The sequence below is a fragment of the Leptopilina heterotoma genome, unplaced genomic scaffold (assembly GCF_015476425.1).
Source record: "Leptopilina heterotoma isolate Lh14 unplaced genomic scaffold, ASM1547642v1 Lhet_212, whole genome shotgun sequence".
Classification (NCBI taxonomy): Eukaryota; Metazoa; Arthropoda; class Insecta; order Hymenoptera; family Figitidae; genus Leptopilina; species Leptopilina heterotoma.
The window spans coordinates 1,640,371-1,928,728 of NW_025110930.1; the positions used below are offsets into that span (position 1 = coordinate 1,640,371).

At 25.7% G+C, this 288,358-nt stretch overlaps 19 protein-coding genes across 36 annotated transcripts; 9 read left to right on the forward strand and 10 right to left on the reverse strand.

The window, feature by feature from the left end:
• Positions 1-2,892: 2,892 nt before the first annotated feature.
• On the reverse strand, positions 2,893-8,001 carry LOC122501661 (ADP-ribosylation factor 6). 5 transcript variants are annotated; one of them, XM_043611297.1, is made up of 6 exons: positions 7,857-7,958; positions 7,361-7,415; positions 6,880-6,992; positions 6,117-6,220; positions 5,641-5,839; positions 2,893-5,558 (listed from the first exon to the last, which is right to left on the reverse strand). In XM_043611297.1, the coding sequence occupies exons 3-6, from the start codon at positions 6,959-6,961 to the stop codon at positions 5,416-5,418; spliced, it is 528 nt and encodes a 175-aa protein (XP_043467232.1). In that variant the 5' UTR covers positions 6,962-6,992; positions 7,361-7,415; positions 7,857-7,958; the 3' UTR covers positions 2,893-5,415. The 5 variants fall into 5 exon arrangements, with proteins under 5 accessions (XP_043467232.1, XP_043467229.1, XP_043467233.1 ...); XM_043611294.1 differs by having other exon boundaries at positions 7,783-7,948; XM_043611298.1 differs by lacking the exon at positions 7,857-7,958 and adding an exon at positions 7,652-7,670.
• Positions 8,002-9,395: 1,394 nt separating this feature from the next.
• On the reverse strand, positions 9,396-26,103 carry LOC122501652 (rho-related BTB domain-containing protein 1). 4 transcript variants are annotated; one of them, XM_043611278.1, is made up of 16 exons: positions 25,580-26,103; positions 25,218-25,391; positions 16,291-16,588; positions 14,732-14,835; positions 14,444-14,641; positions 14,147-14,354; positions 13,769-14,011; positions 13,566-13,651; positions 13,019-13,142; positions 12,737-12,871; positions 12,137-12,160; positions 11,233-11,389; positions 11,009-11,139; positions 10,674-10,916; positions 10,341-10,489; positions 9,396-10,144 (listed from the first exon to the last, which is right to left on the reverse strand). In XM_043611278.1, exons 3-16 carry the CDS (start codon positions 16,468-16,470, stop codon positions 9,961-9,963), a joined length of 2,166 nt encoding a protein of 721 aa, XP_043467213.1. In that variant the 5' UTR covers positions 16,471-16,588; positions 25,218-25,391; positions 25,580-26,103; the 3' UTR covers positions 9,396-9,960. The 4 variants fall into 4 exon arrangements, with proteins under 4 accessions (XP_043467213.1, XP_043467212.1, XP_043467214.1 ...); XM_043611277.1 differs by having other exon boundaries at positions 25,218-25,468; XM_043611279.1 differs by lacking the exon at positions 25,218-25,391 and having other exon boundaries at positions 25,874-26,103.
• Positions 19,509-102,543, forward strand: LOC122501654 (cytochrome P450 302a1, mitochondrial). Of its 3 annotated transcripts, none has more exons than XM_043611283.1 (9): positions 19,509-20,611; positions 97,890-98,011; positions 98,693-98,930; positions 100,553-100,728; positions 100,809-101,013; positions 101,095-101,254; positions 101,378-101,626; positions 101,992-102,213; positions 102,303-102,543. In XM_043611283.1, exons 2-9 carry the CDS (start codon positions 97,924-97,926, stop codon positions 102,408-102,410), a joined length of 1,446 nt encoding a protein of 481 aa, XP_043467218.1. In that variant the 5' UTR covers positions 19,509-20,611; positions 97,890-97,923; the 3' UTR covers positions 102,411-102,543. The 3 variants fall into 3 exon arrangements, with proteins under 3 accessions (XP_043467218.1, XP_043467217.1, XP_043467219.1); XM_043611282.1 differs by lacking the exon at positions 19,509-20,611 and adding an exon at positions 62,912-63,017; XM_043611284.1 differs by lacking the exon at positions 19,509-20,611 and adding an exon at positions 62,960-63,017 and having other exon boundaries at positions 97,912-98,011.
• LOC122501658 (alpha-tocopherol transfer protein-like) lies at positions 28,823-36,073 on the reverse strand. Of its 3 annotated transcripts, XM_043611289.1 has the most exons (8): positions 35,902-36,065; positions 32,081-32,225; positions 31,776-31,935; positions 31,403-31,583; positions 30,404-30,589; positions 29,841-29,946; positions 29,465-29,628; positions 28,823-29,284 (listed from the first exon to the last, which is right to left on the reverse strand). In XM_043611289.1, the coding sequence occupies exons 2-7, from the start codon at positions 32,217-32,219 to the stop codon at positions 29,468-29,470; spliced, it is 933 nt and encodes a 310-aa protein (XP_043467224.1). In that variant the 5' UTR covers positions 32,220-32,225; positions 35,902-36,065; the 3' UTR covers positions 28,823-29,284; positions 29,465-29,467. The 3 variants fall into 3 exon arrangements, with proteins under 3 accessions (XP_043467224.1, XP_043467225.1, XP_043467223.1); XM_043611290.1 differs by lacking the exon at positions 28,823-29,284 and having other exon boundaries at positions 29,369-29,628; positions 31,776-31,946; positions 35,902-36,073; XM_043611288.1 differs by lacking the exon at positions 28,823-29,284 and having other exon boundaries at positions 29,369-29,628.
• Positions 43,638-45,282, reverse strand: LOC122501660. Its single transcript, XM_043611292.1, has 4 exons — positions 45,114-45,282; positions 44,772-44,981; positions 44,246-44,410; positions 43,638-44,164 (listed from the first exon to the last, which is right to left on the reverse strand). Exons 1-4 carry the CDS (start codon positions 45,159-45,161, stop codon positions 43,853-43,855), a joined length of 735 nt encoding a protein of 244 aa, XP_043467227.1. The 5' UTR covers positions 45,162-45,282; the 3' UTR covers positions 43,638-43,852.
• LOC122501687 lies at positions 46,035-51,826 on the reverse strand. The gene is made up of 4 exons (XM_043611346.1): positions 51,805-51,826; positions 51,395-51,735; positions 50,851-51,200; positions 46,035-46,056 (listed from the first exon to the last, which is right to left on the reverse strand). Exons 1-4 carry the CDS (start codon positions 51,824-51,826, stop codon positions 46,035-46,037), a joined length of 735 nt encoding a protein of 244 aa, XP_043467281.1.
• Positions 52,155-62,845, forward strand: LOC122501689. The gene is made up of 4 exons (XM_043611347.1): positions 52,155-52,197; positions 52,306-52,545; positions 52,646-53,244; positions 62,735-62,845. The coding sequence occupies exons 1-4, from the start codon at positions 52,155-52,157 to the stop codon at positions 62,843-62,845; spliced, it is 993 nt and encodes a 330-aa protein (XP_043467282.1).
• Positions 66,027-68,029, reverse strand: LOC122501659 (zinc finger protein 679-like). The gene is made up of 2 exons (XM_043611291.1): positions 67,143-68,029; positions 66,027-66,641 (listed from the first exon to the last, which is right to left on the reverse strand). Exons 1-2 carry the CDS (start codon positions 67,801-67,803, stop codon positions 66,379-66,381), a joined length of 924 nt encoding a protein of 307 aa, XP_043467226.1. The 5' UTR covers positions 67,804-68,029; the 3' UTR covers positions 66,027-66,378.
• LOC122501657 (retinol dehydrogenase 11-like) lies at positions 91,252-96,177 on the reverse strand. Its single transcript, XM_043611287.1, has 6 exons — positions 95,818-96,177; positions 93,609-93,690; positions 93,183-93,487; positions 92,778-92,897; positions 92,200-92,416; positions 91,252-91,917 (listed from the first exon to the last, which is right to left on the reverse strand). Exons 1-6 carry the CDS (start codon positions 95,933-95,935, stop codon positions 91,797-91,799), a joined length of 963 nt encoding a protein of 320 aa, XP_043467222.1. The 5' UTR covers positions 95,936-96,177; the 3' UTR covers positions 91,252-91,796.
• Positions 102,544-102,594: 51 nt separating the features above from the next.
• On the reverse strand, positions 102,595-104,965 carry LOC122501656 (26S proteasome regulatory subunit 7). Its single transcript, XM_043611285.1, has 6 exons — positions 104,762-104,965; positions 104,636-104,673; positions 103,803-104,285; positions 103,510-103,674; positions 103,277-103,443; positions 102,595-103,082 (listed from the first exon to the last, which is right to left on the reverse strand). The coding sequence occupies exons 1-6, from the start codon at positions 104,832-104,834 to the stop codon at positions 102,704-102,706; spliced, it is 1,305 nt and encodes a 434-aa protein (XP_043467220.1). The 5' UTR covers positions 104,835-104,965; the 3' UTR covers positions 102,595-102,703.
• Positions 104,966-105,427: 462 nt separating this feature from the next.
• LOC122501606 (E3 ubiquitin-protein ligase RNF169-like) lies at positions 105,428-110,414 on the forward strand. The gene is made up of 4 exons (XM_043611206.1): positions 105,428-105,991; positions 106,188-106,979; positions 107,106-107,237; positions 109,180-110,414. The coding sequence occupies exons 1-4, from the start codon at positions 105,640-105,642 to the stop codon at positions 110,340-110,342; spliced, it is 2,439 nt and encodes an 812-aa protein (XP_043467141.1). The 5' UTR covers positions 105,428-105,639; the 3' UTR covers positions 110,343-110,414.
• A 9,358-nt stretch (positions 110,415-119,772) lies between these two features.
• LOC122501602 (cryptochrome-1) lies at positions 119,773-143,744 on the forward strand. 5 transcript variants are annotated; one of them, XM_043611198.1, is made up of 13 exons: positions 119,773-120,325; positions 123,672-123,864; positions 126,397-126,576; positions 126,658-126,894; positions 126,959-127,210; positions 132,434-132,618; positions 132,799-133,028; positions 133,611-133,778; positions 136,650-136,790; positions 139,441-139,592; positions 139,698-139,900; positions 140,320-140,346; positions 143,187-143,318. In XM_043611198.1, the coding sequence occupies exons 4-12, from the start codon at positions 126,680-126,682 to the stop codon at positions 140,331-140,333; spliced, it is 1,560 nt and encodes a 519-aa protein (XP_043467133.1). In that variant the 5' UTR covers positions 119,773-120,325; positions 123,672-123,864; positions 126,397-126,576; positions 126,658-126,679; the 3' UTR covers positions 140,334-140,346; positions 143,187-143,318. The 5 variants fall into 5 exon arrangements, with proteins under 5 accessions (XP_043467133.1, XP_043467131.1, XP_043467130.1 ...); XM_043611196.1 differs by lacking the exon at positions 140,320-140,346 and having other exon boundaries at positions 119,774-120,051; positions 120,219-120,325; positions 143,187-143,744; XM_043611195.1 differs by lacking the exon at positions 140,320-140,346 and having other exon boundaries at positions 119,774-120,325; positions 123,672-123,746; positions 143,187-143,744.
• Positions 143,745-171,517: 27,773 nt separating this feature from the next.
• LOC122501690 lies at positions 171,518-255,299 on the reverse strand. The gene is made up of 5 exons (XM_043611348.1): positions 255,220-255,299; positions 252,399-255,111; positions 183,508-183,730; positions 182,817-183,035; positions 171,518-174,148 (listed from the first exon to the last, which is right to left on the reverse strand). Exons 1-5 carry the CDS (start codon positions 255,297-255,299, stop codon positions 173,451-173,453), a joined length of 3,933 nt encoding a protein of 1,310 aa, XP_043467283.1. The 3' UTR covers positions 171,518-173,450.
• Positions 255,300-262,042: 6,743 nt separating this feature from the next.
• On the forward strand, positions 262,043-263,728 carry LOC122501585 (biogenesis of lysosome-related organelles complex 1 subunit 5). 2 transcript variants are annotated; one of them, XM_043611152.1, is made up of 5 exons: positions 262,043-262,179; positions 262,323-262,405; positions 262,959-263,147; positions 263,233-263,430; positions 263,628-263,728. In XM_043611152.1, the coding sequence occupies exons 1-4, from the start codon at positions 262,056-262,058 to the stop codon at positions 263,398-263,400; spliced, it is 564 nt and encodes a 187-aa protein (XP_043467087.1). In that variant the 5' UTR covers positions 262,043-262,055; the 3' UTR covers positions 263,401-263,430; positions 263,628-263,728. The 2 variants fall into 2 exon arrangements, with proteins under 2 accessions (XP_043467087.1, XP_043467088.1); XM_043611153.1 differs by having other exon boundaries at positions 263,631-263,728.
• LOC122501584 (transmembrane protein 199) lies at positions 263,413-266,430 on the forward strand. The gene is made up of 2 exons (XM_043611151.1): positions 263,413-263,964; positions 265,917-266,430. The coding sequence occupies exons 1-2, from the start codon at positions 263,553-263,555 to the stop codon at positions 266,162-266,164; spliced, it is 660 nt and encodes a 219-aa protein (XP_043467086.1). The 5' UTR covers positions 263,413-263,552; the 3' UTR covers positions 266,165-266,430.
• Positions 266,417-267,602, reverse strand: LOC122501586 (chromatin accessibility complex 16kD protein). The gene is made up of 2 exons (XM_043611154.1): positions 267,319-267,602; positions 266,417-267,018 (listed from the first exon to the last, which is right to left on the reverse strand). The coding sequence occupies exons 1-2, from the start codon at positions 267,451-267,453 to the stop codon at positions 266,626-266,628; spliced, it is 528 nt and encodes a 175-aa protein (XP_043467089.1). The 5' UTR covers positions 267,454-267,602; the 3' UTR covers positions 266,417-266,625.
• A 392-nt stretch (positions 267,603-267,994) lies between these two features.
• Positions 267,995-279,319, forward strand: LOC122501583 (probable elongation factor 1-delta). 2 transcript variants are annotated; one of them, XM_043611149.1, is made up of 8 exons: positions 267,995-268,152; positions 270,745-270,885; positions 276,685-276,786; positions 277,133-277,229; positions 277,384-277,562; positions 278,008-278,077; positions 278,152-278,277; positions 278,397-279,319. In XM_043611149.1, the coding sequence occupies exons 2-8, from the start codon at positions 270,793-270,795 to the stop codon at positions 278,549-278,551; spliced, it is 822 nt and encodes a 273-aa protein (XP_043467084.1). In that variant the 5' UTR covers positions 267,995-268,152; positions 270,745-270,792; the 3' UTR covers positions 278,552-279,319. The 2 variants fall into 2 exon arrangements, with proteins under 2 accessions (XP_043467084.1, XP_043467085.1); XM_043611150.1 differs by lacking the exon at positions 276,685-276,786.
• Positions 268,821-270,816, forward strand: LOC122501582 (protein artemis). Its single transcript, XM_043611148.1, has one exon. The coding sequence runs from the start codon at positions 269,145-269,147 to the stop codon at positions 270,336-270,338; it is 1,194 nt and encodes a 397-aa protein (XP_043467083.1). The 5' UTR covers positions 268,821-269,144; the 3' UTR covers positions 270,339-270,816.
• An 852-nt stretch (positions 279,320-280,171) lies between the features above and the next one.
• Positions 280,172-283,700, forward strand: LOC122501641 (splicing factor 3B subunit 6). Its single transcript, XM_043611257.1, has 4 exons — positions 280,172-280,332; positions 280,483-280,601; positions 280,727-280,953; positions 282,572-283,700. Exons 1-3 carry the CDS (start codon positions 280,300-280,302, stop codon positions 280,947-280,949), a joined length of 375 nt encoding a protein of 124 aa, XP_043467192.1. The 5' UTR covers positions 280,172-280,299; the 3' UTR covers positions 280,950-280,953; positions 282,572-283,700.
• The last annotated feature ends 4,658 nt before the right edge of the window (positions 283,701-288,358 follow it).

Here is a 288,358-nt window from a genome sequence, read left to right on the forward strand (position 1 = left end):
TTATAAAAAATATTTTCATTACATGGAAAATAAAATTACTGTATTTAACTTTGTACAAAAAAAAATTAAAAATCTGCAAATTAATTGATAAATACTTAATAAAGTTTCGAAAGTTCAAAATATTATCTTTTTATATAATTAAAAAAATTTATTTTAAAGTTAAATTATTTTTCATTTCAATTTAGTAATTTTTGAAAAATATTGCATATAAAAAAATATTATGTTGATTTGAACAATTTAGAGAAACTGTTTAAATAATAATTTATTGATATGTTCAAGATCTTTTGATAAAAATGAAGTGGTTTTAAAAACCGGATTTAGAAATTTTCCGAAAATATTATTTTACTTTAAAAAAAATCCATGTTTACTATGGGGAAAATCTTAGTATCTTATTTTGTCGAGATTGCCTCAATTATATATATGAGACTGAATGGGGTGAAATGAAAACAGGAGATCTCTCGTTTCTTTTCATTACTCGTTATTTTTTCAAGTGCATCGCTAGTTTTCCATGAAATTCAAACACTTTTAAAGAAATATGAGTGTATTTTTATGTGATAAGTATATATAATTAAAATTAAAGTCTCTTTTTTACAGCACTCAAGTACTTATTTCGAAGTAATTCAAGTTTTATTAAAAATTGTTATTAAAATTCAATTCAATTAAGTTAAATTAAATTAAATTAAATTAAATTAAATTAAATTAAATTTAATTATTAAATAAAGAACCTTTTTGTATTGTCCTTAATTTTTATATTTTAATTTTTGTAGCATTTTTCGAAGTATTGCGAGAATTTTAATTACACAATTAAAAATACTGATCTTAACAAAAAATTACAAACATAATTAATCGAGAGAATAAATTTTAGAAAGAAATGAAAAAAAAGCAGTGTGCGAACACTATCAGTAAAAATCGACCGGCTGTTACTACTGCTAAGTCTTGGACATGAAAATTTATTTTACTGCGCGAAAGTTGTTCTAATGTAGGGCCTACTTTCTTTTCATTGTCCTTTTTAAATGCTAACAAGTGTAATTTTAGCTTTTAGCTATTATTTGCCACGAAAAATTTTTTCAAATAACACTAAATTTCTTTTCCTTTTTCATAGAAATGAAAAGACCTCTGAAGAAATTTGTTTTTTTTTCTAAAAAAAAGTTTTATTTTTTAGATGAACGAAAATTTGATTTCAAACAAATATTCTATGTATCTTATTGTTAATTTTTAAACAATTCAATAAAATTCTGAAAAAATTCAATTATCTAATAATTGAATTATAAAAAATCAATTAGTTTTAAGAAATTTTAATTATTTAAAAAAATTTCAATTATAATTATAAAAATTCAATTATCTTTTAAAAAATAGACAATAAAAGTATTTTTGAAAATTCATTTTTTAGACAAAGTTTAAAATTTAAATGTTTTTAAAATTAACTATTTAATAAAAATTTTTATTATAAAACGTTCTTGAAACGAAATTATTTAGATGCAATTTGAAACTTTTTAAGCTACTTTTAACACTAAAAAAACAAGAATGTACTTAATGTGATTCCTTGTTATACTCAGTTATTTAACAATTATTGAATTAAAATGTTTGTAAAATTCGATTAATTTAATTCCAATGAAATTCTGTAATAAATTTAATTGCGTTCAATTCGATTTTAGTAAATTTGGAATAATATAATAGTTCATTAATACTTAAACTTTTTTTTTAAAAAAACTAGTATTCTTAAAAAACTGAATTAAATATTTCTCAAAATTTAATTTTTTCAGATTTTTAAATAAAAAAAAGAAGGTATTTAAAACTTAAATAATTTTTAAAACAAATTTTCAATTATTATTGATTTTTTACTTCAATTAACATTTTAAAAAATTTCATATTCTAGTAATAACATTTTTTTAAAAATAAATAAAAAATTCAAGTATCATTCAGAAATTTAATTAAAATTACTCAAAAACTAATTTTTTCCGAATTTTAAATAAAATTATTTAAAACTTTAATAGTTTTTAAATAAATAAATTATTATCTAATTCTTCGCATCGATTAAAATTTTAGAAAATTTTAATTAATTTGATAATTTAATAATAAAATTTGTTTGAAAATTCAAATTAATAAAAAAGTTAATTGAAATTTCTCAAAACTGAACTCAACTTTAATAATTTTTTAAATAAACATTGAATATTTATTAATTTCTTTTGACTTCAATTGAAATTTTCAAAAATTTCAATATAAATCTTGAAATTACATTATTTTTGTAAATTGCAACTGTATTTAACTCAATTCTTTTTAAAGTTAATTAATATATTATTAAGATAAGATCAATAGAATTGGGAAAGTTATTCCATAATTTAATTATTTACAAAATTACAAAAAATTTAATTATTTTTAGAAATAAAAAATCAAGTAAACAAATTGAAGGAAGGTTTTAAGTTTTTCTAAAATATTTTTAAACTGCAAAAGTTTAAAATTTGGAGTAATTCTATAGAAGTTTATTTTTTTTCCAAATTCTTTTCATAAAATTTCCTAATTATTTTCCTGATTTCAACCATCAATTTAGTTTCCCTTGACCTGTGTCAACTCTATTAATATTTACTTAAAAATCTAAATTGTTAAAATCTACTTCAATTCAAGGAGTAATAAAAAAATTTCGAATACATAAAATAAAAAAAAATTTTTTTTTCAGTAATAAATTAAAAGTTACTTACTTGCTCTCACTAAAAGATTGTATAAAATATTATATTCTTATTGTATATTCAAAGATTTTTTCTCTCTAAAATTTTATAAATTTTTTATTTATTAAATTTTAAACTTTCAATTAATTTTTAACGTTAATGGTAAAGAAAATAATTTCATTGCCTCAATAAAAAAAAAAAATGAATAAGTATATTAACAGCCGTATTATTTAATTGTGAATGATAAATGGTTCTGGTTTATTTACTTCAACAGCAGGATAGATTATAAAATGTTTTCTTGTTTCGTCGGAGAGAAGACTACAAAAATTTGACAAAAAACGGAACTATAGAGTCCATATTTCTTTTTTATATATATAAAACATTGGCACGCAGTCTCCTCCATGTACGCAACAATAATTCCCTGTCAACTTTCATTTTATCCGCAAAAATACATTTTTGTTTTAGAATCAATATAACTAGCAGAGTGGGTCAAAAGTAAGCTTTTTCATAAGTCTCTTCATCTCAAACTTTTCCAATACAGGAACAATTTTTAACAAAAAAAAATGCAAACCTTTCGTTTTTTTCTGTTAAAAGTGAAATATTGTTACTTTTTTTGTTTAAATCTATATAGAAACGTAGAAAAAGTCGATCATCAAAATCGAAAGAAATTCTTGTAATGATGTTGAGAGAAATTATTAATGTTTGAAAATATAAAAATATAGAAAAATTTTGACAAAATTTAAAAAATTAATGGGATTTGAATTGCAGATCCGAATGTTATATTAAATTTGTTTGTTTAAATAACATTAAATTAGTTATACATTGTTCCATGTGTACTATAGAAAAGCAATCAAATGGTACAGAAAATATTATGTACAATTACAATCTAATGTGGAACAATTTTAATCACTCACGCCGTGAATATCCTTTGCGCCAACATATTAATTGGATGTGTACAATTTTTTTTATTATATAATTAAAGATATTATAATATTCCAGTCTTTACGAGGACGTTTAGACGCGGGTCTCAAAATTAAACTTAAACATAAATATCTTAGCCAAGCAACTCTCTCTTTGAAAAAATACCTCTTCACTGGAAAATAATAACTTAAGTAAAAAAATAAAATTTCAGAAATTAATTTCCCCTTACAAAAAATCATGTACATTTCACCATTCTTTCGAAAGAATATGGAAGTTTAAGATCGTGGTGTAAATTAAAAGTTATACATTATAAATTGTAAAATAATTCAAAAATTAGCTATGCTTTAAACATATGATTGTGCAATCATTGGAGTCATGTTTCACATGTCTGGACAAAGATTCCTGCAAATCAAAATTCCTTCAAAAAAAAAATATTCAAGTTTGAATAATCTACTAAATAAAAAAATTATTTTTTTGTGTAAGAATCGTTGTTCACGAGATTCACTTTCATTATTCACCCGGGCTGTTTGGCACAAAAGAGATAAGCGAAAACTTTTCAACTTGCTGGGAACCTTTGAACAAGATTGAACGTCGAACTTGAAAAGAAAAATGTGGTGTTATGGAATTTAATTTCACCACAACAGAGAATTTATACAAAAATAACTAATTTATTATTCTTGATAATATTCATAATACGCACAAGCTAATAAAAATGAATCGCATTTTATTTAATTTATTTAATTATTATGGAATTCTAATTTTGAAGCAGAAGTACCTATTTAGAACACTTAGTACGTTTCACTTTTTTTTTTGGTGCATAAAGTCTAAAAATTGTTGAATAAATTTTAATCGATTTTGAAAAAATAATGAACTTAATACAATGAAAGATTATGTTTTGTTGCTTGTATTATTGGTACTTTGAGCTATTAACGTTAATGAATAAATAAGCCCCTGTGATATTCATCGTTCTCCTTAACCTATGAACTTTAGCTTATAAGAACCTTATTAACTATGAAACAAACAATTTTTTACACCTCATTGTGACAAATTTTTAATCGTAGAGATACACGCTCCGTAAATAGTATTTTGATGTGGAAAGAATCTTCTATATAATACTCTGATATTTAATTGTAACGTACATTGAAGGTAGGGAAAAATGAAGGCAAGTGCTCATGGTCGAATATCGATTTTACGTACTTAATGCTCCACATGAAGCCGGATAGATAAAAAAAAGTTTCACGACCAACGTTAAAGTGTGGTCAAACTTTTCAATTATATATTTCGTATAATATATGATAACTTCTCTGATAGTGTTAGGTGTGCAGCGTACTGGAAGAAATTACAGATACTGTTTATGAAACAGTTTCAGTCAAAAATTTACATAAAAATTAAGATACATGCAAAGTACATCGTGAAGATGTATAGCACATTACTAGTTCAAAAAACATTACACTGAAAACATGTACAAAAACTAGAGTACGCCCGTTATCGGTCTAACTTACTCTCTATTCCGTTTGGCAAAGTTCTACAAACGTTGACACCAAGAAGAAATATAACAAAACTTTACATAAGCTTTTTCTTTTTTTCTTTTTGTCTTTTTGAATCAATTCTTACCTAGTGCTGATGTTTTTCTAAAAAACGCCCCATACACCATTTTTTTCCTAAAAGTTTCTTGTTCTTTTTTTTAAAGATTCTTCACACACACAAAGTTCTATTCGATATTTTTTCTTTTGTTTTTGGAGCCTCACAGTTTGCGTAACAATAAAGTTAAAAACACGAGGCAGGCGTGTAATCCCCGCTTGAAACCATGGAAACGTGACTAACTATTTGTTCATAATTTATGATTGCTAGTCAACCACGTAAGGCCTTCGTATAGTCCGTCCCCTGTAGTAGCACAGGATGGTTGAACGTACCAATTTCTATCTCGTATTCTCGTTAATCCTAATTTTTCCTGGATCTCGTGAGGCTTCATCGCTAGAAATTGACAAGTTTCATTGATTAGAATACTGATTCGAACCAATTAAGAAAAAGGGTATAAAATTAACTTGAGCATTACCGCCTGGAACATCTTGTTTATTGGCAAAAATTAGAATAATGGCATCGCGCATTTCTCTGTCATTTATTATTCGATGGAGCTCCTGACGGGCCTCGTCAATTCGATCTCTATCGGCACAATCAACTACGAATATTAGTCCTTGCGTTCCTGTATAGTAATGACGCCATAGAGGACGTATCTTGTCTTGTCCACCTACATCCTGAAAATGTAATTTTAAGCTTATTACGTTTTTTTTATTTATAGAAATTTCATTAAGTTCTCCATTCACTTTCGTTCCTTATCGATTCTTCATTCGAAAGGTGAAATAAATTAAAGGGCAAAGTTTTTTCTAAATATAATGAAAAAGTTTCACAAAGTAATTTTCAATATCGGAAACTTTTTTATTATTTCAATGAATTTTTATTCACTTTTATTATTTCATTTCGAAAATATAGTAATTTTTTTGAAATTAATAAAAAGAATGTATGTTTACTCACCCAGACGTTAAATTTGACGTTTTTGTACGTAACAGTTTCAACGTTAAATCCCACTGTTGGTATAGTAGTTACAGACTGACCGAATTTGAGTTTATACAATATAGCTAGAACATATTGTTAAGGAAATCAGATGCAGATATATTTATGTCAAACAATAGCGTGACGCACAATAGAGAAAGTCAGAACTTAAACAGGGCATCTGCAGAAGAATTAATGTAATAAAAAAGTGTCGCAAGTCTTGATATGATATTTAAAAGTAATTATGAGTTTCATTAATTATTTTAATAATTGACAATAGATTATTACAGAAAGTAGTTTAAGGAATGTTTCCAAATTTAGAAATTCTATAAACTCTCTTCCTTAAGGTCTATTTTCATTTCAATTTTTCAATGGAAAATACAGAGAAATAAATAATTATGTTAAAATAAATTTACTCGGAAAGATAATTCGAAAAGAAATTATAACTTGATTTTGAATTTGCGGACCAACGATAATGGTTAATTCGACAAGTAATCATAATGACAGAGATAAAGAAAATTTGGCCTCTAAGTTCAGACATAGTTATCATATCAAAAGAATGAAAAGCGAAAACAATTATCTAAAATGTGAATGTCAGTGATAAACTGAGAATGTGGGTGTAGAGTAGGAAGAAGTAATCAAATTCTTCTTCAACAAATGTCAAATAGTGTATAATTTTCGTTAACCAAAAACAATTTACGAGTAATAAATTTTAATGCGTTTGTATGTAATTTGAAAAGGATACTAGTCTTTCCGGCAGCATCCAGCCCCAGCATAAGAATGCGCATCTCCTTGTTGCCAAAGATTTTTGACAAGAGTTTGCCCATTCTACTGGCACACTTCCTACACAGCTGGCACCTGCATTAATGACAGATTATATTATTTAAATTGATGACATAACAAAAAGCACATCATTCATAAACTGAAAACACACATCTTTTAATGACAATTCAATTTGCAATTTCTAACTTTACTCCAATGAAAATACCACCTGATTTGAATAATATATTGAAGGATTTTTATGAAAATTTATTTGTCAATTAAAAATTGATTTTTACCGTAATGCAACAGGTGTGTTAGTAAACAGTTATAAAATTCAATGTTAACATACAACAAAAACACCAAAAATATTACGTAAAAAAAATAATAAAAAAAAGTGTCAGAAAAATATACAGGAATGCTGTTATAAACCTAATGTTGCTCATTAGAGAACAATAATGACTAACCTTAATATGTAATTGATTTTGCAAGTGGGTGTGGATTCTTAATAGATGTCATATCCTGTTTATATAAAACGTGATAATTTAATATAAAAATTAGTTATTTATCCAAAAATCAAAAATGTAAATAAGAATGAAACTGTTCACTTTTTTTTTGTAAAGAGTCTAATTTAGGAATTCCATAATCAAATGAGAAAATCAAAATAAAAACCGGTAGTAAAAAAAGGTTAAGTGGATATTTCGAGAATGTACATTATTTTGTTGCAGAGATTAAAAATTTATTAACTATATAAATACCATGATGTTTTTCAAAGATATGATTAGCTGACGAAGCAAAGTTTCGAAATATAAAAAAGAACAGTATACTGGTATTCTTGTCAAAGTATGGCGTAAAGGTTTAGGGAAACCGTTAACATTTTTTTACGTACACAAAACTGTAGATCTTGGGCAAACTTTCTTCTGGACTGAAGAGGTTTTATCATTTTTTGATAATAAAACTCACCAAAAAACATCTACACTGTAGAGATAATTTATCATCGACAAGATAAACACATTTTGACTGCGATTTTGACGGAGCTGCCTGAAGCTGTTGCAAAAGGAGAGGTCTCAAGCTTTGTTCCCAATTAGAATGACAAGTCATATTTCCATGTTGCGGCAAGTTTTTCTCTATTCTATAAGTCAACCAATCGCGAAGTAGGACGCGCAGCTATAGAGCGCTCCTGATTGGCTGACGAAAATTCCGTCCGTGATTTCAGTCGATCTAATATATTGGCGGGAAACACGGTAGAAACTGTTACAATTTAAAATAACGGCAGTTTTTATACTTTACATCATGATTATCATGATTGTTATTTTTAAATGCATTTACAAGAAAGGTTCGTAACTTTTACTATTAATAATAATAGTACCTATTATATTTTTTATAAAATAATAAAAATATTAAGAAATTTCTTAATACTATTTTTTGTTACTAATTTTGTAAAAAATAGTAAAAAAAAATTTTTTATTTAACTAAACTGAAGTGATTTTAATTAAAGACGCGCAAAATTCCTTTATAAGAATTAGTGTTTAATTTAATTATTAAGATTTACGTACAAAATCTTCTTACATTTTGTTGTATTTGAATGTACTCACACTTATAAAATATATACGTTTGAAGAATGTATACGAAAAAGATGACACATCTATATAAGTAGATCATACATTCTAATTAATTGTAATAAATGATATGCTCTTTTATGAAGTCCGAAAGGACAACTAAAATTTACAAAGATGATTTTTTCTTTGAATTCATCGTTTTTACTTTATTATTGCTTGAAATTGATTATTCGTTGACGTTTTGTTACAAAATCACTTTAATTGACCAGAATGTCAGTAAGTATTGTTTACACGTTCGTAAAGAAAAATTAAATTAAAATTTTTTATTCCTATCTTCATTTTTCGAAATTTAAAAATTATTTTGGGAAGACTGTTAATGAAGACTTTTAATCCTTTTAATAAATGTGACGCGCTCCTAAGAAAAGTACTTAGGCAGAAAAATTTTTTAGGTTATGTTCATTTTTTTTGGAGTAAAATTACAAAAGGAGAATCAATTAATATTTTTAACTATTGATGCTTAAATTTTTATTTCATCCAAAATATTCAAGAGGACCTGGTTTTAAATTTATAATAATTAAAAAGGAGCTTTTGATCAAGATAAATGTAGAATAAACATAACCTATAATTTGTTTGCTTCTTATCCTTTCTTGCTAGTGCGTCACAATTCATAATGAAAGTTTACAATCTGACAAGAAAATTACAGGAAACATGATTTTTGAAAGAATCATTTACTTTTGATAAAGATTCATTAAAGCAAGTATATAAAGATATATCTTATTTTTTTGTAAGTAAATGTAAAATACAAAATAAAATATGTGACGCGCTCTGGAGAAAATTATATACCTGAACAGCAAAAAATTGGAGGTTATGTTAGTAATTTTAGTAAAATAAAAATGCACAAAAAAGATCAACTCTCAATATACATAAAGCACCTGATTTAAAATCTTTTTCCGCAATTAAACAAAAACAGAAAATAACAAACATAACCTCAAAACGATTTGCTTTTTTAGGTTCCTTTCTTCGAAGCGCGTCAAATATATTTTCATGGACAAAGGATAATAATTTTTAATAATTTAAAATCATTAAAAAAGTTATCTCTGTTTTTCCTCATAATATTATGTTTTCTCACTCTGAAAAATTGTTATTTTCGAAAGTTTTTTTTTCGAAATATATTTAAAAGTAAACTTAATTCTCATCATGCGATTATAATTATTATAATTAAATATTCTATCACTTTGCGACTGAAATAGTCGATGGGAGTTTTTTTTTGACAATTATAGTAGATATGATGTAGGTAATGGGAACTGGTATCTGGTATAGATATAATTTTTTATATAATCGAATGCAGTCCTCGTTATTGTATGTATATATACGCATCTTATATAATTAGTCGATTTTTTTTAAGTATAAATCTGTAGCAGTATCAAAATGGTAAAAATAGTGCAGACAAATATGATGAGCACAGGAAAAGTGAGTCTGAATGAGCGGCTAAAGCCGCTTGGCTCTCGTCAAATTGATTCAATTGACGCTTCAAATAATGGACGATTTGGTGTACTTTCCTCTCGTCTGTTCTTATTTGATGACGAAAAACAAAGGCAACCTGATTGATTTCGATTTCTTTTCAAATTTGGCTTGCTCTCTTTATCTTGTTCGGCTAGGCATTTTTGATAGTAGTCATAATCTTTCAAGTACCTGAGAAAAGAAAAAAATTTTCTCTATTTTCACAGTTTTTCTGCGGGTATCAAATTGAGACCGCAAAAGGAATCAAAAGTGTTAACTTTTGATTCCCTTTTGTCTCAATTTGATATCCGCAGAAAAACTCTGATGTATTAGTCAATTTTATTAAATTAAAAATTTTGCTGCTTTTCAAAGAAATGGTGTTTTTTACCATACTGGTGGCCAACGGTGTTCGTTCAAATATTCCTGATTTTCAGGATGAAGAAGTTTCACGCTTCGAGGAGACATTTTACAGAGTTTGTTGTAGTTGACGCAAAGATGATTCATGCACCAATCAGCCAGTTGATCGGCATTGTATAACTGCAAATTATTCCAAATTATTACAAGTAACAAAAGTCGAGAAATTAAATAAAATTTTAAAAAAGAAATTAAAAAAAGAATTGAGAATAAAAAGAAGAAGAAATTGAAAAAAATTCCATTGGTTTCGAATTTGATTCGTAAAGGCAAAAATTTATTTGCCTTTACTTTCGTTTATTTCTCAGACCTTGCACGGTTCCAGAAGTCTTAAACAAATCTCAACTGCTTCATTTCCATCATTTTGGGAGATGCGATCCAAATCCTCAATCACGCGATTTTCCACCAGATTTACGAGTCGAGGTAAACAAAGTCTGTTTGCTAATTCTAAAAGATTCAAGCACTTGGTTGCGATTATAACAGGCACCTCATCAGTGTAAAGATAACACAGTAATTTATGGAAGGTATATTCTCTAACGCCAGGGAAAACAATCTGTAAAGTGGGATCTTAATTACTCTCACATTCCTGTTGTGAAAAATACTATTATTTTTATTATGTTTACGAATTGAAATTTAAATTCTTACAATTTTCGCACTACTTTCACGAAAATCACCACAGAACATGGCTTTCATCATATCACACCTGGCGGCAACAATTGCTCGATGGGCAGGCATGCTACCATCATCCAAATCGAAAACAACGTCAGCAAATAGTCCTAAAAGTAAAAAAGAATTGGAGAAATAAAAAATTAAAAAATCACATAATTGCAGAACAAGAAAATTATGTAATATTTCAAGAAATAAAATACCTTGTTCCAAACACAAATTTTCCAATCTTTGTCTCACAACTTGTTTGTACTGGTTGTTAAGATCGTTAGTGATAAATTGCGGTTCTCTTGTTTGAATACTGTTAATCACCATTAGCAATTGATGCAACTCGAGAAATTCAGCCGCTTGTCTTATTTCCTGTTGCGACAAAAGAGAAAAAAAGATGCTATTAAAAATCCACTTGAGAAAACCTGTCATCAGTTTAAAAACAAACTCTAAAAATTGATTTATGAACAGAGCTAAAGTAGTAACTGTGCAAATAGGAATTTGAAAAAATAGAAATTTCTATATGGTATACAACTTTATGACTAATGAATATTTCACTTTTTCAGTGATCTAAATCCACGGATAGTTTAAAATTCAATTTAGCTTTTGTTTTAATGAATTTGCTCTGCAAGATTGGAAAATCTATATAAACATTCGCATATTTAATCTGAAACGAAAATAATTTATTCGATTCAAATAATGGGCTACTTGAATATTATGAAACAAATTATTATATTTCAAAGTTTTTTTGATTGAATGACCCATAAATTCTAAATTAGGTTTAAAAGGTTGAAATGTAAAAATTAATTAGTTTGAAAGACTAGTTAAAAATTGTGAATATTTATAATTATAATCAAGTAACCGAATACTTGAAATAAAATAAATAAAATAATTGGTTTGTATTTCTCGTTTAACATAATCGGGCATCGAGAGTTACATGTATGTGTGACCATGGGTGATCGATGAATGATCAATATATTGCTCGGCTATTTTGCGCGTAATGAATTTGCAAGACTAAGAAAAAGCCATGAATGGTAAACGAGATAACTATAGATGTGACTATTCTTCTTACGTGTGTACATACCACCATAGTGTCTAACACATACATGTATTACTAACCAGTAGAAGCCCAATAGGAGCTGTCTGGAAGAATAGAACCTTATTAGTTTCTTTTTTCCTTTAAACAGGACAGCTGCTATTATTTCTTTCAAACTATACTCATAACTATATTCATCAACCCATTGTTCCTTATTTCGTTTTCAATTTTTTCATTTAAAAAGAAATTGTTTATTTCACATCGTAATTGTTAAAACATTTAATCATATAAATGCTGTAAATAGCATTTATATGATTATAGTTAATGGATAATATTGACAATAAAGAAACGTTTATAGTCAATAAAGACAATATAATCAAACAATGTATTTGTACCAATAATTTACGTAACCGATAAAAACCAATTACCAATTTACGTTATACCGATAAATATTGGTAATTAATTATTCTTGAGGTCATGTTATTCAGTGGTCACGTGTTTTGAATGACAGTATTGATACACGTGACTATTGAATAGCATGACCTTAAATTAAGTCTTTAAAAAGTAGAAATTACATATTATCGGTTGTAGTAATCGAAACATAGAGAACTCTAACAAAATTGTAATTTTTATTATATGAAAGTAAAGAAATTGCAATTTGAAAAATAAACTTTGTTGCTTACTTGCAAATCGTGGTACTTTTTGTCCAAACTGCCGGTGTAAATAAACTGCAAGCATTGCTTTATGCAATGGGGAGTAACGAGTTTTGAAAGGGTTATGATTGTTGATTGCTGTTGTACCCCATAGGCATTTTCGATCTGAAACATAAATTTCGTTATTTTTAAAACATGAAAATGGAAGAGAGCAATGTTAATTATTATTATTTAAATTATTCTTAAATTCTTTTAATTTCTTCTCTTCATTTTCTATTATCGAATATTAAAGTTTCGTTGGTAGGTACTAACCATAGCTAATCTAATACTTTGGAAGGCCGGATGATTCAGTTCTCTTGAAGAAACTCCAGTGGGTTTTGTGTCCACTGTTGGCAGTACTTGGAAGCTGGAACGTCTCTTAATTTGTTCCCAAACTCTGAATAGTTACTTTTCATTAGAAATTTGTAACGCTCTTTGAAGAAAGGTACCCAAGAAGCAAAGAACTTTAAAGCTATGTTTTGGTTATTTTTACCTTAATTTCCTTTTTTTTTATAGTTTTTATCGAATATTTTGGGTCTAATAAAGACTTAAACCAGTGGTTTATATTGAGAGTTAATTCCTTTTGTGTATTTTCATTCATTTAAACATAACCTACAATTTTTTGCTTCTAAGGTATCTTTCTTCAATCTTTTCTCCAATGCGCTCTCTAAGTCTAAATTTGTAAATCCTTCTTTATTCACTAATTTACAGTAGTTAAAATTTCTACTTGTTCTTATTAATTCAAATTTAGAAAGGGTTTAAAATAAGAATACTATTAAGAATATTGATTATATGAAAGCACATTATAAGATGTACATACTTTGTTGGTTTATTTTGATCAATACGGATCAAACATTCAGTATCATCATTAAAATCCCCAACAGTGGCTTCACCAAAAGTGCTAACCTAAGAATTATTTATTCCTGATGTTACAATTGTTGAAGTTAATAATTATATAATGTTTAAATTATTTTCTCATTATTAATGACATTTAATATTTATTGGTTTTGTTTTCAGATTTACCATACTAGATTCACTGGAACTACGGGGAGTGTATTCTTGAATGAGTTCCATGGCAAAGAGACGATGAAAAGCAGGTGAAGCTGCGGCTAAAAGACAACGATGAGCATGCAGGGAACAACTTCCGGTGATGAGTATAACATCAGTGTGAACAGGTTTGGTCCACAGTGTTTTCATGTTTTCTTCATATGTGCTAGGTGTGAGGCACACTTCCGGTGGAAGAGGTTTCGGTGGACAGAAGGGTGCCTTAAATTAATATTAAATATTTGCATCAAGTTTTATTTTTGAAATTTCTATTTCAAAATAGAAAAAAATAAATTCTTTTTTTAGAAGAAGTTAGTTTAGTTTTAGAAGAAGGAAAATATTTTCGAAAAGACCCACCTGCAAAAAAGGCCTTTGTACTTTTTTGAGATTCGTCATCCAAAAACGTTGCTGACGTCTCGCAATCAAGGCAGCCCTTATGGAATTTTCGAAGACCTCGTTGACCCCATAATAAGTGAAAACACTAGTTTCGTAGTAGGAAACACCGAGATCTCTTGCCATTGCTCGTGCCTCATCTGGCATTACCAAATCACTTTTGCGCGTCGCTCTAAAACACAAAAAAGCAAAAAAAACTTATTTTATTTTGCACCAAAAATTAGAGCCTTAATTTTAAACTACAAACAATATATAAATTACCTCACAAAAGGACTGCGGTCACGAAAATAACTTAAATAAGTCTCATCACAGTACATGTATCGCAGATCATTTTTACATCCCACTAATAGTACCGGTGTCTGGGGACAAAATCTCCGAATCTCTGGATACCACATCACCTTGCAGTTTCGCAAAGACACGGGATTTGTTATTGAAAAACAAAGTAGCACAACGTCGGATCTGTAAAACGTTAAATTAAAAAAAAAAAACGGTTCTAAAAACGGTTTTCATAAAAACTGAAAGTAATATTTATTTTTTTATAATGTTTACCTTCCATATGCGAATCGACGATCCTTCTCGTGATCGCCGAAGGTGTCCCAAAGACGCAATGAAACATTGACGTTGTCTACGACCTCCCATGATCGCTCTAGTACCTGTTAAAAAAACAACTTAATAATGATAGTTGTTTTAAAAGCATCTTCATTGAATAGTATTTAGAAAAACCGTCCCCTTGTTTGGCCAATCATAACGCGCAAATAGTCACTCATAAAACAAATATTGATTCTTCTGCTCCACATTTACTCTAAGAAGTGCATTAAAGCCGGAGTTTAAAAGTTGTAAAATAAATATTTAAAAATTGAAAACAGCTTGGCGTATATACTGTCATAAACTACTTTGACAAACATTGGAATTTATATTTAACGGTTCGTGACGTTGGTGTTTATGATTATTTATCCTGATAATATAAAGGCGGAAAAATTTCACTATTAAATTTTCAATTTGCATATATGAGAGATACATATAAAGGACATATTTTCCATAGCATATTTTTCTTGTAAATTGTAGTTAGAAACGTCTCTTACGTGTAGACTGTAGATGATTAAAATTTTGAAAATAGTAATCGCGGTGTGAGATGTGTGATGCAATTTGTTCAGTTGCAGCTCTGATCGTCTTTTATTAACAAAGGTTTAATTTTAAATACATAGAAATTAGTTGATATTGAATAGAAAGCTAAATTTGAGAATTGACTATTTGATATGCAGCAAGAGATGATAAGGAGAATTTAAAGTGCTTCGTTCAACCCAAAGTTCATTGAACGGGTAAGTCGCTATTATGAAGGCCGTTTGCAAACGTGATTTATCAATTAGTATTGTGCCAATAATAGAATTGGTCCTGAAATACAACTCTGCATCTTGTGATTCTATTCTAGAAAAACCATTCTTTTGTGGCTTCATTCATCGTACATGAACGATTTTTTTTTAATCATGTTTATCATCATAAAGATGGCTACATTTTTTGTCTTCACAGCAAAACTTTATGGTTTAAATTTTACATCGCAGTTTTGAAATTGCTGTGACCTGAAATGCACCCAAAGTTTTTAGTTTTGAAAGCCAAAGCTTTCAAAACTAAAAACTTTGGGTGCATTTCTGGTTTGAAAACAAATTCTATTTACAATCGTTTCAAGGTACTGTGGTTGCACAACTTGTTAATACAAAATGTCAATTGACAAAGTTGAATGCCAACGAAAGAATGATTTTCCAATTTTCATATCGCATAATTCAATGAGAAATGTTTTCAAACTCTTTCGTTCGCGTAAAGAAAAAGGTCATTTGCGCCTGACAGTGTAATGCAAGAAAAATTAATGTATCGCGTAAAGATTTTTTATGCCTTTAATAATTTATTTTTTGAAGAATAAGACGATGCACGTAAAAAAGAAATTAATCACTTCCACGGTTTCTGCAATGTATAAAAAGGGTTTGGTGACGAGTTTCATGAATGGAATGACTAGCACTATAGGCGCTTGCATATAATTAACATAAATTTGCATGTCGAGAGGAATATAGTGAATTGCAAGGACTTTCGGCGAATTTGATATGTTGTATACTTACATCTTTGTAAATTCGATACTGATCGATGGCCCAGACTGTGGGTACGTGGGTGGTGAGTAGTTGCGACAATGAGACATGTTTGTTACAAGCTCGGGCACAAATTAATCTGGTTTTTCCAACAGCAGTGTCCCCCACAACCACGCACTTGACCAACTCTTGGTGGGGTTGCTCATTGTCCATCACCGGCTATCTCCCCTTTTCATCCAATTTATTTTGTTTCGTTCCAGTTCGTTCCAAATTCTAACTGTTGCTTCGAAAATTGTTAACCCTCCCGAGATACGCGTCCAAAACATTCGCCCTGTAAATAAAATAGAGAAATAACAATTTTTCTTCTCTTTATTTCTATCTCTGACATGTGTAGACTTTTCTGATGGTAAACCGCCGCGCACCATATTTCACTGAGAAATGTACATCTTTTTTTGCTTCGAAAATGCTCGGCACATTTTGCAATTTCAGGTGATTTATGTGTCTGAATGATGCCAAGGGAAATAGAATCGTGGAAAGCGTGTTCTTTGATTTCTCTGCTTTTTTCGAGAAGTCTACAAATTTTTGGGAATTGTGGTATAAATTAAACGACTCGATGAATAGAAGAAAATAAATGTTTATTTCTTCTAACGATTGTAGGTGCAAAAAAAAATATTTATTTTGCATTTTGTGTTGAAAATTTAGAAAATTTTCCCATACAAATCTAAATTTCGAAAATGTAAATAGTAGAAAAACTTTTATATTTAAAAAGTGTTTATTCTAAAAACTCTTCTTTCTCATTTTTTCTCAACTACAACAGTTTGCATAAGGACATTTCTAATAAAATTATTCCTTGTTATATTACTTTTATCTGCAACAAATAAAAAATTTGATCGTGACTACTTTTATTATTGCAAGAGATATAAAAACATTCGTTCCGACTTTATAATTTAAACATTCAAGATTGCATGACGAACGTGAATATGAAAGCAAATAAAGCAATTCGTTTAATGTATAGATAGAAATTCAAGGAATGATAAAACTAGAACACAATATATTTCAAATAAAACAAAAAATCGGTTGAAAAGTACCGATATATATTGTATTTTATATATCGACGCGTGATTTATATTCCGAAACGAACTTATATTTCATAGTTTTTTTTATCCCTTCAGCATTTACCACTTAGTTGCCATTATTTGTATTTATTGGTAAAAATATAATCTTGCCAGAGTATGAAACACGGTCTCTATTATTTATCGAGTGAGTGTCAAAATTACTCTGCGTGTATCATTTGTTCTTTTTCAAAGAAAATTAGAAATATTTTTTCTTAAGAAGGACGTTTAACCTAAGAGAGGCCTTTTTGCAAAGTAAATCAGTATTTAAAAAACTGAAATTTGGTTATTAAAAGTATTTTCTGGAATAATTAATATTATTAATTAACTAGCAAATGTTAGGGAATGTAATATTCAATTTATTATTATTAGTCAAATTACAAAATTTTTTATTTTCAAATATGAATTTTTGAATAGTTTCATTTACAAATTTTAAAAAAAATTAAATTATTAACTAATTTACTAATCAATTATTCTTGTTTATTAATTTCAAAAATTTTAATAGAATTCTTCACAAGAATTAAATTATTTTCATAAATACATAATAACATTCTTCTTTAGAATTCAATTATTTTTATAAATAGTAAATTTTTTTGTAAAAATTCAATTATTTTTAAACAAAATTTTAATAAAATTTTACAAACAAGTACAATTATTTTCTAGAATTTTTAATAAATCCTTCAAAACAATTTAATTATTTTTCTAAATAGTAAAATCTTTGCAAAAATTTAATTATTTTCAAAAAAATTTCACGAAAGAATTCAATTTTTTTTAATTCGTTATAAAATATTTTAAAAGAATTCAATTATTATTTTCTAAAATTTTAATAAATTCTTCGAATAATTCAATTATATTTATTAATAATAAAATTCTTTGCAAAAATTCAATTATATTCAAAACAACTTCACGAAAGAATTGCATTTTTCAAAAAATTTTTAATAATATTTTTCGAAAGAATTCCATTATTTTCTAAAATTTTATTAAATTCTTCGAATAATTCAATTATATTTATTAATAATAAAATTCATTGCAAAAATTCAATTATTTCCACAAAAAAAATTCCATGAAAAAATTCAATTTTTTTCTTAATTCGTTAAAAAAAATTTCAAAAGAATTCAATTATTTTCTAAAATTTTAATAAAATTCAATAATTATGTTTAATTTCAATTTTTAGCAAGCATGATTATTTTAAAAACTTGAAACAAATTGTTCATAAAATTCAATTATTTTCAAAATTTTTAATTAAAGTTATTAAAGAAATTACCTATATTATGTAAAAGAAAAATTGAAATAAATTCTTTAAAAAGAATTTAATTAGAATTTTTAAAAGTTTTCCTAAATAATAAAATTCTTCCAAGGCTTCTATTATTATAAATTTTTCTAATAAAATTTTTTGTTACAATTCGATAATTTTGAATACATTGATTTTAAAATTTAAACTAAAAATATTTTTTTTTATTTCGATTTTAATCTAATATAGATTATTTTACTGAATAATTGACTCTCTGAAACTTCGCCGCATGGATTTTTAAACGAGCATGAAATTATTTATTTAAAAGAAGTTGAAAAATATTTTTTTTTTATTTTTATATAAGTGAGTTCCGTTCAGACTGAGCTTTTCCCTATTATCGTCAATAATTTTTATGTGAGTAGAAAAATGCAGTTTTAGTCAGACATAATAACAGATTTTAGTTTTTTCTAATAGTCTTAGTAGTGAAGATCAACTTCAGTCAGACACGATACTTTTTTTGAATTCTTGTAAAGTGAAAGTAGTTAATGTTAGCTTCGGTCAGACAATACATTATCAATTTATTTATTTTGAGCCATAGTCAAACCCAAAATTTCTGAATTTTTCAACTTTCAAAAACAGTTCAATGCTTTTGAAAGTTAATAGTATTTTATATTTATTTATTTTATATTAATAGTATTTTCAAAGATTCATCTTTAAAAAAATTTGTTATCTTAATTTTGGTTTTATTTTTTTAATTTTTTTATCCAGGGGTACGATTTTGTAATTTGACTTTTACTTTCGATTCGATTTTGATTTTGACATTGACTTTGACATTGACTTTATCGTTGACTTTGACTTTCTTTTTCACTTTGACTTTGGCATTGACTTTTATTTTCACATTGACTTCGACTTTGATTTTCAAAGTCAAAATCAAAGTCACATAGTTATTTTTACACCAATTATAGTGTTAAAATTACCCAACTTTTTTAATGATATCAAATTGAGACAACAAACGAATCAAAATTGTTGCGAGGCAACAATTATGTTATTTTAACCCCAAATGTAGTGTTAAAATTACCCAACTTTTCTAAGGATATCAAAATTGAGACAAAAAACGAATCAATTTTGATACCCTTAGAAAAACTATGTGACAAAATTAGCAATTGAAGTTCTGACGTGATTATTGAATATAAAGAAGAGAAATTATCTGTCAATAAATCGATAGTAAAGTACTGTGAAGTAGTTGGAGAATGATAATACGTGCAAAAATAGTGTAGATGTGAGAGAAGAGCATAAAACAACATTGGCTATTGATTTGACCCTACAGCACCTCCCCCGTATATTTAGAATCGAACATCTAGAACTTCAACCTCACCTTAACCCTGAACAAACTCTCTCTGCATGATGCACAACTTTTCAGCAATTATACTGAGATTTCTCAATTCACATTTTCACAAATATTAATGACCCATTTTGCAAAAAGCGGAATTTCGAGTGAGTCATGAGAATTTCTAGAATTAAAAGGGGGTTAAAGTTAAATCTATTACATTCAAACGTATAATTTCCTTTAACGATTTCAAGGAATAAGAACTGATATGTGCTTTAAATAAACCTACGAACTTTATTGTATATTAGAATTTTCAATTTCAACTCGAAAATTCATTTCTACGTATAAAAATTTTTAATATGTTTAATATCTTTACTATGTTTAATCGAAAAGTTCAACACTGTTGAATATTAAACTTTTATGATTTAATCCAATTATGGAAGGGAATTATTATTACTTTTTTCATCATTCTGAGTATAAAGAGCGAATGTATTCTATGACAATGCAGTTTTTTGCTTCATTGTTTGTTAAAATGTATGTTTTAATGCATAATGCATAATACGAGGTCAAAATAATTTTTTTATATTGTTTGATTTAAAATTTCGTGGTGTAAAAGAAAAAGCTGTATGTAGTTATATATCTGTAATTATGGCGCATTGCAGAATATCAGAGAGAGAGAGAGAGGTCAGTGATACCAGGAAAAAATAACTAATAATTTCTTTCGCCATTGTATCTAGAGTGCTTTGCCAAAAATAGAAAAAAATTTAGGCATTACTCATTGTGGAGATAAAATTGAAAATTTTGGCTAGACTTTTATTTTGGAGCTGTATATAGTAGCGGCGTGTGCGGTATGAGTGGTTTTTCGATTCAAGCGGATAATTTCTTCTGTGCTTAAAAATGTACCAATTAAAATAACTAAAAAAATTAACTAGCAAATCCACTTTAAAAAAGTTTTAAAGTGTCTCAATTTGAATCAGTGGAATTAATAATAAATAATAAATAAATTTATTTTTAAATTAACACTACTACTTTAAAACAGTTTTTAACTATTACTGATATCTTAATTTGAATCAGTGCAATTCACTGGGATCCAGTTATAAGTACACCACTTTATAACTGGCTTTCCAGTAAATTTTCACTGGTTACCAGTAAAAGTGCGGTTTAATTATAACTGGATCTCTGAGAATTAAATGTCTAGTAAAAAATTGTTACATATTTGCAATTTTTTTAACGCACCAAATTGGTATGAGCGTATTTTCAAAAATGGGGTTTTCTCTAGTAAAAATAATTGAAAAATTAAAAAAAGCCTTGCATCTATATATATACGCACCAGGGTACTTTCAGTAAACTTGAGATATTGAATTAATACTTTTAATTTACACAATTTTTTTTAACTCCAAGTTTTTAAATTTTTAAAGAAGGTTATAGCATTTGAATGTTGTTTCAATAAATTCTTTGCATAGTCAAGAAAGTGGATCTTAAAGCGACAATAATATATTAACAATTTAAAATACTTTTGCCGTGAAAAGTTCTAAATTTAAACTTTTTTTCTTCTATTACATAAGTTTAACTTTTTTTCTAACTGGAATAAAGAATAACTGATAACAATTATCTAACTGTTTTTCATTCGTTTTCTTTTCAATTCTTAACTATAGACTCCTGACTTCTTATTGTGTCATTTATTTATTATCATAACTTGTGTACGATTGTTAGATAAAAATAAACTTGTCAACAAAGTTAAATATATAAAAACTCAGCAAAAAGATTTATTTATATTAATTAATATCAAATAATTTTTTTAGTTAGAGCAGATAAATTGTATTTGAACGAATAATTTCAATATTTGAGGCAAAAATGATTTAATTGATCGAAATAAAAATTATTTGATGAAAGTAAAAATTGTGGTTGAAAAATTTTATTTTAGTTTAATTCAAATTGAAAAAAATATTAATTAAAAAAAATTTTTTTTTTAAATCAGTGCAGTTGAAAATTCTGTAATTTAGATAAAAAATTATTGAAATTCTAATTTTTTATAGTAATTTTTACTCTATAAATTTCAATTATTTAAAAATGACTAATTTGACAGTAAAAAATTAGTTAGTTTTAACGAATTCGGATTTATAGAGAGTAAAGTATTTTTTGTATACTTTTCAATTCGAAAAATCTTTTTTTAAAAAAAAAAAAACTAATTCATATTCAATTGTTATAAAAGTTAATTGAACTAAAATTTACAACGTCAAACCTGACGATTTACAATATTGTTTTTGAAAAACAGTCAGATTTGACATTGTAAACTTAAGTTCAATAAAAATTACCTCTTTTCAATTTTTTATCATTTTTAATGGAAAGCTGGTATTTTCTCCAATAAATTATATAAAGTCCGAAAATAGGACAACAATGGATTTTCAAGAAAATTAAAAAAAAGTGTTTATAAAGTTGTTTTTTTTCATTGTCTCCAAAGTATATTGTTGTCCCACTTTCACTTTTTACATATTTTATTCGAAAACAATTTCAGCTTTCCAATAAATATGATAAAAAATGAAAAAAAAGTTTGTATAAATTGAAAAATTATATTTATTTCCGAAAAATAGAGAGGTTATTTTAAAAATTACATTTTTTTGAAAAATGATTTTTAGCACCAAAAATTATCAACAAAATATACTTTAAAATTCAATGTATAAAAATTAAAATTCCTTAAAATAAATAAACCCTGCACTTAATCTCATTTTTGCTTCCTCATGAGGAAGCTTTGCATTGGTGACGATTTTCAATTTTTCAAAAAAAGGTTATATGGACTCATTTTCATCTAGAACATATGTTTTTTTATCAGAAATTTTCAGATGCGTGTGTGTGTGTTTTGTGTGTGTGTGTCACAAAAATTGTGTACAAATTATCTCAGACAAATTTTGATGGATTGTCCTGAAATTTTGCAGGTTTATTGCAGTCATTAATACCTAAAATCTGACACAAGGATTTTCAAAAATATCTACAAAATTTTTTTTTATACAATTTTTTTAAAATTTAGAAAAAATTTTTTTATTTGTTAATATTTTCATTAATTATTCTCAAAATAACATTCCTGACAAGAAAACGAATCGATTGATATATACAAAGTATATATTTTATCAAAATTTATAAAATTAATAAATATTTTTCTTTTTGACAAAAAATTCAAATTTTGTATTTTTTTCATAATTAATTTAATATTAATATTAATATTTTGAAATGATTATTCTATCATAAAATAGAAGCAATTGGCAAATGAAAGTGTAAATTTCACCAAATATTTATAAAACAACTTATAAATGATTTATATAATTTTATTTTTAACAATTCTGGACGAACTCTTTTGTACATAGTTTTTCAAAAGTTTGCAAAACCGCAATTTTTATATATTGAGGAAGCTAAATGGTCATGAAATGAACAACTTGTTTCGATTGCAAATATTATTTTTTTATTTTTTTATTTGGAAATATTTTTGATTTTGCATATATATAATACAGATGAATGGAATGTATGCAAGTTTTATAATTAAAAATAGAAGTTTTTAGTTTTGTCTAAAAAGTTTTCAGTTTATAAATTTTTTGACATGAATTATGGTTGATGGAATGCTTGCAAGTAAGGATTATAATGGATCCCAAAGGATTTGGTGTGATACCAACGCATGCAACACTCGACAATCATGACACGGTTCAGTATATACTCAAAAGCGTCAATGTATAATCACGTGTATTAATTTTGTTATGTAAGTCATTGACAAACGGCGCTACACGCGATAGATCTCTTTAGTTTTTCCTTTTTCAAACGCGAGAAAATTACGTTTCATGTTAATAAAATTATTTAATTAAACGTTTCAAAGTCGGATACATTTTATTAGAATCATTATTTTCATTCTATTCTCTATAATTTTGAAATTTTTTCTTCGAACTCATAAAACTCTTCTTTTCTCTTCTTTTCTCCAATTTTCTTTAATTAATTCTTTTCAATTTTCTCTTATTAATTTTTTCCAATATTGTGTGTCATTTCTAATTAGTTCCAGAGAAAATACGAAGTATTATTTTAAGGCTAAATTAGATGAAAATAATGCTTTAAACCACCAGGGATTAGAATAATCCATCGATTAATTGCAAATTTTAAAATTACTCCTGATATTGGTACAATTTTAGCAATTTTTGTAGTGAAAAATTAATCCAAAAGTTGATTATTTATTCTTTTTTCGACGTAAATTTAATTCTCGATTTAATCTGCAATGATTTTTATTGCCTCATAATTTATATACATACACTGTTATTAATTCTGCAATATTTCGAAATTTAATGTATCCTGAACATTAAATTGAATTAACAAAGGGGGTTCTCAATTTGCTCCGAAATGAAGATCTTGTTGACAGAGTCAATTAAGATAAAAGATAAGATTGATGTAACAATTTGTTAAAGTTAATAGGATGGGATACAATAGTGCAATATTCAATTCAGTTGGAGCGAAAAATTATTTTTTACAATCACAATAATAACTGATGGATACATTTATAACCGTTTATTGAGAAATTAAATATTCTGTTGTGACAATAAACATTTCTCATGATCTAATAATAGTTTTATTGGAATAAAATCGGGAGATTAGGCACGAAGGTTTAATTTTTTCTCGTTAATGCGGGAAATAATTTTTTCTTGTACTTTTTCTCGATACAAGAGTTTGATAAAATGCGAATCATATTAGGAAATTTTCAAATTTTTACACAACTTTTCTATGTATATCAAATTGAGGCAAAAAAGGGAATCAAAATTTTGATTCGTTTTTTGTCTCAATTTGCTATCCTTAGAAAAGTTGTCTTAGTGTAGTTGAAGCTTTTTTAGGTTTGAAAAAACTTTAGAAGAGAATTATAATCTCATAGTTTTCTTGATAGTATCGAATTCATACTAAAAGTGCATCAAATTATTGCCAAAAATTGATCCAAATTTTTGGTATCAATTCGTTGCAATTTGATACTGTAAAGTTACCAGTGTTTGTTTAAATAGATTATTTTACACAGCAATCATTTTATTTTATGGAAACCTTTTCTTTGGGATACGAAAATAAATTTTGTAATCATCTCTGAACCTTTAGATTATAGCAATAGGAGTAAAATATTAAAGAGCAAAGGATGCATGAACCCAGTAGAACGGCTCCCAGGAGATAAAGGAATATAAGTCTATATAGGACTTTCGTTTTAGCTTTAAAATTCTAGGGCAACGGGGATGTTAAGCAGAGAGAGAAGGAGAGAGAGAGAGAAAGAGTTAGGCTAACCTACCTTTAAAGCTGTCAGGTCGAAGACGGGAATCGATGTTGCGGATTGGGAGCAATGTTTCCTCACGTGAGTGCCGAGAGGTCCGTCGTCAGAATGCGCGAAAAGCACTCCTAAATTTAATGATTCCGAAGACTTCTTTGTCAATTATTTAGCTAATTTCAATTAGCCAGGAAATTACTATAAATTCCGAAATGTTTACTATCCAAAAAAATGTAGATTCCGCAATAAGAGTTTAAGATAATCGGACGACTTTTCTTTTTTAAGGGAGGTTTAAAAAGTAGGTTTCAAAGAATTAATGATTCTGAACTGTATTTTCATATCTCAACTATTAGGCTGACTATTAGGCGCTTTTGGTATGTACTTACTGTATGATCCTAGTTTCGATAAACTGTTTACAGTTTCGATAACTGTTCAGTAGGTTAAGAAGATTAAACCCATTTTCATAGAATGACAGAATTCGTAAGTAATTGTAAATAAAACATTTGGAGGGAAACTTTACATAATCGATGACATCCTTTAGGTGAGAAAAAATGAAACCCTGATGGACTCACACAATTGATACCAGGAATGATTCCATCAATGATGGTAAATCATTGGAAAAGTTAATTTAAGATACGACTGTAAAAGAATAGTAGATGAAGAGAGTGATAAGGACACACCTGAGAAATGTAGCAATTATTTGTGGATCCTGAATTTTTGGGACTTTAGTAGATTGACTCCTTGAGGGTAGGAGAGGAAAGGACTGACAGGAGAGGACAGAGGACGAGATAGCGTTGACTGATAGCAACCGTGTCGCGGACAATCGCAGACTGACTCCTCTGGTTCCCCCGGCAAGCGCGCCACTGAACCCGATATGTTATCCCACCCACTCACATTGGTTCCAAACCAAAAACCTTTTTCTCCTTGGTAACTTTGTAACTATAATATTTTCTCAATAGAAGAAGGAGGGTTGCTGAGGAAAAAATCTCGTGCGTAATCACTTGAGGGTGTTTATTCAGTATATCTCTCACTTCCTGGAATAGCAGCAAACATCAAGTGTGTTTCTTTCAAAAAACATTTCTATTGATATTGACACAAAACTTGTTTTATAACACACGCTCCTGGCCGAGTCAATGTTTCTTGCGGATGAATTAAATCTCTTTGGGAAAGCAGTGGAAAAATTATATCTTTATTTTCTTTTGATTTATAATTCTCCAAATTTATGGTAGACATAAATGTCTCGATTATGTGACTTTGTTTCGTTCCGGCAGATTTCGTAACTTGTTTATTATCAAAGTCTAGATTTATACGGTTATTTAATTTTCAATTAAAAATTGTTATCTCGTTTTTCGAAAAAAAGACGAAGTGCGCACAAAATCTTACTTCAAGATTCCTTCTTTAGGGGGGTACACTGGTATTTTTAACTAAGAAGCAAACGAATTTTAGGTTATGATTATTCTAGATTTACCTTGATCAAAAGCTCCTTTTTAATTATGTAATTTTAAAACCATAGGTTCTCTTGAACATTTTGCACGTAATGAAGACTTGAACATCAATAATTAAAAATATTCATTGATACTCCTTTTGTAATTTTACTCCAAAAATTATAAACATAACCTATCTAATTTTTTAAGTTTAAATTTAATTTTTTTATAATTTATTTTTAAAATTATTTTTATGTCAATTTTTCATGATATTGTAATGTACAAAAAATTTAAAATATTCCAAAAATTATGCTCCAAAAATAGTAAAAATCAAATTTTTCGTTCGGCTATTATTTTGTAAATATACAAAAATATTTTCTACAAAGTTACGCATGGATTTTAAAATCTAAGAATTTTTAGGAAAATTAATAATTCAAAAGGGGTCGAAATATTTTCTGGTCCATTTTATGCGGACATTGAATTTTGAAAAATTACCTCAAAAATAATTTTATGGAATATTTAAAATATTTACGACTTAGGAGAAAAAATATTTCTCTTTTTAAATTTATATAAACTTTTGCATAAAACATATTTCGCATAGTTTTTTTGATTTCAGTAATTTATAAAAGAAATATTTGTGAACAAAAAATTTTACTGTTTTTGTCAAAATAAATTCTTTTTTTTAATCATTGATCCTAAATGTCAACTTCGTTGACTTTTTTTATTATATTAACTTTTTCGTAAAAGTTAAATGTTACTTCTAATTTAATTTTGAAGCTAAAATAATAAATATTTTCTAACTATTTTTTCGTTCTTTCGTTTCAAAAAACGTTGCGGACTTCAGCCTCATACAAAATTTAATAAAAAGAAATTTACCATTACGTTCAAGAATAACGTTGATTGTTAAATTTTTCAATTCGACAGTGGAACGTAAAATAAAAATTGTAGTGTAGAAATTTCTAGAAATGCAAAAGGTTCTTGACCTCAAAATTTACTTGAGGGTTCTGTATATTACATTGTTCAAAAAAAAAAAAAATTGCCAATCTCAGAAACAGTACCAAGATGTAAGGAAAAAAATCGTACTCTTGGGATTTAAGAAAAAAAGCTTTCTTCTTATTACTTTTGTCATATATCTCTGTTATTACTTTTATTATTATACAGAGAAGAAAATCGATAAAAATAAAAGCTGAAATATATAATAAATGTTTGTTTAATCGATAAACATAACAACTAGAAGATAAATTCTGCATTCAATGTATATAAAAAATTATATTCATATCCTGGCTAATTTAAAATTAATTTAAAATAAAATGCATTTGATTTTTGTAATTAGATATAAGATTCTTAGAATCTTTGAAATGAAGATATATTATTTTGGTGTTCTAAGGAATATTTTTCTGACTAATTAGTTTTATACCCTTTGGTAAAGAAATGCAGAAAGTAATCTTCTTCAAAAGTCGAAAACTCCAGTTGTGATCTTTATTGTCTCTAATTTGCTCTTTCATTTAAAAAAATTTCTTTAAAAATACTTTATTTAAAATATTTTTTCAATATTTCTGTTATTAAAGACCGGAACATATTTTGACAAATTAAAATTTTAATAGCTCCACAAATAATTTAATATATTAATAGAATAATATTAATATTTCAGTATTTTAATACACGCCTATTTTTTATAAATAAATTAAAATATACATATATTGAAAATTAAAACACTGAAATTAATATTATTGTATGAATAAACTAAATTATTAATCTTAAAATTAATAATAATAATAATTACAAAAAACAATTTCAACAGAAAGAAAATGTTAAATAATTAATATATTTTTAATGTATGTGATGAAAAATCAAGTTTTATTTTTTAAAAACTAATTTTTATTTTTCTACATTTTCTACATAATTTTCTAAAAAAAATAGTTGTTTAAAAAACGAAACACATTTTTAAAAATACGAACCGAAGGAAAAAAGAAAACTTTTAACTGAAAATCTACTGTAATAGTGGATAATTATTTTTAATTTTTATGGAGTAAAAGTACACAAAGTTCTTCATAATATTGCACAATTATTTCTATCGAGTATAAATCTCATTGAAAATGGTAAAAGATAAAAGTACGAAAAAAACAGTGAAATAATACTTGCAAGGCAAGTGAGATAAAAAAATCTTTTTAATTTTAACTATTTTTTTTAAAGTAGTGATAACAGTGTATTTAATGCCTTTGATATCTTTCAATGCAGTTTGCGCATGCTGAATATTTCTAGTGACGTCATTATTTAAAAAATCAATTCTTCCCATTGGATGTTGTATGCTATACATCTGTTTTTACAATTAAATATGTATTGCGTTTAAAATATATATTTTTATTAAAAAAATTTTTCATTCATTTTTTTTTATTTTTTTTTTTTTATTCATTTTTTGAAAATATGAAATCTCTTCAATTTATTATTTGAACTACTAAAAATAATTAGTTTTAGAATACAAATTTTGAAGAAAATGTATGGAATTTTGAGATAAAAATCTATTCTCTTGCATAAGAAAATTTAATATAACGATTTTGAAGATATTTTCAAATAATAAGTTCCCGTGTTTTGATATTGTAGGGTACTGTCTTGTCGATTTGCTGTTGCAGAAGCTTGCGATTATCGAGACACAGGCGTCGCTAAAAACTTATAAAAGAAATTATATTTGAAACACTTTTAGAGTTTGAGTTTCTTTTTCAAAAATTTATTTATACATATAATGGTCATTTATAAAACGAAAGTAAGTAAAAAATTAACAATAATTATTATTGGAAAAATTGGTAATTTCGTCGAATCGAAATATTTATAAAAAATTTAGAAAATTACTTTTCAGTCGATATTTAATTGTCGAAATGAACCTTGCATTCCGTCGAGTTCCTTTGCAAGTAACGATTTGTGACTGGGCATTCGTAAATTTTCATCTGTCTTGCTGATTTTTTCGTCCCTTAAATACCAGTCTTTGTGCTTTTCAATTTTTCTGCACCATGCATCTAAAAATAATTTATTTTATTTTATTTTATAATAATATAACTGTACAAAGAAAAAAATAATTATTAAATAATTATTAAATAATTCTTAAATTATTACTAAATAATATTACTAAATAATTGCTAAAAAATAATACTAGAACAATTTTGAGCGAATTTAAAATATTATTTTTGAATTTCCGATAAAATATTTCAACTTAATAGACAAATAATACCGTTCAATTCTTCAAAAGTTCCAGCATTGCCTCCCCATTCATTTGGCAAAATTTCTTGCTCTACATATGGATATAAATCTTCTCCACCTCCAGTATGAATTCGAAACTATAAAATGATATTAAAGTCCGCAAAGGTTTTTAAAAATAATTAGATGATATTTATTATCGTGGCTTCAAATTTAAATTTTTGTAATTTAAACACTGGGGAAAATTTATTTGATTCAAATAAACGATTACTTGTTTATCAAATAAATATTTATACTTGAATCAAATAATTTTTATCTCGATCAAATAAATTGGGTTTGAACCAATAATTTCAGTATTTTAAGCAAATATAATCTAATTGACTTGGTCGAAAATTATTTGATGCAAATAATTATTTGATAATTACAAATCATTCGATAGTTGAAAAGTAATTGTTTATTTGAATCAAATAAATTTTTTTCCGTGTCTTCTAAGAAAAGGATAAATTAATAAAAATTTGTACATAAGATGAATTGAGATGAATTAATTTTTAATTTTTTTAAGTAGTTAATTAATTTTAGGAATTTTGTTGCTCATACCTTTTGAATTAATTTTTCCTTGAGCAGAGGGTAGAAAATGTTAAGAACACTTTCAATAAATGTCGGTGCGTGGAGGTAATGCACTCGGTGTAACCGAAAGGGCATGCTATCCTGTATGGCAAGCATTGCCCTTCGAACAATCGATTGTGTTGGACTGCACTTTGCAAAATGTCCTGCACTGAAACCCTGAACGTTGGTAATAAAAAGTAGAAGTATTTGTATATTTTTCTCATTCCATACTAGTTAATGTTTTAACCTTTCTCTCTTACTTTGAATTCAGTGATTATTTTGTTTACCTGAAAATGTTACGCGCGCTGACGAGCAAAACGCCGTGTTCTATTTTTTATTATTATTATGCAAATTGCAAATATTTTTATTTTCAAAGAATTAACTTTCAATGTTTAATTCTTTTAAATGAGAAAAATTTTTTCTTTAATTTCTTGAAAATTCAGGACTTAAAATTTGTTTAAATTCATTTCTTAATTAATATTAAGTAATTAATTATTGTTATTTATTATTCTCAAAAATTGTAATAAAATTTTCGAAAAAATTCAACTATTCTTAAAAATTTTAATACAATTCTTCGAAAGAATTAAATTGCGTTCTTAAATTTTTAATAAAATTCTTCGAAAGAATTAAATTGTTCTTAAAAATTTTGATAGAATTCTTTGAAAGAATTCAAGTATTTTCAGTACAATTTTAATTAACTTCCTCAAAAATAAATGACATTTATTAACCCTAGAAACTTCGATTATTATAAATAAATAAAATAAAATATTTTACATTAATAAAAATTAGTTTTTCTACAATAATTTAAAATAATTCTTAAAATAATTAATTTTAAAATTCAAAACACTCAAAAAGAAGAAAAAGTATGAAAACAATTAGGAAACAAAAACTAAACAGAAGCATTTAAACTTGGAATAGACATCTCTGAAATACAATTATTAAAATAAACTGAAAATATTATTTTATCTAAAAAAAACTTTAAAAATTCACCTCTAAATCAAGAACCATGATGTTCGACAATGAAGCTTCTTCCATTAAACGAAGATCCATTACCATTAAAATTCTCCGAGTTATTGCTTGCAGGGAAAATTTTTCCAATGCTTTGTTATTCAATCGTAGAATTGTTACTCTGTGCCCTTCTCGTGTCAGAGATGGTAAGAGAAAATATTGTCTGAAAATATTTTTAAGAATCGTATTATTTAAATATTAGTTAAAATCTATAGAGATATAATAAAAAAAAGTTATTTATACATACAAGAATTCATTTTAAAATGACTATTAGAATGACTATTAAAAATAAAATAAAAGTATTAAATAGTAAAAAAAATATTGAACAATAAAAAGTATAAAAATAGTATTTTACACAGATTTACAGCACTCTTGTATTTCCTTCGCCAAAGGATCTCTATTTGCGAAAAATTCCGGTAAAGCTGTTCGCGCACTGTAGTATCTTTCCAAAATTAATTTGCATCTTTCAATACTGTTCTTGCATCCGAAGAGGAAATTTTCTAGTCTTTTGTCATCTGAAACGAAACTTTTAAGTAAAATTTAAAAAGTTTTCACAGTCTTTTTTTTATATTTTATTTATCAAATATTGTATAATTTTAATTATGTGTAATAATTAAAGAAATTAGAGAAAATTATTTGTACTCAAATATTAAATTTTACCCATGTTTTTTGGTAGATGAGGTTGTTTGGCTAACCATTCTTTTATGGCAATTATGTCACGTTTTCTCATTTCGGGATCAGGTGGCAGTTCTTCGTCAATTCGCTTTTGTTGTTCCACAGTCGGGGGTAGAAGTGTCATTTTAAACTGAAATTGTAGAAATTGTTCTTAAACTTTCTCTTAATTGTTGAAAATAACTATGAATTTCGTGTCCAGCATAAATGCATATAATTATTTCATTTTATTTAGTTAAATATTTAATTTAAATATTAAAATAAAGATATTTTAAATTCGTAAATTTTACTAATAAATAATTATTTTTACTAATTTACATATTTGTAAAATTTACTAATTCAAAAACGAAATTTTATTTACTAATTCAAAAAAAAAAAAAATTAGTAAACATTTTTACTGATTCAAATTTAGAGAGTGGAAGTATAAAATATATGTTACAGAAAATAATTTCTCGTGTCTCTTTTTCACAATGACGATATTGCATAAAGAATATTATAAAATCATGTATTTACTTATTGAGTAAATACAAATTTACTTAATTCTGCAAATTCATTTTTCACAAGGTTCTTTTGTTCTCACATTAAAGTGCAAAGGATATCAATATTTACATTCATTACACAAGAACATTTTGTTTTATTCTTATTCTTATATATGTATAATATTTGTTGAAGAATAGAATTTAAATTCTTGCTCATTTTTTTTATCTTCTCCTACATTAAATATAAATATTTTTTTCGAATATTATATTTTTTCATAAAATAGAATTATATTTCTCATTTTCATACCATTACATACTTTTCAGGTTTTAATCCCTTAAAGTAATAGACGTTTAGTATTACAATCAGTTTTTTTATATTAGCGGGAATTTTATTATTTTCAGGGCTCGGATTGTATTTAGGACTCAAAAAAGTCGCTTTAGTCGCATAAATTCAAATTTAATAAAATTCATAGCAAAATTTTAATTAGGTATTTTTAACATTTTTTTAAAAATTCTCTTTAAAATGTAAATTGTTTATATAAATAATAAAATTCTTCTCCTAAATTCAATTATTTAAAAAAAAATTTAATAAAATTCTTGTCAAAATTTCAATTATTTTTATAAATAATAAAATTCTTCTCTGAAATTTAATTATTTGTAAAAATAATAATAAAATTCTTCGTAGAAATTTAATTATATTCAAAATTTTTTTTATATTTCTCGTCAAAATTTTATAAATAATAAAATTCATCATGGAAATTTAATTATTTTCAAAAGTTCTGATAAAATTCTTTACAAAATTCAATTATCTTCAAAAGTAAAAAAATTCTTCGCAGAAATTGAATTATTTTCAAATTTTTTTTTAAATTCTCCTCACAATTTCAATTATCTTTAGGTATAAATATCAAAATTCTTCTGCAAAATCCAATTATTTTTCAACATTTTAAAAAAAATCTGTTCAAAATTTCAATTATCTTTATGAATAATAAAATTCTTGTCAAAATTTTAATTATCTTTATAAATAATAAAATTCATCGTAGAAATTCAATTATTTTCAAAAGTAATAAAATTCTTCGCAGAAATTCAATTATTTAAAAATTTTTTTTTAAATTTCTCGTCAATGTCAAAATTAGCATTATCTTCATAAATAATAAAATTCATCATGGAAATTTAATTATTTTCAAAAGTTTCTGATAAAATTCTTTGCAAAATTCAATTATCTTCAAAAGTAAGAAAATTCTTTGCAGAAATTCAATTACATATTTTCAAAAATTTTTTTTTTAAATTCTCCTCAAAATTTCAATTATCTTTGTAAATATCAAAATTCTTCTGCAAAATTCAATTACTTACTAATGTTTTATAAATTTCTTCTCAATAATTCAATTATTTTCATAAAAATAAATAATATAAAAAAAAGTTTTTTATAAAGTTTTGTAATATAAAATAATGATTTTATCACTCGGTTATCTTTAATTAATTATTATAAAACATGAAGACATCGATTGCTCCGAGTCAAAGACTCGGAGTGATCGATTTCTTCATGTTTTATAACAATTTTTTATAACTTGTTTAATTTCAAAAAGGTTTGAATTTGAATCTTTTGAAGAATTTTATTTCCTATGGAAAAATAATAATTAAATATTTATTTAAAAATGAAGTTATTGATGTTTTCGAAAAATTTGAGAGAAAAAAAGTTGAAGAAAGTCACATTTCCTTAGAAAAGTTGAAAAAAGTCGAAAAAGTCACACAATCCGAGCCCTGTATTTTTAGAAAATTGATATAATTATTTTTTTTGTTAATAAAAATATAATTTAAATTTTTTCATTTTATTAAATTAAAATCGTCGTAACAAGTTTTAAAAATATAATTGTAAGCGGATTAATAAAACTCATATTTCAGGAATCTAACGAATGTTCATAATTTCCATATTTAAAAACTAGATCAGTGGAATATTTTTTTTAATAACATGTACAGACATTTAGTCAATAACACTTAACATTTTACGTTATGTGACTGCTTTCGACTCTCATTTCCTACATTAAGTGAATTTTACATGTTTTATCAAAATCGAAATTTATAATTAGTGAAATTAATCTGAAAAGTGTGTACTCTTTATAAATTTCATAATCAGAGAATTGGAAAGTTCTTGTCAACTCGAAACTAATAATTCAAATGTGCAGTGCTCAGTTGTTTCTTAAAAAAAATAATTTTGCAATCAATACGTTCCGCGCGTGTTTATTGGCAATGGACAAAAGAGAAATTACTTCTTTCTGTTTCATATGCATTTTGTTTACATTTTTTTTTCTTTCTACAATCGCGGATCAATTTTAGAAAGCATTTCGCTTGTTTCCAAAATTTACGTGTTTTGCAAGAAAAGTGTCTTATTGATTTTAGTTACTTATTTTTTTCTTTTTTATGGTAATTGTTTTTTTTATTATACTTTTATTATGCTTGCGGTATAAAAATTGATTATTTTATGAATAATATTTATCAAAATAGAAATATTTCAGTATATAAAGTTTTATTGTTTTCGTGTATACACATGCGAAAATTATGTTTCATTATTTACTTAATGACGTTATTTCCGGTAATATATACATACATAAAATACCATTTTAGGAACTAACTTCTAAATGAACATTGTAACTTTGAACATTTCGAACTTTGTGGAGTGACTTATTTTTCCTTTTGTGTCAAACTTGATGTCACGTGACTTAGCCTTCGAGATATAATTACAAATTAACCGGAGATATTACGAATAAAGTTTAGCAGTTCGTTATTCTTAAATAAAAATATTGGTTATCAGAAAATATAGTCGTTTTATAAATAATATTAATAATAAATTATTTGAAAATGTTTTTTATATTTTGACTTAGAAAATAAAAAAATCCCTATATTAAATTAGGGAAACTATGTTTAATTTTTTTCAAATTATTTCAAAATGTTTTTCGAATTTTTAATTAAAAAATAAGAAAAACTTTCTATTTTAAATTAGGGAAACTATCTTTGTTTAGTTTCTTACAAAACACGTAGATTTTTAAAACATTCTTATAATTATAAAATTAATAAAAAAGTTAACAAAAAAATTAGTTATAATCTTTTTTAAATTAATATTATTTTAAATATTTATTTATTATAATAATCCTAATTAATAAATTAGGATTATTAATCTTTACATTTTTTAAATGTAGGTAATTACTCTAATGATTTATTAAATAATTCGGAAAATTGAATGAAAAAAAAAATACTCTTTAGGAATTCTGATGAAAAATGTAATATTTTTGTTCTTTATAGTTTTTTTGTTTTCATAGTAGTTTTTAAAATACTTACTTTAAATGTGAAAAAATTAACTTTAAATTATCCAAAGGAAATCGCACCGGTTCTTGATACCACTTCTATCGCGACTCTGACTTGAGATTCGAATGAGCCCTCCACGAGTGCCCCCCACACATGTAATAAGTCCCATTCTTAAACATCGAAACCGTTTAGAAAGGTTTTAAAAAAAATTGCTTTTTCAGAAATATTTGCTAATTTCTTCAGTCTTTCTAATTATTGTTCTTTGAAGGTTGGACAAATTTAATGATTTCCTTCATATGTGACAAAAGAAATAATAAAAAAAATAAAAAAAAAAATAAACAATATTCTAATTTATAGAAATAGTTAATAAATAATGTTTCTACGCTTATGTTAAGTTGTATTTTATTTTCATAATCATCGTCACACTGAATGTGTTGGCGGGTATAAATTTCTAGGTTGATCTCTTTTTAATTGCTAATAATAATTATTGTGTTACAACAGATTTAAAGATTTTTTTCTATCTCAAGCAAAAAACGTTTGATATTAGTTATAGTCTTTCTTCAGTTTTGTGGAAATTGGAAATTTTTTAAAAAGAAAATATTTTTCTTCAATTAATAATATAATAATAATAATAAATAATGGATTAATAATATAAATAATTGAATGAAAAGACTAAAAACTATCATTTGTGACAAATTGTGTTAATTATTTTCAATTTTAATTCTAATGGATTACAAGAATTTAATGAAGGACTAATCGATTCCTATGGTAAATACTAAATAATACGTAACTTCTGACTGTTTTTTTGCATTTTATTGATTTCTTTGATAATTTCATTTTTACAGTGAATTATCACTGATAATTTAATTCACTGAGAAAATGTCAATAATAAATAAAAATAGGGGATTTTCAAGAAATTTTCAATAATTAGTTCTGTTTGTCAATGGTATATAAATTTCATAAGATTCACAAATCAGAAATAAAGTGTATATACTTAGAGGAACTGCAATAATAGTAAAATAAAAATTTTTTTAATGTCACATAATAATTCTATGCATTTGTAATTAGCAAATGTCACAATCTTCATTTACAAATTTTGCTCGAGTCTCAATCTCTAAAAAAAAAATTTACTTTTTCGTTTCATTATTAATAACTATTGAGTATTATTTTTGGTATTTTAAAAACAAATTTTTTAAAACATAAATTTTCGTATAAATTTAGTTAAGAAAGTTACTAGGTAACGATTTTTTTATTTTTATTACAATTATACATATGTATAGTTTGAATAATAGGTAAATAATATTTACCACCTTCAGATCACTAATGTAACAAATTTTGTATAATAATAAGAGGTTAAGTTTTAAATCATGTAGGTAAATATGAAAATAAAATTTAAAATTCCCTTGAAAAAAGTTAGTTACATTTAAAATATGAAATTGTCAACAAATCCAGAATGGTAGAAGGGTTTACAATTTGCAACACATTATGCATAACATGCATTTGGTGCAGCCTACTGTTTTCATTTTGGTATAAATATTTTTTATTCTAAAAATTTTTATTATAAAATCATTATTAAATTCATACTACTTTTATTTACTCTAGCATATATGATTTAATTTAAATGAAAAAGTATTTATTGCTCTAGTTTTCCAAGGATTATACATAAATTGCAAAGAACCAGTTCCAGCGAATTGTGTTTTCAAAGAATGAAATGTCAGAAAGATGTAGCAAAAATTTTGAAACGCTGTAAATCAAGGGATAATTTAAAATCCTCTTCGGGAAGTGAACATTTTAAAAATTGTGAGAAACAGGAGATGAAAAAATTCCCAGTCGAAGCAAAATTATCCTCAAATAATCAAATAAAAAATATGAAGAGAAATGGGACAAGTACTTGTGATGTTGAAAATTTAAAAGTTTCTAATGCCGAAATTATTTATAATAATAAGAGAGAAGAAGAAAATTTGAAAAACAATTTACGAGGGAAATATAAATTATACGTGAAATTGACAAAGCAGCCGAATAATTCTAATGAAAGATTGTTGCACTTAAAATGCAAATGTCAAAATGATTTGGTAAAATCTTTGTCTTCATCTGTGAGTGATTTCAATTTGGGAAAAACGAAAAAAGTGTACTAAACACTTATTGAGCATTGTGTATTTATTTTCTTATTTCAAAAATATATCTTGTTATTTAAAATCGTTATTATATAGTTTCTAAAAAAGTTTTTTGAATCAATAGCTTTCTACCCGAGTTGTCTGCAAAGCACAATTTCGACTCTTTTCGATTTTGAAAAAAAATTGTTACAATAAATAAATCTTCAATAAATTATTATAATTTCTGAGTTACGCGTGTGTAGATTGAAATGCCTACATACAGGAGTTTAGTTGGCAAGGAAGGAATTTTCAGTTTAAAATTCATCCAACTGAAATTCAGATTCAAAAAAATTATTTTTAACTTCTCGTAAATTACACTAGCAACAAATTTGTAATTTAAGCAAACAATAAAAGCTTTTTGCTATGTTTTTTGAAATTTCTGCATCGTGAAAGAAAATCAAATGACGAACGTTTTTTATTTACTTTGACAAGTGTCACTTATGTATAAAATATATTTTTTTAATATGCTCTTTAATTTCGCAATTTTATATTAATTTTTACTATTTTTAACTGGAAAAATTTTATTTGTATTGAAATTTTCTTGAAACTGGAAATTGTTTAAAAAATACGAATTGCGACAATATTCAAGTTTATAGTCATGATTGAATGGATCGGAATAATTTGTTGCAGTTCCCTTATTTCTTGTGTGTGTTCTCTCTTAACCACATCTATTGTAAGTAAATTCAATTTTATAGTTGAGTAGAAATAATAATTAAATAAAAAATAAATTAAATAAAAGTAATAAAGAAATAAATAAAATTTAAATAATAAATATAATTTTCTTACTTTATCACTCGGTAGTATTAATTATAAATAAAACTTTGAGGTTATCAAAAACTTAAATAAAAAGTTAAATAAAAATAAACAGAAAATTTTTCGAAAACATTTTTTAATGAAATTTTTAAACCGATTTATTAAACACAAACGAAAATTTGTTTCACAGTGTTTAACTGTTACTGGTGGAAATTTGCGAATCAGATCAAAAAAACCTGCTAAAGAGAAAAGTCAAGATGCAATTCTAAATAGTTCCCAAATTTCTGAAACATCGAAAACATATAAAATGAATAATAATTCTCAAAAACAGATGAGTCAATCGAATATTGTACCTCCAAGTAAACAGAGTTTGGAAAAAAAGCAATCAATGGAATTTCAAGAAAAAAGTGTCGAACATTTAAAAAAAATTGAAAATCTATCCAAAAAAGATATTTCCAATAATTCTGCAAGTAAATATTCAACGACTGCAGTCTCAGTTTGCTGTAATATGCCCACGGAAGCAGAAATTCAAAAAATCATTGACGAATTTAATACCCTATTTCGTCAGTACAATGAAATAATTTCGAAAAATCCAAAACAAGATATTCAAAACACACAGTCTGCTGCTAAATTTCAAGAAACAAAATTAGATCAAATAAATGTTGGAGTTATGACTGAACACGATAATCGTGAATTATTAATGGGTTATAAAACAAATTCAAAAATTCGAAAATGCAAATGCACCACAGTGAGAAGACATTCAAGTAGTCAAAGTGTAAAAACGGAAAAAAGTTGTATTTGCAATTTTCGAAGGAGTAAGAGTGACGTATGCATGAGAAAAGCTCCAAGTTTAAGAAGTATTAATAATTCAAAACATTTCCTAAAATCGTCGAGGTACTCAAAGCAATATGTTAATTCAAAACCAAATTGGATTTCGAAAACAATGAGAAAATTCAAATCGAAGGATGAACGAAAATAAATTAAATGTTTCATTTCTTGTCAAATCTAAAGAAAACTTGTTTGTTTATTTAGTTATTAAACTTAAATACCAAAAGGGTAAAAATTCACCGATTCCTACCCTTAAAAACATTATTTTCCGCCCAATTTTATTAATTTTTTTGGTTTACTTTGTTATTTTGTTATTTTTATCAATATCAACTCAGGTTTCAGGAAATTAAAAAATTATTATATGGTAGTTTTGTAAAAAACTAAAAAGCATCGTTTATACGAAATTGAAAGCTGTCACAACATAGTTAAATATTTTTTTTATCCCAAACATAATTCTCTGCGGGAACTCAAAATTATATGAGAGAACTCCCAAGAAGTCCCTAGCATACGGGAAAAGTACATTCAATATTTCAATTCCTATATAATCGGCACAAAAATAAATATAATTCTATCAAAAGTTTCTTTCTTAAAATTTTGTATGAAAAAGACTTATTATATAAAATTATATATAAATCAGCAAATATTATCATTGAAATCAAAGATTGTCGATTGTTACAATAGAGAATAAGATTTGAATTAGGGACTGACTTTTTGCTTTTGAATTAGTAAATTTTAATAATTTATTAAACGACTATTTGTTAGTAAAATTTACAAATTCAAAAGTAGAAAAGTAAATTTAACTATAATTAATTAAATTACTATTTATTAGTAAAATTTATTAATTAGAAAGAAAAAAAGTAAATTTTACTAATAACTAATAAATAGCAATTTAAAATTAGCAAAATTTACTTTTTTGCACTATAAATATTCTTAGTAAAATTTACTAAATCAGAAGCAAAAAATGAGTCACTAATTTAAATTAGTCTGCTAACCGAGAAATCCGGGAAATATCCGGGAAGAAACTGGGAATAAGCCAAGAATTTTATGCCAAACCGGGAACTTTTTCACCAAATTAAAAAAAGTTTTATTATATTAATTTGTTTTTAAAAAATCGCTTTTTATCAGATTTTAATTTTTAAAGATTTATACAGTTCTCTAAATTTGAATTCGTTAAAAATAATTAATTTGATAACAAAAAAATCAGACACTGATTCAAAAATAGTATGTAAATAAATTTTTTAAAAAATTATCGAATAAATAGAAATTTTATGAAATTCAACTGAAAAGAATTAAATTTGTTAAAAAAATTCCATTAAAAACTTTTTAACAAATCGAATTTTCAGAGTATTTTAATTTAATAATTGATAAATAATTGGATTTTAAGAAGAGACACATTCTTTATTCATGTCCCTTAGTGCGAAGATTAATAATTAAAATTTTTATTAGTTAATTTAAAAAAAGATACACACTTAAATTTTTTAATAAAATTGAATTTTTGCAAAGTTTTCTTAAAAATTCTGAAAAATAAGATTTTTGAAATTTTTTAATTTTATTGTTTCAAGATAATTGAATTTTTATAAACAAATAATTGAAAATTTTTGAAATTTCTTAACATTCTATTAAAAATAATTGAATTCTTTTAAAGAATTTTATTTAAATTTTTTGAAAATAATCAAGAGAAGTTAGTCACCGTAATTATAATTTTATTTTTAAAATATAAAGTACCTCTTAAATTTTTAAATCAATTTTTTGCTTCTAAAAATTATATTATGTTATTATTCATTAATTATTATAATTATTGAACTTCTCTTAAATTTTTATAATTTTAAATTTCTGAATGTTCAAATAAATGATATTTATTTATTTCTTGAGTAAATTTAATTTGTATTACTTATTAAGTAGATAATTAATTATTTCTGCTTTTTATTTTCAAAAATTGTAATAAATTTCTTCGCAAGAATTCAATTATTTTCATAAATAATAATATTCTTTGGAAGGATTCAATTACTTTTACAAATAGTAAAATTCTTTGCAGAAATTCAATTATTATCAATACAATTTTAATAAAATCAAATAATAAAATTTACAATTATAATTATGAATAGACAAGATTATTTTAAAAAATTGAAAAAATTCTTTATTTAATTCAATTATTTTTTAAATTTTTAATTAAAATTATTTAAAAAGCATTATTTTTAAAAAATTTAAAGAAACTCGTCAAAAGTATTTAATTATTCATAAAATTTTTGAATCCATTTGTAGATTTATTTAAATGTTTGAAATAAAATAAATTTAAATTTGATGGGAATAAAACCGGGAAAAATTAGGACTAATAAAATAAATTTTACTAGTTAAAATGCAGAGAGTAAAAGTCAGATAAATGGTATATTTCAAGTAACAATTAGAATTTAAGAATGACAATTTTGAAGAATAATTTAATAAGAATTTCTAAATATGTGAGACCTTGAAAAAAAGTCCATAAAATTTGAAAATATAGCCGAATATGAATTGATCCACGTTTATATCTTGAAAATACACCCATAAGAATAAGAGCCAGCGGTTTTCTCGAATAAAACGTTGCGGTTTTTGTTACGTTTACATTGGCCGTTTTCGGCACTCGCCCCGGGTTAACTCCCGGTTAACGGTGATTGGTTAGATCCAACAGAATGTTTTTGATGATTGGATAATTGTTAACTCGGGGTTAACCCTGGGTGAAAGCCGAAAACAGCCATTGATATTCTTCGATTTCATTCAAGACACGAATCGAGTCATTAATAATATTATATGACACAAAGTGGTTGGAGAAATAAATCAGCGAGATAGGTGGTCCACCACAATATAAAAGGGACAATATAGAAGTGGTTTCATTCCAATTCATATATGCTCAATTCGACTTGCTGTATTCATAATAATAATCACAATAATAATAATCACATTGCATCACAGATGCGAAACCTATCTTTCCGAATTTCATTGCTCTTATTGTTATCCGCATTATTAGCATCGGCGACGTCATTAGTATTCACCTTTATAGGAAAAATTTGAATCCCCGCTGAGATGTATGTATGCAGGTCTTGGGGGGACTTCCTGGTTCATAAACTCGGTTAGTTGGTCCCCAGTTACCTGTCAACAAATATCCTGCGAGTCCTGACCGATATATTCAATAAAACTGATGATTGCGATCATAAACATCAGTGAACAATCGGATCTTCTTTTTGTATTCGAATATAATCGCATTTTGAAAACTACTCTCTGAAAAAAGATTTTGTTAATAGAAATTAGTATTTCTAATTTAAAAAAAGTTTTGCTTTCGAATTAGTCAATTTCACTAATATCAGTAGAAATCTGAATCATAATCTACATCCACAAGAATAATCAGCACTTCCTAAACTACACAGTCCTTTTTTGAGTAACTGAAGACTATCAGTTTTTTTACCGATTAAAACGAGAGATTTCGAAAATAAAAAAATCTCCTTGCATTTTCTAATCGCCCTCATATATATTTAACACAAATCGTAAATCATTTGTGAATTTTTAAAGATTTTTAGTAAAACGCCCAACCAATTCGAGAAGTTGTGTATATGATAAATTCAGTAGGGGTACCTACAATATGATATTGCGGTCACTTGTCGTCCCCCATTGTAAACAACCACAGAGTCTAGAAGTTCTTTACGACATGTGAAAAAGAAAAATGTGATGGTTTCCTCCTACTGTTCGATTATCTCATGTCACGCTATTTTTTCAACATAAAAAGCGTAACTCTTGAATACTTAAATTTATTGGCGTCGCATTGTCACCCGTGTTAGGCCACACAGATTTTTATGAACTCCCACGATATTCACTCAATAATCAGTACCTTTTTTTCATTTTATAAATATATTTCGCGTTATTGATTCAACTGCAATTTTTCTAACCCTCACTCATTGAAAGAACATATCATCTATTGTCACGCTTATTCTTCTTATACACTATAGTCCAATTTTATTTTTTATTCTCAATCGCAGCGTGTGAAAAAATAAAAAAAGTACGCATGGGTTAGAATTTGTAGCACAATTGTATATTTATTTACATATCAATATATACAACTAGAAGTAAAATTTATGTACAATTATTATAGTAGATTACAGTATATTAGATTAAACATTTTTCCTAATTTTTGTTTTAGTGAAAAATTATAGCCTATTCAGAAATAATAGAAATTTTTACTAATTTTAATTACTAGAGGACTTATCATTAATTAACTGAATAAACTATGAAAATGTTATACATTCGCGCGTACAATCATAAAAATCAGTTTTTAATTTCCCTAATTGCTTGACTATACCGATGTGCTCTCTATTCATATGGAAATAGGAATCATGAACACTTTTATTTAAATAATTCGAATTTTCAAAATGAAAGATATTTGTATTTAAAGTAAAAGTCTCGAGAAAGAATTCAGCTTTCCTTATTTTATCGCTGAGACAATCATTTGCACTCAAGTAAAAAGTATGATTTTTCAAGCAATTTGAAGCAGTTTCATTAAATTCTAAGTCTAAGTCCAGTAAAACTTCTTCTCCAGTCTAAAAATGCAAAAATATTAAAATATTATTATAATTATATATACATATTATTATAATTATTTATGTATATTAATACGCTACCTTATTGAACTTAGTCAGCTGACTTTTCTGTATTATATTCTCAGTAATGTTATTTGCCGTTGCTAACAAGGTTCTATTGTTTGTATCAATTAATTGGTATACAGTAGCTAAAGCATTATTTCTACAGAAACTTGTATCGTTACAATTTTCCGTGTTCCTTATCATCTGTAGAAAAGTAAAAATTATTTTTTAAAAAATCGGCCTTTTTTTCAAAAATTTTTCATCTTTTGAGAAAAATTAAATTTAAATCAATTTTAATCGAGTTAAGTATTTTTCTCTTAATTTTCGATAAAAAATACATTATCTTTATACAAAGTTTCAGAAAAATTCTTTCAAATGGATATAAATTTGAGGAAAATCATCAAATTTTGAACCGAATCGGTCGAGTAAAAATTTTTTGTTTCAAGAAATGTAATTTTGCCAAAAAGCGAGACTGTTTAGGGTTCTTTCTTATACAAACGGAACCGTAAAAAGAATGTATAATATAAATTGAAAATTGATTATAATTAATAAAAACGTTACATACATGAAGTTTACCGCTTTCTCTAAGTCCTAAAACCACCATTCCATCTGTTAAAAATTTTGCCAAATTATGCATTTCCTTATAAGCATAATTATATTCCTGTTGCAAATGTGCAGTCAAATTTTCATTCCTTTTTTTCACCATGTATCGTAAGTCACTCAATCTTTTCAATTTGACAACATCAACTGCTTCTTCCGATAATATAAAATGTACCTAAATATTACATAAAAACACTTCATTAAGTATAAAAAAAAAAAATATTTCACAAAAATTTAACATTAAATTAACCCAGAAAATATAAATGAAATCCTCCCCCTTTTTTGAAAATAGAAACATTATACTTACTTGTAAAGCACAAAATATTAAAACGATTGATGGAAATAAAAACTTCATCGTTAAATCGAAAAAAATTACATCAATTGCAAAAACTGTATAATACTATTTGAATTTTTTTAAACCTTCGTTTTATATATATGTGACCGAAGTTGATAAAATGAAGTTTACACAGAATTTAGTTTATAGATGACAAATATTAACTTTAAGAATTAATTACAAAAATCTATAATATTAATATTGTTGACAGAAAAATCTGTGATATAATAATGTAGCATTCCAACATAGTGTGTATAGTCTTCTTAGAAAAATTTTATATCAGTAACAAATGATGTGTAAAAGATGATTTTTAATTTTTTACAAAATAGGTCATGTGTTAAATTTTCATAATTTGTAGTTTTTTTTGTTGTGTATTTCCTAATAAATTATAAAAACATAGCTATGAAGGTACCTATTTAAACAGGTGTCCGAAATATCGTGCGTCTTCTAATATATCACTATAATGAATTTTTAATTTTTAATTTTTAATGAAATCATTATTGTGAAATTGCTTATTCATTATTCAGATTTTAACTATAGTAGTCTACGTACTATTTATATCGAACATTTTTTAAATAAGTAAATGTTGCGAAAAAGTTTTTAAAAAATAACTAATTTTTTCATAGAATAAAATCTGATGTGTTCTTTTAGTCAAGTTCAATGAATGTAGTTATTAAATTTTTATTAATTATTAAATAAAATAAAATCAATATTTCAATTTATGATATTTTTATTGTTTAAAACATACTTAAAATAAAATGAAAAGAGTATTTTATTCTTTTAGTTTAGAAAATTTTAGTTAAATGTATACTTATTTAACAACACTTATGAAAAAGGTTCAAAATTTGTGACGAGTTTCCAAAAAAGGTACCTGAGAGACAAATGAATTACAGGTTATGTTTGTGTTAGATTTTTTCTGGATTAAATGTTTCTTTTTAATTATGTAAATTAGAAATAAGTTTCTATTGAATATTTTGGATCCAACGAAGACTGGAATTTTTTGCTTCTTTTTTTCTTGGAAGCGCATCACATTTATAGTTTTCTTTTTTAAATCTAAGAATTTGTTTATTAAATGAATAGTTTTAAATACGTACAGGAAAAATATAAAATAAAAAAATATAATATTAAAAACAAAATAATTTATAAATATACTTTTTAAAAATATAAAAGATCAAAAGATTTAAAAGAGCTTCATACTTAATAGAATAATAATTGTGTTATTATTCTAATAATAAAATATGGACTGACTAAATAGTTCAATAATAGTTTAATATAGTAATCTATATTTATGTATGAAACTTATCTATGGTTAAAAATAATATCCAAATATTGCGATTTATTATTAAGTGCGAATTTCAGAAATTCAATATCTTCAGTAGTAAATTTTTTATAATATCTCGTCACTATAAAATAATTTCACAATAATTAATCAAACAAAAGTCATCTTTTTATTAGAAAGGTATTTATTAAAATTTACTTTTAAAGATTATGCGCTATCTAGATAAATGCGTTGATAAACATTGTGTAACGTTTAAGTCAATTTTTAAAGTGTTGACTTTTTTTAATTTTTCGTATATCTCTTATTTGCCATATTACATAAATTTATCTTTGATAGTATAATAACTGTTAATATTTACTCTATTTTTATGTTATGTAATTTAAAAATTTTAATCCTGTGTCTTAAATTTAATTGAAGGTAATCAAAATTTATTGAAATTAAAATAATTTTAATCGGGTTAATTCAGATATCAAGTACAGACTGTATTTTAATTTTGAACGCAGATGTGTGTTAAAACTGATGAAATGATGAAAATAATTTTCGAAAATTTTCTAAAAGAATTCAATTATTTGAAAAAAATTTGAATGAAATTCTATTCAAACATTTTATTATTAAATTCTTCGTAATAATTCAATTATTTTGGTAAATAATAAAATTTTTTACAGAGATTCAATTATTTTTATAAATATAATAAAACTCGTCAATTTTAATCGAATTCTTCGAAAAATTAAGAAAATCCTGATTAAAATTTCAATTATTCTTATAAATAATAAAATTCTTCTCCGAAATTCAATTACATTTTCAAAAATTTCCTTAATTCAATGACTTTCAATAATATTATTTTAATAAAATTTTCCAAAATAATTCAGTTATTGAAAAAAAAATTTGATAAAATTCTACGCAAACATTTCATTATTTTCATAAAATAATAAAAATTTCACATAAAATTCTTTATAAGCAAGAATTCAATTTTAAGAAAACATTCATGTATATTCAATAAATTATTTTTTTTTATATTTAAATAATTGAATTCAAAAATTTTAAAAAAATTTCGTCCAAATTTTAATTATTAGCATTAATAATAATATTAAAAATTCTTCTTCGAAATTCAATTATTTTCAAAAATTCTAATAAAATTCTTGGCAAAAAATTTCAACTACATATTTTTAAAAATTTTCTTCAATTTAATAATTTTCAATATTTTCTATTTTAATAAGATTTTTCAAAGATGTCAATTATTTTAAAAAAATTTAATAAAATTTTATGCAAACATATAAATGTTTTCATAAATAATAAAAATTCCAGAGGACTTCAATTATTTACAAATTTTTTATAAATTTCTTCGCAGTAATTCAATTATTTTCATAATAATAATAATTTCATTGCTGAATTGCAATTATTTTTAATAAAATTTTAATCGAATTTCTCGAAAATTTCAATTATTTTCAAAAATATTATTCAATTCAATGATTTTCAATATTATTATACTATTTTAGTAAAATTTTACAAAGAATTTAATTACTTATAAGAATTTTATAAATTTTTTAGCAATAATTCAATTACTTTCAATACTTTCATAAAGTATTAATAAAATTTTTAAAAGAATTCAATTATTTAAAAATTTTTTTTATAAATTTCTTTGAAAAGATTTAACTATTTCCATAAATAATAAAATTTCCGCAGGAATTCAATAATTTAAAAATTAAAACACAATTTTCATGAAATATTTCAAAATAAAACAATTATTTAGAAAGGTTTTTATAAAATTCTTCGGCAAAATTCAATTACATATTTAAAAAAAACTTTTTCTGAGGAATTTAATTATTCTGGATAATTTTGTTAGAATTTATATATTAGAATATTTAATAATTATTTTTAATAGGGTAATGTCACCTTGAGTGGACCGCCTAAGCTTTTTTTCTAAAAAATTCTTTATGACAGCAAATTAATCGGAGGTTTCTATTCCAAGCTTTAGTTTAGATCCCTAGATAAGTGTTTATACCATAATAGCTTTGATTTTTTTTTATTTGGGAAAAACAATTGACTTTAAAAAAATAGCTCATTTTTAAGGAATGAAAAAAGTGTAACCTTGAGTGGACCACTCTTAAAAAATTGTAAAAGTTATTCTAAATTCTTTAATGTTTTTAATATTTCTGATATATTGAAACAAAATTTATGCTTATGCAGCTTCAGACCATGTTTGTGTCGCAATGTTTACAAGTGTAAATGTTTACATTTTCAATAATTTTGGCACATATCACATCAAAATCACAAAAAAATTAATAAGTAACATAAAACAGTTTCAAACCAATTTATTGTCAATTTATTTCCATAAAAATGGTAAACTGACATTAAAAATATAAAAAACAGGCAGTCCACTCATGGTGACATGCAACTTTTTATGGCAGAAACAAAAATTTTTTTTTGAGTCAAAATTATCACTTAATTAAACTAAGACAATCAATTTCAATGTCCAAAGTAGTAGGAAAAAAATAAGTTACCTTTTAAAACTTAAATTTTACACTACTTTTACACTTCCGAATCACTTTACTCATTGTAAGATCGACTTCTTTTTTGGTTTGTGTTCTTAAAAATGCGTTACATCAAACGATAACGTATATATGATTATCGCGGAACATAAATATTCTTCCGGATTCTAGGTGCGGTGCTGCTATTCGTTTTATTTATTTCACGTTTCCGCTGTCAGATAACTTAAAAACTCAGGTGGTCCACTCAAAGTGGCGGTCCACTCAATGTGACATTACCCTACATTTTTAATTAAATTTCTTTTAAAAAAAATTTTATATTATATTCAAAAATAATAAAATTCTTCGTAACAATTCAATTATTTTCAAACAATTTTAATAATATTCTTGTAGAAATTTAGTTAATTTCAAAAATTTGTCGAAATTCAATTATTTTCAACATTTACTTACTATTTAAATAAAATTTCGCAAAAACATTCAATTATTGAAAAAAAAAATGTTAATAGAATTTTACACAAATATTTAATTACTTTCATAAATAATTAAAATTCCATAGGAATTTAATTATTTACAAATTTTTTTATAAATTTCTTCGCAGAATTTCAATTATATTTTTAATACAATTTTAATCAAATTTCTTGAAAAATATAATTTTATTCTTAAAGATTTCCCTTAAAATTCGTCAAAAGAATTCAATTATTCAGTATTTTTTTTTTATTTATTTGCATTTTATTTGTATTTAAATAATTGAATTTTTCTAGTATTTTATAATAAAAAATTGATTTAAAAATGAATTTCAGTTGAAATTTTAGATAATGATTTTATCACTCGGTCATGTTTTATAGGTAATATATATATTCTCATCAGTTGTTGAATTTCAAGAGCAGGGTTAAAAAATTTGAATCTTTTGAAGAATTTTAATTTCTATGTAAAAATAATATTTATTTTAAATAAGACTATTGATGTTTTCGAATAATTTAACAATTAAAGAATTCGTAGGTTCATGTAATAGAACATTCTTTTAGTACCTAATATCTAATAATTTTTAGAGTGAATCAGAATATTCTGTAAGGTTAGGAAAAAAAAAAATTTTGTCTGGAAATCAGGAAAAAACAAAATTAAAATTTTTATGGCAACCCTGTTTTTGGTATACGGTATACTCACGGTTTTACCCCACTTTCTCTATTGTATACGAATATCCTTGATTTCATAAAAAGATAAAAATAAATTGTCATTTGCAGCAAAGAAACCATTTTTTTTTCTATAATCATTTTGTTAATGATTTGATATTTGATTTTTCTTTGATATAAATATGAATAATGAAATGTGCATCTTGCATATATTGCTTTTGAGAAATCTGAATATTCAGTTTTCTTTAAAAAGGCCAAACTCACAATTTACCGAGAAATTTACGATCGAATGGTAAATGACAGTGATTACTGGATGACTAGGATAAAATATTCTCTCGGGACATTAGGTTTCATCAATCGTATATATATATATATATATGTGTGCCCATATATATTCATTCAGAACTACAACCGTGGCAGAGAGCTATTACTGCAAGAATTTCATTCAGGACTTTTCAGTGGCGAAAGGTTAGTCGCACTCAAAGGGCGGGGATGCTTTTCCTCAATGAAAAATACTCCCACTTTTGACTTTGTGCAAATTGCCATTCATTTTACTGAGATCTTCAGGTTTTCAAGCATATTTATTATAAAGGTTGTATACGTTTTTATTGGCTTCTCAACACTTATAGTAGAGGTGAAAATACTTCTCCCTTTTTTTTCCAGGTGATCGCTATTGAGAAAATGCAAAGCAGGTACTCTCTTCGGGAAGGAAAATTTCCAACATTGAAGTAGTATGGAAATGAATGAGTCAATAATAATAACATTAATAGTATAATTTACTTTGTATTTTTGGCTACTTTTTCTTTTTACGATTTTTTACTTTTCCTTTTGGGGTTTTTTTCTTTTTTTTCGATTTTTCTTCAACAGGTGGCACTTCTTCTTTTTGTGGGAATGATTCTTTTGGTGGTAACGAAAGTGGAGGAGGGGGAGGTGTAGGAGGAGGGGGTGTTGGTGGTTTTGGAGTGCGAAGTTCAACTTCGATATTTCTTTTCGCTTGATTAAAAGTGTCGTCCTTTTTCTTCACTCTCAGAAGAAATATATTTTGATTTCCTTCTGTTATGTGATCGTTGAACACTTCCTGAACTCCAACGCCGCCTAGTTGAGGATGTACTGTTATTGTTTTGCAATCACTGCTTCCGTATTGTCCGTCACTTGGCGGTCCAACCTTATTTGAAATGTAAAGCAAAATTTAATTAATTTTAAAAAGTTTAATAAAATTTTTAATAGAATCTCAATTATATAAAAAAATTTTAAAGATTTTCAGTAAACGCCCAACCAAATAAGAAAATTGCGTAAAATACTAAAAACACAAAATACAACACAAAATATTTTAATGTTATAAATAAAAAATTAAAATACCTTGTAGGCAATAGCTTGGGGCTTGTAATTCGATTCATCTTTGAGGTTCACATGATTTTTCGAATGAATTCGAAATAAAATTTGATTATTGTCTCCGGCATTGACAATTTTTGGACCCTCTTTTCTGGTTGGTCTTTTAATTTCAACCATGTCGCAGTCGCACTCAGGTTCCCAGGTACTTTCTTTCTTCTTGCTCTTCTTCTTCTCTTTTTCTACTCTTATCGTTAGAAAATTTCCCAACATTTCTGCGCCGATTTCGTGAAAATATTTCCGTGGTTTTTTAATTTCTAATGATTTGGAAAGATCTTCCTCCAAAGAAGGAGACATTTTGGAATAACAAGCTGTAATCAAATTGCAAATATTTTAAAATTATATTTCGAAAATGTTGTGGTTCAAAATTTGAAACTTACATGATTGTTCAGTATTCTGCATTATTTTTTTCCAGAAATTGAGAAAAAGTTATTTTTATAATTAAAAATTTAATTTAGTTTTTTAATTTTATTTTAATTAAATAATTTAATAATTTATTAATTTAATGTTTGAAAATTAAATAATTTAAACTTGACACTCTGTAATTTTTCTTCATGATTGGTTACAAACATTTGACTGTCTTTGAAAAACACTTAAAAATTAGTACATACAATTTAGAATTAAATCGGTTTCAAATTAATTCATTAAAATGTAAACAAAAAATTTTTCGTCAGCATAAAATTATAATTTATGGTCAAATTTCAAAAACTTCTAAATTTAACTCTTTGAAATGATTGCTCCTGCAAGAAACTGCGGTTGTGAGGATAAATCAGGTTTACTTTTTACTAATCTAACCTAGTTTCTGTAAACAATACGTATTAAATGAAAAGAAATTTTATTAAACATTTAAAATATTTTAATCTTTAAATTTTCCTGTATAGAATTTAAAATTCCTAAAAATATTACCAACTCTTGCCATCAATTAATTCCTTCTGATGATTCAATTCAAGACTCGGAAAAGTGTGTCTGTCCAAAAAAGAGTGAAGCAGGTTATCAAAAATTAAAAGGTACTTGTGACATCTATTGTGAAGGAAATAAAAAACCAGGAAATGATTGCACAAACGAAGATGTAATCGAAGAAGAAAAGAAAAGTAAAGTTTTTTCCGAAATAGTCGAAAAAGGTACAAAGAAACCAGTTTTTACAAAAATCTTTTTTGTTCCTGAGCTTTAAGATTTGTTTAATTGTTTTTAAGATTTTAAAAAAAAATTTTTTTTACTTAGGTTTGCCCTATAAAGAAACCGAAATAATTATAAACGACAATCGAATGATAATTCGTGTGCAAAAGGATCCAAAAGCAAAAAAGGAAGAATGGGATCCGCCCTGTGACTGTGACGAAGAAAATAAACCAATAAAAAAACCGAGAAATGACATAACTTTTCGAAAAGTCGACTTAAATCCTTGTCGTACAATCACAGTTTATCCTCAACCAGATTCTGAAGATGTTGACAAATCAAAAAATGAATTGGAAAATGAAGTGAAAATAAAAAAGGAAAAAAATCCCGATCCTTTGAAAATTGAAAGACAACGGAGGGAGGAAATGAGGAAAAGCATTGATCTTGAAGAAAATCCAAATATTTTCCTCTTGAGAATAAAAAAAAGATGTGGAAGCGAGGAGGGAAAATATAACGTCGACTTGGAATTTCGAACACCTCGACCATGGTTGACAAGGCCAATTGTTGAAAAACCCCCTCGTCCTGCACCAACTGATTTGAAAGTAAGTGATTCAAAACTAGATTCAAAACTCGATAATAAAGAAAGCAAAAAAGACAAGAAGACACAAAAAACGAAAACGAAAACGAAAACGAAAACGAAAAAAGGGGCAAAAAAGAAAAAGAAACAAAAAAAAGGATAAATGTTTTATTTACAAGTTTACAATTTTCAGAATAACAATTTCTAATTTCTAATTTCTAATATTATAATAAATAAAAATAGAACAAATATTTTTTCCCTCTCAATGAAATACGATTGATTACAAATGGAAAGTCATTTTTGAAAAATTGATTTTCTTGAAAATTGCGCAGAATTTTCGAAACTAATCAATTCATGAATGAAAAGCGTCGCGGCAACCTGAAATAAAAATTCTTTTAAAGAATGAAAAATTTATCAAAAATTGAAAGTTTGTCGAGCGGTTCTCACGATCTCAACATATAACAAGAGTCAGGTGGGTTTTTGAATGGACTTCTCTATTCATTCAATTCTTTTCGTTGGCCACCCGCCCACTACGAGCCCACTTTTGAGGCTAGGAAAAAACTGTCTTCCTCGCCATTTTCACATCTTTTCAATGAAAATTGTGTAAACTGTTGGAGAAGTCCTGGTTTAAATCACCTTTTCTCCTTTCTAGAGTAACGATGATCACCTTATTCTACTTTGAAATTTATTAGTTTTCTTATGACATTTATTGCCAGTTTCCACATGAATAAATTTCTTATTACTGAATTATTACGTGGTATTATACAATTATGATATTTCGAAATTGTATTATAATTTTTCGGACATGGTAAAAGAAATTGGAATCGAAAGTCTATAAATGCGTGTCATTTTCTTGGCGATAATAAAATTACTTTTTTATTCATTTATATTTATTTCATTTTTTATTTTATTTTTATTCATTCTTTTATGTACTCGGAAAAATTTTTTTTTACTTTTATTTGTTTAATTATTATTATTTTTTTTATATAAAAAATACTGTTTTCTTTGAACCTTATACTTTATTTCATACTCAAGAGTAAGAATTTAAATTGCACAAAATTAATTGTTAAAAATATTAAAGTCTTTTTCTCTTAAGAATCTTGATTTTGTTGCCCCACTTTCTTATTTTTATCATTATTATGAAAAAAAATTTCAAATTAATTGAATTATTTCCTAAAATTTTAATAAATCCTTTAAAACAATTCAATTATTTTCAAAACTCTTACAATTCTTTGCAAAAATTATATTATTTTTAAAATTTGAATAAAATTTCATGAAGGACTTCAATTTTTTTTAATTTTTAATAATATTTTTCGAAAAAATTAAATTATTTTCTAAAATTTTAATAAATCCTTCAAAACAATTCAATTATTTTCATAAATAGTAAAATTCTTTGAAAAATTCTATTATTTTTATTTTAATACAATTTTAATAAAATTCCATGAAGGAATTCAATTATTATTTTCAAAACTCGTATAATTCTTTGCAAAAATTCAATTATTTTAAAAATTTGAATAAAATTTTTTGAAAAAATTTTGAATTTGAATTTGTATAGAATTTTATAAGGACTTCAATTTTAAAAAAATTTTTAATAATAATTTTTGGAAAAATTCAATTATTTTCTAAAATTTTAATAAATCCTTAAAAAAAATTCAATTATTTTTATAAGTACCTAGTAAAATTAATTGTAACTTATTTTTTATAAAGAATAATATATATTCTTTTCAGGAATTAAATTTTATTTCAATATGATTTTAATAAACTTCAATAATCAAATATTTAATTATAGTTATTAACATATTCGTTTATTTTAAAAAGTTAAAGAAAATTCTTTGTTTAATTCAATTATTTCAAAAACATAAAATTTTAAATTTGTATATTTTACTAAAAAAATATTTTTTAATTGTGCCCTAACGTGAATAATTGTCAAAAAAAATTAATTTTTTTATGCAAACAGTTATTACAGTTAAAGAAGAGATTATTGAAATCAATTCAGAAATTGAATTTGATTCTTGAAATAAAAATAAAAAATTCTTTGTATTTGCATAAAATAAATTATTTGTATATACTTTAAACTTCAATAGGCAATAAAGTTGAAGCCTTGAAGCACATAAAAATTGTGACACAACTGATTATTGTGATTTGAAAAAGCAATATTTTCAATTTGACTGGTCAGAAATTTGTCCATTTCCGAATGATGACAACAATAATAAATAGGAAATAGGTGTAATATTTATACCGGAAATCTTTATAGATACTAAAGGAAAATGGGAAACTTGATGCGTAGATTATAATAGAAATATATCCCGTTGACTTTTGACACATTTAGAGCATCAGGATGTCAATGAATGCCCAACATTTTCATCCTAATGGTCTAAAAGACTGAGATCCTTTTATGAAAGCGCTCTCTGGTCCTTCTGGCGAAAATTGTATCATGTCATTGTGTTCAGTCCCGTCCTTCTTCACATTGATACCGTTTAGCACCATTTAGGACGAGGCTGTAATTTATAGCCCTTGTTCAAAAATCAATACATTACTTTAAAGTCTCCATTAGCAGATCACATCTAAATTAATTACTCTTTTTGATGATGATAATAAAAGTAAATAATACGAAAAATATTAATATTATATTAATAAAATTATTAAATATTATATTATTATATATTATAATATATATTATATTATTATATTATTATATTATATATTATATTCCCAATGGGAAATTTACAACTGGCGTAGTACTGCGCCAGCACTGGCGGCAAGGCTGAGAGCCAGCACTGGCATGGCACTGGGATGATAACGCCGTCTGGCGCTGCCGAAGTACTGTCTGTCAGTGCTGCCAGACAGCGCTGGCGCAGCACTGGACCAGTGCTGGCTGAGAATATTGCCGCAATAAATGCCGTATTGTTATTAATTAGTCGTAAATTCATAATTATAAATAATTTAACAACAAAATGGTAAATAATATTAATAAATAGTTATTATTCATAAAATATTTCTCTTCTTAAAGAAATTGTATTAAAGATGGAGACTAACAATGGATATAGTAAATGAAGTAGAAAAAAATTGTTTATAACATTTAAAAATTAAATAATAAACAATTACAGTAAGTGTGCATTAGATTTTCATACGTTAGAACCTAACGATTGGAATCTAGAAATATCGCAAACCTATGAAAATAAACAAAATTGCTGACGAGGGGAATCGAACCTACGACCTACGGACTAACAGACTAACGCTCTAACCACTATGCTAACGACACATGTGTACAGTAAAGTATTAATATCTCAGTATCATTCAGACATACAATTATTGAGTCAAAGATGAGAAAAAAATAGGGATACGTTAGAAATAATAAATTGAAATAAAATAAATTAAACTACATTTTTAATAATTAATTTAAATTACTTTACTTATTGCATTCAACATTTTACGTAATTCTTAAATTACGTGGTAATTTTTTAATAATTTTTTATTCATAGTAAGAAGTATAATAGTATTTTAATAGGAACCAAATTATTATTGAGATTAAAGTTTAAATTTTGTTTATAATTTTAATTTGTTTAAATAATTTATTATTTACAAAATTAGACAATTGTGTTAAATTGTTATTATTAAATTTAATAAGAATAAAAAATGAACAACTGAAAAGTAAAATATTAATTTTTTTCAATAAATTTATATTTATAAACATTTATAAACTTTTTTAATAATTTTTTTCAAGTTTATGTCAAAAAAGCAGTGTTGGCAAAGAGCGTTGTGAACAATTTTTCTATACTCAGCCAGCACTTGCCGCCGTGGCTTGTCCAAGCTTTGGCGAAACAAAAATTCTGTACTGCGCCAGCACTAGTTGTCGAGGCTCGGCTAGACTACGCCGAACAATCGTCTGAGTACTAAGCCAGTGGTGAACATCGGCACTACACTGGCATTTCCCATTGGGTTATTATATTATATTATTTTTTATATTATTATTATTAAATCGATTATTTTTAATAATTTTCGAAAAAGTTCTTTGATTAAATTATTAAAAATAATTGAAATTCTACGATGAGTTTTCATATTTGTGAAAATAATTGAATCCCTAAGAAGAATTTCATTATTTTTGAACAATATTTAATTTTTACGAAGAATATTATTACTCTTGAAAATAATTGAATTTATGCAATAATTTGTAACTTTTCCAAAATTAAATAATTTTTTCGTGGCTTTCACTAAAATTCTTCTATAAATGCATTATTTTTAATAATTTTTAAAAGAGTTCTTTGACAATTTTCAAATTCATTTTTTTACAATTTAATTTTTCAAAATTTCAATTATTCATAAGTTCTTTAATTAAATATATATTAGAAAATAAAAACTTTAAATAATTTCAAAAAAATCCGCAATTAAACTTTCTCAATAAAACTAATTCCACAGAATTGTTAGTTATAAAAGTTAGTTTCAAAGATTTTAATTTGAAAACTTTTCAAAATTCAATTATTTCTAAAAATTCACGCTCTAATACTTTTAAGATTCAATTAATATAATTTAAAATTTTAACTGAAATTCATTTTTAAATTAATTTTTATTAGGAAATTCTACAAGAATTCAATTATTTAAATAAAAAAAACAATTTATTGAATAATTGCATGTTTCTTAAAATTGAATTCTCCTAAAGAATTTTATCAATAAATTTTTAAATAATTGAATTCTCTTGACGAATTTTAATAAAATTTTTAAGAATAATTACATTTTTCGAGGAATTCGATTAAAATTGTATTATTTATGAAAATAATTGAATTCCTAAAAAGAATTTTATTATTTATGAAAATAATTGAATGATTGCGAAGAAATTTTTTAAAAAAGTTGTAAATAATTGAATTCCTGTGAATTTTTAAAATTATTTTATGATAATAATTAAAAGTTTGCGTAGAATTTTATTAAATTTTTTTGGAAAATTTTATTAAAGTAATAGATATTAAAAATCATTGAATTGAGGAAAATTTTTGAAAATAATTGAAATTTTGACGAGAATTTAAAAAAATTTTTGAACATAATAATGGAATTTCTGTGAAGAATTTTAATATTTTTGAAAATAATTTAATTTCTGCAATCATTTGTAATTTCTCTAAAGTTCTTCAAATGATATCGTACACTTTATGAACTTTTCGTCTTTTCTTAATAAAATCACGGACTTTACGGACCTTCTTTTAAAAAAAGACGGACTTTTAGCAAATTTACGGACCTTTACGGGATTTACGGACCCAGTTCGAGCCCTGATAATTATTTTTAGTATCTCGTTAATGATTTGAAAAATTGTTTAACTTATGATTATCTAATTTTTTTGCGCATTTTTTCAGTTTTTGAATGACCCAATGATTATTTAAAAATATGAAAGAAGTGTATAAAAAAAATTGACAATTAGAAAAATGGGTTTTTTCACTGCTCCCTATTCCCAAAGTTCGGTAATATGACAGTAAAATCTATTTCCCGCGATTTTTGCTTTATGATAAATCTTTTAGAGAGAATCTTTCTTCTTTTTGAAATTTTTCCACTATACGGTTGTAATGCGAGATCGAATTTGATTTTTCAAACTCCAGTCCTCTGGAGAGAGAAAAAATGATTGAGCAATAGAGAAAAGAGCAAAATCATGTCGATGAAAGTAACAACAAAAAAAATGTCATGAGCCCTCGGGAACAAGTATTTATGCAACTCCTTTAGCGTTTTTCTTCATTTTTTCGCACCCTCTGATTTTAATGGAGGCGGAAGTATATGACAAAAGAAAGAGACTACGGGTGGGCAATGCAGCAAATAATATTGGAATGTTTGCCCCCGGTATTGTTAGTATTTTGACTCTCTCGACGTTTGTTCCATTTAAAAAGTGTTTAGAGCTTCCCTGCACTAGTGGACAGTGGCGATTCTGTTTTTCTGTTGGCTCATGTGATCTCGTGTTGCGTACATCTATGCAATCCATATATCAGCCAGTCAGCGCACTCCGGGTGTTCTTCCCTTCAATTTTTGATTCTTCAATGATTTCTAAAGAATATAAAAAGTATAAACTCTGTTAGCGCGAAATGGAGGCTTAATAACGGGATTTAGGAGATCCTATCGGAATATTTATCAAAACATTTTTGAATTTGTTTGATAGAGCATAAAAGATTTTCCTTTTTTTAAAACGTCTTCAAATATTATTTTGTTACGTGTTTGTATTTATATTTAGGATTTTTCGCTTTTGAGCGATGTTTTGTTGGAAAATGAGATTTTGATGATATTTTATTGTGAGTCGAATATACAGAACAGTAGTTACTAAATTATCTTTTACTTTTCTGTTAAAAGAAAATCTGACAATTTTGTAACGTTGATTTTTACTTTTCCCTGATTTTCAGACAAAATTTCGACTTTTCCTGGCCCTAAAGAATATTCTGATTCACTCTAAAAATAAATAAATGTAATAAAACATCTTTTTTAAGTAAATACTCAAAAGAATGTTCTATTACATTTATTTACGAATTTCTTTGATTGGAAAATTATCCAAAAAAATCAATAAATTCTTTTTTAAATAAATATTTAATCATTATTTTTATTCCGTAGGAATTAAGATTTATAAAAATTACAAATTCAAACGTTTTTGAAATTCAACAAACTTATAAAAATATTTTCATGTTTTATAATAATAATTTAAGTATCCATAAAATTGAAAAAAAATTAAATTATATTTACAAAAATTTTAATAAAATCTTTTGCAAGAATTAAATTATTCTTCAAGGGATTTCAATTATTTAAAAAAATGTAATAGAAATTCGTTGCAGAAATTCAATTATTTTCATAAATAATAGTAGTCTACACCAGATTTTAATTCTTTAAAAAAAATTAATAAAAATTCGTTGCAAGGATTCAATTATTTTCATAAATAATAAAATTCTTCACAGACTTTCAATTATTTAAAAAAAAATTTAATAAAAATTCGTTGCAAAAATTTAATTATTTTCATAAATAATAATATTTTTCATTGGATTTCAATTACTCTTAATACAATTTTTTAAATGAATTCCTTGAAAAGTGTAATTATTTTCAAAAATGTTTTGCAAGAATTCAATTACATTTCACAAATAATGAAATTCGTCGCTTGAATTCAATTATTTTCATTAATAATAAAATTCTTCACACGATTTCAATTATTCAAAAAAATGTAATAAAAATTCGTTGCAAGAATTCAATTATTTTCATAAATAATATATAATTCTTCACAGGATTTCAATTATTTAAAAAAAAATTAATAAAAATTCGTTGCATGAATTCAATTATTTTTATAAATAATAAAATTCTTTACAGACTTTCAATTATTAAAAAAAAATATAATAAAAATTCCTATCAAGAATTCTATTGTATTCATAAATAATAAATTTTTTCACTGATTTTCAATTACTTAAAAGAAATTTAATAAAATTCGTTGCAAAGAATTCAATTATTTTCCAAAATAATATAATTCTTCACAGGATTTCAATTATTTTTAATACAATGTTAAGTAAATTCTTCGAAAAATGTAATTTTTCTTAAAAATTTTTTATTAAAATTCTTCGAAATAAATTAATTATTAATTATAATCAATTATTTTTAATAATTATTGTAAAACTTCCTTTTGATTTTTAATACCATATGTTTACAATTAATTTTACGAAATTTCGATTATTCGAAAATCCTTCAATTAAATATTTAGAAAATAAAAACTTGAAATAATTTCAACTAAAAAAATTCAATTAAACTTTTTCAAAAAAATTTCTTCTACAGAATTGTCAGTTACAAGTATGAAAAATTCAAATTTTCAAAGATTTCAATTTAAAACCTTTTCGAAATTCAATTATTTAAAAAAAATTTTGCTTTAATGTTTTTAATAATCAAAATTATTATTTAAAATTTTAACAAAAATTCATTATTAAATCAATTTTTATTAGAAAATTCTACGAGAAGTTAAGTATTTAAATGTAAAAAAATAATTTATTAAATAATTGAATGTTTCTTAAAATTGGATTCTCTTAAAGAATTTTATCAATAAATTTTTAAATATTTGAATTTTTACGATGAATTTTAATAAATTATTGAAGAATAATTACATTTTTCGAGAAATTCTATTTAAAATTGTATTAAAAATAATTGAAATTCTGTAACGAGTTTTATTATTCATGAAAATAATTGAATCTCTGTAAAAAAATTGTATATTATTTATGAAAATAATTGAATTATTGCGAAGAAATTTATAAAAAATTTGTAAATAGTTTAATTCCTGTGTAATTTTTGTTATTTATGAAAATAATTGAATTATTATTATTAAAAATTTCTAAATAGTTTAATTCTTGTTAAATTTTTATTATTTTTGAAAATAATTTAAAGTTTGCTTAGAATTTTATCAAAAAAATTTTTTTTTTAAATTTATTGTGAATTCCCTTGAAAAATTTTAATTAAATTTTAATATTGAAAGTCATTAAATTGAGAAAAATTTTTAAATATAATTGCGAATTTCTACGAAGAATTTTACTATTTTTGAAAATAATTTAATTTCTCCAATCATTTGTACTTCTCCAAAATTAAATTTTTTTCAGTACTTGAATAAAAATTCCTGATTTTCCTGACCTGTATCAAATTTGTTTAATTCTCTAAATTTGAGTTAGTAAAAATGTTTACTAATTAGAATTAGTGACTAACTTTTTGCTTCTGAATTAGTAAATTTTACTAATAAATTAGTAAAAATAATTATTTATTAGTCAAATTTACTAATATTCAAAAGCAAAAAGGCAGTCACTAATTCTTATGTTAGGAAAATAATAATAATAATAATAATAATTCTATCTAATTAGTAAACACATTTTTACTAATTCAAATTTAGAGAGTAACTTTCAATTTGACTTTTACTTGGACTTTCACTTAGACTTTCACTTTGACTTTGACCTTGACTTTAAATTTCAAAATGATTCGCAATATGCATTATAATATCACTAAACATGACACAAATTTTTTTTTTCTACATTATTTTCCCTAATTCAGACTAATTCTTCAGTAAAAAAATTTCACAGGTCGATTTTTGATCCACAAACATAAAAAATAGTTTTTGAAAAGGATGCATGTAATCTTAGGTATAAGCGATCGTTTAGCTTGAGTCTTGTTGTCAAAGTAAGTTGCACTAACTGGTATATTATATAAAGGTAGCACGATGTGGGGAAAACGAGAAGGGGCCTGACTTAAAAAGAGAAAAGTCAGGGGGGATGCTGTCATATATATCTGTCGGACAGTAGGGGGGTGTCAGCAGGCGTCTCAGCAGGGTTCACCCCAGCTACTGTAAAAAGAGAGTGATTCCTTGCAGTTTCTGCACTTAACATATCAGGGGAATATTTTAAATAATGATCAGTTTCAACATTTTATTTCGCAGAAAGAAAAAGACGTCTTGACCCAAATTTGCACCAGAGCGTTATTAATTATAGTATCAGTAGCTATTTTAATTTTTAACTGTTTTTAACAATTGTTATTTTACAACAGGCAATAAATTATGACTAAATTTTATTCGATGGATTAATCTTTTATTCAATTGTCTCAATTTTAGATATATTCAAAGTGCTTTATTGTGAATTAAATTTGAACTACTTTTTCAGAATGTTTCACGCCATCAGATTATTCCCGCGAGGCGCTCATGCGTAAAAACACAGGCGCAAATTAGTGAAATAGAAATTGTTTACGTAAATTACAATAAAATTGCCTCATAAGATGATGGCACATGTGTTAGCATTGTCGAATTATTTATATAATTTCAATTAACATAAGTGTCATAATAGTTTAAAAAAAATAATTCTTTCTTTGAATGTGTCATCATCATCTTCGGTGGATTTTTCAAAGCTCGCAAATTTTTCTGAAGACAGAGTCAAAATTCGTCAAAAAGTGAGTTTTTTCTTCATTGGATAAAAAAAATGCGCTTCTTCGGAAAAATTATGACTTTTCCGATTGATTGATTGGAACTTAGAGAGTGTAATTATTAGCTGGTGTGCGGAAATAATATTTTGGGGGAATAAATTTCGGCGTAAAGTATATTCTTATTACAAGATAAACTTGTGCTTTCTGACCTCGGCTGCCTTGCCTCTTTGAAAGTGACTGCATGAAACTAACCCCAAAATCAACCATGACATTCATATGCAACCGCGCTCTCCCCTAAAGAAGATAGCGAAAAAACGAATAGGCTTGTGGTAACCAACCGTTCATCTGAGGGTTGTGCCAACCCCAGTGTCGCATAATTGAAGAAGGGCGATATTTTCGACCCCTCTCTCTACATCGAATAATATTACCAAGGGTTAGCTGGTGACGCCATCTTAGATTAAATCGACAGGAAAATGGTGGTGGTCAGAATCATCAGAACACGTCCTGCCATCGCTGTGCGTTTAATTTTCGCCTCTATTTTATTATCTTGGGTGAATATCTTATAACTTTTCCACTTGAAAGTGAATCTGATTTTTTTTTCTTTTTTATATTCACCTCAAAGTTTAATTATGTATTAAAAGCGTAAATCGTGATGTTAGTAATATCACACATCAAGACTGAATAAAATATAAAACACTATCAAGAATTTAGTTGCTGAATTTTACATATATTTAACTTTATTTACTTTTCAGGATTCAGCATTTACAAAATGTATGAGGTCCTATATGTATAAAATAATATGTTGAATATTGTCAGAAAAATCTGAAAATTTTCCTATAAAGTTTCGAAGGTTCAAATGAATGAACCATATATTTTTTTACTTCCGTTAATTTGTATTTTTTTATTAAAAAAAGTTATTTTTTGTATTAAATTAAAAATACCAGTTCTTATCTAAGTAAATGTTTATTTTTAATAAATTTTCTCCTTTATACGCAAAATGATTTTTATGCTCCAATCCCCAAAATATTTTGCAAGGAAAAGCGTTTTAGAGAAAAATGTTGTTAGATTAAAAAAATTCTGTCTATTTGTGAAATTTTGTTGAACCTAACAACTTTTTTATTTAACAGTTTTTTTTAAACGCTTTCCTTTCAAGATATTTTGGGGGTCCAGAATATAAAATGCACCCTGTATAGTATATTCTTTTAAACATTTTAAGAGAAAAAAATTGCGTTCATTTAAATTGTTCAACACTTTCGGAAGATTTTAATAGAAATACTATTAGTGCAAAGAATATAGAATTTTTTGTTAACATTTCTATAATTTTAAATTCATCACATTTTGCAGAATTTATTTTCAAAATAATGACGTAAGTCCAAAAAATTTATGTGAAATTTACGTGTATTGAATTATTGATCTACTTGTTTTCGAATACATTTCGAGATTTTAAATTACACGGAATTTTTTTTTTAAATTTATACAAAACTTTATTTGTTATACTCTTGATTATATTTGTTTATAAACAAGCAGTCTTGTAAAATGTTATTCAAATTTTCAGTATAATTTATACTCGAGGAATAATTTTGCATTTTGATGACAATTTAGATGATTTCACAAAACTATTTTGCAAATCCAGTGAATTTGAATATTCTAAGTGGATACTTATTTGGAAAAGTAAAAAAAGCTTTATAAATCTTAAGAAATTATTAAAAAAGTGATTAATTTGTATTTTCTAAAAAGTGTAAAAATAATGTTTATAAATTTTTTCTGAGATATAAAAAATAAAGTATAAACGATTTTAAAAACTCGACTAATTGTGTTCAAATTTGGCAAGGATATGTATTTCTCTACGTAGAATCAAAAAAAATATGCTTTACATTTGATTATCATGGTGTTTTTTTTAAGAGTTTTAATAAAAAAAATCCCCCTTAGAATTTTTCTGAAATTTTGTAGGAAAGAGCCTGTCCATAAATTACGTAAGACATTTTTTTTTTTGGAAATTTTGAAATTAGCACCATATTTTCTATTGTTTGTAAGAACTTGCTGACAACCCCCCCCCCCCCCTCCCCTAAATGTCTTACGTAATTTATGGACGGCCCCAAAGTATAAACTTTTAATTTTTAATAAATTAAAAATGTTTGTAATAAATTAAAATTGAAATAAATTTTTAATTTCAAACCAAAAATTACGAGAAAAATACAGCAAATCTGATTTTAATAATTTAATTGATTATAAAATTTATGGTTTTTGACGAAATATTCAAAATTTTGAAAAAAGTGGTAACACTAGCTTTAAATTTTACAATTTTTGACCTTGTTAATTAAAAAAAAATGAGTTTTCTGGTGTATTTTCATGAGTAAATTTTAATAAAAATACAATGAGCTCAAGAGTGGTTTAAAATTATAATTTATTATTAGGCTTTTCTCGAATAATCGAAAATTTGTGGCTTTCAGCTTTAAACTTTTTAATTTTTGTCCTCGTCAGTAAAAAATAAGTATATTCTGTGGAATTTTTACTGTATAATAAATGCAATGGGCCGAAATGAATTTTACTATATTTTTTTTTTAAATAGTAAATTATAAAAAAAAGTGGTCCACTCTTCAAATTTTTTTTTTAGTTTTATGTACAAAACCCTGTACCTATAGCAGTTTTAGTGTTATAGTTAAACTCGCACTTATCTGATTTTCTTATTTGATATTATAATCGATTATGTGGCTCAAATAAACTTCTTTTATAGTGTAGGATCATAAACTTCCACTATTTTTAAAAAAAATTGAAAAAATACATTATTTTTCCAAAAATAAAAAAAATTAATTTACCGTTTAAACATTCGTAAAATTATTTTATACCATATTCTTTTATTTAGATTCTGTTTTTGGAGAAGTAAAAATAGGTGAAAATTCTAAAAGGACAAAAGAGGGCTTGAAAATTAAATAGAATACATCCCTCATGTTGTATAAAATATTTTTTTATTTTAAAATATATAACTCTTCATTTTTATATAATCTGTTATACATATATACACATAAGTCTCTTTTCAATTCGTAAATATACAATATGTACAAGTTTCGATAATACAAAATTATCAAATATAAACCTACACTGCGAATAACATTTTGCTTTCGATTTAAATTCACATTTCTCAAATACAATATATCAAAAATATTTTTTTTCCACTTTTGTATTTATACTATTTTTTCCCGAAAAAACTTTTTTCTTTCCATCTCGAGAGTTAATATCATAACCTCAAGAAATTTTATATATTTAAAGGCATTTTACATCAAAACTGTTGCATAAATTCATTATATACAAATATATTCTTCTTTTGAATCGCAATTATATATTTTTTTTATTTAGAAAGCTTTTTTTTGCAAATTTGCAAAAATTTGTATTAGAGTGGATAGTGAAACGCGGCTGGAATAGAGTGACCTATCGCGAATGGTCCAAATGGAACCACAGGTACGTGATATGGACCTCTGTTGTCGTGTGTCCTCGTGTGCTTCTTCAAGTGATCCTTTCGTCCAAATCGTTTTCCGCAAACAAGACAGGAGTGTGGTCGCAGTCCGGTGTGAATTCGCTTGTGCCTCGTTAGCTCTTCATTTCGAGTGAAGGATTTTCCGCAACCTTCCGTGTCACACTTGAACGGTCTTTCACCTTTAATGAGAAAAGATAATTTTTTGTTAGACATTTTTGATGTGGGAAAATATTTTTGCAATTTTTTTGTTAGATGTATTAAGTGTACTATATTTATAATTTCTCTGAGGATATCAAATTAAGACAAAAAACGTATCAAAATTGCTGCGAAGCAATGTTGCCCTCAGAGAAACTAAGTTGTACACAAAATGATTTGAAAATAAAAGAAATTTGAGAATCTTGATGCGTACAGTTCAGTGCATACTTTTCTAAATAGTATCAAATTAATGATGATGAAGCGATGCTAAAGTGGATCAAAAATTGATAGTAAAAATTTAGAACAATTTATGATTGGATACAAATTTTTGGTACCAATTTTTGAACCACTTTGGTATCAATTTTTAAAACCCTTCGGTATCAATTTTTGAACCCCTTCGGTACCAATGTTTGATCCACTTTAGTATCAATTTAATACCTTCAAGTTAAAAGTAAAATAAATAATAAGAATGAAAAGAAACTAACCGGTATGGATGCGAACATGTCCCTTAAGTTGCCCATTATTGCTGAAGGCCACATTGCAATGTTCACATCTGAACTTCTTCGGTCTGAGTTTCTTCATTTGCTTGGCGGCAACATCCTGCTCGTGAATGTACTTGACAGCTTCCTCGACACTGGCATAAGTCTCGGGGGAGAAGGCCGATAATCCGTAGTGCAGACTGGGATGGTAGACATCAAACGGATTTGGACATCCTTCGATTGGAATTATTCCGGATTTGAAATGTGACAAGTAACTCGAGTGCGAGTACATTGGACAAGAATTGTAGTAATTGTTTGCATATGCTTGAGAAATGTTGTCCTTGCACGATTCCATTGAGAGGCCACTTGCTGTTGTTTCAGAATGATGTTCGGGATGTGCGTTAAAAACGAAATTACTGAGCATATTCAGACTACTTGTTTCCGATAGATCCTCACTGTTCACCGAACATGACCTCGATGAAGAACTAATCCTCGATTCATCATGTTCAGACTGATTGCAAACACTGTCGTTCGAGATGACACTCTCAGAATCCTCTTCTGGTTCACACTTCACTTCCGACTCTTCAACTGGCGAAGACACTTTTTCCTCACTTGGAACATCTCCATTCCAGGGCCTGAAGAATCTCGTACTCTTCGTATCACACATTTTTCGAATTAAATATTTGATCAATTAGCTTAATTTAAATGAACAATATTTGCAAAAATAGTTGTAAAAATATTTGCAAAAATAGTTGTAAAAATAGGTGTAAAACTAGTTGTAAAATAGTTGTAAAACTAGTTGTAAAAGTATTTGCAAAAAAAGTTGTCGTTGAAAAATATTCTGACGTACTTTTTGGAGGAAAAGCTCGTAAAGCACACAACGATGCAACTTGGACAAGATTTTAGTCGAAACTATTCGCTAGAGAAGTTGAGTGTGGATTATATAGTGAGTAGGAAAATAGGGGATGACCCCACCCTCTTGCTGGGATTGGGGCGTTTCAAAAACAGCCTCGCACACCATCGGGGGCTAAGGTAGGTTTTGGTAGGCCTGGAAAGGGCGCTACCGAAGGAGAGGGCCCTTTTGTTGAGAATTAATCTGCGGCCACGCGATTTGGTCCTTTGTCACGTGAAGGGATGATACCGTGACTCAAAAGACTCTCCTCTGGCTGTGTATGTATGTGGACCAGAAAAGACCTCCCCATCTGTTCGGATGACTCTTTGCCCCTCGTGCACATGAGGCGCTGTACGTTCAATTTATTTATCAGATTCGTCTCCTGGCAAATTTAGAGGCTTGGGAATATTGTCCCTTTCATTATATTCTCATCAGATGCAGGATTAATTTTGGATTTTAATTTCAAGTTTCATTATGTATCTCGTTGAACTTGTTGATGAAGAAAGAGATGGAAATAAATTTTTGATTTCTTTGTCATCAAGTGTTTTTAAATTTTTGTTCTTTAATGGATTTTAATCGAAGTGTTTTTATAGATGTATTCCCAGATAGTTTTGTTCATTTTCTGACCAGATTCTTCAACTGATTATCAGAGCTTTTATGTGCTGTTCTTAATTTTTGTTTTAAGAGAAACTTTTTTTTTTATGCAAACAAATTTTCTCCTTCTGCTCTGAAAGAAGTACTTTTCTTCTTAGAATAGCATATAGCAAAAGTAGAACTTTTCTTAACTCCTCTGAACTCTCTAAATTCGAATTAGTAAAAATGTTTACTAATTGGAGTTAGTGCGACTGACTTTTTGCTTTTGAATTAGTAAATTTTACTAATAAATTAGAAGAAATTACTATTAAATTATTCATTAGTAAAATTTACTAATTCAAAAGCAAAAAGTCAGTCACTAATTCAAATTAGTAAACATTTTTACTAAATTCACAGTGGCGAAAGTAAATTTTCATCAATTTGAATTATATTCGAGGAAGACTTTTTCAGGGTTGCCATATACAAAAACTTAACTTTGTTTTTCCTTGACTTTTCCCTGATTTCCAGATAGAATTTTAACTTTTTCCCTGACCCTAAAGAATTGTAAAATTATATTCGAAAAGATCAATAACTTCAGTTTTAAATAAATATTCAATCAATATTATTTTTCCATAGGAATTAAAATATTATGTTACTCTAACTTCTTTGAAATTATTTTCATTATTTAAATTCAATGATTACTATTTACTAGAATTTTTTAATAAAATTCTTCTTTAAATCAATTATTTTTAATCATTTTTGCAAAAGTTCTTTTAGAATTTTCAAATCTATTTGTACAACTCAATTTTACGTGAAATTTCGATTATTCGGAAATTCTTCATTTAAATATAGATACCTATATAAGAAAATGAAAACTTGTAATAAATTTAAAAAAAAATTCAAATATAATATTTTTCGAGAAAATTAGTTTAACAGAATTTTTAATTTTAATGTATAAAAAATTCAGATTTTTAAAGATTTTAATTTTAAACTTTTTCAAAAACCAATTATTTCTATATAAATTCACGCTTTTATAGTGCGGCTTTTAATATTCAATTATTATCTAAAATTTGAACTGAAATTCATTTTGAAATAAATTTTTTTTTAGAATATTCTACAAGAATTCAATTCTTTAAACAAAAAAATAAATAATTTATTGAATAATTGAATATTTTTTGAAACTGAATTTTCATGAATTTTATTAATAAGTTTGGCAGATTTTTAAATTTTTTTAAATTTAAAATTCTTTTAAGGGATTTAGTTAAAATTTTACAGAAACTTATTAAATTAAAGAATTTGATTACAATTTTTAAAAATAATTTTAAACTTTTAGAAAAAAATTATTAAAATCTTTAAAAATTCATGAGAAGAATTTAAATAATAATTTATGAAAATAATTACATTCATGGGAGGAATTTTATTAAATTTTGTAATATTTGAAATTTTACCAAGAATTTTATTTTCAAAAATTAGAAAATAATTTAATTACTATAAATGAAATTTTATTCTTTATGGAAATAATTTAATGTTTTCGTAGAATTGTATCAAAAAATTGTTCTCAACAATTAAATTTTGTGGTAAATTTGATAAAAATAGTAAATATTAAAAATCATTGAATTTGCGAAAAACTTTTGAAAATAATTGAAATTTTGCAAAGAATTTTATTTAAAATTTTGAAAATAATTGGATTTTTGGTAAAAAATTTTGCAATTTATAAAGAAAATTCAATTCTTAACGAGATATTCGTTAAAATTTTTGAAAATAATTGAATTTCTACGACGAATTTTATTGCTATTGAAAATAATTGAATTCATGTGATGAATATTGTTATTTATGAAGATAATTGTATTAAAACTTTTGTAATAATTAAATAATATTAAAAAATTCATTCTTGTCAGAAATAGAAAAACTTTTTGAAGGTTTTGTATTAGATTTAGTGGTAGTTTCATAGTTTATGAGGCAAACAAAAAAATACCAAAATTCAGAATTTTCTTAAGAATTATAGAAATTTAAATTTTTCTAGTACTTTCAATAAAAATTCCTGACTTTTGGCAACTCTGCTTTTTACTAAACTTAAAATCGTACTCTCGAGGCTAAAGTTAAGTCAAAAAAATCTGGTGCGAATGTAATCGGTTTTATAGTCAAAAAGTACGATGAAAGTAACATTTATATTTTTTATACTGCGCAGCACATAAAAATAAAATTCCATTTCGGCGAATAAAATTGTCTGGCTGATTGGATTTGATATATCCGTTGATATATATTTTTTAGAAAAGAGAAAAAAAAACGTTGGCCAAAATTATAAATAAATATAGTTGTATTATATGCTTGGCGAGACGAATCTATTATACAGCGTAGAAAAGAAACCAACGAATCCATGTTAAGTGAACGAGAACGATAGGTTATGGGGGTGGAGTTTGAATCGTCGAGTGTTGATTTATTGTAACACTTGGACCAAAGTTACCCTCTGTTGTGTATCGTCCACCCTCTCTTTCTCATTTTTCTTCCCTTCTTCATTGCAACCTAGATGACTCCTACTCCTCCCTGTCTAAACGCAGCTTTTATAATATCAGAGAAATGCCGTGCACTCGAAAATCCATTCATACCAAATAGTCTTTGTATTACGACATTGTCAATGAAACAATATACGCGCAGTTATGACAAATATTTCTGTTCAAATAATTATTTCGTATATATATTTTATTTATATCAAGTTTTATAATTTTAATAAAATTTTTCATCTTGAAAACTACACGCAACAGATTTAATACATTTGTTTTACACATTTTTATTTTATTTTTATTTTATACATTTCCTAGGAAAGGTTTTACACAAAAAAATGTATTAAATTTGTTGCGTGTAGGTTTCAAGATATTGAGAGAAAATTTCCTTTTACAGTTTTCGAAAGAAACTCATGAAAACTTATTTGCAATTCAAGATAAATTTAATCAAAGATTTTATGAAAGTAAACGAAACTTTAAAAAATTAAAAATCAACAACCAAAAATGTAACTTTTCGAAATTATTACCATAAACAAATAATTAATTAATAATAATTTAAAAATAATAAATAAATAAAATATGAATGAATATACGAATGTTTCATAAAACTGACTCTCTGGAGAGTAATTTAAAGATTCGAATCTATATATATAGTATAAATATAAGTATTGTATACGATGAATTAAAAAACCCAATCATTTACAGAGTGACACCTCGCGGTATAAAAATATGTCCGCAGGAACATGTCAAGTCCCCAATATATATTTTTTTATTTACCACTAATCGATTATCTACTATTCAGAGCTCTATATGTGAATACAAATCGATCAGAGGAAATCATTCAACTCGGCTGTCAAGACAGCCCACGTTTCACAAAGGTCTTCCAAAAACATGAATTTTACGCAAAAAATGCCTCGAACAAATTAGGTCTCTTTGAATGCGTGATATTTAAGAAAAAAAAAGATGAAGAATTCGAATTGAAGACATGCTTATACAAAATTGCGTTATTCATATCTGGTAGCGATTCGTCATTCAAGTCGACAGAATGGACAAAAACTAAACGACAAGAGAGAGATCGGATCTGTCAACTTTTTAACGTCTCTAACAATACTAAGGGGCCGGACAGGTGGTCCACTCGATTTTGAGTATATAGAGTTTATTTTCGATATTTCCTCTCTATACCTATTTACTTTTCAAGTGCACTTTTGGTTATGCTTTTTCAATCGATTACTGTCTTTTACTAAATATTGTTAAACTTATACGCCAGGGTTTTCAAATTTTTACCACATTTTAAGCGAACCCAAAGAAACATTTTCTCAATTGAGAAAAAACTTGAAGAAAATTGATCGATAATCAATTTTTCAAGAGTAGCAGCAGAAGAAACTATCCTTACAGTCTCATTTCTGTATAAATACTTAATATTATTATGTTAAAGTTCTAAAAATTCAAATTAACGAATTTTATTTATTTCATTTTCCAATTCAAAATATAATAATATTTTGCTACGTTTGAAATACCAAAAAATTTCCAAACTTTGATAATATTTAATTTAGGTTTTCGATTTTTATTGATGTTAATAATTTTTGAAAATATTTATAATCGACAAATATTTTGTTCATATTTAAATGTCCAGAATTTGTAAAACATAATTTGAAACATTTGAAATGATAAAGTTTGAAATTGATTTGAGTAAGAATTTAAAAATTATATTTTTTGAAACTTGGATAAATTGGAATTTAAATCAAACTTATTATTGATTTCAGCTCATTAAAAAAATAAGATGTTATAAATTAAAATGGAAACAGAAAATAAAACATAAAAATGAATATTTAAGGGTGGTCAATGTTTTTCTGACAATTTTGAGTAATTAAAATTATAATATTCTTTAAAAAATTAATAAACAATTAATTAGTTAATATATTTTCTTAAAAAAAACTCAAAATTTTCGACAAATAAAAATTTGAACTTCTCTTGTAATTTTAATTATTTTTCTTTGGCGATTTTTTATATTAATTCATTATATATAAAGCATCTTTTGTAATTTTCAACATTATCGAATGGATTTTAAATAATTAAAAATTTTTTTAAAACATTAAATTTCGAGAATGGTTTTGAAAATTTTTAATTTGAATAATTGAAATTAAAAAAATTCTGATGAACTTCGTTTTTTGAAATCTTTTGATTCAAATTATTTAGATATTAGTTCAATTTTTAAATATACATTTAAATGAAAAATTTTCGGATAATGAAAATATCATGAAATTTAGTTGAAAATGATTGAATTTTGAACGTATTTTATTAAATGAACTTTTTTTTGAATAACTAAATTCTCATTAAGCTTTCTCAAAATTACTGAACGTAAAAATATTTTATTTAGAGAAGAATTTAATTAAAAATTCTAGAAAATAATTAAATTTTGGAAAAATTAAAATTGTAATTTTTAGATATAATAAAATTACATAAAAAATTTAATGAGATTATGACAATTAGAATTTTCCTCATGAATTAAAATTTTTTCAAAACATAAAATTTCGAAAATGCGGTTTTGAAAATTCTAATTCTAAATTGAAATTACAAAAATTCTGATGAAAACTTTTGATTCAAATTATTTAGAAATTAGTTCAAGTTTTAAATATATATTTAATTGAAAAATTTTCAGATAATCAAGATTCTCGTATATAGCTTTTTCAAAATTACTAAAAGTAAAATAAAAATAATTGATTTAGAAAGAATTTTAATTACAAATTTTATAGAAAATATTTTTTAAATTTGTGTCTTTGTGAAAAAATAAATAACAATAAGTATATTTATAATAATTTATCAAAATTACTCAAGCATTGAATAATTTAATTTAGAAATTCTGAAAAAATTGGGTTTCTGAACATTTTAATTGAAATTTTTCCAAGGTAATTGAAATTCCCGAAAATAATTGATTTAAAAATAATCAAACACTTGGAAATAACGACAAATTTTATTGAAATAAATTTTATTTTTAAATAAATTTTTTGCAATTTTTAAAAATAGTCTTTTTTAAAAAAATACTTAAAAATTCAAAAAAATTAGAATGTAATTGGACTAGGTGGTCACTTTTCCAAAAAAATATTTTCTAATCCTTTTTGTCTAAAAAATGCAATTTCTAATGAAATCTGTTTTCTAAAAAAGGTTTTTCTAACAAGTTTTGATTTCTAAACAAGTTTTTCTAAAGAGTTATGATTTCTAATATTTATCTTCCTATAAAATTTGTAAAATTCCATAATTTTGATAAAATAAGTTAGAAAATTGATAAAAAATTAAGATTAAGAAGTAGAAATTTATTTCTTATCACAATTTGTTAACGAAATTCTATTCTTCTTTGAAAAAAAATAATAATTTGCATCATTTTTATACAAAAATTTCCAAAATTAATTTATTTATAAAACATTTTTTTAGAAAATTTTAAATATCTTTAGGACGAAAATCCCTATAATTTCTATTTGTTAATTACGATTTTTAACTAGATTACTTTTAAATTTTGTTAAAAAATGTACATAATTTATATTTTTTATTATAATTTTTTAAAGGAATCTCAAGTATCCTGTTTTTAAAGAATTAAAAAAAATTTCGTAAATTTTATTTTTTTAATCATTTGTTATTTCTCAAAACTTAAATATTGTTAGAAAAAAAATTTCTTAAAAATAACCTTTATTAAAAAAAGAAATAATTTCTAGAAATTGACCTTTATTAGAAGAAAATTTAGAAAATCACTTTCATTAGAAAAATGTTTTTTTAGAAATTCACCTTTATTAGAAAAAAAATTTTTAGAAAATAAAAGAAGAGAAAATTCGTTTTAGAAAAACTGTACCCCAACCAATTTGAAAATCTTTAAATTTCAACTGTGGAAACCTAAAAAAATAAAATGATTAATTTCAGATGTGAACAAATGTATTATTGATGTTACGAATAAGACGATTATTATAAATAATAATGATAATAATAATAAAAATATTAATTTAAACATTTTTCAACAAAACTGTTACTAAAAATATTTAAAACCCTGCATAGATTTATATAAAATTCTCAATGAGCTTATGCCAATTAGAATTTCCCTCTCATGAATACAAGTGTATACTTGTGACTTCGTGAGCCACTTGTAACAGTTTTATGGAAATTCTGAGGATAAAAATATTTGCTAGAGAATATGATAAATAAAATTTGCTCTCCCAGAATAGTATGTAACGTGTGTGTGGTGTTTTGTCCCACGCCCCGCTCGCGAAAACCCTCGTTGTAGCACGATCCCCTTGAGCTACTGTGGAACCCCAGTTGTTCCCTGAAAAAAAGTCGTATGGGTACCCATGGAAACCTCCAGCAACCCCCGGCAAGCCCCATAATAGCCCTTGACTAGGACCCTCCCTCGAAAGCGACTAGAGTGCAACCGCAGTCACCGCCCCTGCCATGGCGGGCAAAATTTTATTATGCTCTTCCACGTGGATGAATCCACAATGTACTCATGATTTATTTTACAGAACACGACAAATACGCGGCAGACGCTTCGCTATAGCGGCTATAGCGTTCTCTTCCGCTTTTTTCTAATTATATTCAATTATTCTTTTCAAGGGCTCTTTTTTTCGTTCCCTACTTGAATTACACAATATAAATTTCGCGAGGAAAAAGTCACTTTATTTTATAAATATAATTATATATCACACAGTTTTTCTGAGGATATCGAATTGAGACAAAAAACGGAGCGTTTTTTGTCTCAATTTGATATCTTTAGAGAAACAGTAATTCTACTGTCTTTTTATTTGTGGTGAATAAAATTTTTATTTAAAATAAATAAATAATTTTGTAGGCTTTGAAATAAAAATTTAGAATTTCCAAATTAAATTATTCAATAGTTGAGTAATTTTGTTACAATATTTTAAATACTTATAGTTATTTATTTTTCCATCACAAAAACTCAAATTTAAAAAAATTATAGTTTCAAATCTCTTAAAATTTAATTATCTCTAAAAATTTAAACTTCAATTTTTCAAAAATCAATTATTTTCTAGAATATTTAACTAACAATTTTCTCAAAACATTTGGAGATATTTACAACAGGATTTGGGATTTATTTTCGAAATTTTCTTTTAAAATCCATTGAATTAGAAAATTTTTCCAATTTGTTGGAACTCCAATTTTATTAGAAAATAATTATGTTTTTAAACATTTTGGAAATATTTAAAATTCTTTTCTATTATCAATTATTTTTATTTATTTTTTTAAGTAAATTTTTTGAGAATTCAATTATTCAAAAAAGGAAAGTTCATTTGATAAAATACGTCTATAAAACTCATTTGTTTTCAACTAAATTTTATAATATTTTAATTATTTAGAAATTTTTTAATTTAATGTATGTATTCAAAAATTAAACGAATTATTATTAAACCATTTGGTATCAAAATTTTCAAAAAACAAAGTTCATCAGAATGTTTCATTTTAATTTATCAAAAATTAAAATTTTCAAAACAATTTTCGAAGTTTTATTTATATTTCAGTAACTTAGCTCAATAAAGAATAAATGAAAAACTAAAATTAATTAAAATGATTTATTTAAGAAGAAATCTTGGATTCTTTTTCAGAAAAGTATTTTCATTATTTATTATATATACCTATAGTTAGAATAAAATATTCTTTAAATTGAAATAAATTTCATAATAAACATATAGTAAACTTTAAATCGGGTAAAATTTAAAAACTTTTCAGATTGAATTTACACCCAAAAAAAAGTAATTAAAATAGTCCATTTTTGGATTAATTTTTTCTATTATAAAAATATGTCTCTAAATCAAATCATTTTTAACCATTTTTGAAAAAAAATCTTCTGTTGTATTATTTTAATTCTTTATTCTAATGGATTATTTTAATTCTTGATAAAGATTAAATCATTACAAAATATTTTAATCTATTTCGATGTTAAAGTAAAACCCAATAATTTTTTTTAAAATTAAAACCATTTTTTGTCCTTGAAAATATGTTTTGCTTAATAAAGTGTTTCTTATCAAAGTTTTTTTTAAAGATAGCAAATTGAGACAAAAAAGAAAAGAATTCAAAAGCTTTGCGAAGAGTTCATTTTTGTCTTAATTTGATGATATCCTTTGAAAAATTGTGATTGCAACAAAATGATATATTGTAAACGTAAAAATAAAATGCATGAAAAATATTTTTAAAATATGCAAGATATATTAGAATAAAATTTGTTAAATTAAAGTATTTTCTTGAAATACAATTCGCAATTTTAAGCTTCGACTAAAAACGACAGAATCTGAAGAGTATTTTAAAGTTTGGGTTCGAAGTATAAATATTTTTTATAGCAGACATTTTGGACGCTTTATGTGTATATGCACTGTAAAAAATTTTTGGGGTAATTTTACCAAAAATGTTTTGGAAGTAATTTTCACCAAGAATTTGTGGGTAAAAATACACAAGATTTTTGGAAGTTTTACCCAAAATTTCTTGAAAAAATTCCTATTAAGTTTTAGGTAAAAATGCACAAGAGTTTTAGTGATTTTACCCAAAGATTTTGGAAGAAATACCTAAAAGGTTTTGGGTAAAAATAAAAACATTTTGGTATCTTTTATAAAAGTTTTGGAAAAAATACCCAAAAATTTTTAGGTAAAATTACACAAATTTTTGTACTTTTGTCCAAAGTTATGTGTAGAAATACCCATGAAATTTTTGGAGAAATTCAAGACTTGTGATAAATTTTAATCTAAACATTTTGAGAAAATACATAAGTGATGAAATGGAATAGTTAATTTTTCATCCGCAATTTAAAAAAATTCACTAATATAATTTTAAACAATAATTGCAGATTATAGTGATTCTTTTTATTTCATATAAAATATGTTTTAATACAAAACTATTTTACAAAATATGTTTTCATATACAATAATAAATAGTTATGAAAAACAATAATAAAATAGTATGAATATTATATTAGATTAATCATTATCAACACTTATTATTAATCTACTTATAACAAGAAATTAACAATCGTCGAAATAACAGATAATACAAACAAGCAGATTAATTAATTAAAAAATTCACTATTATTCACTATTTATAAAATATAACATCACACATACATTTACTTTCAATTAAAAACCACATTTTTTATTAAAAACACTGTAAAAACAAGAAAACCTTCACGCGCGGATGTAGCTTCTCTAGTAAATGCTGCAGAGCAACTGACGCCAAAAAGGACGCCAAAAAGGCCTTAGCTGGCCATCTTAAGATGAACCAGATGTGACAAAACCTTGAAAATTTTCACAAGAGTTTACCCAAGCTTTAGGAAAATTCTCCAATTTAATTAGGTAATATTTCACAATTTTTGTAGAATTCCCAACATCTTTGGGTAAAATGACTTTACCCACAAAATTTGGAAATTTTCCCAAGAGTTTACCCAAGTTTTAGGAAAATTTTCCAATTTATTTAGGTAATATTTCACAATTTTGGTAGAATTACCAAAAGTTTTGGGTAAAACGACTTTACCCAAAATTATAAGAGAAATTACCTAAGAAATGTTAGGAAAATTTACCAATATTTTTTACAGTGTGTGGAAGAGCTGGTCTCTAAATAAACTAAAAGAAGCTCTTGTGGTAAACCACGTAGAAGTCTGAATTCATCGTACACGTTCTTATTCGTTAAAATTTGAAAAGTGACAATTCTTTTGGTGCCATTAATCAAAGCAACATTTCCACGCGAATGACTTCTCGAAAAGTACGCCGCCCCGTTATACATAGGGAAAGATACAGAAGAATCAGCACCGGGGCCAGATGGCCCGTGCCCGTGCCAGAACGTCAGAATATCAACGTCGACGTCGACTCTCTTTTCTCTCTCTTTTCTCTCTCCTACCGACCATTATGATGATATCCACACGTGAAACGTTGTCGCGTCCGCGTAAGGGTATATAAATAATCCTATAACGTCCCTTTATTGTTGAGAAGCAGTGCGGTGTAAGGACATTGTGTTTCGTGGTCTCGTGTACCCACAGTGTTCCTTTTTTTAATGCAGGAGGGTTCAATCACGAACGAGATCCAGACTCCTTCTTCTTCTTCTTCTTCTTCATCTGATTTCTCTCCTTTTTCTTTTAGATCATTTCTGAATCATTCTGAATTTTGTGGCATATGACTTTTTAGGTTTCTCTTTCTCTATATTCATGTGTACGTGTGTATACACATGACGCACGTGGAGTTTGGATGCGTTTTGTCCGGAGGTCATGGCACGCATCAACGATTAGGATCTTGAGATATTTTAAATCTGATTCGAGAAAATTATGAGATATTAGGGGTACTTAGGATCTTTACATTGGAAATGCAGGTGAATAGAAGGATCAAGTATTTTTTGTAGTTTAATTAAAAACAGTTCTTTTATTATTAGTTCAAATATCTTTGTCTTTCTACTCCAATAACATTGTAAAAAACTTCAAAATAATTTCCTTTAATTAAATTAAAACTGAAGAAGAAATTTCCAAAATTTTTGAAAAAATATGTTTTTCTTGTAAACTATTACACGGTTGCCACCAAAATTTAATTTTGTTTTTCCCTGATATCTAAACATAATTTTGACTTTTTCCCTGTCCCTAAAGAATATTTTCATTCACTTTAACGATTATTATAGACACTCAAATAAATGTTCTACATTACATTTATAGACAAGAATTTTATTAAAATTTTTCAAAATCCTTATTAAATCCTTTTGAAGAATTTCTTTTAATTTCTTTTAAATAATATAGAGTTTCTTTAATAATTTCAATTCAAATTTGGCAATTTTGACAGTAATTGAATTTTATGAACAATTTCTTTCAAGGTTTTAAAATAATCGTGTTTCTTTTAATAATTGAAATTAAATATTTAATTATTGAATTTTATTAAAATTTGTGGAAAATAATTAAATTCTTCTCAGAATTTTATTACAATTTTCTAAAATAATTTTTAACAATAATTGAATTCATCTCAGAATTTTATTACAATTTTCTAAAATAATTTTATAAAATAGGTAATTGAATTTATCTCAGAATTTTTTCACAATTTTCTAAAATAATTTTATAAAATAATTGAATTCATCAGGAGAAGTTTATTATTTATAAAAAGTAATTTTAATTTTTGCTATTAATTTTACTTCGAAAGGATATTTCTTGACAAGAACATGTTTTAAATTTTTGAAAATAATTGAAATCCTCCGAAGAATTTTTCTATTAATGAAAATTGAAAATAATTGAAATCCTCGGAACAATTTTATTATTTAAAAAAATAATTGAAATCTTCAAAAGAATTTTTCTTTTTATGAAATAATTGGATTTTTATATGAAAAAATTCTATTAAGATTTTTAAAAGTAATTGAAATTCTTTGAGAAATGTTGTTATTTATGAAAATAATTGAAATCTTGCTAAGATTTTCATTAAAATTTTTGAAAAATAATATAATTGTTTAAATTAAAATTTAAATTCTTTGGAGGAATTTAATTGAGATTATGTTGAATGTAAATGAATTTTTAGAAATAATTTTATTCAAATTTTTGAAATAAAGTATAAAAAATTCACATTTTCAAAGATGCTATATATAGCTAAAAGCTCTTCTTTAATAAAAAAAACTCTAATTTGATGAAAAAAAGACCAAATTTGATATTCGACTCCAAAAATTGTGAAAATAAATTTATAAGACCAGCGTCGTTTTTCAAACTACAAATTTTTTCTGAATCGAAAATAAATTCCAAAAAAGTTCTGAGTACCTCTGTGTTTCGGAAAAAGTTCTTCTTTAATAAAAAAAACTCCAATTTGATAATCGATTCCTAAAATTGTTAAAAAAAATTGTCAAGACCGGCGTCGTTTTTCAAAATACAAATTTTGGGGGAATATGTTCAGAATTATCAGATTATTACAGTTAATAATTACTTTTTTTGTTTCCATTAACTTAATTGTTTTTTCATAAAAGAAACAATTTTAAAAAACTGAAATTATTGTTATTGATAACGTAGATTTCTTAATTCCTTCAGATTTAGATATAAAGTATTAGTGGATAATATATATACGCTGTAAACGCAAAAGATACTTTCGAAAAGTAATAAATGGAAACAGATTGAGAGCTCAAGTTATGAAAGGATGCTCATGCCGAATTGCGATTGGTCACAGGACAGCCCTTCGCGCCTGTTAGCCGTTTAGACATGTGAGTCTCTAATGGGCGAAATCTTTATATACGAAAACTATACATTCATAGTGTGTTTAATGTTTAGTAGCGACAAAAAACCGTGCCGAATTTATAGACTTCATCTCACCTGAGGTGGTCTTATAGTTATAGGTGACTCAAAAATGACTCCAAAATTCACACATCTGCGACTTATTTTATAACAGAGTGTGTCTAAATATCTCTAAAGAGTCTTGAGCTTAACAATAGGAATCTCAGTAGACACCACTTACTTTTTACCATTGTACTCGACTGCAGTACGTGAGACTAAGGTGAAGAGTTTTACCCTATTTATATCCAACATCCGCTGTATTCAAAATTAATTTTTATGGCTAAAAAGTGGGAGTTTACTCAATCAATCAACATTCTGATTCTATAGACTATAAATTATGATTTAACTTTAAGGCTAAACTTTGAAAATTCTTAAATATGAATGTTTTTCCTACAAAAAATTATGAGGGAATTACTTTAACTGCAAAATGGATTAAAATAATCAGCAATACTTTTGTATTCATAAAAACTTGAAGAAGGATTCAAATATTACATCGAAGGATTAATGTTCCAAAATCGTATACAGTCAGTAATAGTACAATTAAACGCTATACTTGAATAAAATAAATTTACTTTCAAGACGTAAAACATGAAAATGCGAAAAATCTGCCTTTATAAATCATAAGGATGCGAAAAATGTTCTATTATTAAAAATTTGTATATTATATAGAATAATGAAATGAGTCGCGCTTTCATGTATAAATCGCATTTGCAAGCTGCCTTTTTGACGCATCAGTAATGATCAGAAGATTACTTTGTGAAAATTTGAATAATTTGCCGGTCGTTATTTGCCGGGAAATTGTAATTTTATGCAAACGAGCTCTCGGATCAAAGTAACAAGCTTCCAAGAATGAAGAAGCAACGAACCGACGAGGAATCGTAAAATGGCATGAAATGTGAAAGGGTTCGCGCAAAGAATGACAGAACTATCGATTAGTGAGTGTGGAGCAGCTTTTAGTCTCCATTATGCCATGACTTCTTTAAATTTACTGAAATACGGATGTTTTCTCCTTTTATGCTAAAGTCAAGTTGTGTCAAAAGATTATACAGCTGGTCATTTAGAGAGTGGCTACTGCGCCTGCATTGTCAATCCCAAAGACATTTATTCTTCTATATATGTATATATTTGTCTGATACACAATACCCAAAATGTAAAATGTACAAATATTTTTTTACTTTGTAATTTTTTTACCGATATACAAGGTTTAAATTTCGGTTTAAAAATTTTTTATTTTTATTTTATTTTAAACACTGTTACTATTTTTAGATTAATAAATCTAAAAATTTAACTGAAATTCATTTTTAAATCAATTTTTATTAGAAAATTCTACGAGAATTCAATTATATAAAATTATAAATATACATAAATAGAGAATCTATTATTGAATAATTGAATTTTTCTTTAAATTGAATTGTCATAAAGAATTTTATCAGCAAACTATTAAATCATTTAATTCTTTCGACGAAATTCAATAAAATTTCTAAGAATAATTAAATTTTTCGAGGAGTTTGATTATATTTATGATAATAATTTAATTATTGCGAAAAAATTTATAAAAAGTTTGTAAATAATTGAATTTCTATAAAATTTTTATTATTTATGAAAATAATTAAATTTTTGCGTAGAATTTTATTAAAATTTTTTTAAATAATTAAATTCTTTTGGAAAATCTTATTAAATTAGTAACTATTCAAAATCATTGAATTGAAGAACATTTTTGAAATTAATTGAAATGTTAACAAGAATTTGATTAAAATTTTGTAAAATAATTGAAATTTTGACGAATATTTTTTTAAATTTTTTGACATTTATTACATTTTTCGAGGAATTCGATTAAAATTGTGTTAAAATAATCAAAATTCTGCGATTAATTTTATTATTTATGAAAATAATTCAACGTTTTCCTAGATTTTCTTTAACTTTTTTTAAATAATTGAATTCTTTTGGAAAATTTTATTAAATTAGTAGATTTTCAAAATAATTGAATTAGGGGAAATTTCTAAAAATAATTGGAAATTTTGACAAGAAATTCTATTGAAATTTTTCAAAGAAATATTGAATTTCAGGGAAAAATTTTATTATTCATGAAGATAATTGAAATTTTGATAAGAATTTTTAAAAATTTATTTAAGAATACATATATAATTATATATTTTTTGGGGAATTCGATTAAAATTTTATTAAAAATAATTGAAATTTTGCGATGAGTTTTATTATTTATAAAAATAATTGAATTCCTAAAAAAAATTTATTATTTATGAAAATAATTAAATTATTGCGAAGAAATTATTATAATTTTTGATAATAATTGAATTTCAGAGAAAAATTTTATTATTTACAAAGATAATTGAAATTTTGACGAGAATTTTATTAAATATTTGAAAATAATTGAATTTCAGAGAAATTTTGTGAAAATAATTGAATTTCTACAATCGTTTGTAACTTCTCCAAAATTCAATTTTTTTAGCGTTTTTAACAAAAATTCTTCTATATAAATTTATAAATTATTTTTAATAATTTTAGAAGAATGTGAATTATTGAGTTTTTTCAAAAATCTAAGTGCTTCAAAATTTCTAATTAAATTTATTTAAAATTGAAATTTTCTAAAATTTAAAATTTAATCCTACTCTTATTGAAGTTCATCTATTTATGAGTTGTGTTTTAAATAAATACAACTCTTTTAAAATTTAATTAATTTTGAAATATTTAAGTAAAATTATTCATTACATAATTTACAAGTATAATAATTTTTTAATATTTCTTCAAGAATTAAGTTATTTAAATGGAAATTATTGTCAGAAATAGAAAAATTTGAAGGTTTTGTATTAGAGTTTGTGGTAATTTCATAGTTTATAAGACAAACAAAAAAAGTCACCAAAATTCATAATTTTTTTACTAAATATCTAAAAATTTAATATTTTCTATTACTTTTAATAAAAATCCTTGACTTTTCCCTGAATTTCCTGTCTCAGAATATATTATTATTATTATTAGTAAAATATGTAACTTCTTATATATATTAATATTATTATTATAGTTTTAATAGTATTAAAAGATTAAAACTATATTCTAATTCATATTTTATTTTCAAGAAAAAAAATTGGAATTAAAAATTTTTAAATTCTTATTTTTTAAATTTCTAATTTTATTTAGAAAAACAAGTAAGAAATTAGAAAATTGTTGCTAGTTTTATATATTAAGAGGAAAACAAATTTGATCAGAGTCGTAATTTAAAATTTTCTTGGGGTGACAAAATACCCCATCGTTGATTCTTCCAGAGTTAATCACTTATTACAATGCTTGTAATAATAATGATCATTAAAATTACACATATATTTTTATAAATTTAACTCACTGAAAAAACGAAAAAGCACATTTTAAAATAACCCTTTTTAAGTAAGTAAAAACTGAACAGAAAACTGAGTGACCATTATATTAACTTTAAGTTACAACATCTCTGCAATTATTTGTGTTTATTTATTGTTTACAATAAAAAATAAGAACCGAAGTTGATGAATTAGTTCCTTTGTGCTATATAAACGAAATCTTTATTTACTTTCGTCATTCAGTTGCCAAGATCAATTACATGCGTAGAGAGTCAAACAATCTTATTGGGAAGAGAATGTTTTCCATTGTGCGTGCAGTATATAACATTCCTGAAAGTTACACAAAAAAAAGTGATCTAAAGTCGTAAAAGAAATGGTCTATCCTGGACGAACAAATCGTTGGCATTGTGTGTCCATGCATGACTGGCAACAAACAACAATAGCATCTCCTTAATGCCGTTCGACGTTTGCAAATTCAGTCGTCATCGATTAAGAGGCCAACTGTGTTCGTCTGTTCGTCCTCTGGTCCTCATCGGTAGACATTGAGTCGCCGTAGTCCTCTATTTCTCTGAAATTCACTTTCCCATTGAGCAAGATTGGTTTGTCAGACTATGATCACTTGCACTCGCCGACAACATAGAGAATATCATCCGATTTTATTTTTGTATACACGCATATAAAGGCAAATGTAGGAGGGGTATAATGTGTCCCTTTTCACAAGATCAGTGTTATAACAAGATGAAGTTTGTTATTGCTCTTTCTGGCAAGAGACAGCAAGAGATGTGTAAAGTGAGAATAATCCTTGATTTCGAGGAGTCAAAACGTCGACTCACAGAATGGAGAGAGGGGAAGGGGAAATGTGAAAAAGGGAGCAGCTCGCAATACACCCTGCTGGGGCCGGGAAAGGTGCCGACAATGGAGCACCGGTTTGCTTGGTCCTGTCAACGGGACCACTTCAAAAGTTGCCGACCTCAATGTGTTTATTTGCTTAACGTCAAATTTACTTGGATGGGCCACTCTCGGTTCTTTCCTATATGTGCAATCGGCAGCGCACGGTCCGAATAAATTTTTATTTGTATCAAACAAATCTGCTCGATTGCCGTACTAAGGCGTGGCTCCACTTCATTGTGGTGCCCCTTTGACTTTCGAGTCTCGAGTCCTCTCCAAGAGTACCTTTCAAATATACAATTTTTTTTCTCCTTTTTTTTTATTGTCAAATGTTCCAATTCCATGTAAGAAGAGGAGCTCCTTTCGAAATAGAGACGATAACATGATTGTCCAATAGAGCACTGACCTTTCATCATCAACTTGTATCATCAAAATGTGATGCGCTCTATAGATATTAAATGATCCCTTAAAAAGTTGCTTTTTCATTTCGGAATTTTTTTCAATCTATAAAGTTTCACTGGAAATGGATATTTATCTGATATTCTCATTTTTGAAGGCTAGGGGTTTTTTAAAGAAAGGACTATTTCTTTGATTCAATGAATTTGTTCAAAGAAGAATTTTATCGGCACTTTAGAAGTGGATATTTACGAAAGATTAAATGGCATTAAATATGTAGAATTTGAAGATGTTCGAATTTTACGATTATCTTTTAGAATTCGGTTGCTAACTTTGTTATTTGATAAATAGAAGTGGAGTGCTTTTTAAGATAAAATATAGGAGAAACGGATTATTAATATAGAACCATCAGATTTTCATTTCTTCATTTGGTATCAATTCTTTGTTCTACCTCAGAAAAAAATTACGTTTACATCAAATACTCTATTTTGTTGCATGAACCTTATTTTTAGATTATCAAGGTTCGAACTGTATAGTGAAAGTATTTCAAAATTTTAAAATACGGACTTTACGGACAAAAAATTATTTTCATCATTTCAATTCAATTATTATTTTTAAGAATTTTTAACTAAAATTCTTCTTTAAAGCAATTTATTTTCGAAAAAGTTTTTTGACAATTTTTAAATTCATTTGTTTACAATATTCAAGTTTACGAATTTCAATTATTCGTAAATTCTTCAATATTAAATATACATTAGAAAATAAAAACTTGAAATAATATGAAAAAAATTCAATTAAACTTTTTCAAAAAAATTAATTTCAAAATTCAATTATTTCTAATAATGAAAATCCATTTTTATTAGAAAATCCTACTAGAATTCAATTAGGTATTTAAATAAAAAAAATAATAATTTCAAAATTCAATTATTTCTAAAAATTCACACTATATTGCTTTTAATATTTAATTATTATCTATAAAATTTTAACTGAAATTTATTTTTAAATCAATTTTTATTAGAAAATTATACTGGTATTTATTATTATTTCATTACAAAAATAAATCATTTATTAAATAATTAAGTATTCCTTAAAATTGAATTCTCATAAAGAATTTTATCAGCAAATTTTTAAATAATTAAATTCATTCGATGAATTTTTTAATTAAATTCTTAAAAATAATTACGTTTCTCGAGGAGTTTGATTATTTATGCGAATATAATTGAATTTTGCGACGAAATTTATAAAAAGTTTGTAAATAATTGAATTTCTATGAGACTTTTATTATTTATGAAAATAATTAAAATTTTGCGTACAATTTTATTAAATTTTTTTTAAATAATTGAATTCTTTTGGAAAATTTTATAAAAAGATATTCAAAATCATTGAATTGAAGGAAATTTTTGAAATTAATTGGAATTTTTCCAAGATTTTTATTGAAATTTTTGAAAATACATTATTGAATTTCGGAGAACAATTTTATTATTCATGAAGATGATTGAAATTTTTGACGAGAATTTCTTTTAATTTTTTAAGAATAATTACATTTTTCGAGGAATTCGATTTAAAATAATTGAAATTCTGCGATGAGTTTTATTATTTATAAAAATAATTGAATTCCTAAAAAATTTTATTATTTATGAAAATTGCGAAGAAATAATTGAATTCTTTAGTAAAATTTTCGAAAATAATTGAAATTTTTGAAATTAATTGAATTATTGTGAAGAAATAATTGAAATTTTTTAGTAAAATTTTCGAAAATATTATTGAAATTCTCCGATGAGTTTCATAATTTGTGAAAGTAATTGAATAACTGTAAAAATGTTATTATTTAACAAAATAATAAAATTTTTGCGAAGAAATTTTTGTAAAATTTGTAAATAAATTGAATTTCTGTGAAATTTTTTTTATTTATGAAAATAATTAAATTTATTTTAAATAATTGAATTAGGTAAATTAAAATTTTGCCGATTTTTAAAATTAAATCTTTTCTAAATTCAATTATTTCTAAAAATTTATCCTAAAATTCTCTTAATATTCAATATAATAAAATTTCAACTAAAATTCATTTTTAAATCAATTTTTATTAGATAATTAAATTAAATTATTTAAATAATTTAATTTCTGCGCGATAATTTGTAATGCAAAAAATAATTTATTGAACAATTGAATGTTTCTAAAAATTGAAATATCATAAATAATGTTATCAACAAATTTTGAACAATAGAATTTTTTGACGAATTTTAATAAAATTTTTAAGAATTATTTTTTTTTTCAATTATTTTTGAAAATAATTGAATTATTGCGAAGAAATTTAAAGAAAATTTGTAAATAATTGAATTCCTGTGGAATTTTTATTATTTGAGTCGTTCGCTCGAATAACGGCTTAATTCGATTTAAGCCGTTTTTCAAAAGACGCTTACCATCGTATTAATCAACATCTAAATTATAATATTTGATTGAAATTGTTTAAACGAAAATCTATTAAGTTAAATAATAATGCTTTAAATGACTCATAATTCATAAATGAATGTTAATTTTAAGATTTTCCAAAATCCCTCAAAAACACTTAAACCGTTTTTTGAGCGAACGGCTCATTTTATGAAAGTAATTAAATGTTTGCGAAGAATTTTATTAAAATTTTTAAAAATAATTGAATTTCGGAGAAGAATTTTATTATTTCTAAAAATAATTTAAATTTTAACGAGAATTTAAAAAAATTTTAAACATAATTGAATTTTTGCGAAGAATTTTATTACTTTTGAAAATAGTTGAATTTCTGGAATCATTTGTAATTCCTCCAAGATTCTCCAAATTATATCGTACAATTTACGAACTTTTCGTCATTTTCTCATTCAAATTACAGACTTTACGGACCTTTTTTAAAAAAAAAACGGAATTTTACGGACTTGAATCAAATTTATAAACCTTTACATTTATTTTGTTAATTTAACAAAAATTTGGTTGTTTCAGACAATTGGTTATTTTAAAAAACAAATTTTTCTGAGTATTTTGAAAGAAATAACAATATTATCTTTCGCATGAATATTTATCTAAAGTCTAATTCTTATTATTCTTTTTATAATAGTGAAAATGCAGGAGTTGACTTTTCAGATAAATATTTACTTGAATCAAAAATGTATATATTCATTTGAATCAATAGTGTATCTAATATAAATGTATGTATATATCGATAAAGGTGTCGTGTATACAATATGCATGTGAGCATTGCATAATGGTACCTTGAAAGTCTTCTCAAATATTCCCTTCTAACTTCTAGGTTTTCTTCAGTTTAAAAAGGTTAAGATTCACTTTCTTATAACACCTTGTAATAAATATTTGTTTCCTATTTGCACTGTACTTAAGAAAAAAGTTTACTATCAAAGCAAAAAAATCTAATCGTATTTTCAATATTTCCCAGTTCTTGAAAAACTATATTCAAATTTAACTCATATTTATGTTAAAAGTGTTAAAGAGAATTATGAATGTTTTGATTGAAAAAAAGAGTTTTTTATTATGTTTGGGAAAAATAAAGTAGATAAATTTATCTTTTAACTAATTAAAAATATGTTATTAATATTCAAGTTACAATTGAGCTAATTAACTTTCATATATTCTCTAAGTTTGCGAATTAATATATATATACACGAAGAAAAATATAGTATATCTTTTACTATTTATTTCACTAAAACCAAAATTGTTTGGAACTTCTGCGCATTTCTGTTAACTTTTACTATTTTTAAAGTGAATTTTCCTACGCTCGAGCTAATTTTTACAAAAATGTACTTCGATCGTATAGTTATAGCAACTTTTAATCCTAAAATAGTAAAAATTAATTAACTTTACTATCAATTAGTAGAACTGTTATATTAAAAGTCGATAAAACAGTTTTACTAATATATTTTAGTAAATTTTATGACTAAAAAAATAAAAATAAATGAATAAATATTACTAAAAATAAATTTTATTAGATATTTATTTTTAGTTAATCTACTGAAAAATATAGTAAAATCTTACTAACATTTAGTCACATTTTAAATTTTACTGATTGAAACCGAGAAAAGTCGTCCAGAAAAATAACCATGATTAGTGGAATTTTACTAATTGTAATTTAGAGAGGAAAATGAAAATCCTTTTATTAGAGATCATATTGAATGGAATTTATTTTCCAATAAAGTAAATATTGCGCGATTTAGTTTAATTAAATGACTTTAAAATTCTTTTTTCTTCTTTTCTTTTAAGGATCTCTGCCATTGTTATCAATGAAATATTAATCTATTAATATTTATTCTGAATTAGTTATTAGTTATTTACACAACACAATTTTTGAAATACAATGTTTATTTCATATTTGTAATTTATTTCTAAATTTCTATTTACATTTGTATAAATCAGCTAACAAAAGTGATTTTTTTTGTACACAATATTTATGCTAAATAAAATAAAGAATCAATATTATTTGTACTTTTGCAATATTTATGTGTTTCAATATTTATATAGTTAGAAGTAGACTTGATATATTTAAACTATAAACAAATGTTTTTCTTTACGCTGCTACTCTATATATAATTCGATATAAAAATTCACTTCAATACGAAAAATTAAGATTTAAGCAAAATCCGAAGTAAAAATGTACAAAAAAATTGTTATTTATACTAATTTATTGAAATGTATATAACTTTATTTAAATCACTGTTAATTATTGTAAGCATAATTTATATCTCTGATGAAAATTTAATTATGTAGATTTTTAATATCCACGTGTGCCTTGTAAAGCTATTATAAAATATCTTGAAGTAAAAAGTATACACGAAGTAAAAAATTTAAATTGCTAACAATTATAATATTTCAAGGAAAACACTTTTCTAAACTCTATTTTCTTCTTCTTTTCGTTTTCTTCTTCTTCTTCTTCTTCTTTGTTTATTCTGAACGCAATAAACTTACTCTAAAAAATTGAATTAACAAAAATGTTTACTAACTTGAATTAGTGATTGCCTTTTTGCTCTTTGAATTAGTAAATTTGACTAGTAAATAATCATTTCTATATCAATTTATTAGTAAAATTTACTTTTTTCTTTAAATTTTGCTTATAAATAGTAATTCCTACTAATTTATTATTAAAATTTACTAATTCAAAAGCAAAAAGTCAGTCGTAAACATTTTTACTGCGACTCAAATTTAGAGAGTAATAAAGATCACAAAATTTTATCAAAAACGTATTGAATCAAATATTGTATTTTAAAAGCCAAGTGTTTGATATAAATTTGAAATTTTTTCGTTAACAAATTATATTTAAACATAAATTTAAATATAATTTTTGATTGAATAAATAATTTAAAACTTTTTTTATTAAAAACCATCACGAAAAAATAATTATTCTAGATTTTTGACGACCATATCTTATTATTCACACCATGTTAAGAATAAAATCATATCTGATGCATTTCATTCTTATGTAGATTGTTTGGTTTGGTATAGTTATTATTATTATTATTATTATTATTATTATTATTATTATTATTATTATTATTGTTATTATTATTATTATAAATAAACCACAGTCAATAAATCGATAAAACCATTAAAACCATTCATATGTGCGTATACAGTATCGTCTAATTTTAATTTTCAAAATTTTAAAACACCAAATGAGAAATGACTTTGAATTTATACGTGATGTGATGTGATGCTCAACCTCATAGTGAAAGTAACCTATCTCCTAAATAAAATTAGGCTACTTTTACCGTAAACAGTTATTATTTTCTAATGTTATTTCGGAGGTAGGTCGTTTTCACCGAGGAGCGTTACATATTTTCTAATTTGAAAATAATTTTAAACGGTAAAAGGATCTTCCTCTTTCGTCAATTTCACCATTTTTGTACTTTCCTCCCACAATTTAAGAGCATCGGTATCGCTTTGTGTATTTGGAGACGCGGAGGCTACTGCACATTCTCTGCAACAAATTATTATTATTATTATTATTATTATTATCATTTTTTTATTATTAGTATTATTATTCTTATTTTTTTAATATTATTATTATAAGAAAGGAATTTATCATTCGCTATTAATTATAGTAAAGAAAGAAGTTAACAATCTCTTCGAATCATTTCCCACTTAAAGCATCTTTTTGATTTCATGAGAAGAGGAAATAATGGCGTTGTTCTATTTACTTTTATTGTTAATTTATTAAAGTTACATTAAATAATTGAAACTTGAAAGTATTATTTGTTACTTGTAATAAAGTCCAGTTTGGTTTCCTGCTTCCTCATCGACCGCGCAGTGAATTGTTGTTTGACAACCTTGATCAGGTGTTTTTACAAAATTGCCAATAATAAAACCAAATAATGCTCGAGCTCCTGGGAACATTGCTGAATCTAAATGTCGACCTAATTCAGTTGCAATTACACCTGGGTGCAAGCTGTAGACATTTATTCCTTCGATTTTAGCCTCTGCAATTGGAAAACAATAAATTGGAGATTACATAAAAAAAGTAGTAAAATCGTTTACATCCTGGAACCAAAATTAGGAAAGCAGACAATATTTTTAAGTTTATAACCAGATCTTGGATACCAACTCGGATACCAAAGAACATCTTGGAACCAAATTTAGAAAAGTGGACAATAGTTTTAAGTTTAAAACCAGATTAAATTAATTTTAAAACTTTAAATCACAGTCTGAAGGCTAAAACTCTCAAAAGGTTCTATAATTTAAATATAGTGATTAAAAAGTGGAATGAGAGAGAGAGATTTATTACAATGTATAAAGATTCTAAGAAAGTAATTATTCTTATTCTTTGTTAGTTAAATGTACCTTTGAATTTGTTGACCAATCCTCTTGAGAAGAGTACATTGGCCAATTTACTTTGTGTATATCCCTTCATGGGTGTGTATGAATTTTCTAAATTCAAATCATTCCAATTCATCCGACCTCCTGAAGAAAATAAATACAGTTAACAATAATTAACATAATTTATACATAAGTCTTGAACTTTTGCCAATTTCAAGTCTTGATTCACAGTTTTTCTGGAGATATCAAATTGAGACAAAAAAACACATCAAAATTGATGCGATGCATTGTTGCATCGCAACAATTTTGATATGTTTTTTGTCTCAATTTGACATCTGCAGAAAAATTGCATTTACAATTAAAAAATAGAAAGTTTTCAATCAAATTAAAAAAAAATTAATTAAATTTACGATTGTGATGGATAATTACTTTCGTGAGCTACAGATGAGACATTAATAATTCTGCAACCAGGAGCAGAAACTTTGATTTTTGGCAGTAACAATAGAGTCAACAAGAAATGTCCCAAGTGATTTGATTGCAAGTGACATTCGTTGCCATCTTCAGTTTTTTCATAGGGGCACAGCATCACGCCAGCATTGTTTATTAATATATGAATATTTGGTTCGGAGTTAATTATTTGTTTTGCGCATTCCCTAACACTTGCTAGACTATTTAGGTTTAATTTATAAACAACCACTTCGCCTACTTCCCCTTGAAATTGTTGTCGATTAGGTCTATAAAGAATTATTACAAAATTTTAATTAATGAAAGAAAGATTTTCCTTTTCATTCTTCTAGCTTTTTTATTTAAATTTATGAAATTATTAATTTAGAATAAAACATTTTTAATACATACTTTAGTGGTAGCGTCGATTTCACTTCTTCAGCTGCTGCATTCGCTTTTGTGAGATCTCGACAGGCTAAAATCACTCTGGCACCTATAACAATAGTTTTTTATTTTATGTCAAGTCAATAAGAGAAATTATGAAAATTGCAGCAAAAATTTGTTTAAGTTCCAGACTCCAATTTTTGTTGAATTCTTTTACTCATCTTTTTACTATTTTTACACTCTGAGAAAAATTTTATTTAAACTAATTATAATTTATTTGAGTTAAATAAAAGTAGTTTTTTCTCAGAACGTATACTAAATTATTTGTTAAATAAAACTTTATTTAAAGTTCAAATAAAATTTTTCATTTTTTGAAATTTGTATATTTAAAAAATTTTGAACAACTTTTGAACTATCACTATTAATAATAATTAAAAACACATGGATTTATCTCTTCCATCAATAAATTATTGAAGTACATTATATTGATGATTCAAAAACAAAGAATTTTATTCAAACGTGATTGTTGACTTATAGGTATTAATTTTTTTCAAGAAATTTTCATCTCAATAAAAGAAAAAGTATATTGATGAAAGAATAACAAGATAAGAAAAAATATTATGTAAATGATCTCTGAAACTATTGTTATTTTTTTATTTTGGAACGATCAAAACTTATGTAAATCATTGGAATTTGATTTAAATAGTGTAATAATTAACAAATGACTAATTTTTTTATTTTTATGTATAGTTTTTAGTTTTAATATAATATTATTAATAATTAATATTTAATATTTATTATAATTTTATAATAATATTACATATTCATTATTAGGTATAATTTATTGAATCAATAAATAACTATTAAAAAAACTCAAAGTATAATACAATTACGTAAAAGAAATAAAATATGACATAAAATAACCTTTTTATATTTATTAAATAAAATAAAGGTCAACATATATTTTTTTATATAAGTTGCGGTTGACTAAACCACATCCTTGAATTTGAAACTAATAAAGGTAAAAATGAAGATTTACTTTAAATTAAGATGATATTAAATACTATTAATTAAATACTGATATTGCATTTATTCTATTTTACATTTTAGTAGTAATTAGTTTAAACAAAATAAATCTTTTAACAATAAATTCTTTTATTCAGTAGTAAAAAGAAATAATTTCTAAACTGATGTTTAAATCTGAAATTTATCCAGAGCTGTTTATTGGAAGTAATTACACCCAATAAATGTAAATGTAATTACGTTTACATCACAGATTCAGTAATGAGCAAAATTCAAGACCTTTGTTTTTTTCTACTTCTTTTTTCTTTTGCTGATTAATTTGACTTTTTGTTTATCAAATAATTTTTCCGTATTAATTCATTTATTAAATAAAATTCTATTTAAAATGAAAAACATAATTTTATTTCATTGTAAACATTATGATTTGTTAGAAATATTTTGGAATTTGATTGAAATGAGCGGGGAATTAGTAAGAGATGCACGTTCGGTTGGGATGTGGCTTTAAATTTAGAACAATCATATTTCTGACCGTAATTAATGTCTACAATTATTGTTGAGTCAGGAAGTTTAATTACATTGCCTTTTAATGTTCATTTAATACGTTATTATGTAAAATTTCGTTTTTAATTTTTTGATACAATAAAGCAAATAATATACGTATAAATAAATATTCTCTCTAAATTTTAATTATAGTAAAAAGGTTACTAATTTGAATAAGTGAGTGACTTTTTGCTTTCAAATTAGTAAACTTTATACTAATTTATTTATTTACAAATCAAGATCTCGTATTTTAAGTAATTTTAAAGTAATAAATACTAATTTAAACTAATTTATTAGTAAAATTTACTATTTAAAATTTAGAGAGTTGATACACTGAAAAAAAATGTATTTAATTAAAATAATTGATTACTTGACTATTATCAATTAAATATTTACAATTTAAATATTTAATAAAAGTTAGATTTTTATTTAAGTCAATTAAATGGTATTTGAACCAATAATTTCAGTATTTGATTCAAGTAAATATTTAATTGATAATAGTAAAATAATCGGTTACTTGATTCAAATAAATTTTTTTCAGTGTAATTTAAATCAATCTATAATAATTTTAAACTAAATTTTTAAAATTAAATAAAGTTTCAAAATTCAAAAAAACATTCATTAATTATTATATATATATGATAGTAAATGAAAAAGTGTAATTAAAAAATACCTCTTCTGTAAAGATCCTTGGCTGCTTCTTTTCCAATTCCAGTATTTGCCCCAGTAATTAAAACAGTTTTCCCGACAAGTCGGACTTTACTTTGACAAGTTCGACTAAAGGGCCACATTCTAAATTTTGATATTCACACAATTTCTTTTATTTTTATTTTCTATTTAAATTTATAAATTTTTATTTACAATTTTCTATTTTTTTAAATTAAAATTTTTTTCAAATATTTTTTTTTATATTAAATTAAACATATTTATATTATTGTATTGAATGCACGAGATGTAGAATCGGTTAAAATCATTATTCCACTCTTCTTCAATAGCAACTCAAAGTAACTGTTGGGATATTACTCATGCTCCGTGGTGTAATATACCTTAGACCGTTATATTCTTTCTTCGAGAGAAGGGGAAACAATTTTAAGAGAATGTAAAAAAATGAACAACATTAATGACGAACATTTTTTTCAAAAACTACATTTGAAAATATATATTTAAAAACGTATTACAAAAAAAAATTAAAGAATATTAGTAACTTAAATATCACTTTTTGTCAGCAAAATTTTAATAACAAAGTTGATAATCGACATTCCCAACTTTATTCTTAAAAATATGCTTCATTATAACTTTATTATATTTATTGTATTTAATAATTTAAATTTATAAAATTTAATTTTTAAATCAAAATGCAATTCCATTAAATATATTATTATTGTTGAATTAAATAAACAAAACTTAATTTTCAGAAATAAAAGTTAGATTTTTTGTTGGTGGGAAACGAACAAAAAATAATTTAAAAAAAACACAAAAAGTTGACTAAAATAAAGTATTAAATATGTTCTCAAAAATTGAAATTTATTTTTCTTTTTTACCTTCATTGAAGATGAGAAAAAAAATATCTTATTATCATAATATATCTTTATGTATAAAAACAATTTATTAAGGTTCTTTAATTAAAGAAAAGAAATTATTTTAATTAAAATTAAAATAATTATTAAATAATAATTACAGTTTCTTTAATTAAATTTAATAATTTTTTAATTCATTAAGTTTAATTACGTTTTTAATTTCTATATTGCAATTAGTAATAATTGAAGGTTTCGATAAAAAATCGTTTAACTTTTTTTAAACTAAAAATCATTGTTCAATAAATCAAAAACTCAGAAATTTTAAATCGCAATTTTCGAAGGAAAATTTTTATAATCTTCAAAAAAATACGAATTTACAGTTTTTCTAAGGATATGAAATCGAGACAGAAAACAAATCAAAACGTTGCTTAAGCAACGTTTTGATTTGTTTTCTGTCTCAATTTCATATCCTTAGAAAAACTGAAATGCTTGTACAAGAAACTAAAGTTAAAAATACGTTTTTTAATTTAGAGCGGAAGAATTTTGTAGCTATTTTAAAAAATTGTAACCGGTCCTTGATCAGGACCGTACTTTTAGATTTATTTTTTTTCAAAATATTTCCTTCGTTTCAGTAAAATTTTTTTTTCAGAATTTTTCGAGTATTTAATTATATTCTTTAAAATTTGTTATTTACTATTTTGTAATTTATTATTTGTTTAAAATTACAAGTCGATAAAATTTGCAATAAAAGTCAATATTGTTTTAGCAACAAATAAAATATAAACGTAAATTCCGAAATTCCTTCTCAGAGAGTGAAAATTTGAAATTCAATTTTCGTCCAGCAAAGATATTCTCAGGTCTTTGGGAGAAACAAAAGGAAAGAAGATAAGGATAAGAATTTAAATGTGAGTGGGGAAAAAACTCGGACTCATAGGTACGAAATAGGAACCTGTTTGGAGATTCAGTTTCATATCCTCGGACACATAACTTGTCGCTTTCTTTGGTGCACGTGTGCATCGTGAAAATTCCAAATAGCAATGTCACAAAATCGTTGCTAAATTTTTAGTTTTTACATTCTTTTCCCATAATACTCATTAATTGTCTATTTTTCTTGAAAATATTTTCTCAAAATTTTCTTGTTTAAAATTCTCTATCAATTTTACTAACAAATGGATAAAATGTTTAGAATTTATAATTTTAATTTTGAAAACGTGATAAATAAATTTAGACGTGCTCTGTCTATTGCCAAGGATGCTGAAGTGATGAAGAATGTCAAATCGTTTGATGAAATTCCTGGTCCAAAGGGTCTGCCTTTCTTAGGAAGTTTTTTCAAATACTTCCCGATTATAGGTAATTAATTTGAATAATTATTTTACTAATTAATTTATTTTTCATTTTGTTAATTTTGTCATTTTTAATTTTGTTAAATTTTTTTTTAACTCATCTGATTCAAAGGGTCTTTTTTATAAGATTTTTTTTCAAAAATTTTCCAAGGTAACTAATTTAAATTATTTTATTAACTAATTTAATAATTATTTTTCATTCCGTTAAATTAAATAAATTTTAGTTAAAGATAAATTTTATTTAAGGTAAAGAAGAATTAATTACTTTTGCTTCCAATGAAAATTTTCTAAAGAATTGTCATCAACGTTTAAGTTCGTTTTGCATATTTTATTTTCTTATCTAAAAAAATGCACAAAATTCTGTAAAATAATAAGACTAATATAAAAATGAATAAAATTGTTTAATTTTATTTAAATTCGAAAATTGTTAATTAAATTTTAATTTTCAATTATTTTCTAACATTTTTTTTCGATACTTGACTTTTGAACTTCCCTCCATGAATATTGTTAAATAATAGTTAAAACTGAATTTTAATTTCAATATTGAAATAAAAAATAAATAATCTTTTGGAAAAGTAATATTAGTTTTCTTTCTATAATTAAAAAACGCTTTGTCCTGAAGCTTCATTTCAAAACTGCAATTTGAAACTGTCTTTAAAGTGAAATAAACTCTTCATTGATATTTCAGGCGACTACGATGTGAAACGATTGCACATTATAGGAAAAAAAAAATTTATGGCATATGGACCACTTGTGAGGGAAAAAGTTTTAGGTCAAACGATAGTTTGGGTTTTTCGTCCCGAGGATATTGCGGAAATTTTTAAATCTGAATACGGAAAAATTCCAGCAAGAAGAAGCCATCTTGCACTCTATAAATATAGAACTGACAGAAAAGAAATCTACAAAACAGGAGGACTTTTACCAACGTGAGTTTCTTGTACCAAAACATTTTTATTTTTTACTTTCATCAAAAACAGGAAAACGCAATAATAAAATTTATTAATAAATATTTTGTATTTATATTTATATTAATATAATTTGTAATTTGCATATATAATTTGAAAAATATTTCTTTTTAATTAAAAAACATGGGTAAAAAATTATTAACTTTGTACTATTCATAAAAAATGCTGTAAATTTCAAAAAATATCAAATGTTCTAAAAAAAAAATATGAAAAAAAGCAAATTTTTTGTTTGATTTTATTTGAGTCCAAGAAGTTGGGAGTTTTTGAATGAAATTTAAAGTAAAATGTACCGCTAGAGGGCAGCACTTGCTGAACACAAAATTTTCCTATTTTACTTCCTAGCGCCACGTATTATTTTCAAAAGTAATGAAATTCTTCGATAAAATTCAATTTAGTTAAAAAATTTTTTTAAATTCTCGTAAAAATTTCAATTATTTTTTAAATATAATAAAATCCTTCTCTGAAATTCAATTACTTTAAAAATTTTTAATAAAGTTCTTGGTAAAATTTCAATTATTTTCAAAAATTTTCCTCGATTCAAGGATTTTCAAATTATACTATTTTAATATTCCAAAGAATTCAATTCAATTTCTTCGCAATAATTCAATTACTTTCATAAAGTATTAATACAATTTTTAACAGAATTCAATTATTTAAAAAATTTTTTTTAAAAAATTCTTTGAAAACATTCAATTATTTCCATAAATAATAAAATTTCCGCAGGAATTCAATAATTCAAAACACAATTTTCATAAAATATTTCAAAATAAAACGAAATATTTAGAAAGATTTTTATAAAATTCTTCGTCAAAATTCAACTATTTAAAAAAAAATAAAATTTTTCTCATGAATTTAATTATTCTGGAAAATTTTGTTATAATTTGTTTATTAGAATTTAATAATTATTTTAAATACATTTTTAATTAAATTTATTTTTAAAAAATTAATTATATTCAAAAATAATGAAATTCTTCGTAAAAATTTAGTTTATTTCCAAAATTTGTCGAAATTTTGAAGAGGTTTCAAATTAAAATCTTTGAAAATCTGAATTTTTTATACTTTTAACTAACAATTCTGTAGAATTAATATTTTTGAAAAAGTTTAATGGAATTTTTTTAAAATTATTTTAATTTTTTATTTCCTAATATATATTTAATTAAAGAATTTCCAAAAAATCGAAATTTTCTTAAAATTGTATTGTAAAAAAATGGATTTAAAAATTTTCAAAAAGATAACTTTTCGAAAATTATTAAAACAATCGATTTAGAGAAGGATTTTAGTTAAAAATTGTAGAAAATAATACCGGAATTTACCCAAATTTTGTAATAACTGTTCGAATTGCAATAAAATTCTTTGGAAATAAAGTATCCGAACTGGCATGGCGACAATCTTTGACAAACGCATTGACACTGCGCAGAGTAAAAAAAAATTTTGATTTTTTTAAACTTTGGAAGAATAAAAAATATAAAGAATAAAAAGTTTGAGATTAAAATTTTTCTAGTAAATTGATTAAAATGTACTGAATTATAAAATACCTATGTTTAAGTAATTAATAAAAATGAAATATAATTATTATATTTTAGCAATGGTACCGAATGGCTGAGAATAAGAAGACAATTTCAAAAATCCTTAAGTAAACCCCAAGAGGTGGTGATGTATCTCAAAGATGCAAATTCAGTAATGGAGAAATTTGTCGACTATTGCAAGCAAAAAGATTATGATGATCTTCTGCCCCTTTTATCTCGTCTATACTTGGAGTGTTTGTATTTTATTTAATTTCTCACAAATTATATTATTTAACTTAAATTCCAATATTAATAAATTTCGAAATTATTGCAGTAATCGGTTTGGTTGCATTCGATGAAAAAATGAATAGTTTCTCTAAAGAGGAGATGCGAGAAGACTCCAAGTCTACGAGATTAATTGACTCTGCTCTAGTTACAAACGATGCTGTTTTGCATTTGGACGGAAATATGAGACTCTGGCGATTCTTCGATACTCCTCTCTACAAAAAAATGAGCAAAGCCCAAGAATTTATGGAATCGTAAGAAAAAATTGTATAAATTGACTATTTTTTTTCTACGAATAAATTCGAGTTACTAAATCAAATTATTTCTTTTTCTAGAGTCGCAGTGGATATGGTGAAGAAAAAGAAAGATACATTGAAGAATTTAACGAAAGATAGACAACTTTCTTTGCTAGAGACGTATTTACTGAATGAAAATTTGGACGAAAGAGATGTCGTCGGTATGGCTTGTGATATGTTACTCGCTGGAGTAGATACTGTGAGTAAAATCAATTTAATTACCTAATATTTTTAATAAATGTTTTTAAAAAATATTTTTTTAAAATATCGCGAAAAAAAAATTTCGGTTCCGATTATTAAAAATTGAAATTTTCTTTCGTAGACGACAAATACATCTGCCTGGGTTTTGCATCATTTAGGAAGAAATTTGAAAGCACAAGAAAAATTGTACCAAGAGGCTTCTAGTTTACTCCCGAATAAAAATGATACCATTACATGTGATATTTTGAAGCAGGCAAATTATGCAAAATTAGTTTTAAAAGAGACTCTCAGACTAAATCCAATTTCTGTGGGAGTTGGAAGAATTTTACAGACTGACGTAGTTCTTAATGGCTACAAAATTCCAAAGGGAGTAAGTATTTACATCAACTTCTACTAAATTACTTTTAGTTCTTATCATACAAAATCGTTAACAATAAAATAAACCCTCCGTTTATATTTAAAATTTTTCAGTATAACTTTTTCTAAACTTCTTTAAATCAAAATTTAAAAATGACAAATTCACACACTTTTTAGTCGAAGGAAAATCACTCACTGAATTTTGAACTTTGTTGAATTATTACTGACACTAGGTAAATCCAGGTGAAACAATACTCCTGCGCATAAATATCAATAAAGGTTGCGTACAACCTAACTGGAAGGGCACCTGATAATAAATATATTGATTTTTAAGGGTCAATATGAATTCAAATTTAACTCTAAACGTTCACTTTTCAGACGAATGTAGTAACTCAGAATCAAGTAATCTGCCGATCGCCGGAATATTTCTCTGATCCTGATTCGTTTATACCCGAACGTTGGTTACGAAATGGAGACAATTTAAAGTATAATTCAGAAAAACCGATTCATCCCTACGCTGTGTTGCCGTTCGGTCATGGATCTCGATCCTGCATAGCTAGACGCTTGGCAGAACAAAATATGCTAGTTTTCATTTTAAAGGTACGAATACTAAATTTTAAGTATTTTTCTTCTTCTTTACGTCAATTAATTTTACTAAATAAATTTTAATTAATTTTACTGTTTTTCAGATATCTAGAAATTTTCAATTTACTTGGCAAGGTGGAGAACTCGATTCTATGAGTTTGTTAATTAATAAACCAGACGCTCCCATTAAACTCAAATTTAGCGAAAGATAAACTAAGTGTAATATATTAAATAATTTAAGTTGTAAATCACGTTCCATTTTTATTTTTACCTTTTTCCCTTATTAGATATTAAACAATTTTTTTCATTTGTAAAAGACTCTCCCAGTTAAAAAAATCCAAAGGCTTAATGCAATGAATTAAGTTTTTTTTTCTAATTTTAAGAAAATTACTCCAATTCTATTTTTATACGAATTTTTATTAATTATTAACGAATTGAGTTAATGTAAAACTTATTCTTAGGGCAAATTTTAGCCAGTACAAATAGCTTGCTTTTTTATGAGAGTTTAATTATAAGTCATGTACTTGGGAGTAGCGGAGAATTTAGCGTAGGACTTAATAACTTTGTTGACGGCTTCGAGGAAGTCTTTTTCCGTAGCAACTTTACGACGAGCTCGGATTGCAAACATGCCAGCTTCAGTGCACACTGAACGGATTTCCGCTCCTGTACTGTTGGGGCACAAACGAGCTAGAAGTTCAAACCTTATGTCTCTCTCAACACTCATTGAACGAGCGTGAATTTTGAAAATGTGTGTCCGTCCCTCGAGGTCAGGAAGCCCGAATTCCACTTTTCTGTCTAAACGTCCGGGACGCATTAAAGCAGGATCTAACGTGTCTGGTCTATTCGTTGCCATCAATACTTTAATGTTACCTCTTGGATCGAATCTACAAGCACATATTTAATTAGACTAAATTCTCAATAAAATTACCAAATTTTTTCTTTTAATTTTTAAGTAAAGTGAATAGTTATTATAATTTGATAAGTTACTATTTCACGAAATACTAATTTCAAATTACGATTAAAAAAAAGAAATAAAATGGAAAAGAAAATAAAAAGTAAAATTTACGAATTGACTTACCCGTCAAGTTGATTGATAAGCTCCAACATGGTTCGTTGGACTTCATTATCTCCACCAGCGCCGTCATCAAACCGTGCACCACCAATAGCGTCGATTTCGTCAAAGAAAATAAGACATGCTTTTTTACTGCGAGCCATTTCGAAAAGTTCTCGAACCATTCTAGCTCCCTAAAAATAAATTGGTATTAAAATTTCGAAAAGAAACTTTGATTTTCAAAGTTGAAAAATATTTACCTCGCCAACATATTTTTGTACTAATTCGGAACCAATGACTCGTATAAAACATGCGTCAGTTCGGTTTGCCACAGCGCGGGCACAAAGTGTTTTTCCCGTTCCCGGAGGTCCGAAAAGAAGAACTCCTTTAGGTGGTTCAATTCCTAGGTTTACGAACTTTTCCGGCTAAAAACAAACACAAATTAGTTATTTATACAATTATTACTTTTACAAAAAGAAAAAGAAAATTAAAAAAAAGGAAATTATATTCTGAATAAATAAAATAAAGTTATGAAAAATGAAAAAAAAATTACATGAAGTAAAGGTGTTTCGACGACTTCTCGCAATTTTTCTATTTGTTCCTTGCATCCACCAACATCGCTGTAAGTAACATCGGGTTTCTCCTCCACTTGCATCATCGTTACAGTTGGATCGATTTTCGGTGGCAGAGGTATGTGAATTTGATATTTATTACGATCTACACCCACTCTCATACCCTCTTCAATATCTGTCGGCGCAACAGAATCCGCCAAGTCGACCACAAACTTTGCGAATTGCTTTACATTAATAATATATTTAGGATCATCAGTGTCCGCATTGATAATTTTTGTGCAACGAGCCACTTGCAATGGTTGCTCATTTTGTAAAGTTTGTTTATCAGCAGCAAGATCCCATAGAGCTGGAGGTGCGAGACCAGTGTCGGATTCTTTAATTCCAGTCAATTCATTCACCCTCTTTATCACCGTTTGAATATCCTCCTCAACATTCTTTATGCTCTTCGTATATTGTCCTTGACCCTGTTCAGAAACCAAAAGAAAATTTTACTCCATTACTTTATTAAAAAACAAAACAAAAAAAAAGATAAAAAAAGTAATTTCAGATTTACTTTTTATTATTTCCAAGAGTCAAAAAATAAACACTGAAAATTGTAAAATTTAGAAAGCAAGAATTAAAATTTCTTGCAAATGTATTAACATTTGCAATATTTAATACGAAATTGGTATTTAATATTCACTAAAAATTAGTTTTAAATTGATAGTATTATGAAAACAAATGATATTGGAGCAACTGTCTATAAAAGAAATAATTCAAATAAAAATTATTTATTTTGAATACAGATTATTTTAAGAAGTAATAACAAACTTACGTATGTTTTTAATAGAGCGATATCTCCTTCGTCAAGAGCTAGAATAAAGAAAAATTGTATGAAGGAGTAAAATGACAGAAGGAAATTAACGTTTTTACAGCTCCAGAAGTTTGCAGTAAAACTTACGTTTTATATCTTTTTCTTCCTTATCTTCCTCAGATTTGACTTTCCTCATATCATCTCCTAAATGATCCGGCATTTTAAAGCTTTTTTTTATAATTAAAATGAAATAAACACTTAGAAACTTAGCTTTCAGAACAAAATTTACTATTTATGATTTGAAGGTTATGTACGCCACGACCGATTACAAGCGAAAATTTCCAACCAAGACTACATACTTTAACATAGAAAGGTAATCATCCATTTCTTTCATTTATATTCGTGTTTCTTTGTTTTTATTCTATTCTGAAAGATATATTATTAATATTAATTTTTAATAACATAAAATTTTATTTTAAAAAGTAAATGTATACGTAAATCTGTAAATTTCAGATTTTTGAAATTTTCTTAAATTTTATCAAGACTAAAATTTTACTCCAACAATAAAAAATTTAACTTAAAGCTTTGTAATTGTTTTTCAACTTTATTATTATTATTATTATTATTATTATTATTATTATTATTATTATTATTATCTCATTTGAAAGTAATTAATTACCTAATAAAATGTTTCAAAAAATTCTTATTTTTTGAATTAAAGCGCCAAAGCCCCAAAAAAAACAGTAACCGCAATGGGTAAGGCAGACACCGAGCTTATCGACGAAAATAATTTTTTTTTGTCTGCATCTATTTAATATGCATACACATAGATAGAAAATACTACATAGTACATAGTTCGACGTCAATGTTAATAATCGCGGTTGACTATAATTTGTTTTTAGTTAATAGTAGAAAAAAAGAAACCGCGTTTACTATCCACGGTGTAGACAAAAATTTTCATTGCATTTGTATCAGTCCGTAAAAGTGTAAGTTGTTTATGCTTATAATGCATCTGAATAAGTAAGATGGCGACTTGTTTGAAAAGAACGTCAAAATTATTCGATCCTTCGTTGTGCCGAAGTTCTTCCTATGCTAATTTGAGAGATTTATTGTGCCCAGTGTGCCGAGCAATTCTTATCGAACCAGTGACCCTCCCTTGCGAGCACAACCTGTGTTTATCATGTTTAAATGGAACGATTCAACACAACAACCTAAATTGCCCTCTTTGCAGAACTCGAGTTGGCTCCTGGTTACGAACAAATAGCAAGTCAAATACCTTGGTCAATATCAGACTTTGGGAGATAATTCGAACCAAATTTCCAAAAGAAGTTGAATGTAGAAGGAACGGCGAGGATACGGATATCGACCTGGACCCAGGTGAGAGCGTCTTTCTCTATAAACATAACCTACTCTCTCTTTCGTTTATTCTTTTTTTGTCGATTTTGTCTTTTAAGCGCTTATACAATGTTATCAGCAGAACTCTTGCGCTATATTTTCCATTTAATTCCTATAGTCGCTTTTTGAATACTGTTTTATATATACGTTTGATTATAATTTTATTCTCCCTTCGCAGGATATGCAGCAAGAACGAAAATTCTCAGCGCAGCCGGCGAAATAAGAAAAGAGTATGAAACTCAACTTCAACTTGAAGAGGAGGAAAAACGTCGAAAACAACAAGCAGAAGCAATTGCCAGTGAAGCATTAATTCGAAAAATTCAAGCTGAAGAACAACAGCAATTAGCACAGTTGGCTCAAGATGAATTATTGGCGAAAACCTTGGCGAAAAAAGAAATTCGTACCAAGTTTGACACCAAAATGAAGACTGAACCTGTATCAAAAACTGTTCAAAAAACAAAAAACCAAGACACTTTTGATTGCGACGAACCAATAATCACCAAGTTCAAATCTGTTATGCATCCACAAAAAACAAATATTGCCTTGATTTCAAAAATTCGAGCGGAGAGTTACGCTTCCAGTATTAAGTCCACCGGATTGAACCAGTGTAAAGATTCCTCAGAAAAAATGGGATCTTATAAAAATCTACCAGTGCAAGATACAGTTACGAGATTATTCAAAAATCAAGTAATAACAAAATTCATTCAACCGAGTAGTTATAATTTTAATTTGGAACCGAGTTGTTCGAAAATTTATGGTCTACAAAGCAAGGAGGAATTACATGTTCCCAATGATGTCTTAAATTCGAAGAAGAAAAATGTAGAAGTGGAAATTTGCGTAACTACTGTTACTGATGATTCGAGAATTGGAAGTGCGGAAAGTGCTGGCAGTCATGATAGTATTAATCAAGAAATTCATCATTTTAAACCGATTAAAGCTATGCCTCGAACGGCATTAAGAACAACTAGAGGTGATTGTTAAAATATTTTATAAATTCTCACTTTATGTAAATTAACATGTTAATTTATTTCTTTCAGAAATTTTTTACTTTCCAGTCATTTTTTACTTTTTCTAATATTTATATTTATTGTTTCAGACGGTCGACAAATTGATACTAAATTGGTTAGAGTTGTTCCTATTTTAAAAAGGGTTACTAATTTGGTGCCAAAATCTCCTTCTCTCACACGTTTCAAAAGAATACCCAGTTGCTCTTGGAGTGCATTCAAAGGTAAATTTTTGTCTTAATTAACAAATTTTAATTTATACTTTCTTCTTTTTAGTTTATTAAGAATTATTGAAATATTACACCTAGCAGGGCTCGAACTAGGTCCGTAAATTTGCTTCAAGTCCGTAAAAGTTAGTTTTTTTGAAAAAAGGACAGTAAAGTCCATAATTTAATTGAGAAAAGACGGGAAGTTTGTAAATTGTACTATATAATTTGGAGAATTTTAGAGAAATTACAAATGATTCCAGAAATTCAATTATTTTCAAAAATAATAAAATTCTTCGCAGAAATTCCATTATGTTCAAAAAATTAAAAAAATTCTCGTCAAAATTTCAATTATCTTTAAAAATAAATAAAATTTTTATAATAACACTCTACTCCGTAATTCAATTATTTTTAAAAATTTTAATAAAACTCTTGTCAAAACTTCAATTATTTTCAAAAGTTAAAAAAAAAATTTTTCAATTATCTTTATAAAGAATACTTAAAACACTTCTCCGAAATTCAATTACTCTAAAAAATTTTAATAAGATTCTTGGAAAAATTTCAATTATTTTCAAAAATTTTAATTACATTCTCCTCCAAATTTTCAATTTTCAATTATTATTCATCGCAGAATTTCCAATCCAATTATTTAAAAATTTATTGATAACATTTTTTGCGAGAATTCAATTATAAGAAACATGCAATTATTTAATAAACTGTCTTTTTGTATTTAAATAATTGAATTCTAGTAAAATTTTCTAATAAACATTGATTTCAAAATGGATTTCAGTTAAAATGTCAGATTATAATTGAATATTTAAAGCATTAAAGCGTGAATTTTTAGAAATAATTGAATTAATTTAGAATTAATTAGTCCATTAAGAGTGGAATTAATTTTTTTGAAAAAGTTTAATTGAATTCTTATTGAAATTATTATTTGAAGTTTTTATTTTCTACTAAATAATATTTAGTTGAAGAAGTTCCGAATAATCGAAATTTTTGATGAAATTGAATTGTAAACAAATGAATTTGAAAATTCTCAAAGAATGTTTTCAAAGATTATTAAAAATAATGCATTTACAGAAGAATTTTAGTTAAAAACACGAAAAAAAATTTAATTTTGTCAAAGTTACAAATTATTGCACAAATTCAATTATTTTCAAGAGTAATAATATTCTTCTTAAAACATTAAATATTGTTCAAAAATAATGAAATTCTTCTTAGGGATTCAATTATTTTCACAAATAATAAAACTCATCGTAGAATTTCAATTATTTTTAATATAATTTTAATCGAATTTCTTGAAGAATGTAATTATTCTTAAAAAGTTTATTAAAATTTGTCGAAAGAATCCAATTATTAGAAAATTTGTTGATAAAATTCTTTACAGGAATTGAATTTTAAGAAACATTCAATTCTTCAATAAATTATTTATTTGCATATTATTTGTATTTAAATAATTGAATTCTAATGGAATTTTCTAATAAAAATTTATTTGAAAATGAATTTCAGTTAAAATTTTAGATAATAATAAATTGAATATTAAAAGCAATGTAGCGTGAATTTTTAGAAATAATTGAATTTTGAAATTAATTTTTTTGAAACAGTTCAATTGAATTCTTTTTATATTATTTGAAGTTTTTTTTCTAATATTTATTTAATTGAAGAATTTACGAATAATTGAAATTTCGTTAAATTGAATATTGTAAACAAATGGATTTGAAAATTGTATTAATATTACCAGTCAATTGCCTGGTAATATTTTTGTCAGTAATTGATCTTTAAAGTCCGTATATTCAAATACTTTCACACGTTCGAGTCCTGACTCAGAGAAAAGACTCAGAGTCTACTAAACTTTTTTTATTTGTTTCAAACAAATTTTCTTTTTTTTTGGTTTAAATAAAATTTTCCTTTGGGTGTAACAATAATTGATTAATAGAATTTTGAATTTTATTTGTAGGGAAAATAAAAGATTCCAAATCCAGTTCAGTTTTGAGCAAGATTGAGAATTTAGAATCAACGATTAAACCAGTGGCAGCACCAGTGCAGATAGTTACAATTTCTGGAACTTTAGTAAAACCTCAAGTGTCCGAAATAATAGATGTCACTTCTGAAATGTCGTTTGATACGAACAAAAACATAAAGAAAATAATTAATGGTACAAAGATTAGTAAAAAATTAAATCTTGAAGAAAGTAATAGTTGTGATAAGGTGAAGAAAATTTACGACAGTCCAGTGAAAAATGGCACATTGAGGAAGAATAAACGACAAAAGAATAAGTGCAATGATTCAGACGATTCATACAGCGATTCTGATATAATAGATAGTCAATCGATCAATTCTTCAAAGTCCGATATTTCGGTAGCGTCCACTGAGACACAAAAGGAGGTTTCCATTGAGGAAATTCCAATTGAAAACATTGCCGAGAGAATTAAAAAGCGGAAAATCAACATTGAGAAGAGATACAATAACAACACTGACGATTTCGTACGACGAAGTCTTAGAAAACGATCCACTGCCGTTAAATACATCACTGGAAGTTCAGAAAGTTTGGACGAATTTTCAGATGATGAGGAGGAATTACCAAAACAGAAACGCCCCCGAAAAGGTGCTCCGAAATTAATGAAGGAATCGGAAATAGTGAAAAATTCAAGTTCAAAAGTTAGAAATCAACCACCAGAATTGACGCGCGAATTGCCAGTTTCAAATAAAAGGAAAGGCAGAAGACGAAAAACAAAATCACCAATAGAAGAGGAGGAGGAAGTGGAGAGTGACGATCTTAAAACTTCTCTAGACGATAGTGCAGAGAAAGCGGAGAAAGCTTCTGATGATGAAATTATTGACGAGCAAAAACGAATAGAATTGCTTCTTCGTCAAGAACAAGAAGATCGTGAAATGGCCGAAAGATTGCAGGCTCAATTCAATGAATGGGAAAACATGGCTGGCCGTACGAGAAACTCAAGGAGGGCTCTCGAGATTGGAAGCGACAATCCCGAGAATCCCGACGTAGGCTTAGGAAAGAGGGAGCGCAGAACTGCAAACTCGCACATCAACAAACAATTAAATCAAACCACGAGCAGTAGAAGTCAACGCAAAAGGCCTCAGCCACGTGCATTGAAATAAGATACGTATCATTGCAATCATTTTATATTTAATGAATATATTAATTAATTAATAAATATATTACTTTGGATATTCCTAAAGACTTGTTACTAACAGAATTTTATTTCCCAGTTATTAACAAGAGATGTGCGAATAGTTTGACAAAGTTTTGCAAATTTTCAGAATTAAACTATTCCAAGGCTTCGAATCAAATAATTTTATTTCACTTCTTTTTTTGCATTTACCTATATAACAATCAAAATTTTATTTCGTCAAATTTCGGCCTTCTTTTCGATTTTATTTTTATTCTTCACGTCGAAGTTCACAACGTTTGTAATCAACGATTGATTTTGAAAAAAATGCTTTTTTACACAGAAAATAAAATTTTCCTTTTTAAAATGATTTTTTCAAAACAATTTTTCAAGGGAAAATTTTGAAAAATTTAGAAAAACATTTTTTTCCCTAATTGGTTGATCAATTTTCCTAAAATTTCCCCTTTGAACTAACTTTCAAATAAACGAAAAGCTTTTCTGTTCATGTATTTTCAAAAATTGTGATAAAAATACTTATTGTAAAAAGAATTTAATTCTAAGAGTTAATTTTTTAGTGTACAAAAAAAATGTTTTCTAATTAAATTGAAATTTAAACAAATTATCAAAATCAAAAATATTGATTCGTTCATTCGGGCCTTTAATTTTAGAACTATGTTGATTAGAAACGTTGTGAACGTTTTTCAGAAAAAAAAATTGAACAAATTGTTTCTGAAAAATATTTATTCTCGATAAATTTCGAATTTGGCACAAAATTTCTTTCTGCAAAAAAGGAAATAACTTTATGAACTTTTTAACATTAATCGAATTTACATTTCTGGAAAAAGAATTTTGATTGATTCGAAACAATCTCTGTTAATAACCGAAAATAGTCATAGGACAATCTTTAAAAATTAAATACACCAGTCTAATTTTATTTGTAAATCGTAGGGAGGGCCATATTTTCATTTCATCGTATCTAGTAGAATTTCATTAGTCCTAAAGACGAATATGTATATATCCATTTAGATATAGATAGGGGCTATTTTAAATAACGAAAACTAAGGCTATTTTCAATAAATGTTTATTCTTGATACATTGTTCTGCTGATATTTAAAATATTTTCAGTAATAAACTAATAGTTTAGGAAATTAGCGTTTAAATCTATTGTCGATACTGCTCAAAAGCGTACATACTTAAGAACTTGATTTTCTTCTTAAGAAAAAAAAAAAATGTTTCGTGTGAATGAATATTGAAAAAAGTTTAACTTTTTTCCAATGCTTTTCATTGCAATAAAAATACGGTTTATTTTTTTAAAAAATAATTATTTATATAACATATCAAGAAAAATCTTAAAAGACTTAAAAATAAATCAGAATATAACATTATTTTTCTATGATATTAAAAGTTTCGTAAAATTCTTACCGACCTACATACATGTATAAGTGCGTGAGTGGCAATTTTTTGAAATTAAAAAAAAGTTCTTTTGAATTTGAGCAGTAAGTCATTTGTATAATAAAGGGCATATTTGTTTGGATATGAAGTTTTGTTCATAAAAAATGTAAAATTAAGGAGCTATGTGTGCTCAAAAATAGTTTATGGCCCTCCTTAAAAAATTAAATTCTTGCAAACTGTTGTTTCGCCATCAGTAGTTGGAAAATTGCTACAAGAATATTAAAGATCTTAAAGTGCATAAATGTAAAAAAAAAAAAAAATAGTTGTAAGAAAAAATCGAAACTGGTGTATGAATTTTGGAAAATTGATAACAAAAAATGTAGGAATCTTGAGAAGGAAATGAAATGATTTAGAAAGTCCGTTCGATGTTGTAAAATGTGTTGTTTTTTCTGAACATTGTTAACTTCTGTTTGGAACTAAAATTATTTTTGCCCAATTAACATTTATTTGTCGTTAATATTAAGCCTAAATGAAAAATATCAAATACACTCTTCTAAAATGAGACAATGCTTTATAAGAATTTTTTTTTGGTGCTTGTCTGTAGTGAGCTTTTTAACAAATTTTCTCATCTTCATTCATTGTTCTCTGAAATGTCTATTAAACTCCATCACATTTGATATTTAAAATAATTTTATTTTACATATTTTAAAGAGCAATAATTTTAATTATTCTGAAGATATTTTAATTTTGTTTTTTTTTTGCTTTCGCTGTATAAATATGACAGTATTTATAATCCAGAAAATAGATTTTATTTTTAAGAAAATTTAATAATTTCTTTTTTATATTATTATTATCATCACTGAATCCGACTTAGAGGATTTTTTCTTCAATTTCACAAAAGTTGGATAGAATATGTAAAAAAAAAATAGAAAACAAATTCTCTGTATACTGTACGAATACTTAGATAAATTGCGAGAAACATGAATTAGCTTAAGATTAAGGAAAATTTTTTTCGAGTGCTAAAGAAAATTAAAGAAAAACGAACTAAGGTCGAATTTAGAAAAAAACATTTTTATTCACATTCTTTGTGTACAAACAAATGTTACTAAAAGAACATTTGTATGTGTAAAAAAAAATTATTAGTCAAAGAGCAGTGAATGTACGTTCATAAGATACACGAATTAAACATCATTTTAACATCACAATTTGTCATTAATGTATATTTGTTACACTTGCTGTTTATAACAATATAATTGCTGGACAAAAGTATATATATGTATGTAAGGTGAATATGAAAATATTGATAGTTTCTTTTTTTGTCGGCTTTTCCAAATTTGTTATTGATGGTTTCGTGAAACAAAAACCATCTAGTCTTGCCCGGTTTTATTACATTGAATGAAATGCAAATTCTACTATTTTCAGGATAAATTTAATTGGAAGTGATATAATTTATAATTATTTTTTCAAAATTGTAATAATTGATGATATTTTGTAATAAAAATTAATTAGTAATTAAAATTGTATTAATATTTATGGTTAGAAAAAAAATAAAAATTACTTTGATGAAAAATCGGGGTAATGGTACCAGTAAATTGTATATTTTTCAGTTTAATTAAAGAATCATTATTGTACTGCAAAAACTCCTGAATGTTCAAATCTACGAAACTTATTTTTTTCTTCTTCAAATTAAATTTTTATTACAATAATTTTTATTTGTCAAAAAAAAAAAAAATTAGTTAGAAAGTTTCTAAAATTTGTTTTTTAATTTTTATTCAAAGTTTTGAATTGCTTAATAATTATTTATTAATAAAATAAAAGAGAGTTTGTTTATTTGAACGTTCAAAATTTTTCGATTATGCAAAATTATTATGTACCTTTTTTAGGTACATTTTTTCTGTAGAATTATATTTCAATGTTTATCCGGTAAACAAAGCATTTATTATAGCGAGCGAATCATAGTTTGAAGTACATAATTATACAATTGAAAAATGATATTAGACGGCATCCGAAATGCGATAAAACATAAGTAGAAAAATATTATTTAGGTTAAAAGTGATTATACTTTTGAAAAAAGAAATATTTCTTGGTATTTGATCAAGAAAATGTGCATAATACTAAACTGTAGAATTTGCCTTAAGATATTTTAATATTTTCTATTTTTAGCTATTGTTTTAACATAATTTTGCTATACATTCCTTCACACTGTGAGTTTTAAAGAGAGGAAAAAAAAAGAGAAATTATTTTTGGCTTCTGATTATGTAAAATTTTTTATATTTTTTTTAACTCTGACCCCTTGAAACTCATGGAGAAAATATTTATAAATCAAAATTCCAAAATTGTAATTACTTGAAATTACTGAAAATTAAAATAATTTAAAATCAAAGAATTAATTTTTCTTAAATGTACTTTTATTGGTGCCTTTACCTTAGAATTTTTTAAATTTATGCGTTTATTCAATTATAAAAATTAGTTCAGATTTCAGAACATGTGATTTTATATTTATAGCTATTTGGACTTTTAAGTTTACCCGTTTAATTAATTGACATTCAATTCAAATAAGGTTTGTTTCATTTAATTATTTTTTTAAAAAAGATTTTTCTTCTATTATTTTTTAATATGACAGATTTTTTTTATTTTCCTAAAATTTTGCACTTTCAAATGAACGAGAATTTCTTTCCTATTTAAATATTTACAAAAAATATTTTAATGATATGAAAAAAATAAATTTTCCTAAAATGATCGTTGAAATGAATGAAATTTCTTTTGCTTAATTATTAAAAAAAAAATTAAAAACCGAAATGAACAAAAAAAGAAAAATAATTAAAATTAAAATTTATTTAGTCAAGATTTAACTTTTTTAATATAAAAAATAATTTTTTTCTTTTAGAAAATACAAATTAATGAAAGTAAGAAATGTCGTTCATTTGGAGATTGGAAAATTTTGCAAGATAAAAATAATGTAAATGAAACATTTAATTAGTTAAGAATTTTATCGAATTAGTTCGAAATTTTAGGTTTATATTTTTTTATTATTTTGTTGCTTCTAATTATTTGAATTGATTGAAAATTAATTGTTAATAGTGTAAGAAAAGATTCAAGTGATTTTTGATTATTATTTTTTTGAACGTCTGTAAGACATAAAAAAACCTGAAGAGGAAAAATTTAAAAATTAAGTGATTTTTAAATGGAATAAAGAAAAAGTTTTTCTCTTCAAATAATTTTTTTTAGAAATGTTTTATAGTATATTTTGATTGATTATTGTTTGTTGACACATGTTCTTAATTTTAATTGATGATAATCTTCTTTTCTATTTCGAAACGATTCAAAATAAAAAAAGCGAAAACAATCCTGATTATCTAAGTTTGTTACTAGTCGAATAGTTAAACGTAATTTCTAAAACTACGTATAAAATTTTTGTCGCATGCACTTTTGTCACTATGACAAAAATTGTAGAAAAAATTCATAAAAAAATCTAGAAAATGTTGTTGTAAACAATAATGTTTATTCTTATTAATCATTTGACAAGACAAGATGGCTTCAATATTCGAAACAAAGGAGCAAATTATTACATAAATAGTAAAAGAAGATTAGATAATAACGTTCATCTGTCTAATTTACTAACCATGTACACACATAGCTTTCGTTTCGTTAGAATATAAACATTAGTGATTATAATTACTTCATTATTGATAAAATGAAGTTCTCTAGGTGCGGATATTTTCTTACCACTTTTTCAAACTTTTTACAAAAATCTTCTTTTGTATTTAACAATTATACTATACTTAGGCACAAGGAATGCGATAATTTTTATTTCAAATGTTAATTTTTTTTCGAGAGTGTGAAAAGTCGAATATTCTGAGTAAGAAATAAGATTTCTTTTTAGCTGACAAAAATTAATTGATACACGTGCTAAATAAAGTATACTCTATGTGTTTTGTGTATAAGAAAAAACGTTTTACTTTCGCAAGAACAAGAGTGAAGAGGAATAAGAACTGTACAGCTGAGAAAAAAAAACATATTTGTCAGAAGCTATAATATGTAATAATAAGCAATCATCATAATGGATCATTATAGTTTGTAAACAAATTAAAAGTAGTTTTAATTTTTAAGGAATGATGAAGGATCCAAGAGACAAACAAAATTCATGATTCTCAAGAATGTCTGATTTTATACGCACGTTATATGTAAATATAATATATAAATAAAATACATTATGCATAATGTACAACAGGAATGAGTTCATTATTTTCAAACTTTTTTTTTCTTTTTTCAAACTTATTAATATAATTTATTAATTTTCATAAAAACTATATTTTTTGTTTATTTTCCAACTCACAAATAAAACAGATTTTTTTTTGTGTAATACAATTTTTTTATTCATATTGGCATAGGTCCAAACAGTTTTCAATAAAATTTTGAATTCTGACAATAAAGTCTCAGCATATAAATCATTAGTGCAAAGACTGCAAATCCCATATTTATAACTTGGAAGAAAATTGTAGGAAACTACTTCTAGTGTAGTAAAAAAAATATAGCTGTATACAATTAATAATTTTATGCGAATTAATTGTATTTTTAATTTAAGTCAATAGAGACTATTTGAATCAATGTTGGTTATTGGATCATCAATGATATTTTCTAATTAAACAGTCACGGTTTTTGTTTGATTGAACGAAATTGAATTTTAAACTTATATTTTATCGCTCGGCAGTGCGATAATAAATTTTAACAATGAAATAAGGAAACAGTTGTTATCTAATAAAAGACACGTTGCTATACTTTGTTGTAGAAAATATTAAAAAGCACTTTCACCGTGAGAATAATGAGAGTATAATAAATGGAAAAATATAAAGTGAAAGAGGGAGATATATATAGAGTTTGAGGAGAAAGTTATTGTTAATTATGTAAGTGGTATAGAAATTTATAAAAAATATAGACTAATAATAGCAATAATGCGAAATATAATAATATACAAATCTACAAAAATAGAATATATTATTATAATATATATAATAAACATACATTAAATGGCGGAGAAAAATATAAATAGTGATTTTTATACTAGTAAAATTTAAAATGTGTGCCATTTCTGCGAATCTCCGGTAATTTTTTCTAATTTCAGGAGTAAAGTTTTCTACGTTCGTATAGTACAATTTATTAATTTTTAATGAAATTTACTTTGAAAATAATCAAATTTACTCTGTAAATAGTAAAAATTGTTGAAAATGAGCAGAAATTTAAGACAATTCAAATTTTGTAATGAAATCAATTAAAGCTACAATATAGAGTTACTACAAAAATTCTGATTTTAAATTGAGAAAAGTTTGCTAAATTTGGAACCTTGAATTTAACTTTAAATCCAATTAAAATTTTTAATAGATAATTAGTTAACTTTAAAAAGAGATAAGCTAGAAATCCTTTAAAACAATTGAAATTCTGAAAAATTAGGTTTTTCAAATATTTTAGTTCTATTTTTTTTAAAGATAATTATATAAATTTATATACACTAATAATTAAAATTTTTGAAACTTCCTAAACATCTAATTAAATTCAGTGAATTTTGAAAAGAATTTTATGGAAATAGTTCAAAATAATCAAGGAAAGTTCGCCACAATAGTTTTTTTTAAATATTGCAGTTCCTTTTTTAAACATCATTAAATTTTCCTAAACAATTAATTGAAATTTTTCAAATAATTGAAATTATATGAACTTTCATTAAGAGGAAATGAATGTTTTTTAAATATTTCATTAAAACTGTTAAAAATAATCGAATAAAGTACATCATGCAATAATTTATAAAAAAAAATTTCAATTCTATTTTTCTGCAGATAATTGAATTTTTGAAAATAAGTTATTATTAAAACTTTTAAAACAATTCAAATTCCCTAAATTTCTATTTAAAATAATTGAATTTTTATAAATAAATAATTGAAATATTTGGAATAATTAAAACTTTCTAAAATTCTAGTAAAAATTATTTTTTTTTATAATTGAATTTTACTTGAATTTTTTTATAGGGATCAACAAACTTTGTCACATTAACCTTATAAAATTTTTCAATTCTATTTTTAAATGATAAATTAATTTTTATAAACTAATAATTGAAAATTTTGATATAATTGAAATTTGCTAAAATTTTGTTGAAAATAATTAAATTTTTTAAGAATTTTATTTAAATTCTTGAAAATAATCATGGAAAGTTTAAAGCACAATAACTTTTTAAAATATTTCAATTCTATTTTTTTTACAGATAATTGAATTTTCGTAAATAAGTTATTGAAACTTTTTAAATAATTTAAATTTCCTATAGTTCTTTTTAAAAGAATTGAAATTTAAATGATAATTGAAATTTTTTAAATAAATAATTGAAATTTTTTGAATAATTAAAACTTTTTGTAATTTTATTAAAAATTATTTTTTTTATAATTGAATTCTACTTGAATTTATTTACAACGTACTTCGACACATTAACCTTTTTAAATATTTTCATTCTGTTTTTCAATGATAAATTAATTTTTGTAAACTAATAATTAAAAATTTTTAATTGAAAGCTAAAATTTTGTTGAAAATAATTAAATTTTTTAAGAATTTAAATAAAATTCTTGAAAATAATCGAGGAAAGTTTGATGGCAGAAAAACTTTGTAAAAAATTTCAATTATATTTTTTTACAGATAATTGAATTTTTGTAAATAAGTTATTAAAATTTTTGAAATAATTGAAATTTTCTAAAATTCTATTTAAAATAATTGAATTTTTAAATGATAATTGAAATTTTTCGAATAATTGAAACTTTCTGAAATTCTATTAAAAACTCTTTTTTTTATAATTAAATTCTACTTGAATTTTTTATAGAGATCAACAAACTTTGTTACATTAACCTTTTAAAATATTTCAATTCTATTTTTAAATGATAAATTAATTTTAATAAACTAATAATTGAAAAGTTGGAAATATGTAATTGAAATTTCCTAAAATTGAATTTTTTAAGAATTTTATTTAAATTCTTGAAAATAATCCAGGAAAATTTGGTACAATAACTTTTTAAAATATTTCAATTATATTTTTTTAAAGATAATTGAATTTTTATAAAACTAATTGATATTTTTTAAAATTCTATTCGAAACAATTATTTAACTCTGGGAAAATTATAAATTTGTTCTCTTGGCCTTTCTTATCAGGTGCACCTACAAGTAATTGAGACTTAAATAAAAATTTCCTGAATTCAAATAAATTATATGTTTGATTTAAAGAAAAATAAAAATTTCTTTCGGAGCAAGTACTACAGACATCCTGGTTAAATAATATCAGGAAGTAAAGGGTTTATTATATAATAGATAAATAAGCCTCAGTAAGACATATTACGAAACTACTTTCTCCTTTCTTTCACCCGTATTTTGAAAAATTGAACAATTGCTATCAGAGTTAATAGAAATTTTTTTATACACATTTTTGGTTCAAAAAAAGTCATTTCTTTTTTCAAGTCCAATAAAAGATTTATATAAATTTATTTATATTCAAAAAGACATTTAGTGAAGAAATATGTAAACTGTCATTCATCGTCTTTTACAGAAAATACAAAAAAACCAGCAATATTTTTTTTAAAACAACATTTTATTGTAAATTGAGTAAATTTGATAAATTTAGTGTGAATTAAATAAAATTATTAGTGTAAATTAAATAAATTTGTGAAAAAAAATATTTACCTAAATAAATAAAGAGTAAGAGTAAAGTAAAGAGAATATCACCGAATAGTGATTAAAATCGAGTTAAAAATTTTTTTTGCGAATTTTCAATAAATATATATTAAGTAAGATATGAAATAATTTAATGAATTTGGAGGAGAGGCAAAAGAAAGGAAACGCGGTAGTTGCAATAGCAAGTAAATAAGCCAGGGTCTCGGTGAAAGACAGCAACCGACCACGACAACTGCAACGTGACTTGAAAACCACGTGACTCTTTTAGCCAATGAAAATGGTTTTGGAATCCGTGGTCACGTTGCACTCGGTGTGGATCGACCCCCTCCCTCACCCCGCACTTTTCCGTTTTTGCCCCCCTAACACTAGCTTCAAGGTGTATTTGAGTATATTGCCATTTCTGCGATCAGTAGTTTCTTGCCTAAATCAACGATTTATCAGTGAGAGTCTTTTAATTTTATTGTTACATCAATTACATCATACATGTGGGATCAGTGATCGTTCAAATTCCCGGGCAAAGTGAATCCAGAAGTTCGAAGCGCCCAGTGCGCTTCACTTCTACTTGACAATTATAATATTCTTTAAAACATTTTTTCCTCAATTAAAACAAAGTATTTTTTCTATTTTTTTTACCATCGTTGATATTTTACGACAATTTTTTTTTAATTAAAAAGAAGACTTGTTTTTTCTTCAAAAACTTTTTTGGAAAAATTTTTATTTTCTGAAGTAAAAAAGTGACAGTGAAGAGAAATATTAATGAACCTTTTTTTTTGAAAAGAAGACTTGGATTATTCGCAATTTTTTTTTAGGTTTTTATATTTAATGTTTGCTGTTTGATGAAGATTCTAAAACATCATATGAATTTTTTCGCGGAGGATAATTGTTGTAAGTGTATTTTGAAATGAAATATGTGATTGTGTGTGAGTGTGTGTGTTGTTTTTTGTTAAGAAAAATTGTTGTCGGTTCAATTCAACTCTATGGATAGGGATCAATTTTCTCAAGTGATGTTTACTTTAAAAATACTTTCGTATTGCAACAATAATATTTTTATAAAATTAACAACAATTCCTACCAAACTATTTATTACATTATTAAAATTTTTAAAAGCCAGAAAATCTTTGGTAATAAGATGTTTTTGGTTTGTTTGTCTATTAGGCCAACCAAACCAAAAACATCTTATTACCAAACTTTATTTACTGTTTCTTAAATTTAAACTTTTTATTTAAACTATTTTTTTCCAATTTTATTAATTTACACCAAGAAAAAAATTTTATTTGAACTAAATTTAAGTTAAATAAAATATATTTGTCACATAGTCTACTAAATTATTAACTTACACTGGACAAATAATTATTTGATTCAAATGAACAATTACTTATTTTGTTGCCCAACCAATGAAAGCCAATTCTTATAGGATTTTGTCCGTAGAATCCGAATTTGACCTTGAAAATATTGGATGGGCTCTAGTTTTCAAGCAATTTACGTTCCAATACGCAAATTACGCATTTTTGGCATATTTTAAATGAATGTAAAACCAAATATCGAAACAGTAAATCTGTCCGCATAGGACCAAATTAAAGCTTAAATACTGCTCTTTAATATCCAAAAACAAAAAATTTAATTTATAAACGCTTTAACCTTTAATGTCCAATGGAACATACGCTGTTTCATAAACGTATTAAAAATAACATTACTTTTCACCAGGTAAGACAAATTAAGTAAAAATTAGTCTCTCTGGGGGTATTTGTAGACGCTGCTTAGAAATCTGTATTCAGATTTTAATATTCAAAATGGCGCATTCAATATGGAGAATTTTTTTTTATTTGTCATTTTTATCATAAAGGTGTAAACTATTTTTAAAAATTAGTCCGTAATTTTTAATTTTTATATTTCATAGCAGATTTATAAGCAGCGACCACAAAAACCTCCAGAGATACTAATTTTTACTTAAATTGCCTTACCTGATCAAAAGTAATGTTATTTTCAATACGTTTATGGAACAGCGTATGTCCCATTGGACATTAAAGGTTAAATTGTTTTTAATTTAATTTTTTTGTTTTTGGATATTAAAGAGCGGTATTTAAGCTTTAATTTGGTCCTATGCGGACAAATTTACTATTTCGGTATTTGGTTTTACATTCATTCAAAAAATGCCAAAAATGCGTATTTTGCGTATTGAAACGTAAGTTGCTTGAAAACTAGAGCCAATCCAATATTTTCAAGGTCAAATTTGGATTCTACGGACAAAATCCTATAAGAATCGGCAATAACATTTTAGGCAACATGCAATTAATGAAATTTTGTCGGCCTGTGTTATCAAATAAATATTTACTTTCACTTAATAATTTTTATTTTTACTTGAGGAAATTAAATTGACTTTTCGCTAATTAAATTTACTATTTATTTATTATTATTTATTATATTATTATTTACTATTATTTACTTTCTAAAAGGGGTAAATTTCTCCTTCGCTTTAATTTTTGAATGGCATTTAATTTTAATTAAACATAAAATAATTAACATTTATTCAGAAAGTGTTTTTTTTTAATTTTAACTTGTATTAAAACTTAAATATTCTTATTAGTATATATAGGAATAGTGAGATATAGTTATTAATCTTTAATGGAATTTCTTATAAGTTTTGAAAATCTTATATGAAATGTTATATTAAAAACTTTAAGAATCTTTCAGTGCGGTTTGAAATCTTTTCCACAAACTTCTGTTGTTTTCTGTGTTCGATATTTACTCTAAACTTACTTCATAAATACTGTCATAAATCATTTCTTCGGAATTTTAATATAATTTTTGAAAAAAGGAATAAAGAATAAGTTTCAGGAAAATTTACTCTTAATTTTCCGAATGAGAAAGCAAAGATAATTTAACAAAAAATCTTTACATAAATATATTAATAATAAAAATAATAATGACAATAATAATAATAATAAATAATAATAAAAATAAAAAATAATAAAAATAATGAATTATAAAAATAATAAATAATAATATTTGTCTCTATTCACACTTTTTCAAATTAGAAATTCTATTATAGAATTTTTTTTACAGAAAAATATTTTTTTCTAATTATTTTTTAATAAATTGTTGCTTAAGTGTACATTAATTGATTATTATTACTTATAGTTAAATGAATTAATTATATTTCTACTCCTGCTATCTTTCACGTGGTCAGACACGTGTGTGTTGAAAGTTTACAGGGGAGAGAAAGCAAAAATCCTTAAATACTTTTATATATTTATATATACTGGACTTTATGAACTTTTTAGTTTTTATAGGTTCAAAGAACTTTAAGTAGTTTTATGAAAAAAGTATTTTGTGTGAGAAAACTTTATCGCATTTTTTTCTGAAAAAAGCTTATTCGACCTGATTTTAATTTTAATTTTTTTATTCGGAAAATAAAAATTTGATATATTGGCACATTTTTAAAAGTAAACAGAAAAAAATTAAACGAGCCAGACTGCAACTGATTCTTCTTTTTTGTTTGTTTTGTGTACTCGCATTTATTTGATTTTTTATGCGTGTCCACAATTTCGAACGATTGAATGAACGAAATTTATTTCTTTTGGAAATTCAAACCTTTTTTTTTCTAAAAAAGAAAAAAAAAATTATTTCTTTTGTAAATTCAAAACTTTTTTTCTGAAAAAAAAAATTTATTTCATTTGGAAATTAAAAATTTATTCTAATAATATTACGTGTCGTATTAAAATATAAATTTTATTAAACTATATATTGAAACGTCGTCTAGTTAGAAAAAAAATGAAAGACTGTATTTTCTTTTCACCTTTTTATTTTTCTAAAATCGAAAAAAGAATTTATTATTTATATATTGAAAAAATATTTCTGATAAAAAATCAGACTCCAAAAATTTGTAAAGTTCAAAAACTTTCCAAATTTCTGGGGTCTGATTTTTTATTTATGATTTATATTTCATTGTAAAAATTAATATTACTTTCAGTTGACTTTTGAAAAAAAATTTTTAATTTCTGAAGAAATGAAAAAAATGGAAAAATTTTTGCGCCAGTATTAACATATTTTTTGTATTAAAATTTTCTGCTATCGTGTTTTCCAAAGCGAATGATGGTTTTCATTAAATGTTTGAAAAGTTTGAGTGTCATTTTATGGTAATTAAAGTTGCTCCATATTACATATGGATATGTTAATTTTCCCTGGACGATGGAGACGAAAGGACGCGAATGCATTCATTTTCTGTGTGCAGGTTTTCAGCGGTGCCAGCGGTGCCAGCGGGACTGTTGATTCTCGCTTATCCGACGTGTTAGCCAGATTTTCATCTGTAATATATAATATAAACCATATAATATTCACTCTATTTTGTACCTACCTGCTCTGCTCATATACATGTACGAAAATTCCAGAAAATACAAAACACGAGAAAATGCTAATTTTACATGGTAAAAATGGGAATAACAGGCATCACAGTTGGTCCCCTTTTCCCCTTTTATCCCCTTATTTCAATTTTACCACTTTTTTTTTAACCATTTTTGACGATTTGTCACCTTTTTTCCTAATTTTGTTGATTTGTCCCCTTTTTCACCTTTTTTTAATCAAAAATAAACAAGTTTTTCTTTTTTCAAAATCATTTTCAAAGTGTAATCATAAAATTTAGACTCAATGTTATAGAATTCAGTGAGTTTTATAAAAAAAAAATTATTTAAATAAATCTAAATCAAATGATTTAGATTATTAATACCACAACATAATATAAATATTTTTTTTATGTTAATAATTTAAATAATATCGATAACGTAAAGAATTTTATAAATTATAAGGTGGTTCATTTAACAAAATGCAGACCTATAGAAAAATAATCAATTATCATTCAAATAATTAAAATATTATTATTAATAATAATAATAATAATGAATTTCATTAGAAATTCTAAAGAACTTAAATTTTTGAAAAAACTTTCAAAATTTAAATTATTCTGAAATTATTAGTTCAATTTTTTAATATTTATATTTAATTAATTATTGAAAATAATTAATTTATCAAGGAATTTTAGTAAGAAACACTAAAAAAATTTTGATTTCAATTATTTTCAAAAATTTTAATGAAATTCTGGACAAAATTTCAATTATTTGCAAAAAATTTCCTAAATTGAATGATTTTCAATATCTACCTACTATTTTAATAAAATTTTCCGAAAAAATTCAATTATTTAAAAAGAAATATTATAAATCTACGCAAACTTTTAATTATTTTCATAAATAATAAAATAATTTCACAGGAATTCTATTATTTACAAATTTTTTTAAAAATTTCTTGTCAATGATTAAATTATTTTCATAAATAAGAAAACTCATCGCAGAATTTCAATTATTTTCAAGTAGAATTTGAATCAAATACCTTGAAAAATGTAATTATTTTTAAAAATTTTATTAAAATCCGTTAAAAGAATTCAATTATTTAAAAATGTGTTGATAAAAATCTCCAAAAGAGTTTAATTATTTAAAAAAAAGTTTGATAAATAAATCATTTTCATAAATAATAAAAATTTCATAAGAATTTCATAATTTATTTACAAATTTTTCATAAATTTCTTCGTAATAATTCAATTATTTTCATAATTAACAAAAGTTTTTACGATTCAATTATTTTCATAATTGATTGTATATTAAATTGTATAAAAAATTTTCAAAGGAATTCAATTATTTAAATTAAAATTTTAATAAATTTTTACGCAAACATTTTAATTATTTTTATAGAAAAATAAAAATTTCACATGAAATCAATTTTAAGAAACATTCAATTACTCAAAAAATTATTTATTTTTGCATTTAAATAATTTTAATTCTCGTTGAATATTCTATTAAAAATTGATTTAAAAGTGAATTTTAGTTAAAATTTTACATAATAATTGAATATTAAAAGCATTAATTATAGTATAAATTTTCAGAAATAATTGAATTTATAAAAAAGTTTCAAAATTAAAATCTTTGAAAATCCTAATTTTTCCTACTTTTAACTGACAATTCTGTAGAATTAATTTTTTTCAAAAAGTTTAATTAAAATTATTCGAAGTTTTTATTTTCTAATATACTATAGGTATTTAATTGAAGAATTTTCGAATAATCGAAATTTTTAGTACAATTGAATTGTAAACAAATTAATTTTTAAAATTTCTCAGAATTTTTTTAAAAATTATTATAAATATATTTGATTTAAAGAAGAATTTTAGTTAAAAATAATTTCTTGATCAAAATTAATTATTTTTAAAAGTTTAACAAAATTTATTGAGAAAATTCAATTATTTTTAAAAGTTTAACAAAATTTGTTGAGAAAATTAAATTATTTTTAAAAGTTTAACAAAATTTGTTGAGACAATTCAATTATTTTTAAAAGTTTAACAAAATTTATTGAGAAAATTCAATTTTTAAAAGTTTAACAAAATTTGTTCAGAAAATCCAATTATTTTTAAAAGTTTAAAAAAATTTGTTGAGAGAATTCAATTATTTTTAAAGATTTTGATAAACTCTTTAGAAGAATTCAATTATTTTCAGTTTAATTAAATTCCTCGAAAGAACTTTAATTTTCTTCGAAATAATTAAATTTTTATTTTTGCAAATTTTACTATTTTTTAATTTTGTCTATTATTTTTATAAATAATAATATTTTCATAAGAATTGAATTATTTAATTAATTTAATTTCAATTATTTTTATTACAATTTTAAATGAATTCTTCGAAAAATGCAATTATTGTTGTAAGTTTTATTAAAATTCTTCTGAAAGTATAAGCAAATAAATTTTTTTGTTCCCTTTTTGTACCCTTTTTGAGGAAAAAAGGTACTGTGATGCCTGGAATAAATATAGGTATAATTCAGTTAAAGAAATAAAAAAAAAATATTTATGATTGCAATCATCTTTTAACAAGGTCTAAAATCTTATTTATTATTTTTGACTAAAAAATCTGTCTTTGTTTCAGTTTTACACTTTATTTAAGAGAAAGAGAAATTATGGACATGTCGAAAAATATTTATTCAATTTAAAAGAAAAATTGAAGCAAATACTGTCCGAGGTCAGAATTTAAGAGAAGAAATGATGTGAATTTCCATAGTAAAAGAAGATGTAATTTCCAATATGAAGAAATCAATATAAAAATAAAGTAAAGAAAAAATTGTATTTGAGTATATTTTTGTTAATGTCTTTAAAGGTAAAATGATGACATTATTTTTGCATTGTAAAGTTGTCGGTCAAGTGGTCGAGAAATGACCGGAAGTAGAAGTAGCGATCTAGGAACTGGAGCAATAAAAATACAGAAAGATGGCCACAAGCATACGGTTCATTGGTTCAGAAAAGGGTTGAGACTCCACGATAACCCTTCCTTTCGAGAAGGCCTCATCGGTGCTTCCACCTTTCGATGTGTCTTTGTGCTCGATCCTTGGTTCGCGGGAAGCACCAATGTCAGCATCAATAAATGGAGGTAATACTAAAATTTAAAAATCCATTCCTGTTCACTTTAAATATTGCCGGAGAATTTTTTGCAGATTTCTACTGCAATGCTTAGAGGATCTGGACCGCTCGCTAAGGAAGTTGAACTCTCGACTTTTCGTCATTAGAGGTCAACCGGCGGACGCGTTGCCCAAATTATTTAAGGAATGGGGAACGACGAACCTCACATTCGAGGAAGATCCTGAGCCATTCGGCCGTGTAAGGGACCACAACATCTCGGCTATTTGTAAGGAGCTCGGCATCTCAGTCATTCACAAGGCCTCGCACACTCTCTACAAATTGGAGGAGTGAGTCCAAGGACAATCAAATTTTACAAACTAATATTCAAGTCCCTTTTCTAGTTACTACTACGGCACGGCGGCGGCGGCGGCGGCAATTTAGTTAAATATCAAAATAGTTATATACGTATAGGTTACCTTGGATATAAGGGGATTTCAAACTTTATAAAGAGATTTCGGAGGATGTGTTACTTCTGGCACGTTAAGAACGTTGTTTCATATTATAACGGAACAGGCGATTATCCACGAATTATATGTATCACACGTGTACATTTGTGTTTCTCTACTTGCGTCTAAACTTCTTTATCCTGATTTTGCACTTGACGCATTAATCGATCGCGCGCACCTGGCAAACATTATTTTTTCAACTAAATATTTCTTTTTCTTGTACTTTTCTTTATTGTTCCAACTTGAATTTGCGAATTAGATCGCAAAATTTTATTAAGTTTAAATCTTCTATTCTACAAAATGGCTACTTTAAAAAAAGCCACTGCAAAATTAAAACAAAATCTTTTTTGTTTATTTCACACGGAACGAAGTTTCACCTTTATTAAATTTTATTTATATACAAGAATTAATTTTTTAAAAATAGGTTGCCACAGTTCATGACATTCAGGGAAAAGTCACAAAAAGTAGAATTGGTCAAGGAACTCAGACGATTTCATTAAAATTGTCAAAAAAAATTATATTTTTAGAATTCATAAGAAAATTTTGAATTTTGGTGTCTTTTTTGTTTGTCTCATAAACTATGAAATTTACACGAATTCTAATACAAAACAATCCATTTTTTCTATTTCTGATAATAAATTCTTTTTAAATAACTTTTAATACTTAAAGAACTGTCAAAAAATTCTATACAATTTTTATAAATAGATGAACTTCAAAATGTTAAAATTTAAAATTTTAGAAAATTTCAATTTTTCATTAATTTAATTAGAAAGAACTTAGATTATTGCTAAAAATTTTAATAATTAAAATTCTTCTGAAATTAGTCAAATTTTTTAATATACATATTAAATTAATTATTTTAAATAATGCATTAATAGAAGTATTTAAGTTAAATACACTAAAAATTAAATTTCGGGGAATTTACAAATAATTACAGAAATTCAATTATTTTATAAAGTAATAAAATTTATTTTTGCCTAAAATTTAAGAACAAAAGACGAAAAACTCATTTTATTAAAAATTGACAAAAATACCAAAGTTTGGTTTGAAAAAAGTCAACTATCGTACTTTTTTGGAAAAAAGTCGATAACTTTTTTGGTTTTTGTGCTACAGTAAAGTGTCTAAAGGAAAAGTTGTTTGTCTTTGCCTCAAATTTAGGGAAAAAGCCAGAAAAACTCATTTTATTAAAAATTGACAAAAATAACAAAGTTTGAAATTTTCAAACTCTGAAAAAAGTCGATAACTTTTTTGATTTTTGTTCTACAGCAAAGTGTCTAAAGGAAAAGTTGTTTGTTTTTGCCTCAAATTTAATGAAAAAGGCAGAAAAACTCATTTTATTAAAAATTGACAAAAATAACAAAGTTTGAAATTTTCAAACTTTGAAAAAAGTCAACTTTCGTACTTTTTTGGAAAAATGTCGATAACTTTTTTGGTTTTTGTGCTACAGAAAAGTGTCTAAAGGAAAATTTGTTTGTTTTTGCCTCAAATTTAAGGAAAAAGCCAGAAAAACTCATTTTATTAAAAATAAACAAATATAACAAAGTTTGAAGTTTTGAAACTTTGAAAAAAGTCAACTTTCGTACTTTTTTGGAAAAATGTCGATAACTTTTTTGATTTTTGTTCTACAGCAAAGTGTCTAAAGGAAAAGTTGTTTGTTTTTGCCTCAAATTTAAGGAAAAAGCCAGAAAAACTCATTTTATTAAAAATTGACAAAAATAACAAAGTTTGAAATTTTCAAACTTTGAAAAAAGTCAACTTTCGTACTTTTTTGGAAAAATGTCGTTAACTTTTTTGGTTTTTGTGCTACAGAAAAGTGTCTAAAGAAAAATTTGTTTGTCTTTGCCTCAAATTTAAGGAAGAAGCCAGAAAAACTCATTTTATTAAAAATTGACAAAAATAACAAAGTTTGAAATTTTCAAACTTTGAAAAAAGTCAACTTTCGTACTTTTTTGGAAAAATGTCGTTAACTTTTTTGGTTTTTGTGCTACAGAAAAGTGTCTAAAGAAAAATTTGTTTGTCTTTGCCTCAAATTTAAGGAAGAAGCCAGAAAAACTCATTTTATTAAAAATTGACAAAAATAATAAAGTTTGAAATTTTCAAACTTTGAAAAAAGTCAACTTTCGTACTTTTTTGGAAAAATATCGATAACTTTTTTGGTTTTTGTGCTACAGAAAAGTGTCTAAAGAAAAATTTGTTTGTCTTTGCCTCAAATTTAGGAAAAAAGCCAGAAGAACTCATTTTATTAAAAATTGACAAAAATAACAAACTTTGAAATTTTCAAACTTTGAAAAAAGTCTACTTTTGTTGTTTTTTGGAAAAATGTCGATAACTTTTTTGGTTTTTGTGCTACAGAAAAGTGTCTAAAGGAAAAGTTGTTTGTTTTTGCCTCAAATTTATAGAGAAAGCCAGAAAAACTCATTTTATTAAAAATTGACAAAAATAACAAAGTTTGAAATTTTCAAACTTTGAAAAAAGTCAACTTTCGTACTTTTTTGGAAAAATGTCGATAACTTTTTTGGTTTTTGTGCTACAGAAAAGTGTCTAAAGAAAAATTTGTTTGTTTTTGCCTCAAATTTATAGAGAAAGCCAGAAAAACTCATTTTATTAAAAATTGACAAAAATAACAAAGTTTGAAATTTTCAAACTTTGAAAAAAGTCAACTTTCGTACTTTTTTGGAAAAATGTCGATAACTTTTTTGGTTTTTGTGCTACAGAAAAGTGTCTAAAGAAAAATTTGTTTGTCTTTGCCTCAAATTTAGGAAAAAAGCCAGAAGAATTCATTTTATTAAAAATTGACAAAAATAACAAAGTTTGAAATTTTCAAACTTTGAAAAAAGTCAACTTTCGTACTTTTTTGGAAAAATGTCGATAACTTTTTTGGTTTTTGTTCTACAGAAAAGTGTCTAAAGGATAAGACATTATTTAAGAATTTGTTGATAAATTTCTTTATTAAAATTCAACTTTAATAAATATTATATTATTCAATGAATTATCTATTTGTGCATTTAAATAATTGTATTTTTATTGAATTTTCTATTAAAAATTGATTTAAAAATTAATTTTAGGTAAAATTTTATATACGAATTGAATATTAAAACATTTTAGTGTGAATTTTAAGAAATAATTTAATTTTGAAATTAATTTTTTTTTAAAAGTGTAATTAAATTTTTTTTATTGTATTTGCAGTATTTTAAACAAATTTTCCAATGAATTCAATTATTATAAAAACATGTAATGAAATTGTACGCAAACATTTAATTTCTTTGCAATAATTGAATTATTTTCATAAATAATAATTTCACTGGAGAATTCCAATTATTTGAAATGCAATTTTAATCAAATCTAATTTTTTAATAAAATTCTCTAAAGAATTAAATTATTTAAAAAAATTAAATAAAATTTTTCGCAAGTATGTAAATGTTTTCATAGGTAATAAAAATTTCGAAGGAATTCAATTCTTTATAAATTTTTTATAAATTTCTTGGCAATAATTCAATTATTTTCATAAATAATAAAATTCATTGATGAATTTTAATTATTTTTAATACAATAATTGTAATCAAAAAACCTCGAAAAATTACAATTCCCAAAAATTTTATTAATATACGTCGAAAAAATTCAATTATTAAAAAATTATTGATAAAATTTTTGATGAGAATTCAATTTTTGAAAAACATTCAATTATTTATTTTTGTATTTAAATAATTGAATTCTCGTAGAATTTTCTAATAGAAATTGATTTAAAAATTAATTTTAGATAATAATTAAATATTTAAAGCATTTTAGTGTAAATTTATAGAAATAATTTAATTTTGAAATTATTTCAAATTAAATATTTGAAAATATGAAGTTTTGTTAATTTTTACTGACAATTCTGTAGGAATTAATTTTTTTGAACCAGTTTAATTAAATTGTTTTGAAAATTGTTTGAAGTAGAAACTATTATTGATGTTTTCGAACAATTTTAAAAGTAAAGAAATTCAGGGAAAAAATGAAAATCAGTCAAAAAGGTCTGAAATTAGGGAAAAACAAATTTTTTCTTGGCAACCTTGATAAAAAACAATATTTTCGTATAATAAAATTCAAACTTGAAAGAAAGTAACAAGAAACATTGTCATTCATTTTGAATGATTATGACGCTGTGAAAACTTTAGGGACATGCGGATAAGAAACTTTGAAAACTTAGGAAACAACTTTTTTTGCTCAAGATAATTCCTGCGAGAAATTTATTAGTAGATATATATATTATCATTGTTTTAATATTACGTAATTATATTTGCTATATATATAAATTGCAGTGAATTATTTTTTAATTTCCAGGCAAGAAACTTATTTACTGTTGATTGAGATTTTATTTTATGAAAATTAATCGAAAATATCGATTAAAGTCCCTCCTAAGCGCTCGAGAGTTGTTTATGTGTTGGTGAACCTTAATTACAAACTTCCTTCTATCTGAGTCTGACTTCCCATTAAACTGTACATAACGTGTTGCCATCGCTATGTGTATATTTCTCTGTATGTGCATTTAAATTATTTGTAGGTATTGCAAAACGCACATATATCATAGATCATAATTAATTAGGAAACAAACCGTATTCCAAATGAATAACGATTTATCAAAAACTTGATAAGTTCTATAAAGTTTAATGATCAAATAGTTCATATAATAAGAATATATTCTTCGATCTTCCTTTTGAAATTGCATTCTTGTACGTTTTAATTAAAAAAAATTATAATTAAATGAAATTAAGTAAAAATTAAAAAATCAAAGTTCAAAAGTATCACTTTCAGAAAAATCACATGAACGTTCAAATGAACAAAATTTATTTATTTCTTCTTCAAATTAAATTTTTATTACTATAATTTTGCGTTACTATCAAACGAATTAATTATCAAGTTTTTAAATGTAAAATTTGAATTTTTAATTTTAATTGTAATCAGTAATCTATGAAAATATTTGTATTAAAAAATATTTCGTTCATTTGAACGTTCAAACCTTTTTTGTTCATAAAATCACCCTATAGAGAAAATGTCTGAATAAATATGAGAAAAACACTTTTCTAGGATAATCGAAAAAAATATAGGAAAGACACCTTTAACCTACCATCAGTTTCAAAATGTTATCGCCAGTATGGACCCTCCCGAGCTGCCGGCTCCGACAGTAACTTTGACATGCATTGGAAATGCTTTTACCCCCCTGAAAGAGGATCATGATGACCAGTATGGAGTGCCTACTCTCGAGGAACTTGGTAATGCCATAAATTTAAATTCAGGCGTTCGTTTTGAATAAGAAAAGAAATATCAAGTATGCGAATTATGAAATAAAAAAAATTAAACATTTTCAAAAAAGCATCCTCAGAGTATATTTATAAACAGAGTAAGTTTGGGAAGAGAAATTAAAATTTAAGAATGGTACAATTTTTTCTTAGGTTTCGACATTACGGGTCTTTTGCCTCCAGTGTGGATAGGCGGAGAGAGTGAAGCTCTTGCTCGCCTAGAACGGCATCTTGAGAGGAAGGCCTGGGTGGCGAGTTTCGGTCGTCCTAAAATGACTCCCCAGTCACTGCTAGCAAGTCAAACTGGACTTTCTCCCTATCTACGATTCGGTTGCCTTAGCACAAGACTTTTCTACTATCAATTAACTGATCTTTACAAAAAAGTAATTTTCCTACTCGTATATTAATTTAGTTCCCCTCTAAATCTGAATTGAGGCTCCGGATCTTAAAAGGGCACTTTTCTCATATACTTTACATGGTGAAAGTGCCCTTTTAAGATCCGGAGCCTCAATTAGCGAAATTTCACTATTTTTTTTTATACGGAGAAAAATGTAAAGTAACTTTTACTACTTTTATAGTAAAAAATTTCTGGTAAAGTATTTCTGCACAGAAAAAACGATAATCTAATTTTAAGAAGCACCTACTTAAATAGGAGCCAAGAATATATTATATGTTTGTAAAAATTAGTAAAATTTACTTCGAACGTAGTAAAATTTACTCCGAAAGTAGTAAAAGTTACCAGAAATGTTTGACTATAAAAGTAGTAAAAGTTACTTTATTATATTTTCCTCCGTGTACTTTTTCAGATTTAGAGAAATTTAATTAAAAAATTTGCATTAAGTTCTTCACCATATAATTTTTAACAATTTTTAATTTCTTAAGAATAGTATTTTTTAATTTGAAATGTATTATTAGTAATATAATATATTTTAATTAATTTAAGACAATATTTTTGAATATTCTAGATAAAGAAAACAGTACCCCCACTCTCCCTGCATGGTCAATTACTGTGGCGAGAATTCTTTTACTGTGCAGCAACAAACAATTCTAATTTTGATAAAATGCAAGGAAATCCAATTTGTGTGCAAATACCCTGGGACAAGAATGTCGATGCCCTGGCGAAATGGGCTAACGTAAGTTTAAGAAAATGCGTGAGATTAAAATTCATCATTTCAAAAATATATTTATTTAAGAAACGGGAAGAAATTTGTCTGAGTGAAAATGTCTTTTTCCACTGATACATAAATTTTACTATACCTACTAATAATAATATATGAGTTTAAAAGTCGCATATAAATTATAAATGTTTTTTAAAATATACTGTCAGCTTAAGTATTAAATAACAATTTAAAGTAACATTTAAATAATACAATTAATACAAACTTCATTCCATATGAAATATTTCAGGTGCTCAATTTTTTTTTTTTTTCAAAAAACAATTTTTTCAAATTCTACATGAAAAATCAGAAAACACGTATTTATTTATTTCGTTATTGAATGCAAATTATAGAAGTTCAGAGTTTTTTAAATCACTTCAATTTTTTGAAAAGTCACTTTTTCGAAAAATTACTTATTATTATTTATTGCTTTCAAAAGTAATAAAATTCTTAGCAAAAATTCAATTATGTTCAAAAATATAAAAATATTCTCGTTAATATTTCAATTATTTTCAAAAACTTCTAATAAAATTCTAAGCAAACTTTCAATTATTTTCATAAACTTCTAATAAAATTCTAAGCAAACTTTCAATTATTTTCATAAATAATTAAAATTTCACAGAAATTCTATTATTTACAATTTTTTTTATAAATTTCTTCGCAAGAATTCAATTATTTTCATAAATATTAACATTTTTTACAGAAATTCAATTAGTTTCATATAAATATGTAGAATTTCAATTATTTTTAATACAATTTTAAACAAATTCCTCGAAAAATGGAGTTATTTTTGAAAATTTTATTTTAAAAATTCTTCGTATAAAAATTCAATTATTTCCAATAAAATTTAATAACGTAGAGTGTTTTCAGGACCTTAATTTTTGTCAAATAAAATTTAATAAAATTCTTCGTAGAAATTTAATTAATTTAAAAAATTTGTCGAAATTCAATTATTTTTAATATCTCCTGTTTAAATAAAATTTCCTAAAGGATTCAATTATTGGAAAAATTTTTTTTATTAAAATTCTTCGGAAAAATTCAATTATTTTCATAAATTACAAAATTCTACAGAAAAATTTAATTATTTTCATAAGTTATACAATTCTTTGAAAAAATTCAATTATTTTCAATACTATTTAAATTTAAATAAAATTTCTTGATCAAATCTAATTATTTTTATTATATATCATCAAAATTTGTTTTGATAGAATTCAATTATTTCTAAAAATTGCGTGATAAACTCTGTAGAAGAATTAAATTATTTTCAGTAAAATTTTAATTAAATTCCTCGTAGGAACTTTAATTTTCCTTGAAATATTGAATTTGAATTTTTGCAAATTTTATTATTTTTATTTTTGTCTATAATTTTTACAAATAATAATATGTTCATAGAAATTGAATTATTTAATTAATTTAATTTCAATTATTTTTAATATACAATTTAAAATAATTTCTTCGAAAAATGCAATTACTGTTGAAAGTTTTATTAAAATTTTTCGGAAAAATTCAATTTTAAGAAACATTCAATTATTTAATAAGTTATTTATTTTTGTATTTAAATAATTAATTTTAATTATTATAAAATGTTCATGTTTTCTAATAATATTCTCCTAAATTGTTTAATTTCAAAAAGGTTTGAACTTGAATTTTTTGAAGAATTTTAATTCCAAATGGAACAATAATAATGTTTAAATATTTATTTAAAAGAGAAGTCATTGATGTTTTCGAATAATTTTATAATTAAAAATTAAAAAATGTAAAACAATCACAACTTTCACGATTTTCATCTGATAACGAAATAAAATAAATGTTTTCTTATTTCTCATATAAAATTCAAAGCAAATTGTTACAAATAAAAAAATTTTTAATCAAAATTTCACCCGGAATGTCTCAAAATTATAGAAAATAATTCAGGCCAAAAAAATGCAAAGGAGAATAAATTTTCGCGAATTTTCATGCACTATTCTGCCGTCGTACAAAAAAATTGTAGAAAATAAAAAAAGTGACCGCATTTTTTTGTTTACAAATTAATTAATATTTAATATAGTGCTGCCCGAGCTCTGAAGTTTTCCATGTATTTTACATGAAAAAAAACTTTTTTTTCCGTAAATTTGCAATAAATTTGAAAAAGTACTTACTGGAATTAGTATCTAATAATATTTCAAGTCCTTAGAGAGCACGTTTTAAGTTGTTGCTGCATATTCGAAGCACTGTTGGGAATTCATATTTCACATGCTAAGATATATTTTTGAATAATTGAGGATAATTGACGTGTTTTAGACCCCATCGCATCGGCGTGTAAGACTATGTAATTTTGATTGTGGTCTCTCGACCGTTTTCCGTATTCACCGGGGCAATTATATCCGCTCTGGCTCTGGATTGACGGGAGTGATCCTCAGGGTATTGGCAAACCTACAGGATGGCACAGATGAATCAAAAAATTTCGATTTTAACAGTAATTTGTCGATTCTTTTTTTCGAAACAGGAATTCTGATGATATACTATACTAATGATAATAGAAATAATAATAGTGTAGATATATATTTTGAAAAAAATTGCCACACTGGACTTTGAAAAATTGAATTGAGTAATATAATAAACTGTGATAACTATAAATATGAGATGAATATTATTTTTAGAACTCTATCGCATAGTATGAAAGACAGAAAGAAATCAGGTTGAGTTTCATGAATAAATCGGATTATTTAAAACTGTTTGGTAGTGTAAATAAAGTTAATAAACTCGAGATTGGTTGGCTGATGATGAGTGTCTCGAAGCACGTTTTTGCTTGCTCTTCTGCATAAACATAAGGAGTGAGGAGAGCATTGAACTTTTATTTTCCAACAGGGACAGACGGGCTTTCCTTGGATCGATGCGATAATGACTCAACTGAGGGAGGAGGGCTGGATTCACCACTTGGCTAGACACGCTGTCGCATGCTTCTTGACCAGAGGTGACCTTTGGATCTCCTGGGAGGAAGGGATGAAGGTGAAACGTTACGGAACCCATAGATTCTCTAAACCCATCAGCATCACTCTCTAAATCAGTCACTTCAAAAGTTCAAATTTCAAAGTGACTCAGATTCAAAAATCATTTCATAAACAGGCTTTGTACTCATCTACTAAAAGCTAAAACCTACTACTGTATTTACACTGAGAAAACGATTTATTTGATCCAAGCAAATTTTGTTTACATCAAACTTAAAATATCTTTGCTATACAGTCTAAAAAATTGAATTTTAGAAAATTTGCAAATCATTGCAGAAATTCAATTAGGGGCCGTTCAAAAAATACGTAACGCTATTTTTCGGAAATTTGGACTCCCCCCCCTCCCCCATGTAACGCAATGTTGTATACTTTAGCGCCATTTTTTCTGCTGACCGTAACAAATAGCTTGACCCCCCCCCCCCCCTAAAGCGTTACGTATTTTTTGAACAGCCCCTTATGTTCAAAAGTAACCAATAAAATTCTTCGCAGAAATTCAATTCTGTCCAAAATTTTTTAAAAATTCAATTTATCTTTCGAAACAATAAAATTATTCTCCGAAATTTAATTATTTATAGGAATTTTAATAAAATTCTTTGCAAAAAATCAATTATTTTCATAAGTAACAATATTCATCACAAGAATTCAATTATTTTCAAGAGCAATAAAATTCTTCGTAGAAATTCAATTATTTTCAAAAATTTTAACGAATATCTCGTCAAGAATTTAATTTTCTTCATAAATAACAAAATTTTTCACCAAAAGTTCAATTACTTTCAAAAATTTAAATAAAATTCTTTGCAAAATTTCAATTATTTTCAAAAGTTTTTCGCAATTCAATGATTTTCAAAATTTTCAATATTTACTGTTTTCATCAAATTTATCGCAAAATTTAATTATTAAAAACAATTTTTTGATACAATTCTACGAAAACATTAAATTATTTTCATAAAGAATAAAATTTCTTTTAGGAATTGAATTATTTTCATCGCAGAATTTCAAATATTTATTTAATACAATTTTAATTAAATTTCTCGAAAAATGCAAGAATTTTTATGAAACTCGACGAAAGAATTCAATTTTAAGAAATATTTAATTATTCAATAAAATAATTAAATTCGTTGCAATAATTCAATTTATTATTTTGATAAATATCAATATATTTATCACAAGAATTCGATTCTTTTGAAAAGTAATAAAATACTTTGGAGAAATTAAATTATTTTCAAAATTGTTGAAAAATTCTCGTCAAGAATTCAGTTATTTTTATAAACAGGTACCGAAATTCTTCTCAAGTAGTTAATTAATTTCAAAATTTTCAATAAATTTTTTGGCAAAATTTAAATTATTTAAACAAAATTTAATAAAATCCTTCCGATGAATGTAATTATTTTCATAAATTATTATTTAAATTCTTCTCCATATTTCAACTATTTTTAAAAATTTTAATAAAGTTCTTCCAAATGTTTGAATTATTTTCAAAAGTTGTTAATAAAATTCTTTATAAAAATTCAATTATTCAATAAATTATTTTTTTGTATTTTAAATATGTAATTGAATTCTCGTATAGAATTTTTTAATAAAAATTTAATTCAAAATGAATTTCGGTTAAAATTTTAGATAATAATTGAATATTAAAATCATTATAGCGTGAATTTTTAGAAATAATTGAATTTTTAAAAGGTTTCAAATTAAAATCTTTGAAAGTTTAAATTTTCATACTTTTAAATTAAAAATTTTGTGAAACTAATTATTTCGAAAAATTTTAGTTGAAATTATTAGAAGTCTTTATTTTCTAATATCTCTTTAAATGAAGAATTTCCGAATAATCGATGAAATTTTGGTAAAATTGAATTGTGAACAATTGTAATTGAAAATTAAAGAACTTTTTCAAAAATTGTTAAAAATAATTGATTTAAAGAAGAATTTTAGTTAAAAGTTCTATAGAAAATAGTAATAATTGAATTTAAATGATGAAAATAATTTCGAAGTAGTTAGATTAACAATATTTTTATAGAAAGTAATAATTTTATCACTGGGTTATTTTTAATTATTACAAAGACATGAAGAAATTGATCACTTCGAGTCGAAGTGTTTTTCTTTCTTCATGTTTTATAATAATATTCTTAAGTTATTGAATTTCAAAAAATTTTGAATTTGAATCTTTTAAAGAATTTTAATTTCTATGGAAAAATAATAATGATTAAGTATTTATTTAAAAATGAAGTTATTGATGTTTTTGAATAATATTAGAGAAATTTGCAAATAAATGTAATAGAACAGTTTTTTAGTGTCTAATAATTTTTATAGAGTGAATCAGAATATTTTTTAGAGTCAGGGAAAAATTTAAAATTCTTTTTTGAAATCAGGGAAAAGTCAGGGAAAAACAAAGTTAAAAAAATTAATAGAAAAATTATAAATAAATAAATTAAAAAAATGATTTTATTTTCGAATGTAATTTAATTTAGCAAATAATAAAAAAGCTGAGTCGTTAAATTTAATTTTTCGATAGTTACTTTTTGCTACTTTTTTGAAATTTAATTATCGAGTACAAAGCCTGAAAGAAAAAAAAGAAAGAAGAAGAATTAAAATTTTGAAGCAATATTTCTTCCTTTTATTATGTAAAGTATATTTTTGCTAATCGAATATTTCAGGTTTTCGATGAACTACTATTGGACGCCGACTGGTCAATAAATGCCGGAATGTGGATGTGGTTGTCCTGCAGTTCGTTTTTTCAACAATTTTTCCACTGCTATTGCCCAGTGAGATTTGGAAGAAAAGCAGATCCAAACGGTGACTATATCCGGTGAGTATATATATGCAGCATATGCAGGCAGAGTGAGAGTAGAGCGCGCCCATTATTTTCGACTTTTTTATTCACATTTGGTTGTTCGATTTTCTGCCCTGTCAGGCGTTATTTGCCTGTCTTGAAGAATTTCCCAGCGAGATATATTCACGAGCCTTGGAATGCCCCGATGTGTGTTCAAAGAGCAGCCAAGTGCATTATTGGAAGGGAATATTCCCATCCCATGGTCAACCATACTAAGAGCTCGAGAATCAACATTGAACGAATGAAAAATGTTTATCAGCATTTAAACAAATATCGTCATCCCGGTGAGTTTAGGTCGTCCAATTTTGAAATTCTCTATACACTAAATAAAAGAAGGAATTCAAATGATAAATTTTCGATAATTATCCGATAATCATTTATTTTAGCGGAATATTTTTTTTCGATGGCTATAATAAATATTTATTTGGTAATTTTCCATTGGTCAATTTGAATCGATTCTTTTTTTTGGTGTATCAATTGTCAAGTGACAATTTTTATACATGTTTTCTAATAAATAAATGGTACAATTTTTTTTAGTATTTATTTATTCATAATTTTTTTATAATATATGGTATAATTATTTATTATGCAACTTATTTGCCCATGGGACTATTATCATTAACAAAAAGAAATATATGGAAAGACTTTAGTATTTTATTAGAATAATGAAACTGACGATGTTTGTATTTTTGTATACTCTTAGGCGAGGCTGTTTAAGCAGAAAGAATAGGTGAGTTATCAACAAAGAAAAACCACGGTTTAATAGAATATTACCAAAATTTATAGTACCTTCAAATTATTTACTTTTATTTTTTTTAGAAATACACCCAGAGAAATGTATTTAAACAGGGTTGCCACAACTATCATCAAAATAATTGCTTATAAATTATTTAATCAATAATTTTCCTTTAATGTTTCAAAATTAATAATTGAACTTTAAGAGTTGCGTTTAGAATTTTCATAAATAATATTTACAATACATTTTTCAAAAATCATAACATCTTTATAGATTTTTATTTGAAAATTTATAAAATATCAATTTTTCATTAATTTAATTAGAAATTTTAAAAAACTTGAATTTTTGAAAAATTGTAAAAATTCCAATTTTTCTGAAATTAGTTAAATTTTTTATTTAAATAATATTAAAATAAAAAAATAATATTTAAATAATTATTAAAAATAATGGATTTATAGAAGAATATTAGTTAAAAATACTTCAAACAAAATTGAATTTTGGAGAAGTTACAATTGATTGCAAAAATTCAATTACTTTTAAAAGTAATAAAATTCTCTATTGAAATTCAATCAGGTTCGAAAATATTAAAAAAATTATCAGCAAATTTTCAATTATCTCTAAAAATAATTAAAATTTTTCTTTAAAATTCAATTATTTTCAAAAATTTCCATCAATTCATTGATTTTCAATATTTTAATAAAATTTTCCAAAAGAATTCAATTATTTAAAAAAAGTTTTAATAAATGAATCATTTTAATAAATAATAAAAATTTCCCAGAAATTCAATTATTTACAAATTCTTCAAAATTCAATTATTTTCAAAAATTTCCGTCAATTCAATGATTTCCAATATTTTAGTAAAATTTTCCAAACGAATTCAGTTATTTAAAAAAGTTTTAAAAAATGAATCATTTTCATAAATAATAAAAATTTCACAGAAATTCAATTATTTACAAATTCTTCAAAATTCAATTATTTAAAAAAAAATTTAATATAATTCAACGCAAACATTTAATTATTTTCAGAAATAATAAAAATTTCATAGGAATTCAATTTTAAAAACATTCAATTATTCTCGAAATTATTTATTTTTGTACATAAAAAATTTAATTCTCGTTGAATATTCTAATGATTCATTGAAATGATTTTCAAATAGTATTTTATATAATAATTCAATAATAAAAGCATTATAGCGTGAATTTTTAAAAAGAGTTGAATTTTGAAACAATTTTAATTAAATTCGTCTAAACAAATTTCAGGAATTCAATTATTTTCATTAATGGTAAAAGTTTTCAGAGAAATACAGTTATTTTCAAACTTTTAAAAAATTTTTTTACATAAGAATTCAATTACTTTTATAATACAACTTTAATTAAATTCCTCAAAAATTAAATTATTTTTACAAATAATAAAATTTTTTACTGGAATTTAATTACTTAAAATAAAAATTAATAAAATTCTTCTCTGCGGATTTTAATTATTTTTAATATAATTTTAAATCAATTCCTGGAGAAAATTAATTATTCTTAAAAATTTTATTAAAATTCATTGAAGGAATTCAATTATTATTTAAAATTTTTTTGATAAAATTCTTTATGAGAATTAAATTTTAAGAAACATTCAACTATTCAATAAGTTATTTATTTTCGTATTTCATTGAATTCTCATTGAATTTTCTAAAGAAAAATTTATTTAAAAATGAATTTCAGTTAAAATTTTAAATAATAATTGAATATTAAAAGCATTATAGGATGAATTTTTAGAAATAATTGAATTTTTCAAAGGTTTCAAATTAAAATCTTTGAAATTTTGAATTTTATATATTTTTGCCTATGACAATTCTGTAGAATTAATTTTTTTGAAAAAACTTTAATTGAATTCTTTTTTAATTATTTGAAGTTTTTAATTTATTACTGAATATTTAATTGAAGAATTTTCGTAAAATTGAATTGTGAGCAAATGGAATTGAAAATTCTTAAAGAAGTTTTTCAAAAATTATTTAAAATCAAGTGATAAATTCAATATTATTAAATTATTTATTAAATAATTAATTTAAAGAAGAATTTTAGTTAAAAATTCTAGAAAATAAAAATTGAATTTAAATGCTGAAAATAATTTTGAGGAAATAACAGTAACAATATTATAATACAAAATAATGATTTTATCACTCGGTCATCTTTAATTATTATAAAACATTCTTTCAAGTTGTTGAATTTTAAAAAAGATTTGAATTTGCATGTTTTAAAAAATTTTAATTCCAAAGGAAAAACAAAATTAAATTTTTGTTGTAACCCTGTTAAGTCAAATATAATTTTTTTGAGTCAAATAAAAGTAGTCAAATAAAAGTCTACTAAATTATTTATTTAAATTGAATTCCCTTTTAAATTATCTATTTGTCTTAAATATATTTTATTCATTAAATAAAAAATTCAGATAAAAATAAAATTTCTAATTGAACCAAATTGAATTCTATTTGAATCAAATAAATAATTCAGTAGACTCTTGAGTCTTTTTTCTGTATGTTTCTATATTTTTTAAAATCTTTCGAAAAAAAGAATTTTGAATTAAGGGGGATAATATAAGTCATAAGATATTACGATGTCACCAGTAGTGAAAAATAATTCCGAGTTGCTCATTGTTTCAACTGAATTTGATGGGCATTTTATACATTTTATGTTTTAAAAAAATGAGAATGTAACAAGACCGTGGAAATAATAAATGTAATTAAAAATTTTATTCTATATATAGGTGTTAAATTATAAAAATCCTATTAGACATTTCTAGTGTGGAACTTTGATCAATATTAGTTTCTAAAAGTTTTTCTGTTCTTTCAGAGATTTTAATTTCTCCTCTTGCATCGCATGCAACTGCAAATCCATCCGAAGAAATGAATCAGCAGAAAAATACTGAAGATAATTTTTCGAACGATGTTAAAGAATCGGAAACTATATATTAGGAAGCGCAAAATTAAAAGCGATTTAGATATATATGAAAAAAAGAAGAAGTATTGCTCTATCGGTTTGAGTTTAATAAGCGTGAAATGAAGAAATTCGACAATATCTTGAAATTTTCTATCGAGTATGTTTTTTTTCTTCATATAAGAATGGAACTTGAGACCTCAAAGTATTGACTGAATTTATTTCTCTATATCGTAGATTTAATATTAAATGTGACCTGTAAAATTTGCCTTCAGAAAATTTTAATTTGAAATATGTTTCTTTGACAATAGTGTCAAAAAAAAAAAAAAAAATTGAATGAAAAATTTCGTTTTCTGTTGATAAATTTTAAACCTAGTAAATAGTAAATTTTTCACCAATTATTTAAGTTATTAATAATTTAGAACTTTCGAACGATATTAAAATTACTAACACAAATTATAAAAAAGGTACAACTTGAATTATATTTTATTTATATTTTTATGTTTTAGATTTTATAAATAAAAATCGTTTCTAACAGATATTAAAATAATTCAAATTATAAGTATCGAAAATTCTGTTTCATTCATTATGAAAATTTGTATATAAAAATTGATTACTCATTCATTGTATTTGAATAAAAAATTATTTTGTACTATTTCGTTCTACTTCTTATTTGACACAATAATAACTTGAAGTAATTTACAAAATTTTCATTTATTTTTCTCTTTATGTATATACTTAAAAATTATAGCCTTTAGAAAATATTTTTTTAAATAATGGAATGAGGTTCCATTGAAACTGCGAATTGAGTGCTAGACATGAAAATTTTCCGAGACTTGCGATAAAAGTGTCAACATTTTTACTGGCGTATTAAATATGTCAAAAGATTTGCAGTGGCATTATGGCGCACAAGCAATGCTGTGGAGTTCATTATTTTCGCACACTAAAGAGAGAAAAATAATGAAAAGGTAGAGCAAAAATCTTCAAGCTTGCATTTTACATTTTAAATTCCTTCACAATTTTTATTAGGTTTCGTTTGTTTTCTTTAGTAAATGTTTAGTGGAAATTATTACTTTTCAAGAACATTCTCTGTATACATTGTCCAAATAATATAGGAATCAAAAAGTATTATATTATTTCAAAGTCAAGAATTTAATTTAATTAATTAAAAAAATTTTTTTTATTCACAGTTGCCTTAAAAATTCAATTTTGATTTTTCCTGCCTTTTCCCTGATTTACAGATTGAATTTCTTTTTCCTTTATTCATATAAAAAAATTAAAGTAGAGTTCAGATGTAAAAAAAATAATTTTTAATATAATTTCAGAATGTTTCAATTATTCCCAAAATTTCAATTATTTATTTATAAAAATTCAATTATCATTTAACAATTCAATTATTTTAAATAGAATTTTAGGAAATTTCAATTATTTAAAAAGGTTTTAATAACTTATTTATAAAAATTCAATTATCTGTAGAAAAATAGAATTGAAATTTTGTTTAAAATTATTGTGGCGATCTTTATTAGATTATTTTCAACAATTTCAATGAAATACGTAAAAAAATTCATTTACTCCTATAATATAAATTATTAATATAATTACAATTATTTCAAAAACTTTTATTACTTGATATAAATATTCAATTAACTTTAAAAAACAAAACTGAAATATTTTTAAAAGATCAATGTGGTATAAACTACTCTCGATTATTTTCAAGAATTTCAATAAAATTCTATAAAAAATTCAATTATTTAATTTTAATAAAATTTTAGAACATTTTAATTATTTACAAAATTCCAATTACTTGCTCATAAAAATCTAATTATAATTTAAAAAATAAAACCGAAATTTATTAGAAAATTATTGCAGAGAATTTCAATTATTTTTTCGGTTATTTTCTAGAATTTCAACAAAATTTAAATATAAATTTAGAATTACTTTTAATTTTAACAGAATTTTGGGAAATTTCAATTATTTCAAAAATTTCAGTTAGGTACTTTTTTTAAATTAAATTATCTTCAAGAAATGAGAATTGTATTAAAATAATTTAATTCTCATTTCTTGAAGATAATAAAAACCTTAATTTTTTAGAATTTTAAATTGAAATTGAAAACTTCAATTTCTTAACAAAATTTTTAATTTAAATGTTCCTCTAATTAACTAATTAATAAAAATTGCAATTGTAACTTTTTCAAAATAAAGGTATTTAACATTAAAATTTTCAAAAATTTTGGTTTCATACTGCGTCAAAATTAAATTATTTTGAAAATTTTATTGAAATTTTTTAATTAATTAATTTTTTAATTTAAATGACATTTTTGTTTGAAAAATTCAATTTTTTTAAAAGTAGCGTTCCAGATAATTTCTGATTACTTTTAAAATTTCGATTACTTTTTTTTAAATTAAATTATCTTTAAGAAATGAGAATTGAATTATTTTAAAAACCCTAATTTTTTAGATTTTTAAATTGAACTTCAAAACTTCAACTTTTAAAAAAAATTTTAATTTAAATGTTAACATAAGTTTTTTAGAATTTTAAATAATATTATTTAAAACTTAAATAATTTTTTAAATAAATATTTCTTTATTATCAATTTCTTCTTTTGAAATTTTCAAAAATTTTCGTTGCAAACCGCGTCGAAATTCATTTATTTCTGACAATTTAAATTGTTTTTAACTGAAACGGTCCCTAATTATTATACCTAGTTCACAACTAAAAACAGAAATATTTTCTTTAGAATTATTTAAAAAATTAAAAAGATTATTATAAAATAAATTTAATTATTTAGACAAATAAAATATCGCAAAGTATTATTTTAAAAATTCGTTAAGATTATAAAAAGTTTATACGAACTGAAAGAAAATGTCAATGATATAAATAACTCAAAATTAATTTTTTGTCACGTAAGGTCCCTTTCACCGTGGAGCGTCACATATTGTGCATGATATAATGGAGATGTAACGAAATCCAACACTGGGGCTGAATACTCCTTGTAGACTGTGCCAACCTGTGAGATGCTGCGATGGAATAATTTCATCCTGTAAATTACTGTATATTATTTCATAAAACAAAATATTATTAAATATTTAGAAAAATATAAAAATATTATTAAAGCAAACTAAAATAATACTATATTTTCCAAAAATACAAACAAATTAAGACTTTTTGAAAAATTTTACTCACAAAATAATTATTATTTTTAAAAAAATTTTTTTTTATACTGCAGTCGACTCTTGATATATTCTTAAGGGACATAAAAAAGTTGAAAATTATCCAGAGTTCTTTATCGATTGTTTTAAATATCAAAATTTGTTCAATGAACCCGAAGTTCAATTTATTATTAAGAGTTTAATTCAATCGAAAGTCGACTTTATATTTTTAAATATTAAATATTTTTCATTTACAAAATTTACTGTATTATAATTTATACACTGTAAAAAATTTAGGGAGTTAACGGACTCGGGAGTTAAATTTTTCGAGTTAAAAATCAACTCCAAAAGAGAGTTAATTTCCAACTCCCTTTATTCAACACCCGCGCGAGTTATTTTTTCCATGGGGAGTTAGCATTTGGGTGTTAAATTTTAACTCTCTTTATTTAACTCCCCTGGCATTAACTCTCCAATGGGTGCGACTTTTATAGAATCCCCTGGGGAGTTAAAATTTAACTCCCTTTTTTTACAGTGTAAAAGTAATTTCAAAAAATGGAACATAAAAAAAATTTTTCAGTAAAAATAATAATAGGTGGTGGGTATTAAATGGTAAAAGATAAAGACATAATCTTTGGATTCATGTCAACAAATGATATATTTAGTACCTATACAGTGAGTTTCCTCCTCTATGGTTTACATTTTTTAAACAATTACAAATGAATATTTCTCAACACTCAAAACGGAACTAATACTCGTATATCCCTCGTTTTACAAATGATTATAATATGTCGGTTGTTTCTTCTTGCTTCTTATTATTTATTTTTTTTTCTTTTTTTGTTAAGATGATTATGAGTCACCGTTTAAACATCGTCGCGTTATTAATAGCATTTTATTAATTGTAATAAGGTCGTCGGTAATTACGTTCGCGGAGCGTAATCACTCTCCTTCTCCTCTATACAAGTGTATCTCGATTTCGCGCCATTACGACATCGAAATTATTTTTTTTTTTTATATATTTTTATTTTATTTATTTTTTTTTTATTATTCGAGTGATTATACTCGGTGTACAAATAAAAAAACGAGGATTCTCCGATTATCCTCAAAACGGTTAAAGAGCTTCAGGGCTAGAACTGATGGCAGAATAGGTGTTTCTTTATTTATTTTTTTGTGTGTTAGGCATTGCACACGCACTGAAAGCAATTTTACTATATAAAGTAGTAGGTACTATTTATCTATTTACTTTTTAGGCGAACTATCTCTTTATTTGAAAGCACATATTTTGTACTTAACGAAATTTTTTTTTTGTGAGAAATGAGTCTTTTCGTTTGAACTTGTTTTTTTTTATAAATGAGTTTTGAAGAAGTTGCTTTTCGTGCGTGCGTCGTATACCTAAAAATCTCGCGCTCTTCGTTTTTCTTTTCTATTATCACGCTACTGTTTTTAATTAAACTCCTACGCGGAGGCCCGAATCCTCGCATTATAAGCGCAACTCTGCGCAAAATTGGACTCTTTCGTTGAGGTCCTTTTTTTATCGTTTGTCGGATGTGTGAACTAAAAGATTCATTCTTTTTTGTAAACAACTACTTTTTTTGCGTTTACGACCAAATTAAGAAATTTCTTTTTCTCATTTTCGCAAATATATTTGTAATTTACAATTTTAGCTGCGTTTTTATTTTAATCTGCGGAATTCGCAATTCTTACATTACTTCTCAGCTGAAAAAGTTCTACAGAAGTTCACTTGAATCATTCTATATGAATTCTAGTAAATATTCTACAGAATTTCACTAGAATGATTCTATAGAATTTCTACATGAATTCCACTAAATTTTAGTGATTTTTAATTAGAAACAATTTAAATTCGTGAAATAATATTTTCCAACTTTATATTATTGTGTAATTGAATTTTACATTTGATTCATATGACAAATTTTAGGCAAAAATTGTTTATATCATTTAAAAATATTTAATTCATTTAACTTAATAACTGGTCTCGAACCAGTCAAAATATTTCAAAAAACTGACTTTACGAAAAAAAATGAAAAATTACGGACTAATTATCACTGACAAAAATATAACCAGTCCGAGTCAAATAAGAAAACATTTTACTTAAAATTATAAATTAAATTTTTTCATAACTATAAAACATGAAGATATCGATAACTCCGAGTCTTCAAAATTATTTTCATCATTTCAATTCAATTACTGTTTTTTACAATTTTTAACTAAAATTCTTCTTTAAATCAATTATTTTTCATAATTTTTGAAAAACTTCTTTTAAAATTAACAAATCCATTTGTTTACAATTCAATTTTACCGTAAAAATGTCGATTATTTAGAAATTCTTCAATTAAATATATATTAGAAAATAAAAACTTCAAATAATTTCAAAAAAATTCAATTAAACTTTTTCAAAAAAATTAATTTCTACAGAATTGTGAGTTAAAAGTAGGAAAACTTCAGATTTTCAAATATTTAATTTGAAACCTTGTAAAAATTCAATTATTTCAAAAAATCCACACTATAATGCTTTTAATATTCAATTATTATCTAAAATTTTACCTAAAATTCATATTTAAATCAATTTTAAATAGAAAATTCAACGAGAATCCAATTATTTAAATGCAAAAATAGATAATCCATTGAATAATTGAATATTTCTCAAAGTTGAATTCATAGAGAATTTTAACAATAAATTTTTAAATAATTGAATTCTTTTTATGAATTTTAATAAAAGTTTCAAAAATAATTTAAATTTTTGAGAAATTTGATAAAAATTGTATTAACAATAATTGAAATTCTCCAATGAAAGTAATATTATTTATGAAAATAATTTAATTATTGCGAAGAAATTTATAAAAAAAATTTAAATAATTGAATTCCGCTGAAATTTTTTAAATAATTGAATTCTTTGGAAAAAACAGTATAAAGTAATTGAAATTCATTGAATTGAAGGAATCTAGAAAATAATTGAAATTTTGCTATGACGTTTATTAAAATTATTGAAAAAAATTGAATTTCGGAGAAGAATTTTTATGTAATTAATAATAATTGAAATTTGTATGAAAATTTTTGAATTCAATTATTTAAATACAAAAAAAATAGTTTATTCAATAATTGAATGTTTTCTTAAAATTGAATTCTTATAAAGAATTTTATCAACAAAGAATAATTATCCATTTTTCGGTGAATTGGATTAAAATTGTATTTAAAATAATTGAAATCCTCCAATGAAATTATTATTATTTATAAAAATAATTGAATTATTGCGAAGAAATTTAAAAAAAATTTGTTAATAATTGAATTCCTGTGGAATTTTTTTTATTTATAGAAATAATTAAATTTTTGCGTAGAATTTTATTACAGTTTTTTTAAATAATTGAATTCTTTGGAAAATTTTATTAAGAAACTTCAAATAATATTTAAAGAATTCAATTACACTTTTAAAAAAAAATTAATTTCAATATTCAATTATTTTTAAAAATTCACGCTATATTGCTTTAAATATTCAATTCTTATCTAAAATTTTAACTGAAATTCATTTTTAAATAAATTTTTATTAGAAAATTCTACTAGAATTCAATTATTTAAATATAAATAAAATGCAAATAAATAATTTATTGAATAATTGAAAAATAATTTTCTTTCTTCTTTCTTTTTTTCTTTCTTTCTTTCTATCTTTGTTTCTACAATAATATAATGTTAAAAAAATTATTTCACGAAATTTATATTCTTTCTAATTAAAAATCACTAAAATTCAGTAGAATTCATGTGGAAATACTATAGAATCGTTCTACCCAATGGGAAATGCCAGTGTAGTGCCGATGTTCACCACTGGCTTAGTACTCAGACGATTGTTCGGCGTAGTCTAGCCGAGCCTCGACACTTAGTGCTGGCGCAGTACAGAATTTTTGTTTCGCCAAAGCTTGGACAAGCCACGGCGGCAAGTGCTGGCTGAGTATAGAAAAATTGTTCACAACGCTCTTTGCCAACGTTGCTTTTTTGACATAAACTTGAAAAAAATTATAAAAAAAGTTTATGAATGTTTATAAATATAAATTTATTGAAAAAAATTAATATTTTAATTTTCAGTTGTTCATTTTTTATTTTTATTAAATTTAATAATAACAATTTAACATAATTGTCTAATTTTGTAAATAATAAATTATTTAAACAAATTAAAATTATAAACAAAATTTAAACTTTAATCTCAATAATAATTTGGTTCCTATTAAAATACTATTATACTTCTTACTATGAATAAAAAAGTATTAAAAAATTACCACGTAATTTAAGAATTACGTAAAATGTTAAATGCAATAAGTAAAGTAATTTAATTTAATTATTAAAAATTTAGTTTAATTTATTTTATTTCAATTTATTATTTCTAACGTATCCCTATTTTTTCTCATCTTTGACTCAATAATTGTATGTCTGAATGATACTGAGATATTAATACTTTACTGTACACATGTGTCGTTAGCATAGTGGTTAGAGCGTTAGTCTGTTAGTCCGTAGGTCGTAGGTTCGATTCCCCTCGTCAGCAATTTTGTTTATTTTCATAGGTTTGCGATATTTCTAGATTCCAATCGTTAGGTACTAAAATATGAAAATCTAATGCACACTTACTGTAATTGTTTATTATTTAATTTTTAAATGTTATAAACAATTTTTTCAACTTCATTTACTATATCCATATTGTTAGTCTCCATCTTTAATACAATTTCTTTAAGAAGAGAAATATTTTATGAATAATAACTATTTATTAATATTATTTACCATTTTGCTGTTAAATTATTTATAATTATTAATTTACGACTAATTAATAACAATACGGCATTTATTGCGGCAATATTCTCAGCCAGCACTGGTCCAGTGCTGCGCCAGCGCTGTCTGGCTGACAGACAGTACTTCGGCAGCGCCAGACGGCGTTATCATCCCAGTGCCATGCCAGTGCTGGCTCTCAGCCTTGCCGCCAGTGCTGCCAGTGCTGGCGCAGTACTACGCCAGTTGTAAATTTCCCATTGGGTAGTGAAATTCTATAGAATATTTACTAGAATTCATATAGAATGATTCGAGTGAAATTCTATAGAACTTTTTCAGCTTGGAAACAACAACTTTTTTTGCATTTACGTCCAAATGAACAAAATTTAAATTTCTTTTTCTAATTTTCGCAAATATACTTGTAATTTACAATTTTAGCTGCATTTCCTTTTTAATCTGCGGAATTCTCCTTTCGTCACATTACTTGAAAAAGCAGTTTTTAAAACACAAATTCATATTTTTCTTTGAAAGTCAAAAAAAAAATTGAATTTTTGGAAATTTTACACTGAATTACATTTAAACTGACAAGATCTGTAATGTGTAAATTCTCTTGCGCTGGTAAAAGAGAAGTAAACGTGTAAAATAATGAAGCCAACATGAAATAAAAAGGAATGTTAAAAAATGAATGTAATCTTTAATAAAAGAAAGGTGGTGAAACCCTTTCTTTTTTATGCACGCTTGAACGTTGCTCTTTACTTAAGAAACTAGTTTCATCTAGCTATGAAAGTATGTAATCTTTTTAGGATTGAAAAAGTGTCTCGTTTCGCATTTCGCTACACAGCAGCAAAATACTAATTAATCTACTTTTAAGTCTTCTAAACAGCGGCGAGGCTTTGCACCGCCACGGCACTATTTCATAATCTAAGTTGGAAAAGAGTGTATTCGTTTTTAACACGAGAAACTTGTTTGAGCTCTTTCAGTTCACGCGCCAACATTGGGGGTTGTTGTTGTGTGTCTGTGTGTTTTTTAATTTTTTTCTTCCTTTTTTTTATATTTATGTTTTTAAAAGAAAAAAAAATGGTGCTTTCGCGAATTTGGACGATGATCCGGGCCTCGAAACAAGACCGCGTGTACGCTTGAGAACGGTCGACAAATCGCGACTTTGCCATAACATTTCAGAAAAAAATTTTCCAAACTTTTGTCCTTCTTTCAATTTGGTAATTACCTATATATTATGCGCAAACCTATATAATGTTTCCGGCAGTGCTGCCACACACATTCACCCACACGCGCACACACAAGTACACGCACATATAAAGATTATTATAATTACTATTTACTATATACCATCGCTATATATATTTATTTTTATATATATATATATTTGTGAAAATTTTTCTTACAATGAAAGACTTGAAACGCTCTACTGTGAACAAGCAGCTTGCCGCAAGCACGTTTCATTTTTTATTATTCTACTCAGCAAACACCTTCTTACAACAATTCATCTCTCTCTTGGTGTAACACCTTTGAATTTAAATTATTTAAAATATACGCTTTTTATATTTAGTTAGGCCAATAAATGAACAATTCATCATATTGATTCTTTTTTTTCAGCAAAAAATTGGTGCTCATCGCTTCTTATTCTTTTTCTGTAATTTGATGTTCACTGGATAGTTGCTCCTTTTCTGTTTAAAAAGTAATAGGCTTTTGTGCTTTTCTGTATTTCTTGTTATTATTCTTATTATTATTTTATTATATACACTTATATAGCTACAAGGATAGGTTAAAATAGATAATATTACTTATGACGACACAACAATTGGAAATAAATTTTAATCTTGACAAGGACGGAAAATCTACTTTTGAATTTGGTCGTCAACATTAGCGGAATTCCGTGCTTGATTTACATAAAGAAATTTGATAAAAATATTTGAGTTTTTGCATTTTTCGTAAACCGTTCTCATGTAGCATCTAAATTTGCAGCAATATTGACAACATTGTTGCAAGTTTCAGAAAATATTGAGGCAATGTTGTTTATGTTGCTGCAACTTTAGATGCTGTGGCGGTTAGTGCTTAATATTATACTTTTAAAATTATATTCATCATTTGTATGCAAATATTTTCATTAGCTCCGATGAAAGTTACCTCAGAATAAAGTCAAAATTTGTATTGCTACAAAAATTGAATTTTGTCTTTTCCCGACTTTTTTCTGATTTCCAGACACAATTTTGACTTTTTCCTAAAGAAAATTCTGATTCACAAAAAAAAATTATTAACTAAAATTCTTCTTTAAGTCAATTAGATATTTTCAATAATTTTTGACAAAGTTCTTCAAGAATTTTAAAATCCATTTGTTTGCAATTCAATTTAACAAAATTTCGATTATTTGAAAATTCTTCAATTAAATATTATGTTAAAAAATAAAAAGAGTCAAAATAATTTTAAAAGAATTGGAATTATAATTTTTCGAAAGAATTAAATTCGATAGAATTGTTAATTAATATAAAAAATTCAGATTTTCAAAGATTTTAATTTGAAACCGTTTCACAATTCAGTTATTTCTAAAAATGTTTAATTATTATTTGTAATTTCTCCAAAATTCAATTATTTTCTGGAATTTTTAACTAAAACTAAAATTTTCAAATTTTTATCTAGTTTTTACGGAAATTATTTATAAAAATTGTGATCGTAACCATTTTACAATCCAATTATTTTTTAAATATTTAACTAAAATTCTTCTCCAAATCAATTAATTTTAATAATTCAATGCATATTTCCAAAAAATGGAACTAATTTCAAAAGAATTTGATGTAAAATTTTCAAAAAACTAGGCTTTTAAAAACTTTCTAATTAAATTCATTCAAAATTCAAATTTTCTGAAATTTCAAATTGAAACTATTTTCAAATTATTATTTATTTTTTATTGAAATCATTTATAAAAATTGTAATCGCAACTCTTTTAAAATTTAATTATTTTTGAAATATTTAACTAAAATTCTTCTCCAAATCAATTAATTTTAATATTTTTTGAGAAAGTTCGTTGGGATTTAAATTATTTAAACCAAAAATGTAAAAAAAAAATTACTCTAAATTTCAACAAGTTGTCGACTGATTGAAAAAACAGTTTTTAAAAATTACTTCTCTTTCCATTTTACACTTTAAGAATGAAAATTAAAAATTTTAATGTAAAGGAAAGCTTTTAGTTTAATGGACTGTCAGTTTTCTTCAAACTAAAAACACAGAGAGTTAAGACAGTTAAATTGTCTCTAGCACAAGACATTTGTTTAAATATAAAAATAATTGAATAATAGTAATTTAATTGAACAAAAAGTTAAAAGTAAAAAAATGATTTCTTTTTGCAAATGAAGCACAGAATAGCCGATTTATAAAAATTGTCCAACACGATTCTTTTCCACAGCCTCTAGAGTTAGAGCTTCCTCGAGTGAGGAAAGGCGGTGCTTTTTCAAAACTATTATAGTTATTAGAGTATTATACATACAATAAAATTAATTATCCTATTATTTGAAATTCGAATTCCTCTTTTTTTTCATCGTGGGTAAAAATGTAAAATTATATTCAGACATAAAATTTGGCTCTTTTTGCCAGCCCTTCATACATCTCTTTCCCTATTTTCTCTCTCTCTCTCTCTCTCTCTCTCTCTCTCTCGACGAACGAACGAACGAACGAAGGAGAGAGAAAAAGAAGGAAAGAGGGAAAGAGAGAGAAACACCACTTTCATCCCCCTAGACGACGCCAGTGAATATCGTTGAGTACATAACATTTATGAGCCTAGACACAAAGAGGACGTTCGTTTTCAAGATTGCAGCCAAGATCCCATAATCATCAGCAGACACATGGGAATTTCAAAGCGCAGAGATTTTAAATCTCAAAAAATTCTTATCATCTAAAAAAAAGATTTATATCTAAAATATCTACATATTTCATATAACCACGAATTTTCTATTACTTCAATTTTTCAACATTTCATTTTTAACAAATCCTACATTTTTTCCCTTTTTAACAACATAAAAATATTTAGCTAAAATGCTATTACTTTTAGATTATTACAAAAAACATTATAAAAATATTCTTTAAATTCTTGCTACAAATAATTTTTTAATAAAATAAATGGAGGGACAAAATTATTCTATCCTGACTATTGTAGAGAATTTATATAATTATAGCGATGAGATGTTTATTAAATTTGTTATCGATTTTATACTTGAAATTAAATATCCGTTTAATTATCACATTTAGAAACTCTTTTTTTTAATTAGGCAAATTCGAAAAAATATTGTATTATTCAAATGAACTATTGAATTCTAATTCATTATTAGAGTTGAATTTTCATTATTTCGTCTTATACTTTAATTATATTCTTGTCCGGACACGTCAATTTTTATTTAGTTTTATTGTAAAATCGAAGAAAATGGACATGGCTGCATAATTTTTCTTTATAATTTCATGGAAAAATTAGAGTTTCGGATTAAAGTTTCAAGTCATGACTTTAGGACTTAAAATCGTACTCTCAAAGTTGAAATTAAGTCAAAATTGGTTTTAGTCAAAAGTGAACTTAAAATAATTTTTTTTTACAGAGAACTCTAGTAAAATTCTGTAGAAATTAAAATCCTTTAATCTTTGTAGAAGTCAATTTGAATATATCAAATATTTAATTTTTTCTATAAGATCAGTTCACATGGAATTGTTTTATAAAATTCCAATAATAAGACAAATATTCTGTAAAATATAACTGCAATTATTCAACTATAACTATAATGTGGTTCTTTGATTTGTTTTCAGGAACTACACGCGAGAACCAAATCTCGTTAGCAATTCTATAATGTATTCTTTTCTTCAATTATTAATATTAAACGAAAGAGAATTTTATGGAATTTATAATGACCTCACAAATATAAAGTGTTTCTTTTGTACACAACAAGTGGTCTTCAGAAACAAAAAATGCTAATTAAATAAAAATAATTAAAAGTGCGAGAGAAAAGAGAATATTTAATATGTATACACACAGAAAAGAGGGAGATAAAAAAAAGAAGAAAAGATAAATGAAAAAGAAGAAAGTCAATGGAAAATAGTGCATTGGGGAATCAACGCGAGAGAAGGTTTCTTGGTCATGCAATGGTCGTTGGGAGTTTTAATTTTCCGGTGGATCCCATCTAATCCAAGTAGAACGAATTTTCTTTTTCATTCATCTTAATTCTAAGAAGATTCTGCTCCTCTGCGAAAAAAAAATAAATAACAAAAAATTTAAAATTAGACTCGAAATTTATAATAATGCTTCTCGAAAAAATGCTTCATCTCTCTTATAAGAAAAAATGGCTTGAGATTTCTATTTAAAAGGAATTGAATAATACATCAAATTAGAAAATTCACTTGTTTTCTTCCCATCGACATTTATAAAGATAAATTATCATCCAAGTTTACGAAAACATTTCACGTATAACCTAGCGCAACTAGACTAAAATTAATAAATTGAATCGAAATTTGTGAAATCCGTGTTGAGGATTCAAGAGGATCATTAGGAAAGCGAGCCAATAAAATTGCAGGGTACTTTTCACGAAAGTAAGTAGTGACGTGAAACAATGCACGAACTTCGATCCGTTGTCTCAACCAATAAAGTGGCTTTGATACGTTTTTTTTCCATTGTTTCTTTTTTAACGAGACTGCTTTTTATTGTCTTCTCGAGATTCGCAGAGTGAAAAAAATCTCCATATACCTAGTGTTTTAGAGAACAATTATAGGGAAGAATTGAAGAAATTGGAAAATCTCTTTTTCATGATTGAATTGTGGAGAAAAAAAGTGGGTTATAGTATTTTTTTGATAAACACATGAATGAAAATTTTTTTTTGAATCCTTTTTCTAGATGGAAAAAAGAATTCTGGAGTTAAAATCCGATTTTAAAAAAAAATGTTATAACTCGGGGAGAATTGGCAACATTCTTATAGTTGGATGGGAGATAGAAATTTGTTGGAGCAGAAGGGATGAGGTCTTGTCAACATTTTATAAAATTCTCCTATTCGTCTGGCTTGCACGTGGAAAAATTTCTCGGACCATCGATTGGGTTCGACGAATTGAGGAAGGAAGAAACCTGACGACAGGCAGATCGAGGTCAAGTTAGACGGGCGATGGATTATTTTCGAAGTCTTCGACGCTTTACGGATCTCATCCAAATTTCCTATCGCATATTCTGCCATTTTTCTCGCTTCCACGAATTCTCGATTCTGTCTTTCTCCCTTTCTTTCTGATTTTTTCCTTTTTTCCTTTTTTCTTTCTTTCCTTTTTTCCCTTTCTTACTCCCTCTTCTTGAACTCATTTCATTACTTTTCCGTTTTTTTTCCTCTTCTCGTTATTCCTCTACTCTTGTTTTCCCCTTTTTTTCATTTCGCCCCTTTTCCTTTGCCTTCACTGCAAATGGAAACGCTAACTCTTCACTCTTCTCGAAGAAAAACTCTCATTGAAGACAAAGAAAAATTCACTTGGACTTGAAGCCAGTGGAATTGTCTATTGTTTCATCGTAGAAGTAAACGTATCGAACAAAAGAAATATTTACTCGACTAATTCTCTTTCAGTATGCAGTAGAACTTCATTACAAACCAACTTTTAGAGACTCTTCAAACTACTTTATAATGCTATTTTAGAAGCTTTTTTGTGAGTCAATAAGTCACAGTTAATTGATTATTACGGGATCAATATCGAGGGGGGGAATTATTTATTTTTTGTGGAAAAATTAGTTTTTCTTTTCAATTTTTTATCCTTTTTTTCAAATGAAAAATTTGAAGGTAAAATTCTCTGCCAATTTTTTCTTTATCCATTGACTCCACTTTAAAAACAGTAACTATGGTTGCGACAAGCATTTTTATTGTTGTAAGCACGCAGAACAATAATGCGTGAGTTTGACAATGTCTAAATGTACAATAGTTTAACATCCATTTTCATCATCTAATTATGTTAACAATAACAACTTATCTCCTAATTATGTTTCTCGTTTGTTACTATATCTAAGGCCTTGTTCCTAGCACGGATCTTTGCTGTCGCTAATATAAGGCAGTGACTCTTGTTTCAAAACGTCAGAATCAATGGCAACAAATTAGAATTTTCTTTTTCTCAAATGGATTCGAATTGATCTTTTTTTTCGATTCAAATTCGACAGAGAATTCAAAATATTTTCGAGAATTTTGACACATGTATTTATTTATTTATTTTAGTTTGATTAAAAAGTTTTAATCAATATTTTTCTTTTTTTCTTGTTTTTCTCCTTTTTTGAAAATATAATTTCCAGATATATTTCACATGTACGGATATTTTGAACTGTGTGTGTATTGCATCATGACGAAAGGACAGACCACATCATGAGAGCCGCGGTGCGTGAAATTGAATTTTACGTCGACCTGCTCGTATATATACGCGGGAAATACTTTCAAATCCGACGACCTACACTTGAAAATAAAGTAAACTTGCAACGCAGAGGGCCAAAAGCTCCTGTCTCTCGTATATTTCACCCATTTCAGAACTTATATTTCATCTACTCACGCTTACGAAAAAAAAAAATAAAAAAAAAAAAAAGTAATTGCAAATGTGCGAATATGCAGAGGTGTGACCGGAATTTCAGTTCAGCTGCGGGATTACAGTTTATAAATATAAAACTTATTTTTTCTGTGCGAATATTGAGTCTGTGCGCATCACTCAAGTGTCCTTGTGATAAATGAAACCCCCCAGTTCTTATTTTTCAAATAATTCTATTAAATTAGTTCAAAATCTTTAATTTTAATTTTAAAAATTCATTTGTCCTGATCTCGATCCTGATTTTGAAAATTCGAGGTCTGGATAATTTTATAAAAGAATTTGAACTCGACTTGAATTTCGAGAAGAGAGTAAAAAAATCCCATTGTTTTATTGCTCAAGCCTTAAACCATTCGAGAACATATGGGGTCAGTCTGACTTCACAGTAAAAATTAAACTACTTCCCTTGAAATAAGATTTTTTTTTACAGTGCTCAGGTGTTTTATAAAACACAATTTTTTATTTAAGGAATTTTTTTTTACTAATTAAAACTTTTTCGGTATTTTCAGTACTGCTATTTTTAGTACTAATTAATTTAATTAATTTGCCAATATTTCAAGAGTAAAATACTGACCCCCTTTTACTGAAAAAATTGATTTGATTCCTGTTTATTTTTACAAGAAAAAAAAAACAGATTTTTAATAAAAGTATTTTACAATTTGGGGAAAAGATGCCCTAAAACGAACTTTTGATACAAAAAATACTAAAATTTAAAACAAATTAATTTAGAATAGTTAAAATTTGGGATATAATTAATTAAAAATCAAGGTGGTCACAAGTTTCAGTTTATCAATTTCCCTGACAATTTACTGACATTAAAATTATTTTCCCTGACAAAATTCTTTTTACAGGAAAATATGAAAATTTACGGAAAATGAGTAAAGTTTCATGAAATTTAATATTTTCTAAGAATTACAATTATAACCCTTCCTGAATTAAAATTATTTTCTATAATTTTCAACTAAACTTCATCTTTAAATCAATTATTTTAAGTTTATTCCAAAATTAAGTATTTTTTGGAGTTTTTAAATAATTTTTTATTTATTTATTTATTTATTTATTTATAATATTAATTTTCCAAAAGTTCTTCGAGAATTAAATTATTTAAATACGAAAATTCAATTTTTTATAATAATTGTAACTGTCTATGTTTTTTTCTTAAGCTTATTAAGGTACAATAATTAAAAAAAAAATAATCAAATTTTTGATGAATTTTAATTTTAACTATAAATATTTTACCATGAATTCTCCGAAATTTTATTAAGTCTAAAAAAGTAAATTTTTATTTGCTTTATTCGAAGATAATTAAATCTTAAAAAAATCATGATAAAATTCTAAGAATTAAGCAGTTTTTAAAAATATTTTAATGTAATTTTTCGAAAACAATTCAATTTAAAGAAAACTAGATAATTTTTTGATGAATTTTAATTAAATATTTTAAACATGATTTTTTGTACTCTAAAATGTTAAAAATAATTATAAAATGTTATTATTTTTTATATTTATTTGAATTTTCGGAAATATGTAATGGAAAGTACTGCAAGTACTGAATTTAAAAAAATTAGAATCTAAGTTTCATTAATTTTCATTTTTAAATTTACGTTTAAAGATTTTTCATTAAAATTTTTGAGACAATTATTTTCGCAAAATTTGCAATTAAAATTCTTCAAAAGTTGATTTTCAAAAATTCTAACAAAATATTTTTAAAAAAATTAATTATTTTCAATTAAATTTTACCAAAATTTCAATTATTAAAAATTTTTGTAATTGTATATTTCGAAAATTTCAATAGATAAATGATTCAAAAATAATTTTTGAAAGATTTGTTTATAATTATTTTTCGCATTATAGAATTCGAAATAAGTTACATTTAATACTGAAAAATATGATATTTTGTTGTAATATTTGGAAAAAAACTAAAAAGTCGAGAAAGTCACAATTTTTGAAAATAAGTCGAAAAAAATCTTAATTTTCTAAATTTCCCCGACAACAAATTTTTTTTCCTGACATTTCCCTGACTTTACTGACAAAAATTTTGTTTTACTGACATTACCCCGACTTTACTGATATGTGGCCACCCTAAAAAAAATAAAAATGTTTAAAAAAATCATCATTTGACTTCCGCCAAAAAAAAGAAAAAAAGAAAAATGTTAAAAAATCATCATTTTTTGACTTCCGTCAAATGATGATTTTTTTAAACTTTTTTTTTTTAATTTTACGATTATCGGAGATGAAAATCGACTAATTAAACTGAGCTCATTTGTAGCCAATTGTAAGCTGCCAAAAGAAGTACCTCTGGCAAATGTTCAAAACCGGACAATCGAAATAGTAAATCTCCGTATTCAACTTTACGCATTTTTTTCGAAAAAAAACAATTTTCCCTCATTTTAATTTCCTTTAAAAAAAAATTTCTAAATTTAATTTTTCTAAATAAAATTTTTCCTTAAATTTTTTGATGCAAAAAAGTTGAACAACATTTCTATTTCAAACAGAAGTACATTATATTTTAAAGGAACCGAACAATACTGGATATTAATGAGGGTGGGACAAATATTTTCGTTCCATCGAATCGATAATAATCGTGAGCAATAATTCACATTCATCCGTGAAATGACGAATGCATAATTAAGTAACAAATCAGTCATTGAATGCTAATGAGACAATCACGAAATTATAAAATTTTAATAAAAAATATTAATACACTAAAAGAAAATTCATATATATTCACTAAATTCATACATTTCACTAAAAGAGAATAAAAACCAAAAATTATTTTTCCTCCGAGAGTTAAAATTTCTAAATTGGAACGAGAGATTTGACCTGAATTACATACTCAATGTATTTCAATGGGAATTATGAAAGATTATCAAAAGATAATAATTGTATCCTCGAGATGATGAAATGAAAATTCATTTTTTTTATTAAGAATAATCCACTTGATAATGTCAAGTATGGAGAGTATGACTGACAAGTAGGGGAAGAAGTGAGAAGAAGAAAGTTTGTCCAGTTGCGAAATGCGAATTTGTCGCGCGCACGTTCCGCAGTCGGAGAAATTGTGCAGTTTGTTGCATCGAGATAAGCGCAACTGCATTTGTGTGGCACTTTAGCGGAAGTATCGGTTGAGAAAGCTCAAGAAAGCTTCTTCGACGCCTTCTCCCAGGGGAGATGTTACACTTTGGAGAAGTGACCGAAAACAGGGAAGATGTACTACATGAGGATCGAGTATATGGCCTGTTTCATGCGGACGGTGTGTCGGGCGACTTGTGAGATCAATACGTACTGCCGTTCTCTCTCGCATGTTGCCTCCTCCCTCCCCTCTTTCTCGCTTAAAGCTTAAAACCAACCCCTTTCCATTATATTTTCTCTTTTTCAGCTCTTTACTTCGATTCCTAAGTGTTCCTCAATATCCTCGCAAATTTCGTCATTTCGAACCTTTTTTAAGACTTGATTCAATGAATATTAACCAGATATATACTGCGAAAAAGGGGCAACTGAATTTTAACTTCTATAAAAGTCGCACTCTTTTTCGAGTATTCTACATAGAATTTGGGGTAAGAGGAAAAGAGTTCAAATTTTACTGTTATCTCTACAGGAAGTTAACACTATTTTCAAATTCAAAATAACTCGACAGAGTTTATGTTTCACTGAGAAAACAATATATTTGAATAAAAAAAATTATTTCTGTTATTCAGTCAAAAAAAAAAAAACTATTTTTCATTTTTTACACGAAGAGAGAATATATATTCAATTTTGTAAAAGTATTTTACAAATGCGATAAAACGATATTTTAATATAAAAAATACTAGACTTTAAAAAAACTTATGTGAAATTTAGTAAAATTTTATCAAATATCAAGAATATTAATTAAATTCGTACAGATTTGAATATAACTGTATACTAAGATTCACATAAGTTTTTTTGAACTTTAATAATTTTTATATCAAAATTTCATTTTGTTGCACTTTTTTCCTCATTTGCGAAATACTTTTACAAAATTTAATATATATTCTCTCTTTTTGTAATAATTTTAATTAAAACATATTTTTTTTGGTTGACTATGCTTATTTTTGATTTAAAAATTTTTTTCTCTCATAGTGTTAACTCTTCTTTTTTCCAGCGAATTATAGATTAATTTGGAATCGATTTTTAAATCGAAAAATTTCACTTCTGAATCTGGTAATCATTCAATGGAGGGAACAGAAAAATTTCAAACCATTTCAATTTTTGTTGCGTTCATTCGCAGTTAATTTTTTTCTGAAAATTTTCATTATTTAAAATCACAGTTTTTTTAAGGATTTCAAATTGAGACAAAAAAAAATGTATCAAAACGTTACGATACATTTTTTGTCTCCATTTTGATATCTTCAGAAAAACTGTAATTTTACTCTATTTTAAATTAATAAATATGTAATACTATTAATTAATTAATTATTAATTTGTTAATATTTTCTTAAAATAAAATCGAAATTTTCAAAAAATCAAAATTCGAACTTCTCCAATAATTTTTTATTACTTTTTCTTTTTCGATTTTTCTATAAGCTTCTTTCATGATTCTGAACTTGAAAAAATTGAAAACCGTATGGAAAAAAAAAAAAAAAAAACATTTTACAAAAATTTGTAAAATGACTGAAAATAATTTGTAAAATGGTTGAAAATAATTTGTAAAAAAAAAATGTAAAATGGTTGAAACTAATTTGTAAAAAAATTGTAAAATGGTTGAAAATAATTTGTGGAAAAATTTTAAAATGGTTAAAAATTCGATAAAAGATTACAAAATGTTTAGAAATAATTTGTAAATAATACTAAATTAAAAATATTTTTTTTAACTTTTAATAATAGATAATAAATTTAGATTTTAAATAATGGCAGAAAAAAATTGCCGCATTTAACAACGTAAATATCGAAAGGTTGAGATTTCATTGGTCCCTGCCCTCAACTTTTTCTGAAATGTTTAGTGTTGTACAAAAATAATTGTTTTCTGTAACGAACCATAATTTTTTTCATTCTCTGAACGTTCCACGTTTTACGAGCACTAAAGAAAAATAATTACGAAATTTTATAAAAAAATTTTTTTCAATTCAGGGACAAAAAGTGAAATTTTAATATAAGAAATTCTAATTTATAAAAGAACTTCCATATGGAATTTAGTAAAATTTTATTAAAGTCTAGAAAAAATATTTAAAATATCAGTAAATTATTCCAAAATGTTTCGGGGTTGAATTTCATACCTAATATTTAACAAACAATTAAGAATTTTTAAAAAATTTCGCATTTTATCACATTTTTTCTAAATTATAATTTTTAAATAAATTATAATTACTTTCACAAAATTCAGTAACCGTTATTTCTTTCAATGATAGAGATTGAAACTTTTTCCCTACAATAACCAAAAGTTTTTAGTCAAAATGTCGATTTCATTTCAAATTCGCAGAAAATTTATTTTTTTATAGAAAATTATCAAAAATTATATGATTTTCGATAAAAAAAAATAATGGCTTATTTTTTAACTTCAAGCCTCAAGTTAATTTGATACCATAAATGAATGGTCTGATTTTAAAGCAAAATTATCGAATAACTAATATTTTATAAATCAATCCATTCCAGAGTCAATTTAGAATCACTTTTTTAAAAGAATTTTTCATCCCTGATTCATGGGAAAAAAAAACTCGGGCAGTCGCATCGATAGGAGGGGAGGTTGTGAAGTACATAAAAGCACGAAATGAGAAAATTGTGAGAGCTCTATTGGCTGTACATATATGTGATAACTCTATCGCTTTTATGGTTTTTAAAATTATGTCGAATTGTCTAGAATCTTCTTTTAAAATTTTAAATACTTAAGAATTCGTTTTTATAATAGAATTCCATTATTTGGACTAAAATTATTACACTGAAAACATTTATTTAATTCAAATAAGTAAACTTGTCTATTTTCAAATAATTTGCAATTATCCAATTCGATTTTATTTTTCTTCTTCCTTTTCAAAAATGATTGTTAAATTTTTAAGAATTCGATAATTTTCCTTTGCCATTTAAGAGACTTGTTTGCTTAACCCCTTTCAGTGTCCAGTATACTTGAGAGACTGCGTGGGGTTATAAACTTAAGAAGAATCTTCCTTCAACTGTAACAATCAGCTTTGGATTAAAATGATGAAGACAAAAGAGCTCGAACTTAAGAAACTTGCGTTTTCATCTCAGAAGCAAGAAAGGGAAAAGAGAAAGGAATCATTTTCCTATTGTAAAGTTCACTCTATACACATATAATTATATAGCCATTGAAAAAAATGTAATTTAAACATACTTCAAAACTCTAATATATTCATGATCTTTAATTATTATCTGCCCTTTCAATTTTTCAAATGAAATTCTCTTTACAGTCATATAGCACCATGCCTTTTCTCAATATTATAATACTTTCCCAATTTTCATATTTTCGATAAATCCAATTAGGTACTTGAACAAAATTAAAAAATTTTAATTTTCTTCACTTCTTTCTTAAAATCTAACAGTCTAATTATAGTCCACAGGAGGCTTTGTGGATCAACTTAATTCTTCCTCTTTTCTTACATTACTATTTTTATCACTATTTATATTATTTATATTATTATTTATTCTATTATTTATATTATTACATATTACTATTATTATTACTATTATTATTGCTATTGTTATTAATATTATTATTAATATTATTATTAATATTATTATTATTTTTATTATTATTATTATTATTATTACTATTATATTAAAATTTATTGTATAACAACATTAAGGGTTCGTCACCAAGTTATAATGATTTTAAAGCCAATATTTGTAAACAAGAGAGAACAATTGATAAACAATTTGAAAGAAAATAATTGGTCACGTGGTTACGTTGATGCCCTTAAGCTGTAAATATGAAAATCACAAAGCTTATTACTTTATACACGCAGAAAAATGGTTGGATAATATATCAAATTAGTTGGACACTGGAGCGTGAGCCAATTAATTGGTAGGAGCAACTATTTGTTGGACAACTTATCTAACTAATCAGCTGTATTATCTCTGCAATCTATTCTTCTCTCAATTCTACTTTTTCCATTCAACAAAAATTTTTTAACAAAAAAATTTTTTTTTGTTAATTTAATTTAATTTTGTTAATTTAATTTTGTTAATTTTGACATAAACCAACAATTTTTCTCCGTGTAGATGAATTGTTGAAAAGGAGCAAAAAACTCACGTGCTCTCCTCACCTCTGAATACATCTTTTCCCCCCGTTCGTCTAATTATTATAATCTTTTATATACCTATTTAATATCTCTTCATTTCAATAATATTTCTTCCTCTCAGCCTTATTTCCTCCTTTTTTTTTGTTAATCACTCGAAATGGTCCAACAACATTATACTGTTTTATCATTTCTTATTAAAAGGCAGATCGAGCTGTGTCCAAACAGGAAAAAGAAGAAAAATGTCGAGAATAATTTGTGATTTCAAAAATAAATAAATAAAGTAATAATAAAAAATAAAAACCATAACGCTATTGCATTATTTGTCACTGTTGGGACCGATCAATGTGTGCTGTACGTGTGTGTCACGTGTAACCCACATACGATCAATGTAAAATACATTCGTACACAATGCGAAGCGATTTGCCCGCAATAACAGGTCGTTACGTTCCCTTAATTAGGGAACATAACCGCCATTTAACTTCCTTCCTTATCTAAGGTTTTTTTTTTTTTTTTTTGCTAAAAAACTAAATCTACGTTTATTTTTTTACTCCTCTTTTTCTTGTTTTGATTCGCACCCAATTTCTTGCCCGTTGTTTTGAATCTAGAGACGCATACACATTAAGGTATTTAAGAAGAAAAATCTTTTATTTCGAAACAAGTTTTTTTAACCAAAACCCCCGTCCTGATGAAGAAAGTGGTTCCACTTTCTTCATCAGGACGGCAGAATTAGTTTGCTTATTTTTGTCAAGTGTTTGGAAATTATTCGGTATATTTTTATTGTTTTAAAAAACGAGCCAAGTGAGATGGAAATAAAAGAATATCTTCGTATACCTTAAAACACATGCACACAAATTACACATAAATTTTGTATGGTATTATTTTTTTGTCGACCCTCAATCTCGATTCACGTTTATAATGTACATACAAACATTTTGGTGTATTATGTGCGTTTATATACATATGCGCGCGTATACATATATAAATATACATACATAATACAATTGTTAAATATTTACAAATTTTTTGTTTTGTTTTTTTTGTTTTTGTTGACAGTTGTCAATATAATGAATAATCACCTCTTGTGCCTTCACAGTCCCTGCTTATAACCTTCGTCTGCGTTATTATTTTTTAATTATAAATATAATTAGTAACAATTATCTATGGACAATGTTTAACAATACAATAACGTCATGCGCACCTCGGACTCACTTTTCATTACGCTATTTACCTGCCTTTGCGGAGGCCCTAATCATTACTAATCTCCCGCTCACACATTCTATGCCTCCCTCGTGTTCTCTCTCCGCATTTCTGCTCTACACACATTGGCCTTGTTTGCGTGTGTGTATGTGTTACTCATGAGAGGGTTTGTCAACGCGTTTGTAGAACCTGGATCAAAGCGCTTAACTTGGTGCTCCTGCCTGGCTGAAACGAGCTTTTTAATCGGTTTCTTTTTCAGTCGTGATTTTTTACTTTTTTTTACCCGTTTTTTGGACTCATTCAGAGGAAAACTGTGATGTGAGTCAATTTTTTTTTACATATTGTTGTTTTATTGCGAAAGAATAATGTTTTTATTGTAAATGGGTTTTATCAGTAAATCAGTATTTAGGTCTCTTCTTTCTTCAAAATAGCACTTTGGTGTACAGGAAAATATTGTCTAATTTTTTCTATGAAAGATGGGACACCTAGAAAATGTTGAATAATGGTTTGATTCTGAAAAAATAAAAAAATTTGTGATTTAAAATACGGTTCTTCTGATAATATCTGTAATCATGACATGGTTATGTAACCATTTCTCTGAAAGGAGACAGTTTTGTTAATAATAAATAGCATTTGAAATAAAAAGTTGATACCGAAAATGCTATAAATAATACCAGATGGTTTGAGATAAAAAGACTGCTCTCGTTCAATTTTAGACTTCCCTTTGGTTTTGGCAGATAAAAAGGAAAGGTACTTTAATATTTTGTCGAATGATATCAACTCCCCTGGCAACAAAAGGTCTTTCGCAAAGTGCTATTTCGATTCCAAAAACAGTTTTCACCCAGAACCAATTTCAAATATAGTGAACAAGATTAACGTGTTATACTTGTTGAGGAAAAGCTTCATATTGTATGAGCTGACCTCCCAGCTTTTTAATTCATAGAAAATTTTCGAATCAACTTTTTTTGGGGTGATATTTCCCAGACTTGTGCAGATATTATGATTTCAGAAAGACGTTTTTCGAGCATCGCATCGCCTAATTGCATTTTTGAAATTTGACCTACATGAGTATTGAGGCGAGTGGAGAAGAGTCTATTAGGATCATATTATGACAATTTCATTTGATTTGCCCAAAAACCTTAATAGATCTCTTATGTTCGCCACTAGCACTATTCTCTACTACTATCACCACTACCACTACAACTACAACAAATTGAGACCTTCTATTCAACGAGACAATAGTTTGCAAACTAAGAAATGACTCGTCGCTCCAAATATTTCTATTGAGTCTGCTTAACGACTGCACAAGATAATCGCAGTTTCCAATATTTCAAAATCAAGATAAAGATACTGCAGTAGCTTTTCTGAATAAATAAAATTTCCCTATAAAATTATTTTCAAATGTTATTATTTTAATATATGTAGAACCCTTTGGAAAATGAATCCATTAACATTAAAAGAGTAGAACCCCTATTTTCTACTATTCAACTAACTTCTACTTAAATTTAACGACATACTATTAAATTTAAGGCCTATTATAAAGCTAACATTAGCCAGCATTAGCTAATATTTCTCTAGAAAATTGAAATCGTACAAACTTAGAAAAATATAAATATTGAGCCCTTTGGGACGAATTTCCATGAACAATATTTAACACCTATAACATTCTCCTAGAAAATAAAAAGCCATCGTTATTTTTCTACAATGAATAATTAAAGCATATAAAGTCGTTATTATGAATTTCTAAATACTCCGCTCAAGAGCATGTGTTACTCTACTCTCTTTTCTTTACCGGATAAATTCCAGTAAAACAAATTACTTTTATAAAAATATATTTTTTTTAATTCTACATACTGTAAATTCGAACTTTCGAATAAATTTCCAGTCTCATCTAGTGCACGATATTAGCAGATTTGGAAAAAAGAGAAATTAAATACAGAGCTGGAAGCAGAAATGTTTTCAATTTCTATACTATTTTCTTTAAAATTGTTCAAATATAGGTTTTTTTAGACTTATTCAATTTATTACAAATGGATGTGATCCGAAAATTCTAAATATATTAGACATCAAAGTTTTTTTTTCTTTTTCTTTATATCAAAATTTTACTAGACAAGATTTGTAAACTTGTGTGAAAATATTTTCAAAATGGATTTTTTTTAAATGAAAAATTGGGAAATTTTAATATCTATAAAAGCCTTATTAATATATAGTACGTAGACATATAAAAATGAATTATAGATTTCGCTAGGGAAAAAACTCTAGTCATAATTATAGGAAAGCGAGTGAATTTTTAGTAATTGTTTGTTTATTAAGGTATAAATAGTAGTTTTCGGCACTGACTATTGTATTATAAAGCTTTCTATTTACATAAATACTTAAAGTTTATTTAAATCCCACATAGTTTAATTTGTAATTTTATCTGCTTTTAATTACTTATAGACGCAATATTACAGTTATGAAATATCTGCAATAATTCACGATTGAGAATATTCACCCCAAAAATTCAATGTTCAAATAAAAGTTTTTATAAAGTAGAGAAAAAGTACGTTATAAAGCAGGAGCAACCAAGTTTAAGGTCTTATTATCATTGTTCAGTTAGTAGTTTTGAAGAGAATTTGTCGGAATAAAAAAATATGTCCGTAAAGTCGGTTGGGTCGAAAAAATAAAAATTTCTTTTCTAACGGGCCTCAGATCTTAAAAACTTTTATTTGTTGCTCTAAACACTCATACAAAAATACATAGGATAAAAATATTAATTTTTTTACACGTTTTATTCAAAATTATAGTTTTTTGATTCCAAATTGTTTTATACAGCTCAAATTATCATTTTTAATTTAAATTTAATTGTCATTTTTTGCCAATTAACATCAAATTATTTATTTTTTATTTATTTATTTAGAATAAGTTCCTAAATTATTGAAAATTTTAAATAGTCTATGAATTTTCTTCCTCAAATTCAAAAAAATCCATAAGTAGATTTGCAGTTGCAATTTTAATAATAATCAATTATTTTATCACTTATTTTTGTATTTATAAATAATTCAATTCTCGTAGAACTTTTTAATAAGAATTGATTTAAAAGAAAATTACTGTTAAAATTTTAGAAAATATTTGGAAGACAAGCAGTGCTAATTGTTGGAAATAATTAAATTTCAAAAGGTTTTACATTGAAAGTATTTTAAAATTTTAATTCCTACTGGATTTTTATTTTAAAATTCTGAAAAAATGACGTTATTAAAAAATCGTAATTAAATTTTTTGTGAAAATAATTTTAAAAAATTGAAAAAATAGGAAATTTTCTCAAATTTCATTAAAATAAATTTTACATTTCAAAGAACTTTATTTTCTGACTTTAAAAAATAATTGCATTTTTTAAGAATTGTAACCAGAAAAATTGGAAAATAATAAAATTTTACAAAAATGTATTTAAAATTTTAAAATTATTGAAATCATCGTTGAATTCTAAAAAGAATTGATTTAAAAAAGAATTTCAGTTAAAAAGCTAAATTTATGAAAAATAATTGAATATTAGAAGCGCAATAAAACAGGAATTTTAGGAAATAATTAAATTTTAAAAGATTTTTAAATGGAAAACATCTTTAACATTTAATCATAAAAGTATAAAAATATTTAAATGTTTTTTAAAAAGTTATTAACCTATTATTTTCCTTTAAAAATTATTAATGTTTTGAATAATTTTTTTCAAAAATTCTAAAAAATAATTGACTTGAAAAATTACAGTATTTTGAGAAACAATTAAATTTCAAAAAGTTTTTGCATTGAAATTATTTCCAATAAGTCTTTCAATATTTGATTAACGCAATTTATTAAAGTTTTGAATAACTTAATGTAGAAGTTCTAAAAATTTAGGTTTCTGAGAAACTGTAATTAAAATCTTTTGAAAATAACTGAATTCCCGAAAATAATTTAAAAAATTGAGTCAATTAAAAGTTTTGTCAAATTTCATTGAAATACATTTTATAATTAAAAGAATTTAATTTTATTACTTGTAAAAAATTGTTGTGCAATATAATCGTGCCTTTGAAGAATTATAATTTAAAAAATTATATTTTTGAAGAAATAAAAATTTTTTCTTAAATTTCAAAAAGAAAATTTTTGTAACTAAAAATAGTAAAATTTCACATAGTTTAATATTTAGTAAATTTAATTTCACATAGTTCAAATTGAAAGAAATAATAAAAAGTCGATCATTAGAACGTTCGAAACTTTAGGGAAATTTTTTTATACGAGTTGTTTAGCATCTAAGTTTTTAAAAACTGAGACCATTTAAAAAAAAAATTTGTTTTTCAGCCCAACCTACTGTAAAGTAAAACACTATTATGATCCAAAGATCAAACTATGGGTATATACATATATATCTGTAGCATATTTTTTTCATAACTTCTATTAGAGTTATTTAGGCCGATTAAAGAGAATTGAAATTATTGGAAAAGCAATTTCTCCTATTTATCATATAATATATCGAGTGAAATTGAATTAGTCAGCGTGTGAAAAAAGTTTCTTTGCTATATATGAGCATCCAATTAAAATAATTAATACGATAAATATACCTCCAGCAAGGTGGTTAATTTCATAATAAAGTTTAATTGAACGCAGATAATAGAAATTTACCAAAAACAATAAAAAAAAACTCGAATAATTAAATGAATCTAAAATCTAAATCCAAATTCACTCGATTATTAGATAAAGAGGAGTCGTTTCATTTATTTTACGAACGTGTGCGTGCCTGTGTGTAAATGTGCGCAAACGTACTTGAAAATAACATTTCTTTATTAAATTTCATCATTCTGATATTATTCATATTTCATCACTCGGATAACAAATTTTCGGCGACAATAATCCACGGAATCGAGATGGATCTCGTTGATCTGCAAGAAGGGTGGTCCAGCGACTTGAGAGCGTACACGTTGGTCTTGTAAAAAACGCGATTTCTTAGTTTTTTTTCGGAATAAAATTTGTGCGTATAGTGACTCTTGACAAGTAGAGAAGAACAAGGGATGAGGTGTAGGGGTCTGAAAGGGACAATATTTTTCTTGAACACAAGGACCGCCGCAGTTCTGCCCGAATTCAACAAAATCCGAAAAATACTTTTCTTTTTCTCCTTCTCTCTTTTTGTGTCTCTTTCTCTCTCTGACCGTTGATCATTGTCGCCTCGCGATTCAATCAAATATTGTGCGTACAACTATCTTGATTTGTTTCTTGTTTCTTTTTTTTTTAGTAGGAAATCGGTGCCATAAGAAAAAGACTCCTGTTGTCTTTTTTAATATTATATATATATGATGGCCAATGACAAACCGCACTTAACTTTTTTTTTCTACAAAAAATTATTTTCATTTTCCATTATTAATAATTAATTTTTTTTCAATATTATTTCTTGACTTATAATTTTTCCCCTATGCACCCTCGTGTTTATTTTTCCAGCTCGTATGCCTAGTATTTATTTTATATTATAATGCCTAAACGAACACATATTATATCTCGATAATAGTATCGAATCATCTATTCACATCTCGGCAGGGTTGCTCTCTCCTCTTCTCTCCTCTCCGTCAGGTTCTTTCACCCCCCTACAATCCCCCCTTTATGAGTACTGCTTAAACGAGCGTGACGTACTATCTACCTATGTTGCTCCAATTAATATCATCGTTACCGTAAATGACTTATGCGCGTACGCATGTACCGTAAGTAATGTATATAATAATTGTGTTGCTGTTATAACTTTACGTTAACGTTACTTTTATCATTACGTTATTGTTATTATTATTTTTTTCTTTACTCGTTAATTTAATTATTATAATCATTATTATTGTATTATTGTGATCATTGTTATTTCCGTTGGCATGGCGTTGCAAATTATCATCATCACCATCCCTATTTATTTGTTTAACTAATTTTTTTTGTTTTCAAGCACTTTTCATTATTTATATATTCTTTCTCAAGCATTCATTCATTCACATTTGTTTAAAATTTCCCCATTTCTCTACTCGCTTATATATTTTTTTTGCTTTTTTTATTTTTGTTACCTCCCTCGTTTCTTTACAATTCTTTGTATTTCCATTTTAAAAACCATTTGTCGACTCCATTTGGATATTTCTACCCTTGTCGAGTCTCCTGGACAGATGGTGTTTTCTTCTCTCTGAGATGGCTTTCTCTGAAGCGCTACAGTGGTCCAGGAGATGGCAGAGTCGAGATCCTCGAGCGAGGATCATATTCACACGGGGTGAATTGCATTGCACATCCGCGCGTCATACGCTCTTACGCTAGTTTAAGGACCTTAAGACGGATTCCTCCAGGAAGTCGATCGATCGAGATCGAACCCAAGGTGATGGCAGGAGGCACAGAAACGTTTCTTTCGCCGCTTTCGACGCCTCCGACGACGAGGCTGCCACCCGAATTCACAGTTTCTTCTGGGACAACGCTGACACCTGGGTTTTCTATTATTTTTATTATTATGATTAGTATTATTATTATTATTATTATTATTATTCGTCACTTGGTTTAGCCTAAAACAGGGATCACCGCTCTTCCACCTCCACGACCACCACCACCAGTACAACCACCAACGACACCAACACTTGATCACCATTTCATGACGGAAGATTGCGAGAAAGAGACGCTTCGCTGGATACGCGACACGATCTCTAGTAGTCCTGGAGTGAACTCGATGCCGGGAATGTCGATTAGTTGTGAGAGAAGTGGGTAGAGCTTTCACCAAGATTTCGAGCACTAGACACCAAGTGATGGTTGTTTGACTAGTGCAGATGGGGATCAGGACGCCCCACACCCACAAGAGATAGAGGATAGGTATTGATGGGGATGCTGTGCTCGGGGATGAAGAACTGATCATGGTACCAACGCCTCCGGTGCCACAGAAGGACTGAGGCTGCTGCGGCGGCTGGGGCTGTTGCTGTTGGTCCAGTGGAGAAGATGAAGAGCCTGCCATGTTCAATTCAAGTTGCTTCTGATGTTGGCCTGCAAAAAAGCACAAGTTTTCTTCTTAACATTGTTCTCAATACTTGCATCAAGCATTTTTTATTTTTACTTAGAAAGTACATTTACAAGTAATTCCACTCAATTTATTAATAGAACTTAGATTATCCAAACTGACACACAGAAAAAACGATAATCTAATTTTAAGAAGCGCCTACTATTATTTTAAGGATATTTCTCACTTAATTTAAGTGGGGAATATTCTTGGCGCCTATTTAAGTAGATTTTCATAAATTTAGAATATGATTTTTTCAGTGAAGTCTTAATTTTGAAAAGATTATTCAGATATTAAGCAAATGGATTTCAAAATTCCCAAGAAACTTTTGTAATAATTATTAAAAATAATTGATAATTTATTGATTACTTTCCAAGAATTTTAATACATTTTTTAAAAATAATTACATTTCTCGAAGAATTTACTTAAAATTGTATTAAAAATAATTGAATTAAATCATTGAAATGAGGAATTTTTTTAAAAAATAATTGATTATTTGCCAAGAATTTTATTAATTTTATAAAAATATATTGAAATCATTTATTTGTAGGGGAGAGTGGGGCAAAATGGGGTAGGCGGGTCAAATGGGGTACCTCTGTTTTTCCATGATAGGTACTTTTAATTTTTTTTCCCTCGACATATATCATTCATGTTGATAAGAAACTGTTATTAATTATGAAGACACTCCAAAGAAATTTTTTTTTGAAAGTTATACAACTTTTAAGTTTTAAGCAAAAAAAAATATAAATTTTTTTCAAAATTAAAGTGCTCTCCAAACTTTTTGGGATAATGCATTTAATTTGGCAAGTGTGGGATCTTTTTCAGTACTTATTCTAGAGTAATTTCCAATAGAATAGATTGTTTAATTGTTTACAATAACTTGTAAACATTGCATTTTGTTTTAATATGCAGTATGGGGCAGAATGGGGTACCTAAGTGTGGGGCATGCCAGAAGCTACGCCGCTTCATTAAAACTATTTAAAAACATTATATTATGCATATTTAAAGGTTTCCTGCAGAAGAATCAATATTTTTGTTTGGAAATTTATACCATCGATGTTTCATTATCGATATATCGATATTTTGCAATATCCATGTTTTTTTTTGTTAAACTCTAATAAATATTACTTGTTTTTTCATAGTAATAAAGAATCCTACTTTTTGTTTGTATTTATAATTTCATACAACAAGAATTTAATGAATTTTGAAAAAATACTCAATGTTTTGTATAGTTATTTGATGCCACCCCATTTTGCCCCACGGGTGGGGCAAAATGGGATTTTAGCACTTTCTTAGAAAATACGATATAAGTTCTTTCAAAAATTTTTTTCTCCGCTATTATCATAATTTCCTCAAAGCTAAGTGTACAAAGAAGAATTCTGAAGTTTAGCTGAATCGATTTATTCGTTTGGTTCTCTGTAAACAGCCAATTTCAAAAAGGTACCCCATTTTGCCCCACTCTCCCCTATAAATGACAAAATTCAATTTTTTACAGTACTTTAATAAAAATCCCTGATTTTTCCCTGCCCAATTTATTATTATTATTATAAATTTAACAATTTATTATTTACGAATATAATTCATTTCTTGCAACGAATTTTTATTACATTTTTTTTAAATAATTGAAATCCTGTGAAGAATTTTATGATTTATGAAAATAATTGAATTTTGCAACGAATTTTATTACATTTTTTTTAAATAATTGAATTCTTTTGAAAAATTTGATTAAAATAGCAGATTTTGAAAATATTTGAATTGAAATTGCATAAAATTAATGAAATAATTGAATTTCTGTGAAAATATTATTGTCTTCTTAAATTTAAAAATTAATTTATTATCATTATCATATTATCATTTATTTATTATCATTTTAAAAATATTCTATAATACGCTAATTACTGTCTTTTTTTGGTTTTTTTAATACTTTTACTTTGTATTTTATTTTATTATTTATTATCTTATATTTTTCTAATTATTTTTAATGTTCAAACCTAAAAATTGCACGAATGCCACTCGGTATGGTAAAATATTTAAGTTTAACTATTTAATCTTAATCGTTTCATCATAAATTATACATGAAAACGCACGGAATTTCTATTATCCAAATTTTCAAATATCTAAACCTGCTATGATCCGTGTTTGTTCGGATGTTTGAGATTCCATTGTAATACAGATTTTATTGAAATTTATCAATCAATCAATTGAAAAATTACAAAAAAAAAATAAATTTCTTTACTAAAAAATACCTAATAAATAATAAATAAATAATAATAGAGTAATATAAAAATATTCCACCTTAATTATTATCTTTAAAATATAGATATAATAAAATAAAAGAAGTGTAATTTTTACTCCAAAATTGTTATAAAAATTGCCCGCAACAGAAATTCTAGCCATTTTTTTTTGCGAAAAATATTGTAAAATTATTAATAATATCTATTATTATTTAAAATTTTCTATTTTTAACTAATTATGCAAATTAAGAATAGAATAACTCAACAATTGATTTCTGTTTCTCAAATATTTTTTTCACAGTGTGAATTCTACGTCTCGAAGTTGAAAATTGTCAACCATTCTGTCGATTACTGTACAAGTCTGATCAATATTGACTCGTACTACTGAGAAGTGAACCTCTACGGATATAAAAGGGGGTTTAGGAAAGATTCATCATTTTTGTGACGCGCTTCGAAAAAAGGCACCTAAGAAGTAAAGAATTTTATTTGTTTCTGTTATTTCACCCTAAATTAAAATTTTTCGTGTTTAATTTAAAACCAAAATCAGTTTTTATTAATAATTTTAGAAGCAATGAAGAGTAACGAATTGATACCAAAAATTCGAATCAATTTATGCGATTTATTCCACATTTTTGGTATCAATTCGTTGCTATTTGATTAGTTTCAAATTAACAATAAATTTAAATAATAAAAAAATGGTTTAAAAATAAATATTTACTCTCTAAATCTGAATGAGTAAAAATTTACCAATAAAATGATGAAAAGTCGTCCACCAAACGATTTAGTAATAATTTTAATAGCAACCAATGCAATTTTACTAATTATTAGTAGAATTTTACTAACAATTAGTAGAAATATTTTATTAAAAATCGATAAAAAAGTTTCACTTATTTATTTAGTGAATTAGATTAAACATTAAATTAATAGAATTAAGTGAAATTCTAGTAAAAAATTAGTAAAAGTTTACTAACAATTAGAAATATTTTAGTTATTTTACTAATCAAAAAGGAAAAAGTCGTCTATGGAAATTTACTCCACTAAAAATAGAATATAATTTCTTCTAATCATTTATATTCACTAAATTATTTCAACGACTAAAAATAAAAAAATCGTTTTCTTAGATAACTTAAAACTTATAATCATTCCTTATTTTTAGTACAGATATTACGGAAAAGTACTGAACAGTACTACATTCAAAATAAAACATCTAATATAGAAAACCAATATATAATGAAACGGAAAACAATTTCTACCCGTTCGATTATTGTATATATTCTACATAAATTATAGGTATAAAAATATTCAATATTTTCGTAATATGGTACAATAGTTTAAAACTCTTTCTATATTGAAATTCAATACTTTATAAAGAAACAAAGAGGTCTTTGAAAAAAAGTTGTTGAAATTAAAAAAAGTCTGTTATAATTTTATTGGACGATGAACATTCTTTTGTTCGTGTGTGTGTGCCTGCAGCAATGAAAAAATACCCAATATTTGAAGTTGGGATTGCCGAGTTCTTTTTTTTCCATCGATATACTATATATATATAGTGAAAAATTTCTGGATATTTTTCAGATTTCAGTCGATACTTGTGATTGAACCTGATGTGTATAAAAAGTTCATAAATTGTGGATTTGTTGAATATTAAAAAAAAAGGAGAATATTTTCTGCGTTTAATCGATTATAAACATTAAAAAAGGAAAATAATTTTCTGCTATACTTTAATGAACGTAATTATATTTTATTTTTTTCGCGCTATGAATTTGGCTATAATAAAATGAAAATGGGTTTTTTTTCAGGATGAAATTAGGATCTGCAATAATGGATTTTTATATTTGAACTGTAAAATTTTAATTTCAATATGAACATTATCTTTAATTAATCTAGCGAAACTTTTACTGCTGTACGTTTATTCATTCAAAAGCTTTCAACAGATAATTATTTTTCATATGTTAAAAGCCCTCATAATGTCAAAGATAATTATATTCATTAAGTAATATGTAGGTATTACTTTATAATAAATATTGTGGTTTTCGTATTTAAATGAAATTAATGAAAATATGTAGGTATCGAGAATAATTAATAATTAGCTGTATAATAATTGTTGGATCTTGGGAGTAGCATGAGTAGCAAGTCTTGTGTTTTTGTGTGAATGTGAATGTGTGAATACTGAATACACATATAACTTTAGGGTTGATTAAACTTCTCTATTCTTATTATTAATGAAGTTTCTAAACTATATGAGATTCACAGTTCTACACTCTGAGCCTGTTGCTCCATCTCTTGATAAAGGATCTATCATCAGCTAAAGGACTTGTGGATTGGATGATTTTAGTAATGGTTCCTTTCACTCTGCGGTTGCAATGGAATTACCTGGCAGATAAATTTATCGACATGTTGATTAACCAGCCATACAGGTCGCGAACTATTATGCTTTCAGTACTGACTCTAGCACATACTTCCTCAGCTATCAAGTTATATCCTAAAATCCTTTCCGTAATTTAACTGACTTATCCTAAAACCTCAACTATATCAAAACCATTCTAGAAATTCAGTCAAGTTTTTTAATTAACATTTATAGTGATAAATATTTCAGGCTTATTATTAATTTTCAAAAACTATAACTATAACTATAACTATATCTTTAAGACTGACAACAAGTTGCAAAAAAGTAACTATCGAAAAATTAAATTCGTCGACTCAATTTTTCCATTATTTCTAAATTAAATTACATTCAAAAATAGAATAATTAAAAAAAATATTTAAATACCTATTTCCTTTTCTACAGAAATTTAAACATTTTTAACGATTTCAATGTAAAACTTTTTTAAAATTTAACTATTTCTAAAAATTACAACTATAATTCTTCCAAAATCCAATTATTTTTTATAATTTTTTATTAAAATTATTCAAAACCAATAATTGTTTTTCAAAATAAAACTTTAAATACCTATTATTAGTTTTACAACAATTAAAATTTTCAACGATTTCAATTCAAAAAATCTTTTGAAATTTAATTACTTCTCAAAATTCACACTATATAGGTAATGCCTTTAATATTCAATTATTATCCAAAATCGTAATTGAAATTCAATTTTAAATCAATTCTCATTAGAAATTTCTATACGAGAATTAAATCATTTATAAATACAAAAATAAATAATTTATTGAATATTTCTTAAAATTTAATTTTTATAAAGAACTTTACCAAAATTTTGTAAAATAATTGAATTCGAAGAATTTTAATGATCTTTTGAAAATCATAACATTTTTCTAGGAATTCATTTAAAACTGTGTTAGAAATAATTTAAATTGAATTAAATTAACGAAAGAATTGATTTCCTTTGAAAATATTATTGTTTCTGAAAATAATGAAAAAAAAATGTAATAAAGGAAAAATGTAAAAATCCAAATTCAATTATTTCGAGGAAAATTTAAGGGACCGTCCATAAATTACGTAACACGTTTTTAGTGAAATTTTGAACCCCCCCTCCCCCTATGTAACAAGTTGTAACAAAATCGTTTTACACCCCCCCCCCTCCTTATCAATGTTACGTAATTTTTAAAAATATTTTTTTACTAACGTTCTTCGAAACAAATTTGTTTATTACTGTTTTTTTAGTATTTATATCGTACAATAGCAATACAGAATTAAGTTAAATATAAAAAACATTTAGAGGAATAATTTTATTAATCATACTGAACAACCAAAAATATAACATTGATTTTTTAACAATAAAAATTGTATATTATTCCCAAGAATCGGTTCGCGAAATGATTCGATTTTTACTTATATTGAAGTGGCGGCAAGGGACAGCTTTTCAAAAATTTATCCATTATAAAGAGATTAAGTTCCTTATAAATATTACGTAACAATGATGATTGACCCCCCCCCCTCCCATGTAACATATGATAACATTTTCTCGAACCCCCCCTCCCCCCTAAACGTGTTACGTAATTTATGGACAGCCCCTAAGTTCAAACGAGAAATTTAATTAAAATTGTACTGAAAATAATTGAATTCTTCTGAAGAGTTTATGATAATTTTTAAAAACAAGAGAATTCTATGAACAAATTTCGTCAAACTTTTTAAAAATAATTAAATTTTATCAAGAACTTTTATTCAAATTGTATTAAAAATAATTGAATTTTTGCGAAGGATTTTATAATTTACGACAATAATAATTTAATTCTTGCGAAGAATTCTATTAAAATTTTTCAAAATAATTGAATTTTATCGAAAAATTTTATGATAATTGTGATTTAGATAATTGAATTCCTGTGGAAATTTCATTATTTATAAAAATAATTTAATTTTCGCAAAGAATTTTAGAAATTTTTTTTTAAATAATTAAATTTGTTTAGGAAATTTTATTTAAATAGCAGGTATTGAAGATAATTGAATTTTGATACATTTTTGAAATTAATTAAATTTTAACATTTTTTTGGAAGTAATTGAATTGTTACGAAGAATTTCAATAAAATTTTCATCAATAGTGTCATTTTTCGATGAATTAATTTAAAATTATAGGTTTTTTTCAAAAAATTTTAATAAAATTCTGTTTTAAATAATTGAATTCCTGTAAAAAATGTATTATTTATGAAAATAATTGAATGTTTGCAAAGAATTTTAGAAAAATTTTTTTTAAATAATTGAATTCTTTTGGGAAATTTTATTTAAATAGTAGGTATTGAAGACAATTGAATTTTGATACATTTTTGAAATTAATTAAATTCCTACGAAGAATTTAGTTAAATTTTTTTGAGGATAATTTTTTTAAATCCAACTATTAGCAAATTTAAAGTAGTGCAAATTCCCAAACATAGAAAAAAGTATCTTTTAGTGTCACAAATTTTTTAAAAAAAGTATCCAAAATAGTATCAAATCGTAAAAAAAGTAGTAAATAGAAGGTTTTTAGTAGATAAGGGACCGTCCATAAATTACGTAACACGTTTTTAGTGAAATTTTGAACCCCCCCTCCCCCTATGTAACAAGTTGTAACAAAATCGTTTTACACCCCCCCCCCTCCTTATCAATGTTACGTAATTTTTAAAAATATTTTTTTACTAACGTTCTTCGAAACAAATTTGTTTATTACTGTTTTTTTAGTATTTATATCGTACAATAGCAATACAGAATTAAGTTAAATATAAAAAACATTTAGAGGAATAATTTTATTAATCATACTGAACAACCAAAAATATAACATTGATTTTTTAACAATAAAAATTGTATATTATTCCCAAGAATCGGTTCGCGAAATGATTCGATTTTTACTTATATTGAAGTGGCGGCAAGGGACAGCTTTTCAAAAATTTATCCATTATAAAGAGATTAAGTTCCTTATAAATATTACGTAACAATGATGATTGACCCCCCCCCTCCCATGTAACATATGATAACATTTTCTCGAACCCCCCCTCCCCCCTAAACGTGTTACGTAATTTATGGACAGCCCCTAAGTACGAAGCCTTAAATTTCATCTTTAGTTTTAAAAGCAGCATAAAAAGCAAAACAAAATTTAACATATATGACATAATTTCTTTTACCGCCACAAGTAATTAAATTAAAAGGAAAATAATCCCCACTTAAAAATTATTCAATCAAAAGATTGAAAGAAGCCTCTGTCTACTTATATAATAGAGATCAGAAAATATAAAGTTTAAACAAATTTTCAACTTGATTTTAATAACAAAAGCTATCAAACCGACTTTTAGAGACACGACGACAGAAAGTGAGAGAGAGAGAGAGAGAGAGAGAAAAATCCGATTTTACTTTTCAAGCTGAACTATTTGCGTAGAAAATTTACAAAGTTTTCTCTTCTTGTTAGAAATCTTCATTACAGAAAAACCAATTTCGAGTAAATGGAGTTAGCACCGCAATTCACCAAAATGTAAGAATTTCATTCTGCTTTTCTATTATACGCAAAGTTATTATAATTCCTCATTTACGAGCTGAAATTAATGCGCCAAATTTTTGGACTTGTTCACAAAAATTTTAACTCGATTGGTTTAATACTTCGACATGTTGCCTTTCAAAGTCACTAAATTGGTGGTAAAAATTTTTAATATTTGATAAAAAAAATTAGCATTTTTTTGGAGTTAAACAAAAAGGATTAAAGAGAGTTAAAATTTTACTCTTTTTTTTTAATTTCTTATTTACTAAATGTAACTAAATGTTAGTTTAACAAAATGTTAATTTAACTAAATGTTATTTTAAGTAAATGTTAAAATGTTTTAACTAAATTAATTTAACTAAATGTTAATTTAACTAAATATTAATTTAACTAAATGTTAGTTTAACTAAATTTTAATTTAACTAAATGTTAATTTAACTATAAATGTTAATTTAGCTAAATGTTAATTAAACTAAATGTTATGCAGTGTATATCTGTTTAGAGAAAAATTGAAAGAAATTTACCTCCTTTACCAGATGAAATGGGAAGAGGATTAATCTCGCAGTGAGGTGCTGTTGAAGGATCAGAAATAACAACACTTCCATGAGGTTTTTGATCTGTACAATTGGCGCAAATACCCAGTCCCGGTTCATTTTCAGAACAAACACGAAAGCAACATTCATTCTTCTCATCGCCATGCAACGCTCTCACTGATTGTTCCCCCGTTTCAGGAATATTAGGATCTGTGAACATTTTCAAAACACCACAGACAAATTATTTCAAAAAATTTATCAATCAAAATTAGCAAATGTACTTCATTATTTTCAAAACAAATTTTAAGATTAATCAAGAAAATCAAAATAAAAAATTAATGTAAAACAAGCATTAAAAGAAGGTGCTAAAAAATGTTGTACCCTCTTTTATGTTATTAAAAAATATCGTTTGTGAGAGAACTTTTATGCCATCTAGGCGTCAATTTAATCAACTTATTGGCGCGAAATTCAAAAAAGGAAAATTTAATTAATATTTAATATAACAGTATTTTAATAATATATGATTTTATAAAATGATGATTGTCTAAATTTCTACAAAATATTTACTGGGAAAAGTAGAAGACATAATTTTTTTACTGCATAAATTCAGATGTCTTAAAATCATTTGCATTTTAAATTAAGACTATTTTAACAGTGACGAGGGTATTTTTGAGATACGAACCTTGACAAAGAAATGTAGGTTCGCCTGCGTATTGTGTGGGGTATGCAGGCGCACGATCACCCGGAAGTAGATAAGGACAGCGTTGTTCCACGGATTGGCAGAAGGACCGACAGGGCCGTAATCTCTTTCCGGCCCAAGATATCTGCGTGGATTCCAATTCCAGCGGTCCCCCATGAGCAAAGTAAGGCACCAGGGAGCTGCACACCCATTTTCTATACGCTTCCTGCAATACAAAATTTATCACATTTCAACATTTCTTCATTTTTCAATAATTATTTTCTCTTATTTTCAAATGATTTTTAAATGCTAAGTAATTTTTTACTGTGAAAATGGTTAATACTGGGTTGCCACGAAAAAATTAATTTTTATTTTCCATGACTATTCCCTGATTTCCGCAGACTTTTTCCTGACTAATTTTGTTTTTTTTCTCTGACCCTAAAGAATATTTTGATCCACTCTAAAAATTAGATACTCAAAAAATGTCCTATTACATGTATTTACGAATTTTTTTATTTGGAAAATTATTCGAAAATATCAGTAAATTCTTTTTTAAATAAATATTAAATCATTATTATTACTCCATAGGAATTAAGATTTAAAAAAAAATTTTAAATTCAAACATTTTTACAATTCAATAACTTATTATTAAAAATATAAAAAAAAGAATAAAAAATATAAAACATGAAGATATCGATCACTCCGAGTCGAAGACTCGGAGTGAACGATATCCTCGTGTTTTATAATAATTTAAATTTTCATACAATTCAATTAATTTTAAAAAAATGTAATGAAAATTCGTTGCAGAATTCAATTATTTTCATAAATAATAAAATTCTTCACAGGATTTCAATTGTTAAAAAAAGGTAATAAAAATTCGTTGAAGATTTCAATTATTTTCATAAATAATAAAATTCTTCACAAGATTTCAATTATTTTTTAAAAAAGTAATAAAAATTCGTTGCATAATTCAATTATTTTCATAAATAATAAAATTCTTCACAAGATTTCAAATGTTTAAAAAAAATGTAATAAAAATTCGTTGCAACAATTCAATTATTTTCATAAATAATAAAAATCGTTGCAAAAATTCAATTATTTTCATAAATAATAATATTCTATACAGGATTTCAATTATTTTAAAAAAATGTAATAAAAATTGGTTGCAAGAATTCAATTATATTCATAAATAATAAAATTCGTTGCGAGAATTGAATTATTTTCATAAATAATAATATATTCTACACATGATTTCAATTATTTAAAAAAAGTTTAATAAAAATTCGTTTCAAGAAATCAATTATTTTTCACAATAATAAAATTCTTCACAGGATTACAACTATTTTTAACACAATTTTATAAGTAAATTCTTCAAAAATGTAATTATTTTAAAAATTTATATTAAAATTCTTCGAAAGAAATCAATAAATACACAGGAAATGAAAAGTGTTGTTTTAACCTGAATTCGGGTTAAAATAACAAGCAACAAATTTTACCCTCGTAGGGTAAAATTTGTTGCGTGTTGTTTTAACCCGAATTCAGGTAAAACAACACTTTTCATTTCCTGTGATTATCAATTACTTTTAATAGTTATTGTAAAATTTTCTGGAGAAGTTTGAAATCCATTTGCTTACAATTGAATTTTACAAAATTTCGATTATTCGGAAATTCTTTTATTAAATATTTCAAAAATAAAAATTTTAATTTTCAAAGATTTCAATTTGAAACCTTTTCAAAATTTAATTATTTCTAAAAATTCGTGCTGTTATGCTTTTAATATTCAATTATTATTAACTAAAATTTTAACTGAAATTCATTTTTAAAATAAATTTTTATTATAAAATTCTACGAGAATTCAATGATTTAAATATAAAAATAAATAATCTATTGAATAATTGAATGTTTCTCAAAAATTGAACTCTCATAGAGAACTTTATCAACAAATTTTTAAATAATTGAATTTTGTCAACGAATTTTAATAAAATTTTCAAGAATAATTACATTTTTCGAGGAATTCGATTAAAATTCCATTAAAAATAATTGAAATTCTGCAACAAGTTTTATTATTCATGAAAATAATAATTAAATTTCTGTAAAAAATTTGATTATTTATGAAAATAATTGAATTATTGTGAAGAAATTTATAAAAATTTGTAAATAACTGAATTCCTGTGAAATTTTTTTATTTATGAAAATAATTTAATGTTTGCTTAGAAGTTTATCAAAATTTTTTAAAAATTTATTAAATAATTGTATTCTTTTGAAAAATGTGATTAAAATAGTAGATATTGAAAATCTTTGAATTCAGGAAAATTTTTGAATATAATTGAATATTTGCCAAGAATTTTATTAATTTTAAAGATAATTGAAATTTGGAAGAGAGTTTTTTTTAAATTTTTGAATATAATTGAATTTCTGCGAAGAATTTTATTACTTTTGAAAATAATTGAATTGCTGCAATCATTTGTAACTTTTCCAAAATTCAATTTTTTCCAGTAGGTAATTTAATATAAATCCCTGACTTGTCCCTGATTTCCCTGACGAATTCTACTCTCTCTGACTTTTTCCTTAATTCACTGATTTCCCTGACCTGTGGCAACCCTGTAATAATTATTACTGAATTTTGTCAAATTCCTTAAAACAATGAAAATGTGGTAGAAAAACAATGAAGATAATAAAATGAAGAACGAGAGGCAATTTGAAAAGTGTGTTTGGTAATAATAATAATAAATGAATAACTATTAATTAAAAGAGAAACAAAACTTCATCATAATTAAAATCCTATACATGGCGTCGTACTCATAATTTTTCATTCCATACGCCCATTCATTTCTCATTTGTCTTTTTGGGAAGAATTATTATTATGCGATCCTAAATTGACCTAAGTGGTCGAGGAAAATGAAAAACTGTATCTGTCATATTTATCCTTTTTCATCAAGGTGTATGGTGTGAGTCAAATGGTCAGATCGACCTACATATTCACTAACTGTCGAGACAATGTACATTATACTTAAAGAACTGCTTAATTATCTCGTGTATCAAATGAAATATGACTATATTTTCGTGAAAGAATAATAATTTTAATTTTAATACTGCTTACGTTTTATTAAATTCTTAAATCTATTCCTTGTGTAAATAAAATATCTATAAAGATTTGCGAAAAGCTTGTTAAAAATAGAAACAATAATAAATGGCACACAAAACAACGAAAAAGAATGCAGTAGTGTAACTAAAGAGGATAAATGACCTCCTCTCGCAATGAATTAAATCTCTTAATTAAATCCTATTATTTTGTTGAAAAATGGCTGCTGTTAAAAAATTTCTATTTAATAATCCTTTCAAGCTTCAGTTGCACACTTTCATCGAAATTATACCTCTCTTTTCACTAAAATTATAATTTGCGTAGCTTGTTTCACAATAAATTCGCAAGAATAAAATTCGAACACACATCAATAAAAAAAAAGATAATTAATTAATAATCTTTTGTGGATTTATTTTTTCAATAAGCGGATGATGTCATCATCATCATCATATTTTTAATTAAACTCTTGTAAATTTTTATTAGCTACTTTAGTTAAATACGTATATGTGTATATTATATTTTAATTTTTCTATAGAGATTATTTTTCAGTGAGAGTAAGAAAATTAAAAATGTGAAAATTTGTAGATGTGGAATTGTACAACTGCGAGGCGAACTGCGCTAGAAATATTGCACTTCACACACTCTAGTTGCGTTTCCATTGTTCAGCAGTATACTTTGCCTTTTTCCTCCACTGCGGCTATAGTTGCCTCTCCTCCCTTCACCGAATTCCTCTCTCCTTTACTCCCACCCCCACACCAATAACTCTTCAATCATTATTTATCGACGCTGTGGGTATTCTCTTTTTTTATCGCTATAACAAATTACTTCTCATTTCCTTTCTATCAAAAATATTAAATTACATTTTAATCGAAAATTGCATAAATTGAATTCTTCATTGAAATTGTTTACAGTTTATTGCCTAAACTCAAAGTAATTACATATTGACTGATTTTACTCATACATTGGTTTTTCAATGTTTAATAATAAAACTTTTTTTCGACTAAGCTTTAATATTAATACAACTGAATCAAGTTAAATGTTCGGGAAAAAATTTGAAATTATAAACGTTTTAGAAAAAATAATTAATATAAATTAATTATTGAAAAAAGTATTAATGTCTTAATTATTTCAATAATTAAGACATTAATACTTTTTTCAATAATTAATTTTTTTGAGGAGAAAATTTATATTCTCTACAATATAAATAACATCACTTAAGTAATTATAGTAATAAAGTTATATTAGATGTTCTTCTTTTTCTGAGCTTAAAATCTGCTCCTATGCCTCCTGACGGGCATCAAATTTATGGGAAGCTCTTGAAGACAGTGAGACGACAAAGTTTTCACACTAACTTTAAACGGGCTCAGACAATTACTTTTCACCTCAAAGTTGCCGACTTTACAAGAAAAAGGGAAAAGAAAGGAAAACAGATAAATATCCACATGTGCCAAAAATTCTTGAGAAAGCCTATAAACTCCGGTAACATTATTTTCCTAATTTACTCCGAGATTCTTTTCCTTAATTTTGAAATTTTCAAAAAGCAAAAATTACTCTTGGTGTCTTGGTATTATTTTAAACAAAGAAATTCAATTACTTTCAAAAAAATTTATAAATTATCGTCAAAATTTCAATTATCTAATTATAAATAATATAAAATTCTTCTCCGAAATTCAATTATTTTCGAAAATTTATCTCAATTAAATAAATTTTAATATTTTAAATTTTTAATAAAATTTTTCAACAGAATTCAATTATTTTAACAAATTTTTTATAAAATACTTTCAAAATATTCAATTATTTCCTTAAATAATAAAATTTTCGCAGGAAATCAATTATTTAAAACACAATTTTCATACAATATTTTTAAGAAATTCAATTATTTTGATAGATATTTTTATAAAATTTTTCGTCAAAATTCAATTATTTCTAAAATAAAACTCTTCTCAGGAATTTAATTATTTTGAAAAATTTTGTTATAGTTACAATTTGTTTATTAGAATTTAATAATTATTTTCAATACCTACATTTTTAATTAAATTTCTTGAAAAAATTTAATTATATTCAAAAATTTTATTTTAAGGTAATTCTTTGTAACAATTCAATTATTTAAAAAAAATTTTAATAATATTATTCTAACTTTTTAAGAAAGTTAGTTAATTTCAAAAATTTATCTCAATTAAAAAATTTTCAATATAAATTCAATTATTTTAAAAAAAATTTAATATTTTTCGTAGAAATTTAGTTAATTTAAAAAATATGTCTAAATTAAAATATTTTCAACATCTATTTAAATAAAATTTCGCGAACAATTCAATTATTTACAAAAAATTTTAATAAAATTCTACGCAAACATTTAATTATATTCATAAATAATAAATATTTCAGAGGAATTTAATTATTTAAAATTTTTTTATAAATTTTTTCGCAATAATTAAATTTTTTTCATAAATAAATATAACATTTTTTTTACAGAAATTGAATTATTCTCATAAATAAGCAAATTTTTTTTAGAAATTTAAATATTTTCTTAAATAATAAAACTCATTACTGAATTCCAATTATTAATATAATTTTTATGAAATTTCTCGAAAAATGTAATTATTCTTTAAAATTTTCTTTAAATTTAAATTTATCCAAAAAATTGAATTATTTAAAAATTTGTTAATAAAATTCTTTTTGGCAATTTGGGGATTCAATTTTAAGAAACATTCAATTATTCAATAAATTATATTTATTTTTGTATATAAGTAATTGAATTCTCTGAAAACTTTCTAATAAAAATTTATTTAAAAATGACTTTTAGTTAAAATTTTAGATAATAATTGATTGTTAAAACCATTATTGCATGAATGTTTAGAAATAATAATTGAATTTTGAAAAGGTTTCGAATTCAAATCTTTGAAAATTGGAATTTTTTATTCTTTTAACTATCAATTCTGATAGAATTAATTTTTTGAAAAAGTTTAGTTGAATTTTTTTTAAATTCCTTGAAGTTTTTATTTTTTAATTTGTATATTGAATTGAAGAATTTTTAAATTTTTAAAAGTTTCGTAAAATTGAATTGTAATTGTAAACAAATGGATTTGAAAATTCTCAAAGAACTTTTTCAAGAATTATTAAAAATAATTGATTTAAGAAGGATTTTAGTTGAAAAGTGTAGAAAATAATAATTGAATTGAAATAATGAAAATAATTTTGAAGAATTTATACAACAATATTCTTATAATAATAATAATGATGATATTATCACTTGGATATCTTTAATTATTGTAAAACATGAAGATATTGAGTGAACAATATCTTTATGTTTTATAATAATATTCTGATAATTTATTGAATTTCAAAAAGGTTTGAATTGGAAAAATTGGAAATCAGAGAAAAGACAGAGAAAAACAAAATTAAATGTTTATGACAACTCTGAATTAGTAAAATTCTAAGAAATTAGTTTAAAAAATTTGCTACTATAATTAGTAATATTATATTAATTAAAAAGGAGAAAAGTCGTGCATGAAAATTACTAACAATTAGCAGAATTTTATTATATTTTATAGTAGAATTTTGCTAATTAAGATCTAGAGCTGAGTTTTCTAACTAACTTAACCTACAGTAGTGCTCACTGACTCTCAGTTCAAAAATTTGCTTGTTTTTATAAATTTTTTTTGCGTTAATTTTCATTCATACGCAACTGTTAGCAAATTGGAACATTCACCTATTTGAGAGATGTTTGCTGAAACAAGATTCGAGAACTATATGAAGAGCCTTGATTAGGACTTGGTCCTTGTTTTGCACGTATGCACCTCTTGAGGGATAGTTAAACTACTTTCTGAAACTTAAACAACCATGAAACTGCGTTCGAAGCATTGCAAGTGGATGTCACTATAGGATCATATAAAATCATCTCTCAATTAACTCTCCAAAGTACAACATAAAGTCGTTAGAAAGAATTTAATTGACTATAAAAATATAAGGTTAGAGCTCGTAATTCTCTCAAAGGCGTACACATACACTGATCTTGGAAAAAAATTAAGACAATTTCAGCATTTAGACTTTATTGCATAGTTGTGAAAATAAAGCTCGATGCAATCAAAATTCTTCAATAAGGAGAGACAGAGTTGTATGAAAATGGAAAAATCATTTGCAAATTTGAAAAAAATTAATACTGTCCCTAAAGTTCCGAACATACAAATTTGATATCGAAGTAAAAAATATGTCTCTGTTATAAAAAAAGAATGTTTAGAATTGAAAATAAATTTGCCACAAACTTTCCAAAAAAGGACATTTTGTTATTGATGATACAAAAGGAGAAATGCTCGGAAAGTCGGAATCATCATTTTTAGAGTTTGTCCCGGCGATACTGATTTTTATAACATTCATGAAGATTACATGTAGTGAAAATTTACACTTTTGGCACAATGCCAATATTTTCTACAGCTTTCTGTGAAAAGCAATCGATTCAGAGATATTTTTCACCATTAAGCCCTGCACATCTGCCAAGTTGAAACGAGAAAACGTTCCAAAGTTATCAGATTAAGGATCCGGGGTCAGAAATACAAAACTGACCTTCATTTTAAATTGTTCCTACAATTTATCATCTGCTTCCTTTTTGCAAAGTAAGCGACCAATATTTAAATCCTAGTATCTAGTTTCACAAAAGTAAAAACAATCAAAATCTGTTCATCATTCGAAATGAATTCAATGATTTCATTTACCTAATGACCTGCAATAATTGAGTATGAACATTTCTATACAGCTGAAAAAGTTCTATAGAATTTCACTAGAATCATTCTATAGAATCATTCTATAAGAATTTTAGTGAAATCTATAAGAATTCTTATAGAATGATTCTATAGAATGATTCTAGTGAATACATACTATTCAATTATTTAAAAAAATTTAATAAAATTCTACCCAAACATTTAATTATTTTCATAAAATAATAAAAAATTAACAAAAATTCAATTATTTACAAATTTAAATTTTAAAACACCTTCAATTATTCAATAAATTATTTAATTTTTGTATTTAAATAATTGAATTCTCGTAGATTGATTTAAAAATTAATTTCAGTTAAAAACAAGTGAATTTTAAAATTCTCAAAAAACTATTTCAAAAATTATTAAAAATAATCGATTTAAAGAAAAATTTTAGTTAGCACTATCAAAGTTTAATTTTGGAGAAGTTACAAATTATCGCAGAAATTTAATTGTTTTCAAGAGTAATATAATCCTTCGCAGAAATTTAATTATGTTAAAAAATAGTAAAATTCTTCTAAGGAATTCAATTATTTTCATAAATAATAAAACTCAATGCAGAATTTCAATTTTTTTAAATACAATTTTAATCGAATTTCTCGGAAAATGTAATTATTCTTAAAAATTTTATTAAAATTTATTAAAAGAATTCAATTATTTAAAAATTTATTGATAACATTTTTTATGAGAATTGAATTTTAAGAAACATTCAATTATTCAATAAATTATTTATTTTTGTATGTAAATAATTAAATTCTAGTAGAATTTTCTAATAAAAATTGATTTAAAAAGGAATTTTAGTTAAAATTTTAGATAATAATTGAATATTAAAAATAATATAGTATGAATTTTTAGAAATAATTGAATTTTGAAAATGTTTCCAATTTTAATCTTTGAAAATTTGAATTTTTTATGCTTTTAACTATCAAGTGTGATAGAATTAATTTTTTGAAAATGTTTAGTTGAATTGTTTTTAAATTATTTAAAGTTTTTAGTTTCTAATTTGTAGGTATATTAAATTGAAGATTTTCTAAATAATCGAAATTTCGTAAAATTGAATTGTAAACAAATGGATTTAAAAATTCTCAAAGAACTTTTTCAAGAATTATTAAAAATGGATGATTTGAAGAAGAATTTTAGTTAAAAATTCTAGAAAATAATAATTGAATTGAAATGATGAAAATAATTTTGAAGATGTTACAGTAAAAATATTCTTATATTATAAAATAATGATTTTATCAATTTACCATCTTTAATTATTATAACACATGAAGCCCTGTTACTAAGTTAAATGAATTATATATATTTAAATATGATATAAACAATTTTTGCCTATAATTTGTCATATAAATAAAATGTAAAATTCAATTATACAATAATATAAAGTTGAAAAATTTGATTTCACGAATTTAAATTGTTTCTAATTAAAAATCAGTAAAATTTAGTGGAATTCATGTAGAAATGATATAGAATGATTCTAGTGAACGAAATCGTATTTATCAAAATGCAGAATATTTGAAATACAAGATGTGAATATATTCGCCGAAAAGTGAAGAAATAATCTTGAAAGAAATCAGGAAATGATCTATTGTTTGCAGGTCTGTATTGCGGATTGACGAGTAGGAGAACGACAAGTAGAATAATTGTGAAGAAAGGAGAGAGGGGAAAATGAAGGAAAAAGGAAAAATGTCTGAGTTAGTTGCATGTGTCTAGTTTAACATTTTAACACAGATAGGAGAAGAAGTAAGGTGAAGAGTTCGGAGAGAATTAGGTCAGCCAGACAGAAGAGCACTTCAGGTGATAGGTAGGTAGGGAAAAAACTAAAAAGTAAAATTTAAAATATTGTTTTCGGTTTCGCATATTATAATAATGTGTATACCAATTAATTTGATTCACGTTTATAAGCAGCTCGGCTCGGGTGTATTATAACAGAGCTTGTTAAGCTCACAGGCAGACTGTGTATAGAGTATATAGTAGGGAGCGACGAAGATCTCTTTACCTGTCATTGTCAGCTGCCGCAGACAACGACCACTAGCTCATCAACCGACCCCAAGGATTTTACCGCTTCCGCGAAATCAGCACGTGGTTACGAGCCTCGCCAGCCTCGCCAGCCTCGCTCGAGAGTCTATACCGCAGGGTTGCAGTCAGCACTGCCACGCTCTCAAAGACAAAGAAAAATCTTCACATGTATTCCAAATAATCGATTAAGCTCTTACACGGACACGTTTTATCTTCGAGCACTCGACTCTCGGTGACAATGAAAAGGTATTTTCTTCGCCTTATAAACTCTTCTTTCAAGTTTTCAACAAATTTGCCTACTCCATTATTTTAGAATTTAGAGCCAAGCAAAAGTTGCAAAAATTAATATTAAAATTTAAAATATATTTCTCTTCCACGTATAATGAGTCGATTCAAATATTTCAAATTCAACATCTTATAAAAATATTATTCTAAAACATGAAGAATTAGTAAATTTAGTAGAATTTTACTAATTCAGGCTTTTCACAAAAATTTAATATTATTTTTACCTGATTTTCATACAAAATTTTGATTTTTTTCCTGACTCACTCTAAAAAAGTCAAAATTATTAGATATAAAGACATCAATAACTTCTTTTTTAAGTAAATATTTAATCATTTTTTTCCACAAGAAATAAGATTTTCAAAAAATTTCAAAAATCGAACCTTTTTGAAAATTAACAATTTTTTCGACTCGGAGCAATCGATTTGTTCATGTTTTATAATAACTAAAGATGACAAAGTGATAAAAACATAACTTTATATTATAAGAATAATGTTACTGTAATTTCTTCAAAATTTTTCATTATTTAAATATAATTTTTCAATAACCTTTGGTCAACATTATTGTCGTAATTAAAAGTAATAAAATAAATATCTTCAAGGATTTTAATTTGAAACCTTTTGAAAATTCAATTATTTCTAAAAATTCACGCTATAATTGATGAAAACAATTAAATAATTGCGTAGAAATTTATCAAAAATTTGTAAATAATTAAATTTCTATGAAATTTTTATTATTTATGAAAATAATTAAATGTTTGCGTAGAAATTTATTAAAATTTTTTGTAAGTAATTGAACTGTTTGGGAAATTTAATTTAAATAGTACATGTTGAAAATAATTTAATTACGACAAATTTTTGAAATTCACTAAATTTCTGCGAAGAATATTACAATTTTTTGAAAATAATTGAATTGTTACGAAGAATGACATTAAAATTGTTGAATATAATTAAATTTTTTCAAACTTGCAAACTTGCAACTCTTTTAAGATCCAATTATTATTTTTGAAATATTTAAATAAAATTATTCATTTAATACTAGTTTAGAAGTAATAATTTTATGCTAGTTCTTCAAGAATTAAGTTATTTCCAAAGAAACTATTGTCAGAAATAGAAGAAATGGAATTTTTTTAATTAGAATTCGTGGCAATTTCATAGTTTATGAGAAAAACAAAATGAAAAAAGACAAAAATTCAGAATTTTTTTATGAATTCTAAAAATTAAATTTTTTCCACTACTTTTAATAAAAATTCCCTGAATTGCAGTTTTTACATAACATACCAATATTAAAATTCAATTGCGAAGAAGAAATAAAAAAAAATAAATGTTTTAAAAATTCACATGTATAAGCAAATAAATAATTGTGTATAAGGTTTAATTACATTTGCGAGAACAGTATGGAAAGATTAGCAGACAAAAATTTGTTTACAGCGCAAATTAAAAAAATAAAGCAAAACTCGCTTGAAGAGATGAAAAATAAAATTGAAAACATAAAAGTGAGTTTGAAATTTGAAGAGATTTTTCGGAGTACCTTAATATTTTAATATATTTCATATCCCCTGTATAGATATACAGCATGATAAGAATGTTTAACCAAGTGCATGCAGCTTAAATGCCGACGTTGCACGACGCTTATATCATTTTACGTGTATATAGTTATATTAGGATATAAGCACTGCACCATCGCATCGTTTCCGCTCCTGATCATCGTTATTGATCTTTTCAGATGTCTCGTCGATCTCACTGAATGCGAATCTCAGTTCATTTTCAAATCGTGCCTTATATAAATTTGCTTTCAGAAAAAGTATCTCTTTTATAAATTTTACGACTTCAAGTATTCGAGTATTCAAGTATTAACATTAATCATTAAAGTATTAAATAAAAAAAAATGTAATTTGTAAAATATGTATTTAAAATTTATATTTTAATATTAAAAATACATTTTATACAATGTATTATACGCAGTAAATGCAAATATACGTTTTAATATTAAAAATGTATTAAAATTTAAAATGCGATAAATGTATTAAAAAAAATTCAGTTATAACGTTGCAGGACCAAATGTGTGGTTTCAAAAAAAGGTATAAAAGAATATTTCTCACTCGCACTTTATATAGATATATACTCTTAACGAATGCTATAAAACTAAAATAAAAAGTTGTGTAAATTAATTCATTTGATGGAAAAAAAGTTATTGAAGGGAAAGTGAAATAGAGCTGCTGGGAATTTTCCTCTTTTTTCACAACTGTAAATGTAACGTGGATCATCCCAGCAACATCATGTAATCGGTTAAATAATCAGACAGCCTCAGGTTTCACTTGAAACTGTGAAATTCATTTAATTGACATTCACCTAACACACTAGTTTAATGAACTTATAACTATTCTCTCTCTCTCTCTCTCCATTTTATATTGGTCAACATTTTTTTTAAACTTTTACAACTCATTTCTATTATTTATCTCATTTTATTTTTTATCCAATTTCCTTTTATTTTTTTATTTATTTTACTATTCAAACAGTAATTGAAATTTAAAAAAAATAGACATACTTTCTGACATTAAAAAATTTTTTTTCCCAAAGTTCCTTAAAAATAAAAACAAAAATCGTTCTAATATAATAAATTTTTATAGGAGAAAATTGAAACTTTAAACAAGGCGTTGAGTCGAGTCGAGTCGAGTCGCGTCGCGTCGTCGTCCAAAAGAGGACAAGAGGCCAAGAGTTAAAAGAAAAATTGTTCGCAGATGTTAGCAGAAGAATGCAGATGTAGTTCTTACAAGCATCTGCCTCCAATTCTGATAAGAGGAAATTTGAATGGTCCTTTGGAACAAAACCCAAGTCTCTTCTTTCGCGCCCTCAAGAAATAATGACTCTGAAGTACACAGACTTCTACTGTAATCTGGTCTCCCTTCAAACTCTCACCCATTATAAACCTGATCGAACAAGTTTTCAAGAAAACGAGTAACCCTCTATAAAATTTCTGAGAATGAGCAATGCCAATTTTTTTTTCTTTTTTCTTTTTTTTTAAGAAATGAGTGTTTCATTAAATTCTCACGTTTCATTTATTTTACGAACGTAAGTTTTTCTTTCCTTTTTTTTGGTAATGTAAAACCATTATTCATTTTCGGTGTATTAATTTATAATGTGTAGAATTTTTTACGAGACTTTCTTGCTTAATATGCTTTTATCAATCAATTTTCCAATGGAAATATTCTTTTACTTTTAATATCAGTAGTGAATGTAAGTTTCAGTCAGACGAGGATATAATTTTACTATAAAACTAGCAAGTCCGTAATTTAATTAAAAAAAGACGAAAGAAAGAAAGTTCGTAAATTGTACGATATAATTTGGAAAATTTTAGAGAAATTACAAATGACTGCAAAATTAAAATATTTTCAAAATTATTTTTTTTTTAAATGGCAAAATTTTAATTATCCTTATAAATAATAAAATTCTTCTCCTAAATTCAATTATTTTCAAAAATAAATTTTAATTTTATTAAAATTCTTGACAAAATTTCAATTATTTTCAAAAATTCTCCTTAATTCAAAGATTTTTAATATCTATTATTTTCATAAAAGATAAAATAATAAAAATTTTGACAGAAATTCCATTATTTACAAATTTTTTATAAATTTCTTCGCAATATAATTCAATTATTTTTTGTATTTAAAATTTAAATACTTGAATTCTAGTAGAATTTTAAAATAAAAAATTTATTTAAAAATGAATTTCAGTTAAAAACAAATGAATTTGAAAATTCTCAAAAAACTATTTCAAAAATATTATTAAAAATAATAGATTTATAGAAAAATTTTAGTTAACACTAATATAAATTTAATTTTGAAGAAGTTACAAATTATTGCGGAAATTCAATTGTTTTCAAAAGTATTATCCTTGTATTATTATCTTTGTAAATTGTAAAATTGTTCTTCAAAATTTAATTATTTTCAAAAAATTAAATAAAATCCTTGTCAAGATTCAAATTATTTTCAAACTTTCTCTCTATTCAATGATTTTAAATATCTACTATTTTAATAAAATTTTACAAACGAATTCAATTATTTATAAGAATTTTAATAAAATTCTCCGCAAATATTTAATTACTTTCATTGAAAATAAAAATCTTATAGGAATTCAATTATTTACAAATTTTTGTTACATTTTTAAAATTATTTTCATAAATAATAAAAGTTTCTACAATAATTCAATTATTTTTATACGTAGGTAATAAAATAATAAAATTTTATCGCAAAATTTCAATTAGGTATTATTTTTAATACAATTTTTAAACAAATTCCTCGAAAATCGAAATTATTCCTTCGCAAAAATTTAATTATGTGCAAAAATTGAAAAAACTTCTTAAAATTTCAATTATCTTTATAAATTCTAAAATTGTTCTTCAAAATTCAATTATTTTCAAAAAATGTAATAAAATCCTTGTCAAATTTCCAATTATTGTTCGAAATTTCTCTCTATTTAATGACTTTCAATATCTACAATTTTAATAAAATTCTACCCAAACATTTAATTATTTTTATAAAGTAATAAAAATTTTACAAAAATTCAATTATTTACAAATTTTTTACAAATTCATTTCCAATACCTAATTCAATTTTTATTTAAAAAAAAAAAATGAAATTTTTTCTAGAGATTTAATTATTTTCATAAATAATAAAACTCAACGCAGAATTTCAGTTATTTTTAATAAAATTTGAAACAAATTTCTTGAAAATCGAAATTATTCTTGAACATTTTATTAAAATTCTTTGCAGAAATTCAATTATGTTTAAAAATTTTAAATACTTCTTAAAATTTCAATTATCTTTATAAATAATAAAATACTTCTTCAAATTTCAATTATTTTCAAAAATTTTTCTCAATTCAATGATTTTCAATATATCTATTATTTTAATAAAATTTTATTCAAACATTTAATTATTTTCCTAAAATAATAAAAATTTCACAAAAATTCAATCATTTACAAATTTCTTATAAATTTCTTCGCAATATAATTTAATTATTTTTCTAAATAATAAAATTTTAATCGAATTCGTCGATAAATGTAATTATTCTTAAAAATTTCCTTAAAATTCGCGAAAAGAATTCAATTATTTAAAAATATGTTAGAAAATTCTATATAAGAATTTGAATTTTAAGAAACATTCAATTGTTCAATAAATTATTAATTTTTGTATTTGAATAATTGAATTGTAGTAGAATTTTCGAATAAAAATAGATTTAGAAATGAATTTTAGTTGAAATTTTAAATAATAATTGAACATTAAAAGCAATATAGCCTAAATTTTTATAAATATTTGAATTTTAAAATTAATTTTTTGAAGAAAAAGTAATTGAATTTTCTTGATATTATTTGAAGTTTTTATTTTCTAATATATATTTAATTGAAGAATTTACCAATAATTGAAATTTGTAAATTTGAATATTGTAAATAATTGGATTTTGAAAATTGTAGAAGAAGTTTTTTGAAAATTAATTGATTTAAAGAAAAATTTTAGTGAAAAACTTTTAAAAATAATAATTGAATTGAAATGATGATCATAATTTTAAAGAAGTACAATATTCTTATAACATAAAATAATGATTTTATCACTGGGCCATCTTTAATTATTATAAACCATGTTTTATAGTATAGAAAAAATTTGAATTTATACTTTTAAGTAAAATGACTGGACTGGACCTTTATCAAATAAATATATAAATTTCAACACCATTTTTAGTGGTAAAACAACACTTCTCCATTTCTGCGTAATTCTTGTATTTTTATAGTTTGAACAAAAAACAATATTTTCAACAAGTCAGAACTTTGTCCAATTCCCACTATTTTATTGTCAGTAGTTAAGGTCAATTTCAGTCAGACATAAACCCGTTGTATATTTACATCCAGTGAAAAACTGTTCCTGTCAAAACAAAACGTTCCAATTTTCTGTAATTTCAGAATTATAGTCTAATTTTAGCAAAATTAAACCGCCCCCATTTAAAATAAAAAGCACTTCTCTCTCACACCTCAAAAACAACAAAATAAAGCAAAACTTTCGAATATTCCGAAAAACACAATAAAAACCAAAAATCCACAAATTACAAGTTTTATTGTAAGTTACAAGCGATAACAATTAAATATCGTTCTAAATAAACGGAAAAGATTGAAAAAAAATATGACGTAACGTTTTGAGAAACAAAGTGTTAGATTCGAATGATGCTAGGGGTGGAGCTGTTGTTCGTGTGTCGTATTGGGTGCCGAGGGGTTGCAAAGCAATGCCCTCAGTGTGACCTGGTTACCTAGCCCATATCTGTGTCTCTCCCTCATCCCCACCTCGAAACAGCCACCAGCAACCCCTCTGGAGTCGAGGCATCCAAACCACCCCCTTCAACTTTTCCGCATATACAGCCTATACGCTGTAAAAATTCTTTCTCGTAATATTATCGCACTTTTAATGTGAGTCCAAAATAAAGTGATTATATTGTGGAATTGCCGTGTCATATATATAATCAGTGAAAAAAAGAAATTCTTTACTATAAAATTTTAACATTTTTTTTTTCAATTTTTTTGAATTCAAGTCATAAAAAGAAGTAATGGTAGAAAAATATTTTTTTTTTATTATAAAAAGTATTGTTTCAATTATTCCTCTCTCTAACTGAACAAAGAGATTGCAGATAAAAAAAGGTTAAAAAAAGGTATACTGAAAAGGAAAATTTTGTTTGGATCAAATGAAATTGTAAAATTTATCTTGATTCAATTAAATGATTCTTTTGTCTTTTATCTTTATCCTTTACATCTGTATTTCAAGTAAATAAATATTGGATTGATTTAAATTTTTTTTATTTTCAGTCATTTTCACTGCGCGGTGGGTAAAATTTTACTGATTTAGGTGATCAGGAGTTAATTACTGATTGGCATGCAGTGGGGATTTTACTGATTCAAACCGATTACTTGTCTATTGTCAAATAAATATTTACTTGAATCAAATAATTTTTATTTAAATCTTTCGAATTATACCCAATGGGAAATGCCAGTGTAGTGCCGATGTTCACCACTGGCTTAGTACTCAGACGATTGTTCGGCGTAGTCTAGCCGAGCCTCGACAACTAGTGCTGGCGCAGTACAGAATTTTTGTTTCGCCAAAGCTTGGACAAGCCACGGCGGCAAGTGCTGGCTGAGTATAGAAAAATTGTTCACGACGCTCTTTGCCAACATTGCTTTTTTGGCATAAACTTGAAAAAAATTATAAAAAAAGTTTATAAATGTTTATAAATATAAATTTATTGAAAAAAATTAATATTTTACTTTTCAGTTGTTCATTTTTTATTTTTATTAAATTTAATAATAACAATTTAACACAATTGTCTAATTTTGTAAATAATAAATTATTTAAACAAATTAAAATTATAAACAAAATTTAAACTTTAATCTCAATAATAATTTGGTTCCTATTAAAATACTTCTTACTATGAATAAAAAATTATTAAAAAATTATCACGTAATTTAAGAATTACGTAAAATGTTAAATGCAGTAAGTAAAGTAATTTAATTTAATTATTAAAAATTTAGTTCAATTTATTTGATTTCAATTTATTATTTCTAACGTATCCCTATTCTTTTCTCATCTTTGACTCAATAATTGTATGTCTGAATGATACTGAGATATTAATACTTTACTGTACACATGTGTCGTTAGCATAGTGGTTAGAGCGTTAGTCTGTTAGTCCGTAGGTCGTAGGTTCGATTCCCCTCGTCAGCAATTTTGTTTATTTTCATAGGTTTGCGATATTTCAAGATTCCAATCGTTAGGTACTAAAATATGAAAATCTAATGCACACTTACTGTAATTGTTTATTATTTAATTTTTAAATGTTATAAACAATTTTTTTCTACTTAATTTACTATATCCATTGTTAGTCTCCATCTTTAATACAATTTCTTTAAGAAGAGGAATATTTTATGAATAATAACTATTTATTAATATTATTTACCATTTTGTTGTTAAATTATTTATAATTATGAATTTACGACTAATTAATAGCAATACGGCATTTATTGCGGCAATATTCTCAGCCAGCACTGTCTGTCAGCACTGACAGACAGTACTTCGGCAGCGCCGGACGGCGTTATCATCCCAGTGCCATGCCAGTGCTGGCTCTCAGCCTTGCCGCCAGTGCTGCCAGTGCTGGCGAAGTACTACGCCAGTTGTAAATTTCCCATTGGGTATATTCTAACCAATAATTTTATTTAAATAAAAATTATTTGATTCAAGTATAAATATTTATTTTATACACTGAGAAAAATTTTTTTAGTTCAAAAGTAAGTAGCCAACTAAAAAATATTTTTGAATCAAACATTTTATACTTGAATGAAACGTAATTTTTATTGAGTCAAATTTATTATGCAATGAATCAAAATTATAATTTTTAATTCAAAAATAATTTTTTGTTGACTGTGTAACAAAGGGAATTCGGTTATTTAACTGACAAAATAATATATTTAAATGAAACATAATTTTCTCATTGTCAGTGTTGAATAAAAAAAAAAAATTTTCTGCGTAAATAGTAATTGGCGTTAAATACTTATTTCAATCAAATAAATTTTTTTAATTTGATCAAATAAATAATTCACTAACATAATTTCAAAAATTCATCCAATTACATGTATTATTTTAATCAAATAAATATTTATTTCTATTTCCTCTGAAAGGAGTAAAATTCTTGTCTAACCAAATATTTTTTTTCGAAAAAGAAATAGAAACGTGAAAATAGAAAATGAAAAAGAAATCATGAGAAACCAGGTACTTGAAACAAAAAAAAAGGAAAGACTTAATTGCAGTAAAAGAAGAGGAGAAAGAAAAAAATAAGACCAAGAAACAAAAAAGTGAAGAAAAAGAATTTGGCGAAAAAGGACAAAGAAAATAAGAAGAAGGAGACAATAAAAGAAATAATGGACAAACTGTTGAATGACAATCTTTACAACGACGAGAAATTTATTTTTTCACTTTCGAACAATTATTTAATCAATTGAAATAGTACCTACTTTATTTCACCTATAATTAATATTTAATTTAAATATTTTGTGGTTCAAATAAATATTTTAATAGTTGAAATGGTTTGAATTACTTGAACCAAATAATTTTTTTTCATTTCAATGTTAGTATAAGAAATTAAAACATCGCGTGAAGGGATAAAAATTTTTCGGAAAACATTTTATTGGACGACACCTCTTAAATAGGAGAATAGCCTCCTCACCAAGGACGATAAAATTTTATTACTCATACTGTGTTTACTTGAAGCTAAAAAGTATCTATTGAAAGACGATTTATGATTTTCCGGAAAGCTCTCAAAGGCAAATCTTCTTGGCGATGATTAAAATTTATATTTCATATAAACTGGGTGATTCTTGTAAATGCAGAATAGTTTTCGCAACTGTAAGAGAAATCAACTGGAAAATATGAATCTTCTTTAGAATTTCAAGAAATTCGAATTCTCTTAAATATGAAGGAAAATTTTCAGAACATTAAAAAGGTATTAATAAATATTTATAACTATTTAACAATTTTCAACCATTTGACTATTTTTCTGCATATTGAAGAGATATTTTCAAAAATGATTAATTTTTTTTTTCTATAGATTCGAATAATGGAAATTTTTGTTGCAATTTATCTTTTGAAATAAGTGTTTTACGATTGAAGTAAAGCAGTAATGACTCAATTTTCCAAGAAGATTCAAGCATTTAATTCGTACTTGCGGTGCCTCTTAATTTTCTTAACCTCATTTTCTACCTAATTTCGTTTAAGTTGTTTCATCAACAAGTACTGAACATAATTTCAAGTACAAATCTCTTCGCTAAAACTTGAAACTGAATTTCTTTAAATTTAACAACATTAATTGTGAGCTTATTAAATTTCACAATTTCTGAAAAGAATAATAAAAATTTCTTTTGTGTATGTAAAACTTACAATAATATTTAATGAAGAAAGTCAAATTTTTAATTTCTATTAAATTAAATTTTTTACTATCTTATTATTAAGTATATTAATTTAATTATTAATTGAACAATTAATTAAACAATTAACTGAAGAATTTTGGTGTTATAAGCTGTAAGGGGTATAAAAGTACAAACCAATAAAAATTACAAACTACTTTCCTGTAAAACATAAAAATTCAATTTCTATTTAAAATAATAATAAAAATTTCCAATATATTAATATTGCATTTATAAGAAGTCACTTAAATAAATTTTCCAGGAAGAAAATAAGATCAGATATTTTCAAGTTAATTTCCTCTCTCTAAAGAGTTGAGCTTCAGTTCTATTTGCAAAGTATAACGTTAAAAAAGAGGTCAACAATTTTTATAAATATCTTTTTGTTAGACAGTAGACATAATTCTAATTCTCAAAAACTGAATTAAACAGAAAATAAATAAAAGTTTGAAAATTTAACAAAAAATACCAAATTATTAAAAAAATTATTAAAACACTTTTCTTTGTAGTTTATACAAAATACAAAATTTGTAAAAAATATCAATAATTAAAAATAAAAATTAATTTCATTTAATAAAATATAAAAGTCTTGATGCAAAATGGCTATTTTAATAAACATTTTACAAACGATAAAATAAAACAGAGGCATTTTTCAGACAAGAATGAATATAAAAGTTGTTACAAAAAGGAAACAGTAGAAGATAACCACCCTAAAAAGTGAACCTTTGTTATTTCAGTAATACTTCTTTGTAAGCACTCTTTTCTCAACATTCGCGAGCAGCTCACATTTGTGTCACAACTAGAAGGAAGTAATTATCTTCTACCGTGTTTCGTTAGTTACAATTTAAATTTCCCTTGCCAGCTAATGATTGCTAATTAAAAAATATAGATATGTTTATTTCCTTTTTGTTTAATCTAATTTTCAACCAACTTAACCGATTATTTAGTATAAATACCACCGAAAAAAATTATGTTCATTAATAAATAAATAATATAAGAAATAAAATAATAAATAAGTAAATAAGTAAATAAATAAAATCATTAAATTATATGTCAATTAATACATAAAAGTAAACGAATTGATTAATAAAAATAGAATAATCTATTTTTCACCCACTTTATCGGCAACTTATAAGAATATTATTATAAAACATGAAGAAATTGATCACTTCGAGTCGAAGACTCGAAGATGACCGAGTGATAAAATCATTATTTTATATTATAAAAATTGTTATTGTAACTTCTTTAAAATTATTTTCATCATTTCGGTTCAATTATTATTTTCTACAAAATTTAACTAAAATTCTTCTCTAAATAAATTATTTTTAATAATTTTAGAAAAAGTTCTTCTTTGAGAATTTTTAAATCCATTTGTTTACAATTCAATTTTACAGAAATTTCGTTTATTCAGAAATTCTTCAATTAAACACATAATAGAAAATAAAAACTTCAAAAAATTTAAAAAAACATTCAATTAAAATTTTTCAAAAAAATTAATTTTACAGAAATGTTAGTTAAAAGGAGGAAAAATTCAGATTTTCAAAGATTTTAATTTGAAACCCTTTTAAAATTCAATTGTTTCTGAAAAATTCACGCTATAATGCTTTTAATATTTAATTATTATCTAAAATTTTAACCGAAATTCATTTTGAATTAAATTTTTATTAGAAAATTCTACGAGAATTCAATTATTTAAATACAAATAAAATGAAAATAAATAATTTATTGAATAATTGAATTTTTATGCAGAATTTTATTAACAAATTTTGAAAATAATTAATTTCTTTTAAGGAATTTAGTTGAAATTTTACAGTTTATTGAATTAAAGACTTTTATCACAATTTTTAAAAATAATTCAAAAATTTTCAAGAATTTTATTCAAATTTTTGAAAATAATTGAATTCTTGTGATGAATTTTTGTAAGTAATATAATTTTTCACATCAATTCAATTATTTAAAAAAATGTAATAAAATTTGTTGTAAGCATTCAATTATTATCATAAGTAATAAAATTTTGCATAGGATTTAAATTATTTTTAAAACAATTTTAAATAAATTCCTCGAAAAATGTAATTATTTTCAAACATTTTTTGCAAGAATTCAATTACATTTCACAAATAATGAAATTCTTCGCTGAAAATCAAATATTTTCAAAATCTGCTATTTTAATAAAATTTCTCAAAAGAATTAAATTATTTAAAAAAAATAAAATAAAATTCGATGCAAGAATTCAATTATTTTTATAAATAATAAAATTCATCTCAGAATTTCAATTATTTTGAATACAATTTTAAACAAATTCATCGAAAATCGAAATTATTCTTGAAAATTTTATTAAAATTCTTCGCAAAAATTCAATTATGTTCAAAAATTTTTAAAGCTACTCAAAATTTCAATTATCTTTAAAAATAATAAATTTCTTCTTCGAAATTCAATTATTTGCAAAAATTTTAATGAAATTCTTGGTAGAAGTTCAATTATTTTCCAAAATTTCTTTCTATTCAATGATCTTCAATATCAACTATTTTAATAAAATTTTCCAAAAGATTTCAATTATCTAAAAGAATTTTAATAATTTTTGCAAAAGTTCCTAGATAATTTTCAAATTTATTTGTTTACAATTTAATTTTACGAAATTTTGATTATTCTGAAATTCTTCAATTAAATATTTAGAAAATAAAAACTTGAAATAATTTTAAAAAAAAATTTATTAAACTTTTCCAAAATTTAATTATTTCTAAAAATTAACGCTATAATGCTTTTAATATTCAATTATTATCTAAAATTTTTACTGAAATTCATTTCTAAAACAATTTTTATTAAAAAATTCAACGAGAATTTAATTATATAAATACAAAAATGAAAAAATTATTGAATAAATGAACGTTTCTAAACACTGAATTCTCATAAGGAATTTTGATTTAGGAATTTTTAAATAATCGAATTTTTTCGACGAATGTTAATAAAATTTTCAAGAATAATTACATTTTTCGAGAAATTCGGTTAAAATTAAAATTGTATGAATAATAATTGAAATTCTATGATGAGTTTTATTATTCATAAAAATAATTGAATCTCTGTAAAAAAAATTTTACTATTTATAAAAATAATTGAATCCCTGTAAAAAGTTTTGTATAAATTATTAAATTTAATATTTTTATTTACAACTTATATTTTTTTTTGCTTTATGTGTTAAATATATACGAGTTTTTAAAGTAAAAGTGACGCGTCAGTAGTAAAGATCAGTTTCTGTCAGGCATATGCTCTATTAGTCCTAAATATTGACAGTAGTAAAACCCAATTTAGTCAGCCCTATCGTATAAAATTCAAGACATTTTAGTATCAATACAGAAAAAGTGAATTTCAGCCAGACCTAATTATTATAATTCAGAAATAAATTTATAATCGACAAGATATTTAAAATATAAAATCGATTTTAGATTTAAAATTACTAACAAACAACAAATTTTTTTTCTCATTCTATGAAACAATGGAAAATATAATCGAAACTACCAACAAGAAAAGTGGAAGGAAGAAACAGTTGCGCAGTATATCGAAAAGAGTGCAAACTGGATTAAGAAATAAAAGAGAGCTTATAAATTGAAACAAATAAAAAACGAACCCAAGACTCATTGAGTTCAGATAATAAGAATTGTGAAATATGTCTTTCGTCGCGGGTTTAACTTGGGCAAAACAAAAAGGATTTTTTGAAAATTTGTTAATTTCAACTCGTATATATATTAAAAATTTATACTTAAATTTCAAAATCAATTTCAAAGTCAATTTCAAAATTGAGAGAATTTTGCATAACAAGGACAATTTGTTGATAAAAATTTTGCACGAGCAGTGTGTTATTAATGTTGAATTTAGGGGAAAAATGCGTTACTTTCTTTTTCGCTACAATGCTCATTTCCTTTGGAGCGAGTTATTCACCTTAAGATAAAATTTATCCAGTGAATAAATCTTATTTCTGATTGGTGGATTCAGGGTTTACCTGCGAAGATAAATTTTATCCGGAGGTGAAGAAATCGGCTAGAGATAATCCGATTTATTTTCTGATTTGAGATCTGGTCTTTCTATATAAGCTCGAGAGAATTAGCTGCTGTAAAGTATCATGAGAAAAATCAATGCAGGCTTTAAGGAATTACTGCCTCGCCTGCTATGCCGGTAAGTGAACTTAAAAAATGCATTTTCGTAGCGCACTTCATTTATCAATTTTTCACACTTTATAAACAAAGTAGCTTTTATATTCCAAGAAGTGAAAATCTATTGTCGGGTTGGATTTTTTATTAATTTCGAAGAGAGGAGAAAAAAGGAAAAATTCTCCAGGTTTTGGAGAGCATTAAATTGTTAATATTTGCTATAGGAGAGTTTCTATTTGTCCCACAAGTGTAGAGCAATGTCCACTCGAAATGTCCACTTGCTTGGAAGTTTGAGTAGCGAGCAAGCAAGCAGACAGCTTTTCAAGGGGAAACAGAGAAGCAATAGACATTAAGCTCAATACAATGAAATGTCTCCTTGGTAAGAAGGAACCTTTGGCACAACGATGAGTAGCTTTCCGCTCAAATAAAACACGAGAAAAGCTTTCTTCTCAAGGTGGAATTGAAGTTAAGTCGTGCTACTTCCGGTAAGAAGAAGAAGAAGAAAAGGGTGGATGAGACGTAAGACACGGGACGCGTTCAATTTCTACTCCAAGATATATGCCATTCTTAAATCGGTAATCGGAAAAATACCATGGATACGATGCGATAGTCTACGTCACTGCCTACAACATATCAATTCCTACGATATACGTGCGGCATGTCCACGTGACTCCCAGTTGAGGCTCTTCACGAAATCTTCACTCTAATGTATTATTTTCTCTTCACTCACGTCAAAATTTGCAATAACTACAACAATTTCTTATTAATTTGGAACTAACTAAAAAGAAATTATTTGTTACGTCAGAAATAATTCCTAACTTAATTTTTCAAGAACTATCATAAAATTATTACCTACTTGGAAATTATTTATAATGTATCAAGTATTTAAAGTATCATATATCATAAAGTGGATCAAATTGATGCTAAAACTTTGAATAAATTTTTTATTTGATCCACATTTTTGGTATCAATTTGTTATTGCAATTTGATACTTTAAAGTTAACAGTGATTTTAAATTGAAAAAATCCTTCTCTCGAGGTATTTTGGAATTAACGTTTTGTATACGTTTATAAATTTAATTATCGTCATATGTAACAGTAACAGTTTTTGGTTAAGAGTTCAAAACCAGTGTGTAAACTATAAAAAAAATTTATATTTACAAGAAGAGTATATAAGGAGTAATATTCCTACATTATACTGCGACTTATACTGGTCTTCTTTAATATCACGCACATAACCTTAGCAAGGGTATATTATGAATTTCTTAATCTGTACTTTATGAAAGTTACTGCCTCCGAGACTTATATATTACTAAAAAGCCATGCCAACTTTAACATATTTAATTTTCTGTGATATATGCATTTAATGACACAGGGAATTAATATACAAGTTCCAAAGTCATCTATTAATCAAGGTTTTCACAGGTCAGGGAAATCAAGGAATTTGAAGAAAAGTCAGGGGGATAATAGAATTTGTCAGGGAAATCAGGCAAATGTCAGGGATATTTATTAAAGTACTGGAAAAAATTTAATTTGCAGGATTCATAAATAGTTTTATTTAATTTTTTAATATATATTTAATTAATTATTAAAACTCATTGATTTATATATAGCAGAATTTTAGTTAAAAATACTAAAAAAATTGAATTTTCGAAAAGTTACAGATGTTTGCAAAAATTCAATTTTGTTCAAAAATTTAAAAAAATTCTTGTCCAAATTTTAATTATCTTCAAAAATCAATAAAATTCTTCTCTAATGTACAATTATTTTCATAAATAATAAAAATTTCACAGGAATTCAACTATTTACAAATTTTTATAAATTCTTTTTTCAATAATTAAATTATTTCCATAAATAATAAAATATTTTACAGCGATTCAATTATTTACATGAATAATAAAACTCATCATAGAATTTCAATTATTTTTAATACCATTTTAACTGAATTCCTCGAAAAATGTAATTATTGTTGAAAATTTTATTAAAAGTCGTAGAAAAAATTCAATTATTTAAAAATTTGTTGATAACATTCTTTATGAGAATTCAATTTTGAGAAACATTCATTTATTGAATAATTTTTTCGTTTTGTATTATTGATATAATTAAATTCTCGTAGAATTTCCTAATATAAAAATCGTTTTAAAAATGAATTTCAGTTAAAATTTTAGATAATAATTGAATATTACACGCATTATAGCGTGAATTTTTCTAGAAATAATTCTATTGTGAAAAAGTTTAATTGAGTTTTTTAAAAAAATTATTTCCAATTTTTTATTTTTTAAATATTTAATTGAAGAATTTCCGAATAAACAAAATTTTGTAAAATTTAATTGTAAACAAATGGATTTGATAATTCTCTAGGAACTTTTGCAAAAATTATTAAAAATAATTGATAATTGGTTATTTATTTCTTTCGACGAATTTTAATAAATATTTTTGAATTACATTTTTCAAAGAATTTTCTTAAAATTGTATTAAAAATAATTGAAATTCTGTGAACAATATTATTATTTAGAAAAATAATTGAATTTTTGCAACGAATTTTATTTAATTATTTTTTAAATAATTAAATTCTTTTGAGAAATTTTATTAAAACAGTAGATTTTGAAAATAATTGAATTTCAGCGAAGAATTTAATTATTTGTGAAATGTAATTGAATTCTTGCAAAAAATGTTTGAAAATAATTACATTTTTCAAGGACTTCATTTAAAATTGTATTAAAAATAATTTAAATTCTACGAAAAATTTTATTATTTTTGATAATAATTGAATTCTTACATCAAATTTTATTACTTTTTTTTAAATAATCGAATTGATGTGAAAAATTATATTACTTATAAAAATTAATCACAAGAATTTGTATTTAAATAATTGAATTCTCGTAGAATTTTCTAATAAAAATTTAATTCAAAATAAATTTTGATTAATATTTTAGATAATAATTGAATATTAAAATCATTATAGCGTGAATTTTTAGAAATAATTGAATTTTGAAAAGGTTTTAAATTAAAATCTTTGACAATCTGAATTTTTCATACTTTTTACAAACAATTGTGTTGAATTAATTTTTTAAAAAAGTTTAATTGAATGTTTTTACTTCCTCATAGAGGAAGTATTGTAATACCAAAATTTTTCGAGTTTGATTTTTTGACATATCTTTATGTTATTTGACCTCAGGAGTTCAAAAATGACATTTTTAAAAAATGTCATTCCGTGTGTGTGTGTGTGTGTGTGTGTGTGTGTGTAAACATCACATTTTTACAAATATCTCGAAATCATCAAGAGCTTTTAGGTTGAATTTTTCTTTAAATTGTAGATCTTACCTGCGGACATAAAATGAGAGTACTTTCTGATATATTAATAAAGTTTAACTAAATTTTTTGTTCATTTTTAATTTTGAAAAAAAACGTTTTTTACCCATAACTTTAAAAAAATGTTAGGACACCTATAAATGTTTTTCCATAATTTTGTAGAGTTTTTTTAGATGCATCTTTTGAGCTCTAATTGAACATTTTTCGTCTATATTAACCGGAGTTATTAAACTTTTAAAAATCAAAAATTTTGGAAAATAAGACTTTTTTGAAAATTTTGTTAAAAAACGTAGAAGTAACTTTAAAATTATCGTTATCAACTTGTAGAGCATTAAAATACGCTTCGATTGATCTATTTTTGAACCTAATTCGATAATAAATTTCGAAATTATTGGTATTTTAAAAACCAAAAATTGTAAAAAATGACATTTTCTCAACTTTTTTGTTTGAAAATTTTTATTTAACTATTAAATTATTGTAACTATCTTGTAAGGGTATTTAAAAATACATTGATTGACTCAAAATTCAATCTCTTTTACCATATTTATAAAAAGTTATTCATATATTTCTATTATTTTTATCTCCATGAGGAAGTAAAGTGTTCATGAAATGAGTACCAAAATTATAAAAAAAATATACAACTTGCCAGCGGTTTTGAAATTGAAGTTTTTATTTTCTAATATGTATTTAATTGATGACTTTCCGAATAATTGAAATTTTTGTAAAATTGGATTGTAAACAGATGAGATTAAAAATTCTCAAAGAAGAACTTTTTCTAAAATTATTAAAAAATAATTGATTTAAAGAATAATATTCGTTGGAAATTCTAGAAAATAATAATTGAATTTAAATAATGAAAATAATTTTGAAGTAGTTAGAGTAACAATATTTTTATATAAAATAATAATTTTATCACTGGGTTATTTTTAATTATTATAAAAACATGAAGAAATCGATCGTTCCGAGTCGAAGACTCAGAGAGATTGATTTCTTCATGTTTTCTAATAATATTCTTATAAGTTATTGAATTTCCAAAGGTTTAATTTTGAATTTTTTTAAAATCTTAATTCCTATGGAAAAATAATAATTATCAAATGTTTATTTTAAATAAAACTATTGATGTTTTGGAATAATTTTACAATTAGAGAAATTCGTAAATAAATGTAATAGAATATTTCTTTGAGTATCTAATAATTTTTAGAGTGAATCAAAATATCATTTAGGATCAGCACTGTAAAAAGAAGAAAGAAAGGCTCTAATTTAGAACTTTTTTTACAGTGAGGGGAAAAGTCTAATTTTTTGTTGCAACCCCGCCTATTATATGGGTAGTTCTACAAACGATGGAATATATGATGTCCAAGGTTGTTTTTTACATTAATTTTGAAAAGAATAAAATTATTTTCAATGGGAACTGTAGTGCTTAATAATTACTATTATGCCACAAAACGTTACCCGGTTTCAAAAAATATTTTTGGCAAAAAATAAGCATTCAAGTGCTAAATTCTCAGTTTCCTGGCATGTCCCAATATGAAAATGAAAGTTAATAAATTATATAAATATTATTTTTAAGCGATTAAATACAAATTTACACTTGGATAATAATTTCAAATAGTTGTACTTTACAAAGATTAAAATAATTGTTACATTACTTGATATTTTATTTAAAAAATATTATCTTGAATTTTGTCCATCGAATTAATTCTCAGTTTCCTGGCATCATAAAAAACGTTAAAATTATTAAGAATTTTCATTCCGATTAATTCGCCATTTTTCACGGTGCTTAGTAAAGGTTAACTATATATGATATCACTTGCATTTTACGTAATTTGCAGTTCAATTAACTAAAATTTTGTACTTTGTGATCGAAATGGGCATTTGGTCAGACAAATTCTCAGTTTCCTGGCACGCATTTTTAAAAAAAATATTTTATGTTTTTATACTTTTGTTGTTCTAGGTGTCGTAGAACCTTATTCCCTGTTGACCAGTATTCCAAATTTTGTTATTAAGCCTTGTTTTTAAATTTTTTAGACGAAAAATGATCAAATTCTCAGTTTCCTGGTTCTCAGTTTCCTGGCACTTTCTGACAGAATACACATGTGCTTAAGATGTAAAATTTAAAATTTTATTTTTTTGATTGGCCACTTTTAGGTAACTTTGACAATACTTTTAACTTGAATTTAACCTACTTTTTAAAACCTGAACGTAAAAAAAATATTGTGCCAAAATTTTCTTCATTTTCGTCCTTCGTTTGTAGAACTACCCATATAGGTAAATAAAACAAACTCGCATCATTCATTTTCAGCACATTAATGTTTCAAAAATGAGATAACGATACTGGATAGGAAAAAAGCGCAGTGATAATAAATGTGAGGGCACTTTAGTTTTGTACATATCGAAATGATGGGAATCTTCAATGAAGCATTTTATTTTGTTTCCGTTATTGGGCTTGTGTTACACTCGTACAGCGGTGTGCTGGTAGCGAAATTTACTTGCCAGGTTAGTCAATATGCTGGGGATGTAACGATGCAAAGAGCGACGAACGACGAGCGACGAGCGACGAGCGGATAGATACGGATGGGTCGATCGACGTGAAAGGTACAATCAATCAGTGAGGTGGCCTGTGGTATGAAAGTGATAGACGGGCACAGGCCACCGACCCTGTCTGTCTCTTTCCGTTCACTGGAAACACATTAGTGTCAATCGTAAAAAAACTACCCTTCCATCGATATATACATTAACTCTCATATATATGTAGCCTTTGGGACAATGTTGACCCTTTGAGCCTCTAACCACTTTTTTACTTTTTTTACTTTTTTTAGTTTTTTTAGTTTTTTACAGGCGCAGGATATACTCATTTCAAATTTCATTTTAGCCTCTGCTCTACAGATGGTCATTTCCATCAAAGTACTACTAGCAAACAACACAAACTTCACTCTATATTGATTTTCGGTACACAGATTAATATATATTGTTCCGTTAACCCACTACACGTGTTTCATACACCACTTTCTCAAATATTAATCAAAGACTTGTTGCCCAGCTGAAAAAGTCCTGTAGAATTTCACTAGAATCATTCTATATCAATTCTAGTAAATATTCTATAAATTTGCACTAGAACGATTCTATAGTCAAAATTTCAATTATCCTTATAAATAATAAAATTCTTATCCGAAATTCAATTAATTTATAATTTTTAAGTAAAATGTTCTCTTATTTGCTTCAAACTGGTTATATTTTTGTCAGTAATTGGTCCGTCATTTTTCATTTTTGGTCCATAAAGTTCGTATTTTTAAATACTTTCACAGATTCGAGCGCTGTTACTAAGTTAAATGAATTAAATATTTTTAAATGATATAAACAATTTTTGCCTAAAATTTGTCATATACATCAAATGTAAAATTCAATTACACAATAATATAAAGTTGAAAAATATTATTTCACGAATTTAAATTCTTTCTAATTAAAAATCACTAAATTTTAGTAAAATTCATGTAGAAATTATGTAGAATCATTCTAGTGAAATTATATAGAACTTTTTCAGTGCTCCATTTTAAATTTCATCTGAAGCGATTGGACACCTAAAGGGACCTAAAGTAAAATCTTCGACAAAGGGCAATCGAATTACTATTCCTTTTGAGGTAATCACCTTTTGATGTTAATACCATGTTATTGTATTTTAATGATTATTATCAGGGTTTCCCTGGGAAAAAATAATAAATAAAATATAAAAATGCATTATTCGCCTTTCTAGATTTTCAAAAAAAAAAAATCATACATTCTGTATTCGAAAAACATATAAATGTATCTTGACATAAACGTTTTCATCGCGGGAAATGATTTTACAATAAACCAAAAATGTGGATTCTGAGAAAATAGGCAATTTTTTCCGAAAGGAATGAAAACGTGCACGGATTGAAGAACCAGAAAAAGTGGATCCGACAGTCCAACTTTCTCTCAGGTTGAATTTTCATTCGACTCAAGTAAGGAACTTTTTTCACTTTACATAATTTATTCTACTAGATCGTACAAAAGGACAAATCGTCGCATACAAATGAGGGTGGCATAAGTAAGGGTGGCGAGGAAAGTAGACACAAAAATATTTTGCATCTGTGTGTGTGTGTGTACATATAAAAGATGAATGTTTCGGTTTTCATATGATTGATATCTTTACGCAGTTTAATACTTTTATAACAAGAAATTCGTTATTTCTGTCCCTGAATATTTAAATGCGACACTTTCCAATTGAATATAAATTCTGCCCACGTTTTACGCGAGACTGCGATCGTTCTGGATCGTTCTCATGACTCACTAATAATGTCGTGTCGGTGTAAGTCTTTAGATTTGAATTTGCACAGGTGTAAGTAAGCTCCTTAGCATTCCCGGACATCTAAGTAATCATAGGTCGCACCGGAGATTATACTGGCCGAGACACAATGGGGTAGTTTTCAGACTAACGACTCCATTTTCGACGAGGTTCGCTACATACATTTTCACTTCAAATATCGATATTTGACAAAAACAGAATTAATTCTCACTTCAAGAAACTGTTTCATTAGAATCGAAAAAAAATTGCTGACAGCATGTGTGTCCTAATCAAAGAACCGGTTATAATTTTTTTAAACTCAAAATCATTGCCCTGTAAGTCAAAAATTAAACTGTCTTTAATCACAATTTTTTGAGAAACTTTTTGATAATCTCAGGCTTTGCATTCATCTACTAAAATCTACTATTTACTACTTTTTTACGATTTCCTACTATTCGAATACTTTTTTTTTATTTATTACACTATAGACTCCTTTTTTCCATATTCGAGAATTTAAACTACTTTAAATTTGTTGACAGTTAAAACAAAAAAAATTATTTAAAAAAATTTTAATAAACTTATTGGAACAAATTCAACAAAATTTTATTAAAATTCTTTAAAAAATTAAAACGATTCAATTATCTTCACAAATATTTCGTAATTCAATGATTTTTAATATCTACATACTATTTTAATAAAAAATTTCTCAAAAGAATTCAATTACTTAAAAAAAATTAAGTGAAATTCTTCCCAAACATTCAATTATTTTCATAAATAAAAAAATTTTCACAGGAATTCAATTATTTAAAACAGAATTTTCCTAATATTTTCCGAATAAAAACAATAATAGAAAGCATTCAATTATTTTTTATAAATAACAAAATTCTTATGAGGAATTCAATTATTTTTTTAAATTTTAATAAAAATCGTTGCAAGAATTCAATTATTTTTGTAAATATTAAAATTCATCGCAGGATTTCAATTATTTTTAATATACAATTTTAAATGAATTCCGCGAAAAATGCAATTATTCTTAAAAATTGTAATAAAATTCTTTGAAAGAATTCAATTATTTTTAAAATTATATAATTAATATTTTTAATACAAATAAAAATGTTTTCAAGAAATTTAAATTTTAAATCCTTTTTTTATTTAGAGGTCGAGAATTTTGAGTCTCAAAAACTTATAACTGGTTTTTTGATTGAGACCCTTAATTTGAAATTCACTTTTTTGGAAAATTTTCACTCGAAAAAGTTATATTTTCCGAGGCCTGTTATAATAGCAACTAGTTTACAAATTATAAAAATATAGATGAATTTTCGAATTGTCTAAAAATAATAATTATATATAACAAAATTCAAAATGTTCCGAAAAAGAGTAAATTGCAAATGAACCTTGCCGCCAGATCACGTGAACTAAACCACTGGGAATTTCGTTCAAATAATTTATAACAATTTCAAAAAGAGACGAAAAGAAAGAATTGTTCAACTACAAATAAATCAGAAGCTCGAGATAAAGTGCCAAGTGAGATTTAGCATTTGAAGACAGCAACTCTAAAGCACATCGTGAATTTTACATAAACTAATTACCAGTTAAGGAACTGAATTTGTATCTTTAAAGTTTGCAATTTAAACAATTTGAATCTATTTTCTTCTTCAAAAATAGAACGACACGCCTACACTGCGATCTTTTCATCTTTTCAGTTTCACCCATTTATATATACAATATAATTAAATACAAAAATAAATTTCCAACAGTAGCAATAAAATAATTTTTATTTTGAAATTTTTATTTCAATAAACTTTCTTTTTAAGACCTACTTTACTTCTTTGTTTCTAAAATTCTTATTAGAAAAGGTCAGGTAGATCCAACTAAATAAACGAAAGAATACAATTAATAAGGGGTTTATTAGAACAATATACTAAAATGCAGAAAATGAAATGTGTCTCACAGGACAAACCAGAGCGATACTGCTCGAGTATATAAAGCACTTTGCACAGAACTGATATAGAGGGCAGTTCTCACGTCAACCGCGAATCGTCATTTGATTTGAATCACAATAACACTTCCAACACTTCCTCTCGAGATGCGGTTGATCACTCCAAGATTCCTAAACCAAGCTTCTTCAAGAAATATTGATGTTTTACTCGAGGCAATCCCTTCGTTAATATATCAGCAGTCATGTCAGTCGTTGAGATGTGATCAAGCATTACAAGTTTACATTTTAATGCATCCCGGACGAAATGATGCCTCACATCAATGTGTTTACTTCGTGCATGAAATGTTGGGTTCTCGGCAAGGCGTTGAGCTCCCATGTTGTCGGTATATATTCTGATACTTTCCATGTTATACAGACCTAATTCGTTTAAGAAATTCTTTAGATAAATAGCTTCCTTTGTAGCTTCGGCTAGGCTCATATATTCAGCCTCCGTGGACGAGAGAGCTACCGTTTTTTGTTTTGATGAATTCCAGGATACTGCACCGTTGTTGAGTATGAATACATACCCTGTGTAAGACCGACGATCTATTGGGCAACTGGCCCAATCTGAGTCCACAAATCCCTGAAGTGGTTCATCTGATGCATTAAAGATGAGTCCTAGATCCATCGTTCCCTTCAAGTATCGTAATACTCGTTTGGCTGCTGTCCAGTGTGATTCTCCGAAACAATTGTTGAATTGACCCAACATGCTTACCACGTGTGTTATGTCTGGTCTTGTTGCTATGGCCAGATACATAAGTCCTCCGACTAACTCACGAAATGGTAGTTTCTCCTTTTTCGATGTTGAATCTTCCTCTTCTTTCGTCAATTTCACGTTGATGTCGACTGGTGTTGACACTGGTTTGCACTCGGCCATTCCGAAACGATCGAGCAATTCTTTGATGTAACCTTTTTGATGCATGCTGATTTGATTTCCATTTTGCGAGAATTCTATCCCTAAGCAATATTTGGGACTTCCGAGATCTCTGATTTTAAATTTGCTTGAGATGAAACTTTTGAATTTTTCCGTGTTTGTAGGATTTTTCGAGATGACGAGAACATCGTCCACATAGACGACGACGAACATTGCGTCTTCTCCACGATTCAAATGATATACGCAGGGATCTGCGTTTGTAGGTAATAATCCGAATTCTTTCAGTATTTGATCCAGCTTCATGTACCAGGATCTTCCGGCTTGACGTAGACCGTATAAGGATTTTTTTAACAGGCATACTTTGTCTCCAGCTTCTAAATCCTCCAGCATTCTTTTTGCTTTGATTGATGTTTTGCTAGTGCTCATTTCTGTTTGAATGATGTTTTCCAAAGAGTCTTCCAGATAATTTGGAGTTTCCATAAAGACTTCCTCTTCGATCACACCATTCAGGTACGCTGTAGTAACGTCGAATTGTTTGATCGACATCCTGTGTTGAGCAGCAATTGAAATCAATATTCTAATTGATCCTAGACGGGCGACTGGTGCAAATGTTTGATTGAAATGAACGCCTGGCTTTTGAGCGAAACCTTGTGCGATGATTCTCGCCTTCCTTCTCTCCAGGGTTCCATCAGATTTATACTTATTCCTAAGTATCATGCGGCTGCCGATGACTTCTTTGTTATGAGGACGATTAACGATTTCCCATGTATCGTTAATTAAAATGGACTTTACTTCTGTTGACATAGCGTGTATCCACTGATCAGAATCCGGACCGCTCATTGCTTGTTTTATGGGTACCTCGGCTAGATGAGCTTCGTTTTGTTCGATGTTTTGGATTGGATCATTTTGCATGTGGTATTCTTTGGCTGGTCTTCCTCTGTTTCCTGTCCTTATTTTCCTCGGCCTTCCTCGACCTCTTCGAGGTAAGTTCTCGATGTTCTGGTCCGCATGTTCTTCAATATCGATGACGTTTTCGTCTTCTTCGTCTGGTTCAAGAATTTCAATATCAATTTGACTTGGAGGTTGTAGCACGATTTCAACTTCACCTTTTCCGGGACACTGAGTTTCTTTCGGGTCATCCTGGTTCACGTCTTCGGGAATGAATTCTTCGTAAATTTCCTTGATGCGACTTTCAGAATCCTGGAGAAATTTTACATCTCGTGTTATTTGGACCGTTCTCTCTTCAGGAATCCAAACTCTATACCCCTTTGATTTCGTGTCATAACCGATAAAGATTCCTTTCTTGCCACGTTCATCGATTTTTCCTCTTCCAGGTTTTTTGTTTAAAATGATCACGCTACTTCCGAATTCTCGAAAGTAATTTACGTTGGGTGCTCTTCCATGCCATTCTTCAAAAGGTGTTTTTCCATTCAGAGCTTTTGTTGGACATCTGTTCCTGATATAATTTGCAGTCAGAACCGCTTCTGCCCAAAAATACGAGGGAAGACCTGACTGGATTAAAAGGCACCTTGCCATCTCCATGAGCGTTCTATTCTTCCTCTCAGCTATACCATTCTGCTCTGGATTGTAGGCTACTGTTAATCTCTGTTGAATTCCATGCTTCTTCAAAAAATCTTCGAATTCCTTGTTAATGTACTCCTTTCCATTGTCCGATTGGAGGCATTTAATTTTCTTTTCTTTTTGATTTTCGACGAGAGCCTTATAGTCTTTAAAAACTTGAAACACTTCATCTTTTCTTTTAAGAAATCGCACTTCACACCAACGCGAACGATCGTCTATTAATGTTATGAAATACTTCGCTTTGCTATTCGATTCCACTCTCATCGGACCGCAGAGGTCGGAATGAACGATTTCAAGCAAACTCGTATTTCTTTCCGATTTCTTTGGGAATGGAGTTTTAACCATTTTGCCGCGCAAGCACACTTCGCACTCTAGTTTTTCCGCGAACTTTTCAAGATTTATTCCCAATAATAAATTATCACGCACTCCTTTTTGAAGGTCCTGCACATTAAGGTGTCCCATGCGTCGATGCCACACTTCTAATTCCGATAATTGTTTCGACACAGACTTCGCTTCATTTACGGTAACTGATTTACACTCCTGTTCACTGTCTTCGCATACGAAATATAAATCGCCAATCCGATTGGCAGTTAACACGGTTTCTCTATCACTTCCGATAACAGATGCTTCATTTTTTGTAAAAATAACATCATATCCTTTATCCGTGATCTTTGCTACCGACATAAGATTCGTGCGCAAGTCCGGAACTTGCAGAACATTACTCAAATTGACACTTCTTTTCACACCTTTCACGTTTGTCGCAAGCGAAACGGTTCCAATTGCAACAATTTCGGTCGATGAGGTATCAGCGAGATTTAGTTTCCCACTTTTCGAACTATGTATTTCAGAGAACACGCGCGATTCTTTACAAATGTGCGACGTAGCACCACTGTCTAGACACCAGTTTTTCTTTAAATTGTCACATTCAACACGTAGTGCTTCTTGACCGTTCGAGTCGTCAAAGCTTTCGATAGCGCACAGCAACACATCTTCGGCATTCTTCGCAGTTTGTCGGGAGTCTTCGGGCTTTTTGACTTTGCATTCGGAGGCCTTATGTCCACGTTCCTTGCATCGATAGCATCGAAATTTAAATTCCTTGTTTTCAGGTTTATAATTTCCCTTCTTATCTCTACAAGCATTCCAGGATTTCTTGATGAGCATCGCATTTTGCACAGCACTTCGCGTTTCGTTTTTTCGGGCATCGTTTTCTTCGATTATTTTCACGCGAATAACGTCCGGCGGCGGCAATTCATCGCGAGACTCGATCGCGCACCTGAAATTTTCGAATGTAGGGGGTAAACTATAAAGCAACATGACGGTTAATAAATCGGGATCTATTTTCACGCCCATTTCTTCCAATTTGTCAATCACATCGAACATTTTCCCGACGTGTTCGCGCACATCCTCGCCGTCTTCCATTTTCGACAGAGTTAATTGTTTCAGAAGAGTGGCCTTCCGAGCTGGACCCTTGGATTGATAAATCCCTTGCAGCTTTAACCACACTTCATTCGAGGTTGCACATCCCTTTATTTGTTTCAGTTCACTGGGATTGATGGACAAAATAAGATCTGATTTGGCCTTGTTATCGCTTTTCAGCCATTCGGCCGCGCGCGCTGCTGCTGCTTCATCACCTTCTGGGATTGCCGGTTTAACGATATCACCATTCACAAATCCCCACGAGTCGGCTTTCACGAGCAACGCCTCCATCTGCATCTTCCACGTGTCGTAGTTATCTTTGTTTAAAGATTCGATTCTCACAAAGTTTGATGCACTCATCTTGTATCACAAATCACCACGAGGGACGCTAACCTAAAAATTGTACATTCACGAAACAACAGTTTTTCGACTCGAATTTTAGTCTGCGGGATCTGGGCCCATAACCTATTAGAAAAGGTCAGGTAGATCCAACTAAATAAACGAAAGAATACAATTAATAAGGGGTTTATTAGAACAATATACTAAAATGCAGAAAATGAAATGTGTCTCACAGGACAAACCAGAGCGATACTGCTCGAGTATATAAAGCACTTTGCACAGAACTGATATAGAGGGCAGTTCTCACGTCAACCGCGAATCGTCATTTGATTTGAATCACAATAACACTTCCAACAATTCTTTTATGGCGAAAAATGAGAAAGAGAATATCGTTAGACAAAGGAACAAAACTTCTTGCACGATAACGGTGGGTAATAAAAACTTGTCGAGATGTGAACACTACCCTGTGACTTGGATAAATCTGTTAGGAAATGACATTAAGTCAAACTCAGAAGAGGGTAAATTAACCCTTATATGAGTGAATCGAGAATGGAATAATGGTATAAGATTTACGTCAGAGAAATTAGATTCCACATTTACTCCACTCACATATGAAATTTTTAAACAATTTCATATAAAAGATGAGGAATAAAATTAAACTTGTATAAAGCATTTCTGAAAATTTTATCGCAATATTTTTAAATTTTACTTTTTTATTTAATTATTTAATTGGTAGTTTGAATTTAATTAACAATTCCAATTTAATTAATAATTTTACTTTAATTTATACGAAATTTTTATTGGAAAATAAGAATTTTTGTTCCTTTATTTAATCTAGAATGACGACAATCAAAATGATAACTGAAAATTCTATAAATTCAATTATGTTCAAAAATTTTAAAAAATTCTTGTCAAAGTTTCAAGTATTTTTATAAATAATAAAATTAATCTCCTAAATTCAATTATTCTCAAAAATTTAAATAAAATTCTTGTCAAAATTTTAATTATTTAAATATAAATAATAAAAATTTATGTCCGAAATTCAATTATTCTTAAAAATTTTAATAAAATTCTTAACAAAATTTCAATTCTTTTTAAAAATTTTCCTCAATTTAGTAATTTATCTCTAAAATTCAATTATTTTCAAAAATTTTAATAAAATTCTTGTCAAAGTTTCAATTATTTTTATAAATAATAAAATTTATCTCTAAAATTAAATTATTTTCAAAAATTTTAATTATTTGTATAAATAGTACAATTTATGTCCGAAATTCAATTATTATTCTTTAAAATTTTAATAAAATTCTTGGCAAAATTTCAATTATTTTTATAAATTAAAAAAAAATTCTTGTCAAAATTTCAATTATTTTTATAAATAATAAAATTTATCTCTTAAATTCAATTATTTTCAAAAATTTTAATAAAATTCTTGTCAAAATTTTAATTATTTTTATAAATAATAAAATTTATGTTGAAATTAAATTATTCTTAAAAATTTTAATAAAATTCTTGTCAAAATTTCAATTATTTTCAAAAATTTTCCTCAATTTAGTGATTATCAAATATCTACTATTTTAATAATAGTTTTGAAAAGAATTCAATTATTTAAAATTAAACCAAGTTTAATAAAATTTTACTCAAAGATTTAATTATTTTCATAAATAATAAAACTTATTGCAGAATTTCAATTATTTTTAATACAATTTTAAACGAATACTTCGAAAATTGTAATTATTCTTAAACATGTTTATTTTTTATTATTATTCGTCGAATTAAATCAATTATTTAAAAATGTATTGACATTAAGTGAAATTTTTTTAATAATTAAATTCTTAAAGTATTTTCTAAAAAATTAAGAAAAATAATTGATTTAGAAGAGAATTTTACTTAAAAATTGTAGAAAATTTAATATATAGAAAAGTTACAGTGGCAATTTTTAAAAATAATTAAATTTAATTAAATTTAAGAAGGTTTCAACTTAATTTTTGAATATTTCAATTGATGTAGAAATTCAATTGTTTTGAAATATTTATATTGAAAAATTATTAAACTTTTGAAAAATTTTAAATAAAAATTCTTAAAGAAGATTTAAATTTTGCAAAAATAATGAAATTTTAAGGCTGTAAACTGTAGTTTTTGTAAAATTTAATACATATGAAAAGTATGTTAAAATTTTAATATATTCATTTAACAAGATTACTAGAGTTTTGAATAATTTAATTTAAAAATTCTAAAAAATCAGGCTTTTGTAAAATTAAAATTTTTTAAAGACAATTGAATTCCCGAAAGTATTTAGTAGAAAAATTGCAAAAGAATTAGAAATTTCGTCAAATTTTACTGAAGTGAATGTCAATTTCAGTTTTAAAAATTGTAGAAAATAATAATTGAATTGAAATGATGGAAATAATTTTGAAGAAGATACAGTAACAATATTCTTATAATATAAAATAATGATTTTATCACTCGGGCGTCTTTATAAGGGGCCGTTCATAAACTACGTCACGCCTTAGAGGGGGTGGGGGGTGGAATGAATTTTTTGTGACGTTCTGTAGAAAAAATGTCGCCAAAACATGTAAAATTTGTGACGTGAGGGGAGGGGGGTGAATGGAAAAATTATGCAAAATAGTGTGACGTAGTTTATGAACGGCCCCTAATTATTATGAAACATGAAGAAATCGATTACACCGAAGTTATCGATTTCTTTATGTTTTATAATAATATTTTTACAAATTTCTAAATTTCAAGAAGGTTTGATTTTTAATTTTTTAAAAATTTTCATTCCTATGGAAAAATAGTAATGATGAAATATTTAAAAAAGAAATTATTGATAATATTTTTTTTGCTGTATGCCTAGTAGATTGTTTACTATATGAAAAAATTAAACACCAAAATTTGCAAAAGCATATTATTTGACGATAGGAGAAACAAAATATATGAATTTTGTTGTTATTCATATAAATAAATGTATATACATATATATCGTAGTTCTAATTAAAGCCAATATCCGTGGGAAGTTGTCAATTGTTTTATTCATATAACCGATAAGCTATGCAATATTCATTTAATGTGCAGCTGTGAGAATGTTGAACTGTCTTTCGGCTTTTGTGAAAATCTTGAAACAATACACACGCCATAGCGAGTAATGTCGATCCGCTACTTATCTTTCTGTAGTTGTTGTGCTCTATTTTGTCGCCAAGTTTAAAAAGGATCTATCTATACTCTCCCTGCTTTCAAGACGAAGAAAAGTTTTGCGGTGAAATTGGATTCAAAGTTGAGAAATTGTTTACAAAACTGCATGGTCTGTCATACGCGATTGTGATCATATTATAAAAGTCTCTCTTTTCAAAACGAATATAAATTCAGACCCAAGGAATTATTTTCACTTTCCTTCTGGAAAGGAAATTTTTCAAATTTTCAGTCAAGAAAGTTGGGAAAAAATGAGATTTGTCCAATAGTCCTTCCTGTATTCTGTATACTGTATATGAATTATAAACATTATACGCGACAGGAACAACTTGGAAATTGTAACGTATATAGACAAGACAGTTAATTATTTGAATGGAAATTAAGATTGTTTAGAACTCACTATAACGGCTTCATTGTGAACAACTTCTTATCTCATGTACTCCAACTTTATTATGCATCATTAAATTTGAAACTGTAAACTATTTTAATGTGCTACAATAATTAACAAGCATTTAGGTCAGCTTAAATGTAAACTTGTATATCTAAAGTCCATCAACATTTATTTTCGCAAATATACGTGTTATTGTCAATAAAAATGCAGTGGACAAAAATAATTAAAAAAAACCTTTAAAACATTCATGAAACATAACTTTGTTCATTGTTTCATTTCCTTAAAAGATTAAAACAAATTAAAACCAAAATTTCATTCTAAAGAATTATTTTCTCTCCAAAGAGCAAAAAGTCTCTTCTTCTTCTTCTTCTTCTTTAGAGGAAATTTAAAAAGAGAGCACAGCCTGTCTGAATTTCAAGAAAAATCAAAAGAATCAAACTGCAGGAGACTTACATTTCTTAATCACCTTAACAACGTTTGTCATGTTCATTCCCGAGGGAGAACCCAGAGAAGATTTGAAGTGCAAGGCGGACCGAATCAAGAGAATCCAAATAGACCAAGAAAAGCAGAAAAAAACTGAAAAAGAAGGAGAGAGAGAGAGAGGGAGGGAAGAAGGTGAGCAATGAAACAAGCTGTAAAACTCGGAGAGCGTTCCGATAAATCGAGAAAAGCAACTTCACGTTGCGACTCCTAGGAATAAGAAAGTACATGAAACTCGTCCAGAGAGTTAAAAAGGGAGGAAGAGGGATGAAACTAAAAAAGGAGAAAAAAATGCTACGTGGTAAGGGAGAAAAATGAAGAGAAAATAAAAAAAAAGAAGAGAAAGAGAGCCGAGGAGAATGATATAATAAAGAGAAAGAGAGAAAGTAGCAAGCGGAGGATAGAATAAAATGAAAGGAAAGATGCTGGAGCACTAGTTCTGTCTCGTGAACAGAATACGGATCAATATCAGAAGGTGAAGCTTGGTTCGGTTCAAAGTGAAAGAAGGCAACTTGGTTGCTCTCCTGGGGTCGCTTAGTAGGCTACATTTTTTTAACGACCCTCAAACATAGCCTCGAGAACAATTGTTCATTCGTACCTTTTGTCGCCAATTTCTTCGCCTGAGACGAACGAGAGAGAGAGAGAGAGAGACCCATCAAGCCATTCCAACACAAAATCCTGGCAACACTCCACTGATTTATCGACCACCATACCGTTAGCCCACTTTTATTTATTTATCCTGCCTTTATTCTTCTCTCCACTAAAATTCAGCGAAAAAAACATGTCTACGCCTCGCTTTCTCTAATTTCTTTATTCTTTCTCAATAATTCAATTAATAGTGTTATTAATTTTCCATCTCATTCCAAATGTCCGAGAAATATTTTTCAGAAAAGAGTACTCAGTGCGTCTCTATTAATAAAATCTCACTTTTGTCTGCACGTTGCTGAAAATTAATTTTTTCTTGCATAATTTATCGTTTTAAAGAAGACTTAAAATAAGTATGCCATGAATAAAAAACTATCTATCTGTCTAGAAACAGACAGACAGATAGTTTTTTCATTAGCATTTATTTCTATATACTTTGTACGAACGTTAGGTACTTAAAAACCTTTCGGCCTAAAAAATATTTTAGTTTACGTTAAAAATAATTCAATTTATAAAAAATTTTTGTAAATCAGGGTTGCCACGCTTTTGTTCTTTTCAAATTCCCTGACTTTTCCAGGTTAACAAAAAGGAATTTTTCCAGGTTTTTAAAAATAAAATTAGGGAGCGTTCAAAAATGATGTCACGTTTTTGGGGGGAAAGGGGGGGGGTCTCTACTAAACGTGACACAATGTATTTTTACATGTGAAATTTCATGAAATTTCGTGACAGGGGGAGGGGGGGGGGGGTCTAAAATCCCGAAAAATTGCGTGACATCATTTATCAACGCTCCCTTATTCGAAAACATCAATAACTTCATTGTTAAATAAATATTTAATCATTATTATTTTTTATAGAAATTAAGAATTATTCAAAAATTTTAAATTCAATAATAACAAATAAGAATATTATTATAAAACATGAAGAAATCGATTGCTCCAAGTCTTCGACTCGGAGTGATCGCTTTCTTCATGTTTTATAATAATTAAAACTTGCTACTTTGTTACTGTAACTTCTTCAAAAATTATTTTCATCATTACGATTATTCATTTCTAGAATTTTCAACTAATATTCATCAATTTTTTTTTTTTTTTTTTTGAATTTTTGAAAAAGTTCTTTGTGAATTTTCAAATTCTTTTGTTTACAATAATTTAAGTTTACGGAATTTCGATTATTCTAAAATTTTTTCATTTAAATATACTACAAATTAAAAACTTCAAATAATTAAAAAAAATTACATTAAACTTATTGAGAAAAATTAATTCTAATTAATTCCTTTCATACTTTTAATTATGAAAATTAAAAGTATGAAAAGTTCAAATTTTCAAAGATTATAATTTGAAATTCATTTTTAAATTAATATTTATTAGAAAATTCTACGATGAGAATTCAATTATTTAACTATAAAAATAAATATTTCATTAAACAATTGAATGTTTCTTAAAATTGAATTTTCAAAAAAAATGTTATCAACAAATTTTTAAATAATTGAATTTTCTTGACAAATATTTTTATAAAATTTTTAAGAATAATTGCATTTTTCAAGAAATTTGATGAAAATTGTAGGTATTTAGAATAATTGAAATTCAGACAACAATTTTATTCCATTTTTTGAAAATAATTGAATTACGGAGAAAAATTTTATTATTTATAATTTAAATTTTTAGGAGAATTTTTGTAAATTTTTAAACATAATTGGATTTCTGGGAAGAATTTTATTAAAATTATTTTGAAAAAAATTGAACTGTTACGCAAAGAATTTCATTAAAATTTTGAAAATAATTTTATTCTTTAAAGAAATTTAATTAAAAATGTATTGAAAATAATTTAAATTCTGCATTGAGTTTTATTATTTATGAAAATAATTGAATCCCTGTAAAAAATGTTATTATTTATGTAAATAATTGAATAATATTTGAAAATACTTTGTAAATAGGTATTTGAATTCCTGTGAAATTTTCATTATTTATGAAAATAGTTAAATGTTTGCGTAGAATTTTATTAAAAATTTGTTTAACTAATTGAATTTTTTTAGGAATTTTTAGTTGTAGATATTAAAAATCATTGAATTGAGGAAAGTTTTTGAAAAAAATTGAAACTTTAACGGGAATTGTTTAAAATTTTGGAAAATAATTGCATTTCTGAGATATATTAAATATAATTAACAAATTTAACAAATTTCAGAAGGATTTTAGTTTAAAAATTTTTTTTAAAATCTAAGTTATACTTTTAATAAAATTCCCCGACAATAAAAAACGATTTTATAGAAGATCATTCAATCCTCTTTAATGAAATATAATTAATAAGTCTTAGTTAAGTCTTAGTTTAGTCTTAGTTTTATTTTTTCTCACAAAATAATCAGTGTTTTTTTTTAAATATTTTTTTTTTGTTTTTTTAGTTTATAATAAATAAAATAATAATTTTCCTCTAAATATTATGTAAAATCTAACAACTCACAGCGAAAAAAAATAATCGAATGCAATGTTAATAGTTGTAAAATAATATTCTTTGTCAATTATTTGAAAAAATGTCATGAATTTCAACACAGTGAGAAAATGAATGGTGAAAATTGTTTTAAAAGCCAATTAAGCGCTGCCTCTGGGTAAATTATTCAAGACAAACGCCGAGAGAAACGTAAAATATGAATTTCTCTACTTATAGAAGAAGTAAAAGACAAATCCTTTTTGTTGTCGGAACGACTTTTGAGACTCTTGTATTAAAATATTCTATAATCGAGTCGACTGATACTTTTATAAAAAAAATTGTATCGTTATTTAAAGAACATTTTTATAATGAATAAGGTGTATCAATAAAGTGAATTTTTTTTCCAGTAAAAGGTACGTATCGTTTTAACAATTCTCGTTAATAAATTCGTTTTTCTATAGCTGGCCGTTGAATAAAATGTTTCTATTATTTATATTTTTATAAATATTAAGAAAAAGTATTAAATTCTAATGCAGAAAAAAATTCTTGTATTAATAACAAATTTCTCTATTATCCATTTCCCTTATGATGACGTATTCATTACACTAATAAAAGTCTCTTCAGGAAAAAAGTTGAATGTAGAAGTAATAATACAAAAATACTAAAATATTTCCAAGTTTTTACCGGAATTGCTCACAATAGTTCAAATATAAACTTATTCAGTAGGTATTTTCGACGATTTACGTCAGACAAGTGCCTCTCATTCCAATATTACTTTAAAAAGATAACATCAAGAATATATTTTCGTTTATTGGAAAGGAAATAAGGTCCTTTTAGTTGTGAGTGATGACGAACGAGTGACGAATTAAAACGAATCTTCCTTTGACGAAAGCAAAAGAAAGTGAACTTTGCTTCTTTTTAGAATATAAATTAACACCGAAAAATTCTGCATCTTTTTATATAACATCCTGCGTGTAGTAAATTTATTAATAGTAAATAAAAATATTTACCCAAATACTTTGATTGCTTTTTTGTTTCCTAACTTTTTAAAAAAATTTTCTTTTTAAATAGGTATTTTTACATAATTTTAAAATAATGTATTGAAATTTTAAAAAACATTGAATTCTTGCAAAGAATCTTATCAAAATTTTTTTTCAAAATCCTAATAAAATACTTTTGAAGAATTTCTTTGAATTTTTCTAAAATAATGGAGTTTTATAATAATAATTTTAATTGAAAATTTTTAAAGCAATTGAATTTTATAAAGAAGAATTTTATTATTTTTGAAAACTATTGTAATTCTTGCGAAGAATTTTACTATTTTTAAAAATAATTGAATTGTTTCAAAGAATTTATTAAAATTTTAGGAAATAAATGAATTTTATGTAAATATTTTAAAATAATTAAATTCTTTCGAGGAATTCTGATTAAAATTGTTTCTGAAAAGAATTGAATAATTTTACTATATTTATAAAAATAATTGAAATATTTTGAAGAATTTATTAAAATTTTAGGAAATAATTGAAAAGTTGTTTCGAAAATAATTGAATTTCTGTAAACAATTTTATTAAAATTATGTATATTCAAAATAATTGAATTCGTCAGGAGAATTTTTATTTTATTATTTTTTCAAAATAATTGAATTCTTTCAATTTTTTTAATGAATATATTTAAAAATTGCATTGAAAGTAATTGAATTTTCATATAGAATTTTTTTAAATATTTTGAGAATACTTGAATTATTTTTAGAGAATTTTAATATTCTTGTTGAAATTGAATTTTATAGAAATTTTTGAAAATAATTAAATTCTTTCGTGCAATTTTATTTAAATTAGATGAAAAATAATTTCATTCCTGCAAAAAATTTTAGCATTTATAAAAATAGTTATATTGTTTCGAAGAATTTATTAAAATTTTAGGAAATAATTGAATTTTATGGAAATATTTGAAAATACTTGAATTCTTCTAAATAATAGGTAGGTATTTGAATTGAATTAAAATCGTTTTGAAAATAATTGAATTCTTGTAAAGAGCTTTATTTTAAATTTTATTTTTAAATTAAATTCTTTCGTGAAATACTATTGAAAAGAATTGAATTTTTGCAAAGATTTTACTATTTAAAAAAATAATTGAATTGTTTCGAAGAATTTATTAAAATTTTAGGAAATAATTGAATTCTTTAGTGAAATTTTATTTAAAATAATCGAATTTTTGCAAAAAAATTTACTTTTTATAAAAATGATTTCAAGAATGTTGATTCTTTCAAGAATGTTATTATTTATATAAAAATACTAATTAATTTTGTACTTAATAAGTGAACTTTTTAAATTGTGATTATGAATTTATTTAAAAATTTATATTTGAAAATAAAAAATTTGGTAATTTGCATAACAATAATAAATTGAATATCATTTATCATTTATCACTTGCTAGTGTATAATAAAGAACATTTGTTTCTCAAAAGTTGTTAAATTGGTTATTAAAATCCTTTTCGCAATTGAAAATTTCCAATATAATAAGAAATAATAATTTTGACTCATTCGGAAATTTTCCTTCTGTCAGAACTTATAGTTACTTTAATACCAGTAAAATTTTATCGCCTAAAGAAAATTGGCTTTTTTAGGTCTGGATTTTATTGAAGAAATTCTTCACTTAACCTGATTTTTTACAGGGGGAAATATAACATTGAAGAATGGCTAGCAACATTTTAGGATATAGCTTTCAAACTAAAAGTAGGATATTGGTTTTGGTATAGGTTCAACGTCAGAATTCTTGACAGCTTTGAATGATCGATTCATGCTCAGGAACCAAGAGTCCCAGATCGGTATTAACAATTCATTGCATTCCAAGACGATCCTCTTATTGACATATTCGTGTAACTGTGTATAGTGCAAATATAATTGCAGGGCACAAGGGGTCAAGGGCTTACGGGGCAAATTTCACCATTTCTTTAAAATATGTTTTTGTCACATTTTGAATAAATGGGAGAAATCTAAAATGGAAGAAAGGGAAGATAACAAGAGAAGGGAGATAAAAAATTTATCAAACTGCGTGATAAATTTTCTTATCCCACTTGGAAATACACACACATTGGTGTGGATGAAATGTATGCAAATTGCTGTACCTTTATGCAAATTGATGCGCCCGTGTGCAAAATAAATTTTTCTAAATATTTCCTCCTCGTCATTAGCAACAAAATAATTCGAAATGTTAATAATCTTAACACTTTACATCGAACTTGAAATTCAGAGAGAAGCTCCGGCAAAGAAAGAAGTTAAACTTGGAGTGCTTTGGTACATCAAAGCTCCTTTTGTGGATGTAGCAGCTCTTTCATATTTTCAGAATTTTCCACTTGATGAATGTAGCCTGCCATACAGCGCAATTTGAATGTATGTGCACATGTGTACATACATCGTACCAGTTCTTTCTTCTTTTTTTTTTTTTTTTGTTCGGGGAAATTCTCACATCGCTAATCCTGCCTGATCGCGGAATGAAAGCCAAGGGGTCTGCTTCTCTTATACATGGTGAGTGGGTTTTCCACCACTTGGCAGTAGGCTGCATTTTCCTCCATCACCACTGCAAGAATTATCGACTTACGAAATCTTGAGGATTGCGCTCACTGACAAAAACCATAGTAACCTTTAGAGGGCCGGTAAATTTGCACAAATTTTAGTAGTTTTTTATTTAAAAATATTTATAAATAAGAAGTCAATTGGATAAAAAGATTCGTCAAAATAAATGGTGTCCACTATCATCTAGCAGTTTACCACCATGCAACATAACATTTCAATAACTTTAAATTCGTGAAAATTGTAATAAATAATTTCGGCAAATTCAATTAACACCTCTTGGTAACGATTAAAAAAGAGGGCGTCTAGCTATTGATCTGCTTATACGCCAAGAATAACGAATCTCATTTTTAGCCCCACATATCATTGTGATCCAATTTTGTAACGGGTACATCCAGATTCGATTAATTAATGATAATCCAATAAAGGCAAAAGTTTGTAGACTGTCATCAAGGCTAAAAAAATTCCCCACTCAAGCAATTTCTAAACATCAGAGAATTTAAATCCCCTCAAAGAAAAGAATATCCATTTTTCAAGTATAGAAGAAAGGTTTTAAAAGCCAATTAAATGAATTAAATGAATTAAATGAATTAAATGAATTGAATGAATTGAATCAACTACCCAAAGCAAACACGAATGAAGAATATGAATATTTGAAAAAATACTTTTCAATTTAATTCTTTATCATTCGAACCGCTTTACTCCTATCCATTTATAGAATCACTCAATATTTTAAAGGACTGGTGGATTTAAAAAGAAGCCGATAACATAAATAAGCAATATTAAAAAAAATTTCCATTAAAATATCTCTATTCTATTTCTGTCTATTTCCAGTCTGAAACTTAAATGAATTAAAAAATAAAATATCGCCCACTAGACAAGAGTGTTGGGGTAATTAATACATAATTAGCGAATAATTTGTCAATTTCACTTCAACTGATGGTCGAGCACGATACAAATTATAGTACAGAGGCGATCTGTTTCGTACAAGTGCGGATAACAATGAAAATTAGTGTCGAATAACGATTAACAAAAGATTTATGGGTTTATAGGTCATTTCAGTAGTTAGTGCAACTTTATGTCTACATCTTTAACAAATATAATTCTCCGTTAAGGTATTAATTAAATTGTTGGGCCAAAGTCGATCGATACTGATACTCTCTAAATTTGAACAAGCGAAAAGTTGCTGATTAAGTAACAATAATAAGTATTTAGAATTATTGAATGATGACTATTCAGTATGATTTAATATTTTAATGATTATACTCGAACCAGTAAAAGTATCTAAAAATACGAACTTTACGGAACAAAAATGAAAAATGACGGACCATTTACGAACGAATTATTACTGACGAAAATATAAGCACTCCGAGTCAAATAAGAGAACATTTTACTTAAAACTATAAATTAAATTTTGTCATAACTGCACAGAAAAAAATGTGTTAAATTTGTTGCGTGTAGTTTTCAGATGGTGTTGTTTTAACACAATTTTGGTGTTATTTTAACCCCATTAAAAATGTGTATTAATTTAACACTCTCTAGTGTTAATTTAACACGTTCTAGTATTATTTCAACAACAATGAAGTGTTAAAATCACACAGTATCGGTTAAAAATGTTGAGTGTTGTTTTCAATCGGAGTGATTGATTTCTTTATGTTTTATAATAATTAAAGATGGCCCAGTGATAAAATCATTATTTTACATTATAAGAATATATTGTACTTCTTCAAAATTATTTTCATCATTTCAATTCAATTATTATTTTCTAGAATTTTTAACTATAATTCTTCTTTAAATTAATTATTTTTAATAATTTTCAAAAAAATTCTTTGAGAATTTTGTTTACAATTCAAATTTACGAAATTTCAATTATTTAGAAATTCTTCAATTAAATATTCAAATTAGAAAATAAAAACTTCAACAAATTTGAAAAAAAAAATTCAAATAAACTTTTTCAAAAAAATTAATTCTACCAGAAATTATAGTTAAAAGAAAGAAAAATTTAAATTTTCAAAAATTTTAATTCGAAACCTTTTCAAAATTCAATTATTTCTAAAGATTCATGCAATAATGGTTTTAACAATCAATTATTATCTAAAATTTTAACTATAAAATTCATTTTTAAATTCATTTATTTATTAAAATTCACGCAATATTGCTTTTAATATTCAATTATTGCCTAAAATTTTAATTAAAATTCATTTTTTAATCAATTTTTATGTATTTATTTTTGGATTTTTTGTACTTTAGACTTTTTTTCTTGGATTTTTCGGTGTGGATTTTTTGGATTGGGTTTTTTGTCCTGTAATCATTTAAATACAAAAATAAATAATTTAATGAATAATTAAATGTTTCTTAAAATTGAATTTTCATAAAGAATTTTATCAATAAATTTATAAATAATTGAATTCTTTTGACGAATTATAATAAGATTTTTTAAAAATAATTACATTTTTCGAAAAATTCAATTAAAATTGTATTTAAAATCAATTGAAATTCTGCAATAAGTTTTATTATTTACGAAAATAATTAAATTCCTAAAAAGAATTTTATTATTTACGAAAATAATTGAATTTCTGCAATAATTTGTAACTTCTCTACAATTAAATTTTATTTAGTGTTTTTTTAACTAAAATTCTTCTTTAAATCCATTATTTATAATAATTTTTGAAAAAGTTCTTCAAGAATTTCCAAATTCATTGTTTACAATTCAATTTTACAGAAATTTCAACCGTTCGGATATTTTTCAATTAAATATATTTTAGAAAATAAAAACTTAAAAAAAATAATTACAAGTAAAATTCAAATAAACTTTTTCAAAAAAATTAATTCTTCTACAGAATTTTTAGTTAAAAGTATAAAAAATTCAAACTTTTAAAGATTTTAATATGAATCTTTCAAATATTCAATTATTTCTAAAAATTCACGCTATAATGCTTTTAATATTCAATTATATAACAAAAAAAAATGAAAAAATGATTAAATAAGTGAATATTTCTTAAAATTGATTTCTCCTAAAAAATTGTATTAACAAATTTTTTAAATAATCGAAGTTTTTCGACGATTTTTAATAAAATTTTCAAGAATAATTACATTTTTCGAGGAATTTGGTTAAAACTTAAAATTGTATTAAAAATAATTGAAATTCTATGAGTTTTATTATTTATGAAAATAATTGAATTTTGCAGAAGAATTTTATTATCTATAATAATAATTAAAATTTAGACTAGAATTTTTTTAATTTTTGAACAAAATTGAATTTTTTTGACTAATTTTAATAAAATTCTCAACAATATTTACATTTTTCGAGGAATTAGATTAAATTTGTATTAAAAATAATTGAACTTCTGCACTGAGTTTTATTATTTATGAAAATAATTGAATTATTTTGAAGAAATTTATAAAAAATTTTGTAAATAATTGAATTCCTGAGGAATTGTAGGTATTATTTTATAAAAATATTTAAATATTTGCGTAGAATTTTATCAATTCTTTTTTAAATAATTAATTCTTTTGGAAAAATTTATTAAAATACTAAATATTGAAAATCATTGAAATTTTGCAAGAATTGTATTAAAATTTTTGAAAATAATTGAATTTCGAAGAATTTTAATATTTCTAAAGATAATTGAAATTTGGACGAGAATTTTTTTATATTTTCAAACGTAATTGAATTTCGGCGAAGAATTTTATTACTTTTGAAAATAATTGAATTTCTGCTATCTTTTTCTAATTTCTCTAAAATTCTCCAAATTATATCGTACAATTTACCAACTTTTCGTCCTTTTTCTATCAATTTACGGACTTTACTGACCTTTTTTTTTAGAAAAAAACTGACTTTTACGGACTTGAAGCAAATTTACGGTTCTTTACGGGATTTACGGACCTAGTTCGAGCCCTGCAACAGTAAAAATAATTTCTCTAATTCAAATTAACGTTCTCTAATTCAATCCAGATTCAAAATTTCAATCTCAATCCAAAGTATAAACAGCTGATACAATTTAACCATCGTATATATATAGACGCTAGAGTAAATTTTACGTTGTTCGAATCAGAAGCAGATTTTCAGCCGTGAAACAGAAGCGACTTATCACTGATTAAAATTTAGAGAGCATATAACTTATTCTAGTTGAATTCCTTGGGATTAAAAATAATCCCAAAGATAACACTTCATCACCTTGTTACTAGTATAAGAAATTATTTATATGTAATCCTCAATTACCCGCACTGTAGGTACTATATGGAAAGTACGATTCTCTTAAAAATGTATGCATGAATTTAAAATTTTAATAGAATATAATAAGAGATATGCATATATATTAAAAGTTAAAAGTCCGACAGAAGAAACATTTTGTTCTCTATTATTTTTTTCTTAGCAGAGAGCGGAGAGCTTTGGCAAATCCAAGCTATCTTCTTGCCGCACATAAATCAAGGATGAGTCGAGAGAGAACTTAATAGGGGTGAAGTTCGACGTTAATCCAACCAGAAAACGAGTAAAAGTTGTAACGGGATAACCCTTGACTGTTGGGTATTCAGTTTATTGAAGACATTTCACGCTTGAAATGCAAAATAATATTCTTTAAAATGCCGCTCTTTAGAATCATGCGATTAATCATGCAAACAATTTTTAAATACTTTACCTATTCATTTTTTTCGTTAAGTACGTAAACATGAAGAAGATATATGTTTTGACAATAATATTACACTTTTAGTATTTACAAAAGTAATCCCAAGAAAGAGTAATAAATAAACGAACTAAAAACTGTCCGGACATTAAAATTATTATGTGCTTTTTAAAAAACTTGATTGTAAAATAATATTTTTGAAATTTAAATTTTTATTGAAAATTTGGAGAATTATTTAAAGTGACAGATTCCCATGCATCTTTAATTGCGCGACCCCTCGAGGGAGAGGGATGAATTTGACACTTGTACTTAAGTTGACACATCAATGTCACACAAGGACGCGTGCGAAGTGCGTTGCCTGGTTTCTACATGCATTAGAAATGGCCTCTGCAGTTACAGTTGCAAACTGTCCGCCGCAGGCAACCTCCACTTCTCCCAATGGCCACGCTTTTATTGTGTGTGTATCCCAGCTATACAGGTCGTGACATTACTTTTGCTATAATTTACATGGAAATTTATTATCACCAAGTAGTTATTTTATTTCCACACAAAAAACCTCAATTCAGCTATACGCAAGGTTCTCGCATTACTCTCACAAATTGAATCTATAAAATTGTGAATTTGTGATCGAAAAAAAATAAAGTTAAATTACTTGCAGTGGAACAAGTCAGCCTTATGTCAGACGCAGCCTCGCAAGTGAAAGCCAACGCTACTGAATCATGAAATAAATCATATTTACTTTAAATATTTTCTAATCTGGATATTAACAGCTTCAGGGTTGCCACGCTTTTGCTCATTAAAAATTTTCTGACTTTTCCAGGTTAAAAAACGGAATTTTTCCAAGTTTTTAAAACTGCATTTATATTTTACAAAATTAAATAATTCCAATAAATTTTTACAAATACGTGGAACTTTCATATAATACTGTTTTCCACATTGTTACATTTATTTTTTTTAAATAAATATTTAGTCATTACAATTTTTCCATATTAATTAAGATTTTCAAATTCAAACTTTTTTAAAATAAACAATGTATAAAAAATTGTTATAAAACATGAAAATATCGATTGCTCCGAGTCAAAGACTCGGAGTGATCGATATTTTCATGTTTTCTAATAATTATAAAAATGACCGACTGATAAAATAATTATTTTATATTATAAGAATATTGTTACTTATTCAAAATTACTTTCATCACTTCAATTCAATTGTTATTGTTTACCAGAACTTTTAACTAAAATTCTTCTTTAAATTAATTATTTTTAATAATTTTTGAAAAATTTCTTTTCAAATCCTTTTGTTTAAAATTCAATTTTAAAAATTTCATCGACTATTCGGAAATTCTTCAATAAAAAAAATATATTAGAAAATAAAAACTTCAAATAACTTTAAAAAAATTCAATTAAACTTTTTCAAAAAAATTAAATCTACACAATTTTCAGTTAAAAGTGAGAAAAATTCAAACATTCAAAGATTAAAATTTAAAACCTTTTGTAAATTCAATTATTTACAAAACTTCAACCTATAATAAAGTTCTCTCTAAATTTGAATTAGTAAAAATGTTTACTAATTGGAATGACGTTTTGCTTTTGAAATAGTTAATTTTACTACTAAATTAGTAGAAATGACAATTTATTAGTAAAATCTGCTATTTCAAAAGCAAAAAGTCAGTCACTAATTCAATTAGAAAACATTTTTACTAATTCAAATATGGAGAATTTAATATTCAATTATTATCTAAAATTTTAACTAAAATTCATATTTAAATCAATTTTTATTAAAAAATTCTACGCTAATTCAATTATTTAAATATAAATGAAATGCAAATAAATAATTTATTGAAGAATTGAATGTTTTTTAAAATTGAACTCTCATTTAAAGAATTTTATCAACAAATTTTTAAATAGGTAATTAAAATTCTTTTAACGAATTTCAATAAAATTTTTAAGAATAATTTTATTTTTCAAGAAATTAGATTAAAATTGTATTAAAAATAATTGAATCTCTGTAAATAATTTGATTGAATTTAGAAAAGTTTTTGAAAATAACTGAAATTTTGCCAAGAATTTTATTAAAATTAAAATTTATTTTCGAAAATAATTGAATTTTAGAGAAAAATTTTATTATTTATAAAGATAATTGAAATTTTGAAGAGAATTTTTTTTTAATTTTGACCATAACTAAATTTCTAAAAAATTTTTATTACTTTTGAAAATAATTGAATTTTCATAAATATTATTGAAATTAATTAAATTTCTGCGAAGAATTTTATTAAAAATATTTTGAAAAAAAATTGAATTGTTAAAAAGAATTTCATTAAAATTTTTGAAAATAATTTAATTCTTTCAAGAAATTTAATTAAAAATGTATTGACAATAATACTTAAATTCTAATAAATAAATTATAGGAAGGCTTTTTAAAATAATTGAATTTCTTTCATGAATTTTAATAAAATTCCATTAAAATTGTATTAAAAATAATTGAAATTCTGCAATGAGTTTTATTATTTATGAAAATAATTGAAAACCTATAAAAAGTTTTTCATTATTTATGAAAATAATTGAATCTCTGTAAAAATTTGATCATTTATGAAAATAATTGAATTATTGCGAAAAAATTTATAAAGAATTTGTAAATAATAGAATTCCTGTGAAATTTTAATTACCTATTTAATGAATTCATTGAAAATTGAAATTTTAAGAAATTTTAAATTAAAGCCTTTTGAAGTTTATTTATTTACGAAAATTGTAAACGAAAATCTTTTAAAATTGAATTAATTTTGAAATATTTAAGAAAAATTAGATTTCAAGAACAAGCACAATAACTTTAGAAAACAATAATTTTCCTGGATTCCGATTAAACTTCCCTGACTTTTCAGGATTGCCAAAAAAATTTAATTTTGTGTTTCCCCCCTGATTCGCCTCTGTGAATATATCAATAATAAGTTTGAGTTAAGGGGCCACAGAAAAATTTCTCCACACATGGTACTTGAAAGTTCGTCAATAAATTTATGTACATTTATGAATAAAACTATATCTAATTTAATTAGAATACACAAAAGTAGGAAAATGTATACAAAAATCATAAAAATGAGAAGGATTGAACATAAAACTGCTACTGAAACTGTTGTAAATCAGAGACCGAGACAACTTTAACGGCATAATTTTTACTACTCTTATATGTTTTGAATGTACAGTTTTTCATGTAGGTAATGAGTACATTTTCGGTTTTTATGGGAGAATTATTTCTGGTACTATAAATATACCAACTTCTTATAAGCAATCCTAATGTTTACATCGAAATATTTTTAACAATAACAGGGGTTAAATTGGTTACTTGCAGTTCATAAATTTTACAAATAATGTTATTTCAACAAATGTCATTTTTTTCAACGAAACAACGAAATTAAAAAATGTAATTCTTTGAATATTACTTAGTTATTATTTTGTTTTGCTTTTATGACTTATTGAAATGAATGAAGTTCACAAAATATCGACATTCACATCATATTGTAGTTACACATATATTAAAACAGCATTATATGGTTGTAATTTATAGCTCTTGGTGTTGAAATCACACAACATGGCTAACATTCAAAGTATGTTACTTTAACAACACTGTAATATAATATCCACATATATAGTTTACAACCTAGGTGTATGGAACTCGACTTTTTCAAATTGGTAAACAAAAATAGTTTCCTAATTTGATAAGGCTTATTAAAAATTCACTTAAGATATTTAATTATCCCATTATGACCCTCAATAGACGATTTATCTAACATTGTAATTTACTTCAAAATCTCACTTTATCACTTGCAAGTTTGTTTAAAACTTCAGTCTTCTTCAAAACTTTGGCAGTTGAAAGTTTCGGAGTACTTTGCATACAATATCATAAATTTGATGTAATTTACATTAAGGTAACGCAGTAGCAAAACGTATTTTCCAAGGGAGCTAAATTCGTGGCAATTAGAATAATTCTATATAAGAAGTATGCTTGTTGTATGACAATCATAATTCATTGTTATAGAAATTTTTGAAAGCTGTCCTCTAACCACTTTCTGCGGATATCAAATTGATACAAAAAACAAAGCAAAAATGTTGCTTAAGCAACTTTTTGATTCGTTTTTTGTCTCAATTTGATATCCGCAGAAAAACTATGACAATAAAAGAACATTTCTTAAAAATACTATTTTGTTACTTTAAAACTAATAGATTTTAAGTTTACTCCAGTAAACAAAACAGATTTCATTGAAAAAACCAAAAGTTTCATTGTTACAATAAAAAACTTATATTTACACAAATATTAACCAAGTATTTTGTATTCAAAACGAAATTAATATATTCGGTGTTATAGGCGCACATATAAAAAAAACAATAAAATGTTTTATAAAAAAAAATTCTCGAAATACAAATACGAATGTTTCTCATCGGAAGAAAGTGAATGTAGGTGCTTTCCAGCTATGAACACATAAAATTGTCACTGAGCAAATTGCACAGGCGGAATCCAATAACCGAGCACATTGATATCCACAGCAGCCTTTCATAAGAAGCCGGTTAGTTTTTGTCGATTTTTTGCACTCTCAACCGCAAAAGTCGTCACAATTTCATATCTTCATTTCGAGAATATTCTCAAGACATGTCACACCACAAATATATATTATAAAAAAAGTCCTTACAAATTTTCCTGATTTTTAAAAACTTGACATTAAAGGAAAACTATACAAGAGAAAAAGTATTTTTTATGAAAAATTGACAATCTTTAATAATTACAATTTCATTTATGAAGAAGCAGAAACGACAGGCAACAGAAATATTTGGTCCCTGGAAGGAAAATAAACTTGGCACATATTGGATGATAAAGAACTATGTCTCTCGTGTTGTGGAGCTTTCTAAAATTAAACATTTTGACTGCTTTAAAGTGACCGTTCTATAAAGTTTAAAAAAAAGAAGAAAAACAAAAAGAAAACTTGTTAAGAAAGAAATGTGTGTTTTTATTTGTGCCATTATTTTGAAAGAAAAGTATAAGATCTTCAATTTGGCAAGAGCTAAAACACATTTCTGTTACGGTTTGAGGCGCAAATGACCAATCAGCGCCGGTCGATAAACCAAGATTATGAGCCACAAAAGGAGGAATAACATCTAACAGCTTACGTAAAAGCATTTCAGACGTGTATTAAGATCAAAGCTGTTATTCTAGCTGACAAGGAAAAATATGAGACCAATTTTTTTTCTTTCTTTCTTTCTTTCTTTTTTTCGTACCATACATTGTGTGACGTGCACACGCACTAATCTTTCGTTTAAACAAGAATTAAAAATTATAGCTACATCGGAGGTTGCGAAATGGACACCCGGTGACAAAGATGTTTAATCCAGTTAACTGCTGTTTTAATAACGGGTGATAAACTTTTAATATCGCGTAAAACCGTGACCAACAGAGCCATTTTACTCTTTTGTTAATGTGCCACCATACATGTGACGAGGTCAGCTGAAACTTTCTCTAATAAAAAAATTGATACTCTCTTAATTTGAATCAACATGGTCCAAAACTATTTCAAAACCTAAGACTTAAAATCAACCAACATCTCTTAAAATCTTAAATAGAATCTTCTATTTGTTTTTCAATTAATTTCCAAGTTTATTAGTGAAATTGCAAAACTTAGTTTTAGTTTTGTTGGAAATTTGTTGGAATTTCTGAAACTGTAGTTAAAGGTCTGTCATGTCAGAATTAATACGATTACATAACAATATATCTACTATAGAGAATGAAAGTTTCGATTATGTCACTGCTTTCAAAACGAATAAGACATAAGTTCGTTCACAAGGGATGAATTTGTCTTCATAATCTAGTTACTTATATAAAAGCGAGGAGATAATTACCATGTTTTTTTCAAAGTTGAGGAAACTGGATCAAATCAAAGTGGAAGTGATTATAAAAGGCGAACTGTGTGAAGTGTGCATTGATTAAGAAACGGGATATTGCTTTCCATCAATACATTACATAAAATCGGAAGCTATATGTAACAATGAAGTCTGCATAACGCTTCAATAATAGTGTTTATTTTATTATTCCAGATCTCAACTATTCGCGCGCAATAAATTGTTTCCCACGTGAAAGAATTTTCTATACGGAAAGAGCTTCATAGAAACACAATAAAATTCTTCCATGGAAAAGAAAATCAACAAAAGTTTCATCAAGAGTTAACAAAAAAAAAAAAATTTTTAAGAATTAAACAAATTTGAATAAATGGATTTTTTTATATTTGGAAACATTGTAGAAATTCTTTTTGAGTCTTCTATGAAATTCTTAAAAAGTTAGTTTGTGAAGATAATAATAATAACAAGTGAGGTAATCAATGCACTTTAAGTCCAATTTCAGGGCTCGAACCAGTGAAAGTATTTAAAAATACGGACTTTACGGACCAAAAATGAAAAATTACGGACCAATTACTGTCAAAAATATATAACCAATCCGAGTCAAATAAGAGAATATTTTATTTAAAACTATAAATTAAAATTTTCATAATTATAAAACATGAAGATATCGATAACTCCGAGTCGTCGACTCGGAGTGATCGATTTCTTCATGTTTTATAATCATTAAAGATGGCCTAGTGATAAAATCATTTATTGCAAATGCATTGAAAATAATTGAATTTGTGGCGAAGAATTATTATAATTATAAAGATAATTGAAATTTTGCCAAGAATTTTTTAAAATTGTTAAACATAATTGAATTTCTGCGAACAATTTTCTTACTTTTGAAAATAATTGAATTATTGTGATGAATATTGTTTTTCATGCAATTGGATTTTCGAAAAAATTTTACTAAAATTCCTAAAAATAATTGAATTTCGGAAAATAATTTTATTATTTATAAAGATAATTGAAATTTTGACAAGAATTTTTTAAAATTGTTAAACATAATTGAATTTCTGCGAAGAATTTTATTATCTTTAGAAAATAATTGAATTCTTGTAATGGATATTGTTATTAATGATAATAATTGAATTCTCGAAAGAATTTTACTAAAATTCGTAAAAATAATTGAATTTCGGAAAATAATTTTATTATTTATAAAGATAATTGAAATTTTGACGAGAATTTTTTTAAATTGCTAAACATAATTGAATTTCTACGAAGAATTTTATTATCTTTAGAAAATAATTGAATTCTTGTAATGGATATTGTTATTAATGATAATAATTGAATTTTCGAAAGAATTTTACTAAAATTCGTAAAAATAATTGAATTTCTGAGAAGAATTTTATTATTTATAAAGATAATTGAAATTTTGACGAGCATTTTTTAAAATTATTGTAATTGAATTTCTGCGTAGAATTTTATTACTTTTGAAAATAATTGTATTCTTGTGAGGAATATTGTTATACATGAAAATAATTGAATTTTCGATAGAATTTTACTAAAATTCGTAAAAATAATTGAATTTCTGAGAAGAATTTTATTATTTGTGAAAATAATTTAATTCCTGCAATGAATTTTAGTCAAATTTTTTTAAATAATTTAATTCATGCAAAGAATTTTATTAAAATTCCTAAAAATGATTAAATTTTTGGGAAGAGTTTTGTTATATTAATAAAGATAATTGAATTCTTGACAAGATTTTCTTTAAAAATTTTGAAAATAATGGAATTGTAGTAAAAACTACAAATTAAAATTGTAGTAATTGTAATTGAAATTTACTAAAATTCTTAAAAATAATTGAATTTCTGAGAAGAATTTTTATTATTTATAAAGATAATTGAATTCTTTCGACAAATTTTAATAAACTTTTTAAAAATAATTACATTTTTTGACGATTTCGATTAAAATTGTATTAAAAATAATTGAAATTCAGCGATGAGTTTTATTATCTATGAAAATAGTTAAATTTCTAGAAAGAATTTTATTATTTATAAAAATAATTAAATGTTTGCGTTTAATATTTTATCAATATTTTTTCTAAATAATTGAATTCTTTTGGAAAATTTTATTAAAATAGTAGATATTAAATATCATTGAATTGAGAAAAATTTTGACGGACTTTACGGATCTTATTTTTAAAAAAACTGATTTTTACGGACTTCAAGCAAATTTACGAACCTTTACGGAATTTACAGACTTAGTTCGAGCCCTGAAATTTTAAACACACTTTAAAGAACAATTTTTAGTCATTAGAAATATTTTTACGTAATTATTTTGTTATTAACAAAGAGTTAAATTAGTGAGTGACAAGTAGCCTTTTTTAACGTCAAAGTGTACGAAAATATAATTCACTTCTCAAGTGAATGCAGCAATTTTTTTATGCACTTCTTTTTACAGTGGAATCTTTCCATGAGAGTTCTTTGTATCTTTCAAAAGGAAAATAATAAAAACCTACTAATTGTTCAAAGCGAAAATTTCTAAAGACTTTCCCATTGTACGAAATTGAGGTACAGTGCGCTATGTAAAAATAATTTTAAAAATCCGTTTTCCTGACATTCCGTAAATTTCAATCAACTTGAATTAAAAAAAGATTCACATAATCGCTAAATAATAGTAAATTTTTTCTGATTCGAATTTAGAGTGAATTTAAACAGTGATCCATAAAAAAATCTAATGGGTAGTATGTATTCAGAATACATAAAAAATTCCATCGATCAAATCAAAATCCCAAAAGTTTTTTGTAAAACGAGAGACTCAATCACTCACTTCGGCACTTTATGCAGCACTTTATAATTTTGACCAAAGAAACTCTATACTTTCCAAGATATTTAAGGAGATCGAACCAAGTATCCTGTTACCACATACTAACTCATGGAAAGTTCGTGACTCATTACCCTGTAATACCATCAAATTATCCAATATTGACTTGTCGGAAAATCTACTTGTCGCATTATTAAAATAAAAACTGCAAAAAATACTTTAACCGCACTTCTAGTCGAATTCATAAATTGTAATTTATATCAAAAACTGATTACAGCAAAATATTAATGAAAATTTCCTTCATGATTTTTTGCAAAAAAAAGTGTGCAGAAACCTAATAAATAATATTGAACCCAAGTTCTAAATTTTTATGGCGTAGCTTGTCTGTCGTTGACTTAATATCAACTTTTGCTGAAACTTTGCGGTAGGTCGGAAAGAAACTAAAAGTCTATATGCATTTAAAGTAGATCTTGAAATAAGCTTTAGTTCTTTAATGCACTTACAATGTATATGTATATATACCCGAGTATATTCTCAGGCACGACTTTTATTAGTCGAAAATAAAACTTATGGTGCTATTAAAAACGTATAAATCATGAAAAAATGCAATAAATAAATATAAGTAAACAAAATAAACACAAATAAATGTAATCAACAAATTCTGGGCTGTCGCACTTTTGCTCTTTTCAAATTTCCTTTACTTTTCCAGGTTTTCCAGGTTAAAAAACGAAATTAGGTTTTTAAAACGAAAATTATTCAAAAACATCAATAACTTCATTTTTAAATAAATATTTAATCATTATTTTTTTATAGAAATTACCACTTTCAAAAATTTGAAATTCAATAACATATAAGAATATTATTAGAAAACATGAAGATATCGATCACTCCGAGTCTTCGATTAAATTCAATTATTTAAATAAATAATAAATAACTTATTGAATAATTGAATGTTTCTTAAAATTGAATTCTTTTTCAGAATTTTAATAAAACTTTCAACAATAATAATTGCATTTTTCAAAGAATTCATTTAAAATTGTATGTTCAAAATAATTGAAATTAAATTAATTTTATTCAATTTCTATGAAAATATTATTATTAATAAAAATAATAAACAAAAATAAAAAAATAATAAAATTTGTAAAAATTCAATTATTTCGAAGAAAATTAAAGTTCGTACTAAAGACTTCAAATAATTTTTAAAAAATCCCATTAAACTTTTAAAAAAAAAATTAATTCTACAGAATTCTTAATTAAAAGTATGAAAAGTTCAAATTTTCAAAGATTTTAATTTGAAATTCATTTTTAAATCAATATTAATTAAAAAATTCTACGAGAATGCAATTATTTAACTACAAAAAGAAATATTTTATTAAACAATTGAATGTTTCGTAAAATGGAAATTTCGTAAAGAATTGTATGAACAAATTTTTAAATAATTGAATTCTCTTGACGAATTTTAATAAATTTTTTAAGAATAATTTCATTTTTCTAGAAATTTGATGAAAATTAATCCGATAATCGATTTAAAAAACTTTAACAAATTACAACAACGGAAGAAAATAAACGATTATTACTATGATGAAAATTAAATTAAAAATAATTGAAATTCTGACAAGAATTTTATTAAAATTTTTGAAAATAATTGAATATTGGAGAAAATTTTATTATTTATAAAGATAATTGAAATTTTTAAGAGAATTTTTGTAAATTTTCGAATATAATTGAATTCCAGTGTGATATTATATTGTTTTTATAAAAATCCATTGTTTTAACTATTTAAAATAAAATTATAAATATAAATTATAATATTAAAATATTAATTATTAAAATATTAATATTAAAATATTATTATAATATTTAATTATAAATCCAAACAAAATAACAGCACAATATAATTGAATTTCTATTACGAAGAATTATATTATTTTTGAAAATAATTAAATTCTTGAGACAAATTTTATTAAAATTTATTTTTAAATAATTGAATTATTTTGTGAAATTTTTATTATTTACGAAAATAATGAAATGTTTGCGTAGAATTTTATTAAATTTTTTTTAGCTAATTGGATTCTTTTGGGAATGTTTATTAAAGTAGTAGATGTTAAAAATCATTAAGTTGAGGAAATTTTTTGAAAATAATTAAAATTTTGCCAAGATTTTTATTAAAATTATGGAACATAATTGAATTTCTGAGAAAAATTTTACTACTTTTGAAAATACTTGTATTTCTGCAATGTAATTGCTTCAAAATTCAAAATTATTTTGTTTTAATGTTTTTAACTGAAATTCTTTTATAAATCCATTACTTTTAATAATCAATGAAATATTTATTTAAAAATTTAACTAACTTCAGGAGAATTTTAGTTTACTAAAATTTTTCTAAATTTTTAATTAAATTCATTTAAAATTGAAATTGTATAAAATTTCAAATTAAAATCTTTTCAAGTTTATCTACTTATGAAAATTGTAAACGCAATTCTTTTAAAATTGAATTAATTTTGAAATATTTGGGTGAAATTAGATTTCAAGAATAAATTTTAGAAAACAACAATTTTCCAGGATTTCGATCAAAATTCCCTGACTTTTCCAGGTTTTTTCAAGGTTTATAAAATTCCCTGACATTTCCAGGTTTTCCAGGTTGCTTGGCAACCCTTAAATTATAACCAAATCTAAGCTAATTTCTAAGCTACGATTTACCAAGTCGATTTAGTAGCAAAATGCTCACTAATTTAGTAAAAAAAAATATAATTTTTCAAAAAAATGAGATTTTTTCACGTTAAATTTTAAGGCCAATAACAACATTTAAGGAGGGTAACCACAAGGGTTGAATATAATTTTGTGAAAAACTCGCCTACATAGGGCACTTAAACACGGCGACGTAAATACGCGAAGTGGATGGAAAGTGTCGCGAGTTCGCGAGGCAAGCAAATATGGGTCAAACCTGCTTTGGCAGAAGAGAGCAGAGTCTCTCTTTTTTCCTCTCTCTCCCCCCTCGCGCCCGTCCCTTTTTATCCCTAAGTCTATCTTTTTCTTTCTCATTTTCTCATTATAACAAGAAAGCGAGGATAAATGCGAAGAGCGAATCACGAAACAATGAAGAAAAGCGAACTTCACTATATGACGTACGTGTATTTAACTTAACCCTTTGCGAAATTTAAACTTTTATATTTAAAGTCACGAATCACGAATGTTTTTTGGTTTTCATACCTTTTGTTTCTCCAAAGTATTTTTATTAAAACATTCCCATTTTCCAGATGCTCTGATAGTGTTTTATTCGGGAAATTCATTTCCACTAGTCTCTTTTTGTAAATAACCTCGTTTTCTATATTATATTTGAGGGAATAAAAACTGAAGAGAAAATAAATGCTAGAAGTACGTCGCATTAATCTCCGCTTATTGGATGGCATTCGTTAGAGAAATGTCGCTAACGTGCGTAATCGTATAATTTCTTACTTTTGATCAAATATGATCAAATGTGTTTGTTAAGACCACTTTATTCTGGTATAATTAAATGCTTGTAAGTAATGCAAAGTAAAAGGCATGTGATACAAAATTACTAGAGAACACGTAACTCGCATTTTTCTGCCTCTGGAGAAGATTTTACAGACTCGCGGTACTCAATTTTTAAATCCGTAATGAAATCCAAGTTGTAAAAAAATAAAAAAGAGAATATCTCTAGAAAGAACACATGGTACTCTTTATAAAACTTGTCGCCTCTTTAAAGTTTCATTTTTTCCCCTTTTTTTCTTTCTTCATTCAGAACTTAAGAAAGGAAAAATTTCTGTGAGTGTGGGTGTGTATAAAATGTGCTACATTTTTTACAAGTACGTCCCTGTTTTCTTATATTACGTAATTGCATATAATTTATATCTTAATTTTTTATAAAATGTACACATTTAGAAATAATGTTCTTGAAAGTTAGGCACTGTAAAAAATATATATGTTACTTTCAGCCCTCTTTTGATTAAAACCGTTTACAACAAGAACGTTTAAAACCATTCTTGACTGAATTTTAGCATTGAGAGCTACTTTCTAAAGAAATAGTAAAAATGCTTGCTAATTTAAATTAGTGGCTGACTTTTTGCTGATAAATTAGTAAATTTTACTTATTTATTAGTAGAAATTATTATTTATTAGAAAAATTTAGTAATTCAGTAAATTTTATTAAAAAACTAGTAGAAATTACTATTTATTAGTCAAATAAACAAATTCAGTAAATTTTATTTAAAAAACTAGTAGAAATTACTATTTATTAGTAAAATTTACAAATTCAGTAATTTTTATTAAAAAAACTAGTAGAAATAACTATTTGTTAAGAAAATTAACTAATTCAGGTCTCGGATCTACTTCAAGGCGATTAAAGATACAAGAAAAATCATAAATGCCATTTAATTAATTCAGAGTTGTTATAGAAATTTTATTTTCCCTGAGCTTTCACTGATGTAAAAATTCAATTAGTAAAACTTAAATAATTTTGTTAATAAAAAATTTAAATACTTATTTCTTTTTTCAAGAGAAATAAAATTAAAAAATTTTAAAATTTAGTACCACCTGAAATTTCTGAATTTCTAAAAATTATAACTATAACCATTCCAAAATTCAATTATTTTCTACAATTTTTAAATAAACTTCATCTCTAAATCAATTACTTTTAATAATTTTCAGAAAATTCTTAGATAATTCATTTATTTAAATACAAAAATTCATTTTTTTGTAACAATTGTAATTGTTATTTAGTTTGCATTTATTTGAATTTTTAGAAATATGTAATTAAAAATAATTAAATTTTAAAAAACTAGATTGACAAAATTCCAAGAATTACTTTTTTCAAAAATATTTTAATATAACTTTTAGAAGTTAATTTGTCATGAATTTTCATTTTTAAATTTACAATCGAAAATTTTTCATTAAAATTTTTGAGAATTCGATTCTTTTCATAATTTTCAATTAAAATTCTTCAACAATTCTTTAATTATAGGTACCTAAATTAAAAGAATTTAATTATCTTAAAAAATTATTCAAAATTATTTTTTGAAAGATTTGTCATTAGTTATTTTCCTCATTATAAAAATCGAAATAATTTATATTTTATATTAAAAATGTGGTATTTTGTTACAATATTTGAAGGAAAAGTCGAAAAAGTAATTTTTGAAAATAAGTCGAAAAAAGTAATATTATCCTAAATCCAAAATCCAATTAATTTCTGCAATTTTGAACGAAAATTCATCTCTAAATCAATTATTTTTGACAATTTTCCAAAAGTGCTTCGTGAATTCCATTATATAAATAAAAAAATTCAATTATTTATAATTGTAACTGTCGCGGGATCTTTTGTTGTAAATAAAATAAATAAACTGTCGACGTTTTTTTAAAAGTTAATAAGGTATAATACTTGTAAAAATTATGTGAAAATAAATTCTTACAATTAATTTTTGAAAAATATTTTAAAATAATTTTTGAAAAATTAATAGTTTTTTAATCATATCCAATTTAAAAATTTCCAAAGAATTGAAATTTGATAAAATCTTTTAAAAATAATTGAATGTTTGAAAAATATAAAAAAATAATCATTATTGTTTAATTGTATTAAATATAATATTATTCCAAAATAATTTGTGAAAGATTTGTCTCTATAGTTATTTTTCACACTGTAAAATTCGAAATGAGTTGCAATTTATACTAAAAATGTGAAATTTTGTTGCAATATTTGGAGAAAAAGTCGAAAAAGTCGCGAATTTTGAAAATAAGTCGAAAAAAGTTATAATATCCGAAAACTGTCAATGTATTTCAAAATTTAGAAAATAGTCTAAAACTTAATTAAGTTACTAAACTAAATCTATTTTCAGCTTAAAAATAAGTTAATTTTCATTTATTTTGGATTTAAGATGTAAACGGTGTCAGACTTTGCTTTTTCTGCGCATAAATTATAAAAAAGTGCTAGGGGAACTTTCAGAAATAATGTCACGTTTTTAAGGGCGGTTGGAGGGGGTCCTTATCAAACTTCACATAATGTATTTATTCCATGTAACAGTCAGTAAAATTTCCATGACACATGATTTAACAGCTCACAGTTTTTCTGCAGATATCAAATTAAAACAAAAAACGAATCAAAACTGTTGCGAAGCTACATTTTGATTCGTTTTTTGTCTCAATTTGATATCCGTAGAAAAAATGAAATTAAAGCCGATTAACTTTTTTTTCACACTGAATCGTATTCCAACTACTATTGTTTATAATAAAAGACTTTTAACGACCAACTTTTATAGTTTAAATACATATATGTCCGGAGAATAAACTCCAGAAACATGTATGAGAAAATTATTCCCCTCTCATAAAGAGAAACAACTCTGGAAAATATTCTTTCACTTAGACTTTTGACGTCAGGAAGAGTATAAAGCGACACGCCAGGACCAATAAAAGAAAGCTTTGTACACATATATAAATTTCAACAAGACTCTGACAATGTGTCAACTCTTTACTTTTATGTACACATATTTTTCACGGAAATTATTATACTTTCAAAAATTTATTGATTTATCATTCGAGAAATTTGCCTCAAGTCTTGTGCTCTCTCTAAATTTAAATTTAGTGAAAATTTCGCGCACTCGTTTTCCAATGAAATTTCTCACTGAATAAAAATGTGGGAAGTGAGGGTGAAGAAAGAAGAAGGAGAAGAAGAAGAGTCGAGAAATATTCAAATTTAGAGAATGCAATTTTATAATGGAAAATGAAGGTATTTAATAAAAGGAAAAAAGATGTGCTCGTCAGGAGTGAAGATGTGAGGAAAGGAGAGTAAAAATAAAAATGTAAAATAAATGTTGGACTGACCTTGCAGTGGGTGCAATTGTGGATGACCGAGTACGATTGCCCGCAGTCGTATCGCGCCAATACCTCCTCAAACTCGCAGTGTAACCTGGCGGCGAGGGCATCGACTAGAAGTAGTTTATCCAAGGCATCAACGCATTTTTTGCCCCCATTCAAAACATCTTCAAGCGGGCCATCCTTGCCAGGCGTCAGGGCGTTAACCACCGCGTGCTCGCAGCAATGCCGTAGACGCAGGCCACTCGTGAACCAATATCGATTCTCCCTCGGGGTTAAAAAACTCAGCGGACTACCCCGACCAAAATCATCCCGACAGATGTCTCTCTTATGCGACTCCTCAAGGTAAAAAAGGCACTGTTCCGGAGCCATCCCCTTGCCAGGACTCGTGTCCGCTCGCGACTTCCTGCCCGACCTCGATTTCCTCCTCTTAATTTTATCGCTGAGCCTCTCAATGACTTCGCGAAAGGCAGCGTTGCTATCACCCGGTGACGTCGGCCTACAGGGGTACGGACAATACTTGGGCACCTCCGGGGGACCACAACTGCCCAGGAGATCGGCTGGAGCCGGACCCGCTAGATCGCACGCCGACAGCCACGGGTTAATCTGGTTCACCTCCCAAGCATATTCGTTGTAAGGGTGGGCTCTCTGCCGCTCCTGGACAATCTGCTGACCTTGCCGCAAATTGTTGCTCGGGGTGTACTGGTGAACCGTGAATGAGCCGTTGCGCTGCGTGTAGTCTTCATTGCGCGAGAGGGGCGACTTTTGCGCCAAGGCCGAAGAGACCTGAGCCGAGGGATTCGTAGAGCACAACAGGGGCAACACCATAAGGAACAAGATGAAAAACAACGCGTTGCCCTTGCCCAGAATTCCCAAGGAAGAATTGCTTCTTTTTGCTTTTCGAGTTTTAGAGAAAAAAGGATTGGTATCCTTGAAGAGGGAAAGTTTACTTTCACGACATTCGTGAATAGTTGACTTTGAGAGTAGGGCAGTGTAGGGGTTTCTTTTGTTCTTGTTTCTTCTCCTGCTCTTAAACAAGTAGTCACTTTTGTCGTTTCTAAAGTCATCAGTGCTCGAGTCTTTGTCTTTATAACAACAGTGAGACCGTGAAGGGGTCTTTTTCCTCTTGCTTTTAATACGTGAAAAATTCTCGTCGCGAGCATCAGTCTCGTTGAAAAATCTCTCGACCCTCGTTTCACTCGCGATAGTTCTTGTGGACTTGAAGGCATCGATGAAGTATTCACCTGGCAAGACGACGCACGTGGTTGTTTCAGATAGATTATTATTGACACAGCTTGATCTCGCAATTTTCGTCTGTAGGGTCTCTTGATCGTATTCTTCCTGAGTATCAATCGGATTTTTGAAATTTGGTACTTGTGTTTGGTCACTATTGACATGATTCGCGTCGTGGTCGCCGTTATCGTCGTTAATAAAGGCAGTGTAAGCAAGCACATTGTTAGGAGGTAAGCCCAACAACTTGAGTTTTGCATCTGTCGATGTGTCCACAATGGATGACTTTCGGAGAATTTTTCTTCTCTTGATAACCCACTGTTTCTGAAAATATGGATGATAGCGTTGACACGAATATGGGTTTCCGGTGGAGAACAGTGACACTTTGTTTCGGAGAGTCTGATCCGCATTGTCGATGTGAGAAAATGTGGAAAGGTTATCAGTCTCAGCAATAGGTCCGGCTGTGGGTTGTTGATCGCTTTTATTGGAGTTGTAATTGGATCCTTGGTGCTTGATAAATTGAATGTTTTGAGAGCAAGAGTGTGAAATTCGAGAATTTTGTTGAAAGAAGTGATTGAGGGGAGATAATTCGAGTTTGCTTGAAGAATGTTCAGCCTGTGGTGCCGCTGGCTTGCTTTCGCTGGTAGTGGGTGGTCCCGAAACACGGGGCGGGTCGAGTCGCATGGGCATGAGATCGGGGACTCTTTCGAGGTCCCCACGTCGTTGTCGTCGACGCTCCTCGACGAGGACCGCCGACCGAAGGCGCAACTTTCGTTTTTCCTGGTGATCCCACTTTGTGACTCCGCGGGGGGTCCAAGGAACACCGCTCGGTGATGAGGAGTAAATCTCCAAGTGCAAATGGAGAGGCTGTGCGTTTTGTGATCGCGTATGCCGTGCTGCGGGAGGCCCCGCATCGCTGCCAGGAAGGCTTGAGCCCGCCTTTCGCCTCACGCGTACGCTGCTGGCTTTCGCCTTGAAGCCGCTCTTGACGGCCCTGTACCTCACCAAAACACGGTACTGATTCCGATAACTGATAGTGCTGGAGCCTCTTATTTCTAATTTCTGACAGTGAGTTTTCCCGAGTTTCGTTGAGCCCCTGATGACGGATCTGGCATTGGTTCTCCCCTGATGGTGCTTGAGTCGCTTCCTCGAACAACTTGGTTCTGTTGCAGTGTGAAGCCAGGTCGACGATCCAGAGAAAGGGTCGTCTGACTCGCCCGCCGGCGGCTCTCCTTTCAACGGAATCAGCCCCGCTCGTGCGTGTCCCGGGCCGATGGACCAGGAGCCTGCCTGTACGGTCCGGGTTGGCGGGGCCCTTAGAAGTTCCCCTGGGCCAGCGATGCACAAGCGACAGCTCGCTGTTGCTGCTGTAGGTGTGACAGCAGCACCCACGAACTCTCGTCCTCTTCGACCACCCTCTCCCGGTAGTAGTGCCTGCCACTGGACACCTGCTCCTCTTGCTGCACGTAGTCCCCCTGCCGAGACTCGCGAGCTTCCACAACAGGACACTGAGGTTCATGCTGCATCATGAACACGCGGCAGGACCACCACGCTCTATCACTTCGTCACCGTCGATTATCACAATCGCCGAACGACGCACGACCACGATGATGATGATGATGATGATGAGGATGATAACCGTGTATCCGTCGAACCTCGGACCCGATCGCGACACCCCATGGACACACCCTTGAACGGATGTGACGAGGTCACGTCCCTTCTAACCTGTCAGCACGTCACGCTATGTAGGTCGTATCACGACAGGGTCGAGCACGCACTACTACGCGATACGAAAGTGAGGTTAAGTATTAGCACTCGCGACTCGAGGACGGCACCGTGTTACGACATAACCGCGCGCGCGCACCTTCGCGGCATTACTATAGGTCGTAGATTAATTCGACTTACTCAGACGAATCCATCTTCTACTTCGACCTTCATCGTAATGCTTTCCAATGATCTGATCAACTTTATTTCAACTTGTTACTCCCTGGAACATGAACCTCCTTCAAATTCCAACTGATCCTGCAGTTGTCACTTCTTACTTTCGAACGAGTCTTCTCACCACCTTGCACTGATACAACATACACTCACTCGATTGCACACCTCAGTCACTTAATTCACGAATCTTGCCGAATCATCACAAAGTCATCTCATTTCCATTATTTTCTTCTCTCGTAATCAAAAACTTTTCAACAGCTTACTCTACAACTGACACTCTAAATTTTTTCTAATAAAATAAATCTATTCAACAGTAACAGACATAGCTATCATCAATTTTCTTAATTCCACTGATACTCAATGACTAATCCCTCCTTATCCGTTAATCCTGCATTATCCCTTTGATTTACATCTTACTTGCCGGGGATGTACACTCTTGTTCAATCAAACTGCTTACAGTACATTGACAGTACCACAAACTAGAACCAAAATTCAAACCGAAAATCACTTTGCGAAAAATTGACTGATAGATATAGAGAAGGAGAGAGCGAGAGAGCGAGAGAGAGAGAGAGAGAGACAGAGAAAAAGGGACAAAGATACACTTTACTTTTTGGAAATCGATTTGTATTTAGGGTTTGTCTGCAAACGCAAAACAGACACCTAGACAGAAGAACGAGATATCCACGACGGGGAAAAATGACATGAAAAGTCGTGGATTTTTGCAGGTGTCACGAACCGCCGGTCGTTCTTCGAACCGTCAGTGGAGGACGGGCGTCGCGAGGTCCGCCATCTTCGTTTTTGCCGCTCCCCGCCCGGGCAACCCAACGCCTCCACCCCAGCGCTCTTCTGCACTACACCACCACTCTTCACTTCCTATATCTCTCTCCACCCCCGATTTTCTCGCGCAGCCCGTCCGTTCTACCCTTTCCGTTCACGGCAACCTTGTCGCCCCTGTCTCCTCGTCGACGTTCCTCCAACTCTTTACTTCCCCATCTATCTGCTGGACCACCGTCCCCCTAACCACCCCTTTGCTACTCTCAGCTTGATACTTCTCCTCTCAACGCGTTACTCGAGAAAAACCGGCAGAACCGTCGATCCACTGCACACTATGGATTCGTGGCCTGATTAATTTTAAGTCCCGGACCATTTCTCAGTAATCCACCGCAATCATCACCAAACACAAAAATTTTATTTCCCCTCTCAAACAATCAAATTCTTGACTAATTCTAAACAACGCCAAACACGTGTTTGTTGCCTACTGAGATGTTTGCTACATTCGACCAAGAGCCTTCTCGAAATTTAGAAGTAGATGACAATGTACCAAAAGGTATCCCTTATTTCTTTTCGAAAAATCAATTCAAAACGAATTGCTTAAAATTCCCTTTATGTAAATAAACCCATTAATATTGCCAAAATTTCCAGCTGTCATAAAATCCAAGACTCTCCTCTTCTCTCCGCCAAAAAAGAGAGAGAAACAGGATCTACCCTGCCAGAAAGAACCTTAACCTACTGAACCTTAAGCCATGGTTTTCAACATGTCTGGAGCAGTGAACTCCTACATTTAAGAAAAAATTCAAATTTTCCCCTGCCGCGCTTTAATGGACGCAAGCGCTTCGCTATTATTTGAGAGCGGAGGCGACACTCCACGGATATTTTGAAAAGGTGTCCATCCCACACCCTCATAGTGCGTATGCTGTCGCGTTTGGGGTTGAAATAAGGGATGCGCATGACCGAGATGAAGGAAATTTTAGCGAATCGATTATTTGCAACCAGCTGCAGCAGCAGCGGGTTAGTCACGCGGCGGCCTGTCCGTCAGCTTATCTGGTTGCTACTCGTTGAGCAACCTAAGACAATAACTTTGCTACTTGTCCTCAAATTACTTTAAAGCAACAACAGACACCTTCCAGATGCCATTAGATTCCTTTAAACCTCAGCTTTTCGAGAAGACGTTCATATATCACACATTCATTATATTAAATCTCTAAATCTCTAAATTTTCTTCGTATCACCGAAAAAATTATCATTATGATTCAAAAATAATTTTTATAATTAATATTTGCATCTAGTAGGAAGAAATGCAAAATACTAGGGCGCAACTATTCTGCGGATATCAAATTGAGACAAAAAAACGAATCAAAAATGTTGCTTCGCAACACTTTTGATTCGTGTTTTTTGTCTCAATTTGATATCTGCAGAGAAAATGCTATGAAGTTTTGAGGATATTTTGATACTTGCAAGAAGCTTATGCTTCAGACTTATTTAGGTTACCACGCACTACAAGCATGCATGTCAGCTGATCATATGATAGATTTAGAGAAAGCTGGCTAAACGTTAATAATGTTATTCATCAGAAATTAATTCGACTTACCCAGTCAAGAATTCGTACAAATTTAAATGGAAACACTTTCTTGGTGGTATTGAAGAACAGTCCACTTGCCTTATGGCCAATCCGAACCTCTTTTGTAGATGACACTTTTGTACCCATCATCCTGTCCGACTAGTCTGAAACAGATGAACAATATTAAATATTAGGAAAATCATTTAGAATAGTGGTGAAATTCTTTTTATGAAACCTCCCATACAGCATCGAAACTTTTCTAAAGGTTGAAATTAGCTTGACTTAGGAATCTTAGGATCTTAGGAATCTTTAGTTACGAAGCTCATTAAAGTTGAAGTCATTCTTTAAATTTCGACTGTTTTTCAATTTTAGACGCGAAAGTTGACTGAACATTGCTGAAGATTTTTTAATTTCTTAAACTCTCGTGCAATGTTCAGTCGACTTTCACGTCAAACATTGAATAACATCGGGAATTTAAAGAACAACTTTGAATTTCATGAGCTTCGCAACTAAAGATTCCGAAGGTTGCAGTCAAGTTAATTTAAAGTTTCAGGAAATTTTCGACGCTGTGTGGGCTGTTTAATTTATTGAACACTATTTTTAACTACTAATCAAAAGTAATGCGTACAGCATCACTATATCAACTTTTTCGACTATCCACTTATATAGCACAGAAAATCGTTAAAGATTCGATTCCCCCCAGAGTTGGAAATTTTATTTTCGACCTCGTTTTCGACAAATATTGTTATTAATAATCGAATTGTTAATTCGAAAATCTCTTAAAGATATTATGACACTTCTAGTTAAGAACTCAAAAGAAACAAACTGAGTGTTACATAAAAATGATAATTTCGATAAAGTACAGAACGAGTATTAATTGGCTCGTTCAATATAAATTGAATTGAACAATTGAAATATTGGAAATAAATTTGCTGTAAAGTAAATGAAGTGCGTTATCTGAAAGTATATAGGTGTATTATATATATGGAACGACAAATTACCTTAGGTACAGGGTTCGTTGGTCATAGATATAGGTCACCCAATCCCATATGTCAATGTGTCATGGTATCAACAGCAATTGACGACATTTCTGTGTCTGTGTGTATGGTAAAATAAACAATTAGACAGATGTGTAGATGTCCAATACACTTGCAGATACGTCTCAAACATTACGCTTGCAAATGATCAACAGATCTTGCCTCTCATCCCTTTTGCTTTTAAGCAAGCGGCTATAGTCGTGGTTTCTCTGTGATTGATATATACATATTAGATATAGTCGTGTATACTGTAAATCAACAACAGTAGCTGATTATTGACACCTTATAAAGAAAACATATTTATCATTATAAAATAGTTTCCACTTTTAGAATAGTTTCAATTATTACACTTTTCGAATAGTTGAAACTATTCCACTTTTTGAATAGTTTTCAATATTCCACTTTTTCAAAAAGTATATAGTATTATAAAGAAAAATTACATTACGTGGAAAAGCTGTTAAAAAAATTTGCGGTTAAATAAAAAATGCTTCGATATAAAAATTCGGTTCAATATATATTTTACTTGATAAAATTCCGTTAAAGAGAAAATCCATCTTTATGAATTTCAAAACAATGAAACTCGAACAAGGGAATAAATTTGGTTTACATTTTTTTCTTTCTCCATCAAACACAGATGCTATTAGTGAGGCAAAATTAATAAACATCAACTATACTATACTATCATGATGAATCTAATTGCGAAAATGGATTATTACACTTGCGGATATTAAAGATTTAATGGATTGAGAGTGCAACAATGGACAGTCATCGGAGTGCGATTTTCAACATTGGTATTATAGGTACTGTGGCCATTAATAAATTTTTTATTTTTTTAGGTTCTGGACATTAAATATTTTTTCCGGTTAATTTGATTTTTCAGAATTTTAATTATAATTATAAATTTAATTACTCAATAAATACTAATTAAATTTTCAATGTTTTTATGTTAATAATCGCAGGTCTCGGATCAAAAAGTCGAAAAAAATGTATACAAAAAAGGCGAAAAAGTCCTTTTTGTCACGAAAAATCCATTTTGTATTTTCTGGTTTCCAAATTCAATTATTCAAAATTTCAATAATTTTGTTAAATTAAATATTTTAAGTGATAAATTCATAAACTTATACAAATATTTAAATTTTAAATACTTGTAATTTATATTTCCACAGGAATTAAAAGTATATTATATATATTTTTATAAATAATTACAATGTAGGAATTTTTTTTCTAGTTTTAAGAAGGGGAAGTTTTTAGTTCCCCTCACGGGATACGGAATTGATAATCGCCCGCAACAATATACATAAAAGACAAAAGAATGAATAGAAGGGATTAGGCGAAACGGATAAAGCCAAAATTGAGCTATCATACCATTTCAATCTGCATATTAGACCAACAATTTTCTTTCATATATATTATATCCAGAGCATTACAATATGTTACGTCACTGTCATGAAATTTTTATTGAAAAAAAAAATTAAAAACATAATTTATACTATTGAAGAAGTCATTGGAGAATTACATAATACCAATAGGTGGGGAACAAGAGGAGAGAGTCAGAACTATTCTTTGTCGTATTATGTTGCAAATTTATACGTAACATTTTTCAGATTTTATACAAACATATATTTAAATGGGTACCAGATATAATGTTATATAAGTATATAGTGAAATATGTTTAACAAAAACGTGAATAATTTCATTTTGCATATTATTAATAATTAAACAATTATTTTTTTTTTTACTTTTTTTTATTTTTTATAATTTCGGTATATTTTAAAGAATCTTAATTTTTATCAAATTTGCTTAGACCTAAGGCCACAATTAACAAACAGTATTATTTTTCATATAAATTGCACACCATATATGGAGTATTTTATTTAATGGGAAAAATATACAAGGTGTTTGACAAAAATATTTTTTAATTAATATGTAATTAAATTCGTAATACTCAAGTTGTAAATATTATATGTTATGTTTGGAATATTGCGTCGTTAAAAAGACTTTAAATAAATTTTTCATTACTTGTCATTTACTGTTAATAAACAATGAAAGATTCTCAACTTGATAGTAAAGTATTATTTACAAAATATCTTTTATATAATATAATATATAATAAAAATGATAATAATAATAATAATTTCAATATATCTATAAAACAATGCACACTAATGAAACTCAACTAATTATTATGGTTTGATTCAGTATGACGAGATTTCATATCCAATAAATTATTTTTATGTTATAAGTGAAATAAATCACTTAGTTAACTATACACTATATTTAGTATGCCACGTAAATTATAGACCATAACATCAAAATTATGTTATATATTTATAATACAAAATTCTAAATGGAATATAATTATTAGAGAATTTTTCACTATTTCGTTAAAGTATTTTTTTATTTTAGAATTAAAAAATTTTTAATGTAAAAAACAGTTTATTTTTTTAACTTGATTTTATTCTATGAAATTGATAAAAATAGACAAAAAATTAATTAATTTCATACAAATAAAATAATTTTTAATTCTAATTAATTTAATTAAAAAAATAAAAAATAAAAATTTTAATTCTAAAAATAAAAATATGTCTTCCAAAAATCGAAAAAATAATTTATTAAATAATTGTGTAAGAATTTACTAAACATTGAATTAAAAATAAAAATGTTTGTATGTGAATAATGTTAACAAAAAAAATTATTATTGATAGTGTGACAATATTTTAAATTTGTTTCTTTCCCGCGCATTTTATCAGGTGTGCCAACATAAATAAGGTAGTCCAAGTTGGGTGGGGGAAATGCAATATGGCTGACATCAGCTGATTTACCGGAGGACAAACAATGCATTGAATTCAATGGGACAAATCAGTTTTTTAACCATAACTTTTTAAATATTCATTTTTGAACCATAGTGTAATGGAAAATTATTCTTTATTTATCGAAATCTATTTTTTAAAACAATAAAATAAAATTTTTTGGTTTTATTGTTTTAAAAAATAGATTTCGATAAATAAAGAATAATTTTCCATTACACTATGGTTCAAAAATGAATATTTAAAAAGTTATGGTTAAAAAACTGATTTGTCCCATTGAATTCAATGCATTGTTTGTCCTCCGGTAAATCAGCTGATGTCAGCCATATTGAATTTCCCCCACCCAACTTGGACTACCTTATCTGCGAAGTTGATATGCGCAGAAAACTGTTTTTTATCTGTCACGAGATGTTACCAAAACATGGCGTCTGTTGTAAAAGGTGTGAACAAGTAGTTTTTAAATCATTTATTTTATATCATTATTCTTTCATGTAATTTAACTTTAGATTCATTTCATAGTGCTCTCTAACAATTGATAATTAACATATTTTTTCCGTGAATGTGATTTTACTCTTTTTAATAGACGTTGGTGAAATTTGGACACGGCTTTTTGATCATCGATCGTTCATTCAAGGAGAAGTTTCATTTTTCTTAAGAGAATATCAGGTAGAAATAAAATAATTTATTTATTTTTCTTATTTGCAAAATGTTTTAAAATTATTGTATATTATTTCGGCAGTTGTATTTTCACAAATCACATTTGTAGGTTAGATTTTTATGGTTTGTTCTATTTTCATCTTTTACAGTACTTGCAGTACTTCAATAACTGAAATCTATTATTTATTATTATTTTATGAGTTAAATTTGAATTTTATGAAAATATTTAATTTTTTGATTTTGTAAATGTTAAATTTTATAAATATCAGAATTTATAAACACTCCTCTAAAATTATTTTTTGTATTTTTAAAGTACAAACTGTGGATTACAGATTGTTTTATCATTTCGATGTTTACAGGATTTAATAAATTTTAATGTGCGATAAATTTGTAGAATTAAAAAAATAACATAACGTGAAAATTTAAGACAATGAATAAAGTAGAAAATTTTGCATTGCAATTTTTTTTTAAAGAGTAATAAAAGAAAAAACATTTTATTTTTGTTCTCTCAAATTTGTAACCTTTGATGAACAATTAGAATATATTTCTTTTTGGTACTCAGGACAAAAGAAATGACAGAGAAGTGGAACGTCTCTTTGAAATTATAGAGCATTCAACCGATATTGATCAAAGCCAGTTGGATAGAACAATAGAACTTGGCAATTCTCAGTTACCCAATTTAAAAGTAAATGTCGATAAAGCACTTGGTATGTGTGAACGAGTTCTTCAGAAAGAAGGGAAAATAAATAATGTACGTAAATTATTTTTAATACCCTCTTAACTTGATTACTAACTTGATTTTTTTCACATTATTAAAGAACTGTAATAATTTTCAGGAAAGTGAATTAACCGAAAACAGAGAACTCCGAAAATTGAAATGGCAAGAGTTTATCAATGAAATGAAGGATAAATGTCAAAAAGTGGACGAAGAATTTATCGAGAAAGAAAACGAATTAAAGGAATACTATTTGGATCTAGAAAGGAAGTTACATCTTTCGCCATAATTATCTCCTCTGCCATATCTACTTTCATAGGTAGTCGAAAAACTTAAGCCTAGCTTATTTTTCCCCTTTTTATTCTTTCTGGTTTTTTTTTTGCTTGTGAAAATTAGTTTCCTTCTTTTAATTTTCATTGCATTAAAAATATCACACTTAGAATGTTTGTCGAACCAATCAAAGATCACACTGTAAAAATAAAACCGACTACTAGACTTATTGAATTCGTCGCAAAGCAGGTGAAGAAAAAGAATGAGGTGCCTGAAAATATAATTGCATTGAAAAGTTACGGCAAACGACAAGAAACATTCCTCACTTTAAAGGACGTAAAGTGGCTGAATTCTTATTTAGAAAAATATCGAGAGTCGTCTGACGAGAAAGTTTATTTACATGAACTTTTGGAAACTGCTGATGTTTGCTTACCAACGCCTCCAGTAAAACCTAAAAATCCAGAACTAGTGGCACGATTAATAAAACTTCAGGCACAGCAAAATGCCAGGGATTATGCGTCAATGACCAAAGGTGTAAATCCATATAAGAAAATTTTTCCTGAAGATTCGATAGCTGCGCAAAGTAAGATCCACTTAACCTATAAGTATTTTTACAGGGTTACCACGCTTTTGTTCTTTTCAAATTTTTTTGAACTTTTTGACTTTTCCAGGTTAAAAAACGGAATTTTTCCTGATTTTTAAAACGAAAATTATTCGAAAACATCAATAACTTCATTTTTAAATAAATATTTAATTATTATTTTTTCATAGATATAGATGTTAAGATTTTCGAAAATTTGAAATTCAATAACAAGGATATTTTTATAAAACATGAAGAATCGCTTTCTTCATGTTTCATAATAATTAAATTCAATTATTTAAATAAATAATAAATAACTTATTGAATAATTGAATATTTCTTAAAATCGAATTCTTTTTCAGAATTTTAATAAAACTTTCAATAATAATTGCATTTTTCAAAGAATTCATTTAAAATTGTATATTAAAAATAATTGAATTAGGTAAATTTTTTATTCAATTCCTATGAAAATATTATTATTAATAAAACTAATAAGCAAAAATAAAAAATAATAAAATTTTTAAAAATTCAAATTCAATTATTTCGAAGAAAATTAAAGTTCGTACGAGGAATTTCATTAAACTGAAAATAATTGAATTCTAACAACAAATTTTGTTAAACTTTTAAAGATAATGCAAAAATTATTTTCATCATTACGATTATTTATTTCTAGAATTTTCAACTAAAATTCTTCTTTAAGTCAACTTTTTTTTTAATAATTTTTGAAAAAGTTCTGTGTGAATTTTCAAATTCTTTTGATAATAATTTAATTTTACGAAATTTCGATTATTTTGACATTCTTTAATTAAATATAATTATTAGAAATTAAAAACTTCAAATAATTCAAAAAAATTTCATAAAACTTTTTGAAAAAAATTAATTCTACAGAATTCTTAATTAAAAGTATGAAAAGTTCAAATTTTCAAAGATTTTAATTTGAAATTCATTTTTATATTTTTATTCAAAATTCTACGAGAATTTAATGATTTAACTACAAAAATAAATATTTTATTAAACATTTGAATGTTTCTAAAATTGAATTTTCATAAAGAATTTTTGTCAACAAATTTTTAAATAATTGAATTCTCTTGACAAATTTCTTTGATAAATTTTAATAAAATTTTTAAGAATAATTACATTTTTTGAGAAATTCCATTAAAATTTTATTAAAAATAATTGAAATTCAGAATTGAATTTTATTATTTATGAAAATAATTGAATTATTTTCGTAAATAATAACATTTTTACAGGGATTCAATTATTTTCATAAATAATAAAACTCAATTCAATTATAAATAATTGAAAAATTAAATTTCAATTATAAAATAATGAATTATGATAATAATTTGTAAATAATTGAATTCATGAGAAATTTTTATTATTTATGAAAATAATTAAATGTTTGCGTATAATCTTATTAAAATTGTTTTTAAATAATTGAATTCTTTTGGATAATTTTATTCAAATAGTAGATATTAAAAATCATTGAAATGAGAAAAATTTTTGAAAATAATTGAAATTTTGACAAGAATTTTATAAAAATTATTAAAAATAATTGAATTTTGAAGAATTTTTTTATTTATAAAGAAAATTATTTGGGATTTTGTCGAGATTTTTTTGTAAATTTTGAAAATAATTGAATTTCTGAGAAGAATTTTACTACTTTTGAAAATAGGTACTTGAAAAATAATTATGAAAATTGTAAACGCAATTCTTTTAAAATTGAATTAATTTTGAAATATTTAAGTAAAATTAGATTTCAAGAATCAACACAATATCTTTAGAAAACAAGAATTTTCTGCAGGATTTCGATCAAAATTCCCCGATTTTTCCAGGCTTTTTCAAGGTTTATAAAATTCTCTAACATTTCCAGGTTTTTCAGTTTGCGTGGCAACCCTGATTTATCATGAAACACGAAATAATTATCTAATATAATATTTGTGTATTTGTTTTAGTCAAAGAAATGAACAAGCAACTTATAGCAGTGGCCCAGTTCGTTCTCTCCGTCATGGCTGGGTTCGCCTTCGGTTTCATTGGCGTGGAATTAATTGTCGGAGATTTGGATTTTGGTTTTCGATTATTACTGGGAATTATGATTTCTCTAATAATTGCATTAGCGGAAATTTATTTCCTAGCGAAAAAGCTAAGTGAAGATGTATATGATTATCCGGAGGGTACTAGTGGAAAAGTACATCAAGATTGAAATCATAAATATTCATAAATCTACTTAAGAAAAATGTAGTAATTTAAAACTGTCTTTGACATGTGTTCAAACCTATTTAATTTTTCTACGCTTAACAAAAAGTCTGTAAATAGCTTCATTACGAAACTAGAATTACATTATTCCTGTAAATAAACATGAAACTTGTCATGTCTTCAATTTTATATAAATGTAGATTCATTTAATCTTCTAATAAAAAAAATTATAATTCTCACATCAAGAGATAATAAACAATTTTAAAAAATTTATTTTATTTTCAAAATTATGATTCAAAAATTATCCATAAATAAGATTCTATAGTAATTGACATTTTGTATTATTTAAAAATTACATAGTCGTTGAGTGTCTTTAAAACGTTTGAAAATGGTTTGTTCGGTAAAATATAGAAAAATGTACTAAAAAAAGGAAGTTGTATTCACACTTGCCTATTTAAAAAAATGTCACTAGCTGTCGGTGGACGCTTTATTATCATTATCATTGTCCTCATCACTATCACTAGAACTGCTGTCATCGCTTTTATCACTGGATTCGCTTTTTCCGTTTGTTTTATTATCGTTGGACTTTGAAGAAGAATCGTCGGAATTTTCATCTTCACTGTCCGATGAAGAGGAACTGTCCGACTGACTATCGGAATCAGAATCTGACGAACTTACAGCATTTTTAGCTGCCATCATTTGTTTGAATTGACGAACTGTTATTTTCCTTGGCATTATTTCTCGGAGGAATTCTAAACAGTCATTTGTTTGCACGACTTCTGCCAGATGTTTATAATCTAAATTGTGGCCCTTCTTGGTTTGTAAATGTGCTTCTTCTGTTAGGTAATGAATAAACAATTCCTGAAAATTTTAAAAAATGATGACAACGTAAATAAAACGATTTTACATATCGAACAGAGTGTTTGTGTATTTGCACTTGTATTAAAGTAACTTTTGTTTCGCATGCGAAGAGCGAAAAAATTGATAACTTAAATTAATTTTTCCAATAAGTGGAAAAAAGGAAAGAAATTATTAACAAATTAAAAGTTAATTTGAATTTAACCGCGTTAACCGCCTTCTGTTTGTTGTGTAAAGTTCCTACACCGATTGCACTACAAATCAGTTGGGGTCATTAAAAGTTAATACAAGTTGTCGACTTACCGTAGCTTTTGTTACTAAAAATAGTCCATCTTGGCCGATTGCTTCGACGTAAGGTGAACTTTTCATAATCGTTCTTACTCGAGAAATAGGTAATCTTAACTCCTTGAGTTTTCCGGGTGATGCTTGCACGGCCATGTTTGTTTGGATTGTGTTTTGATCAGGGTTGGGCGCGTAAAATACCTCAGGTAAATTACATGGATTTTTACAGTAAAATACCTCGTATTTTACTTCAAAAGTTTTATACACAATGTATTTTTTGGGAGAGGGGGGTAAAATACGTATTTTACATATGTAAAAAACCAAGTATTTTACGTCAAAAACCTCGAGTGACGCGTCACTTCCCAACACTGGTTTTGATGTTTGACAGAGTCGACGGATAGTTTTAAATGCGGCTAATGTCACGGCAGTTCACTGCGCACTATTCTTGCGCACACTAAACTCCCGGTTTCTGACTTTCTTGCTAATATTCCTTCGTTTCTTCCTCTTTTTTCGTTATTTTAGAGTGACGTATTTATTTATTACTTAATCAGGTAAATTTGTGGATTTTTTTAAAAGACCACTTCTTTATTGCATACGTAATTCCAATGTGAAAACGAAGTATTATGAACGTAACAAAAGTAGTTTTTTCAAATAAAGAGATGATTGTCGCAATTGGTTGCCATTGCGCAAATACGTTCACGCATTCAAAATGGTCCGCTAGGTATCGAACTTGCACTTGTACTTTTTTTCTCAGAATTCCAAGGTAGCAGTAGCAGCACGACAGGAGAGCATCCGGTAGATAATTTTTGGACATTCCAAAGGAAAATTAGTTTTAAACTTAACCAAAATTCAAAGGTATTTACAAAATTGATTAAACTTCTTAGTTCTTAATATACAGTTGTATATAAAATTAGTATAAAGAACGAAAATCATTATTTCTCCTTGAGACTAGTTTGGTATTATTTTTTCTTTTTATTAAAAAAAAAGACTCCGATCAATATGGCACATGGTACATTTTAATACTTCTTTTTGTTAAAAAGAGACTTCCGACACTAAAATTCTTGCCAAAAAACAAAATTTAACAAGTTTATTTTTTTTTCTCCTTCCATTATTAAGTATGTATGTATTTGTTCCATTTGTTCTCTTTAAATTTTGTTAACCGTTATGTGAACATAACCTTATACAGTAAACCCATCTGTTTTCCGATTATTCCTATAGAAAAATTCTACGTTTAACTTCAATTTCTATTATCTCTAATACTAAAAAAATTCAGATATATTTGTCGATATTCATTGTCAAAAATATTTGTCAGATTTTATGTCAATAATTTAACATTCACGCTCTTGACGTATTTTCATTTATAGTTTAAAAGGTACAAATCTCTTTCGATATAAAATTGGAATAAAATTCAATTTTTCGAATACTTTATAAGGAAGTTGAAGTAATTAAATTTTGAAATATTATTTATGTTAACAATTTTTCTATTTACATAATGTCTTTCCCAATTATTAGTCACATACTTTATGACTTGTGACATTGAGAGGTCACTTTTAGGATTAGGAACGATAAATTAGAACAACAAATATATGTTTCTTCTTGGAAGATTCGTAAATAGTTGAATATTTCAGATTTCGTAAAGTTTTTCCCAATATTTTGGAAACTATTTTCCTGTCTTAACAATAAAGGAATTTTAAAGAAAATTCTTTTTTCTATTAACAATTTACAATTTGTTTACAATTTTTAATTTGAGTAAATTTCAGTAAATTTTATTCTATTTTTAAAACAAGAGCAGGTGATTCGTAAAATTTGGTTTTCAGAGAAACGAAAAAGTTGGGGAGTTTTTCGGAATGTCGACTTTTGCTGGGCCTGTCGAAGAAATACCGGGCATATCAGTGGATTGTTTTGCAAATGAAAACCTTGAGTCTTCTGTTTATTTTCTAAGTCACGTTCATTCGGATCATATGAATGGTTTAGATAAATATTTTGTTGAAAACCTAGCACGATACAATAAGTTTCTATATTGTAGTGAAATTACAAAAATTGTTTTGACCTCAAAATTCGATTTAACCGAATCAACGAATATTAAAAGTTTCAGTCTCTCAAATCCAGTGATAATAGAATTTAAAAACAGAGAACGAAAAATATGCTATGTTACAGTAACGTTAATTCCCGCTGGACATTGTCCCGGATCTGTAATGTTTCTTTTTGAATATAATGGAAAAAAAATTCTCTACACGGGAGATTTTCGAATTAATTCCAATGATTTATCGAAAATAAAATCTTTGCACGACTATGACGGGAGAAATATGTATCCGTTGAAATTTGATAAAATTTATTTGGACACAACATTTTTGAACTTGAATTACTCTAATATTCCGACAAGAAAAGAGAGTGTCGAGGAAATAAAAAAGGCTGCTTCACAATGGTTGGAGCAAGATTCGAAAAACGTAGTTCTTTTGAAATTACCTTACACCTACGGGCTTGAATATGTTTTTCGGGAAATTTCCATTGCGCTAAAGAGAAAAATTCATGTTTTGGAGAGTGTACACGATGTCTATGGGCAAATTTCCGAGATTGCTCCTTACATTACCGGTGATGGTGAAAGTACCCCCTTGCATGCGTGTTTATCAGTGGGAGCTTATAGAAAAAATAAAAAATGCCTCCCATGTCGTTTGGATGTCGATGAGAGTAATATTTTATTAATTCATGTATCTGTTCTCAAATGGGGAGGTAAATTAGAGTCAAATACGATAACTGAATGGGATGAACTTGATAAAAGACAATTATCAGTCTGTTATTCCTCGCATGCGTCTTGCAATGAATTGAAATCGTTTTTACAGTATTTTTTGGCAAAAGAAATTTATCCTTGCGTTCTGCCTAAAAATCCACAAGAACACGATAGAGTGTATAATTTATTGTCTGAATTTACAAAAAGTAAAGAGCACGAAATAGTTTCTATTGTTAATCACGAGTTAAACTTTCTAAAATCGAGTTCTTCCACTGCTACTTTTAAATCAGAAATTTTTACCGATAGTGACTGATGACTATTTAATTATTTAATTTTAAAAATTTAGTTTTAGTTCAATTTTAAAAACTTAGTTTTATTACACTGACTATATTATAGTACACTATAATGTATTTCTATTTTTATACATATTGACAAAAAGTATTATAACTTGTTAACTTTTTAATTAGTTAAATAAATTTTTTAAAGAAAAAGTATATCAATATTATTATTATTATTGAGATTAAAAATATTGAATTACTATTATTATCAATATTATTATTATTCACTGCGCGTAAGTGTAAATTAATTAACAATGATTTAATATCAATAAAATTTCAAAACCAAAATAGAAATTCTGGGCGAAAAAATGTGAGTTCTATTTGTGCTTAAAATCTTTGTATCTTATTTTCCACTTATTGTTCTTTGTATCTTTGTTTCAGAATTTGTATTCTCGACCTCCAGATTTTAAATCTCGAATAATTTGAAAAATGTCTGCTACCGCATTGGCACAAGAAAAGGTTTGGGTGGAGAAACCATCGTACGACAAAGCTGAATGTCTGTTTCATGAAAGAGCTGCTAAGGTAATTTTCCGAAAATTAATTTTTAAAACGGAAATACAATTTTTGAAGCGGGAATTATATTCTAAATGCAATTTATCTTGAAATTAGATATAATTATTCTAAACATGGTGAAGGAAAAAATAATCAATTACAAACTACTTTTTTTTAGTAAAAAATCGAAATATTTGGAGTTTAAATTTTTTGGGAAAATTATTTTTCTATAATTGAATGTCTAAAGTCATAAATTTGGGATTAAAATTGTAGTGTTTCTTTAATTCTAACTTGCATCAATATTTTCTGTCTCTGTGATGTACTAACAATTACTAATATTTTATTAAACTCAGCTTTAGGGAATATCTGGTGGTTGGAAGTAATCAAGTGTATGTTACTAATCTTATTCTTGAAATCATACATATGTGAACTGTTGCATCATCATAATGAACTTGGAAAAACTAAATACTAAATATTTTTTTATCCTTTAAATCGGCCAAGTTCAGACAATGTTTATAATCCACAATTTGAAAGAAAAAATATTCTCCTATTTAAATTTTTATTTATTTTTCAATAATTTTTTGAGATCAGAAATTTTAAAAAGAAAAATTTATAAACAAAGTATTTTATTGTTTTTGTCAAGAAAAATATTCCTGAAATTTTTAATGTTCAAATGAAGGAAAATTTTCTATTTAAATAGTTTCAAAAATTTCTATACTCTAAAATGAAAAATAATGTAAATTAAATATTTTTTTAGTTATAACAATTTTTTTTTAATATTCAAAATAATAATCTATAATTAAATCATTGTATTTAAGTAAGCTGTTAGCAGTTTAAAGTTAGTTATTTGCTTTTTTGTTTTCTAATGTATAAAATAATTTTTCGTTTTGAATGTTTTCAGTTTTACAATTTATGTATTAAGAATCATTAAATTTTTAAGAAGAATTTAAACAAGAGCAGGGTGGCCACATGTCAGTTAAGTCAGTAAAGTCAGGGAAATGTCAGTGAAACAAAATTTTTGTCAGTAAAGTCAGGGAAATGTCAGGAAAAAAATTTTTTGTCAGTAAAGTCAGGGAAATGTCAGGAAAAAAATTTTTGTCAGGGAAGTTAAGAAAATTGGGAATTTTTTCGACTTTTCTTCCAAACATTTCAAGTATTTATTTACAATTTTTAAAAATCAATTTTTGAAGAATTTTAATTGCAAATTTTGAAAATAATTGAAATATTAAAAATTTTAATGAAAAATCTTTAAAGGTAAATTTAAAAATGAAAGTTAATGAAAATTAGCTTCTAATTTTTTATAATTCAATGTTTTCAGTATTTTCAATTACATAATTCCAAAAATTCAAATACATGCATACATACAAAAATAATAACATTTTAGAATTCTTTTTAACATTTTGGAGAATACAATCAAGTTCAAAATTTTTAATTAAAAAAAAAAAAATTAATTAGTTTTTTAAATTATACAAATTTTTTTTTAAGGAATTCAATTATTTTCGAAAAATTACATTAAAAGATTTTTAAAAACTAATTATTAGAATTGTTTTATAATAATTTTTTAAGATTCAATTATCTTCGAACAATGTAAATAAAAATTTATGAAAATTTACTTTTTGGAGTTATTAAAATTTTTGAGAAATTATGGTCTTGTTTATAATTAAAATTCTTCAAAAATTTGATAATTTTTATTTATATTTTTCAAAAATTCTATTATTTTTAAAAGATTTAACCAAATTTTAATTGTTTGGAAATATTTAAATTTAAATAATTGAATTCTAGAAGAAATTTTGGGAAATTATATAAATTAATTGATTCAGAGATGAAGTTTAGTTGAAAATTGTAAAAAATAATTGAATTCAGGAAGGGTTATAATTGTAATTTTTAGAAATTATTCAAATTCATAAATTTTACCCATTTTCCGTAAACATTCATATTTTCCTTTAAAAAGAATTTTGTCAGGGAAAGTAATTTTAATGTCAGTAAATTGTCAGGGAAATGTCAGGGAAATTGATAAACTGAAACTTGTGGCCACCCTGAAGAGATTTAAAAATAATTATTTTGAAGAATTTTATCAAAATTTTTGAAAATTATTGAATTCGTTTGAGAAATTTCATTCAAATTGTATTGAAAATAATTTAATTCTCGAGAAGAATTTTATTATTTATGAATTCTTGACACGAATTTTATTAATATTTTTGAAAATAATATAATTGTTTTGAAGAGTTTCTTCGAGTTTTTTGTAAATAATGAAGTTTTTCTTAACAATTTTAATTCAAAATTTTAAAAGTAATTGAATTTTATGAAAGATTTCTTTCAAGTTTTTAATTTAAATTTTCAATCAAATTAATTCTCAAATTTTTTTAACAATTTTAATTGAAAATTTTGTAGGTAATTGAATTTTATGAAAGATTTCTTTCAAGTTTTTAAAATAATTGGGTTTACTAATAATTGTAATTAATAATTTTATTATTAAATTTTTTTAAAATTATTGATAGAAAATTAAATTCTTTTGACCTATTTTATTAAATTTTTCGTAAATAATTAAATTTTTTTGAAGAATTTCTTTAATTTTTTTGAAAATATTTTTTTTTGATAATTTTAATTGAAAATTATGAAAACAATTAAATTTTACGAAAAATTTCTCTCTAATTTTTAAAAAAATCCTTTTTGTTAATAATTGTAAAATTAAAAATTTGATTATAGAATTTTGCGAATAATTTTTGGAACTAATTGCATTTTTTTCTAACAAATTTTTATCAAATTTTTAAAAGTAATTGAATCCTTTCATGAAATTTTATTAAAGTTGTATTAAAAATAATTGAATGAAATAAGTGATTTCCTTAAATTTTTAACCTGAAATTATTCAAAAATTAAAATTGATTTAGAAATAAAAAAATTGTGTAATTTGCATAATAATAATAAATTTAATTTCGCGTCTAACGTTTGCTAATTTTTATAATAAAATTAAAATTAAAAGGAGTAAAAAAAATATTCTCGTTCGTTTGAACGTTCGAATCTTTAGGAACATAAAAAAAATATTTGTTTTCCTTCAATTGTTAGTCATAAATGTTCTAAACTTGACCGACGTTCAAATTGTACAGTACTTAAAATAAACTCACTTTTTGATGTAAAATTTACTCGAAAAAAATAAAAAAATGACATATATTATTGAATAATATTTTAATAAAGAATTTAACTACTTTTAAATTTCACAATTGGTTTTTCCAAGTTCACTAGTAATATTCTAAGGGTACTAACAAAACTTGAATAAAAAAAACACTGCAGGGATTATATTAGTGAGTACTTTCGCAAAGAAACTCTTTGATATTTCCATAGCTTGGGACGTATTGCAAGAAGGTGTCTCGTAAGAATGCGGATCAGTGTTTGCTTAACCCTAATAACTGTTCACCTGCCGAGAATTCAAGTAATATAAATTCAAATAATCAATCTAAGTCGAAGCCTAAAAAAAATAAGGACAAAGTTTTGGACAATGTATCTAATGAAACTGCTCAAAATGTTAAGAACCAGAAAAAGAATTCTAAATCTAACGAGAAAAAAGATGAACCCATTTCAGAGAAGGAAGTGGTGGTTCAGGAAACAAAGCCAAAAGAACAGGAAATTACAATTTCCAATGTCAGTTCTAAGAAACTTAAACTTAAAGAAGCCAAAGAGAAAAAGAATAAGGCTGATAAAAAGAGCAGAAGTAAGGAGGATGATAAAATTCATTTACAAGAGTCCAAAGAAAAATTAGTCTCTCAGGTATACAATGTGTTGATGAATTTTGTGATTCATATCAAGTTTTTTTGGCAAAGTGCGCATTCATTCATTTTTTCTGGTTTTGCACGAAACTATTCCCATAAATGTTGTCCAATAATTGCATTTTATGCCTAATTTATTAGATTTTCGGAAAATTTGTACATTATTTTAATATTTTTGTTTTTTAATGTTTGCATTATTTTAAAAATTCTAATTGAGTTTTGAAAGTTTATTTAATTTAATCAAGTTTTTGGGACTTGATTGAGAAAAGAAAACAACACATTACCTGATACAGTGTCATACAGGCTTTTCTGTTAAATGTTTTTGAATTCTTCTACTGCATGATAAAAAAATCTACTGCTTACTTGCTTGATTTTCATGAAAACTAAAAATATCACATTTGTTCTGCATGTCTGTGTATTACTAATGTGTTGCATTAATGGACATTTTAATGTCTATTATAAATTAAATTGCGATTAATTTAAGATAACTTGCAAAATTTAATTTTAATTGAAATTAAAAAATTACAGTTTGTCTCGATGCTAATAATTTTTTTTCTTTTTACTCCTATAATTATTTCATATTGCAATCTTTCGCTATTCTTTAAATAATTTTTTCGCAGAGCATTCAAAGAAGTATTGAAACCAAAAAATAGTTTTTTAATAACAATATTTATTTTAAAAATTTCAATATTTTGTTTGAAGATTATTAATAAAAATCAGCATGAGTACAATTTTTTAATTTCAAAATTTCGTTACACATTTGTTAATCTTCACTGATAAATCAAATTATCAATTTATGAATTTCCGGCCTCGGATAGTATGAGTTTTTTTGGAATTTTTTGTTAAAATGGAACTTTCTCGACTTTTCTTCCATATTTTTCAAACATTTAACACTTTTTTGTATAAAACGCAATTTTTTCGATTTTCATAATTTAAAAAAATAACTATAGTAAAATCTTTTCCTGTAAAGAATCTAATCTTTTATTACACAAGTTTTTTAGTGGAAAAAATTGACTTTTTCTAAAAATTGACATTATTATTAATAAAAACAAAAATTTTACACCGAAAAATATTTATTTGATTCAATTGTATTTTAACCAATAATTTAAATATTTGAAGCAAATACAATTTAATTGATTAAAATAAAAATTATTTGATTTAAGTACCTAAATATTTTTTTTGATAATAGACAAGTAATCAATTATTTGAATCAAATAAAATTTGTTTCGGTGTAGAAAACTTAGTTTGGAATATTTTTCAAAATATATTTTTGACTTAGATTTGTTTTTACATTTTTATGAATTTTAATAACAAGAAAATTGCCAGAGGTCAGAAAAATCAGAGAATTTAGGAAATTTTATCAAAAGTAGTGAAAAAAAATTAAAGTTCTAAAAATGTCAGTTTGTAATTTTTATAAGAAAATTGAATATTTGTATTCAAATATGTATAACTGAATTCTCTCGAACTTTTGAATCTTTGAAAAATAAATAAGAATAATAATTTTGGAAAGAATTTTAATAGAGAATTCTAGAATATAATTGAATTTTGAAAGCAGTTATTAGAAATTATTAAATTTCAGTAGGTCTCAAATCAAAATTTTTTAATTATAATTAGTTTACTTTAATTAAAAATTCTAAACAATTAAATTTTTTTGAAAAATTTTAGTTCAAACTCTTTGTAAATTAATTCAATTTTTGAACACAAATTGTTTAATTAAAAAACTTTGAAATGGTCCACATTTTGTAATATTGAATTGAAAACAATTGAATTTTAGACGAATTTAAATTTACTTCTTTTCTAAATAATTAAACTCTGGAAAAAAATTTCGGAAAATATTTTATTGATTATTTAAATTGGTAAATGAAATAAAATGACTTTTTCGACTTTTTTTCTATGATTTATTTTGACTTTGAGCTTTAAAGTTGATCCGAGGCCTGTAATTTCTTGAAAAATAATTTTGAATTTTTGTTTTCAATTATTAAAAATTTTTCATTAAACATTAGTGAGAATATAACGATAAGTTTTAATCAGCTTGGTGTTAGTTTATCTTGAATTTCGGTAAATACAGGGAAATCAAGATGCTGCTTGCTTCAGCGTTTCTTCTAGTGGTGGAAATATAGTTGATGAAATCACCAAGGTTCAGCAGCACCTTGAAAAATCTTTACAATGTGTGAGTACTGCGCTTACTACTCACCCCTTTTTTTATTTTTCTTCTGAATTTACTAGCTTAGCTTATTAATTTGTATATTATTTCCTTAGAAAATTCTTCTTTTCGTTCTTCATTATTTCTATTCTTTTATTGCTATTTGCTTATTTCTCTTCTGTGGTTAAATTTTTTAACCTTTTCATTAAAAATAATATCTTTATTTTATTGATTAATAGTAATATTTTTATTTTATTAATTAAATAATTTATTTTATGTTATTTCATTTATTTACAATATTTTCAGAAAATTTTTTTTTTCGTCTCTTGCAGTCGAAGGGATATTTCAATAAAATTGTTATTATCATTTGCAGATGGTTGGAATCGAGGCAATGGCAAAAGTTCCATCAAGTGACAATGTCTCATCTCGTGTGACATTTCTTGAGAAAGAAAATGAAGAACTTAAAACTAGTATGTTTTAATACAATTTTTTAATATTTTTAAATATTTTTAAAAAATTTTTAATTGTTTATATATTTTTTTCTTTCAATTAATATTTTTTCGCTATATTATTATTTTTCCGATTTACAATATTTTAAGAGTATTTTATTTTGCTTATTTACAGGAATGCAAGAAATAGTGAAGCGCGTCGAGAAATTGGAGAAACGTGTGACAGATTTTGAAAAGTCACAAAACACAGTGAAGACAACTGTCCCTGTCGAAGTTTGTGTCCTGAAGGCTTCAAAGGTTGAAGAAAAAGAGGAGGAGGAGGATGACGTAGATCTATTTGGGTCTGATTCAGAGGCAAGTGGGAAAGCTAGAAATGTAACGTAGATTCATTAAATGTAATTTTGCAGTTATAGCAAAATTATTAATTTGAGATTATTGTTCGTGTCACATAAAGCACTAGGTCTGATATTGCTTGTTTGTTCTATTTTATATATTTATTATAGTGCACTCACTTTTACACTTTATTCGGATTGAAATATTAATTTCAATTTTTTATAGGATATAAGACAACATTTTTTACACCAGATATTCCCGAAATTAAAATTCAGACGATAGAATTTATATTCGATAATTTAATTTGTATATATAAATGATTTTTTTAAAAACGTACACTTTGTGATGAAATAAGTTTTAATATCCATTGCTTTCAAGAATTTTTGTTTTTTGTTTGAATATTTGTTTTACGAGGGGGCAAACTTTTCAGTTCTTAAACTATTAATTTAATATTTGATATCGTCAGGGCGAAGATGCAGAGGCTGCGAAAATCAGAGAGGAACGTCTCGCTGCTTACAATGCTAAAAAATCGAAGAGTAAGTTCTTTATTTTAGATTTTTGCAATATATTTTTAAAAATTGAGTTTCCATTAATTAATGATTGATTTTAGAACCAGCCCTCATTGCAAAGTCGAATATTATTATGGATGTCAAGCCCTGGGACGATGAGACGGACATGAAGGCAATGGAAACAGAAGTTCGGAAAATCGTGACCGATGGACTTCTCTGGGGAGCTGGTAAATATTTTTTATATTTGGAGATTTCACACTGATTTAAAATTTACAAAGATTGTATCATAAAATCAAAAAATTTCGATTGAATTGAATTCAGTAAACATTTTACTTTTCATTTTCAGCCAAGTTGGTACCTCTGGCCTATGGCATCCACAAACTCCAAATCTCCTGTGTCGTCGAAGATGACAAAGTCTCCATTGATTGGCTGACGGAACAAATCCAAGAAATCGAAGACTTCGTTCAAAGTGTGGACATTGCTGCCTTCAACAAAGTTTAACTTTCTCTCTACTCAAATCGTTTTTTTTTTTCTTAAAACTTTAGTCGTAACTGCGAAAGGGCTTTCGGTGCCATTTTTCATTCCACTAGCAATATCCATGCGAGAATAATCACTTAGTAAACTACCTACTCACCCCATTTGTGTGCAAAGAGCTCTTAGTGAGAAAAACGAATGAAAGGAAGAATACGACTATGGAAGGTGCTTTACTGCTCAAATTTATTCAGAATTAGTAAAAAGATAGATTATTATTATATTAGTCATGAAATCTGTGTGAGGGAAAAAAGAGTAATGTTTGCCGAATATTAATTGTAATAATTTAAGTGTTTAATTTATTTTTTGTCTTTATAGCTTAAGAATGTCTGAAAAACTCTTAAACTCAAATTTTATTATAGACGCATTTCATTTTTATGTGGAAAAAGAAAAAATCTGCTTGTTACAAACTGCAGAGAAATTGTTATTGTGAAACTATCGGATGTTCGACTATAAGTTTGCAAAAATGATCATTTTTGAATATAAATATTTTAGAGATTTTAATTTAATTAGAAGAAATGATCTTAATTTTTAACTAAACATACACTGATCTCAAGATACGATCAATTAAAATGTAAGAACACGGAATCATATTTTTATTAATTGAAATTTAAATGTAAATAGAACAAGTATAATCCGTCGATTTGTCCTATTCTTTACTGTAAAACAGCGTAAAAACTCGTGTTGCTACTGCAGTGGTTGTTAATTACGATTGAAACTAATAAATTAGCAAATGAATTTCACTGTGTTTTCTTTACGAAAAATCAAAAATTATTATTTTTAAAATCTTTTTACAAAAACTTTTAATTATAACAGACAAGCAAAGAAAAAATTAGTCTAAAATGTCAATATTTTGTATTTTAAAGGAAAAAAAAACATTAAATTTTAAATTCCTTTTGATGGAAGGGTAAAGAATTAAATTTTCAAAATTTTAAGCAATTATAAATTGCATGTGAATAAAAATTACAAATTCTTGTCCGGCAATAAAAAATATTTGTTAAGGTTCAGGTTAAGTTAAATAAATCATTGTTTATTGACGTTAATTACTAATAATTGTAATTATAATTCAAATACAACTTTAAATTAAATTCTCTACGTTTTTACTGAAACGAGTTTAAAATTTAATTAGCTTTTTTCTTATAAAAAACGAAATTATGACAGTGGACTAACATTCCAATTGTTTTCGAATTCTTCTTTACAAAGATTTTTATTGATTTTATTTATTTATTTTTATTGATAATTTAGGAAAATAAATATTTTTCGAATGGTCATTTAAGTTATTTATGTATTACGATTTTTAAATAAATATTTTATCTGAATTCTCAATAAGTATATTCTTTGTTTTAAAATTTGCGCTTCAAAATAATTCTTATACCAACAAAAAGAACCTAAATTAATTTTCAAATGCATTATTAAAGATAAAAATTAATACCAGTAGACTGAAATTGAGCATAATTAATATAATTCATTTAAAATTCTATGCCTTTTTTTAGAAAAATGATTATTTTATTAACTTTAAATAAGTGCACGTGGAAAAGATAATCGTTTTGTAGTGTTGGCAGCATTGAGCCTGTTTTGCGTTGAGAAAATAATGTAGAGGTTAGGTTAGATTCACGTTGCTTACAAAGTTGCAATATTTACTACTGTTGATTTCGTGCTTTATGTGTTAAATATTATTTATTTTCTTCCGTAAATTGTAAAAAAAATTGGTTATCAAGATGGCAATGGCAATGCTGCAACGTCGGGCCAATGTGAGTATTATAAAGAAAATTCATTTTGACAAGTAGTTTCAGAAATTTACATATACTCAAACAGTTTTGTCAATATAACCTAGTTGCAACTTACTGACGTATGAAAGTTGTAATATTTATGTTAATTTTATTATTAATTATTAATTTTAGGTAAGGTTGCCCCCAGAAGTAAATAGAATTCTCTACGTCAGAAATTTGCCATACAAAATCAGTGCCGAGGAAATGTATGACATTTTCGGAAAATACGGAGCCATTAGACAGATTAGAGTGTTAGTACATCTATTTATTAATAATTATTGTATTTTTTACGTTTTTTACGGACTTTAAAGAAAAAACAATGTTTAGTTTCAGAATTGTGTTTTTTATATAAGTAAATGAATCGTTATTTTTACAGAGGTAATACAGCAGAAACACGAGGCACAGCTTTTGTCGTGTACGAGGATATTTTTGATGCTAAAAATGCATGCGACCATTTGAGTGGTTTCAATGTTTGTAATAGGTATTTAGTAGTTTTGTACTACCAAAGTAATAAGGCATTCAAGAGGGTTGACTTGGACAAAAAGCAAGATGAACTAGAAAAACTAAAGACCAAATTCAATCTTGACGAGAAGAAATAAAACGGTGAGATATAACATTATTTTATTTTTCTTCCCAACTGACAGTGAGAAAATTAGTTTTTACGATTCAAATTTTAATATCATAGCAAATTCATTGATTTGTCTCATAAATCAATGAATTTGCATTTTTTAAGAAATAAAAGTTCGATTATATTTCTATAAATCTTTTTAAACAAATTTTAGATAATTTTAGAAATTTATGCATTTTTTTGAAAAGCATTTGAAAAGCTTGAGTAATAAAAGCATATTGAAAAGTATTTTATTTCGAGATACTTTTCCTTTTTGAATAATTATTTCTTTTTATTGCAAAATATTTTTGTATTAATTACTAATTTTAATTTTTAAAGTTCCTTGGTTTTAATTTTCATAAATGCAGCACTGACACATTTTTGTAGTTTAAACAAAAGATTACAAAGATTGTATTGTTAATATTAAAAAATATTCAGTTTTTTATCTTCGTTGGCGGTAGAGATAAATAGTATCTATATTACTGAAAACGACGTAAAGTTGTCAGCTTCCATTTTTGTAAAAAGAAACACAAAAACGGTTGAGTGCAAAAATGTCGGCGCATTAAGAGTCTGTAATTAAACGACTTTCACAGTTGCTTTCGTGGAATCGAGTATTCGTTGTAACTTACATGAGAAGCCCTCTTTTTTGACGAGTCGAATTCATTTCACTTTCTAATATTTTAAGAAATTATTTTTTTTCCTTCATTTTATTGCACTGAAATAAAATAAAATGAATTTATTTGATGTATTTTCAATTAAATTCTGATTAATAGGATAAAATTTTTTCATCAGTTTGTAATGAATTAAATAATACTAGTAACTGTTCATTATGAAGTTTCTTCAAATTATCTTTCAGCAAAAAGTAAAGTAGTTTCAGTCGATATTTACAAAGATAAATTTTTTTTTATGTCGTGTATAATCAAATTCATTTTTGAGGAAGTAATTTTTAAAAATTTGTAAATCTGTTTTTATAATTATTACTTAAGTAAATTGTAATAATTTACGATCGTAAAGTTCTGAACGTCCAAATGAAGGAAATTTATTTTTTTCTTCCTCAAATAAAATTTTTATTACAATAATTTTAAAGTGATAATAATTTGGTAAAGTTCACAACGTCTTTAATCAACAGTTTGTAAGGAAAACTATTTTTCGTCTTCAAATTTGTATAAATTTTTCTTTAGAAATGATTTACATACTTTCTCCATTTATAATTTAAAAAAGAATTACGTTTGTGAAGTTGACAAAGTTTATAATCAACGATTTAAGAGGAATAATATTTTTTTAAGCAAATTTTAATTCATTTTTCTATAGAAAATATTTTGGTTATTTTTTTGAAGAATAATTTACAAATGGAAATATTTGTGAACAAAAAATTTTATTCTTTTTGGTAAAAAAATAATTTTTTTCTTTCAATCGTTGATCATAAACGTTGCAAACTTCACCAACGTAAAGAATTTTTAAAACAAAAATTATATTGTTTTTCTCGTGAAATATTTTTTTCTTTCAATGGTGAACTTCACCGACATTCAGTAATTTTTAATTATAATTTTTAATAATATTATTTTATTTATTGTATGGAATTGTATTTATTTATTTTATGAATTTTTTTTGCAGTTTTTAACACGAAGGAAATCAACAACTGGGAAATCGGTTTCTCATCTCAAAATCGATATTCCATAGAAAAATAGGATCTTCAATTTGTCGGATAATTGGAGAAATTTCATGAGCGGTAAGCAACAATCAAGAGCGGAAGTTTATTGAATATATAGAATATAATTCCATTTCGTGACAAATTACAAGTGTATTAAGTTGAGACAGGCGCGTTTTCAGTCGGCCACCCACACAGAGGGACGAGTCGACGTTCTCGTGTGACTGCAGTGTTACTCGGTCGCCTCGTGGGGGAATTACGTTTTGCGACTGCTTTTTCTTCGCGTAAATAGCAAGCTGATCTTATCGATTGTTGTTTTCTTTTTTTTAACAAAGTATGAAAATTACGAACGAACGTGAATCGCATATAGATATACCAAATGTCATATGAGTGCTGTGGAGACGGCCATGCCGCAGGTGATGCATTTCAAACGTCATTGAGTGAATTCTTTAAAATAATTTTCGATTTTTTTCATAAATTCTGGACATACTTGGATTTTTCTTCTAATTTGTTGTTTGTTTCTTTACTGACGAGTACATTTGTTATTATTGTCGGTGTGAATTATTTTTTCTCGTCAAGTTGCTCGCTATTGGCTGACAATTGGTTGCTGCGCGATAGGTCGCGTGGCGACGAGACTCAGAAGCAGCAGACTATTTCACCGGGTCCCACGTTGGAAAGGGCTATGAATGATCTGGAGAAATGACGAGGGAGGAGGGAAAGGAGGGATTCGCCTGCTTTCTTGTTCGCATTTTTTTAAAAAGAGGTGGGTTTTAAAGTACATGTGTGCACTTCATGGAAACTAAATTGCTGCTTCAAAAGATAAATTGTATGGCTCATTGAAGTTTGAAATTGTGAGATAATTGTATTTTTCTTTCGTTAGGGTCGAATAGAATGTAAGCGGTCAGAAAAGAACTCTTTTAATATTTAGAAACTAGATAATAATCAATTTTTCTATGAGTGTAGAATTTTAGATGTACGACATCGGAAGGGACTAGATTTGTACAAAAAATTCTTTACATAAGAATATATTGTATATTTACAATGTAATAATACTTCCTCTATGAGGAAGAAATAATAAACATTCTACTTTGAAAATTTAACGTTTTTTACGATTTGAGGTTTTAATATTTTCAGAAATAAATAAGACTAAATAATAAATTTTCAGAAATAACAAATAGAAATCTATTTTGAAAATTTGAGATTTCAATTACAATAAAATTATTGAATTGCAATTAAAGAATAATTAAAGAATAATTTTTTAAAATTGGAAAACAATAAAATTAGTTTGACAATTCTTGTAGTAATTCTGCTTCGATTTACAATTTTAGTGATAAAGATAAATCAAAATAAATAATGTAAAAATTTTTATTTCTTAAAAAGTGACTTGAAAAATAATTATATAATTGGATAAAAGTTAAATTAGAGTAATGTCGTAATCTTTTGAAATAAAAGTCAGGATGACTCGGTGATTTATCTTCTGAACAAAATGTACAGTTTAAATTGCAGAACGAAATATATTTAACGCTAATCTAAATTTTTATGTACTTTAAATAATTAAATATTTATAAAAGAATCTTAATTTTGTATTTAAATTTAAATACACTCCTTTTTATAGTTATTATTGTGGGTTATCCAAAATAAATTAAAGTTAGCTTATTTTTAAGCTGAAAATAAATTCAGTTTAGTAAATTAATTAAGTTTTATACCTATTATTCTCTAAATTTTGAATTATATTGACAGTCCTCGGATATTATGACTTTTTTTGACTTTTTTTGACTTATTTTCAAAATTCGCGATTTTTTCAACTTTTCTTCCAAATTTTGCGACAAAATACCATATTTTTAGTATAAAATGCAACTTATTACGATTTTTACAGTATGAAAAGCATAACTAATAAACAAATCTATGAAAATTTATTTTTGAATAATTTTTCTAATTAAATTTTTGAAATATACAATTAAAAAGATTTTGAATAATGGAAATTTTGTAAAATTTCATTGAAAATAAATCATTTTTTCAAGTATTTTATTACAATTTTTGAAAACTAACTTTTAAAGAATTTTAATTGAAAATATTGGAAATAATTGAATTTTAAAAAATTTTAATGAATAATCTTCAAGTGTAAATTTAATAAAAATGAAAATTAATGAAAATTAGGTTCTAAAAATAATATTAAAATAGTTTAGAAAAAGTAATTGTCTGAATTATTTCGTTCTAATTTTTTTAAAATTCAATTATTTCCAATATTTTCGATATTCAATAGTTTCAATTATTCCGAAAATTCAAATACATACACAAAATAATAACATTAAAATTTTTTAGAATTATTTTTAACATTTTGGAGAAAATAATCATAATAATTTCAAAATTTTTAATTAAAATTTTTCAAAAAATTATTTTTTCTTTAAATTATAAAAAAATTCTTCAATTTTTGTTGAAAAATTACATTACACTATTTATAAAAAACTAATTCTTAGAATTGTTTTTTCATAGTTTTTTAAGATTCAATTACTTTCGAACAAACTAAATTAGAATTTTGAAAAATTTACTATTTTAGAATTTTTGAATAATTTTAACTATAATATATAATTAAAATTTTTCAAAAATTTGATTATTTTTTAAATATTTTTTAAAAACTCAATTAAAAGATTATATCAAATTTTAATTATTTTTCAAAGATTTTACTAGGATAAATTTAAAATACTTTTTAAAAAGATTTAATTTAATTTTTTTTATTAAAATAATTGAATTCTCGAAGAACTTTCGGAAAATTATTAAAAATCAATATAGATAATTGATTTGGAGATGAAGTTTAGTTAAAATTGTAGAAAATAATTGAATTTTTCGAAGGGTTATAGTTTTAATTTTTAGAAATAATTATTAAACTTCAGAAGTTGAAATTTTAAAAATATTATTTCCTGTGAAAAAAGAAATAAAAAGTATTTAAATATTTATTTAGCAAAATTATTCAAGTTTTGATTCATTGAATTTAGAAATCAGTGAAGAATCAGGGAAATACGAAATAAAATTTTTGTCACAACACTAAATTAAATAAACGACTTTTTCGACTTTTTTTCTTTTCTTAATCGACTAAAGCGACTTTTTTTTTGCTCGTTAAAGTCGATCCGAGGCCTGCATTATGTTTATCTGAAAATTGTCGCTGACAATATTTTAAAAAATTTTTTATGAGAATTTTTTTATTTTTTATGAGAATGATTAAAATTTTCTTACAAAGAAAATTCTTTGATTCTAAAAAATAACCGATTACAACTTGCCTATTAAAAATAATTTCGAAATAATTTAAAAATAATTTTTACTTAAGTCAATTTTAATTATTTATTATATAATATTTGTATTATTTGGTATTTGCTTCAAGTGCTGAAATTATTGGTTCAAATATACAATTTATTAGACTTGAATAAAATTTATTTGACTCAAGTAAATATTTCTTTGATAATAGGCAAGCAATCAGTTATTTGGATCTTTTTTTCAATATGCAATTCAAAATAACAATAATTTCTAAAAATACATTTAACGATAATAATTCATCTACGAGTTTTTTTACTTTTTATTGTTTATCTTTAGGGCTGATGCCCTGAAGATAAACAATAAAAAGTAAAAAAAAAACTTAAGAAGTTGCAAAAACTTGAAAAGTAAAAAAAACTTGTAGATGCGCAAACAATGAAAAGTGTGTTCTAATTAACTTGATGAGATTAAACGGGTTGAGAAAATGATTTATTCAATTGTTTATGTATAGATGAATTAGGATACATTAAGTTTAAACAAGATAAAATTAAAGCGTCATAAAGTTTGCATATAGGACAATTTCAAGGTTGAGTGGTGCGAGGCATAGGCTGTTGAAAAAGGAATGCATCTGTGTTTATGTTCTCGTAGTTGTGTTCAAATTGAACGTGCCGCTGCACATGCAAATTATAGCGCAACGTGATAGAGTATGTTTACTTTTTAGCTGGATCTCTTTATAACTAAAAGTGATTCATCGACCTTATTTCTCCGTTAAATTTATATTCACTTTAGGTGAATTTAAAAACTGGGTCATTCAAAACTGTCAAAGATCGAGAGTTGTCAAATTTCTTTTCTTATACATTAATGCAAAGAAATTTATTTGATGCAACCACTTTTTAACATCATCTCTCTAAATTTGGGTTGGTAAAAAATTGTTTGCTAATTTGAATCAGTGACCGATTTTTTGCTTTTGAATTAGTAAATTTTACCAATAAATAGTAATTTCTACTAATTTTAATTAAATTTATTTATTCAAAAGCAAAAAGTCAGTACATTAGTAGAAATTACTATTTAATTAGTAAAGTTTATTAATTTAAAAGCAAAAAGTCAGTAAATTAGTAGAAATTACTATTTATTAGTAAAATTTATTAATTTAAAAGCAAACCGTCAGTCACTAATTCGAATTAGTCGACAAAGCATAATTAGCAAAAATTATTTTCTATTTTTCGACTGCAATCATAAAAACAAAATATTTTCCTAAATGCGTTTTCAGTAAGTTAGAATTTTTTTGTGTTGAAAAAATTTGCTTCGAAATATCAGTGAAAAAAATTATATTAAATAATATAAAAAGATATATAAAAACTGTAATAATGGTATTACTTCTGAGGCATAGTTGCGCACAAGACGCCCACAGTCTCCAGGGGGCAAAGACGTCGAAATTGGCCTTGGCTGCTGCTTTCAGTTGTTTACTAAGTTCTCGGACTCTTCGATCGATTGTCCATCAGTTTTTTCTTCTTCAACAGTTTATTCTCCTTTACCTACTGCGCTTTTCTCTCAATGGCTCGCATTTTTTCTTCTTTTAATAAATTTTTAATTTTTAATTTCCGATTTCGAATTTATCAAATGCCGCATAGATTTTTCATTGAAAAGTAAATTTTTAAATCTAAAACTGGGTTAAGTCAATTATTTAGGACTTAAAATAATACAGTCAAGGCTAAAATTCAGTCAAAAATGTTTCTATGTAAAATAAACGGTTTTAGTCAAAATGTTTCTATGTAATCTGATCGGTTTTAGTCAAAAGTGGATTGAAAGTAAGATTTATTTTTTACAGTCTAATTTTATAATACGATTTTTAGTACGATTAGAACCTTAATTTAGTAAATATAAATCCTAACCAAAGAACATGTTTTAATGCACTATGTTTACAAAATCACAGGACTGAAAAAATCGGACATTCCAGAAAAACAATCAGTCAGTTTACTTTCATTTGCACGCGACGATATAAAGTACAGATAAGTATATGAACTTTATAAATATGTAAGCAGAATAAATTCAGTCAACCGTAACAAATACTGTACCAATATTGAGTTAAAGTTGAGAGTTGTCTAGATGAAGATCGTGAAAAATTAACGCATTCCGCCTAGAAGTTGTTCTAAACTTGATGACAGATATATTAATTGTAATAAAATTCAAAATTAGGCAATCGAATAGCCTGTCAGAGTAAAAGCATAGGGCCTGGCTTTTACATGGAATTCGTCTTAATCAGACATTTTTGATTAGCGAATTTGAATCGACAATATAAGACTTATGGAAATAGAAATAAATCTATTCACGTTGCTGTTGCAAGATCTAATCCGAACCGCTGACAGGATTTCGCGGTCTGCACCGGTCCAAACTTAAAGAATGTTGATAGTAATGCGCATATGGGACAAAAATATTTGTACAATCTTAATAGATTTTTATTTTCAATTTTTATTTTTAATTCATTTAAAAGAAAAACTCTTTCTAAA

What these genes read in the sequence shown, in the direction of transcription:
- LOC122501661 (XM_043611293.1), bottom strand. Translation starts at nt 7,891, where the DNA reads ATGATAAATTATCTCTACAGTGTAGATGTTTTTTG. An exon ending in ACGTCAAATTTAACGTCTGG is followed by an intron (nt 5,840 to 6,116) that starts GTGAGTAAACAT and finishes TTACATTTTCAG; the next exon opens with GATGTAGGTGGACAAGACAA. An exon ending in TAAACAAGATGTTCCAGGCG is followed by an intron (nt 5,559 to 5,640) that starts GTAATGCTCAAG and finishes GTCAATTTCTAG; the next exon opens with CGATGAAGCCTCACGAGATC.
- LOC122501652 (XM_043611279.1), bottom strand. Translation starts at nt 16,470, where the DNA reads ATGGACAATGAGCAACCCCACCAAGAGTTGGTCAAGTGCGTGGTTGTG. An exon ending in CGTCGATTCGCATATGGAAG is followed by an intron (nt 14,642 to 14,731) that starts GTAAACATTATA and finishes AACGTTTTACAG; the next exon opens with ATCCGACGTTGTGCTACTTT. An exon ending in GACTTCTGGAACCGTGCAAG is followed by an intron (nt 10,490 to 10,673) that starts GTCTGAGAAATA and finishes AATAATTTGCAG; the next exon opens with TTATACAATGCCGATCAACT.
- LOC122501658 (XM_043611289.1), bottom strand. Translation starts at nt 32,219, where the DNA reads ATGACACTTCTACCCCCGACTGTGGAACAACAAAAGCGAATTGACGAA. An exon ending in AGGAAAAATTAATTCAAAAG is followed by an intron (nt 29,947 to 30,403) that starts GTATGAGCAACA and finishes ATCATTTTATAG; the next exon opens with TTTCGAATTCATACTGGAGG. An exon ending in AACTTTTGAAGAATTGAACG is followed by an intron (nt 29,629 to 29,840) that starts GTATTATTTGTC and finishes AATTATTTTTAG; the next exon opens with ATGCATGGTGCAGAAAAATT.
- LOC122501660 (XM_043611292.1), bottom strand. Translation starts at nt 45,161, where the DNA reads ATGAAGTTTTTATTTCCATCAATCGTTTTAATATTTTGTGCTTTACAA. An exon ending in TAATATTTTGTGCTTTACAA is followed by an intron (nt 44,982 to 45,113) that starts GTAAGTATAATG and finishes TGTAATATTTAG; the next exon opens with GTACATTTTATATTATCGGA. An exon ending in GAGAAAGCGGTAAACTTCAT is followed by an intron (nt 44,411 to 44,771) that starts GTATGTAACGTT and finishes ACTTTTCTACAG; the next exon opens with ATGATAAGGAACACGGAAAA.
- LOC122501687 (XM_043611346.1), bottom strand. Translation starts at nt 51,826, where the DNA reads ATGCAGAATACTGAACAATCAT. An exon ending in CCCAAGCTATTGCCTACAAG is followed by an intron (nt 51,201 to 51,394) that starts GTATTTTAATTT and finishes ATTTCAAATAAG; the next exon opens with GTTGGACCGCCAAGTGACGG. An exon ending in ACCCCAAAAGGAAAAGTAAA is followed by an intron (nt 46,057 to 50,850) that starts AAATCGTAAAAA and finishes CATTTAATCCAG; the next exon opens with AAAAAATCTAACACAAACAT.
- LOC122501689 (XM_043611347.1), top strand. Translation starts at nt 52,155, where the DNA reads ATGATTGCTCCTGCAAGAAACTGCGGTTGTGAGGATAAATCAG. An exon ending in CGGTTGTGAGGATAAATCAG is followed by an intron (nt 52,198 to 52,305) that starts GTTTACTTTTTA and finishes TTTCCTGTATAG; the next exon opens with AATTTAAAATTCCTAAAAAT. An exon ending in AAACGAAAACGAAAAAAGGG is followed by an intron (nt 53,245 to 62,734) that starts GCAAAAAAGAAA and finishes CTACTTTTTCAG; the next exon opens with AATGTTTCACGCCATCAGAT.
- LOC122501654 (XM_043611282.1), top strand. Translation starts at nt 62,941, where the DNA reads ATGTGTCATCATCATCTTCGGTGGATTTTTCAAAGCTCGCAAATTTTT. An exon ending in GCCCAAGAATTTATGGAATC is followed by an intron (nt 101,014 to 101,094) that starts GTAAGAAAAAAT and finishes TTCTTTTTCTAG; the next exon opens with AGTCGCAGTGGATATGGTGA. An exon ending in TACTCGCTGGAGTAGATACT is followed by an intron (nt 101,255 to 101,377) that starts GTGAGTAAAATC and finishes TTTCTTTCGTAG; the next exon opens with ACGACAAATACATCTGCCTG.
- LOC122501659 (XM_043611291.1), bottom strand. Translation starts at nt 67,803, where the DNA reads ATGTGTGATACGAAGAGTACGAGATTCTTCAGGCCCTGGAATGGAGAT. An exon ending in ACATGTTCGCATCCATACCG is followed by an intron (nt 66,642 to 67,142) that starts GTTAGTTTCTTT and finishes TTCTCATTAAAG; the next exon opens with GTGAAAGACCGTTCAAGTGT.
- LOC122501657 (XM_043611287.1), bottom strand. Translation starts at nt 95,935, where the DNA reads ATGTGGCCCTTTAGTCGAACTTGTCAAAGTAAAGTCCGACTTGTCGGG. An exon ending in AAATCGACGCTACCACTAAA is followed by an intron (nt 93,488 to 93,608) that starts GTATGTATTAAA and finishes AATTCTTTATAG; the next exon opens with ACCTAATCGACAACAATTTC. An exon ending in CTCATCTGTAGCTCACGAAA is followed by an intron (nt 92,898 to 93,182) that starts GTAATTATCCAT and finishes TATTTTCTTCAG; the next exon opens with GAGGTCGGATGAATTGGAAT.
- LOC122501656 (XM_043611285.1), bottom strand. Translation starts at nt 104,834, where the DNA reads ATGCCGGATCATTTAGGAGATGATATGAGGAAAGTCAAATCTGAGGAA. An exon ending in GGAAGAAAAAGATATAAAAC is followed by an intron (nt 104,674 to 104,761) that starts GTAAGTTTTACT and finishes TCTTTATTCTAG; the next exon opens with CTCTTGACGAAGGAGATATC. An exon ending in TACAAAAATATGTTGGCGAG is followed by an intron (nt 103,444 to 103,509) that starts GTAAATATTTTT and finishes ATTTATTTTTAG; the next exon opens with GGAGCTAGAATGGTTCGAGA.
- LOC122501606 (XM_043611206.1), top strand. Translation starts at nt 105,640, where the DNA reads ATGGCGACTTGTTTGAAAAGAACGTCAAAATTATTCGATCCTTCGTTG. An exon ending in GGATATCGACCTGGACCCAG is followed by an intron (nt 105,992 to 106,187) that starts GTGAGAGCGTCT and finishes CTCCCTTCGCAG; the next exon opens with GATATGCAGCAAGAACGAAA. An exon ending in CTCTTGGAGTGCATTCAAAG is followed by an intron (nt 107,238 to 109,179) that starts GTAAATTTTTGT and finishes TTTTATTTGTAG; the next exon opens with GGAAAATAAAAGATTCCAAA.
- LOC122501602 (XM_043611195.1), top strand. Translation starts at nt 126,680, where the DNA reads ATGACCGGAAGTAGAAGTAGCGATCTAGGAACTGGAGCAATAAAAATA. An exon ending in CCTGGGAGGAAGGGATGAAG is followed by an intron (nt 136,791 to 139,440) that starts GTGAAACGTTAC and finishes CGAATATTTCAG; the next exon opens with GTTTTCGATGAACTACTATT. An exon ending in AAACAAATATCGTCATCCCG is followed by an intron (nt 139,901 to 143,186) that starts GTGAGTTTAGGT and finishes CTGTTCTTTCAG; the next exon opens with AGATTTTAATTTCTCCTCTT.
- LOC122501690 (XM_043611348.1), bottom strand. Translation starts at nt 255,299, where the DNA reads ATGGGGTGTCGCGATCGGGTCCGAGGTTCGACGGATACACGGTTATCA. An exon ending in TCATCATCATCATCGTGGTC is followed by an intron (nt 255,112 to 255,219) that starts GTGCGTCGTTCG and finishes CTGTTGTGGAAG; the next exon opens with CTCGCGAGTCTCGGCAGGGG. An exon ending in ACAATTGCACCCACTGCAAG is followed by an intron (nt 183,731 to 252,398) that starts GTCAGTCCAACA and finishes TTTGTATTGCAG; the next exon opens with GAAGCGTATAGAAAATGGGT.
- LOC122501585 (XM_043611152.1), top strand. Translation starts at nt 262,056, where the DNA reads ATGTCAGCCATATTGAATTTCCCCCACCCAACTTGGACTACCTTATCT. An exon ending in TTTTCTTAAGAGAATATCAG is followed by an intron (nt 262,406 to 262,958) that starts GTAGAAATAAAA and finishes TTTGGTACTCAG; the next exon opens with GACAAAAGAAATGACAGAGA. An exon ending in AAGAAGGGAAAATAAATAAT is followed by an intron (nt 263,148 to 263,232) that starts GTACGTAAATTA and finishes AATAATTTTCAG; the next exon opens with GAAAGTGAATTAACCGAAAA.
- LOC122501584 (XM_043611151.1), top strand. Translation starts at nt 263,553, where the DNA reads ATGTTTGTCGAACCAATCAAAGATCACACTGTAAAAATAAAACCGACT. An exon ending in AGATTCGATAGCTGCGCAAA is followed by an intron (nt 263,965 to 265,916) that starts GTAAGATCCACT and finishes TATTTGTTTTAG; the next exon opens with TCAAAGAAATGAACAAGCAA.
- LOC122501586 (XM_043611154.1), bottom strand. Translation starts at nt 267,453, where the DNA reads ATGGCCGTGCAAGCATCACCCGGAAAACTCAAGGAGTTAAGATTACCT. An exon ending in TTTTAGTAACAAAAGCTACG is followed by an intron (nt 267,019 to 267,318) that starts GTAAGTCGACAA and finishes TAAAATTTTCAG; the next exon opens with GAATTGTTTATTCATTACCT.
- LOC122501582 (XM_043611148.1), top strand. Translation starts at nt 269,145, where the DNA reads ATGTCGACTTTTGCTGGGCCTGTCGAAGAAATACCGGGCATATCAGTG.
- LOC122501583 (XM_043611149.1), top strand. Translation starts at nt 270,793, where the DNA reads ATGTCTGCTACCGCATTGGCACAAGAAAAGGTTTGGGTGGAGAAACCA. An exon ending in AAATGAAGAACTTAAAACTA is followed by an intron (nt 277,230 to 277,383) that starts GTATGTTTTAAT and finishes GCTTATTTACAG; the next exon opens with GAATGCAAGAAATAGTGAAG. An exon ending in CAATGCTAAAAAATCGAAGA is followed by an intron (nt 278,078 to 278,151) that starts GTAAGTTCTTTA and finishes GATTGATTTTAG; the next exon opens with AACCAGCCCTCATTGCAAAG.
- LOC122501641 (XM_043611257.1), top strand. Translation starts at nt 280,300, where the DNA reads ATGGCAATGGCAATGCTGCAACGTCGGGCCAAT. An exon ending in TGCTGCAACGTCGGGCCAAT is followed by an intron (nt 280,333 to 280,482) that starts GTGAGTATTATA and finishes TATTAATTTTAG; the next exon opens with GTAAGGTTGCCCCCAGAAGT. An exon ending in GCCATTAGACAGATTAGAGT is followed by an intron (nt 280,602 to 280,726) that starts GTTAGTACATCT and finishes TTATTTTTACAG; the next exon opens with AGGTAATACAGCAGAAACAC.